At 41.1% G+C, this 288,358-nt stretch overlaps 1 protein-coding gene across 1 annotated transcript; it reads right to left on the minus strand.

Moving 5' to 3' along the window:
* Positions 1-82,086: 82,086 nt before the first annotated feature.
* Positions 82,087-83,551, minus strand: LOC148016747 (E3 ubiquitin-protein ligase ATL6-like). Its single transcript, XM_087664374.1, has one exon. The coding sequence runs from the start codon at positions 83,215-83,217 to the stop codon at positions 82,192-82,194; it is 1,026 nt and encodes a 341-aa protein (XP_087520500.1). The 5' UTR covers positions 83,218-83,551; the 3' UTR covers positions 82,087-82,191.
* Positions 83,552-288,358: the final 204,807 nt, after the last annotated feature.

The raw sequence follows: 288,358 nt of genomic DNA on the forward strand, positions 1-288,358 counted from the left end.
ATCCCTGCGATGTAGGAGAGCTGCAGTGGGGCCCCGACTATTAGTCGGTGGAGTGCCTCCTATGTGTGTGTGATCCTGGCATTGCCAATGTATAAGGGTTCTCCCTCTGAGGAGTTTTAGGGAAATGTTGGACTATGAACTATAAACGCAGGAATTAAGCTTTAGGGCGGTTTGTCCTTCAGCCTCATATTGATGCTCCTAGTCCGCGAGGCTGTGAGGGTGTTTGTGTGTCATGAGCATGAGGTCCGGCTAGTGCTATAGCCAGTGTCGGCCTATTTCAGGTCCCATCACCAACGCCCATCAATCTCTTGAGGAAGGCAAAACGCTTAGTAGTGAGGCTTTTTATGAGCAGATCTACATGATTTTTGTTAGTGGAGATCTTGACAAGGTCAATAGAATTGTCCTCCACGACCCCACATATTAAGTGATACCCCACCCCAATGTGTTTTGTCTTCCCATGGAAGACCGGATTCTTGGCTAGCTGAATAGCACTCATAGAATCCGAATGCAGCGTAGATATAGTATCAATCCCAAGGTCATGAACCAAACGGCCCAACCATATGGCCTCCTTGCAAGTCTCAGTGGCCGCAACATACTCAGCCTCAGTGGTAGAGAGAGACATACACTTCTAAACCCTGGACATCCAAGAAACAGCACCTCCAGCATAGGTAAAGACATAGCCAGAAGTGGACTTCCTACTATCTGCTGTGTAGCCCACAACTCTTGTATCCTGGCTGCCATAGCAAATACACATATATGATGTGCCCTTTAGGTATCTCATGATACCCTTTATGGCATACCAATGTTTTTTGCCAGGTGTAGCCATATAGTGTGCCACAACACCAACTGCAAAGGTAATATCTAGACGAGTGGCTATCATGGCATACATCAAACTACCCATGGTTGATGCATAGGGAATCTTGGCCATCTTGGCCCTCTGCTCATTTGTCTGTGGTGGAAAATTGGCCTGTGAAACCTTCACATAAGAAGGTAATGGTGGATAGCCAATAGGCTTTATGTCCTGCATGTGGAGATGCTCAAGGAATTTATGAATGTACTCCCTCTGTGAGAGGTAGAGTAGTCCCTGATGCGTGTCACGCTTAATGCGCATACCAAGAATGTGAGAGGCCTGTCCCAAATCCTTCATCTCAAATCTCTTCTTTAGCTAAGATTTAAGAGCATCTAGCTCATCATGAGTTGTCCCTGCTATCAATATATCAACCGCATAAAGTACCAAAATAAGCAAGGAGCCATCATGAACTTTCTTCGTGTAAAGACTCGGATCCATAGCACTCTTGCTGTAGCCCTATGATTGCATAAAGGTATCAAAATTATGATACCACTCCCTAGGGGCCTGTTTCAAGCCATAAAGACTTTTCTTCAACTTGCACACTAGGTGCTCCTTGCCAGGTTCTGCAAAGCCCTTAGGCTACTCCATGTATATCTCATCATGCAAATCCCCATGCAAGAATGCAATCTTGACATCCATCTGGTACAAGTCCAAGTCAAGCTACGCGACTAAGGCCAAAACCAAGTATAGGGTGGTCAACTTGACCACAGGAGAAAAGACTTCATCAAAGTCAACTCCATGCTCCTCTTTAAAACCCTTAGCAACAAGTCTTGCCTTATAAGACAGCTTGGGGTTTCCAAGGGTACTTTTCAGCTTGTACACCCATTTGCATGGCAAAGCCTTCTTGCCCTGAGGTAGTGCAACCAATGCCAAGTCAAATTCTTGTGCAAGGAGTCTATCTCAGACTGCATAGCCCTCTCCCAGGAGTTACTGTCACCCCTGCACATAGCCTCATCATAGGTGAGAGACTCTCCTGCATTTGTAACTAAGACATAATGCATTGAGGGCTCAAATCTATCACATGGACGTCTATCTCTAGTAGAATGTCTCATGGTAGCAGGCTCTACTTGCTGTCCAACACCTTGGCCATGTGTACGAACTGTTGCGAGACAGGCTGACCATCTGGCTCTGTTGGCTGTACTAGAGCACGGGGATCCTCTTGGAATATAACCATGCATATCTCTACCATGCATCTTGTCTTCATGGAAGACTACATCATGGTTGCCGATGACTTTCCTTGCTTGCGGATCCCAGAGGCGGTAACCCATCTTGCCTGCATCCCCATAGCCAATGAAAATGCATTTGATACTCTTAGGATCCAACTTAATATGCTTGTCTTTGGGCACATGGCAGATTGCCTCACATCCAAAGACATGTAGATGCTCATAAGATGGAGGTTTCCCAGTTCATACCTCCTTTGCAACTTGGAAATCCAAACCACTAGAAGGTGATCTATTTATGACATGCACAGCTGTATTGATTGCCTCAACCCAAAAGCTATGTGGTAAGCCTGCATGGCTAAGTATACTACGTACACACTCCTGGACGGTTCTATTCATCCGCTCAACCAAACCATGATGGGGTGGGGTATAGGGGGCGATTAATTGACGCTTAATACCCCTCTCATCACATAGTTGCTCAAAGGCACATGGCACAAACTCTCCCCCATTGTCATTCCTAAGGCATTTTAGCCTATGTCCAGTCTGGTTTTCAACAAATGCAAGGCATCTTTGAAATACAGCCAAGACATCAGACTTAAGCCTAATGGGGTAAGCCTAGACTTTATGCAAAAAATCATCAATGAACGTCACAAAATACTTTGCACCACCCATAGCTTGATAGGGCATGGGCCCACAGACATCCGAATGTACCAATGATAAGGGCTCACTCAGCATGTCCTACAAGACTTCTTATGTGTATTCCTAGTCTTCTGCCATAAAGACAATGCTCACATGAATCAAAACATGCGTAGTCAAGGGACGATAAGTACTGCAAACCAGAAAGCATTTTCATTTCCTTCAAGGACATATGGCCCAAATGGGCATGCCAAAGAGATACATGTGGGATGGAACCCACTGACAAAACATGGTCAATAGAGGACCCATCAACTATAAGAGGAGAGAGGCTGCCAGCCTTGACACCTCTAGCAAGCACAAGTCTGCCACATGTGATCTTCCAGGCAGAATCCCCAAATGAAACATGAAACCCAACATCATCAAGTTGCCCTGCAAACATAAGATTGCGTGTAAGTGCAGATACATGATATACATCCCGTAACAAAAAGGTACTGCCAGTAGAGAACTACAGCCGTATATCTCCAATGCCAACAATAGCAAGTGACCTGTCATCACCCAAGCGAACTGAACCAGAGACAGTGCGGTAGGAGTGGAACTAGTCACGACATGGTGTAACATGAAATGAAGCACCAGAATCCAAAAGCCAGGACTATGCATATATAGAATGAACCTCGATCAATGGCGTAGCATCACAAGAACTAGCTGCAAGTATGTACTCTCCATCGGAGTCATCAGTCTTCATGACATTTATCTCCTCGATTTTCACACTGGATTTCGCAGGTACCATGTTGTGATTAGAGAAATTTTCCCATACTTTGTCTTTCCCCTTCTCTTTGTGCTTCTCATTGTGCAACTCATGACACTGTGGGCGCATATGACCCTTTTTACTGCAATGATGGCATGTCACATTAGCATTTCTCCCACGAGACTTGTTGTGTGACGTACCATGCGACTTAGACCTAGACTTCTCTGAGTCTCTACCATGCGACTTAGACCTAGACTTCTCTGAGTCTCTACCACGGCCATTCCCACGGTCATTCTTTCCATTACCATATTTGCCTCTAACAGTCAAAGCATGCGGCACACGAGAGGCATCCAAGTTCTTACTGTTAATCTCTTCCTGCAGAAGAGCACTCTCTACATCAGTCAAAAATGCAAGCATAGAATTGCTACTAGGATGAACTTTCAAGAAGCAAGCCTCTTGCCATGTCGACTATGAGTCGTAGTGTATCCACCTAGCCGTGGGTAACGTCCGCATAGTTACAACTTTCAGCAAGGGCGGTGTGACTCTTTCCAAGTCCACAGAGCCACCGGTAGGGAAACCCACTGATGGAACCTAGAACGGGCCGGCACTGGCTCGTGCACTAGCCGGACCTCTATCTCACGCACTCAACAACCCCACGGCCTCGCGGCCAGGAGCGTTGATGACACATACATTGCCTTCCTAAATGTCTTGCGTTTGTATTACGTCATTTGTAGTCCACTCTTCTCTCACCCACTACTCCTCAGAGGGAGTCCCTTACACATTGCCTAATGGCACGAAGCACAAACATAGGGGGTCCTCCAACGGCTGAATGTCGCCACCCTTCTGCGACTCTCCTACACCTTGGGGATTGGCCCCTCGATGCGTCGCTCAACATATAAACATGTCGCACAAAATCCACTCAAGGTACCATTTAATCGTATACAGGAATGTTTCATTGTCCTTACTTCTCTTTCCCCTAGACCCCACGATTAGCCTATGGCTTAGGGTGTCCTGTCTCTCACTCAACGTGGGTCAAGGTCCTAATGGAAACAATTGCTGTGCATCCAGGATTTCTGATACCTTTAAATATTTCCATGACTTATGCATATTGTGGATGTCAAGTGCTCAAACAATTATAAAATCAATACTGTGCACATGCGGAAAACATCATTTCAATGATTTTCAACTACCGTTCTTATGTGGCGTTGCACAAACCTAGCACCGAGGAAACCCTCGTGCTTCTAGTAAAGCACTTTGACGCTTAAAATCGTCCTAGATCGAGCCGCCGCCTTTGCCTGTGAATATTTTTCCCTTGATATTCATAATTTTTAGCTATTTTTAAGCAATTCCGGGCACCAAAATTCCGCTCTCATTAGCGACCACGGGATAGGGCGACTCAGCCCGTCAAATCCACGAACATATCTACACATAAACAACCAAAGAAGCATCAAGCTGATATAAAATAAATATATAATAAAACTCAGCACAATGCTCCCCCTACCCCTGGACAGAACCAATGCATGACATCCACAAGGAGTAGGCCTAGCATCATCTAATAGAAGATCCGAAGCGAGTGACTGACCAACTGCTCCAACACAGCCAAACTAAAAACCCTGTCAAAGAGGTTGGCCTAAATGGTAGTCTGAACTACTTACCAACTAAAGACAACACAACTAGGAGCTCCTACAAGGCGAGGACTCCTATAGCCTGATCAAGGAGTATTTTCTTTCAGTACATTTCTTCTTTTAGGGTTTTTATTTTAGCAACATACTTGGGCATGTAAAAAGGAGGGAGCTGAACGTAGTGACCCAAGGAGAACAGGGCATCGGTCTCAGGACCTGTCTCGGCCCCCAAGAACCTACCAAGCCCTCGCAAGGTGACACTTAATCCTTTTCTAATGCTCACTTTTATTTTCGCTCCAACCTTCCTTGTTTTGGTATTATTTTTCCAGCAAGAAGCCACCCCTAGGAAGACAAGGTATCGGCCCCGGGTCGGATTCGTTCCCAGGAACCTACCAGGCCTTCGCAAGGCAATGATCAACTGCTTATATATTTTCATTCCTTTCTTTTGCTTTGATAGGGGTTAGAACCCATAGGCCCACACTGCCACGTATAACTTTTTATCCCAATCCTGTTTCTTTTCCGACACAATTTTGGACAGGATGCCCACAAGCTGCTTGTTGGTGCTTTCAACTTGCCCATTGGCTTGCGGGTTCTATGGGGTTGTCTTGTTATGCTTGATTTGCCAAGTCTCTGTCAAGCCTTTAATCACCTTATTCAGGAAATGGGTTCCACGGTCCGACACTAATTCTTTCGGCGAACCAAAACGGCATATTATCTGCTCTAAAAGGAAACTAGCAGTTTCTTTAGCATCATCTTTCCTTGTTGCACGTGCTTCTGACCACTTTGTGAAGTAGTCAGTTGCTACAATGATGTACCTCTTTTGCATAGTCAACGATGGAGTAATAGGACCCACAAAGTCTATTCCCCACTTCTCGAATGGAAGTATCGCCATAATAGGGGTGAGTGGTCATTTCCTATTCTCTCGACTATCATGTCATTGACAAATATCGCATCTCTTAACATATGCAAACGCATCCTGGAAGATGGCAGGCCACCAATAACCTGCTCTTAAAGCCTTTTGTGATGTAAGCCGTCCAGCAAAATGGCCACCGCAAGCGGAATCATGGCACTCTTCCAAAATGAATGGCACCTCATCAGGCATCACACACCGGCGATAGATGTCATCAACCCCTTGCCAATATAATGTACCTGCGATCAAGGAAAACTTTAACGCTTGCTGCTTAATTTTCCTTCTCTCAGCTTTAGATAGTTTGGATCCCGCCTCTCTTGTTGATAAATAATGCGTTATTGCAGCATACCAGGAGGGAATAGATGCCGTATCTATTTTAAATAACACATCCATGTCACTGCCTTCAGCCACAGATTCTTTCGGCTCCCCAAAGTCCACTAGACATTCCACGATGCCTTGCAACCTTTGTGGCTTACTCCTGATTTCATAATCAAATTCCTACAAAGTGATCAACCACTTTGCTAGACGATCAGGCGGCTATAGCTTATTCATCAATAGTCGAAGTCCCTCTGCCTTCGTATAAAGCACAACTTTCTCATAGAGAATATAATGCCTGAATTTCTTGGTCCCAAAGACCATCGCTAGACACAACTTCTCCATGTAGGTATAATTGACTTTGGATACCCCCAGCTTCTAGCTAGCAAAAGCAATCGGGTGGTACCACTTCTCTTCCCAAATTTGGGCTAAACAGCAGCAGCTGATACTATACATGGTGGCTGCTGAGAATATATAGAATACCTCACCTCTTTTAGGTGCTTTTAAAACGGGCGCTCTTGCTAGCTCCTGTTTCACATCCTCGAATGCTACCTTACAAGGGTCACCCCATACAAACGAACAGCTAAAGGACAATAAATTTGTAAGCGGCAACGTTCTTTCTGCCAAGGCGTTTATGAATCTATGGTAATAACCAACCGAAGACAGAAAGCTATGAACTTTCTTCGGAGTGCGTGGTGGACCCATGGCAACTATAACTTTGACCTTCTCGGGGTCTGTCGCAATTCCTACCAAACTGACCACATGACCCAACAATAGCCCATAAGGTACTCCAAAAACACACTTCCGTGGGTTTAAGGCGATGCAGAATTGTCTACAGCGCTCAAAGCATTTTCTTAAAATGATCAACTGCCTTCCTCTCACGGTGGCGGCCCCTAAGTCATCAATAAACACCTTCAACTCTTCAAGGGATATGTCACCGAATGTCTTATCTGCCGTTCGTTGCCACGAACCAGGCGCATTGCATAAACCAAAGGCCATCACATGGTACGCAAAAGTGCCAAAGACAGTAATAAAAGTTGTTTTCAACTTGTCCTCTTCTGCAATTGCCATCTGGTTATATCCTGCAAAGCAATCCATGAACGAATATATTTCCCTACCCGCTAATTGATCCAAAATCTGGTCAATAAATGGCAATGGGTAGTAGTCCTTAACTATCTCCTTATTCAGCTCCCTAAAGTCTACACATAATCGGATTTGATTATTCTTCTTCTTTCTAATCACAACTGGCGAACACCATTCCGTGTGTTGCACAGGAAAAATCAAACCTGCTTTCCGAAGCTTCTGTAACTCTTCAAACAACCCGTCCCTTAGTTCTAAAGGCATACGCCTTACTTTCTGTCGTACAGGACGACTGCCCTCTTTCAACGGAATTGTATGAACAACAAGACTAGGAGGAATGCCTCTCAACTCATCATAACTCCAGGCAAAGATATCATGGAATTCCTGGATCAGGGCCACATAGTCCTCCCTTTCTGCTGTGCTGAGCATAGAACCTAATTTGATTGGCCGTGAATCATCAGGCATACCAAGGTCTAGCTCGATAACATCTGCATCTCTTATATGATCTTGGCCCTCTATCGGCTCGTTCAAAGTAATCTGATAGATGTCTTTCGTGGTGGATCCCTCTTTGGACTCATCACTCGATGATGTCTCACTGGTAGATAAATCTTCTAATGTCTCCAATTCTATAGAAGATAGAGGAGCTCTCTCACTCTACGGGGACTCAGGATAAGCATCAACCACCACATGCTGGGCACCTCTGCCAAATATTAGTCGATCGGCGGGTATATCTACTTGGCAGTCCGCTTGCAAGATCCAAGGTCGTCCGAGTAATACTTGGTAAATGTTAACAGATGATCTCGTGTCGACAATGGCATAATCTACTAATATCCCATCGACATTGGCTGCAACCCTTGGGCAATGCTTCTCAGCATGCTCGAACCAGTCATCACCAACTCGCGTAATACCCAAAGGTTCCACGATATACCCGGTACGCAGGATCTTTCTAAATTCCTTGCGTACTCCTGGGGAAAGCTTAATAAGCTGTAAGAGATTCACATCCGGCTTGACTTCGCAAAGAGAGCTCGCCAAATCAAATTCATGATAGTTCGATAGAGCTTGCTTTTCACGCCAAACCATCCGCTCTTTAGGTCATTGAACCGGCTTTATTGCCTCTTTCTTAACTTTCACCTTCTTCTTTGGTGGTTCCTTATCGGCTTTACTTTCCATGGGCTTCAAAGGTCCCCCTTCCATGGCAGGATCCAAAACTTGCATTCCTTTGTCGCCTTGTTTAGGATTTCCGTCGACAGGCTTATCCTTGTCGGCCTCTCTACCCTTTTGACCTCTTGTAAGAACAGCTCGCAGATTAGAGGTTTCAGCATCATTAATGCATACAGCCTCAATCAAACTAACCCCACTACCACTAGGTAGCTTCTCCACTGTAGTCTTTGGTCGTTGAAGTATTTGTTTAGGCATGTCTTCTCGCTGGGAATCATTTCCTTGCGCACGATGATTAACAAGCCCTGGCTGCCAACTACCTCCCTGGAGGGAACTGATCTTACTCCAGCAAGTAGCTGCTAAATGGCCAGATTTTCCACAGATGTTACACTTAACATTTGGGCAATTCCTTGGATAGTGTTGCCCACCACACCATTTGCAACTAAACCTCGAAGGTGCACCCTCATCTGGGTATCTACTTCCTATCAAATTTTGTTGTTTTTTAAGGAAGTTGACATCAACGGCTATTTGCCGATACTGCTCCGTAATCATGTCGGTATAATGCTTCATCATGTCCTTAACCTCTCCAAGAACATTAGAAGCGCTCGACTCATAGCCTTGGTCATTGCCATGTCGTTTCATCAGCCTTACAATTCGATTAGGCACTGGTTGTTGAGCCACAGGCATGGCATTAGAATTGACCGCCTGGCCTCCACCATTTGGAGTCATTTGACTGCCCATAGGCATTGACATGCTAGGGGGAGCTGGTAATAAAGGGACGTTCTGCATCATGTTCCCTCTCCCATTAGGGTTAGCCATCACTATCCCTTGGCCATTACTGCCATTGGCCATCGCCATATTGTTTCCCAATACTAAACCCATATTCGAATTGCCTCGAGAAGCATAGGCTACTTGTAGTCGGGATTCCACCTCTTGTGCTCGTGTAATGGCAGTATCTATATTCCCCAAGGGGACACTACTCAACTGCAATTGGATATTAAAGTCCAAACCATGTAGGAAATATTGCAATTGGGCAGCTGCGGGGATAGGAATAGAGGTGTCCAACTTACGAAAAACCTCTTTTATTTTCTTCGCATAAGCACGAATATCCTCGTGTGGTTCTTGGCGGGTTACGTTGAGTACACGCAACCAATATTGCCCACCCCTTTCAGGGGAAAACTCCCTTCGAAAAGCTCCATAAAATGAATCAATATTCAATATGGTTCCGGCTTCTAAACCATGATACAATATAGCGGCTCTTCCTTTGAGAGTCATATTGAAGAACATCATTAAATGTCCTTCTTCTTGAATGCGACAGTTAAACATCAGCTTTTGAAACTCCCTAATGTGGAGTTCCGCATCTTCCTCAACCAACCCATTAAAAATGGGTAGCGAGTAACCTAGAGCCGGCAAATCCGTCGTTCATGCTGGAATTGCAATAGGCTGCGCCATAACGAAAATTGGATTTGCACTAGGAATAGGGGACGGTGGGGTTGCACCTCCCGCACTTGATGTAGACTGGATTATGGAAGAAAGGGGAGCACTGGAGCTTCCACCTTCTCCTAACTTACTACTTGTGGCACAAAGACCACTAGATCCACTCCCCCGTAAGGGTTCAGCACCGCTGCGCTTAGGGGAATATCTCCTAAAAATTTCAGCACGTCGCCTAGCTCTTTCGTCTCTCTCTTGCTTTTGGATTTCTGCTCGACGATGCTTATTGCTAAATAACGGATCAATCATAGTATCCTTTGGCATAAATTGCTAGTTGGTTCCTAGACAACCAGGATTCGAGGACCGCCACTTTTAAGCGGCTCCCGGTAGATGCACCACTAATGGAACCTAGAACGGGCCGCCACTGGCTCATGCACTAGCCGGACCTCTATCTCACGCGCTCAACAACCCCACGGCCTCGCGGCCAGGAGCGTTGATGACACATACTTTGCCTTCCTAAATGTCTTTCGTTTGTATTACGTCGTTTGTAGTCCACTCTTCTCTCACCCACTACTCCTCAGAGGGAGTTCCTTACACATTGCCTAATGGCACGAAGCACAAACATAGGGGGTCCTCCAACGGCTGAATGTCGCCACCCCTATGCGACTCTCCTACACCTTGAGGATTGGCCCCTCGATGCGTCGCTCAACATATAAGCATGTCGCACAAAATCCACTCAAGGTACCATTTAATCGTATACAGGAATGTACCATTGTCCTTACTTCTCTTTCCCCTAGACCCCACGACTAGCCTATGGCTTAGGGTGTCCTGTCTCTCACTCAACGTGGGTCAAGGTCCTAATGAAAACAATTGCTGTGCATCCAGGATTTCTGATACCTTTAAATATTTCCATGACTTATGCATATTGTGGATGCCAAGTGCTCAAACAATTATAAAATCAATATTGTGCACATGCGGAAAACATCCTTTCAATGATTTTCAACTACCGTTCTTATGTGGCGTTGCACAAACCTAGCACCGAGGAAACCCTCGTGCTACTAGGCTCTTATTTTATAATTATTCACCGACCTATATGGCATGCAAACAAGGCAGCAATCTTTTTATCATTTGACTCCACATTTAGACACATTTTAACCACTCTACCCTTCCATCAACCAAATATTGCATTGTTGTATGGACTTATAGGGCATTTTGCCATCATTCTATGTGTAAAAAGCGAGAAACACACACTAGAACAAGAAGGTGGGGTTGAACTGAGGCAAATCCTCATGCTTCAGTCACCACAAACATTCACAAACATTGTTCTTAATTTTCATTAATTTTCCACACCCAAAATGTATTTTTCCCCTATTTTTTATGGTTTTCCTCTATTTTCCTTATTTTTTGCATTATTTAATTGCTAAAAATTTAAAATAGGTTATGGGATGTGGCCCTTAGTTCCTTCTTACAGCAAAAAATGAAAATTTAGCTGGTGTTCCTATTCATTTTTCCATTTTTATGCCCAAAACCATCATTTTCCCTTGATTTTTCATATTTTACGTGTTTTAGTGTATTATTTTGAACCTCAAGACGTATATTTTTCCGATTTTCTGATTATGATCAGCAAGTACTCATGGAAAACAGCAACATAAACCATTTTTAGCCCACATGAACAACATTTTATCAATCAAAAGCCATGAAATCTCAAATTTCCTTTAAAAAATTTGAATTACCGCTTATTTGCGTGTTTCGGGTTTCATGTCCATGGTTGCAAATCTGAAAATCAGCAGCCCTTCATACTCAGCACGATCACAAATCACCATTTCTAGCCCGTGGAGCAATCCGATCCATGCCGGACAAGCCTCCACCACTCTTTCTTCTTCCTTCCTCTTCCCACATGAATTCCCCCTTAGAAGAGAGAGAGGGAGGAGAGAGAAAGACTAGATTTCTATCTCAGCATTCAGGCCATCAATTGAGGAGCGAAGGATGGCGATAGAGTCCACAGACAGAAGGGAATGAAGCCCCATAATCCATTAGGCAGGGTGTTTGTAACAGCCATGATGCCCTCTCTCCATCCATGGCGCATTTTTCGGCGCCCTCTGTTGGCCACGTTTTTTCATCTCTCTCATGCCCACGATTCTTCATATTGCATGCTTTTTGGTTGGGGGGTTAAAATTCCCCCAAAGGGCACCCCCCCTTTGGTCCATGTTGTGGCCACTCTTTCAAACCTTGACTAATTCTTGGCCATTTCCCCGTCCGGACTCGGAATCGAGCTCTGAAAAATCCTGGGCGTTCGGCTTGGCATCACGCATTGGCCAGTAGCTCGTGTCAACCTGCACGATTGTTTGAAAAATTATGAAAAATCAACAAGTGTAGCTCGGGCACCTTTAAAGCACTTTGACGCTTAAAATCGTCCTAGATCGAGCCGCCGCCTTTGACGGTGAATATTTTTCCCTTGATATTCATAATTTTTAGCTATTTTTAAGCAATTCCGGGCACCAAATTTCCACTCTCACCCACTGCCAAGTCTCAAGAGGGGGGTCGGGACTTGTCACAACCTACCCATCCTCGAGGCCAGAAACCCACTAGAACCAACACTAAAGTCCATAAACTTCGGTTCAAATGGGTACCTAAATAGAGAGCACAACCTAGGAATAGAAACATGTGGCCTCGCAAGGCTAAGGATCTCAAAACCCAGGAGGCCGAGAAAAAATTATAAACATCGGTGTACGGTCAAGCCACAATGGGTCCCCAAGGCCTTGTTGCAAGTGCAAGGCTAGAGTGCGGGGCACCTAGATTTGGCTGCCTAAATCCCAAACATCCAAAGGCACTACTCAAACGCCATCCTCAAGCTTGCCCACATGAAACGTCTCATTAGAATCACTCAAACCACAAGTGATCAAGCCACTAAATCCATGGAATCTCTAAAGCTAGTAGGGCATAAGCCAATATATCGGCCAAAATCGTAACTTGTTACTAACAAACCGACCCCATCTAGTCCTAGTGACGCCCCCCTCAACTCTCAAACGCACCAAGAAGTGTGTCACCTATAGCCACAACCACACCCATCGAACATAAGGCCAAGCTACAAACTCATGAGCAAACCAAGTGACAATCATTAGCTATTGACCTCTCTAGGGCTGTCAAACCTCAAAAATGTAGCAGGTGCACATAAGGCAGTGTAGAAAACATCCCATGACTCACGTAGAGTCCCAAGCAAAAAAAATGGAGTAACCTCATCATTAAAGGTAATACCCTACGAAGTCAAGTTCTTGAGAATGGCATGGAACTAGCTCAAATGAGTAGATATTGTCATATTCTCCTTCATGCGCAGGTCCATAAGCTACTTTAGCCAATACATCTGACTTGCTATACTTTTCTTGTCATAGAGGTTTTTTATCTTATCCCAAAGCTACCAAGCCGTTTGTGCTTCCTCAACCACATTGTAATGTACGTATTCAGTGAGAGACAAGATGAGGGTGGGCTTGCATAACTCATCAAGCTCATCCCATTTGTCATTAGTAGTGTGGCTTTATCTACGATTTCTGCACCAATACCTGCCAAGCTTGGCTCTTCCAATAGGCATAATTTGTACCATCAAGTTGAATGATGTTGAAGATAGCACTGTCAGTGGAAGAATAACCCATAACGTAGTCCAAAACAGTGCATACAATTCAAAACTACTTGTTGTTTTCTGTTGTAAACAGCCAAAATACCACAAAGACCAAGGCAAAATGACCATGAGTTAATAGCTAATGATGCTGTCCACCAAGTACCATCAAAAGTACATAAAATCAGGATGATTCGGCATGAAAATTCCACATCAGTCCATACATAACTGCTTCCTGTAATAAATTACAGCCAGGTACAATGAGAGCAAACTGTAGGCAAAATCAATGCACCAAGTCAACCACTGACTGCCAAAGCATAACCAGCAGGTGGGCATAAATCAGCATATGATAGTCATACGGACATTGAGCAAACACCTAAGCATGTCAAATAAATCCATCAGTAGGCCGGCACACCCCCTGTGTAATAGAGCAAAGTGTACACAACACTGGCAAGACCTGGCACAAAGAGGTGTATGCTCAATAAGTGCGAAGCCCAAATCAGCCCAAGTACATGTATGCGGACCACGACATATCAACTATGCAACATCCAAGTGAAGAAGATCCCAATCTCAGAAGATTCAAAGCTCAATAGCATAAACCACTTGCTCAATGTCTATCAAACATCCAATGATGCTCGCATTGGCACAAAAGTTGTATGGATCAATCCAAGAAGCTCAAGAAAGGTATATGAGATCACCAGTGAGACGAAATATTCAAGACCAGACATCAATAAGACATCATGAGCATATAGGCTCTGTAGCCTCCAAGTATAGCATCCATACACATCAACTGTATCCCAAAGACAACTCTGGAAAGCCAAGAAATATCCCAAGGAAGTTCCAAGAAGCCAGATGCAGGCCAAGACAAGGCACTAGTAGCAATCGGCTCTAAACAATGTAACTAGCATGTAGTAGTGGCATAGGCCAAGCATGTCAAGACCGATCAGACATAGGTAACATACATGCCATATGTACATCCAAGATAGAGCATCAAATGCATTCCAAAGCTGAGATCAAGCTCAAATGAAGATCTAGAACCAAAGACAAGCTCGATGTTGTACCCCGAAGGTCAATACTTCATTGCATATCCCAAAGACATAGCCCGAAATCAATAGGCATAACCAAACATGAAGTAATAGTAGGCTTCAGCCCATTGTGGTACAATAGTGATTTACTACTAAAAAATGAGTATTTTCAATAAGAAAATCAGTCCAAAATGATGGCATAACATGTGCCTTGCATCCCCCAAACAATCATGCATCAATAGGTACCAAACCGGTTAAGTAGAGGTGCCCAAACAAGCATAGCATTAGATGCCAATGTTACTTCTGCATAACATGACTATGGGACAGCTGTAAACAATCCTGAGAATGTATAGATCAGACCCAAATTTGATGCCAATGATCAAGGAGGCTTCAATCAAAGTTAGAGACCATTGCCAAGTGCATTGCCAAGCCCGAAGAAGCATGACATAGTCATCAATGAGGAGTAGGTGTGAGCTGCTGTAGTGTGCTGTCCAAAACAGCCAAAAAAATGGTACAAATTTGCTGGTCCCTTCTTCTGCTCCTGTGCATCCATGTGGCCTCAATGGTAGTAATTAGAGGCTCCAAGGGGTGACCAGGGAGGCCCACAACAAGCCTCAAGGGCCCAAATGAAAGAGGGAGCTAGATCCAAGCTCTAAGGGTTTGAGCTATGGTTGCCGTGATTGACTGCAACTTGAGAACCAAAGAAAAACACTAAAAGAGCACTTTAATACCTCTGTGGCAATGCCTTGAGGGTGCCTCAATAGGCCAGGAAGGTGCTCGGCAAGCCGGGGAGTGATGAGAGCTCGAGAAGTTCGGCTATGGTTGTCGGGAAGGAGACCCAATACTGTAGGTATTTGAATGGAAGCTAAGAATGCCGCGAACCAAGCTTGGGAAGGCGGGAAGCCTCGCTCTGATGCCAGTTGAAAGGTGAGAAGGATCGAAGCTTGCTTGGAAGTGAGCTATGGAAGAGAGCAAGAGTAAGAAGAGAGAGAGACACAAATGGGAACTCCAACAATCATAAATGTGACTGGGCCTTCCTTTATTCAAACTATCACTAAAAGAATAAAGAATAAAGTGACGGTGATAGGCACTCGCCACCTGCAGCATGTAGTGGTGGGTACTATCAATGTAGTAATACACGGGTGGCTAGGCCAGAGGCGCCTTTACCCCTAACATAACAAGTCTAAAAGGGACTTATTTTTTATACATATCAAAGACTTCTTCAAGCGAGTAGCTTCTTTCTCTAATGCTCCACTAGAGCCATCATTCTTTGCTTTCTATAGAAACTCTATAGATCCTTTTGGATGTTGAAATGGTATGAGGATTGTCTCTTATGTGAGTTGTGGGGTGCTCACTTCTTGACTTGACGACTCATCTTCTGAGGATGAGTCTAGGAATATAACATGACATGGACCTTCTAAGGTTCTCTGATGTTGTGGGGTTGGTGATGTTTGTCTCTTTCCCTTTGTGTACATCCTTGGCATGCATTACATACCATTAACAAGCCCAAAAGGGACCATGGTCCTTCCATCCAAGAGTAAGGGCTCTTCATCCTTTGAAGCCTTGATCATGTCCTCATGGACATCCTCTTCGAATGGAAGGGATTCTTGTCTTTCTTGCTTTCGTCAACTTCATCTTCCACTTCAGGCTCTGTCTTTGCTTATGTAGAGGCTCTATAAGAGAAGAACATGCTCTCTATTTTTACTTTTGCTTCTGTCTCTAACTCGTTTGTGGACATGTAATAGGGAGAGTAGTACATCCATGCCTCTAACTCACTATCAGAGGTAATTTTAGAAGTCATTCCTAGTTTTGGTAGAAGATATTTACCCATTGACAACAATGTTCTATCTTTCAGAAGATGGCCTTTAGTGCTGCCCACTATTAGGGATTGTGATTTTGGCTTCTTTGGAAAAATTTTCTTGACATCATATTCTTTGGTTGATGCTCCATTACTGCTTCATTTGAAGAGCCATATGAAACTTCTATGGAGGTGGATCCATGGCCTTTTTGCAAACCATAGAGCTTAAGCACCACTTTTATGAGTCCCCTACCTAGGGCTAGGGTTTTTTTAAACCAATTGGTTCTTGCTTGTACTTCAAATAGCCATGGTTTGAGTAACAGAGGGCAAGATGTTCCATAAGAGTTGGGCTTTTCCCACCACATATGTCATCCAATGATCTCTTCCAACAACTATGGACTTGATGTAAGAAAGAATGCCCAAAGGCTTGATTTTGCTCTAATTAGCCAATCTGATGAGCCATTGAGTAGGTTGCATATCTTGTAGTCTTAGATCTTTCATCATCACATCCCTCTAATGTTCATCTAGATACTAGTCTCTAGAGTGCAAGGATCTAAGAATGCATTGGCCACGTCCACTTCTTTCATAGGCTCTAGGGCCTTATACTTTTTGGTAAGTTGTAGGGTTGGTAATCGTTAGGCCATATCTTTGTGTAAGAATACTTTTAAATCTCTTTATGCAACTAGGTGAGAGCATCGACACTTGTTGCAATGTCAAATTAGGGTGCAAGGTATCGAAGTCCTTCACCAAATCATAATCTTTTATAGGATCCATGAGCTTCTCCAACCAGCTAGGGAATGGGACGATACCCACTTTCATTTTTCCTTTTTCTTCAAGAAAGACATGCATCACTACTTCGTCTATCACTAGAGGTACATCCATCTCTTTTGTCTCTTGGTCCTTTGGTTCTATATTGCAAATTATCTTTATATCATTCTATTGCAGTGGATTGTTCTATATTGTACTGTCCTATATTGTACCATTATGTGGCTTTGTTGGGATCTTGAGCTTGATAACTTTTGTAGGTGGCACATTTTCTTTTAGAAGAGTTGGCTCTCTTTTCTTGGCATGCGTAACTATAGCTACCTCCAGTTCTACTAAATTGGAGGAAAGCTCTCGATTCTTTTGTTGGTTGTCTATGGCATTACCCTTGGTAGGGCCTGGGACAATCTTTAGCAATGTGGCCTTCTCCTTTATATCAATTACAAAGGGGCTTGTAATCCATGGACATTCTAGGGTTTGGGCACTTTGGGGAGATGTGACTCTCTACATCTGTAGCATTTCACTTCTAATGTTTGTCTATCACCAAGCTATCTTCCTCTATGACTTTGGGTAGGGAACCTCCTTGGACTAAAATTAGGACCAAACTCTCTAGGATTTGGGCCAATCAATACCTTGGTTTGTCATCTTGGATTCCAATAGGTTGAACCTTGCTTCCTCATCTTTCTTCCTCCTTTCATGCATCTCCTTTAGAAAGTAGATATCCTTTGTGTGGTTGTTTCTTAGGTAGTAAGAAGAGAATGCTCTAGGGATAGTTGTCTTTCAAAGTACATTCAATGGCAAAATATACCGCTTGATGGAACTTTTCATACCAATTATTTGATCATATCACATCTCTTCCTACTCCTGTAGTATTGGATATGCTAGCAGTATTCACTTTCTGTGTTTGTAGTTGTTTTGTAATCACATCTATCAACTCTTTCTTGATGCTTACTTGGGTGAATAATATTTAAAATTTTCTCCTCATGGAGTACTTGGAGAAGGATTTTGGGGCATCTTTGTAATCGTTGCATATACTAGTTGGATTGATATAAAGGGTTCTTTGTTTTGGACTCTGTTTCAATAGAGCTCCTGTTGGGACTATTGGTTGCTAGTTGCAGTTGGCAAGGTCCACTGTCATTGTTGACTTGCCCCCACTAAGGGAATTGTTTGAAGCCACTATTTTTGTGGTTGAACCATCATTCGAGGCACTACTATCTATAATAGCCACTATGGATTCAATGCACTATATTGCAACACCATTTTCATATGAGGGTAGGGATATGGAACAGTCCCTCACACTACATTGGTAGGTATACCATTTTTGGAATAAGAGGAGGTAGAACTCCTCTTCAGGAGGTCCTAGACATCCTTGCTTCAACTTCATTATATAGTCTTGCACCTTCTACTATAGCTTGCAAGTTGACTAGTCTTCTTAGCTCCACAAACTTACAAACTTCTGGTCGTAGGCCTCTAAGAACAACTCCCTTCTGGATGCCTTCATCCAAGTTCTAGTTGGTCCAATTATTTAGTATGGATTCCATTCTAGATATATGATTCCACCCATTCCTAAAGGACTGCATGAACTCCTCTTGCATCCACTCTTCAAAACCCTTGTGCCTAAATTTTGTGAGAAAGGCCCCCATGTGCCAAAATTTTGTGTTGCTTTTCTCTCATACCAATGAAACATTACAACTTTGAACATGTCCGGGAATATCGCTAAGCAATGCTCTACGGTTTTGGCATTGTTGGCTACATATGCTACCATGAACTTGGCTACATGAAGATTAGGATCTTCATTGTATTCTCCTTTAAATATTGGCAACGAGACTACATTCTTTATTCTATCATCCGTATTTTTAGGATGTGGATTTGGCTTGTAAAGGGACCTTGGTTCTCCATTAGAACTTTTGTAAAGAGCGTCACAAGGGCATCAAAGGAGGCTTTTGCTGCTAGCTTGTTCTCGGCTTTGATTTTTTATTTTTCTCTTCTCATGTATCTCTAGATTCGTTCTAGTACTTGCCTCTTTATCATGCCATTCATTCATCAGGGAGTTGGCCTCACCCAATTTATTTGTGCTCAACTAGAAGGGAATCAGAGGGGCTTCAATCTCTAGAGGGCTCTTTTGTCAATACTTCCTTTTTTTCAACATCTCTAAATTCTACTTTCATGTCACTAGATAGGAAAATATATTCAGTTCTAAAGGTATCAAAATTCATTGTTTTGAGGATCACCATAGTACCATTGTCCTAATAATACCAACTTTGAAGGGTCTCAATAGTGTATATTGTAAAGAATACTCTATCTACCAACTTTCAATGGGTTGCTAATAGAAGGTTATCTATGCACCAAGCATCCGATGTATCTTGATATTGTACCCATGAACAAATCCCAGCTCTTTTCCTTGTTATTCTTATGAACCTCCACTCACCATGACTCTTGAAGCTTCTTCACAATCTCCTACTTGATGACATCTAGAAATTCTTCAATGAAGGCCAAGTCTTCCATTGATACTCATTATTTTTGTTTTTCTCTTCAATTTTGTGGGAAACAGTTGGCTATAATGATACAACTTTCTACAACTTTAGAAGACATAGTGGGATCAGTCTATCACATAGAGCCTGCATCAAGATAGTGACATGCTTCCACCATTGAGGAATGCACTGGTAGAAATTGGCTTTGATAATGAAGATCTCCAATTCTTCAATAGAAGAGCATGGATTCTACAATCTTCCATTGCTTTTCTTCCTCTTCAACAATGCCACTACTTCCATTTTCAGTCTATGTTGGTGCTTGTTGATGGTAGTTTTTCTGAGTTGTGCACCAAAAATATGGAACCCCAAGAGGAACACCAAGAAAACGGGGAAACTGCTACAAGAAAATCTATCTTGTCACACCAACAAGCATGTTCTTTATACTCTAGAAATCGTAGGAAAAGGAAAAAGAACACTAGGAACAAAGGAACTTTGTACACATAATTATAAAATGAATCTACCACAAATTTATCACAATAAAACTTCAACACGTTCTTCATATTCTTCAAATAAATCACCAAAGAACCAAAGGAAAACAACAAAATGATCAAATTTGAATGGAGTTCATCACATAGTATCCATATTTCATTATCTTCATAGTTTTCATAGCCTTTCTCTCAATTTCTCACATATAGATACAATGTTTCTTCATAGAAATTGTCTATCTTTCATGCACTATCTGTCTCACACATGCTTCCTCTCAATAATACATGAGAATCACAAAGAATCACACTCAATAATCCTCTCCTGTTCGTGGATACACCTCCCAAGAGCTCTGTCTAATATGAAAAGACACCAAATGCACTTCAGTGACCTCTCAAGGCTCACTACTGTCACTAGCACTTCAGTCTTTGCTTCAAGTCTTCAACAGCTACTTTATTTGCTTCTTCAAAATATTTTGAGCTAATATTATTCCATTTTCAAAATGTGAAAATTGCCCCAAGCTAAACATCTATCAAATAGAATACTCAGAAGGCAACAGAAGATCCAGAGAAGTTCAACAAATGGTCAATATGAAGTACAAAAAATCATTCGACTCAAAGTAAACCAAATCCAAACAATCAAAAACCATTCAAATCACTAACAATCATTCTCCAAACTACTTATTCACAATCATAACCCCTCAAACAAAAAGAAAAAAAATCAAAATAGAAGCAAAACAAGCCCATAAAAACCAAACAGACATACCATAGAACCAAACGACACATTGTACCTCAATCACAAACCATCATGGACTTCTCAAAAATACTCAATCCATTTCAGCGCACTCCAAAACACTTCTAAGATATGAAAAAACCAATCAATCATACATAAGATCAATGAAAAATCACCCAAGATCCAACAAAAAATAGCAAAAAATATAGTAATTTCAGCACTCAACACTACTATATAATGATTCTTTTGTGTCTTTAATGAGGCATTATTGGACTTAAACTCCACATAGTGGATTTTTTGTCATGGATCCAATTGAGAATAGATTCTTGGTTGATGAAAATACCAAGATAATATATCCAAGTGTCTTTTATAGGCTTGTGTTGCTTACTTATAATTCCATTATGAGTCCTATCTACAATATAGATGTTATTGTTGTGAGTTTAGAAAATATTCAACATCAGAAGTAATGTTGGGGATTTTTTCACTATCAATCTACTGTGGTTCTTCTTTGATTCCAAAAATTCCTAAATCTATTCAAAATTGCTAAAGAAGAATGGGAATGGGTTGGAGGAGGAGAGAGAGTGATAAGGAGAGAGACACTTCAATTTTCCATTGTGACAAAATAGAAACTATTGCTCTATCTAGATAGCAAAATGAAAGCTATCTCCATTGATGGAACACATTAAATATGCCATTGCTTGACTAAAATAGCCCTCAACTTGATATAGTCAACTGCTATAGTCTCTTCTAGGTAGGTCACTAGCTCTTTAAGGATCTCTTGACGGCTGTAAATGGCCTATCAACTATTGCAATAGTAATGGAAATCCTCTCTCTCTCTCTCTATATATATATATATATATATATATATATATATATATATATATATATATATATATATATATATATATATATATATATATATATATATATATATATATATATATATATATATATATATATATATATATATATATATATATACACGCACAAGGCTGGAATGACTCTCTCTTAGCCTTCCATAGTCATTTCCCCACTTGGGAAAGTTTTGCCAAGTGGGAGCCTTGGAAATCCAATTTCTTGCATTATTAGATTAATTTTCAAAAATTTAGTGCTAAAAATTAATTTAATAATTAAGTATGGGTCATAAAAATAATCTAACCAGCCAACAACTGAATTGGCTAGGCCAATTTATCAACCAAGTAATCTTGAGAGGACTAGCATTGCCAATGAGACCCAATGGAAATGTAAATTATAGAGGCCTCCTTCAACTTAGTCTAGCCATGTGCAACTAGATGCTAGGATCCTCAAGTAGTGTGCACATTGTGCAATGTCTTCTAAATATATAATGTCTTGTCATGTATATATATCTTATTATGTTCCCTCTTATAAAGTAAATACCTCAAGGTATGCTATTCTTGTTAGGATCCTCAAGTATGCACATTGTGGAATGCCTTCTAAATATATAATGGCTTGTCATGTATATATATCTTATTATGTTCCCTCTCATAAAGTAAATACCTCAAGGTATGCTATTCTTGTTGGTTTTTATGAACACCATGTGTAAGATGGATCATCTCAATTTTTAAAAACATATTAAACACATGATGCACAGACTTCTGCATAGATAAATCATTTTTTGTCATGTAAAAGCATCGAAAGGTCTGTTGGTCAAGATCTTGTGATGAAAATATAGCTTTCAAAAGATTATTTCTCTAAATATTTCAATGAATCTAGGTTGCATGAGGTATCGGAGAGTTTTATCCCATTCTCTCATAAAAGAAGAATACAAAGATAATTGAACATTGCTAGAATAGACATGTAACATGTTAGAAGAGACATGTAGCATGCTAATGGTGGACTTGATGCAATTTTGACACTAAAAAGGAAGTTCATATATCCTTCTCTCATAATCTTTCATTTGTTGTGAGATAATAGCATGCCATATATATTGACATGGAGGTACACTATGATGATCTAGAGGACCTAGCTTATGAGTTTACCGTGTTAAATATTGCATCTCGATGGATCTTTGGGAGATCAATGGATCCACTTTGACCATGTCCATACGTTAAAGGTTGAAACAAAATGGAAGCTCATGTTTATGATCCCCACGTTCAAGAAATTTTGACAATTTACAACTTATGAGTTCAAATTGGAGGATGATCATGTTGAGATGGCAAGCTCAACATGTGTAGACATTGATGATGGACCACCTGGCTAGATGGGTCCACACATCTACGCTTGGTCATCGTGATCCTTACATGGCCACTGACTTATCACTTATTACATTCACTTATAGTTTTCTAAAAATAGAAGGGGTTTATAAATGTGCTCAATGTAAATTCACATTATGGGTCATTTTATTCCAAAATACTCGGAGGTGCAAGGGGGGGGCAACATGGGGAGGGGGGTGTGCCCAAGATGTGTCTATTTGAGAGCCCCAAATAAAAGCCCTGTTTCCTTTACCACCACTCTCTCTCTTGGTATACAAAGTGTTGGTTCAATTTCAAATCACGAACTTGTTTACTTGAGATCCCCCTACTTCATAAGGAGCATATGCCTCTTTCAACATCCCCATTACTATCTATTAGTTTGTACCTTTCTCATTCAAACCAAAAGCATATGGTCTATAAGAAAAAAACTAATGTTTTCTCTTTGTAAAGTCCTTAATAGAAACCCTCAAATAGCGGGCAATAACATTGTACATTCCTTCCACAAACAGACAAAATAGAAAGCTATGCCTACAAAATCCTACCATATGGTTTTGTTAAAATAGGCCTTGCTTTTACCAATGGCTGGGTGCTTTCTCTTCTAATCACATTATCATCATCTACATGCTAAGACCACTTGCTTCAACCTAGGAGGATACACCCTCCTTCATGATCTCTCTACAAGGATCAAATTGAAGATTGAGACCCAATATCCTCCTCATAGCTAGACTTAGGAGGGGTACAATTGCATCTCAAGGCCCCCTCAAGTCTTTGGGTTCTTGCTTTATCTTTTGATCTTATGCATATGTGAAAGATCAAAAGTATGCTTGAGATATGAACTTCATGCTCAACCATAATTTTTAGAATAATAAAATGTTTGAAAAGAAAAGCATTCATCAGACACTCTTATGTTAGGCCACCAAATATGGATGCCATGAAAAATTTTCGCTAGCTTGGTCATGTGCACGTACATATATACTCATACACATAGTACATACATAGACACATGTCACGTACTACTTATCCTTGCTCCTTCTTTACATACTCAGACACATGACTCACATACACCATAGACGATTTTAGTGGCTATATGTCGCCAAATGGCTATACTTTAAAATTTTCAGATTTTTTTTCCAAAACTCAAGTAGGTTGAGTTATAACTCCAATATTTTTTATTCACCAACATTTCTAAGGTGTATCGAGATTTTGAAGGCTCTTTCACCATTCATGTGAAACAAATATTGAAAGAAATATATTAAAATTTCCACAATATTTATAAGTTATGGGATATATATAGATACATTCGTCACATGTACATATGTGCTCATACACATAGTACATACATAGACACATGTCACATACTACTTATCCTTGTTCCTTCTTTACATACTCATACACATGACTCACATACACCCCTCCGCACACACACATTACTCAAAATTACATCTATTCTTGTATTCATACATACATATATACAATTCTTAGAACCAAAAGGTTTGAGGTACTCATGGTCCAATAACTTAAGCTAGTCAGATCTTTGAAGCATGCATCTTGAAAGTTGCAAAGAAAGATATAGCTCTACCTAAAACCCATAAATGCTAAGGGACTTCCCCTCTTCATAGAATTGAGCACAAATAATACCTCCCCTTCAATGAATGGTTTATCCAAGAGCAAGCTAATTTCAGCAAGGTGCCAAGGACTCTCTCCAATTCCACATCCAAGACTTTAGCAGCACACTAGGACCAATCAACAACACTCTTGGGCTCAACTTCGGCTAGCATTGAGAGATTCTTGTGGAAAAAATTAGCATATCCTAGTCATCAGTAAAGGTGCATCTATTTTCATCCTAAATAAATGTGATAGTCAGACTATTGTGTCAAAGTGCGAACAAGCTCCAACATACTATCAACCAAGGTTAGAAGCAACCCTTGTCTTACATGGGTTACTCGTAAACTATGTGCTTATGTTGCTTATCTTTATAATGTTGGCAATTTTTCTTGATGAGAACCTCCCACTTATTTGTAGTTTCTCCTTTTAGAAAAACAACGGTACACAATAATGCCCATGACCATCCCATATACCACCCTACTTGAAGGAAAATTAGGGGCACACGTGCAAATGTGCGCACATGCACACACACATACACAGAGTTGACACACATTCATGTGGACTTTAGTTAAACTTGGAATAATTCAATTGCTCTAACAACGAGTGCACATCACTACAACATATACCCTTATAGGCAGTGCTAGAAAAAGACATAGATAAATGATAGGTGACTTTAAGAAACAAAATGAAAAAGGGATTACAAATGTCCTTATTATTGACTGCCGTATATTGCCAATTAAATGTTTAGACACTAAGTTGGGTTGTCAATTAGTCAACCCATTGAAAATTGATAGATGAACTTAAGCAAAAGGGACTACAAATGTCCTTATTATTTACCATTGCATATCGCCGAGTGGACTTTGGACACTCAATTAGATTGTCTTCAAGCCAATCCATTCAACATAATAAGGTAAGTAAGTTAATAGGCAAGATATTAATTTGGATTAGTCTTAATCCACCCAAAACATACTAAGGCAAGTTAGTAAGAAGGCCAATATTAATTTGGGCTAGTCTTAATCCACCCATTCAACATCTAAAGTAAGTTAGTAAGCAAGCAAATCTCAATTTGGATCAATCTTAATCCAACCATTTAATATAGTGGGAACCCATTCAACATAATAAGGTTAGTAAGCCGACCAAGATTAAATCAAATTAGTATTAATGTATTAGTCTTAATTTACCATTCAACCTATTATGAGCTCACCGAAAGGTAGTGTGGGTTTTGGAGGTTTTACAACATCGCATAGGATTGATACCCCTCTACCACCTCCTTCAGCGGTGGCTTGAGTAAGACATGCACGTGCAGGGAGATGGAGCCGCAAAGATGCTGATCTTGTTTGAGACGCCAGTGGGCTTCGCCTTATTCAAGGTCCTTGACGAGGAGAAGCTCTACAAGGTCGAGGAGAACCTCATTGCAGGAACTATCTTAGCCAGGTCCCTGAATGCGAAAATGAAAATTTAGCCTACAGTTTAGCTGCCTTATATGTCTTGTCAAGTTGTATGTGGCTGTGTGGTAACAACTTTTTTCTCTTTTTGACATGCTTCCTTCCTTTGAAGCTAGTCTTTTGCAACTAGATCATTTACGCCTGGTTCATTTTGATATGCTTCCTTAAGTTTGTCTTCTGCAACTACATCATTTTTCTAGTGCTCTCTGCATTGTACTACCAGGACATACTACTGGTAACCTGAATATTGTCCACTCTTCATAAGGTTTGAGTTGAATTTCTTGAATCAATGTTTTCATAAGGGATCCCCTTGATGGTCCTAATTATAGCTAGTCATCCAGTTAGTCCATCAAAAGGGCACATGTTGTGGTATCGTCTAATGATTTTTGTACTGTAAAGGGATATTGTGCAATCATGAATGCTGTAATAGTCATGTAACAAGAAAAAGACTAGTACTGCATGTGTAATGTGTACAATGAATGCCCTAGATATTGTTCCTAATTTTCATGGATGTTCACATTCCACACTAGTTGCTAGGTTGTTCAAAGTGAAATGATAGCAATCATCACTAAAAGAAGCTTGACATGAGTATTAGTATATGGATTTTCATCAGTGTTTGAGGGGACATTGTCTACATGTGCAAGATCTTTGTTGGAAGGAGTTTGAGGTAGGGCGTCAACTAGAAAAGTAAGTCTCAAGAACTAGCACATATTTTCTTGTTTTTTTATATACACCGTATTACACATTAAATTATCCTGCTCTCTATGTACAAGCATGTTTCATGCCTTTCTTTGGAAACTCATAATGACTAGAAGTTCAATTCTTTGTAAGTATATCATTGTTTTTTCCATTTGATTTGTGCTGTTAAGACACACAGGAGTTAGAATTCTGAAACCCATTTGATGGTTTGGATTGCTGGTTACTTTCTGCAGATTGGCTTTTAGCTTCATTGCTCGTGGCAAGGAAACATTTATTAGGACTTTGTTTTTAGATCTACTCCAGGGTTTGGGCAAAAGTAGTGAGTGTTGACAATTGTCATAGTAAACTTTCTGCTAGTATTTACTGTTGTAGCGTGCTATGAACTTTCTGTTTTTCCTGGCAAATGAATTGCTAGAGATGCTTATTGTTGCAATTTTTAGCAGGTTTTGCTACAGAAATGCTGAAATTTTAATGGAAATTGCATCTTACATTTGCATTTGACCTTCATGATGTTTACGAGTGAAACTGTGTGCTTGGATGCCAGCTTGGATGCCCATTTTTTAGTCCAAAATTTTCCTAATGTTTATGCTAATTTAGACTCCCTACAAAAAATTCTATTTCTCATTAACAAGAAAGATTAAGAGGAAATGATTTTAGGAAAATGTGGTCAACACAAGATAGTAGTTGAAAAGAAATAGAAGGGGTCAAAACAAACTAGGAAGTATATATTTCTATGTCCACATTTGAGATCATTTTCACAAAAAAAAAGTATTTCTGATCATAACCATCTCAAATTTCTTGTCAATGGATTGCTAAATTGGTTGACAAAGAGGTTGATAGTGGTGAACAAACCCAATTAGAGCTGTTTTTTTGCTTCAAGTTATAGAGCAAGAGCATGTGCCATGGTATAGTGAAGAGCATGTTATATATTGTGATTTACCTTAGGATATTGGGGATCAACTGAGCTGCATGTTGGGGATCCACAAGTGCTTCACGTTGCTTTGAGAACCACTTGTTATGCCATTCGACTTAGGGGGCGGCTATAGCAAGAGTTCTAAGTAAGTTATATGCATGGTAGTACTCCCAGAGATTTTATAGAGGTTTCAAAGTGAGAGCTTGTGTATACGCAATTTACTATTATCTAAACTAGGTATACAGTAGGGTATCCACTGCCGATAGGGTTTTCAAGTTTGAGTTATGGTCTTCTGAGACTCCTATTGAATGCTATTGATACTCTATGTGGTTGATAGATGGTTTCCAAAACCAAAGTACATGCTTTGGAGTGATTTTTGGGCACCACATGTATGTTTTAATGCTGTTGTAATAAATCTATCTGAAAGGACTGAAATAGATTTTGAAGGCCCATAATGGGTTAACAGAGGTATTGATGCTTTTTGTTGGATGATAGCACTTTTGGGTAATGATACCCATCATTTCCTACATGGATTTTGTTATATGCATGGATTTATGAGGCGTATGTAATTGATTTTGGAGCAGAGATATTGATGTATGTCAGGGTATATCTGAGTCATAGTCTCAGAGCGTGTTATCGGCTAGCATTCCAAGTGTGTCTTCATGCCTAGGGTTTAGGCAAATTATATGGATGTAGTGCGATTTCTTTGCTAAGCTACATGTGATACAAGATCTTTGGATTGTGCCTTGATTATTGTCTTTGGATTCATCTAATCTTTATGATTACTCCGAGGAAACCTTTTATTGGTTGCTTTCACTCCAGTGGAAGTATCTTCTTTGCTTTCTTGCAAGTACTTATTGAAGGACATCTATGGCCGATAGGTATGCTTTGGGGGATTGTGTGGTTTGAGACAATTTAGATCGACCACCATCCTATCATTTTTTCTTGCTGTATTCTTTAGGGGCTTCCAATCCCCAATTGGCATTGATGGCATCTCTTCAGCAAGTGTCAATCCTACCCTCTCTACCCGCATCCGACAAGATGGATGGGATGAACTTGTGAGAGTGTGCAACACAAAGGGGAAAGTGATCACAAAGAGGAGACAAAGATAGAATGCAAGAGAGAGAAGGAACAATGTGACTACAATGGCTGAAGGTACAAGGCTGCAACAATCAACCCCAACACGCAACAATGGAATGAGCTTCTCTCAAATGAGAAGCTCCTAGCTACAAGAAGTGAGAAGATTAGTGTAGAACACATCCTATGTTGATGATGGAAGATGTGAGAGAGGTGTCACAGCTAGGTCCTTCAAAGAAATATACATACTAAGGGATGCAAGCTCATCCCAAATCTCCTCCATCCTATGGATGTGATCCTGCATTGTAGGGGAATTTGCGAGACCAAAAGTTTTTGTGGCTTCAAATCGAGAGATAATCGATGCCCAAATGTCTAGATGCAAAAGAGAGACGCCAATATCTTCCAAACCTCTATGGGCACAACATCTACACAACTCAAAAAAATAAAAGAGCAGGCTCTCGCATTCAACCGATCCCATACGACTATTGAATTTGTGAGCCACACCATCATGGCGATTTACAGTAGTTTGGGATACTAAGAAAGAGGATGAAGATAATGTCAAGGGTAAATAGATCATAGAAGATGCAAGAGAGACATTGATACAAGTTACAAAGGATATCGTTGTTTGGGATGTAAAGAAAGATAGCCTAAGAAAATTAAGTGAATTAATGATGTGGATATTTGATCTTTATATATTCCATGTGATATACAAGTTATTTAAAGTCGAAGGGGATGTCTTGCATGTATGTATGCCTTATTGGTCGACTATTGACCCAAGAGGCCAATATGGCTATAGGAGATTACAGTGGGTAGGCAAGGTTGAACTAAAGATGTTTAAAAATATTTTTATTGGGAGAGGATTATTGGTGATAGATGCATCCAAAATGGGCTTTTATACCCTGGAAAGGGTTCTACAAAGTTTGGTTGACATATGAATTCATATGTAGGAGAGGAGATATAGAGTCGAGAAGGTCAAAGGACTGCATACTGTAATGAACCATTGCAGGTCGCGTAGAAACTTTTAGGGGCTAAAACCTTTAGAATTTGGTCTAGATTTCTTCAAAGAAGTTGTAGATTGTGAGTGGGGCTACATTTTTTATTTTTAAAGCTTGATAATCCGAGTTATGGTTCAAAATATACGAGTCATTTCCTATAGGGTGGTCCTATTAGACTGTTTTTTGGACAAAATCTTATGGATACAAAGAATTGCATGTGACATGTCACATATGCTTTTACAGAGATGTTTGAGATTGACATGAGCGTACCAAGGATAGAAAAGAGGATCAAGATATGTGAGAGAAGAGATGCAGAAGAGGCCTATGCAATGTAGAACCTTGTGGAAGATGAGCAAATTGACACAGATGAAGAAGAGGAAGGGGTATAAGTCGACCTATGAGTTTGTGATGCCATATGATCCAAGATGATTTACAAGGATTGGGATGCTATAGAGGATTGATGAGCTATCATTGCCAAGGTTGAATGTAGAGGGATACATGTTAGTTGGAATCTCCTTCAACAACTACCTCCCGACCTACCTTGGTGTTGCCAACACCTCCATCTCTTGTTGCTATCCACTCCATCCTGCATTTTTGGCATTTCATATAATGTCTACATACTTTTCATCATCAAAATCAATTGAACTACCAAATTGGACTTAATGGCAATTATTCATCTACTCTTGAAATCCTGTCAATTAAGACAACCATGTATAAAACTGCTTATAACTTTTGATCCATAACTTGGATCACTGAGCTTTCTGAAGGAAAAATGTAGCTATCATTCCAAACTACAACTTTCTTAAAGACATAATGGCAAATTCTTGAAGCTTATGCCTAAAAAAAACTTTGCATAGCTTGCAATACCATTTTCTGCATGCAGTCCACTACACTTGTCAAGCTTTCAAAGTATACATCTCTCATATACTTGCTCAGTTTGCTACCAAACTTAGTAAGGCTACTCGTTAGGTGCCAAAGCACACTATGGACATGGTATGCACCATTAGAAGCTCTCTAATCAAGACCATATTTTAGAATTTAAATCTGCCCAAAATTGCTAACCACAACAAGCTTGTTAGTAAATGACGGGTATCATTACCCGAAAGTGCTATCATCCATCAGAAAGCACCAATACCTTTGTTAACCCATTATGGGCCTTCAAAATCTATTTTAGCCCTTTTAGAGAGATTTATTACAATAGCATTAAAACATACATGTACTACCCAAAAATCACTCCAAAGCATGTACTTTGGTTTTGGCAATCATCTATCAACCATAGAGCATCAATACCATTAAATGGGAGTCTCTGAAAACCATAAATCAATCTAGAAAACCCTATGGACAATGGATACATTGCTGTATATCTAGTTTAGATAGCAGTAAACTATGTATACACAAGCTCTCACTTTGAAGCCTCTATGAAATCTTTGGGAGTACCATGTATATAACAAAATCCTTGTTAGTAAATGATGGTATCAGTCTGAAAGTGCTATAATCCATTAGAAAGCATCAATACCTCTGTTAACCCATTATGGGCCTTCAAAACCTATTTCAGCCCTTTTAGATAGATTTATTAAGCATTAAAACATACATATGCTGCACAAAAATCACTCCAAAGCATGTACTTTGGTTTTGGCAATCATCTTTCAACCATAGAGCATTAGTAGCATTCAACGAGAGTCCCAGAAGACCATAAATCAATTTAGAAAACCTTGTGGACAGTAGATATCTTATTGTATACATAGTTTAGATAGTAGTAAATTGTGACAAGCTCTAACTTTGATGCCTCTATGCAATCTTTGGGAGTACCTGTGATCTATAGGCATGTCTGTTTGCCTTTTGCATGAAAGATGAGTTATCCTAGGCTCACAAAGCTTCTTACTTTCTTTTTGTTTTGTTTGCTTAATCACGAAGTATATACGTATGTTCAACATATGGGTGAGCAAAACTTGTCTTCAGCATGTGCATGAGATGATGGAAATGTAGCAGATTGATCATTGCAGGTTCAATTTATGAGAGGGTTCTCCCCAAGACATCCAGGATTTCTTGCTCCTCCCACAATGGCACTATCCATTTTTTTTTTCTTTTGAATATGCTACTTACGCTCAAATAAAACTCCTTGTTTTTTGTCCAAAGTTAGGCTATTGAGCCTTAGTTAAGTCCCCCTTGTCCATCTAATTATAGTCTCATGCATGCAAACTCCACTTCTTGACTTACTCGAGTCCTTTCCTAATATAGCATGATCAACACTTGTCATTTCTCGTACAAGCAATCCACTGCAGTGCCTTCTAGAACTTGTCTTCCACCATTCTGCATGTAGACCACTGACATACTCAATACACAACTGCCAATATGCTTTCATACCATAGGCATAAATCCATTTGAGAGTGTACGCACCGTCCAACAAGTATGAAGGGTCCATTGAATCAATGTACTCCTGTTTGATCTCTAGAAATTTTCAAAGAAAAGTTTGTTCCCCACCCTATGTATAGCAATGTCCCAGGAATACACAGATCTCAGAGCACACATTAAGATGGACAAAACTGAGTCCGTGGCAAGATAGTAGTCTTGTCATTGCTAACAAGCCTTTTGATAACTAGATCATCAATAGTTGTAACCTTGAAGAAGTTCCTATTCTCGAATTGCCCCAAATGTTGCTCACTCTTTGGAGTCACCCGGTCATAAGTCTTATCATAATATTCAAGGTCACCACACATGAGAAGGTCCTCTAGCTCTCCAAAATTGAAGTTAAGCTTGGTGAATGTAGTAAAAGGGATCTAATCTAACATAGTCCATTCAGGATTAATCTCAATAGAATTGCGAAAGATAGCAGCCTCAAGGCACTACGTATTTCGGATTTGATTGTAGAGTCGATTGTGGCAGAGTTTCTCTTTCTTAACCTCATGCTTGCTGGAGAGTTAAAAACTGTAGAGCTATCTTGAAGCTTAATAAAGCAACAACAAGATGAGGTGCTCAAGTAGAACTACCATTTTGCTGGACTTCCATTTTGGTGTCCTACAGGACCACCTTGCAGAAAAGTTCTCATATATTTTGAACCATAACTTGAATCACTAAGCTTTAAAAAGTAAAAATGTAGCCCCTGTTGTGATGTGCAACTTTGTTGAAGACACTGGGATCAAATTTTGAAGTTCTCAGCCCCTAAAATTCTCTATGCAACCTGCAACTGTTCATTATAACATGCTGTCCCGGCCAGATATCGACCTTTCTGACTTTGTATCTCCTGCATAGAAACATGAGTATCAACCAAACTTTGTAGAACCCTTCCCAAGGTATCAAAGACCATCTTGGATGCATCGGTCACTATTAATCCTCTCCCAATTAAAATATTTTTTACACCTTCAATTTAGCTGTGTTTGTCCACTATAGTCTCCAATAGCCATATCGCCCTCTTGGGTCAAACATCCACTAGATAGTCGAACAATAAGGCATGAATACATGCAAGACATACCCTTCAGCTTTAAATAACTTGTATATCACAGAAATATGCCAAGATCAAAGATTGATGCCATTAACCCGCGTAATCTGTTTAGGTAGTCTTTCTTTGCATCTCGAATGACAGTATCCTTTGTAACCTGCATCAATGTATCTCTTGTATTTTCTATTATTTGTTTACTCTTAACATAATCCACATTCTCTTTCTCAGTATCAATCATTCCTTTTGAACTCTATAGCATCTACATCTTTAGTCTTCATTTCTGCATCATCAAACTCTATAGCATCCACATCCACAACTCTGCGTCATATTTGAGCTCTTTTTTCATCCTGAATCTCTATATCATCTGCAAGCTCTTCCATAGTTTCCTCTACATCATCAAGTTTTCATGCATCCTACATGTTGTGTGCTCCATGTGCTAACATTGCATCTGTAACTACCATTAATGCATCTGTATTGTTAAGCAAAAGTCAAAATCTCTATATCTTTGGTGTTTTCCTGTAATGCCTTTAGTGATGCTGGTACCTTGCCTTATTGTCTGACTACTCATTGAGCTTTGTTTTTGAGGCCCTACATTTTCTTGACTTGGACTTCTCTTTTCTCTCAATTCATGGTCTTCCTAGTCTCAGGACTCATATTGTCTACATCGAGCTAGTTGTCTTTGTTGCGGATTCTTCTATAGGATCCACTTTTGTGATAGGTTGGTGGGAGAGCGGGCTACAAGACCTCATGTCAGTCTCAAATATCTCTATCAAAGCATATGCCACATGCAATACTTTACATCCATTAGATTTAGTCTGATCCTGTCTAGAAAACTGTCTTATAGGACCACCCTGTATAAAATTGCTCGTATCTTTTGAACCATAACTCAGTTTGCCAAGCTTTAAAAAGAAAAAAATGTAGCCATGATCGTGATCTACAACTTATATGAAGACACCTAGAAAAAATTCTGAATATTTCACCCCCTAAAATGTTATGTGCAACCTACAACTGCTCATCACAACATGTAGTCCTAGCTAGACATTGACCTCTACAACTCTGTATCTCCTGCACATGAACTCGGATGTTAACCAAAATTTGTAGGACCCTTCCCAAGGCATAAAATACCATTTTTTATGTGTTGTTCACTATTAATCCTCTCCCAATCAAAATAGTTTTAGACATCTTCAGTTCAGACTTGCCTATCCATTATAGTCTCCTACTTGGTCAAACATCCATTGGATAGTTAACCAAGAAGACATATACATGCAAGACATCTCCTTTGGCTTTAAATAACTTGTATATCACATGGAATATTCCAAGATCAAAGATCCACATAATTAACCTATGATCGATCACATTAGACATACAAATATGGATTAAAGTTTGCTTCCATACACCCCCCTCTCCCAAAGGGGGTTGGTTCATTGGATGCTACACATCCTTAATCTAGGCATCTCAGGTTTAGTTGGGCAGAGAGGGTGTATAAGGAGGGTGGCTCACCTTAACTACATCCTACTGATGATTGGTTGGCCTCATCGAATTGTAGTCCCTTTTTGTGTTGTAATTCACAATCAACCCCTTTAGTAACCTCAACATGTGTTGTTGTCATTAACGACTTCTTTCCCTACAACACCCATCAAATTCTATCTAATAACATTAGGCAAGCCTTGCAGATTTTGGTGCCAGTAAGTGAAGCAATTTACATATCAATCACTATTATGAATTTTCTAATTTGTTTGGTGACTGGACAAACTAATATATTTGTTAATTGTGTTAAGGCAGTGTACATGCATCAAAACTTGAACTCTCAACGCGGCCAATTCTAGACCTTTTTATGATTGAATAGTGGTCTCATTTTCCTTCTTCAAAGAACTTTGGACTGCATCTTTACACAGGTTGTTTCCATAGAACCCTTTTGTTTCAATTGTATAGACAATCTCTAATCCTACAAATAGGTGTTTTATTTAGTAGTCCACATGTGAGGTAGAGGATCATGGCTTAGACAAGAGAGAGGATGATGCATGCCTCTAGCCCACCCAATGACACTCTAATCTCAGGCTTCACCACAACTATCAGTAGTAAGAAATAGGCTTCCCCTTTGTCAAGCAAAATGGGCAAGTACACTAGAGATGGGGTCTTCAACCACATGGAAGAACTACAAGCATAGATTGGAGGTTACAATCACAAGCTTTTATTGGGGCTATCTTGAAAATTCATGTGGATTCTTTATGTTTTAGTTTACCACTTGTTTCTATGGTGAAGGTCGAGATGACGCTATGCCTAAAGTTGGGAAATCTGTTGGTTTCTAGAGACCCTTTCATAAAGGGGAGGCTCTCACATCATCACAAACTTCTTTAAAATTTGATCTCAAGCCATGGTCTTGGTCTTGAAAGGAAAAACTATGTTTTATATTGTGTAACTAGATCCATGGGTCTAGAAAATCCATGTAATGGGTGTTTCTTATATGGGATGTATTCACCTTTTCAAAGAGAGAAACTTTTACTCACATGAGAGCCCCTCCAAATCTCCCTAAAGGTGTAATTGATATCATTTCCTATTTTAAGCTAGTCTACAATATGTCCCTTGTATATTTTTTTGTATCTACTACTCAAGCTCATGACCTTGTATCTTATCTTGGATCTTGCACCCACAATTTAGGCCATGGTTATCTATGGTTGTTGTGCATGGTTCCCAAAGAGGAGTTTACCCTCTAGTAGGTGGATCTTGTATAGAGTTATAAACTTTGTACACGACTGTGCAGTCTAGTGTTTGGATATTCGACTCAGATTATCATGAAAAAATGCGACGTAAAGTAGTGTGGCATTGTGTTTTTATTTGAATTGTATAGAAGGTTTATAAAAATAAACCTCATCTCAAAATTTAGATTTATAAAAGGAATATAAATATTTCCTTCAAAATTCACAAAAGGGGTATATAAAATGGTGCAATTTTTTTAAAAATGGGTTTTAAAAATACCATTTGAACGCACAATATATAGAGGGTTAACCCAAGGTGGATTCCCCGGGACAGGGTAGTGATAGTAAATGACCCATAACTTTGGATAGAAATGTCGAATTGTTGCATATGAGATATAAAAATGAAGTATACTTCATAAGGTATCCATCCATATCATCAAAATCCAATTTGGATGTCGATAGGTCAATTATTTTCATGATAAAAATTTAATACAAGTTGTCCACTGTGCAATGAACTAATTATCTTCTTGAAGAAGCAATGTAAATCGATCTAAATATGAAGCATGTTGCCAAGATGATTCTTCCATAGGCAATCCCTTCCACTTGACAAGATATTCCATAACAATATGGTTCCTTAGAACCTTCTCTCTCTTGCCAACAATTCTTTCAGGCTCATAGATGATTAAGCCATCTTCATCAAGAGGAGGTAGTTCTTCAAGAACTTGTATGTTAGGCCCAATGTATTTCTTGAGTTGAGACACATGAAAAAAATTATGAATGCATGTGGTAGGAGGTAAATCAAGTTGGTAAGCAAGATTCCCAACTTTCTTTATGATTTCATATGGACCATAATAGCGATGAGCAACCTTATTATGTCCACCCTTGAGAGAAGCATAATGAGATTTAGGTACTTTCAAAAATACCCATTCTCCTTCTTCAAAATCCACGTGCCTTCTTTTATCATCCGCATATGATTTCATTGTCTCTTGTGCCTTTCTGATGTTTTCTTTGCATTGCTTCATTAAGGCTTCTTTCTTTTCCAACTCTTCTTGAGCAAGAGGATTAACATCATAAAACAATGCTGAAGGTACTTGGACTTTATATCCATACAAGGCCTCAAATGGTGACATACCAATACTCATGTGATGTATTATTGTAATAGAACTTTGCAAGATGAATCCAATGATCCCATGCATTCTGTGTATCATGGAAAAAGTGTCTGAGGTAGATTTCTAACCATTTATTGACCCTTTTAGTTTGGCCATTTGTTTGTGGATGATAGGCAGTACTTTGAGTTAGTTTGGTACCCATGGAAGTAAAAAAACTTTTCCAAAAATTTTCCACGAACTTGGAATCTCTATCACAAACAATCTTCATAGGTAATCCATGAATTTTGAAAATTTCTTCCATGAACTGATCTGCCACCTGTTTGGCTGAATGTTGGACTTTGGTAGGTAAGAAGTGGGCTGATTTTGTAAGACGATCAGCCACAACAAAAATGCTATTCCAGCCCTGCTTAGTGGTAGAAAGTCTTGTAATAAAATCCATGCTGATATCAGTCCATTTACCATGTGGGATAGGCAAAGGATGAAGTAGACTATTAGGCAATAAATTGGAGTCTTTATTCTGCTAGCATGGTAAGCATTGCATCACATATTCCTTGATATCTTTCCAAAATCCCTTCCAATAGAAGTATTTATGGATCTTGTCAAAGGTTTTAAACAATCCAATATGTCCTATCAAAGGAGTGTTGGAGCGCGCGGGTAGCGGAAGCGTGAAGATTTGCAGCAGAGAAAGTGAACAGGTGAGTGAGAGTGAGAGTAAGAGTGACGAATAGATTTGGGTGTACCAACAATGTGTTGGTACACAAAGAATAAAATGTATTTATACTTAGGGCCCGTAAGGGTGCATTCACATGTACAACATAACAATACACGTGTAAAATACAAGGAGGTGAATAAAGGACCTTTACATCCCAACAACCTCCCACTTAAAGGTCCGGAGTGAACCTTTAACCAACTCCCACTAGTCATATGCAATGCTCATGCTGAGCCTTGCCTAGACTTTTAGTGAGAACATCTGCAGGGTTGTCCTGTGTTTTGATCTTGGTCAATGTGATTAGACCATCCTCTAGAATTTGTCTGATAAAGTGATATCGCACATCAATATGCTTTATGCGTGAATGATACATGGGATTTTTAGCCAAATACACAGCACTCTGGCTATCACATCCCAACACTAGAGTACTCATAGACATGGCGAGATTCTCTGCGAGTCTGCTCAACCATATAGCTTCCTTAGAAGCTTCAGTAGCTGATATGTATTCAGCTTCAGTAGTACTCAGTGCGACGATGTTCTGCAACCTGGAGCACCAAGAGACGGCCCCTCCAGCAACTGTAAAGACATACCCGCTAGTGGACCTGCGAGTGTCTAAGTCATCTGCCATGTCTGCATCACAATAACCCTGCAAATTAAGTGCACCCTGCCCATAGCAAATACACTTTCTTTGTGTACCCTTCAGGTATCTAAGAATACTCTTGACAACCTCCCAATGTGGTTTGCCATGATTTGACATAAACCTGCTAACAAATCCCACTGCATGAGCAATGTCTGGACGAGTAGCCACCATAGCATACATAAGAGAGCCACAAGCTAATGCATAAGGGACTCCCTTCATAGCATTGGCTTCCATGTCATCTTTTGGGCTGTTGGCTTTACTAAGCGTAAGGTATGGAGGTAAGGGTACTCCGAGAGGCTTAGCTTCAGCCATGTTAAATCTGTCCAGTACCTTTTCAATGTACTTTTCTTGAGATAAGAACATCAATTTCTGCATTCTATCCCTACGAATCCTCATGCCCAATATATGCTCTGCATTCCCCAAATCTTTCATGGAAAAAGCTGATTTCAGCTGATCTTTGAGAGCATCCAAGCTAGTCTTTCTCTTCCCAGCTAAAAACATATCATCCACATACAAAACAAGTATGATAGGGTTGCCATCTGTATCCTTTTTCATATACAAACAATGATCTGCATGGCTGCGTGTAAACCCATGAGAGAGCATAAAAGTGTCAAAATTTTTGTACCACTGTCGTGGTGCTTGTTTCAGCCCATATAAGCTGCGTTTTAGTTTACACACCAACTGCTCTTTTCCAGGAACTACAAAACCCTCGGGGTGTTTCATGTATATCTCCTCATTAATGTCACCATGCAGAAAAGGTGTTTTCACATCCATTTGGTACAGCTCTAAATCCAATATAGCAGTGAGAGCAAAAAGCACACGTAGTGTGGTCATCTTCACAACAGGTGAGAAGACCTCCTGGAAGTCAATCCCTTCCTTCTGTGCATAACCTTTGGCAACCAATCTTGCCTTGTACTTGGCTTTCCCATCAACTGTCTTTACTTTGTAAAACCATTTGTTTGGAAGAGGCTTTCTTCCTTTGGGCAACGACATAAGATCCCAAGTATCATTAGCATACAGAGATTTAATCTCTTCCTGCATAGCTAGCTCCCACTTATTGCTGAATTTGCATGACTTAGCCTCTTTATATGTCGGAGGCTCACCCTCATCAGTAAGCATCACATAATGCAAAGAGGGGTCATACCTATGTGGCCGCCTTCTTAGGCGTGTAGACCTGCGTACCCAATGATCCACATTCTCAGGAATCGGATCTACATCTGAAGGCATGTTATTTTCAGCATTTATTGGCTGCTGTAAGCCATTTTCAGCATGCTGTAAAGCACCTTCATTTTCATTTCCAGCACCTGCATTTTCATAATTAGCAAGTCTATCTTGCTGTCCATGACCTCCCTGTGCTTCTATTTGCTGTCCATCATCATCTGGCTCAAAGATAACCGGCTGATCATTAGTTTCAGACTGTGGTACAGCACCATGAGGCTCATCATTTGAAGTAATAGGTTGCTGCAAATTCTGAAATTTGACCTTCTTCATGTCTTCATCAGAGGCTAAAGTACCTTTCAGCAACTTTGCCTCATTAAACACAACATTACGGCTGCGAACAATTTTCTTGGACTGAGGTAGCCACACTCTATAGCCAAATTCACCCTCATCACCATAGCCCATGAAAATGCCTTTGGTGGATTTCGGGTCAAGTTTATTCCTTAGTTCATTTCTAACATGCACAAAAGCATCACAGCCAAATATTCGTAAATGGTCATATGAGGCCGGTTTGCCAGACCAAACCTCCTCGGAAATGCCATTATTTAGGGACCTGTTTGGAGAGTGGTTGCAAATGTGAACCGCGGTTTTAAGTGCCTCTCCCCAAAATTCATGAGGGAGATTAGCAGTGGACAGCATGCACCGCACTCTCTCACATAGAGTCCTATTGTATCTTTCAGCCACACCATTTGAAGAAGGGCTGTAAGGGGCTGTAAGCTCCCTCTTGATCCCATGCAAGTCACAAAAGGACTTAAATTCATTAGACGTGAACTCACCCCCATTATTAATTCTCAAGCATTTCAACTTTCTACCTGTCTGAGTGGTCACGAATGCATGAAATGTTTTAAAAATAGCAAACACTTCACTTTTCTTTTTCAATAAATAAACCCAAATCTTCCTGGAACAATCTTCAATAAAAGAGGCAAAGTGTGCAGCACCACCCAACGATTTCAAAGGCATGCTACATACATCAGAATGCACCAAGTCCAATACATTTGACTTACGGGAGACACCAGAGTAAAAGGAAAATTTCATTTGCTTTCCAAACTGACAGTCATTACAAAAATCAAGTTTAGAGCCTTTTCCATCAACCCTCTTCAAAAAGGTAAGAACATCAAGACCTTTCTGGCTCATATGGCCTAATCTCTTATGCCATAACTCCAAATGACAGCCAATTTCAGCAACTGCAAGAAACTTGCCATTCAAGGCTTTACAGTGCAGACAATACAAAGTGCCCTTCTTGGTTCCTTTAGCAATCAGCATGGAACCCCTTTTTAATTTCCATAAACCACCACCAAACAGTGTGGTGTAACCATGCAAGTCAAGCTGTGCAACAGATAGTAAACTCTTCTTGATGCCAGGCACATATCTGACATCTTTCAACACAAGTTCTTGCCCATTATCCAAAGACAAGTGTATGGTGCCAATCCCATCAATGCTACAAGCATGATTATTTCCAAGGTAAACCTTGCCATAACAGCCTGCATCAAAAGTAGCAAAACACTCCAAGCATGGAGTCACATGGAAAGAGGCACCAGAGTCTACAATCCAAGTCTGAGTGACACAATCATCAACTAACAAAAGTGCATCAATCACATTAGCCTTGGTGATCTGCATATCCTGCATGTGACATACAAGGGCATCATAATCCACTGCACATAATACATCAGCCTCTGCATCTAAGAGCTCCTCTATGACAACACTAGAGGCCACATTGGCCTTTTCCTTGACTTTACCTGCCTCAGATGCATCTGTCTTTTCCTCTTTCTTCTTTTTGTCTCCAGCATTCTTCTTTCTCTCTTGTTCCTTCTTGTAATACCTGCAATCAGGCTTCTTGTGGCCCTTCCAACCACACTGATAGCATGTAACATCACTCTTTTCTTTTCCTTTGCTCTTGCTCCTGCTTCTCAGTCCAGCATTTGCATTTTTCTTTTCAGCCCTGCCTCTAACATTATAAGCTGAGTTGCTGCCTTCTCCACTAGAATTACGTCTAATTTCTTCATTCAAGATGGAACCCCTCACACCATCATATGTGAGATTGGGGTTATTGCTGAGAGAAACAACCAAAGTCTCCCAAGAGTCAGGCAATGTCATGATCAAAAAGATCGCCCTCAACTTATCATCAAAATCCAAACTTGCATCCTTGAGTTGATTTAAAATGCCAGTAAATGCACTCAAGTGCTCAGCTGTAGGCTTGGACTCATCTAGCCGCATATTCACCAACTTGTGCATTAAATGCACCTGATTAATAGGTGTGGTGATCTCATAGGTAGTCTTCAATTTCTCCCATATTGCATGACCAGTGTCTCAACCCTTAATGTCTGTCAAAATGTCATCAGTGACACCCATCTTTATATAAGCCACAGCCCTTTTATTGACTTTGGCCCAATCCGCCTCAGACATTTGTGTGGGTTTATCCATTTGCAAGGCATCCTCACAATCCTTTAAGAACAGTATGCCCTGCATACGATCTTTCCAAAGATCAAAGCCCTGACAATCAAATCGCTTGATTTCCATCAAACTTTTAATGTCAGAATTGGAAGAAGTTGCAGCCATTTTTTTACCAAGTACAAGTGTAAAAGCACTGAACTGCAAGAGCACAAGCTAAATCAGCAAATACACTGCTGTTATTTCATAACTAGTAATAATCCTTTACTGTTTTGACATAAACCAGCCACATGCAAATAATGTAGAAATTTATCAAATTCTGCAGAAAATCCCAAATTTCCAGGTCCAAATGTGTACAAATGTCACCCAAACTAACTCAGCTGAGCAAAATTGCATCAATACATGAAAAGGCCCAATTTTTCTTGGTCCAATGCCAGGAAATTTTACTCGGATGAGCAAAATTCCAACAAATTTTGAAAAATCCCCAAATTAATCGAGGTCAATGCACACAATGTCTGCAATTTCTGACACAGATGTCACTATCAAGCATAAATAGCATCAAATCTGCGAAAAGCCCCAAATTTCCAGGTTCAAATTTGACCAAATCTGAGAATTGTGCTTGCGCGCGCGAACTCCCGTTAGTGGCAAAAGGGTTGCTTGCAGTAAATCTTAGAGAAATTAAAAAAATTTCTGGAAGAAAAAATGTGTCGAATCACCCCGTCACCAGCCGTTGACTGTCGCCCTGCTCGTCAGATGCCACGCAGCCTGCGTGAGCTATCGCCTGCAGTCATTGACCTGCGCCGATGCCACGCAGCCTGTCCAGCCTGCGCCTGATAAAAAAATGACCTGTCCTGGCTGCTCGTGACCTGTTTGACTGTCCCGTGATCAAAAAATGACCTGTCCTAGCTGCCAGGTCAAAAACGGCTTGTCGCCTGTCTATCAGGCTGTCTCTTGCACAAAACGTGACCTGCAACACTGTCGCTTGATTGTCCAGCACATACACGTGCCTAGAAGCAGTGACGACCTGACCTATATGAGTGACGACTTACTGATTTCTCGCGAGCGAAGAGCTGGTGTTGTCTCACACGGACTTCGAGGAGTGCGAGCACCTTAACCTCAGCTCTGATACCAGTTGTTGGAGCGTGCGGGTAGCGAAAGCGTGAAGATTTGCAGCAGAGAAAGTGAACAGGTGAGTGAGAGTGAGAGTAAGAGTGATGAACAGATTTGGGTGTACCAACAATGTGTTGGTACACAAAGAATAAAATGTATTTATACTTAGGGCCCGTAAGGGTGCATTCACATGTACAACATAACAATACACGTGTAAAATACACGGAGGTGAATAAAGGACCTTTACATCCCAACAAGGAGAAGAATGCATCTCCTATAAAATTCAAAATCTAAATGATGACTGAGGGGTCAAGTATACTCTCCCTTTAAACCAAATAAGTCCATTTCCATCATCTTGCTATAATTTCTTCATAATATTGGCAGTGTACTCATCTAAAAAATGATCTTCTTGAATGTCTTGGATCCAATCCTTATGTATGGTAGAGATGCTAGAAACGGAACATGCCCACATCCTGGATAAAGCATCTGTCACTACACTATTCTTGCCTGCTATATAAGAAATCTCAAAATCATATTCTTGAAGCGGTAGTTAACCATAGTCTTTGTTGGGGAGAGAGATTTGGGTGAGAGAGGAAATACGTCAGCACACGATGGCCACTCTTCACCCTAAAATGGTTGCCATAAATGTAGTGGTGCCACTTTTTAATCGCATGGAGAATGGCTAACATTTCTTTCTCATAGATGTGGAGTTCTCTTTCTTTATCATCCAACTTCCTGCTTTCATAAGCTATAACACCATGGTCCCTAATACCTCTGCCACTAGCATTAGCAAATATAGTGAACTCCTTGGAAAAGTTTGGGCACACTAAGATATGTACTTAAATGAGTAGAATTTTCAACTCATTGAAACTCTTAGCGGCTATAGCATCCCAAAACCAAGCTTCCTTTTTTAATCTATCAGTAAGAGGAGCTGCTATATGGGCATAATTCTTGATGAATCTCCTATAGAAAGAAGATAATCTAAGAAATCCTTGTAGTGAAGTAGAATTTTGTGGTATGGGCCAATCCTTGATGCATTGGGCCTTCTTTGGATCAACCATAATCCCTTTTTCACCAACTATATGACCCAAGTATTCTACTTCATTAGCCATAAAAGTACACTTGATTTCCTTTGCAAAAAGCTTGTGTCTTCTCAAGGTAAGAATGACTTCTCTAACATACTTAAGATGTTCATCTCTACTCTTGCTATAGATGAGAATGTCATCAAAGAATACCAAGACAAGAATGGCTGCAAAATCTTGTTCATAAGAGCTTGGAAAGCTGTAGGTGCATTTGAAAGTCCAAATGGCATAACTAGGAAGTGGTAGAGATCTCTTTCTGTTCTAAAAGCTGTCTTGTACTCATCCCCTACTTTCATCTTGATTTGGTGATATCCTAACCTTAAGCCAATCTTAATGAAAATTCTTGCATCTTTGAGTTCATCCAACAAATCATCAATGCGGGGGATTGGGTACTTGTTCTTTATGGTGCTCTTATTTAAGTCTCTATAGTCAATACACATCCTAAATGACCCATCTTCCTTCTTGACAAGTAGTATGGGAGAAGCAAAAGGTGACTGACTAGGCTGAATAAACCCCATTTTCAGCAAGTCTTTAACCTATTTCTCCACTTCTTCTCTCTCATACTTGGATAACTTGTAAGGAGGTTTGTTAATGGGTTTAGTGTCAGACATTAAATCAATAGGATGATCTACTTCTCGTTGAGGCGACAATGATGTGGACAGCTGGAATATGTCCTTAAACTCTCCCAAAAGTTTACATAGACATGGATCTTGCTCCTTAGGTGAAGTAGATTGCTTATTTTCATTTGCCTTTGATAGAAGAAGTGTGAAAATGCAAGACATAGCATTAATTTTCTTCTTCATCTTCTTCTTGTTGTTGATTATTTCCACTTGCTTTCTCTCCATGCCATTAAGTTTTACTTGCTTCCCATTCCAAGTAAACTCCATGAACATCGGATTTAGATCCAAAGAAAAATTTCCAAGCTACTTAAGCTAATTGTAGTCAATGATGATGTCAATAGGACCCGTATCTAGAACAATCAAGTCTGTTAGAATAGTGCATAACTTTGATAATTCAATAGGATTCAGCTGGCATATCTCTTTTCTCAACTCTTGGCCACCATTAGCCACTTGTACCTTTACTGGGGTTTCTATTTCTTGAGGTAGTAACTTCAGCTCATACAGTGATTTGGCAATGACAAAACTATATCTGCTACCTGTATTAGTGAGAATATGAGCAACCTTTGAATTTATAGTACCCTTGAGCCAAAGTGTGTTTTCACCTTTACAACCCATCCATGCATCTTGAGATATGGAACATAACATGGGCTGAAAAGAAACCATAGAAGGATTTTCAATCTCTGATCCACCAAGATCAAATGGACCACCTGGATTAGAAGGAAAAGTAACCAGCTCTAATTCCTCCTGTGCGTCCTAATCATCATGCTCATGCATTTCTTCACAAGTTGGAACTGCCTCTACTTGCAAAATATGTCATTCTTGTGTCTCCTTTTCATCAAAGTCTTCAATATTTAGCATATTAGACTTTGCCATATATGCCTTGCACTTCTGCTTGTGCTCAAGAGACCATTTCTCCCCACATTTATAAAATAAACCCTTGGATTTGTCATTGGAAAGTGCATTGTTGATGTTGTTATTGGGATATTGCCTAATTGCACCTTCAGTCCTCTTGAATTCTCCTTTTGGATCAGCATTATATATGAAATTATTGCCCTATTTTGAAGCATATGCTATAGGATAGGTCAAAACCTTGTTGAAATTACTTTGAAACTTTTTTTCAACTCTAAATCCCTATCTTTATTGGCTGAACTATTGTCCAAATCTCATAGCTTGATTTTATTGATAATTCATTTATGTTTTGGGCTGAAATGAAGTCAAATCTCTCCTATATTTCTGGCTGTACCTCTTAGCATATTGAATGGTTGCATGAACATTTGTAGGCTTGGCTGGCCCAACTTCAGCTGCATGTTTGGATCAAGACCAAAAATATATTTATTCAATTTGACTGAATCAAAAATACCTTCCACATACATGAAAATGTTTAAAAATTGGCTAGAATATTCCCTCACCGTAGAACCCCTTTTCTTAAGATCATACAATTTCCTTTCAAGCCTTTCCTTCTCCATTGGTGACACGAACACTCGAGTCATGGCTGATTTGAAGTCCTCCCAAGATTGAAAATTCTCTCCAATCTTAGTTATGTATCTCCACCACATATGTGCATATCCCTCTAGGTGTAGGGTTCCATAAAAAATCTTTGCTTGATCATTGCATGGGTAGAGAGTGAAATACATTTCCAATTTGTTGATCCATTCTTCAAGTTCGGTTTGGTGAAGGGTTATCCCCTTTGAAATTGGATACATTGATCTTGTCCTCGTATTCCTTGTTATAATGATAGTGCTGCCCATTATGGTCGGTATATCCAAAAGACTGTTGTCTATTAAAATGATCACTCATTGCTTGCTGTCCATGATTAGGGGTAGATGAATGCTGCTCATTTCCATTATTTCCAAAATATTGATGACCAAACAATGAGTTCCCATGCGATTGTTGGTTATGAGTGGATATCCCATGTGGCAACCTATTTTCATGATCTTCAGCATGCTGGAAACTGTCTCCTTTCCTTACTTTATCATGTGCATACTTCCCTTGATCATCTCTTGCATGATGAACTTAAGTATGTTGAGAACCAAACTCTTTGTAGAAGGGATAACATCCATGTACAAACTCATTTCTATCATCATGCATGGAATAATCTTGCTGTCCTTTATCTCTTGAATTAGTAAAGTTTGGCCTGCTCCTATTCCAAGAATTGGTATGAGGCTGAACTATTTCATTCACTTTAGAAGGTCCTCCATGTTCAAAAGTGGATGGTATATGCTGATGGGTTGTTGTGAGCCTCATTGCCATGAACAATAGGTACATCTTCAGCATGGGAAGGTGGATTGCTTTTGCAATTTGTTACCCAAGTTGTTGAATATTGTGACCAATTGTTCAGATTTGGCATCCAACCTATGGTTTTTCTGCTCCATGTGTAATCATCTTACCAAACTTTTCATCCATTGAATGTGTGACTTGGATTAGGCCTTCATTCATGTTACCAATTTGGTTTGGTAGGTGGAGGAAATAATTGGAATCATGGGTAACATTTACTTCAATTCTAGGCTCATTGTCATAAGGAACCCTTGTCCAATGGGTCTCTTCATTAGTTGTCCTATTGCCCATAAATTCTTGTCCCTGATTTTTGGCTCCAATGGTAGGATTAGATTCATCATGGTAATCTTCTAAACCATCATTGATTTTTAGGTTGCTGAGGAGGTATGGACAGGAAAGCCTCCTTCTTATGCACATTTACATGTCTTTGGATGTGATGCATTTTTCCATATGCCCAAGGACAAGCGTAACAAGCTGGATCCTAAGAGTGTTAAATGCATATTCCTTGGTTATGAAGATGCAAGTTAGATGGGTTACCATCTATGGGATCCGTAGGCATTGAAAGTCATCCGGACCCATGATGTAGTCTTCCATGAAGACAAGATGCATAGGTAGCCTGAGAGAGTCATGGAGATACGCAGGGTTATATTTCAGGAGGAGCCACAAGCTCCCATACAGCCAGCTGGACAACCTACATAGCAATAGTAGATGCTCATGGCTAGGGTGTTGGACAGAATTTTGGGCAGGCAACACAACTTGTAGTGCAGAGTTCTACTAGAGATAGACGCCCACCTACAGATTTGAGCCCTCCATGCACTATGTCTTGGTTACAGATGCAAGAGAGCCTCTCACCTATGATGAGGCTATGCGCAAGGGTGACACTTACTCTTGGGAGAGGGATATGCAGTTTAAGATAGACTCCTTACAAAAGAATATGACTTGGATTTGGTTTCCTTGCCTGCTGACAAGAAGGCTCTACCATGCAAGTGGGTGTACAAATTGAAAAGTACCCTTGGACACCCAAGCCGGCATATAAAGCTAGATTGGTATCAAAGGGTTCTAAGCAAGAGTATGGTGTTGACTTTGATTATGTCTTCTCTACTGTGGTTAATTGACCACCCTTGCACTTAGTCTTGGCTTTGGTTGCCTAGCTTGACTTAGACTTGTACCAAATTGATGCTAAGATGGTTTTCTTACATGGGGACTTGCATGATGAGATTTACATGGAGCAGCCTAAGGGCCTTGCAGAGCCTAGCAGGGAGCAAGAAAAGTCTTTATGGCTTGAAGCAGGCACCTAGGGAATGATATCACAAGTTCGATGCCTTTTGGAAGGGTTTGCCTATAGAAGAATATTCTTGGCAACATGCTTCATATTTGGAACAATTTCCATAGCTTCTTCTCAAGAGGATAGTCCATTTACTAAACAGTAATCATCTTGCTATAATAAATTTATGTTCTGAAGTTAAATGCTTTATCTTCATCAAAATTTGATTTTGATGGCATGACTGGATACTACATATTGTCCTCTACATTTCTATACCTCAGACATGGAAATTGGACACTTCTACTTGAAGATATGGCTAGATTTGTATTGTAGCCTCTTTTAGACAGCCTACAGTACTTTGTTCCATTTACATGGTCTTTCTTCATCGACTTATTTGGTCTTCTTCAGCATGGACTCCTATTTCAGCATGACTTCATCTATTTCAAGCTATTCTTGCACGCATTCATGTATCTTGTTTCCAAATTCAGCTTTGAGGACAAAGCTCTTCTAGGCCAGGATGGCTTGTAATAGAGTAAAAGTGCCTAAAATTCTCCCTTTGTTAATACGTTGAGGTATTACGTGTGAACACATCTAACAAGACAGTCCATCATCAATGTCTACATGTATTGAGCACTCAATAGACGACACAAACCCTAATTCATAGTTTCACAAACTGTAAAATGCAAAATGGCGTACAATCTCTAAAACACAAAATAACTGCAAATCCTAAAACAAAAATAGGGTGCCACTTTAGAGAAGAAACACAACCCTATTTCTAATTTTGGTCTATATAAGGGTGGAAGGTCTCAGTAATATTTAACCTTTTGGTACATAACTAAGCTGCAAAAGATTTATCAATCCAACTATTGAGCAACCATTCACATCTTCTATTCTATCATCTTATCTCCATTGTTGACAGTGAGAGAGAGTGAGTGAGAGTGAGAGATATCTTGAGCAAGGGATTGTGAAAAAGTGAAGCTTTACATCTTCATTTCACTTTTCTTATTCTTCTTTTCATCCATGGTAAGAGGGTTGAGCTTGGAGTTGTGTGTGAGATTGTGAGAGAGTGAGGTATCTAGTGAGGTGAATCTCTTCTTTATCTTATTTCTCTCCTTCTTCTTCTCTCATCATAGGTATCCTTGGTGGTGGATGTGAAGGAGTGATGGCATTGGATTGTGTTACTTGGGTCATGGAACCATCTTTGATCTTATAGCTTTCAGACTACAACACTGGAAGGTAAGATAGGTGAGTTCACTACATCTCAAAGATAGTCTTGTATTCTTGCTTTTTTTGGCTATAGAGAAGGATGTGCGGTTACCTAGAGTGGAGTGTTGAGAAGAAAATATGAGAGTTTATCACTAAGATAAGTTGCAACTTATAAAATCATAGAAGCCCTTTCAATGCCCCAGCAATTGTGCATTTAGCCCAAGTATGCAACCATTTTATAGTGTCATGATTTACCAATCCATTGAATAAAAAAGTATTACTTTTCTATTGCAAGGTGTAAACTACACATTCATATCCCTTCACTACAACCAAACCTTTCACTCCATCAGAGAAACATATCTCTCATGCTTCTAACTCACAAAAGGATGAGAACTCTAGTATACAGAACACATTGAAATCATGGATTCACAAGTCATGTTCTTCTTGGTCAAGGGCTCCAGATCATTTGAAGCCTAAGGTAGTCAAACAATTTATTAGAAAAGAGTTAAAAATGATAGAATAACAAGAAAAATCTAAAATGGTGAGTAGGAGCAAGAGTGAGAGATAAGAATAAGCGAAAGTAAGAGAGAAATGGCTATAGAGGTTTGAACACAAAGGAGTGGGAAAAGAGTAAGGCCAGTGTTTGGAAACTCTGGCACTTATAATGTGTGACCTGCCTTTCCTTTATTATTCTATATTAAAGAATAAAGAATGAATATGATAGTGATATGTGGCCACCACTTTTATTGCATAGGTGGATACTAAGTACAAGATAAATATAGGTGACTCAGCACATGCGGCCTTTAATTCCTAACAACCTCCCACTTAAAGGTGAATGTGCCAAGAGTGAGGAGAACAAAAATACAAAATGTATATAACTAGATAAGGAGAAACATCATGGGATATTTGGATTCACTTTTGGACCTTTTAAGCTATTTGGAATTATAAGGAATATTCCATAAAGAAAAATACAAAATGTATATAACTAGATAAGGAGAAACATTATGGGATATTTGGATTTACTTTTGGACCTTTTAAGCTATTTGGAATTCTAAAGAATATTCCATAAGGACAAATGAGGATGATGCTATCATTAAGATACTTTTAAGGTTAGTTTTTGGTCTTGAAAGGTCATAACTTGAGCACATTAACTCCGAATTTATTAGAGAGGTTGGTTTGTTAGAATCCTCTTCTCAAGATCTTTCCAATAAAATGATATACGATATAGTTTTAACGTATAATGGATATATTTATCTACAGATCCCCTTTTTCAAGTGGAACAATGATATGGAAACTCTTAGAAGGGTGAAAAGTGAGTCCAAATCTCCCCTAGTGTGTCATTTCATCTATAGAGATCTTGACAAACTCTATCTTCATGTTCTCAATTACCTTGGCCTTCAATGTGTTTGGTCTCCACATGAAAGACTGGAAGTATGTGCCAATTGGATGGCACTCATAGAGTTCAAATGCAATGTAAAAGTCATATAAGTGATACCAAGGTTTGCAACTAGAGGCCTAACCATAAGGTCTCCTTGCAAGCCTTAGTAGAGTTGTAGTATACTCAATCTCAATAGTAGATAATATAGTGTATTTTTGCACCTAAGACATACAAGAAACAACACCTCTAGCAAAGATGAAGATATAGCCATAGGTGGACTTTCTAATATCTCCATGTCATGCATAATCTATCAGTGTAGCCCACAGCTCAAGTATCATGGCTGCCATAGCAAGGGCACAAGTTTGCAATTACCTTAAGATATATCATGATACCTTTTATGACATCCCAATGTCACATGCCAAGTGTCACCATATGAAGCCACGACTCCCACTACAAATGCTATGTCATTTCTAGTGGCTATCATGTCATACATCAAGCTTCCCACTATGAATGCATATGACATATTAGCCATCTCAATCCTCTCATCATCTTACTAGGACAATCTACTTGACTAATCTTCACATGGGAAGGTAAAAGGATGCCAATGGGCTTGTCACCCTACAAATGAAATCATTGAAGCACCATATGAATGTACTCCTATGATAAGTAGAGGAGTCTCTTAGAGCAGTTGAGTGTAATGTAAATACCAAGTATGTGAGAAGCATGCCTCATGTCCTTCATCTCAAAAATCCTCTTGAGTTGAGTCTTCAAGGCATTGATTTCATCATGATACTCAAACCAATAATCAACATACATCAATGTATACTACCAAAATGATAAGGCTACCATCATGGGACCCGTACCATTGGGTGTAGGACTCTGATTATATAAATGTATCAAACTTATGATACCATTCCCTAGGTGTTTGTTCAAGTCCATGAAGACTTTTTCTCAACTTTCACACTAAGTGTTCCATGCCCTTCTCCACTAAGCAAAGGGTAGTCATCTTCACCACAGGAGAGAAGATCTCATCAAAGTCAACTCTCTTCTTCTATTTGAAAACCCTTTGCAACCAATCAAGTCCTATATGCTAGGTTAAGTCCTTTCTCCCCTTTAAAACACATTGTAACCAATCAGGCCTTCTATATTGGCCTAGGGTAATGAGGGGTGCTCTTCAGTTAATACATCAACTTGTATAGCAAAAAAACCAAATCACAAGTGTAGCTCTTTCATTGTGATCAAACTCACACTGCATTTCCCTTTCCTAAGAGGAATTGGCACCTCTACGCATAGCCTTCTCATCAGTAAGGGGCTCATTAGAATCTATCATCATGGCATAATGCATAGTAAGCTCATAAATATCAAGAGGACACAAAACTCTAGTAGAGCATTGCAAGACTGGTTGTGGAACTAGTGCATCCTATCCTCTTTGCCTATCATCGTCATGATCCTACACAATAAGTTGATCCTAGGCCATTGGAGCATCAATAGCAACTATAGGTTATTGAACTAGGGCTAGTTGCACAATAAATCTTTCAAGAGGCTCCTCCTAAAAGATCACCTTGCATACCTCAATCACTAACTCATGTTGCTTATGCATCTTTTTCTCATGAAGCACAATATCATGGCTACAAATAGCTTTCTTGGCCTATGGATTCCAAAGGCAATAGCCCATCTCACATACATCACCATATCCAAGAAAGATGCATTTGAAAAACTTTGGATCCAACTTATCATGCTTGTCTTTGGGAATATGGCAAAAAGCCTCAATTCTAATGACTTGCAAGTGTGCATATGAGAGAGGTTTACCAAACTATATTTCCTCAGCAATCCTATCACCCAAGAGCAATGCATGGGGATCTATTAATCAAGTAGACTATAGTAGTTATCAATGTTTGAGCCTAAAATACATGAGTTAAGCTCTCATGACTGAGCATACTATGGACCCTCTCTTGAATGTTCCTATTCGTGTGCTTTGTAAGACCATTCTAGGGCTAGGTGTAAGGGGTAGTAAACTAATGCTTAATATCCTAATTATCACAAAGCTCATCAAAAGCACATGAGACACACTCACCCCCAATATTAGACCTTAGGTATTTCAATCTATATCCATATTGGTTCTCAACCAAAGTAACAAAGTTCTACAAGTAGCTAGAACCTTTGACTTTTTCTTTATAAGATAGGCCCAGACTTCAAAATATTTTTAAGCTAGTAAAACTATGAAGCAAAGCTTTTGCTTATCATCAAGATCAGATATTTCTTCCCATAATTTCCATGCACCACCCTCAATCTCAATGATATTAAAATATACCTACTTAGACAAAGACAAAATGATAGTGGATTTGTATATCTCATCAAAGGTCATCCCAAGTGTCAGCATCCATATCTTTAAGTTTTATACCATTGTATTTCAATAGTTGATGGGACTTGAAATGGGCCGGCACTGGCTCATGCACTAGCCGAACCTCTATCATGCGCTCAACAACCCCATGGCCTCGCAGCCAGGAGTGTGGATGACACATACATCATCTTCCTAAACATCTTGCGTTTGTATCACGTCTTGTAGTCCAACTCTAACCTAATTAACACTCCTCAGAGGGAGCCCTAGCACATTGCCAAATAGCACAAAGTACAAACATAGGAGGTCCTCCCACGGCTAATTGCCGCTACCTCACTGCGACTCTCCTACACCTTGGGGATTGGCCCCTCGATGCATCGCTAAACATATATAACACTTTATCGCACATATTTCCACTCAAGGTACCAATTGATCGGATCGAGGAATGTACCATACCTCACTTTCTTTCCCCTTAGACCCAACACCTAGCCTACAGCTTGGGATAACCTTACTCACTCAACGTTGGTCATGTTCCTCTAGGAAGAAATTGCCATGCATCCAGGAAGTATTGTCTGATACCTTTTATCATTTTTTTAATGATTTATGCAAATGGTGAATGCCCATGCGCTCAAACAATAAAAAATTAGCATTGTGCACATGTGGAAAACATTTCTTTCAATGATTTTGACTATTGCTCGTATGCGGCGTTGCATGAACCTAGCACCGAGAAACCCTCGTGCTACTAGGTTCTTAATTTTTAAATATCGACCAACCTAAATGGTATGCATAAAAAACCAGCAAGCTTTTCATAATTTCATTCAGCATTTAAACGCTTTTTATACACTCTACCCCCTCACCTGTTTAGGTTGTGCATGGTACATAGGTTTAGGGTTCATTTTCCACATTTTTATTGTATGAAAAGCAATAAAAACTCACTAAAACATAAAGGTAGGGCTGAACTGAGGCTAAACCTCATACTTCAGACCCCCCATACATCCACAAACATGAATCTTATTTTTCCTTAATTTTCGGCACTCAAAATCCATTTTTCCCTTATTTTTCTCCATTTTTCTATTTTTCTTGTATTTTTTGTAATATTAAATAATTAAAAATACAAAATGAGTTGTGGGCTGTGGCCCTTAGGTTCATTTGTAGCCAAAACAAAAATTTAGTTGGTGTGTCTTATTATATTTCCCATTTATATCTCAAAAACACCCAATTTTCCCATATTTCGCGTGTTTTACAGGTTTTACACTATTAATTTCATCCACAACACTTATGATTTTCTGATTTTCTGATTTCAAACAGTTGGAAGACATTGCAAACAACATTATAATGCATAATCATCCCATGGGAACAAGTATCCATGAAGCAACTTGCATAAAACATCAATTTCCTTTGTAAAAATGAGATTACCGTTCTTTGCGGGTTGCGGGTTTTTATTTGCCATATCTCGGGACTGATTTCCAGCCACCATTAATAAACATGATAGTCCACAATTAGCAATCTTCCTTCCTCTTGAACCACGGAGCAATCCGGTCTTCATTGGACAAGCATCCGTCATCCATTCTTCTTCTTCTTCTTCACCACATGAATCTGCCCTTAGAAGAGAGAGAGGGAGGAGAGAGAAAGATTGAAATCAGAGATCTTCATAGAGACCGCCATTGGAGAAGCGAAGCACGGCGATAGAGTCAGCATCCAGAGGGGAATGAGGCCCCATAATCAATTGGCATGGTTGCTCACAGGCAGGAGATGGCATGATCAACATCATGGCGTGAAAATCGGAGCCCTCCTGCTCACGCCCTCCTCCACTATTTTCTCTCTTTCATGCATGAAAAGTTTCATGCTACATTTAAATTTTGGGCTCCCAAGGGTCACTTGCCCATTTTGGCCAAATTTTGTCCACCTCTTCGCATCTTGACCGGTTTCTTGGCCATTTCCCCGTCCGGACTCTGAATTGAGCTCTGAAAAATCCTGGGCGTCCAGCTTGCCATCCCGCATTTTCCGGTAACTCTTGTCAACCCGCACGATAGTCTAAAAAATTATGAAAAATCAACAAGTGTCGCTCGGGCGCCTTTGAAGCACTTTGACGCTTAAAATCGTCCTAGATCGAGCCATCGCCTTCGACGTTGAATATTTTTCCCTTGATATTCGTACTTTTTAGCTATTTTTAAGCACTTCTCGGCACCAAAACTCCACTCTCAATAGTCTAACATACTTTTTTGCACCAAAACTTGCCATATCTTGGTCTTCCAATAGTTAAAGTTATTGCCATCCAACTTATCACTATTAAAGATAGCACTATTCCCAAAGGCACATTATGACCACAAAGTAAGGAGAGAGTGGGATATTGTAATAATAGCAAATAATCCCTAAAACTAATCTAAAAATGAATGGAATAGGAGGAGAACAACCTGATGTATTATTATCCACAAAGTAATAGCAGCAAAGTGCTTAATACAAGTGTCTAGTCTCAATAAAATCGCTAAAAACTAAATTTCAACTATGTTGCCCATAAACTATAGTAAATAATGGGGAAAATCTAGGAAAATGTCCAAAATAGAGTGCTCCCACTACTAGGGAAGTTCAAATAGCAACATGACTTACAATACAACTAGCAATGTACAAAAAAGAGCATGCAACTCTGAGTTCCAAAAATTGTCAAAGTATCCAATTGTGTTAGATAAAAATGCATCCCAACCCTAGGGTAACTATGTATCAAAGCTAACCATGCATAAGAGATCTCTAAGTAACAGTGAGATCTACCAAACTGCAACCAACTCACTACTCATGAATAGTGAGCTTAGTACAAAATAAAGTATGTATCCCTGATTGACAATATGTCTGATAGGAGGAAATACTGGAGAGCCAAATATCAAATAGAGATCAATTGATAGCGATCAATGACTGGGAGGAGAAGCTCTACATAAACCAATGATCATAAAAAGAATCCCATAGGCTCCAAAGGCCAAGCTCTACTATGCAAAACTAAAAATACTCCCATTGGAAGTAAATTGGAATAGTTGAGAGCAAGGTAAGCTCAATTCATATACATGATAATATTCGAAAGCCTAATAATGCCAAGTAATATATCTAGGATCATACAAATGACATAAATGTCCAAGTCCATAAGTGATAAAGTACTTCCAATACAATCTCTACCAAGTATGAATGGAAAGCAGCTTGAAATCAAGACTCAAAGCCCAAGCAAGAGCATAACCAGCAGTGGTAAGCATGCATATGATCTAAGAGCATTCCCAAGTATTATAAAAGTATGTATTTCATAGATATTAGATATATAAGATTGCTATCCACTATTTATGATAGCAATAAACCTTCCAAGAATGCTGAGCAAAAAGCTCTAATTAGTCCATAGAGCCTTTTCAAGCATTAATACATCATCCCAACATTAAAGCTTCAATGCATAAGCATCAAAGAAGCATACAGCTTCAAGAATTTTCTACCCACAAACTATGAAGAACAAGTCTATCCACAAAAATGAATCAATGGCTGATATTCTCAACTAGAACGATGTTTAAAATGGAATCCAAGAAGCCAAAATAAACCTCCCAAGGCTAAAGAGCACTAGGATCCAATGGTTGATACAATCAGTGCAAGGACAACTCCCAAAAATGCACCACAATTTATGGGTTGTTCCTTGGGGTTTGTTCTTGCTATTACTAATGCCATGGATGGTCTCACACTAAGTGAAGGTCCTCCTATAGTCGAGAAATGATCTAGGAAGGAGGAGAAGTTAATGCATATTGCAGTTGGAAAAAGGTGTGGCTACCATGGAAGCTTAGTCAAAGCTCTCTTTACTGAGCTAAAGTAGAATGGTTGAAGCTCCTTGAATGCCCATTCTAATACTAGTTGAAAGGGTGAGAAAGAATGAAAGTGAGAGAAGCACAAGCAGAAGCAAGAAAGCAATGGCTATAAAGGTTTGAAGTCAAGAGACCAAGACAGTATGTGGGAACTCCAACAATCACAATGTGTGACTTTTCTTCCCTTTATTATTCCATAGTAATAAAGAATAAACATGGCAGTGATGGGTAATTGCTACTTGTAGTGTATACAAGTGTGTGAGCACTAAGTACAAGATAAATAAAGGTGGCTAGGCATAGGAAACCTTTAACCCCCAACAAAATCAACCAATGACTAAGAGCCCAAGAAACTAGATGTAACACTAACTTTAATTGCTCAATTATGCTAGGCATTAGAGTCCCTATTGACCAACATAAGAAGCTTATGGAATTATAATTGTGTCAATACCAAAAATGTGCACGGTATTGGCTCTAGGGCTCTAGTTGAGCCTCCTATACTCACCCAAACAACACCATGACCTCACGGCCAAGAGCATATAAACACTACGAATTGGTTTATCAAAAGAATGCATTTGTAGATACAATCTTTAGATTGTAGTCCAACATGATGCCCTTCCCAACTCCAAGAAGAGGGAGTACCCAAACATATAGGCAGCTAGCACCTCCTAACATAAACAAACAAGAGCACCCCCTAGCTTATCACTATGACCCTACTATTGCTCTCCTACACCCTAGGGATTGGCCCGAGGATGCGTCGTTTCAACATATAACACATACGCACAATGTCCACTCTTCATAATATTCCTTCCAAGATATAGTATATTCCTCACCAAATCAATCCCCAAGGAAACGATTATACTAAACCCTTAGCATAGGGAGCCTCACACTCAGTGGGTCAATAGTTTGAAACCAAGTGATATGCATCTAGGAGATGGTTCTCTTTATACCATGCCGATGCAATGCAATGCAAAGTGGAAAACTTTAGTGCACAAACATTTTACTTAAAGCATATCAGCATTGTGAGTGTACTTGAACATCCTTTCCATGATTTACTTTCATTAATGACTTATTGCGATGATAAGGCATTGCTAGACTACTTAGTACCACTGTACCTCTTAATACTTAAAATAAGATCGAAACCTATATGAAAAGTGAGGCAATAAAATTAGATTTGAACCATATTTAGCACATAAAACCCCCTCTCTCCTTACTCTTTAGGGTTTTGCTTGCAATGGGTAGGTTAAGAGGTATTTTCCATGTATGTTTCTTCATAATGTAAGCAATAAATATGTACTAAAACATACAAATGGAGGAAAGCTGAGGCAAATCCTTGTGCCTTACCTCCATTATACTTGCACAAACATAGCCCTAAATTTTTATAAATTTTCATGTGCAAAAACTCTTTTTTTTTTCTCAATTAAAACTCATTTTTTCTCTATTTTTCACAATTATTTATAATTAATTTTTTTTTCTATATATTTTGATATAAAATACTTAAGAATAGTGAGATTCAATATTACTCCCCATTTTTCTCCATGGAAACACAATTTTCCATGATGGGACTCATAAAATTAATGATTTAGCATAAAGCTACACTTTTGCATGTTTTGCATGTTTAGCGTGATTTAAATAAACGATTAAGACTTGCTAGCCATATTGACATTTCTAATAGAATGAAATATTTTCAAACACTAGAAACCAATTTCAGCCATAGAAAACCAATATGCATCATAAAACCGAGAGGAAATTCACTTACTCATAAAATCACATACACACACTTCATAATTCGAAATGGGAAGTTGTTAACGCTTGTTTACAGTCACTGATGCTTCCTTAGTGCTTCCTTGATCTTTCTCTTGCATTCCATCACAAATTAGCACCCATTCCCCCTCATTCTCTTAGGCCATATGAACCACATTTATAGCGAGAGAGAAAGAGGAGAGAGAAAGATTGATTTTTTATATTGCTAAATACTACATCATTCCTTGCAAGAATGGGAGCAAAAAAATGATGGAACTCAGGCCCAAGAGTAGAAAGAGAATGGTTACCAAACCGAAAATGCCATTTTTGGAGGATTTAAGGAGATGCCGAAAAAATGGCATCCCCTCCCCCCCCATCATGTTTCATTTTTTGAGTTTTCCTCTTCTCTAATCAACTTTTATACTTAAGCCCTCAAACAACTAGTTCATTTTGACATTTTCACACCTGGTTGAAGTGGTTTCGACTCGGTTGAGGGAGCAAACAAGCTGAGAATCATGATCCAATTGGATGTGTGACTTTCTGGCATTGAAATCTATCACCCAAGCCTCCATTACATGCTTTTCAACTTTTGAATCTAGTAGTTGCTCCATAACACCAAACCTTGTCGGGATTAAATGGGGGGCCAAATAGACTCCAATTGACAAACAGAAACTCACGTTGGATTCATTTCATCAAAATTCATCTAGGAAAACTCCAGCTCCTTGATTCGCAAAACTATTTCATTTTTCATAAAATTTTTCTCTTTTATGGATCTCACGGTCTTTTTGCACATAAAAATCGACTTTAAAATCCGCTCTCATTGGTGAATATGGGATATGTCAACTTAGCTTGTTGAATCCACAAGCTGGCCTACACAAACAAAAACCATAAAGAGCATCAAGCTACTACAAAGAAAAGGCATAACATAGTACAAACACAACTCACACTCTACCCCCTAACAAAATCAAGGCATGATGTCCACAACATGTGTTTAAAATGGAGGGAGCTGAGCATATCATGACCCAAGGAGAATAGGGCATCAGCCTCAGGTCCTATCTCAGTATCCAAGAACCTACCAGGCTCTCACAAAGTGACACTAAATCCTTCTCTTCTTTCTCTCACTTTTATTTTCGCTCCAACCATCCTTATTTATTTTTCTAATGAAATGTCACCCTTAGGAAGACAAAGCATCGACTTGTCCCTAGGAACCTATCAGACAACGATCATATGCTCTTGGAAAATTTTTCCTCTTATTTTTCTTTTTTTAAAAGGGGTTAGAACCCCTTTTTACACACCTCTATATTTTATAGAGGTTTTTTAGATATATTCATTGTTTGTTCTCTTTCTTTTATTTGGCAAGCTTCTCTATTTGCCTCAACTAATAGGAATTCCTAGAAATAGCTACCTAGCAAGCTAGCAAAACAAGGTTACTAGGACTACTCTCTAAAAATAGATCCTTCAATGCCCAAAAATATCTTCATAGGAGGTGGCAAACCTCCCTAGACACACACAACCTAACCTTGGGACTTCATGCCTTGAATGCCAGTCCCCCATAAAAGGAAAATAAATTCCCCACATACGTATGCACATATAGCACAAAGGGAAAGAACTTGTAAAGGTAGAACATCACCTAGCCACAAGAAGCTTTCATGCAGTGGTTCCCTCCAGTACCTGCACCACCAAATCGATACACAACCCTTCTGGCCTAAAGAGAATCAGTCATCTAAATTCATCAAGCATATAATTTACTTGGCACATATGTTACATCCTATCAGATTAACCAAGATAAACAAAAAAATGACACAAAATGCAAGGGCTAGCATCGTGCCACATATGCAAGCTAGCTCATTACAGTCTGATCATCAACGTTTGAACTTAGGATTTTGTATATCCATAAGTCCAAGCCTTTCCATTGATATAACCTCAATATGGGCTATCCCTTCTTAGGTGCTATTAGCTAAATGAATGACCTCATTGGGCTCAAGTGTCTTATCATTCAAATAAACTAGTCGTTCCAACTTCTTAGAGATGCCTCCTACAAAGAGATCCATAGATTTAAGCTCATTCAAAACTTCCCTATTTGGATTATTGCATGTGTCATTATTACACCCCAAACTAGCTAGGGTTTCAATCCCATGCCCATCACCTAAATGCACCTCGAAGTGCTACACATTGTTAGATATATCATTATGACCTTTAATCTCATCCACTTGGAAATTGACCATGGTATGTCCACCTGGAACTCTTTGCTTTTCATCTAATCCACCAACCATACTTTTAGAGGTTTTGGGCCTCCAAACCCATCTCCTTTTTGTCATTGCATGGCTTGATTGAATGACATCACTTGTTTTATTTTTATCTTCTTTCATGATGACCGATCTATATCGGCTCACTTGCTACCTATCACTTCCTCTAAATCGGATCCTTTTACTAGATCCAACCTAGATGGGTCTTTACCAATCATAAGCCCTAGGTTTCTATCACCTAGATTCCCAATAATTGAGATGGCCTCCACATGATAGCATGCATCAACTAGTATGTTTCGAGGGGTCATCTCATTCATATAACTTTGTTCCAATTTTGGGCCATTCAGGGGTTGCTTAACCACTCCACTTCCCTCATTAGGTTTACACCGATTTCCATCTAGCTTATGGCTTTGGAACATAGGATTGGATGCACTAGGATACCAAGGTTCTTGGACCTTGAGATCATCATAGTTAATGCCAAGAATCTCATTAGTACACCTCTCATTTGCACCTCCAACATGACTAATATTCAACAAATATTGCCAATCCTTATGAATTTCAAGGGTGTGGGAAAAACTCCAATAGTTCTCCCAACATATCTAAATATATCTCTCATAATCATCTCCTTGTACCTTTGCCCCCTTTAATGACTTAAGGTTTCTCATCCTAATTTGGAACTACATGTTTATTTCCAAGCCACTAACAAAGAGTTCACCAAGCACATCTTTTGGTAATTTACTGACTTTCCTTGGCCAAAGCTTCAGAATGTCATCAAAGGCTCTTGTGTACTCTTTGACAGAGATATATGACTATTGTCGAATCTATATAAGTTGTCCCAAGACTTGATCATGGGAACCTTCTTCTCATACTCGTCTAGGAATTTATCACATAGTTTCTCAAAGGTTCTGATTGACCCTCTTGGAAGGCCCCAATACCATTTTCTAGCCTCTCCCCTTGGGATACTTGAGAACACAAGCATCCAATGTATATAATCAAACCCACTCACAAGGCATGTTAGGTCATATTCTTTCGAATGCAACATCAAATCCTCATTTGACAATCCATAAAAATTTGGGAGATCCCTATAAGGAGGAGGGCATTTATCTCTCTTCTTTGGGATCAAGACTGGGTCATCTGCATCTTCATATTCATCTTGACCAAATCCCAAAATGTCAAGGTCTCTAATCTCTTCAGTTTCCACCTTTACTGGTGTAGAAAGGTTACTTACTCCATGGACTTCCCTTTCTGCCAACTCACAGAGTTGTCTAGGGAGCCCTATGACTTTCAACATAGCATTGTGATTCTTTCTTAGAGGATCTTCTATCCCTTGACCATCCATAGGTAATTCCCTAATAGATTTAGGCTGGAGCTTTTGCCCCTTATCTACAACAAATATATCTGCATTATTTAGAGCTTGGGGGTCATGCCTCTCTTGAGGAGTGATTTCTCCTTAACAACTAAGGCTTCCAACGTCCTTCTAAGGCCTAATATTTTAGCATGATGACCCACCACATGGGATGTTTCAGCCACAACTAGATACCATTTTTTGTTGGTACTTTTCCATGGCGTTATGGCCTTAGCATGATTCTTAATCGATGCCATGACTGCCACAAGTTCCAACATATTTATTGTATATCCTCTAGATTGATAGATGATTGTGCACAATGTTTCTTGGATAGAGATTGCACCAAGGCAAACCTCATCCCATGCCATTGTACTAGAGGATGACAAAGCAACCACTAAATGGTTACTTTCCACATCACATGAATTATCTATCGTAGAGGATTCATGCTCTACATAATTAATTAGTTCCATCATTAGGTTTTTGGTATAAGGCAAGCCAAGTGTTTTAATCCTTGGGAAAACCCCATTTTACAAATATTTTAGCACACCCCTAATGGTCAGGTTATAAAAGTTTAGGTCTCTTTGAAGCCATGGTTTGAAAACTGCCACTTATTAGTGGCTCCTAGCAAACACACCAATTGTGGGACCAAAAATGGACCTAACACTAGCTCTAGGGCTCTAGTTGGGTCTCCTGTACTCACCCAAACAACTCCATGACCTCATGGCCAGGAGCATATAGACACTACAAATTGATTTATCAAAAGAACACATTTGTAGATACAATCTCTAGATTGTAGTCCAACGTGATGCCCTTCTTGACTCCAAGTAAAAGGGAGTACCCAAACATATAGGTGGCTAGCACCTCATAACATAAACAAAGGGGAGCATCCCCCAGCTTATCACTCAACTTATCATTGTGGACCCACTACTACAACTCTCCTACATCCTAAGGATTGGACCCACAATGCGTCATCTCAACATATAACACATACGCACAAAGTCCACTCTTCACAATATTTGTTCCAAGAGATAGTATATTCCTTACCAAATCATTCCCCAAGAAAACAATCATACTAAACCTACAACATAGGGTGCCTCACACTCATTGTGGATCAATAGTTTGAAACCAAGTGCTATGCATCTACGAGATAGTTCTCTTTATACCATGTCAATGCAATGCAATGCAAAGAAGACTTTGAGTTTACAAACATTTTACTTAAACCAAATCAGTATTGCAAATGTGCTCGAACATTCTTTCCATGATTTTCTTCCACTAACGACTTTCCTACAATGATAAGGTAACACTGGACTACTCTATACCTCTTAATACTTAAAATAAGATCGAAATCTATATGAAAAGTGCAGCAATCAAATCAGATTTTAAACCATATATAGCACATAGAGCCCCCTCTCTCCCTATTGTTTAGGGGTTTGCTTGCGATGGGTAGGTTCAGAGGTGTTTCCATGTATGTTTCTTCATAATGTAAGCAATAAATACACACTAAAACATACAAATGGAGGTAAGTTTAGGTAAATCCTCATGTCTTACCTCCATTATAATTGCACAAACATAGCCCTAATTTTTCATGTGTAAACTTTTTTTTCTCGTTAAAACTCATTTTTAATCTATTTTTCACAATTATTTGCAATTAAAATTCTAGTTTTTTTACATTTTATAATGTGAAACACTTAAAAATGCTAAGATTCATTTGTACTCCTCATTTTCTTCCATGGGAACACAATTTACCATGATGGAACTCATAAAATTGATGATTTAGCATAAAATTGCACTTTTGTATGTTTTATGTGTTTAGCGTGTTTTAAATAAACGATTAAGACTTGCTAATCATGTTGACATTTCTAATATAATGAGCCATTTTTAAAAACTAGAAATCAATTTCAACCATAGAAAACCAATATGCATCATAAAACTAAGAGGAAGTCCATTTACTCATAAAACTACATATGCACTCTTTGTAATTCAAAAACTGGAAGGCACTAACACTTATTTACAGCCATGACACTTCCTTGGCATTTTTTTTATCTATTTCTTGTATTCCATCGCAAACTGGTACCAATTTTCCCTCATTCTCTCAACCCATATATGAACCACATTTATGGCAAGAGAGAAAGAGGAGAGAGAAAGACTGATTTTTTATCTTGTTGAATACTACATCATTCCTCGTGAGAATCGAAGCAATGGAGAGACAAAAAGATGATGGAACTCAAACCTAAGAGTAGGAAGAGAATGGTTGCTATCTTGAAAATGCAATTTTTTGAGGATTTAAGGAGGCACCGAAAAAATGGCATCCCCCCCCCCCCCCCCAATCATGTTTCATTTTTTGAGTTTTCCTCTTCTCTAAATCAAGTGTTACACTTAATCCCTCTAATAACTAGTTCATTTTGGCATTTTCACACTTGGTTGAAGTGGTTTCGACCCAATTGAGGGGGCGAACGAGCTCAGAATTGCGATCTGACTAGACGGACAACTTTTTGGCATCGAAAACTATAACCTTGGCCTCCATCACATGCTTTTTGGCTTCCAGATCCAATAGCTATTTCATAAAGCTAAACCTTGTGGGGAATCAATGGGGGGTCACTCCAATTGACAAACAGACACTTATGTTCGATTCCCTGCATCAAAATGCATTTAGGTAAACTCCAACTCCTTGATCTACAAAAGTGTTTCTTTTTCCATGAAATTTTGTTTTTTTATAGGTCCTGACGTCTTTTTGAACTTAAATCCTAGCTTTAAAATCCACTCTCACATTGATACAAGTATGGCAAGAACCCATCTTCTTAAGTTATCCAAAAATCATAGCAAACATCACATGATGCCCATGCCCAAAGCTAAGTAAAAGGAGCTTTACTTGATTGCCCTATGCTACACTCGCCATTGTGAAACCAATAGGAGAAACTTGAAGCATTGGCATGGAAGGAAGAACGAAAAAGCATATTTGAACGAAAATGGTATTGTGGCCACTATTTAATAGCTAGAATTGAGACTAATGATGACCATTTCTAAGCAAAGAAGAGCCCTTTGGACTTGAGTGCATTATCTAACATATATATCCCCTACACCCTTAAGAGTTCTCGCAAGTGTCTGTGGTTTCAAACCTACTAAACCAGTTGCAAGATGTCCCTTCTATGGCAAAATCCTTTCAAACGAAGAGCTACATGTGGCCAGTAAATTGGGACAAGGAAGCATGGTACTTGATATTGGTACCTATATTTTTGCCTTATCCAAGGCCCACATAATCTCTTAACTACTATGCTCCACTTCAATACAATCCCCTCTTCTTGAATGGTTTATTCCAAGGCTAAGTAACACAATACCAAATCTTTCCTCTACTTCATATACAACACAAATCTTCATCAAATTATGTGAAGGAAGGTGATATACATACAATTTTTACTAACATGGATAAGTAGCAAAAATCAGTACACTTGAGATTCTAGATCCTAGGACAAAATCCATTGAAGACTTTAGTAACTCAGCCCACTAATCAAACCAAGTTCAACAATCTAAATCCTAGGATGCTCTTGATGAGGTTCCTTAGCCTCATCTACTGGTAAGCCCCTATAAACTTGATCCTCCTCCTGATCTGAAGCCTATCCTTGTCTGTTGATATTTTAGTAATATGACTATTGAGCTGGCCAAACAAGACAATTCTCTTCAAATAGACAAGTTTCTCCACCTTGCCTTTACCTTGTATACATTTTCCAAACCGTTTGCTATGATAGGTGTGGGTCTTGTCAATGCTAATGTGGTTCAACTTGCTTCAAAATGGCCATCCATTTGAGAAGAGAATGAACATCTCTTCTATAAAAGCAATTTATCTAGAACAAGTTCTCGAACATTCCTTTGCTCATATCCTTTTGTTATTGAGAGTAGTGAGTAATCAGAAATCAAGAAGCTTAAGGAGAATAACAAATCAGTACACTTTTTACTAACATAGATACAATAGCAAAAATTAGTGCATGTGAGATTCCAAATCCTAAGCCAAAAGGGCCGAGGTCCGATTCTGGGACTCGGCCCAAATGCGACCACTCGGACGGGCCGAACGTGGTGTGACGACGATAGCAAGAGGTCGATTTTGCTCGATTCTTGCGATTTAATCAATCATAGCAAGCATAAACCTCCAGATCCTATCTAGGGGGATAGGGGAAGGGATTCATATACCTGAATAGAGCAGTAGGCTTGTCGATGGTGAGATCGGATCGAATCGTGCGATGGCTCTCTCTCTCTCTCACTGAAATGGTCACAAATGAGCTCTCCCTTGGCCTCTCGGCTCTTATACCCCTTCTCGGGTATGGTGTTGAAGCCCTAATCACTCACTTGCCGATCTTAGGCATCACAAGCAAAATTTTTACCTTTTTTTGTACGATTTTTACCCTGTTTTGCCCTATTTTGCAACAGTAAACCCTACCCTTCTCCGGTGCGATTTCCTATTCCTAACCTACGCTAAATGCAACAAGAATCGAAAGCAAAAGACTGAAATAACTTCTCCATGTTTCCCAATCATCAAACAAACAAAATATCCCAAAATACTCACTTGTTTTGAATATCAAAAACACCCAAAATTCCTATCTATCTCAAGCTCCGTTTCGGGGATGAATCCCTTACTTCGATGCTTGATATGAGGTGCGCAAGTGCTCAATCTTGAATCTGTTGGTCCCGGCAACGAAACCAAAATGCTCAACCGCCAAGATCCACGGACCGCTTATTGTTTCAAGTGTTTCAAGTGAGCTCTAATGGCTATCTCTCACCTAGCCGACGCGTCATCGATCCTATGAGTGTAGTGAACTTACCTTCATGCCGATCGAGTTGCCTCCTCTCCTGCACACTCCGGTAGCTCCACGATCCAAGTGCAAGCTTCAAGCAAGCTCGATCCTCCCGCTCCAAGCTCCATCGCCGCGAGCAAGATAAGAGAAGAGAAGAGAAGAGAAGAAGAGAGGAGAAGATGGAGAGCTTCTCCACCCCACGGTCCCTCACCCTCACACACTCACTCCCTCACACTCTCACACACTCTCTCTCAAGCACAAGCTCAAGCAAGCAAGAAGAAGAAGAAGAAGAAGAAGAGGAGAGCTACTTTTGGCCACACACAAGAATGAGCTTCTCATTCACTTTTCAACTGTATATACAAAACCCTAAATCCCTTTTGGGCGGTCATCCCATTTTTCCCTTTTTTACATGGCCGGCCGTAGCCTAGGCCCTTTTTCCCATTGTCCTTCTATCTTCCTAGCTTCCTTTCCACCGCCCATCTACATTTATAAATTGCACGGGTGAGAGCCCGGCGCTCCTTGAATTAAACCATGGTGTGCTTGCGCTCTTTTACAAAAGTTTTGACTTGCGCTTTTCCTTGTGCGCCTTTCTCCCTTATTTAGGACTCTTCTCCTTGTGCGTCTTTGTCTTCCATTTCTCTTTGCCTTGCCCTTTGTCTTTGTCTTCTCCTTTAGCTTTTCTAGATTTTCCACCTTCATTCGTTTGAGGGTTAACACATACAAATCTGTATTGTACTACTCCAATATAGCAAAAGCATCCAACTCACTTGATTTTAATTGATCAATCCATACATATAAGTTGTTAGATCACTAAGCAAGAAAGGGCCATCAAAGCGACTAGTAATGTGTAATTCCTCTTCAATCAAAATCTTATCAATCAATGGGTGATGTTGTAGCCTAGATGGAAATTTTAGACTCTGAGTGAGAAACATGGAGCAAAGAGAAGTGGACATGATAGGATTTTCTTGCATGTTACTAACTCCATGTTGCTGTTCAACCATTGTCACGAGATGACTTCCAAAGTAAGCAAGATCAAGTTGATGTGTATACCACTTCTATAAGAATGAGTTTGAAGATTTGTTATTCTCCTTAAGTTTCTCAATTTTTGATTGGTCACTTCTCTCAATAACAAAAGCATATGAGAGCAAAGGCATGTTCAAGAACCTGTTCTGGATAAAGCTTCTTTTATGGAAGAGATACTCATTATCTTCTCAAATGGATGGCCATTTTGAAGTAAGTGAATCACATTAGCATTGTGAAGTCCCATATCTATCATAGTAAATGGTTTGGAAAAGGTATAAAAGGTAGATCCAAGTTGAAGAACCTTATCTATTTGAAGAGAATTATCCTATTTAGCTAGGAGGAGGATCAAGTTTACTAGGGCTAACCTGTAGTTGAGATTGAGGAACCTCATCAAGAGCATCCTAGGATTTAGATTATTAAACTTGGTTTGACTGGTGGGTTGAGTTACTAGAGGCTTCAATAGAAGGCCTACAACAGGCCTACACAAGCCTAGGACAAGGCCAAGCAAGAGGTGAAGAGAACAAGCTTCAATGATGGAAGCTATGACTGCCTCTTCATGAAACCCTGTTGTTCATGTCAAAGAATGGCTAAGAACTCAGTGAGAAGAAAGCTCTCATACCTCATGTAGATGTCAGGGAAGGCTGAAAAGTGCTCATGAAGGACCTGCTCTGACATCAGTTGAAAGGTGAGAAGGATCGAAGCGTGCACGTGAGAGCTATGGCGGGAGAGCAAGAGCAAGAAAGAGAGAGACAAGAAATGGGAGCTCCAACAACCACAATGTGTGGCCAGGCCTTCCTTTATTCAAAATTTCACTAAAAGAATAAAGAATAAGTGACTGTGACGGGCGTCCACCACCTGCAGTGTGCAGTGGTGGGTATTGTCAGTGTAGTAATACACGGGCGGCTAGGCAGAGGTGCCTTTACCCCCAACACATTGGAGACTCCAACAAGAACCAAAGACATGAGAGGATCATCACAATGAGATCTCACTTCCTTCAATCACAACATACCTTGATGTCAACATTCCATGGTTGTCTACTTCCTGACTAGAAGTTGCAAATTTCTTCACCAACAAGCACACAAATTATCAATAGTGCAAGTTCTTCAACAATAGCTTAAACAACTATCAGGAAACATACTTTCAATGTTGGGGCTCAATGTTCACTCTTCAACATGTGCACCTTGGTGTTCTAGCCACCTTGTGAGCCAATTCTATTATTCTCAATGAGCCTACCGATTGCATACTTCCCATTTCAATTATGTAAGACTAAAAGCTAAGCTCTATGGCACTATTCTTTCTTTTCCAAAAATAAAATAAAAAGGAAGAAAAAACAAAAGCAAAAAGAAGAGAAGAAAAAGAAAAGAGAAAAAGCTTTATGATTAGTTAGGTGCACTCACATTTCATTGTACCTATTAAGGGTCCTCAAGTTGGATGTGCCTAGTGACCCTTGTCAGCAGCTGACTCAATCTCAAAGAGTGTGTGTGATCAGTAGGTGTCATATTTCAATGTTATCAAAGATCATGGAAATTGTATCAAGTGTGTTATTGCAAAGGGTACCAGTCAATGTATTACATTATGTACTCTTCACAATTCTCTCTTTCAAAACATATATAAGCCTTGAGAACCCTCTCTTTTTCAAACAATATATGATTTGGTTTCAAAGCATATATAAGCCTTGCAATTCCTCTCACAACTTCATTTTAGTTTCTATCTCAAACCAACCATCCCACTAATCTCTCACGAAAAATATAGCCTTACACTTAAAGTTTGTGGTAATCCTAACCCCTAAAGAGATTCACTCTCACAACAATTTAAGATTACACCTTTGTCTAGTTACTCTCTCAAACCATATTTGCAATCCCACTCATTGCTCTCCTAAACCATAGCCTTGCACTTAAACTTTGTGGTAACACTAATCCCTTAAACAATTCACTTTACCCCATTTATTATCTATAACCATTTGGACTTATACTAGCACCTTGATTCCAAGCATTGCATCAATCATGGATGCTTTGTTCCCTTTATAAAAGTATAAGAGGTTTTTTATGAGTAGTCAATTTGAAAGTCAACCTCTTTATTATAAGGATATCTACAATAAGAATATGTGTTGTAGAATGTAGCATGCCAACTAAGAATATCAAATCGACCTTTCTGCCTATCTATTTGTTGGAATATTTACACACACATACACAACCCCTCTCTTTGTGTGTGTAGCCAAAGAGCATTAACAAAGTTCCAACAATAATTTCAACCATATGAGAAGGAGAAGTTTGGAAAAAGTTCTATTTCTTTTGTACTTGAGTTCTTTTGGCTTACACAACGAAGAAGAGGAAAATTGTTTTCAGCCCCTCCACCTGTGTGTGTATTCCCCCATTGTGCAAGCAAGAAAGCTACAAGTGAGACTCCTTTCTTCTCTCCCACAATCGTGGCAGCTTTCATGTGAGAGCTATGGCGGGAGAGCAAGAGCAAGAAAGAGAGAGACAAGAAATGGGAGCTCCAACAACCACATGCAAAATTTCACTAAAGAATAAAGAATAAGTGACTGTGATGGGCGTCCACCACTTGCAGTGTGCAGTGGCGGTACTGTCAATGTAGTAATACATGGGCGGCTAGGCGGAGGTGCCTTTACCCCCAACACATTGGAGACTCCAACAAGAACCAAAGACATGAGAGGATCATCACAATGAGATCTCACTTCCTTCAATCATAACATACCTTGATGTCAACATTCGATGGTTGTCTACTTCCTGACTAGAAGTTGTAAATTTATTCGCCAACAAGCACACAAATTATCAATAGTGCAAGTTCTTCTACAATAGCTTAAACAACTATCAGGAAACATACTTTCAATGTTGGGGCTCAATGTTCACTCTTCAACATGTGCACCTTGGTGTACTAGCCACCTTGTGAGCCAGTTCTATTATTCTCAATCAGCCTACCGATTGCATACTTCCCATTTCAATTATGTAAGACTAAAAGCTAAGTTATATGGCACTATTCTTTTTTTTCCAAAAAAAAATAAAAAGGAAGAAAAAACAAAAGCAAAAAGAAGAGAAGAAAAAGAAAAGAGAAAATGCTTCATGATTAGTTAGGTGCACCCACATTTCATTGTACCTATTAAGGGTCCTCAAGTTGGATGTGCCTAGTGACCCTTGTCAGCAGTAGCAGCTGACTCAATCTCTAAACCCCCCTTACTCCTCTCCCATTTTCCCCCATATTTACTCAGGGCACATTAATCTCAAGACATACCTAGGGATTCTTGGCTTGCCTTGCTTAGACTTGTCTCTATGAGTCACTTACAATTTTTGTCTTTTGACTTCATCATCTCATTTCCTCATTTCGAATCACTCAATCAACTCCAAAGAGATGTGAAAAAATCTCTTTACCATAAATATTGTAATTCCATCAATTGCCAGATGTGGTTGATCCAAAGGAGAACCATGATCTTCAAGAGCTTATTGGAGTGGACTCCATTCTATATATCAAGTTTTTCTATGATCTTCTTCAACAACTCCGTTTCCCTCAACAATAACAATTCTTCCCATCATCATTAACTTGAGAGTCCTTACTTTGCCAATCTCGATCATGAACAAAACAACCAATGGAGCAACGTTATTATCCTATGTAAGCACATGTACTTATAGTATTTGTACCATAACCTATACATGATTTCAAGTCCTCAAGTGTGGGACAACACTTCAAGCTTGCTTTATAGATACAATAGCTCATGGAGACTTGTGAGCCATCACATCTACTTCAATATTAAATCTCCCATCTTTCCCAATCCCCATTCCATTTCACAACAACTATTCAAGTTCTACTCATAAGAAGAACCATCAATCAAGTGTATTATAAGAAACAAAGCTATTGAACGAGAAGAGAGAAGAAATTTGAGCAAATCCTTTATAAATAACATTAAAAATGAAAAAATGAGATTGGAAAAGTGGAGAGAGAAGAGGATTATTTTACTTTACTTCTCTCCACTTTTCCTTGCTTTAAGGAGGAGGAGGGGGGACTAAAAGGCCCAAAAGAGAGTTCATTTTTTCTCTAATAACTTGCATGATCTTATAATTTATATTGGTTAGCTCAACACTAGGTGATACAATTGCCTTTATAAAATAAAACATTAGATGGGAGCAAAGAATGAGTTTGTAAAATAACTTTTGAATGCTATAGAAGAAGCACATGCAATCTTAAACTTTGCAATCAATATAAGTCACATAAGAGAGAGAGAGAGAGAGAGAGAGAGAGAGAGAGAGAGAGAGAGAGAGAGAGAGAGAGAGAGAGAGAGAGAGAGAGAGAGAGAGAGAGAGAGAGAGAGAGAGTGTGTGTGTGTGTGTGTGTGTGTGTGTGTGTGTGTGTGTGTGTGTGATCATTAGGTGTCATATTTCAATGTTATCAAAGATCATGGAAATTGTATCAAGTGTGTTATTGCAAAGGGTACCAATCAATGTATTACATTATGTACTCTTCACAATTCTCTCTTTCAAAACATATATAAGCCTTGAGAACCCTCTCTTTTTCAAACAATATATGATTTGGTTTCAAAGCATATATAAGCCTTGCAATTCCTCTCACAACTTCATTTTAGTTTCTATCTCAAACCAACCATCCCACTAATCTCTCACGAAAAAATATAGCCTTACACTTAAAGTTTGTGGTAATCCTAACCCCTAAAGAGATTCACTCTCACAACAATTTAAGATTACACCTTTGTCTAGTTACTCTCTCAAACCATATTTGCAATCCCACTCATTGCTCTCCTAAACCATAGCCTTGCACTTAAACTTTGTGGTAACACTAATCCCTTAAACAATTCACTTTACCCCATTTATTATCTATAGCCATTTGGACTTATACTAGCACCTTGATTCCAAGCATTGCATCAATCATGGATGCTTTGTTCCCTTTATAAAAGTATAAGAGGTTTTTTATGAGTAGTCAATTTGAAAGTCAACCTCTTTATTATAAGGATATCTACAATAAGAATATGTGTTGTAGAATGTAGCATGCCAACTAAGAATATCAAATCGACCTTTCTGCCTATCTATTTGTTGGAATATTTACACACACAAACACAACCCCTCTCTTTGTGTGTGTAGCCAAAGAGCATTAACAAAGTTCCAACAATAATTTCAACCATATGAGAAGGAGAAGTTTGGAAAAAGTTCTATTTCTTTTGTACTTGAGTTCTTTTGGCTTACACAACGAAGAAGAGGAAAATTGTTTTCAGCCCCTCCACCTGTGTGTGTATTCCCCCATTGTGCAAGCAAGAAAGCTACAAGTGAGACTCCTTCCTTCTCTCCCACAATCGTGGCAGCTTGCACGTGAGAGCTATGGCGGGAGAGCAAGAGCAAGAAAGAGAGAGACAAGAAATGGGAGCTCCAACAACCACATTCAAAATTTCACTAAAGAATAAAGAATAAGTGACTATGATGGGTGTCCACCACTTGCAGTGTGCAGTGGCGGGTACTTTCAATGTAGTAATACATGGGCGGCTAGGCGGAGGTGCCTTTACCCCCAACACATTGGAGACTCCAACAAGAACCAAAGACGTGAGAGGATCATCACAATGAGATCTCACTTCCTTCAATCATAACATACCTTGATGTCAACATTCGATGGTTATCTACTTCTTGACTAGAAGTTGTAAATTTCTTCGCCAACTAGCACACAAATTATCAATAGTGCAAGTTCTTCTACAATAGCTTAAACAACTATCAGGAAATATACTTTCAATGTTGGGGCTCAATGTTCACTCTTCAACATGTGCAACTTGGTGTACTAGCCACCTTGTGAGCCAGTTCTATTATTCTCAATCAGCCTACCGATTGCATACTTCCCATTTCAATTATGTAAGACTAAAAGCTAAGTTATATGGCACTATTCTTTTTTTTTCAAAAATAAAATAAAAGGGAAGAAAAAACAAAAGCAAAAAGAAGAGAAGAAAAAGAAAAGAGAAAATGCTTCATGATTAGTTAGGTGCACTCACATTTCATTGTACCTATTAAGGGTCCTCAAGTTGGATGTGCCTAGTGACCCTTGTCAGCAGCAGCAGCTGACTCAATCTCTAAACCCCCCTTACTCCTCTCCCATTTTCCCCCATATTTACTCAGGGCACATTAATCTCAAGACATACCTAGGGATTCTTGGCTTGCCTTGCTTAGACTTGTCTCTATGAGTCACTTACAATTTTTGTATTTTCACTTCATCATCTCATTTCCTCATTTCGAATCACTCAATCAACTCCAAAGAGATGTGGAAAAATCTCTTTACCATAAATATTGTAATTCCATCAATTGCCAGATGTGGTTGATCCAAAGGAGAACCATGATCTTCAAGAGCTTATTGGAGTGGACTCCATTCCATATATCAAGTTTTTCTATGATCTTCTTCAACAACTCCTTTTCCCTCAACAATAACAATTCTTCCCATCATCATTAACTTGAGAGTCCTTACTTTGCCAATCTCGATCATGAACAAAACAACCAATGGAGCAACGTTATTATCCTATGTAAGCACATGTACTTATAGTATGTGTACCATAACCTATACATGATTTCAAGTCCTCAAGTGTGGGACAACACTTCAAGCTTGCTTTATAGATATAATAGCTCATGGAGACTTGTGAGCCATCACATCTACTTCAATATTAAATCTCCCATCTTTCCCAATCCCCATTCCATTTCACAACAACTATTCAAGTTCTACTCATAAGAAGAACCATCAATCAAGTGTATTATAAGAAACAAAGCTATTGAACGAGAAGAGAGAAGAAATTTGAGCAAATCCTTTATAAATAACATTAAAAATGAAAAAATGAGATTGGAAAAGTGGGAGAGAAGAGGATTATTTTACTTTACTTCTCTCCACTTTTCCTTGCTTTAAGGAGGAGGAGGGGGGACTAAAAGGTCCAAAAGAGAGTTCATTTTTTCTCTAATAACTTGCATGATCTTATAATTTATATTGGTTAGCTCAACACTAGGTGATACAATTGCCTTTATAAAATAAAACATTAGATGGGAGCAAAGAATGAGTTTGTAAAATAACTTTTGAATGCTATAGAAGAAGCACATGCAATCTTAAACTTTGCAATCAATATAAGTCACATGAGAGAGAGAGAGAGAGAGAGAGAGAGAGAGAGAGAGAGAGAGAGAGAGAGAGAGAGAGAGAGAGAGAGAGAGAGAGAGAGAGAGAGAGAGAGAGAGAGAGATGTGTGTGTGTGTGTGTGTGTGTGATCATTAGGTGTCATATTTCAATGTTATCAAAGATCATGGAAATTGTATCAAGTGTGTTATTGCAAAGGGTACCAGTCAATGTATTACATTATGTACTCTTCACAATTCTCTCTTTCAAAACATATATAAGCCTTGAGAACCCTCTCTTTTTCAAACAATATATGATTTGGTTTCAAAGCATATATAAGCCTTGCAATTCCTCTCACAACTTCCTAATTTACAAGTGTTTTGTTGGAATATTTACACACACATACACAACCCCTCTCTTTGTGTGTGTAGCCAAAGAGCATTAACAAAGTTCCAACAATAATTTCAACCATACGAGAAGGAGAAGCTGGAAAAAGTTTTGTGTGTGTGTGTGTGTGTGTGTGTGTGAGTGATTTAGACCATATTGACATGTTGTCTATAGGCTACCAATTATTGGTACTAACACGTCCTTCAAAGGAATCGATTTACCCTTCAACCTTTTAGACACATAGACACAAATGAAAGCCCATTGTGCACAATTCATTGTGCTAGGAGCTTCATTGTTTATGGCTTTTATATATATGATATAAAATATGGAAAATATGTAGATTATTTTTTAATCTACATTTCACATATACATTAGTTTAAGTTCTCATTAATTCACATGAGACAATGTCACTCACATCAAACTAAATGCATAGGACAATGAAAGATATGTTACTCAAGAAAAACGTGATACTCAAGAAAGATAAGATGAACACACAAAACACTTGTAAATTAGGACTCAAAAACTAGGCCATGCTCCATTGGCCCATTCATGAGACAAGAGACGTGAATGGATTACTTATTGAATTATAGCTATGAGCCATTTTTTGGCCTAGTAATGTGGATCAAAGGATAGCTCTCTCTCTCTCTCTCTCTCTCTCTCTCTCTCTCTCTCTCTCTCTCTCTCTCTCTCTCTCTCTCTCTCAATCTGCTTATATAAGCTCATCGTTAGATGTGTGTTATCTCTTAGGATTGTAATTGCTATTTTATGCTATACTTGGCCTATTTGTTATTTTTAAGCTATATTTGGTTTCGTCGTGTCTATTTTAACACTAAGTATATGAATACATACTCAAACATGCTCACTCATAATTTGCACGAGCGCACACGTGCATGCACGCACACGCGCACGCGCACACGCACACACGCACACATGCACGCACATGCACGCACACCCCCCCCCCCCCCCCCCCACACACACACACACACACACTCACTCACTCACTCACTCACCCATTCATGCACGCATGCACATTCACATGCCTTACATACAATGATACTCACTCACTCTCACACACGTGCATCCCCCCCCCGCCCCACATAAATATACAAATTGCTCTTTACAGATTCTCATGAATAGCTATTAAGTTTATGTATTTTTGCATGAAAATTTTCCATACTTATCCATTTGATGATATAAACTTGTACCATATCCTTATTGATGGAATATAAAATGTTTAGAGAATTATTTTGTTATTCTTGGATAATGGCAACAAGGTCAAACTTTTAATTAGACAATATAATTTTTTATTTTTCAATTCACCAATCCTAGTACTTCATATTTCTTAGAACAAAATATCTCATAATGAGATATAAGGTGGAATTTCCACTTGTGTTAAGTGATTAATTTTTTATAATAATCCTAATGTATCCAATGGTGTGTAGAGTTGAAACCTTAGATATTTTGTGCTAAAATTCTCATGTGCCTTGCAAATTCTTGATATGTGTAAGTATAAATTGATCAAGAATTAACATTTCTCCACTTTCAAGCAAATAGAACTATTTACAACCTAATGAAATTTGAGATATTTAGATTCTTTTATAACTAATAGATGAGACTATTGTGAGTGGTAAACTACATCTCTTATGTGTATTGCATTTTGACATATTTTGATATTAATAAACCAAGATATATATACTTCATTGAGTATAAACAAGCAAAACAACTATGGATTATATTGTTTATCGCAATATACATTGCCTATATTTCTACTATCAAGAAGAGTCCAAAGTACATTTCTATTATTTTGAGCCAAATTGTTCATGTCATGCTATGAAATAGTATATTATCTACATATAAGATTTGGGCCAATTTGAAAAGATACTTTGAAAATGGTAGTCGAACTAGTGCCACAATTCCTAAGTGGGTCCTAAATTTAAGATGCAAATCAAATAGATACCAAAAGCATGATCCAAAGTATTATATATGTAGTTCCAAAAATTTTACTACTATTTGTGGTGATTGCATACCAAAATTCACATTTTCGACATCAATGGTATTATTAACTTGACTAAACTTTTATACTATCTAGATTTGTAGATAATTATAGATAGATAAGTTGATATGCATGTCCATCATGATGCCAATAAGATGATACTGTATTTATAACATCTAAATAAGGGTTCTACTCTTGATGAAGAAGGCAACACCTATTCGTTCTTTATCTTGGCATAACTCACAAAACAGTTTGAGGCACATACGTTCTTGGTACACATATGCAAAATGTCATCCAAACCTTGGCCAGTCCATATTTCCAAGTCATGGAAGAGGTATATATACAAGAATTCTTAAATCTCTATTGACCTTGGGCAAAATATACATGGAAACTAGAAGAATATTAGGCTTTCTATAGACAATTTAAGTGTACATTCCCTCAAAAAGTAGTTGACCAAGTTTCGATGGAAACAACTAAATTCACCTATCAAGCTCTATGCATGTATCTTCTCATATCAAGCCTGTGGTGCTTGCTTCAAATCATAAAATATCAAGGGCTACCTTTGATTCAATCAATTGCATTGTCATTCACATTTCTTTCTTTCATCTATTTCTCTCTAGGAGAGAGAAAGAGAGAGCACATGTTGTGTGTGTACGTGTGTGCGTGCGTTCGCGCATGCACTTGGTTTGGCTTGGAGAAACAAGCAAAGTAGTTCAATGTCTTGCTTGTGATATCATAGGATCAAGGAGTATGGACCCATGATGAGGAGTGACTATGAGGATCAGAGGGAGCTTCAGAGGTTAATGATGACCATGTAGACCACATACAGTGAGTTTTCGATGGCCATTGCACCAGTCTACTTTCCTTTCTTCTTTCAATATCCAAGCTCAATAGTAGAATAGGCTCCTTGGCTAAGCAAGGTTATTTGGCACCATGGTGGGGGTATTTTGTGAGGTGAGAGACCTTGCGGCATCGATGTGTTAGGTGTGCTTGATCTGATATGCATAGATCTATCTAGATCTAACAAAGCATGGGTTCAAAGTATAATACAAACTAAACAATTGAGAAATAGTCTCGAGATCTTGAGTAAAGGCAATAATAACTTACATGTGAGAAGAGATGTAGATGAGAAGATGGGTTTTAGGTTTTTCATAAAATATACAATCTACTACTATAAGTAGAAGAAAATGTAGAAGTAAGCTCAACACTCAAAATGCTCATTTCTCTCAAAGTAGAAACCAAAAGTTTATGAGAATGTAACAAGATAGAGAAGAAAGGAGGACAAGTGTATTGGCAAATTTTTATTTCAAAATGAGTTTGAGTAAGGGAGAAAAGTTGGCGCTAAAAATTGCACAAAATAGTGGGGAGAGAGGAGTGGAGGAGGGAATACTAAAAAATCCTTGCAAGGTCTTATTCACCTAATTTTTTAACTTAAAAACTCTCCATCTCCTTTGAAAACATATACCCATTATTTGGAGAGAAAATTCTCGACATGAAGGTTAATATCTTGCCTTTCAATTGGATAATCCAAAATGCCTGCCTCTTGAACTGTATTGGTTTTAATGGCCCCAAAGAGAGTTCATATTTTTGCTAATGCTTGACAAGCAATGCAAGTGTCCTTATTTAGCATGAACCTTAGTGGGAAAAAAGAATATTGCAACATAAACAAAACTTGTCTAACCAACAAATTTGACCATTGATATAGCATGTGCCTTGCATATTTTTAGAGATATATCTCAGCATGCACTACAAATAAAGAATATAGGCAATGTGTACACTTGGAGGACTTTAAAGACTAGTTGAGAGAGAGAATCAATCTTACAACTAGGTCACAATGCTAGCATTAGATACATGGATCCCAATCTTCAAGTGATTGTGTGATTATTATCCATATTTAATTGGTAGGAGGATGAACTTTTCCTTCCTCACCTTTGTAAGGGGTCTATAGTTTGTTATTGATCTTTCTAGATTACCATGTATGAGTTGAGGTATAAGTTGTTTCAACTTCTAAGGGGTCTAGTTTGAGTTGAGATGTAAGCTATTTTGAAACCTTTTCACGTTCTAAGGGTTCCATTTTGCTATACAAATTATCAAGTATGAAGTTAAATTTAAAGGTCTCAAACCCATACTTCTCCTAATTGAATTAAGGTAGGTCATTGTATGTTAGACCTTACACATAAAAGTTATTGGACTCAAATTTCCAGAATATTTTTTGAAGCCTTTTCACTTTCTAGGATTAAGAAGAATGAAGCACCCAAAGGGAACTACTGAGACCAATTGTGTGGTGAGTGCCAAAAAAGACACCTTGGGAACAATAAACAAACATAAGACAAGGTTGGGGATCTTGCTTAGGTGTCAATCAACTCTTGAAAATTTTTGTACCACCTTAAAAATAAGTGTATTTTGAAATGTGCATAATATTTCGAATTTGAATATTACATTAGATTCCTTTAGCTCCTCTTTATATTTATGCACTCAAATCTTGAAAATTAACGAGGGTATAAATTTTCTCAAAAAATAGTGTTTTTCTTAAGATTACCATGAATGGCTGCCTCTAACCTATATGCTTTAAGATATTCCATTCGGTGGTTAGATCAAGTTGAGTTGTTTAGTCATCACAACGAGGGTGAAAATGGACAACTCAACATGCAAGAAACTCTCCCTCTTGCCAACGAGATTGTAGCCCACAATAGGTTTTGAGTGTATAGGTGTATATGTGGGTGCTTGAGTTCAAACAATGGATACATCCTTGAGGAATCTTTCAAATTTCAAGCATTCTCAAAAAAAAAAGGGGAAGAAAAAGAAACTCTCTCGACAAATCAAGGTCAGAATGGAGGGGGTCTTCAATACATGGACTATAAATTTTCATCTAGGCAATTCAAGGTGAACATGGCATGTTGCTCAAAAAGATTGTATGCATGTCTAACTAATGAAATGACTACCTTCGTGCAAAAATGTAGCATTGAGGAACGAAGCAATGACCTTTCACTAAGTGCATCAACTTTCTACCACTAAGATTGTCCCTACTAATGTGTAATGATTTTGGACATGTTGCATGTAACCTCATGTATAATGAGCCTTGGGGCCAATTGTCCACCACCCTACCGTGAAACTAGCCTAAGTCTTAAGATGATGGTACACGCACTTGCTATACTTTTTGAATGTGTAGCAACTAAGCTAAATGTGACACCTTCTTTCAACCAAATACTTTGATACAAAAGGTGCTCACTTTACTTATTATACATTGGAAAAGGTACTCACTTTACTTACTATACATTGGAAAAATCTAGTCATGACCTATGTATGGCATGGCCCTTAATAGCTCTTGAGCTTATCGATAAAGGTCTCATGTCTTGATACTTCTTATTCATCATTGAGGAGTTTATACTTCTCTTACTCATTGAGGTTCCAGTACGGTTGAATGATAGAATTTTGTCCTTTTATGTTTTAGATGAAAACCAATTTAATCATGATTCCCCCATACCTCTCTCGCACACGAGTGTGCACACATTCTCTCTCTTAATCAATGACCACGAAAACCAAGGTTTTATGTAAAGCAAATTGCCATAAAATACAATAATACCTTCAAATTTAAAGAGGGTTCAAAACTTTTAATTTTACAAATCTTTTAGTTATATAAAGGGCAAGCACATCATTCAAAAATCTCTCTTAAATTTTGAGTTAAAAGGTTTCTGTATTTGTTATCTAAGTGTTTTATTTGAACATTGCAATGAGCAATAATGCTGAAAGCTTATAGTAGTTGAGCGAGGACCTCTTTAGATTATAAAGCACGAGGGTCACTTACTTAGGCTTTTAAGGCAAACCCCCACTTAAGTTCCTTTGTGCTTGTGTGTGTTGGGGGGGGGGGGGGGGGATGATGACTTGAAATCTGAAAGATGTCTCAAGGGTGGTTATTTAGATTTTAGGAAAACTAGGATCACTTAGGCTTTAAAGGAAACCCCACTCGAGCTCTTCCCTACCAGAGTGCTGCCGAATGGCGATGTTAACCCGGCTCCGCCTCTAGAGCTATACTCGTGAGTCGTGAAGGAAGGATACATTGTTTTCTTTTTCGGAGAATGACTTGGTATCTGAAAGATGCCTCAGGGGTGTCCCCCCAACTTCCAAGGGTTGCACTCAAGCACCCACGTAAAGATTTAGACGCTGGACGAACTTGAGCTGGAACCCGGTTGGCAATAGCTACATAATTTGATAATAATAAAGCAGCCCTTGAGAGGGGCGCCTGCTGTCGATTTAAACTTTAAAGCGAAGGGTACAGTCCACATAGCATAATATCAATACTCGATACTCGACGATACTCGAAGTCGAAACAGTGCCTTTCCCTCCACCCTAGTTAAACTTTCTGCCAGACTGCCAATAGAAAATTTGACCCGGGACAGTATTTTTTTTGGCGAACAAAAGACTGCAGCTCACATCAACAATGATTGATTGATCGGATGAAATCTACTGTACAAAGGCAAGATATCATTCATGCGGATATAGTATTGTGTCAATTCGTGTGCGAGATGCAATACGATACATGGATATGGCAGCAGCCTCATCGGATCAGGAAGAAGAAGAAGAGGACGCCTCCTCACCGCCTTGTGTAGTTTTCTCATGTCTCGGAAAGATGACTATTCGTACAGGATTCTCTCGTCGATTTGGAGCGAGCCCGATCTCGAGGTCGTCGAGGGGGGGCCGAGGTAGCGATGGCGGAATGCAGTGGCTGGCAGCCGGTGGCGGACAGATGATGGAATGGCCGGTGGAGTGGGACCGCCAGTTAGGTCTCATGTATTCACAAATCACAGCCTCCTCCTCCTGCTCCTCTCGCCCTTGGGCCTCTTGCTCATCTGTGTTGCCATGCCTGCCGTCCGACGGCACCCTGCTGCTAGAAACAATCACCGCAATCTGCTCCTGCTCCTGCTCCTGCTCCTGCTCCTCCTGCTGCTGATGCTCGTCAACTACCCGTGCTGAGGCCTTGCCCTTGCTGGAGCCCTTGTCCGACAACAGGCTGCGCCGACACAGGGGGCAAGTGCTGTGTGAATATAACCACATGTCGATGCAGTCCGGGTGGAAGCGGTGCTGGCATCTGGGAAGGAGCTTCAAGGTCTCCATATCTTCAAAATCTGTAAGGCAGACAACGCACTCGGATAGGCTGCCGCCGCCGAAGCTGCTGCACTCTGTACTCTTGCCGCCGCCACCACCACCCTTGCCCTGCACAGAGAAGCTCACCAAGGGGAGCTGGCCGATGGCCACCGGGTCGAGGCCCGACACTGGGTGGTGGTTGAGCGTGTTCATCATCTCGCCCTGCAGCTCAGCGTACCTGCGCACATAGTAGGTGAAGAAGCCCATGAACAGGAATGTGCACAAGAGCACTACCAGGATGATCCCCATAGAAGGGCTCCCCAGGGTCACTAGGTTGGGGTAATCGGTGCCGTTGTGGGCCGCTGCCGGAGGAAGAGAGGGTTCGCTGCCGACACCACCGTGCCCATCGTTTAAAGCAGAGCTTGCAAAGGTGGAAGCAGGAGTAGATGGATTAAGAGGGGAGAAAAAACCTGCTGCTGCAATAGTTATCATAATCTTGTGGGACATGGATGCAGAGGAGCTATCTTTGAGAGGGGATAATTGAGGCGATTGGAAGAGGAGGGAAAGGTTTTGGGGCGCGGGGGGGGGGCGGGCGCAGTAATCAGAGATGGAGATCAATGGGGGGGCATGTAACTGGCAAGGTGTGATATGGAGAGATGATGATAAGCAGCTGTGTCATCGTCGTCAAGGGCGAGAGGGGAGGGGAAGGGGGAGGAGCAGCAGAGAAACATGTTGATGCGCCCCTGCTTTGCTTGGCTTCTTATCAATTCTCTTGCACAGAGTTGGGGGCATGGACTCTGGGAGGGAGGAGATACGAGTGCTGTGGTTTGGATCTTGGCTTTTGGGGGCCACGGGGGGGGGGGGGGGATTGGAAGTTGGAACTGGGGAGAGAGGCGCCTTTGCTGCGGGCAGTAGCTTGGGTGAGAAAATAATAAATAAATATAAAAGAGGCGTTTCCTTATATATAAGAGAACGCTATATACGGCCACGTAGACACATCTATGCTGTGATGCCATCAGCACCCATGCTATGTATGCACGTACGTATGCTTTGATGATGGTGTGCCTTCCTTTTTGTTTTTGTTTTTTGTGTTTTATTTGTTTTCCCACTGGCCGCCCGTGCGTGCTGCTCACAGCAGCCCGCCTCGCCGCCGTTTTCACTGCCGCCACGTGTCATGCCTTTTTGACCGTGGATTTCTGCGAAAGCTTGCGGAGGAGGTTTTGTCTCTCGCCCGCTGGTTTTGCTTTTGTTCCCCGCATCTCGCGCACCGGCGTCCCCTCACTCATTCCTGATTTTTTTATATAAAAAATAAATAGTGCATTAAAAATGTCACTTTAACGTCCAAAATTTTGGAAAAAGTAAAGTAAAGCCAGCTTAATAGCTTATACAAAAAACAAACGTGTAATAAACTTTGATATCAAACTTACTTAATGCGGAAAGGGAAAGTAAATCGGGAGCAGATACCTGCCAACTTGCCAAGTTGGACAATTCTAGACTCTCAGAGTCTCACGGTGAACAACTCAGGTGAGCGGATCCAGCAGATGGCCCTCGCACGTGGTCATGACAGGGTGCATGAAAGAGGCTTAGTACGTACCATGGTAGCTTTGATCGACATGAACTATAGTCTATGGTCGATTGGCACCTGAGAAAGACAAGTCGTCAAATAGTCTAGTCACTAGAACACATCTTTTCACCCATGGTTTTACGCTTACCGAGAAGAATTGGTTAACCACTACATAGAAATAATTCAAGGGCATGACCCTTTGAATCAACCTTCATACATGATTCTTAGGACAGCTATTCTAGGATGCCTTTCTTAAAAACACTTGCCAAAGGCCTCCATGCGTATTTGTGGTCTAACCTTGCTAGCTCTGATGAACACATGTTTCCCTCGGATAATCGAAGGGACCTCAATTCAACACAAAGTAGGCACCACACGAGCAAAGTGATTACCATGCCGATCTTTTTGTGAGCATAGTCTCTCGTATGTGAGGGCATTCACTATGCACACCTGGTGGCTTAAACTCGACTATGGTTGTTGAGGAGTAGCTGGTCCAAACCAATTCTTGCGAAATATTTCTTGTTGAACCATACACAAATCCTTCTTATTTCACACTTGGGAGGAAATTAGATATTTGAATTGGTGATTTCTTCTTCGTAGCTTTGAGAAATTATAAGTAAATCTAGATATTTGTGAGAATTCTGTTTTCTTCTCGCTCAATTATTGAGAAAGCTCATCAAAAACTTGAGCTAGCTTTAGCATGAATCAGACACTATCTTTTCCCAACCACTTGTCCAAGCTCTTGAATTGAAATCCTTCACATTGAGTGGCTAGCTCAATTGGTTGTTGGTCCATGCTCTTAGGTTTAAGACACTACAATAGAGCAACCTTGAGACGGCTTATCCTTCGAGATACCATAGCCTTATGCGTAAAGGGTGAGTTTGTCCTACTAATAAATTGTTCACAAAGCCATAAAGGCTTGCATTGGGAAAAAAGGGGGTGTAAAGCCTTACTTTAGACATGACTTGAGTGTACCTACACACAAATTGATTGTGCCTCCAAGGTTACATCCCAGAATTTGAAGTCATGCTCCAATGAACTCACCCACATGCCATTGGCTCAAGTGTATATTTTTGCCAAAAGCAAGGTCAAAACATATAAATAAATTCTACATGGATTGTAAATTTTCAAAACAAGATGCATATTATACACTTGAGCACTGCCCTATGTTGGTTTCTCTTTTTCTCTCGTGAATCAACTCTTGAAAAATGAAAAAGAAAATAGAAGCGCATTTAATGTCAATTAACAAGGGTAGTTTCCCCTCAAAACAGAGAACATACAAGATCCCTTCACCATTATTATAGCATACCCTTACACACAATGCTAGCAAAACTTTTGGGTTTTAAAAATGATGTCTATAAATTTATTAATATGAAAATGGTAAGTTGATGTAATTTGACTTCAGAATTCCTCAAGAATATTAAGTTCAAGGCTTTGAGGTGATGAAACAATGGATTTTTGACATTGTAAAAGTTGATAAATACATGTATATAACATAGAAGTTAGATTTTTTTTGGATACACCTTACCTCTTGTTATTTATTCCTATGCGGAGCTTTTCATAATATGTGCTTAAAGAACTTGATAGATCCATGAAAAATGCACAAGGTGTCATGAACACCAATGACAAACCATACTAGACAAACCTTTTTCATCACGTCTTGATTGTGACATGGTCTAAATCAATTCCTAGGTGATATGTTATGTGAACGCATTTTTATCCATTGTTTTCAAGTCAATTCTACACTAGACTATTCTCATGAGTAAGCTTTTGATTGTGACATGCTTCAAATTAATTCTTCATTTGTGCTATAGGCAAACACATGTCTTTCTACTCTCTCAAACTAGGTTAAAACTAGATTGCTCATGGGAACAAAATACTTGAAAGACACACTAAGTTGGCAACCACTGAAACTCCCAACAAGCAAGAAGACATGCTCTAATTTTTTGGCTAGACTTCATGGGCACTTTCATGAGATAACAGCAATAGCCAACCTTCAATATAAAATCATGTTTGGAGGCTTTTAAGTACGGATATTATGGTTTTCCTCTCCTGATTCCCAAAAAACATTCGAGTAATCATTGCTTCGGCCAATACCTTAAAGGTTCTTAAGTTTTATCAACATCTCCATCTCCATCAACATCAAAAATTGTCTTCAATATTGTACTTTTTAAATTGTCCTCAAGCTATGCTTTTTTACTTCAAGTTCACAATTTACCTTTCCTTTGAGATTGTAAAACTATGAAGGCAATAAAAAATCATGTTGGTTTGTACAAGATATTGATTGCATTTCACTACAACAAAGGGTGTGCCAAAGGGTACTAAGCTCTAGCACATCTAAAATGGAGGATGAAGGTGTTATGTAATTGACAATATCATTTTAGTGCAAAAGTGGGACAACAATAATTATTGTTTTGTTTGCTTCTTGTGAAGGTTTTTATAAAACAAAATATGCTTATATGCATGTGTGTGCGCGTGCGCGCGCGCATGTGTGTGTGTGTGTGTGTGTGTGTGTGTGTGTGTGTGTGTGTGTGTGTGTGTGTGTGTGTGTGTGTGTGTGTGTGTGTGTGTGTGTGTGTGTGTGTGTGTGTGTGTGTGTGTGTGTGTGTGTGTGTGTGTGTGTGTGTGTGTGTGTGTGTGTGTGTGTGTGTGTGTGTGTGTGTGTGTGTGTGTGTGTGTGTGTGTGTGTGTGTGTGTGTGTGTGTGTGTGTGTGTGTGTGTGTGTGTGTGTGTGTGTGTGTGTGTGTGTGTGTGTGTGTGTGTGTGTGTGTGTGTGTGTGTGTGTGTGTGTGTGTGTGTGTGTGTGTGTGTGTGTGTGTGTGTGTGTGTGTGTGTGTGTGTGTGTGTGTGTGTGTGTGTGTGTGTGTGTGTGTGTGTGTGTGTGTGTGTGTACAAAGACACATGTAGGGGGAAGGGGAGATTTATTTATTTATTTATGTTGTAGAAGCAGTCTAAAGATGCCTTAATAAGCCTTCCCAAGTAACATAACACTTAGAATAATGATGTTCCACATTTGTGATGAATATGAAAGTCTCATCTTATACGCACAATAGAAAGCCCTTGACCTCCATCGTATGGTGGGGCACATTAAAAATCAAGTGAAGAAAAGAGCAATATAAGTTGTTTTCTTAATTAAGATAATTATTTGGACACTCAAGTAACTTCTAATGTTGTTTTGTAAAACTTTCTAACTAGATCTACCAAAACACAAAGGTTAATACCTTGGAATCTTACTTTGTTAGACTTGCCCATAAAAGCATGCTATAGTAATGGGGAGATCTAAGTTGTTCTTAGAAGTAAAATTGTCCCTAGTTAAGTAGCACTTTGTGGGGGTTTCTCTTTTCATTTTCTATTTTTGGGGGTTTGATTCTTTCCCTTAATACTCATCAAAATTAGCACAAGATAAAAGATAAATTAGTGCAAGGAAATGCCAACATGCACTCTTCACTCCTTTTGATTTCCCACTAATGATGTCATTGTATTGCACCAAAGGCCAGCTTGTTCTTTCCAAAGGCACCTGAGAGTTTTTGTTGCTTATTGGAAACCTCACGTTTCTTCAAAGCAGGGAACACTTTCTTTATTGCCACTTTTAGAACATCATGCCATACCTCTATCCTTCCACCGTAGTCTTTCTCAAGCTTTTTGTTCTCATCATACTTTTGTAACTTCCTCAATCATTCCCTAGCAAAGTAGCAAGACCCTTCATGCACAAAGCAAGCAGTGAAGAAGGATGAGAACCAAATCTCACATACTAGCTCAAAGCCTATGGCATTCTACATCTTTACAACTTTTAGGGCCTTTGTTCCCCTACTAATCCAATTAATGTGAAGGGGCACTTACCATTTATATAAGAAGAAAAGTTATATTTTTGAGATATCCATAAACCTTCAATATGAGAGATTTCTAATGCATTTACAAGGTAACCTTTACATATGAAGTAAGAGCTAGAAAAAGTGATTAGAACTTCAATATTCAAAAAGTAAAAAGGTGGGAGAAGAAGGGGGGGGGGGGGTGGGGGGGGGGTAGGGATAAGAGATGTGCTTGGAATTCCTTTTCTACTTATGACTCGTCACTTTTCCCTTCCTAAGTCCCAATGTACTAAAAATGTAAGAATTATTAAAAAACTATAGAGTGGATAAATATCCCATCAATTCCCTTAAAGCTTGATTGTGATCTCTGCCCTACCTCACATCCTCACACTAACACAAACACCCAAAAAAAAGGAAGGAAAATTTATGTTACTTATAGAGAAGTGTAAGGATCTTGATAAACTAGAAACATAAGGACATAGAAATAGATGCAATATAATTTTCACATATTATAATTGACGAGGAAATCATAAGGAGAAAAAAAGCATATTATTTAGAAAACAAAATATCCTTCTTACCTTGAGTCACCTAACATGTACCATCGAAATGGCTAACCTTTGCAAATGTACATGGTGCATCACTTGATTCTCTAACACCATCTCTTTGTGACAGTTAAAACTTGGATAGGATACACTTTCACTTGCTTTGCACCATATATCTATGGACATTTGTAAGATATCATCCAAGATCACACACAGATAAGGAACATAAAATTACTTAATGTAGTTGAAATCCAATCTCACTTTAAAAGAAAATAAATGATACGATGTTGAAAAGGTTAGGATTATAGATTGTAATATGTTTTTAAAACTTGCACAAGTTCCAAAATCACAATTATTCGATGGGAGTTAGATTTTGTAGCTTTATTATACACAACAATTTAGATATGAACATTATTCAATGAGAATATAAGATTAGCTCTAGATCAAGATAAATGCCCCTTCCAAATATGTAATGACAAAAGAAAGTGAGTTTACAAAATAAACTTATTTTTCTTGCACGTTCCTTTATCCTCTCATGTCAATATTCATGCAAGCCTATACACTTTGCTAATTGCACTACATCTTACTCCAACAAGTTAAGCTATCACAAAAACCAATGCATAAGCCAACCCATGAGCTGTTTGGATAGGATTTAAACTTTGTAGGTTTAGAAAAGCCTATAAGAGATATGAAATTTCATCAAATTTGGAGACTAATGGGCAAGTAAGCAAAGAAATTTAAAGCTAATCCAATGTGTATCTTATTATAGTAACAAGGAAGGATGGATGCTTCCATTCATGTTTTATTTCTTACTTTTTCTTAGTATCACAATTTCTTTTTAATCATTAACCAAGGAGTTATTAGGGTTATTCATTGATCCACGTTGTTGGGCCAAAGATGGCTCATAATTGTAGTTCAATAAAAGTGATATATTTACGTCTTTTGTTTCATCAATGGGGCATGGCCAAGTTGCTTAGTCCTAATTTACAAGTGTTTTGGGTGTTTCTTGGGTAGCACGTTTTCCACTATCTTACGCATTTAGTTTGATTTGAGTAATATTATCTCATTTGAAGCAATAATGATGTAAACACATGTGTGTCTACTATAATGTAGATAGAAAAAGCATTAATAAATTAAGAGGTCATATTATGTATCATATGTAGCTATTGGGGGTAATTGTGCATGTGCCTAGTCGCCCGTGTAAGTATTACTACATTGACAGTACCTATACCTGCACAGTACAGGCAATGAGCACCCATCATTGTCACTTCATTCTTTATTCTTTCAGTGACATTTGAATAAAGGGAAGGTCAATCACACATTGTGACCATTGGAGTTCCCACATCTTGAGTCTCTCTCTCTTGGTCTCTTGCACTACCTGCCATAGCTTATACCTCTCTTGCTTCTGCTTACTTGTGCTTCCACTTGGGCTTCTCCCTTCAACTGATATCAGAGCCACATTCTTCGTGATCTTGAGCCTAATCCGACATTACTTCAGTGATGCCAGGAGGCATATTCCACGGTGGATTCTGTGAGGTCTTGTGGTGGATTTCATAAAACTATATTTATTTGTCGGGCTCATGCACAAGGTGGATTCCTTGTGCGAGAAGTTGATGGGGATGCCTGTCCTTTTCGAACGTCAGATTAATTTAATGTGCACGTGGGTGATTCCATAGCAGGTGATTCCGTAAAATACATATTTAAATTAATGGACGTTTGTGAGTTTAGAGTGCACTCGTATTAAATTAAGATTAGGATAGAGTTCCAACCTATTTATTTATTTTGTAGCTGAAGATTGCTAGGCATTCACTTTTTTCGGATTAATTTTATTATTTTCTAACAAACGTGAGTACTTCAGTTGATGTGTAGAGCAAGCAGCGTTGGCATTGGGAAGCACTGGGCGATAGCGTGTATTCAGATTACCTAGAAAAAGTTATCATTTTTTATAGACACACGTCTTATCATTAAAGGCGTGGCACTAATATTTATTTAGGCATGCTTATTTATTGAAGTGTTTGATAAATATTTATTATTTTGTATGTACATGGACGCACGGTTTAAATATTTCATTATGGGACATTATATTTGGGCACAACCCGACTTTTTGGGCGCCCAACCGCTTTATTCTTATTTGGACAAAAGCAAACACAAAAGCAAAAGCATGCTAATTGTAAAATCGGGCTATTTTTTAGCTTTGAGATGAATAAATATAAATGCATGCATTGTGAAGCACTCACACAAGGCATGGGGGAGATTGTACCCAATTTGTCTCTTTTCTTCATGTCGTGCAAATCTATCCTCTTGTTTTATGAGCTTTACTAGAGTTCTTTTGTTCTTGGGGACCTTCCAGCACTCGCTATGTACTCATCCAATATCTGATTAGTGCACCAGTGGTATCAGAGCAAAGCTAAGATCAAGGGCTTCCAATTTCTTACCATCTTGCGTGAAGGCGAACCTCCTGGAACGAACGGACTCTATAGTCAGTCTTGCTACGAACCGTCAATTCCAGTATGTTCCTGCAGTGAAGAACCCCCTGCTATGTTGTTGGATCACAAAGGACCACTCTCTGATGATGGAGAACCACTTACAAAGCTCCTTTATCAACACGTTTTTTCTCAGAGTTAGTAGAGAAGAAAGATAAGTCAATCGAAGTTTAAAAGCTTAATAAGCTTTCTAAAAAGCTTAAACTCTCCAATTCAAACGTTAGTGGCAGTGGGAGTATGTTCTCAATGGCGCCGAATCTGGCGTCAATGTCCTCTCATCCTACATGCTGAAATTTCAATTTGTTAAGCTTTTCAACATAAAGCTTAAAGCTAAAGCTTATTTAAGCTTTAAGATTCCAATTTTCAATCTTTCCCATAGTGAATGTTCACACCAACTGGTTTCGCAATTCCAGCAAGCCCCTATTCGTATGTGTACTATGGCAAAAACAATTTCCAGCAAACAGATTGTTATACGTAGTCTACACAGACGAAGTATTCGTTTTGGAAGAAGACCTTTATCAATTATCATACTCGCAAAAGAAGAAAGATTGTAAAAATCCATATTTTATAAAAGAAGCAAGCCTTGTAAACCCAACCTTGAGCTACGCTCATCCCTCTAACAATATTTTGAGTGTGTGAGGTTGTTTGAGATTTTACAAGATATCCGATCAAACTATGGAAGATTTTATGGCCGAAGGTGATTTACTGGAACCAACGATGGAGCAAAAATTGGACCTAATTATGATGCAGCTTCAAGAGGAACGAAGAGCACATCAAACTTTGCAAGCTCAACTGGCTACTCTCTAACGATCTACTGTCGATCAAGATGGACTGCAACCTGAAGATGTTATACGACGTACGATCTATGAGATACTCGAAGCACAATCTATCAAGAAAGAAGCCAAGATAAGTAAAAGAAATTTCAAATTATGTACTTCTAATGGGCTATGTGACGAAAATACGGTTCTCACTTTTATCAATCAGTTTGATAATTACTTCCATGCGGAATAATATGCCGAAAAAGACAAACTCCAATGTGTCACTAACCATTTAGTGGACAGAGCATCGTTATGGTGGACTATTGTCCGCAAGAGTATTGATTGTCCTACTACTTAGGAGGCTTTTCAAAAGAATTTTTTGCAGAATTTTCTTCCACCTCAATTCCATGAAAAAGCAATCAAACAATAGGATCTTCTGCGAGAAAGAGATCATGAGCCTATTCCGCAATACACTGAGCATTTCTGGAATGCCTTATTGCAACTTTGAATGCTTGAAGATGTACCTGAGGCGATCCACAAGTACAAGTATACATATGGTTTGCTTGGTCACTTCTATGTGGAAGTGAACATGTTCAAGCCAACGACTCTACAGGATGTGATTTCTTTGGCCCATGATGCTGAAGACAAAATTCATGGATGAGAGAAGTGACCACAACAATTTCCAACTAACGGTAACTTTGATACAAAGTAATTCAGTTCTAACTTTTGAAGATTCAATCAAAATCACTTTGTTTCTTCTTCTTTTCGTAAACCCTAGAAACGACCCCCTGCTTTACCATCAAACAAAAATTCAAATCCTAAGTCATCTTTCCAACCAAATTCCAACATACCTAAACTCCCAGCCATTACCAATAATGTTTCCAAAGCCAAGCCTATAGTTTGCTACAAGTGCCATCAACCTGGACACCTAGCAGTGAATTGTCAATCCAAGAAGCCAACTATTCACATCAACTACTTGGGAGCGACTGAAGACAAAGACCATGAACAAATGCTAGATTTCATGGAAGATGATGATGATATCAGTACTACTTCAGATATTTTACCAAGTATGCCAAATCCTCATTCATTATTAACGATGAAATGTCTTGTGCATGGCCATGAAAAGATTGTTTTGCATGATGATGGGAGCACACATGATTTTATTTCTGTAAAATTGGTCAAAGAATTGAACTTACATACTATTCCAACTCATTATCGCATAAAAGCTCCATTCTTAAGCACTAGATACAATGGTACACAAGAAGTTCATGATTTAGAAATTAAAATTGGTGATTATATTGAGCGTAGAAATTTCTTGGTTGTGCCTTTGCAAGCTAGTGACATTATCTTAGGAATGCCTTGGCATCACAAATATAATTCCGATATAGATTATTCCACACATTCAATGAAAATTTATTCTAATGAAAAACAAATCACATTACATGGTACGCACACTTTAGATACTTTTCCATTGCTTAGTCACACATAGGCTAAATGTGCATTGAGAAAAGGTAGTAAATCATGTTTAGTATGGGTGAATGAAATTGAAGTCAGATACATTCTAGGCACGCACAATTTCTTTCACAATTTAAAGATTTTTTTGTTGCTAACTTACCACCTGGTTTACCACATACACATCCTGAAGATCATAAAATAGATTTAATTCCTAGTTCTCAATCACCATGTAAAGCACCTTATAAACACAATCAAATTGAATATAAAAAAATCCAAGCCTCTTTCGGATGTTTCTTGGCTTGTCAGAGATTGACCTGGGTTTGTACATGATATACTTGGATGCTATCAGATGCTTGACTTCTTACATGCTCTTGGTGCTCTCATGATGTACCGTCTTGGCTATGAGATGTCTTATGCATTTACATGCTATCCTGAGCCTAGTTTCTCATTTGCCATCGAATTTTGTGTCCGTGGGAGCTTTATGCTTATGGTCTTGGATTTACCCAGAGCGTATAGGTTATGCATTTGAGCTATTGCTTGAGATTTGAGATTGGGATCTCTTACACGTCCTTGACTATGATATTTGCTTGGTAGATGCTGACATGTCTGCTCTTGGATGCTTATGAGCTGATTTGATCTGTCTCCATTGAGCATACACCGACCTCATCAATCATTATTATATCCTCTCGTATAGAAAGAAAATAGAGAAAAATAGAAGCTTAACAGACTGAATCACAACCAATCAGACACTATTAGGACATCAACAAAACATCATATCTCCATTGAAAACATCATAAGATTCTCAAACCTAATCAACCTTATCATCAATCATAATACAAAATCAATAAAAAATCAACCATTCAGTCTTTAAAAACAACAAAAATCAACCAAAAAATCAAGTCATTCCAACCCTCAAGTACCTCTTGTTTTTAGTTTGTTTTGGCAATGGTTTTGGGGGGTCACATTGCCTGAGTCTTGGGACACATTACATATTGCTATGTGTGCAAATATGTCCAAGAATGGGATGAAATTGCTTGATGGAGAGGGTGCACTCCTGACAAAGGAGATCAATAGGAAGAATGTGGATGCTTCTTGTATGTTATGGCCTTTCAACATGCCATAACAACCACGAAACATAATTCTGTCTGAATACATAATAGTGTTGTAAAGGAACTTCCTAAATGTATTTCTAGCCATCAACACTACATTATGTTCAAGAAATACATTCAAACACAAAACAAACATCATATTTAGCAACATGAATTGCTGTTCATCAATTGCGACACTGTTTTCTATCACCATAATCATTATTGATTAAATAACGTGAATGAGAATAACACCAACACTCAAGAGACAATCAGAAGACAATGGGATCAAACATCAACAGCCATTTTTAGGCACTGCACACAGTCATATTCCATTCATGATCAAGAACCAACTGCTTGAATACAACTGCCTGACGTTTTTGACCTGCGCCCTCACTTTCAGGCGACACATCATATGAAGTATAAGAACTGATTTACATATGTTGATCCAGAAAACTACATGCATACTAATACTAAGGTATGAAATAGTACTAAATAGACGGTGAAGTTCAAGTCCTAACACCTGGCACAGCCCGGTGGATGACTGGGCCAGTCATGACTGGAACCCACAAGCATGTAGATAGCTAATTGAACATATGGAAACTAAATATGATGAAGAACTACTCAGAGAACACAATTATGCCTTGTGAGAGGCCTTGCACCCCTTGACAAGCCACACTAAGCTATCATGAGTAGAGCCCCTCTAGGATTCTCATAATCCTCTTATGCAGTTGCATAATTGGTACTAAGAGTCAATGGGATGAACAAAATATAGCATGAACAAAACAAAACTATATCCAAAGTAATAGCTAGAAAGATCTTGGAGTATAAGGAATGATGTCTGTCCGTGAAGATATCTGACATGCCACACCACCAACATCATGATTTTGAACCATCCCATGATCCATGACACAAAAATCTTGATAAAGTGTATGTACCACCTCTTGAATGAAAAAATCATGCTCATTAGGCCGACAATCTCTATGTTGCAACAAAGAAGCTACATGCTCTTCACTTGCTCTCTTTGCATCCAAAGCCTTCTCCAATTTTGCATTGACATCCATGCATTTTGTCTCCAATTCCTCCACTTTCAATTTCAAAGCATCTCTCTCATGCATGACATCCTCATAATCTACAGACACAAAGACATTCTTAAGCATATGATAAGGCTGAGAAATCATTCATTCAAACCTATCTGCAACCATTTGCCATGCAAGTTTGACATCATTCACCAATGCATTTCTAATATCCTCAAAGTCAGATTTCAATATCACTGAAGCATCCACTTCAACTTCAACAGTGCTCAAAATTTTCTTTTCAACTTCCTTCAATGGCTGAAATCTCTCCAACAACATTTGATAATCAACCTGAATTTGAACATGTTTCCCACATAAAAGACTGCATCTCCTCCAAGCATTTATTCTTAAGTTCACTAGTCCATTTTTCAAAAAGTGCAGTAGACATTTTGTTTTTATCCAACATCTATTGCAAATATGCAAATTTACCCCTAAGATCCAATTCTAATGCATCATACACTGATTGCTTGCGCTACAGCTTCTGACTCAAGTCCACAATTGCCTTCTACCTGGCAGCCAACTAAACCTGCATATAAGTAATCCTAATAGCAGTCCGGGCAGTTTGCTTATCATAATCCTGAAAGTATGCCATGAGTTTCTGCATAACTCCAACAACATTAGAAAGACTACCAAACTGATCATCATGCATCCTAGAACTAGGTAAAACCGAACGTATTTCTGTTGAACCTTCATTCACCTGCTGATCACCAAAGACATTGTCAAGATGATTCCGAGCATCAAGATTAGCATCTTGCTTCTTCTCCTGTGATATAGACCTACTCCTCAACTAGATTGTCCCAATTTTCTGCTTTTCCTTTGCATAAAGATTTCCATCCACTTTAAAAGCATCCCCATCATCCTGCTTACCAACATGAAGTACATCTTTAATATTTGCATCTTTATGATCTTCTTAACATATTCGAAAGCAACCTGCTTGGCATATGCCTCATCATATCCAACCTGTTTCAAGTCACAATAAATAGACTATTTTGTAGCATCATTGACATTTTTAATCTCATGAGAAATATCAACCTTATGATTAATTTCCACTGCATCTTCGGCCAAAGAAGTAACATCCATTTTCAACAAATACTTGGCCGTAAGCTCTAGATACAAGACCCGTGTATGCTCATACAAACCTGCTAGAAAGCAACCCATCCGAGATTTCTAAAATATCTTCTTAGTTTTGGAGATCTTTATCTTAGCCTTTAGCCTATCAAATAAAAGGCCTACCCAATTTGGCATCCCCAAATGCTCTGCATAGTAAAGAATGCCATAAGTATCTCGAGCAATACTATCAGTCTTAATGAACATCATGGAGCACTCCATGAACGGACGCAATTGCAATTTCTTGACACCATCAATGTGCTCAGCACATAAACATTCTAGGGTCTAGTTGGTTCACCAAAAACATATTGCATATGGTCTTCCGTACACCGATATGCAATCGGATTATCATTCATAGGGAGTGCAAACACTTGATTGACAATGGCAGGAGTTAAGACCTGTAATTTTGCAATTTGAGTGCCTCAAAATATCCATCTGTATGGATGCATGCACATTTGATGCCCAATGATCCCATGGAAAATGAGCATAATCATACAACCCGATTTTTTGCAACCATAACCGGTGAACTTCTGCCTCAACATTCAGATACAAGTTGGAGTCCACAAAGGGAGTACCAATAGCACTAGGGATGGAAAGAGATGAAGCATTCATTGGTGTTACCTTGTCATCTCCTTACTCCATTGACCTATCGTCATCACTGGCCACATAGAGCTCATCATTGTCATCTTCCTGGCAGTCACGCTTGGTTAGGGATAGCTTTCGGGCTGAAGAGCGACAAGTATGTGTCATGGCGGTGAGAGTTGTAGGCCGAGAATGAGTCAAGAGTGGAGAAGGAGAGAAACCCCCAAAATAATACATGCCCTTTTCCATTTGCATGCCAAAGTCCAACTCCTCTCTTAGTCCACCCTGTTTTGTGCCAAGTGTCACCTCAAAATCATGGTATTTAAACCATTCACACATGTAACTACCAATAACTGATTCTTTTGTCCCATTTTGAATGATAACATGAACATTTGAATAATAAGGTTGTACTAACCTCTTAAGCATAAATCCATTCATTGTAGGGTGTAAAACCTTCCCTTGCAAGTCCTGCAGCAAAAAAGTACCCTGACTCATGTATTTGAAAATGACAAAGGGTCCTACACACCTGAGTTTCCATTTACCAGGAAACTTGCCAAGGCGAGAGTTATAAACTACAACCCAATCTCCCTCCTGAAATTTTTTCTTCTTGACATGTCTATTAACCCATGCCTATCTCCTCTGCTGTGTGACACCCATAATATAAGTTGCTAATATCCGCTCCTCTTCCAATTTCAAAAGTTGTTCTAATCTATGTTGTTGCACTGATTCTTCAAGATCCATCTTGCTCATAACAGCAACTTCAGTCTTGGAACTACAAATTCCATAGGAACTATCGCTTCCAAACCATAAACCAGACCTAAAAGGTGTTGAATCAAGTTTAATATCCCAATCTTCCCGATTATCTTCAACAAATTTTTTCAAGATACGAAGCAAAATCTTGTTGGAACTTTCAACTTGACCATTAGCCTGCGGATGATAAGGAGCGGACTTCTTGTGCAGAATCATATGCCTGATAGTCAGTTCTTTGATCACTTGATTTAGGAAATGCTTACCCCGATCACTGATTAGCTCAATAGGACAGCCAAATCTAGTCATAACATTAGAATACAAAAACTTTGCCACACTTGCTGCTTTATTATCCTTTAATGCTTGGGCTTCTACCCACTTAGTAGCATAATCAGTGCAAACCAAAATGTATATGTTACCTATCCTTTTTGTAGTTGGTTTGATGGGACCAACAAAGTCAATCCCCCACTTTTTAAATGGCTCAAGTGGCAACACAGGATGATCTTGCATCCTATTCCAGTCAAGTGGTTGACTTTCCTTAAGACACTGCAAACACTCTTTAGTATACTCATGATCATCTTTCAACATAGTAGGCCACCATAACCCTGCTTGCAGTATTTTCCTACATGCAATCTCTCTTGAAAAATGACCTCCTGACAGTCCGGCCTGAGCTTCATGTAACACTGCTGGTTGCTCAAACTCAGGATCACACCTTCTCAAGATATTATCAACTCCCCTCCTGTACAGTGTGTTCATAATAACCTGAAACATTTTACTCTTCAGTGCCAACCTTCTTCTCTGATCTGCTGAAAGGTGTATAGGCATAATTCCTGACTTCAGAAAATGCAGCATCTAGTCATAACATGAATCAGGATCAAGGGCCTGAACCTCAAAAAGTTCAGCATCATGTAACTTATCAGAAACTCCAACTTTAGACTCATCATTTTCCAATCTACTTAAATAATCAACTATAGCATGCTCTTTCCCGGGGGTATGCACAACCTTGAAGTCAAACTCCTGTAACAGCAACATCCATCTTGCCAATCTACCTATCAATTGAGGCTTATTTATCAAGAATAAGAGTGCTTGATGGTCGACATGAAAAATGACTTGATTTCCCAGCAAATAATGTCTAAATTTCTGCACTGAAAAAACCATTCCAAGTGCTTCTCTTTCAATTACTGAATAGTTCTTTTCAACAGTGCTTAATCTCTTGCTTGCATAATAGATTGGTCTATACCAACCAGATACCTTATCCTGCATTAGAACAGCTCCCATAGCCAAGTCAAATGCATCAACAAAAATATGGAAAGGTAAATCTCATGCTGGAGATTGCAAGATTGGACCCACCTCTAACATTTTCTTGAGAATACGAAAGGCTCTCTCCTGATCTTCCCTCCACACAAATTGTATCCCTTTCTTAGTGAGAGTTGTAAGAGGAGAAAACATATGTGACAGGTACCTTAAATACATGCTATGCCACTTAACTTGGCCCACAAACCACATGACTTCCTGCACATTACTTGGAGCTTTAGCTTTCTGAACAGCTGCAATCTTTCTGGGATCAATACTTATGTCTTCTTCTAACAAGATATGACCTAACAACACACCCCTTTTGGCTACAAACACTGACTTAAAAGGATTTAAAGACATCCCAAACATTCTGCATCTTTGAAAGCATAGTCTAAGGTGTTTTAAATGTTCTCTCATGCTACCAAACACACAAAAATCATCAATAAAGACCCTCATAAAAGTTGTTAGATAAGGCTCAAATGTCTTATGAGCAGCTCCTTGAAACTTAGGTGGTCCATCTTTCAACCCAAAGTTCATAACTGTGCTAACATAAGCTCCCCACTTTGTGATAAAAGCTGTCTTATCCATGTCTTTCGGATGCATCCTAATTTGATTGTATCTTGAAAACCCATCCAGAAAATTGTATATCTCATGACCTGCCACATCATCTAGGAGAGAATCAGTAAAAGGATCAGGAAAGGATCAGTAATAGTAGCTGCATTTAATTTCTTGTAATCCCCACAAACTTTGATCTTCCCATTCTTCTTTGGCACTACAACAATAGGAGATAACCAAGTAACCTCATTGAATGGTTTAATGAACCCCACTCTCAAGAGCTTGTCAATTTCTTCCTTGACTTGTTTGGCATAGTTAGGATTCATTCCATACCTCTTCTGAACAATAGGCTTAGCATCTTTCTTCAAGTTTATCATGTGTTGACACATAGCTGGATCAAATCCTTTCATATCTGTATAATCCCATGCAAAAATATCTTGAAACTCTCTACACAATAGAATTAGATCCTGCTTGAAATTGTCCTCAACAAAAATATTGACTTTGATGGGTTTAGGCTCTCCTCCAATATTCAGGTTAAGCTCCTGAACCTCATCTTCAACAACTCTTGTAGATCTTCTCATTGTATGCTCATACCTTAATTCAGCCTCTACACAATGGCTTTCTGCCCTTCATCATCCAATATACCTGAACTGTTTATGAAACTGTCCATACCAGTTTTCTATTTTTCAGGTTCTTCTGGCTACAAAACTTCAGGATGAGTAGTGCCTTGGTCCTGAAATAATTTATCATGTTCATTCCCTGACCTATCCTAAAATTCAAGATGTTCCTGACCTTCAAGAAGACCCTCTGATTGTTGTCTAGACTGATTTTGACTAGCAATTTCAATAGGTTGATGCTCCAAAAGTGCATTTCCAGCCACATTGGGCTGCTCTTGATACCCTTGTATGACACCATCAACATCTATCTCAAAAACTGGAACCACAGAAGGATTTTCCTGAAGAAATAATTCATCCTCATCATCTTCTACTTTATCTGTAAGGTTAATAGTCTGAGCTACTACCCCAGGTCTAGCTGAACTTTTCAAGATAACCTTATTAACTGTAGATAACCTGATTTCCTTGAGTCCTCTTGGAATACACACATAATCATTTCCCCAATCCTGCTTGAGTTTGGCCAATCTAAACCACTATCTCCCCAAAAGCATTGCATAAGAGTCTCCAATTTCTGACATTCTCAATACAGCAAAGCTCACCCTGAACTTCAGATTAGCCACTAAAATTTGTTGACTCATTAAGATAACCAAAGGCTGTAACCTCCTTTGATCTTCCATCCGAACCTGAAATGGGGTTGGTAAAAGCTCCTCTTGCTTAGTTGCCAAATATGTATGTTCAGGAAGTATACTAACTCCTGAACCCCCATCCAACGGGACATCATCATGTTTTCTTCCTGCATCCTCAACTTGAATGGTGAGGACTTGGTAATCCACCACCTCATGTTGAGTTGGTATGACCGCTTGACAATCAGGAATTTCTTGATCTTGAACTGTTGTACTTTCAAGGACTTCCTATTGCTTTTGCCTAATCTTCAGGAGTAACTTCTCCTTAAATCCTAGTATCAAATCCAAAATCTGCTCCAAGGTCAACTGTAATGAAGCATTCAACCAAGAAAATAAATCTAACTAAAATTGGAATAGACATGAAATAACAAGAGAACTATTGCACCAAGACATCTTGCCATGTATTAATGATGAGAGTTCCAAAAATACATGACATGCATAACTAATGCTTCACCTAGCAAGAAGAAAGCTAACAACAAGAAAGTGAACAACCAAACTTAGTGAATGAGCCAAAAGATGTATTCTCTTAGCCTCTTGCCTTCTTTATCCTAACCCCTCATCTCCAAAGTTAAGGGCACATTTACATAGGCAAGGGCTGAATTTACAAGGGCTGGAAATTACAAGGTATGGAATTAGCATGATTCCAAAGTACAAAAACATCAAGGTATTTTTCCTTCATGACAAACCATCCCGTCCTAAGATGGTTTTGTCCTCAAAACCAAGGATAAATGGACCAAATCCATGCCAAGGATGATAGTAATCATGCCCATGTAGCTTCGATATGATAGGAAAGGACTTTCCATGTAAGAGAGACCTTTATGTATACCAAAATTGGCTGCTATCCACATAGGACTGATTTACAAAAACTGTCATAACTTTTGATAGAGTGGTCCAAATGACACATATGAGGTATAGAAATGAAGTATACAATCCCTAGTATCACCCCATAGCATCAAAATCATTTTTTGATAAAGTCAGGATAATTTTATTGTCGATAGTAGTATCTCACAACAAGCTGTCCCTGCACAGTCCCTGCACAGTCTGTCATGTATCATCCTACAATAACCAAGGAAAATCATTCACATAAGTGGATGGTTGCCAAGAAGATTCCTCTATAGGTAGGCTCTTCCACTTAATGAGGTACTTAGTAAGAGTACTATTTTTGAGCACTTTTTCTCTCTTTCCAATAATGCTTTCATGTTCATATATGACAAGTCCTGCTTCATCCATTGATGGCAACTCTTCCAATACCTGCACATCAGGTCCAACATATGCTGTGAAACATGAAATACATCATGTATTCTAGTTGAAGAAGGTATTCGGAGCTTATAAGCAAGCTCTCCAACTTTTTCCACTGCCAAATATGGTCCATAAAATTTGCGAGCAAGCTTACTATTCCCACCCTTCAATGAAGCATACTGTGTCTTGGGCACTTTAAGAAACACCCAATCTCCAACTTTGAAGTCCAAATGTCTTCTCTTCTCATTGGCATAGACTTTCATTACTTCTTGTGCTTTCCTTATGATGTCCTTGCATTGTCTCATGAGCATCTCCATCCTTTCCAACTATTCCTTTGTTTGGAGGTTAATATCTTCATGAAACAAAACTGATGGGATTTGGACTTTGTACCCATAAATTTGTACCCATAAAGTGCTTCAAATGGGGACATACCTATGCTCATGTGATACGTGTTGTTATAGCAAAATTCAGCAAGGTGGATCCAATGATCCCATAAAGCTTGTGTGTCATGACAATAATGCCTAAGGTACACTTCCACGAAGTGATTGACTCTCTCTGTTTGCCCATCAGTTTGGGGGTGATAGGTTGTACTAGGAGTGAGAAAAGTACCCATAGAAGATAGTAGACTTCTCCAAAAGTTTCCCATGAATTTTTTATCTCTATCCGATACTATTCTCATTGGCATACCATGTAGCTTGAACACACCTTCCATAAATTGGTCAGCCACTTGCCTTGCTGAATATTGTATTTTGGTTGGAATAAAGTGGGCTGATTTAGTCAATCTATCAACAACCACATAGATACTATTCCATCCATGACTAGTAGTAGGTAATCCCATTATAAAGTCCATGGAAATTTCAGTCCATTTGCCTGTAGGAATAGGTAAAGGCTGAAGGAGTCCGACTGGTAATAAGGTGGATTCCTTATTTTGTTGGCACTCTAAACACTTGGATACATGGTCCTTGACGTCCTTCCATAAACCCTTCCAATAAAAACTTTTATGGACCATGTCAAAGGTCTTGAAAAGACCCAAATGACTAGCCATTGGTGATGAGTGCATCTCATGGAGCACTTTTAGCTTGAATTTACTATTAGGAACCAAGTACGCTTTACCCTTAAACCATAAGAGTCCATTATGCACTTTGAAATTTGAAAATTCTTCATCATGTTCTTGCTGTAATTTTTGTAAAATCTAGACAGCATGCTCATCCAGCACATATTCTTCTTGGATGTTGTTTATCTAATCCTTATAAATTGTAGACACTGTAGATAAATTGCATGCCCACATTTTAGATAACGCATTAGCCACAACGTTATCCTTTCCAACCATGTATGCTATTTCAAAATCATATGACTGCAAGGTAGCCAGCCATCTCTTTGCTTGGGAGAAAGGTTGGGCTGTGAGAGAAAATACCTCAACACCCTATGATCGCTTTTGACTTTAAAATGTGTTCCATAGAGATAATGATGCCATTTCTTGATCGCATGTAGAATAGCAAGCATCTCTTGCTCTTACACATGCATCTCCCTCTATCATCGAATTTTCTACTCTCAAATGCAATGACACCATGCTCCTAAACCAAAACAATCCCTAAGACTCTACCACTAGTATCTGCGTAGATGGTAAAAATCTTGGAAAAATCATGGCAAACTAGTATTGGTGCTGAAACAAGCAATTCCTTTAGCTCATTAAAGCTCTTGTCGGTGATTTTGTCCCAAAAGAAGGCCTCTTTTTTCAGTCGATCCGGTAAGAGGAGCTACAACATCAGCATAATTCTTCATAAACCTACAGTAAAAGGATGATAACCCAAGAAAGCCTCTTAAAGAAGTGGCATTAGTTGGAGTAGGCCATTCTTTGACACATTGCATCTTCTTGTTGAGATGACAAGCTCAACACATGCAGACATTGATGATGGACCGTCTGGTTAGATGAGTCCACACGTCTACACTTAGCACGTCGGTGGTCATTATGACTCACACATGGCCACTGACTCATTACTTATTATATTCAGGTTGTTACACCTATTTACAACTGGCATAGTTATAGCGCTAGTCGACTAGTGTAGTCAGTTATGCATTGCTTGACTTAGTAGGCCACTTTCCTTTATGTTGTATCTTATCTATACTTTGTGTACATTGTAAAGTGTGTAGAAGAAGAAGAAGAAATCAGCAAGAAAACGTTTTGGCCTCCATCTCTCTTCTTGTCTCTTGAGTGAGCTTCTCCTTGTGCATTCTATGTGTGATCGGTGCAGCATCTTGAGCAACTCCCCCCACCACGTGATTCTTGACATGGTATCAGAGCTGCACCACTGAGAGAGGGTGATTTCGAAGGCTGAAGCAAAGGAGAAGAAGCAAGGTTCGAGCAAGCAAGCCACGGGTAAGAAGCTCTCCCATCCTTCCACTCTTTCTCTTGGATAGTGCCTGTGGAGGCACTGGAAGCAGGGTCGAGCAAAAATCTCAGATTGTAGTGAGATTTGGTATGCATGAAGAGCACTGTGTATTCTGCAAATTATGCCTTTAGGGGTCTCCCACAGTTATTTTGGGCATCTGAGGCCGTTTCAGGCCCTGTTTTAGAGCCACAAGGTTGCGGACAACAGTTTCAAGGTACACTGTGACTTCGACTGTATTGACCGAAAGTGGGTGCCCAGGTTACAGATTTCAGATCTGTAAGTTCAAAGGTGTTTATCAGCAAGTAAACACAAGGTTTATCTACAAACTGGTTGCAGATTGCATGTATTGTTGAGCAGACAGTGAAAAAGGCTGTTTGGTGTATAGCTGTGCATTACAGGTCGAGGGTTGCAAAAGATTTGCTTGCTGTTTGGTATTAGTTTTGTGATAATAGCAGAGAACAGTGGAAGCCCCATCATTGAGAAGCTCGACAAGAACAACTACCCTTCATGGAAGTTCCGTGTCACGAATTTCCTTATTGGAAAAGGCCTCTACGAGTTTGTTTCAGGTGAAGAAAAGGAGCTGGAGGTGAGTGATCCTCCAACTGCAGAAGAGACAAAGGCACGTAAGGAATGGAATGCAAAAGACAAGAAGGTCATGTATTGGCTGTCAGCAATAATTGACAATAATATATTGGGACATATCAGAAATGCAGAGAATTCATATGCAGCTTGGACCATGCTTGAAAGTATGTTTTCTGTAAATACAAAGGCACGAAAGATTCAACTCAAGCAAGAGTTGAATACATTGAAGAAAGGAAAGATGTCTATCAATGAGTATGCATTGAAGGTAAGGAGCATTGCAAATACCTTGGCATTGATTGATGCAATGCCCGATGATGATGATTTGGTGTCGTCTACCTTGGGTGGACTTAACAATGAAAAGGCTTGGAAGTCCTTTGTAACTTTCGTATATGTTAGAAAGAAATTTCCAGATTTTGATGAGTTGGTCTCCCTTATGATCACTGAAGAGATCAACATGTAGAGTGAGACATCTGAAAAAAGTGGTGAACAGGTCCAAGCTTTCTACTCCAGTTCAGGAAAGGGACGTGGCAGGCTCTCTTTAAGAGGCCGTGGTACAGGACGTGGTAGTGACAACCAGCAAAACAGATTGAATCAGCAATTTGGCGATATGCAGGTTTTAGGCGGTCGTGGTAACTTTAGAGGCAGGGGGAGTTTTAGAGGAAGAGGTGGATGGCAGAACAGAGGTTCTAACAACTCTGGTATTGTGTGTCACTACTGTGGCAAAACAGGTCATATTGCAGTCCAATGTTATGCTAAGAAAGATGATATCCGCAGTGGCAAGTTGCAGCAAGGGAACTATGCATCGTCTTCACGACAGAATGAAGACAAAAATGAACGTTTGTTTGTTATGCAGCATATGCTGAATGCTGTTACAGGAAAGGGAACACATGATGATGTTTGGTATGTTGATTCAGGTGCATCCAATCATATGACCAGCCATGCAGAATGGTTTGGAGAGATTCAGAATTTGCAAAATGCAGGTTATGTGTAGACGGGTGATGATTCATGCCACCCAATTTCACACATTGGAAAAGTTTCCTTGTGCTTGCATGATGGTAAGACAAAGAGTCTTTCAGATGTATTACATGTGCCATCTATTACAAAGAACTTGGTGTCAGTGGGTCAGATGGTAGAGCAAGGGTTGCAAGTCAGCTTTAATGCAAAGGGCTGCTTTGTAGAAGACTTCAATGACAAGTGCAGGTAAGTTGCAAAGGGAAGTAGAGTTGGACGTATGTTTACTCTGGATGCTGGAATTCCTACTATGAATGCTGCTATGTATGCTAAAGGAAAAGGTGTTGTTGCAGACATTGAAATTTGGCACAAACGCATTGGACATGCAAATGTACAAAGGCTAAAATTAATGCAGTCCAAAGGGTTGGTTACAGGTTTGCCTACATTTAGAGTTGTAAAATTTCATAAGGTATGTGAAGCATGTCAGTTTGGTAAGCACGCAAGACAACCCTTTTCACATGACAGAGATGTAAGCACAAATATCCTTGATGTCGTGCATACAGACATTGGGGGCCTGCACAAAATGTATCTCTTGGAGGCAGTTCATACTTTGTAACATTTATTGATGATTGTTCTAGAAAGCTATGGGTATATTTTATGAAGGAAAAGAGTGAAGGATTTGAGCACTTTAGAACTTTCAAGGCTGCAGTTGAAAGAGAAACAGGCTTGAAAGTAAAGTGCTTGAGGTCAGATGGAGGGGGAGAGTACCTCTCGAATGAGTTCAGTGATTTTCTGAGGTCTCATGGGATAAAGAGACAGTTCACATGCAAGTATATCCCACAACAAAATGGGGTTGCAGAAAGGAAAAATAGGCATATTACAGAAGTTGCACGTGCCTTGATGGTTGGCTGAGAAGAATATGCCTAAGCATTTTTTGTCTAAGGCTGTTCATACTGCTATTTATATTATGAACAGAACTCCCATAGCTGTAGTTCATGGTATGACCCCCGAAGAATGTTTTACAGGTAAGAAGCCTGATGTTTCACAGTTGAAAGTGTTTGGCTACTTTGCGTATGTTCATGTGCCAGATGAGTTGCGGAAGAAACTGGATCAAAAGGCTGAAAAGTGTGTCTTTATTGGATACTCTTTAGAGAAGAAAGGGTATCCTTGTTATAACCTTGTCACATGTAAGTTCAGAGTGAGCAGGGATGTCATCTTTGATGAAATGAGCAGTTGGTATGCATCTAGTGGTGATGCATTGGATGATGATGATGATCATGACACTCATGTGCAGGCTCAAAAGCAAGAATCACGGACTCTTAGTGGACCAAAGACATCATCTGGTAGTCCTTGGTCTGGGAGACTAAGGAGTAGCTCTACATCTTCAGGTGCATCTAGTAGCACAACAGGTAAAGACAAAGGAAATAATAAAGTGTCAAAAGGCATTGATGCAGTTCTTGATGGAGATTCCAGTGTCTCAGAGAGCCTGGATGATGAGCTTGGCATTCCTTTAGTGAGGACTCCATGTGTGTTGAGAGCACGCGTTAATGCAAAGACTCCATTGAGTGATCCAGTGGTATGCAGGTCTAGCAGGGTTAGATATCCTGTTCAAAGATTTGGTTTTGAAGGTTATGCAGCTCACCATTATGCTTATATGGTGAAATTAGTTGAGGATGTTGAGCCCACATGTTTTGAGGAGGCTGTTGGTCATGCTCATTGGGATGCAGGAAAATGGATGAGGAGATGGTTGCATTAGAGGCCAATAAGACTTGGGATCTAGTATCATTGCCGAAGGGGAAGAAAGCCATTGGATGTAATTGGGTTTATAAGATTAAGCACAATGCAGATGGTTCTATTAGTAGGTATAAAGCTAGGCTGGTTGCAAAAGGCTATGCCCAAACATATGGCATAGATTATGATGAAACCTTCAGTCCAGTTGCTAGGATGGCAACTGTCAGATGTGTGATTGCTTTGGCAGCAGCCAAAGGTTGAAGGTTGCAGCAAATGGATGTGAAGAATGCCTTTTTGCATGGTGATTTGCACGAAGAAGTGTATATGGATCAGCTAGCAGGTTATGAAGATTTAGAGCATCCCACGTATGTGTGCAGGTTGAAGAAGATGCTCTATGGGCTCAAGCAAGCACCTAGAGCATGGTCTGACAAGATCAGAGAGTATCTTGTCAATATTGGCTTTTATGTTTTTGATGCTGATCACTCACTTTATGTGAGAAAGGGAGATGCAGGTTTGGTCATTATAGTCATCTATGTGGATGACTTGATTATTACAGGTGATAGTGATAGTGGGATTGATGAAGTCAATGACTTTTTGAAGAAGAAGTTTGAGATGAAGGATTTAGGTGAGCTAAGGTACTTCCTTGGCATTGAGGTGATCAGATGTGATGATGGTATATGGCTCTCCCAAAGACGGTATGGCTTGGATATGTTGTCCAAGTATGGTATGACAGCATGCAAACCACTTTCAGTCCCCTTGGAGCAGAATGTAAAGTTGAGTGCTGATGCTGGGGATGAGATAGAAGACCCTACTATGTTCAGGAGGATAGTGGGGAGTTTGATCTACATGACCATTACAAGGCCAGACTTGAGCTACGCTGTTGGTCTTGTGAGTCAGTTTATGCAAGTACCTAGAAAGCCACATTTGGATGCAGTCAGACGCATATTGAGATATGTGAAGTCCACATTACATTATGGACTTTTCTATGAGGCAGGTACAGATGTACATGTGTTTGGATACACAGATGCAGATTGGGCTGGTAGTATGTCTGATAGAAGATCTACCAGCGGATACATGTTCTCTCTTGGTAGTGCAGCAGTTGCTTGGAGCAGCAAAAAGCAATCTACAGTTGCTTTGTCGAGTACAGAGGCTGAGTATAGAGGTGCTGTTGTTGCAGCATGTGAGGTAGTATGGCTGCAAAAGTTATTGGCTGATTTGGATGTGTAGGTGGAAGGTCCACTTGTCATTTATTGTGACAACATGAGCAGTATACAGTTGGCTAGGAACCCTATGTTCCATGCCAGGACAAAACATATTGAGGTACACTACCACTTTGTGAGAGAGAAGATACTAGCAGGTGAGATTGACTTGGTGTATGTCAGCACACAGGATCAAATAGCTGACATCTTCACGAAGGCATTGGGTACAAAGAAGCTTCAAAAGTTTCGAAGCTTACTTGGAGTTGCAGAGATGCAGTTGAGCTTGAGGGGTAGTGTTGAGATGACAAGCTCAACACATGCGGACATTGATGATGGACCACCTAGTTAGATGAGTCCACACGTCTACACTTAGCACGTCGGTGGTCATTATGACTCACACATTGCCACTGACTCATTACTTATTATATTCAAGTTGTTACATCGATTTATAGCTGGCATAGTTATAGCACCAGTCAACTAGTGTAGTCAGTTATGCATTGTTTGACTTAGTAGGCCACTTTCCTTTATGTTGTATCTTATCTATACTTTGTGTACATTGTAAAGTGTGTGGAAGAAGAAGAAGAAATCGGCAAGAAAACGTTTTGGCCTCCATCTCTCTTCTTGTCTCTTGAGTGAGCTTCTCCTTGTGCATTCAGTGTGTGATCAGTGTAGCATCTTGAGCAACTCCCCCCACCATGAGATTCTTGACACTTCTTAGGATCCACTTTGATTCCATCTTCTCCCACTATATGACCCAAGTATTCAACTTCCTTTATCATGAATGAACACTTAGTTGCCTTGGCAAATAGTTTGTGCTTCCTCAATATATCAAAGACCTCTTTTACATGCTGTAAATGGTCCTCTTTGTTCTTGCTATAGATCAAAATGTCATCAAAGAACACCAAAACTGTCTGAAATAGCAAAGGCAGAAGTATCTTATTCATAAGAGATTGGAATGTGGCTGGAGCATTGGATAAACCAACAGGCATAACCATGAATTGGTAGAGGCCTCTTTCCATCCTAAAGGCTGTTTTAAACTCATCCCCTTCCTTCATGCGTATTTGATGATACCCCGATCTCAAGTCAATCTTGGAGAACACCTTAGCATCCTTCAATTCATCTAGGAGGTCATCTATTCTAGGTATTGGATATCTACTCTTGATAGTGACCTTGTTAAGATCGGGTAGTCGATACACATTCAAAAAGAGCCATATTTCTTCTTTATAAGAAGGACTGGAGAGGCAAAAGGCGATTGGCTTGCCTTGATGAGACCCATTTCTAATAGCTCTTTCACTTGGCGCTCTACCTCTTCCCTTTCCACTTTGGAGACGCGATATGGTGGTTTGTTAATAGGCTTGGTGTTGGGCAGCAAGTCTATAGGATGATCCACTTCTCTTTTGGGAGGAAGAGAAGTAGGTGGTTGAAAAATATCATCATAATCCTTCAACAACTTGCAAAGACATGGATCTATGTCATTGGTAGGAGGAGAGGGCTGATCTTCATCAATCTTCAAAAGAAGAATAGTGAACATGCATGCCTTTGCATTTATCTCCTTTTTAATCTTCTTGGGGCTGATCACCTCCATTTTCTTCTTCTCAACACCATGTAGAGTTACTTGTTGTCCACACCATTGAAATTCCATTTCTAGCTTATTAAGATCCATAGTAAATCTGCCCAAAGATTTCAGCCAATTGTAGCTAAGTATAATGTCAATGGGACCCATTTCTAATGCGATCAAACTCACTGATGCAGTGCACAATGGAGATAGAGTAATAGGAACATTTGGGTAGCATTGATTGCTATTTTCAAAGTCTCCATTTGCCACTTGGATTTTGAGGGAAGAAGGCATATCATGTGTACTCAATTTCAGCCCATTGAGTGATTTGGAATTAATGAAGCTATGTGTGTTGCCCGTATCAATGAGTATATGAGTGGTCCTTCCATTGATTTGGCCTTTGAGGCGTAGGGTATTGTCCCCTCTTGAACCACTCCATGCATCATTTGATATGGAACATAGCGAGGGATGTAAATCAGACCAAGAATCATCCATGTAATAATTGCCCAGATCAAGATGAAAGCCATCTGTTGGGTCATAAACTCATCATGGATACTCTCTTCATTTTCGTGCATCTCTTCTTGAGTAGTAGAGCCTTCAAGCTGTGCTGGACTCCCCTCAATAGGTTCAACATCAAAATCATGCTAACCTTCAAATTCTTAGCCTTACACTTAGACTTATGGTTGCGTGACCATTTCTCCCCGCACTTGAAGCATAGTTCTTTGGCATACATTTCTTTGAGCTTGTCATTAGACACATGCTTGCCTTGGATAGGGGCTAAAATTTTGGCACTAATATCAATCCTTTTTCCATCAAACTTATTTTCAGCATTAGATCTGAAATCCTTGTTTTGGTCCATAAACAGTGGGGAAAGTTGGTATCTTGCTGTAGGTATTGATGTGAATATTTATTGGCTTCCCACCATGCTGAAAATCAGTCCTTACATGCTCATAATGGCCTAATGTCTCTAGGGACTGTGTAAGCTGAAATAAATGCCCTGTTTTTGGCTGAAAACTCTTGTGTTTCTGCCCATAACACTCGGCCAATTGAATGGCAGCTTGCAAAGATGTAGGCTTCATGGCTCCAACTTTGGATGATATAAGGTAGACTCCAAACCAAATATATACTTGTTCAATTTGGCACTATCGGAGACTCCATGAACATACATTGAAAGGTTTAAAAACTGATCTGAATACTCTCTAACTGGGAGACCATGTTGCTCAAGGGCATACCATTTCTTTTCCAAGTGCTCTTTTTCAATGGGAGAGACGAATACTTCAATCATAGCATTATTTAGTGCTTCCCAAGATAAGAAATCATGCCCAATTCTTGTCATATATCTCCACAAAGTATGTGCATAGCCTTTTAAATGAAGGGCTGCAAACTTCACTTTGGCATTTTCGGGCCTTGGATAAAGGGAAAAGTACATCGCTAATTTGTCATACCACTCCTCCAACTCTGTAGGGGAAGGATTCTCTCCTTTGAAATTTGAGATGACAATTTTCTCTTTATACTCTCTCTCATATTGAGGTGGCTGCCCATTGTGGTGTTGCTGTCCATTATGGTGTTGCTATCCAAAAGAGTTACCAAATGAGCCTTGCATAGGGAATTCATTATTCCAAGTTCCTTCTGCATATGGGGTTTGCTGTCCATATTGCATACCATAACCTTGTGGCTGGAAATAATGTTCTTGAGGCTGAAAATAAGTGTTGCCCATATTGGAAGGTTGTCCATCGTACCCTTGATGTTGTCCATGCATAGGAGTATTAAATGGTGGTTGCTGCCCACTATTTTGTTGAGGCCAACCATGATTGGATAAGGGGCTTAGTCTATTAGGCTGAACTTGAGTATGAGAATTGTGTTGTTGTTGTCCATAGGAGTTTGGGGCTGAATTCACATGCCCTTGTTCATGCCCACGAATATTTGGTTGAGAATAGAATTGTTTATAAAATGGATTGCAATTGTGGATGTCCTCTTCATGCCTAGAGCTTGCTTGAACCCTATCATGTGGATCTTGCCCATGTGGCTAAGAATAGGCCTTTGATTGATGGGGCTGAGGATGAAATGAAGTGGGTCGAATAAAATATTTAGCCTTTGACGATTCCCCAATCTCAAATTGTCCTACAACCTTTGGAGTAGAGGGTTTGGGTTGCTCTTCAGCCAAAGGAGGGTTTGGAACATTAGGACCAGCTGTAGGCAACATCTTTTCACTAAAGATAGCCAGTAACTTGTCAATACCCATCCTCATACCATCAAGGCCTGATTTCATGTCTTTAATATCATTTGAGAGTTGTTGTAGATTGTTAGAGTTCATGGAAGCATGGGACATCTCAACTCCATTCGTTGGTTGATTGATAGGAGAATGAGTGGAGCTTATATCAACCTCTTCATTCTCATAATGCATGCGGTATATAGCTTCTTGAGGGGTTTCATGTTCATGTTCATGTTGGTATTCTCTGAGCTCTTCATTGATGGTCTCCAAAATAGGATCCCTTTTCTTATTTCTTGCCATGAGTAACTTCCTATCATGTATATACATCAGAACAAAAACTCAAATATCTTGAGTTCTAGTGCTCCGAATAACAAACTCTTTGGCTCTTCTTGAAGCTTGAGAAGTCCCCTTTCTAACGAGCTATCAAGTGTTGAAAGTGGTTGAGTACAAAAAATTCTGTAAACAGTTTACTGTAGCTATCTGGAAATTCCTACAACATCTACCAATACTGAAAATAACCTCTACAATGAACCAAGGATTTAACAATCCACTGTATGCTACAAAAGAAAGGTCCAATCAATAGAAATTTGCTGGAAAACCCTATTCCAACTCTTTTATTACTGACCCAATTAACAAATGCCAACAATAGCATTCATAATGCTCAGCATAACTCTATCCCCATTTGCCACTTGCATTGCATTATGTTGCCATACATTTGCCTTTGCATCATGTAACCCATGCCAAATATACCATGTTGAAGGCTGAATTCTTGTTCCCTTGAGTGGTACATGCATCGGAACTTTAAACGTGTGGGATCCAAGACTTGAGGGGTGTGCAAATTTCCCTCTCAAGCCGGTTTGTGGTCCCCTTCAGGCTCCTTGTTAGTAGGGGAGGGTCACCTCTCTTTGTCCTACCAACTCGCATGGCATCCACTTTTCCTCATGGGTATATACATGGCAGTTCAATGCTAGGCTCTAAAAATTAGCATGAAATGCATGGAATGAAAAGAATTTGATTGCCCTTTTATGATATGCAAGAACTCGAATGGAATAGGTTGAAATTGAAATGGAGATAGGTAAGGAATAACCTCAGTAGTGACTCACTGCTTAACAATTCTTATTCCACTTACCATTGGGTAAAATTTCACTCATGTCAAAGAAACAAAAAAGGCAAAAAATTCAATATCAGGGTTAGGTAAATGAAATGAGAATTTGAGGCACTTAGAATTTATTATTTCAGTGAATGAGAGTGATTATGCAATGATCAATCACTAAGATAGCTCTATGGATTTCCCATGAAATGCATTTGATAGAATGGATGGGATTCTTTATCATTTTAATCCCTCTTTCATCAATTGGACTTAGCTTAGCAAGAGGATTTAAAGAGAGATTAAAAGATTATTAGAGTACCTCTTAAGCTTGTAGGAGAAGAGTGTTGTTGTTGATGAAGGAATCTCCCACAAATAAAGCTTGACTTTAGCTTCAAATCCATCCAAGAATTCCCAAATCTCAAGAATGCTCCATAAAGAAATAGGCCTTAGCTTCATTGAGTTTCATGGTTGCTCCAATAGCTTCAAGAATGGTTGATGTAGGTAAAATTCTTCTTCTAGTTGTTGTAGAGCTTGAAGGACCAATGAAAGAAGCTCCAATGTAGAGTGTAGACTCCAAAATTTGAAGAGAGAAGCTAAGATTTCAGTGACATTGAAGGTACATGCTGTCCATTACCTTCCCTTGATCAATGTTGGATCAAAACTCTCCAATGTTGGATCAATGTTGATGAAGGCTTGAGGGCAAATGCTTGAGGATGCTCCAGGGATCCACTAAAACCCCCTTCATTTGCTTCAAGAATTCAGAAATTCTTTGGTGCTATCCCAAACAGTCATGTCTAGGGTTTCATGAGAGAAAGGAAAACTCAAAGATAGAAGAAAAGTTGTCAAGGCTTGAAAGAGAGCTTGGCCAAAGGTAGAAGAGTGCTAGTTAAGCTCTCTAGGAGCTCTCTTGCTCCAACTTTTTCACGCTGATGTAGGAGTATGTTGTTGGTGCAATTGCGGTAGCAACATACTCTTGTCCTTCTTTGAAAAAAATGAGCTAGGATAGCCGTATGAGTATTCCAAGTGAAGCTAATGAGGAGGGTAACAAGGCAATGTGATCCATTGACATGATAGAGATCCAAAAGAAGAGATTAGATCAGTCCATTGCCATGGATTCTTGAGGGTAGCTTGAAGGGAAAGAGAAGAAACTCTTGTTTCTTGAAAAGTAACTCTAACTTTTATCTTCACTAAGTCCTATAACCCTCAGTTTCTTACTCCAATTTTTGGTCCAAAGCTTGGTCACCACCTACTAAATTGGTTGGAGCCCGCCATTTCCCATAGGGTAGTGCCAAGAATCTCCATCTTTATCTCTGTTTGTAGTAGATCTTTAAATGTAACTCCAGTTATGAGGAAACTAAGTCCTGCTACTCATTCTAACTGCGGTTTCCACTCCCTAGTCTATGCAACTAGATCAAGTACAAGAAAATGACTACTGACAAAAGGATCTAATTAGAGCTATGATACCAATGTAATGAAGCATTCAACCAAGAAAAGAAATCTAACTAAAACTGGAATAGACATGAAATAACAAGAGAACTACTGCACCAAGACATCTTGCCATGTATTAATGATGAGAGTTCCAAAAATACATGATAGCCATGGTTGATGCTTCACCTCGCAAAAAGAAAGCTAACAAAAAGAAAGTGAACAACCAAACTTAGTGAATGAGCCAAAAGATGTCTTCTCTTAGCCTCTTGTAAAAATTACACGGCGTAGTGAACAAAATCTAAGGAAGAGATAGAGATAGTGAGTACACAACAGATAAGAGGAGAAGTAAAAAAATTATTTAGCTCCAAACAACTGATATAGAGATGGCTCTGTCCACCCGTGCGCTTCCACAGTGAAGCTTAGATGGTGATCTAGACAGAAGATAGGTGAAGAGCTTAAGACTAGCTGGAACAACTCTGACTGGGTGAAAGATAGGTGATCGATAGCTATGAAAGGGCTTAGCTTTTATAGCCCATGAAGGCAGTTAGGTCGGCATGACCAACCTACCATATCAGCCTCCACTAGTCAGCCACCCCCAGCCAGGGGCCGCTTCCGCAGCCCCTGAACCCCAAAATAGGGGCCCCTTTTAACTCCATTACCCCACAACTCGATGCAATGTGCCTCGAGTTGCTCCTAGCTTAACTACTCAGTCCAACCCAAAGATTAGACCCACAACGGTCACATTTTTGCCATTGGATCACATAGACCTCATCCGATATACAAGTTAGGACTCAACCAATATCTGGGCTCACATTTGGCTTCTTCTCATAATGGGGGACTTACAACTTTGAGCACCACGGATCATTGGTCACACCTTATGAGGGTGGGGCATTGAGCATATGTAACACCTCTTGCCTTCTTTATCCTAACCCCTCATCTCCAAAGTTAAGGGCACATTTACATAGGCAAGGGCTGATGTAGGAGCTTTTGCTCAACTGCCAAGACCCATGGATTGCTTATTGTTTCAAGCATTCCAAGCGAGCTCTAATGGCTACCTCTCACATAGTCGACGCGCTGTAGATCCTACGAGTGTAGTGAGCTTACCTTGATGCCGATAAGAGTTGCCTTCTCTCTCACGCACTCTAGTAGCTCCACAATCCTAGATGCTAGCTCAAGCATCCTCAAGCCTCCTCCATCTCCAAGCTCCATCCACCATAGCCGTACACTCAAGAGAAAAAAATAGAAGAGAAGAGAAGATTGTGAAGAGCTTCACCCTCTTGATCCCTCACTCCCACTCACTCACTCCCTCACACTCCCTCTCTCAAGAGTACACACAAGCAAGAAGAGGAGAATAAGAGAAGAAGATGAGAGCTCTTGCTGGGCACACACCAAAGAATGAGCTTCCATTCACTTTTTGAACTTTATATATACAAACCCTAAAACCCCATGGGTACCCATCCCTTTTTACATGACTAGCCATTGTGGCAAGGTCCCTTTTTCTAATTTCCTCTTTTTGCTTCATGCCCTAGGCCTATATTCGACTATTCTTTTACAAGTAGCACAGGAGGGAGCCTGGCGCTCTTTTACAAGAGTTTTTGGAGTTTTTGAGGTGGCTTTTATTTAAAACTACGCTTTGGCCCCAGCTTAGCTTTAGAGACCACCTGTGTGTCTTTGCTCCTTTTCCATCTTCTTTCCTCTTTTTCATTCATCCTTCCGCCTTCTCGGCTTGGGGTTAACATTACCCCCCTCCGAGACGGGTGCCAATCCCATGGCACTCTTGTCGACTGTTGGTGTTTAAGAGGCAGTTGGCAAAGCAGTCGTGTAAGGGCAGGGCAACGTGTAAACTCGGGTGCTCTTGAAAGCGTGGTAGTAAGGTTGGTTGGAGAAGTCAAACGGATAGAAATTGGTTGATATGGGCCTTTGAAGTCAGTGGTTGCCTTGATGATGCTTCAAAGGATAGGGTACGGTGCTCCATCTAATGAGGGGGGTGTCTATTTTATTGTGTAATGCATTGTGCTCGTGTTGGTGGCATGGGGAGTTGGGTCTAACCATGGGGTAGCCTGGGTGATATCCCACGCTTGGGGGCCCCATTCGTGCTAGAGGTGCAGTGCAAGTAGCTTAGGGTGACAGGTTTAACCATAGGCGAGTGGACCTCCCTAGGTATGTCCTACCCTTGATGGACCCTAAGCATGAAGGGGGGAGCAAAAGGGATAGGGGGTTAGGGGCAGAGCTAGCCGATTGAAGCCACCAGGCACGCCTAACTTGAGGACCCCTAGGTGCAGTGATTGTGCTTTATCTGGTGCTAAGTGCTTGTGTAAGTGAGTTGTTTTGTTTATTCCATGTGTAATGTTCCGCTTGCTCTTCCTTGTTTTTTTTGGGTATTACACTAGTAGAACAACAGCTTGTACCTAATCTTCCTTGTCTGATTCAGGCGGAGAAGGGGGTCGGATGGATTTGCTCAAAAATGGATGGATTTGTATGTACCCCTTGAGGTTCATGCGGATGTGGAGGGAGGTGGTGGAGAAGAAGGGATGGTTGCACCTAGTGAACTGGCTATCGTTCATATCCTCTAGGAGAGCTAGGCAAAAGGAGGGAAGAAGGCTAGCTCTCATCATTAAGCGCACCATGGCGCAGCTGCCAATGGCGTTAGGGTAAAAAAAGAGAGGAGGCAAGCCACACTCTTGTGGGTCGGGTCAGGTCCTTCTTGAGTAGTAGCTTAAGTAGCCTAAGATAATTATAGGTAGTTATGAAGGCCGGATCGAGGCATGAAGAGAAGTCCACGAGAAAGCACGTCATGGAATCATTTAGGCTTCCCAAGTCAAAAAGGAGGGCATGCTCGAAGGAGGTGGCATTGGAGTTGTAGATGCTGGGGAAATCATGACGCCCATGGAGGGTGGCAACAAAATCCACACCGACCCTACGAGGATATGCCATGAATGTGGGGTCATTCCTCTCATAGGGTAGAGTGTTGCAAAATGCCATCTAGGCGAGCATACTAATATCGCACACTCACCTCCTCCATAGGGGCTGACAGTTGTAGCCCTGTATAGTATGTGGTATTTCGAACACCTTGTATTGCCAAAACTCTACTTCCTCCGTGCCCCACTGAGTGGGGGTCTTCTCCCTTTCTTCTAGCCATTTTTGTCCCAATCGGCCCCCGCCAGTCGGGATCACTTCCTCCATCACCTTGATCGTAGGACCCTCTGCAGGCTGTTAGGCATGAGGAAGCTGAAGGTGAAAGGGTCAGTTTTGTTTTCTTACCATTCTCAAATCACCAACTCCTCCAGCAAGGAGGTCATCGGGGCATGGTGGGAGGGGCACGGATGGTCGCACGATTGGTTTGGCTCTTAACTACCTCCTGGTTTCTTCAACTAATTTTCTATGTCTCTCCCTTAGCGCGGTTTGTCTTTCCGAGGGCGGATCAATTTGTTGTTGTTCTTGAACATGTGGTGAGGGGGGTTGTGGGATTATCTCTTTATTGGTTCTCCTCATGACGAATTTAGGGTCAACCTCCTCCCCCTACCGGTCTTCTAGTTGCACTCCTTCCTCAAAGCCCAGTGCGTCCACTTCCTGAGGGGTTAGGCCGGCCAGTAGTAGGTACTTCCGTTTCTCTTCTAAGCTCAGCCTAACCTCCGCAGGTTGGGGTGGCATCTGTAGCCCCGCATATAGGGCCCTGCATGCTATGCTTAGTTTTTTTTGCACCACCTCCAATGACTCCTTTCCCTCCGGTCGAGTCGTGTTTAGTAATGTGTTGAGGAAGGCGTGTTGCTTAGCACTGAAGGCTGTCTGGGCGGCGTCTGCTTTACTTTCTGTAAGGATTTTTTCTTTCTCCACCAAAACTAGGCATCGTGCCAATGTCTTTACCCGTTTCTTGTTCTGTGTGGCCCATTCCTTTGCTCTTTTGTTCATTCCTTCCATGCTCTCCCCCTGCTTCTGTGCTAGGGTTATGAGCTTCTGCTCATGGGCTTTGAGTTCTTTGCTCATATTCTCATGCTCTTTCCTTCCCAAGTGTAGTTGATCGGTCATAGACTCGATCTCCCTTTGCTACTGCTCCCTCTCTTGCTTTCTCTCCTCCTCTTTGGCATTTAGTTCCTTCATCATTTGCTCGATGTTGGCGGTTTTCGCCTCCAACTCCCCATGTTGCATCAAGAGGAGCTTGTATTCTCGTTGCATCTGCACCAGTTCTTGATTTTCATCCTTGAGCCGCTGTTTTGTAGCTTTCTTCCATGTCTTCCTTGGCCTTTAATTCCTGCTTGAGGCCAAAGATCTATCATTGTTGCATGGCTATTGTGCCGGTTTTCTCAAGCTAGAAGGCGACTACTGACTCCTTTTCTACCACCAACTCAGCCACAACCATCCTCTTTTCCTCCTTCACCCTCTCCAGTTGGGAGAGCAACTCCACGACGTACTCATCATAACTGGCTGGTGGCATCATTATTGTGTGGGTTGGGGTGGTCGAGGCTTCCACTCTCAGACGCTTTTGGTCATGTCTCGACTCAGCATCTGCAGCTGGTCTCTTTTGCCCCGTGGCTGTGGTTTCTGTGCTCTTTTCTTGGGCCATTTCTTTACTGATAAAATATTGCATCCAACCATGAAGTTGGAAACCTCCATGCTGGTGGGATGCTAGGGATGAGGATGGTTGGTTCGGTGGAGGGTGCCATGAGCATGGGGATAGGATGGAGGAGGGCCTTGCCTTTGCCTTCAAGGACAGTGGGTGGCGTGACTTTTGGTATCTGCGTGCTAGAGCTAGGCCCTTCTTCCCTTAGCTGGCTCCAAGCTCCCGGATCATCAGCCCTGCACTGCTGCTCAATGGACCGGCGTGTGGCTTTAGCCAAGTCCTCTTCCTTCTTCCTTCTTAGTTCCTCTTCTTCCTCCGCAGCTCTTCTTTGCCTTTCTTTTTCACCTTTCCTATACTCTTCCTCCAGTTTCTCCTTTTCTTCCTTTTCTTCCTGCTCTTCTCTTTTTCTCTTCTCAGTCTCCTATTTTGACGCCTTTTTAGCCCTCTTGACTTGTTCTTTTGTTTCTTCTTCTTCCTGTTTCTTCTTCTTCTCGCTCTCCTCGGCCTCCTTGAGAAATTGTCTTCTCGCTCTCCTTGGCCTCCTTGAGGGATTGTCTTTTTTCCTTTTCCAAATCCTCTTTCTCCTTCCTGCGGCCTTCATTCGGCTTCTTTTTTTTCTGCACTATCTTCTTCTTGGGTTCCTTGACCTGCTTTTTGCTTGATTGCTCTTCTTGCCCCTGCCCTTCCTTATTAGTCTCGGTCTTGTAACTGGACCTCTCTTGGTCCTGATGAGGGGGTGACCTGTCAGTTCTCCTTCCCCTTCTTCTGCATCCTGCGCTCTTTCACTAACTCCTAGATGAGCGCAGTCAAAATGCTTCCATAAGCAATGAATGAGGCCTTGGACAAGGCCTTCTTTCTTTCCGTGGCCCTAGAAGCTGGAGACTCTCCTCTTGCAGGTGTGCTTCCTAAAGCCAGTGCTTTAGCCGCCTGGTCGATAGTTTTGCGCACATAGCCATTCTAGTCGACTTCATGTAGGGTGTGAGCCGCTACATTCTCCAGCATAGGCACACTAATTCGGTGCATCAAGGCATTGTAGCGTTGGCTGGAGAAGAGCGCATGTACTAGTTTTGCCTGCAATCTGGTTTCTGCATCAGGGATGTCTTGGATGTTGATGTCATCATTTGTTAGTACATCCTCCTTTCTCATCTTCAGCATGGCGTACACATCCCTCTTCTGCTTCTTCTCTATTTTTGGCTCCAGTCCCAACACCTTCTCCACCAAGGCAGGGGTTAAGCGAACCTGCCTATTTGGCGTTTTGTCCCCTTCCGATTGTGACAGTGCAGCACTCATTGTCGGGGTCGTAAGAACTGAGAAACTCCACATACTTTGTGTGGTTAGGTTCTTGCATAAATTTTTCAAGGTACTTGGTGAAGTTGCATTTTTCAACGACTCTCCTGGCGGCTTCCTCCTTGGCCACCAAACCTTCTACGTTGTGAATGGTTAGGAACTTTAGCTAGTTGTAGGCGTGGCTCTCTAGAGTGATGCTATAATGCGCTCTTTGCTCTTTCGTGAATGGAACTTCAGTGAACGAAAGTCGATGGGCACAGTCTTGCTGCGACATCTTTTGTTCCTGTTATAAACCCCAGTTTCCAAACCCTAGTTTCCATTAGTGCTTTCAAATTAACAATTCGCAAAAAAAAGTCATAGACTAAAAAGGAAAGACTTTATGTGTTTATTGAATGAAAGCATTAAAATCCTATCCAATGTGGAGTCTTCCCTTTCAGCTTTAATTTTTTGCCCTTTATTTCAAAGCTCTCTTGACATTTTCCTACCTCACTTGTTGTCTACGTGCTTATGCGTTTTGCTTGATTTTCATTGGTTTTAATTGATCTCTTGATTCATGTCACTCCCCTTTCCTTCCCAGCTTGAGAAGAATCCTTACTAGGATTGAAGGTTTTGGAGGTTGAGGACCTTCGGCAATGGGTCTTAGGAGTCACCGGCGTAGGAACTAAGTGTATAAATCGAGGTTGTACTTTAACTGAGCTGCGCAATTGAGATCAAAAGGGCGAGTGCCAATGTATGTTATGTAAGTGAGAACATCTATTAGGAAGTCATCGGAGGCACCGCGGCTAGCAATGTGTAGCTCCTCCTCAGTCAGTAGGTGATCGAGGTAAGGGTGTCCCTTGATATGCTCTTCCAGGGGGTGGTCGTGAAGAGTGGTTAAAACTCTATACGAAGTTGGCGTGATATAAGTGGGGTTGTACTCCCTTGTTTTGATTGCATGGTGCTGCTCCGCATTGGTCATGACTCGACATCCCTCTACTTCCCATTGCAACCTGAGAGTGTACCAGTGCGCAAGAATGAGGATTCAGTCCCAGCAAGTTGGGATAATTCTACAATTTCTTGGTCGGTGATGGCAAAAGTGGTTCGCTGATCATATGATGTTATGAGGCGCTATTTGAAGACTAGCTCTTTAGAGACCTTGCTGTTGAGCAATACAGTAGCGGAGTTTGCTTCCTTTGAGAAGGCAAGTTCAAACATCTCCCAAGAACAAGGCATCGTGCGAATTTCAATTGCAAAAGGCTCAGGCAACAAGCCTAAGTCCAAGCGGTCATAGCTCAGAGCTAGCTCTCTGAAGGTGGCATCGAGCCGTCTAATGCAATCAGCCACGTCATCCCATGTATCTTTGGCTAGATCTGAGGCCAATGTCAAAAATGTTTTCCGCTCATAGGAGGGTTTAAGACGTGTTGGTGGTTGGGGTTTGATAGCACTAGAGCCTTTGACAATGGATAGTTGTGGTTGCGGGTGTGCCTTAGGTTGCGGTTGGGCTTCTTGGCTTAGGGATGGGGAAGCATCAACTACTTCTGATGGACTGCTGCCTTCAGAGTGGATCATTATAGCCAGATGGGCTCTAGTGGGTGATGGGTCATGCGATGATGTCTGTCATTTGGGCCGGTAGGCTTGTTCAACTCTCTCGGGCATATGTGTGGATGGGCTTGATAGATGTGGGCCTGGGGAGCACTGCGGCTTATGGTTTTGAGGTTTGATGGGGCTGGGGGTAATCAGGCTTAGGGGTAGCATACGAGTGGTAGTCTTGGCTGCATGGGCTTTAGGGATCCATACGAGGCAATAAAATTCCCCTCATAGTAGCCTTGCGCATGCAGGAGGGCTTTAGGGACCCACCTTCGCCTGATCATGCATTGATTTCTGTAACTGTGCCTTGGTGTCCTAGGTTTAGGGCTTTGGGTCTTATGAGGTCATGTGCGATGACTCCTAGGCGGCGGTTGCGGCTGTTTAGGCCTCCATTGGAAACTAGGCTGTTGAGCCTTAGCTTTTGTTACCACGAGCAGTGGTTCTTGAGAGGTAGTGGATGGTGGCCGAGCACTACCCTTCTCCTTAGATTTGGATGCTAATAGTTCTATCGGTGGCCGTGCGGGTTGTTCCATCACACAACCCTTGCTGAAAGGTGTATCAATGCGGATGTTGCCTATGGCAAAGTGAATGCACTGCAACTCATAATCGACGTGGCAACGAGTTTGCTTCTTGAAGGTTTTCCCTAGCAGCGTCTCCGTGCGTGCATCCTTGGTGTTTGGCAGCATGTAGAAGGTCATTGGTACAGTTTCAGTCTCGATAGAAACGGCAGCTCTGCACTTATCGAGAAGTGCATAGGAGTGGTCCCCATATGGATTTAATCTGGCATTAGTGGGTTGTAGTGGTGGTTTGCCAAGTTGGGTCCAATGATCGTGAGTCAAGACATTGAAGTCCGCTCCCTCATCAATTAAGGCATTGAAGACGCATGTTCACTTGGCAGTGACCGTGATGTGCATCTATGTAGGTTCCACGATTTCCTCATCCTCATCATCAATTTTGGTGATGGTGGCTACTCGGACGTTGACTGGTGGTTCATGCAAAGGATGTGGGGGGGGATAGTATTTCTTGACACGGCTACCATTGAAGAAGCCTATTCCTTCGCTGGGGCTAGAGTCTCGAGCTCGACATTGCTCGTTCGGTTGATCGCACGGACTCTGAAAGGTCCAAGACCCCGAAACTTCATTTTTTGCTTGTGCCCCTTAACTGAGTATAGGAGCACTAGGTCGCCTTGTTCGAAGTCGCGTTGCTTGACATGCTTGTCAAACCAGCTCTTGCATCGTGCCTTCTCACATATGAGTGCATGAGTGGCTAGAAGAAGAGTCTCCGAGAGGTGTTCGAGCTCTACTAGGCGTTGCGTCCATGCCTCATTTCCTTCTTATCGCTCCTGAAGTGCAACTCGTAGGCTAGGCATGAAGAATTCTACGAGGAGAATTGCTTCAGTTCCATAGGTCAACCTAAAGGGGGTTTGTTCGACCGTCATTTTGTAAGCTGTGCGATAAGCCCACAAGGCCGCCATCAGCTTGTTATCCCAGTCGCTGCATGAGGCCGAGACTACCTTGGTTAGGACATTGACAAGAATCTTATTTGTGGATTTTTCCTGGCCGTCAATGAAGACTGGTCCGGGTGTCTCCCCTTCCCGGGCTAAGTTCACCTCTTTGACCATGGCTGGTCCCTCGATTGGTTCGCTCATTTGCCCTTGCCATTTGGCACCCATCAAGATCACTACCCTATCTCCTTTCTTGAATTTCGTAAATCGTTTAAGAAGGTCCCATGGTTTTCATTGTTCGTTTGTTCGGGTGCCCTTGGGTTGGTTCGCCCTTCCTTGCTTCAATCATCTGTGCCTCAGGTGGACATGTAAGTCCTCGGCTGTGCGTCGAGTCTTGGGTAGCCTAAGTATTTTTGGGTCGCTATTCGAGCTCACCACCGACTCAGAGTCGAACTCGCCGTCTTTGCTAGAAGAGGGGGTCTCCCTTGGTGGTCACAGTTCAGATGGTGATTCTACCCTAAGCACTGGTGTCACTCCTGGTTGAGCTAGGCCTGCTTGCTCAAGGTCTATGGCTCTTACGTGTTCTAACCAGGCACGATCACAATTTATTGTTGAGATGACAAGCTCAACACATGCGGACATTAATGATGGACCGCCTGGTTAGATGGGTCCACACGTCTACACTTAGCACATCGGTAGTTATTATGACACTCACATGGCCACTGACTCATTACTTATTATATTCAGGTTGTTACACCTATTTACAGCTGGCATAGTTATAGCGCCAGTCAACTAGTGTAGTCGGTTATGCATTGTTTGACTTAGTAGGCCACTTTCCTTTATGTTGTATCTTATCTATACTTTGTGTACATTGTAAAATGCGTAGAAGAAGAAGAAGAAACCAGCAAGAAAACGTTTTGGCCTCCATCTCTCTTCTTGTCTCTTGAGTGAGCTTCTCCTTATGCATTTTTGTGTGTGTTCGGTGCAACATCTTGATCAAGTCCCCCACCACGCAATTCTTGATATGGTATCAGAGCCGTGCCATTGAGAGAGGCTGATTTCGAAGGCTGAAGTGAAGGAGAAGAAGCAAGGTTCGAGCAAGCAAGCAACGGGTAAGAAACTCTCCCATTCTTCCACTCTCTCTCTTGGATAGTGCCTGTGGAGGCACCGGAAGAAAGGCAGAGCAAAAATCTCAGATTGCAGTGAGATTTGGTGTGGGTGAAGAGCACTGTATATTCTGCAGATAAGCCCCCATAATTATTTTGGGCATCTGAGGTCATTTCAAGCCCCGTTTTAGAGCCGCAAGGTTGCGGACAACAGTTCGAGATACCCTGCAATTTTAGCTGTCTGCCGTATATAGGTGCACAGGTTACAGATTTTAGATTTGTAAGTTCAAAGGTGTTTACCAGTGAATAAACACAAGGTTTTTCTGCAAACTGGTTGCAGATTGCATGTATTGTTGAGCAGATAGTGAAAAAGGCTGTTTGGTGTATTGCTATGCACTATAGGTCGAGGGTTGTAGAAGATTTGCTTGCTGTTTGGTATTAGTTTTGTGATAATGGCAAAGAATAGTGGAAACCCCATCATTGAGAAGCTCGACAATAACAACTACCCTTCATGAAAGTTCCATGTCACGAACTTCCTTATTGGAAAAGGCCTCTAGGAGTTTGTGTCAGGTGAAGAAAAGGAGCCGGAGGTGAGTGATCCTCCAACTACAGAAGAGACAAAGGCATGGAAGGAATGGAATGCAAAAGACAAAAAGGTCATGTATTGGCTATCTATAGTAATTAACAATAATATGCTGGGACATATCAGAAATGCAGAGAATTCATATGCAGCTTGGACCATACTTGAAAGTATGCTTTCTATAAATACATGGCATGAAAGATTCAACTGAAGCAAGAGTTGAATACATTGAAGAAAGGGAAGATGTCTATTAATGATTATGTACTAAAGGTAAGGAGCATTGCAGATACCTTGGCAGCAATTGATGCAATGCTCGATGATGATGATTTGGTGTCATCTACGTTGGGTGGACTTAATAATAAAAAGGCTTGGAAGTCTTTTGTAACTTCCGTATATGTTAAAAAGCCATTTCCAGATTTCGATGAGTTGGTCTCCCTTATGATCACTGAAGAGATCAACATGCAGAGTGAGACATCCGAAAGAAGTGATGAACATGTCCAAGCTTTCTACTCCACTTTAGGAAGGGGACGTGGCAGGTTCTCTTCAAAAGGTCATGGTACAGGACGTGGTAGTGACAACCAGTCAAATAATTTGAATCAGCAATTTGGCGATATGCAGGTTTCAGGAGGTCATGGTAACTTTAGAGGTAGGGGGAGCTTTAGAGGAAGAGGTGGATGGCAGAACAGAGGTTCTAACAACTCTGGTATTGTGTGTCACTACTATGGCAAAACAGGTCATATTGCAGCCCAATGTTATGTTAAGAAAGATGATATTCGTAGTGGTAAGTTGCAGCAAGGAAACTATGCATTGTCTTCATGACAGAATGAAGACAAAAATGAATGTCTTTTTGTTATGCAGCATATGCTGAATGCTATTACAGAAAAGGAAACACACGATGATGTTTGGTATGTTGATTCAGGTGCATCCAATCATATGACCAGCCATGCAGAATGGTTTGGAGAGATGCAGGATTTGCAAAATACAAGTTATGTGCAGACGAGTGATGATTCATGCCACCCAATTTCACATATTGGAAAAGTTCCCTTATCCTTGTATGATGGTAAGACAAAGAGTCTTTCAGATGTATTACATGTGCCATCTATTACAAAGAACTTGGTGTTAGTCGGTCAGATGGTAGAGCAAGGGCTGCAAGTTAGATTTAATGCAAAGGGCTGCTTTGTAGAAGACTTCAATGACAAGTGCAGGTTAGTTGCAAAGGGAAGTAGAGTTGGACGTATGTTTACTCTAGATGCTGGAATTCCTACTATGAATGCTGCTATGTATGCTAAAGGAAAAGGTGTTGTTGCAAATATTGAAATTTGCCACAAACGCATTGGACATGCAAATGTACAAAGGCTGAAATTAATGCAGTCCAAAGGGTTGTTTGCCTACATTTAGAGTTGCAGAATTTCATAAGGTATGCGAAGTATGTCAGTTTGGTAAGTAGGCAAGACAACCCTTTTCACATGACAGAGATGTAAATAGAAATATCCTTGATGTTGTGCATACAGATATTTGGGGGCCTACATAGAATGTATCTCTTGGAGGCAATTCATACTTTGTCACATTCATTGATGATTGTTCTAGAAAGCTGTGGGTATATTTTATGAAGGAAAAGAGTGAAGCGTTTGAGCACTTTAGAACTTTCAAGGCTGCAGTTGAAAGAGAAACAGGCTTGAAACTAAAGTGCTTGAGCTCAGATGGAGGGGGAGAGTACCTCTCGAATGAGTTCAGTGATTTTCTAAGGTCTCATGGGATAAAGAGACAGTTCACATGCAGGTATACCCCACAGCAAAATGGGGTTGCAGAAAGGGAAAATAGACATGTTGCAAAAGTTGCACGCGCCTTGATGGCTCAAAAGAATATGCCTAAGCATTTTTTGTCTAAGGCTATTCATATTGCTGTTTATATTATGAACAAAACTCCCACAGCTGCAGTTCATGGGATGACTCCTGAAGAATGCTTTACTAGCAAGAAGCCTGATGTATCGCACTTGAAGGTATTTGGCTGTGTTGCATATGTTCATGTGCCAGATGAGCTACAGAAGAAGCTTGATCCAAAGGCAAAAAAATGTGTCTTTATTGGATACTCTTTAGAGAAGAAAGGGTATCACTGTTATAATCCTGTCACATGTAAGTTCAGAGTGAGCAGGGATGTCATATCTGATGAAATGAGCAGTTGGTATGCATCTAGTGGTGATGCATTGGATGATGATGATGATCATGACACTCATGTGCAGGCTGAAAAGCAAGAATCACGGACTCTTAGTAGACCAGAGACATCATCTGGTAGTCCTTGGTCTGGGAGACTAATGAGTAGCTCTACATCTTCAGGTGCATCTAGTAGCACTACAGGTAAAGACAAAGGAAATAATAAAGTGTCAGATGGCATTGATGCAGTTCTTGATGGATACTCCAGTGGCTCAGAGAGCTTGGATGATGATCTTGGCATTCCTTCTGTTAGGACACCAGGTTACAGAGAGCTCATAGTAATGTAAGGCTCCATTGAGTTATCCAGTGGTACCTAGATCTAGCAGGGTCATATATGCTATTAAAAGATTTGGTTTTGAAGGTTATGCAGCTCACCATTATGCTTATATGGTGAAATTAGTTGAGGATGTTGAGCCCACATGTTTTGAGGAGGCTGTTGGTCATGCTCATTGGGATGCAGGAAAATGGATGAGGAGATGGCTGCATTAGAGGCCAATAAGACTTGGGATCTAGTATCATTGCCGAAGGGGAAGAAAGCCATTGGATGTAATTGGGTTTATAAGATTAAGCACAATGCAGATGGTTCTATTAGTAGGTATAAAGCTAGGCTGGTTGCAAAAGGCTATGCCTAGACATATGGCATAGATTATGATGAAACCTTCAGTCCAGTTGCTAGGATGACAACTGTCAGATGTGTGATTGCTTTGGCAGTAGCCAAAGGTTGAAGGTTGCAGCAAATGGATGTGAAGAATGCCTTCTTGCATGGTGATTTGCACGAAGAAGTGTATATGGATCAGCTAGCAGGTTATGAAGATTTAGAGCATCCCACGTATGTGTGCAGGTTGAAGAAGGCGCTCTATGGGCTCAAGCAAGCACCTAGAGCATGGTTTGACAAGATCAGAGAGTATCTTGTCAATATTGGCTTTTATGTTTTTGATGCTGATCACTCACTTTATGTGAGAAAGGGAGATGCAGGTTTGGTCATTATAGTCATCTATGTGGATGACTTGATTATTACAGGTGATAGTGATAGTGGGATTGATGAAGTCAAGGACTTTTTGAAGAAGAAGTTTGAGATGAAGGATTTAGGTGAGCTAAGGTACTTTCTTGGCATTGAGGTGATCAGATGTGATGATGGTATATGGCTCTCCCAAAGATGGTATGGTTTGGATATGTTGTCCAAGTATGGTATGACAGCATGCAAACCACTTTCAGTCCTGTTAGAGCAAAATGTAAAGTTGAGTGCTGATGCTGGGGATGAGATAGAAGACCCTACTATGTTCAGGAGGATAGTGGGGAGTTTGATCTACATGACCATTACAAGGCTAGACTTGAGCTACGTTGTTGGTCTTGTGAGTCAGTTTATGCATGTACCTAGAAAGCCACATTTGGATGTAGTCAGATGCATATTGAGATATGTGCAGTCCACATTACATTATGGACTTTTTTATGAGGTAGGTACAAATGTACAGGTGTTTGAATACACAGATGCAGATTGGACTGGTAGTATGTCTGATAGAAGATCTATCAGCGGATACATGTTCTCTCTTGGTAGTGCAGCAGTTGCTTGGAGCAGCAAAAAGCAATCTACAGTTGCTTTGTCGAGTACAGAGGTTGAGTATAGAGGTGCTGCTATTGCAGCATGTGAGGTAGTATGGCTACAAAAGTTATTGGCTGATTTAGATGTGCAGGTGGAAGGTCCAGTTGTCATTTATTGTGACAACATGAGTAGTATATAGTTGGCTAGGAACCCTGTGTTCCATGCTAGGACAAAACATATTGAGGTACACTACCACTTTGTGAGAGAGAAGGTACTAGCAGGTGAGATTGACTTGGTGTATGTCAGCACACAGGATCAGATAGTTGACATCTTCACGAAGACATTGGGTACAGAGAAGCTTCAAAAGTTTCGAAGCTTACTTGGAGTTGCAGAGATGCAGTTGAGTTTGAGGGGGAGTGTTGAGATGACAAGCTCAATACATGTGGATATTAATGATGGACCGCCTGGTTAGATGGGTCCACACGTCTACACTTAGCACATTGGTGGTCATTATGACACTCACATGGCCACTGACTCATTACTTATTATATTCAGGTTGTTACACCTATTTACAGCTGGCATAGTTATAGCGCCAATGGACTAGTGTAGTCGGTTATGCATTGTTTGACTTAATAGGCCACTTTCCTTTATGTTGTATCTTATCTATACTTTGTGTACATTGTAAAATGCGTGGAAGAAGAAGAAGAAACCAACAAGAAAACGTTTTGGCCTCCATGGTGCCCCAAGAGGAACACTAAGGAAAAGGGAATTCTCTTGCAAGAAAATCTATCTTGTAACATCAACAAGCTTTTATTTCATTCTTCTGATCATCAAAACAAAGAAAACAGTAATTCTTCATGCAGCATCATAGTAGATTTCTCCCACAGATTTGATAAAATCAACCATAATCTTCAACATCTTCATAAAATTCCAAAGAACATAAGAAAATACACCATCTTTGAATGGAAATCAATCACATATTATTCATCTTCAATGTCTTCATAGTTCTCTCTCTCAATCTCTCATATACAATTACACTGTTTTGATAGAATTAACTATCTCTGAATCTCTCTCTCTCTCTCTCTCTCTCTCTCTCTCTCTCTCTCTCTCCATCAATAGTACATCATCTCCTCACTACAATGCTCTCATAATAACCCTCAATAATCCTTCTTAGGTCGTGGATGCACCTCCCAAGAGGTATGTCTGATATGAAGAGTCACCAGAGACACTACAGTGTCTTTTCACAACTCACTACTGTCATTGTCGTCTTCTCTTCAGTCTTCAGCAGTTCATACAGAAGACAATCAGAATAAAATAGAAGCTATACATAAGGTATACAGAACCAATCAAAACCTCAATAGAACATCACAGAACCTCATATTCCCACACTGAGAATCATCATGAACTTCTAAAACATAATCAATATCATTCAAAATACTCTCAAATACTTCCATTAACAATCATACATCACTCTAAATCCATAAAAAATTAATCATTCAGTCCTCAAAAACAACAAAAATCAGTCAAAAATTCAGTCTTTTTCCACTCTCAACATATTCCCACACTTAGAAAGGAAGCGTCCTCACGACCTAAGGAAAAGAAGAATATAAGCTCACTAAAGAGCTCAATGTTATCTTCTGTCAGATCTTCAATAATCTTGCTAAACCACGACCTCAACTTATCACCTGTATCTGAGAGAAAAAAATACTACTAAATAAACACTCCATTATTCAATAACTCTTCAGATTAATCATTTAAAAGCCATAAAAATTTTGTAAAGGATATAAGAGGTTCTCTTCAGCTTTTCACCATAGGCTTTTCATCCACCTAGCAATCTTTTGAAAAGAGCTCTCGAACAAGTTATTCGCAATCAACACGAACTCATCACATATAATTAAGACAACACATACACAAACACTAATACAACCATCTGAATGACACCTCCAGAAAGAGATATATACCATTAAGAATCTTCCAAGATACATTGCAAAGGCATCAATGAAGATGATCCCTTTTGAAGGCTTGGTGATTTCGGAAGCGATCCATAGAGAAGGATTCATCTATAAATGTCTTTGGAGGATTTTGAAAGAATTGTAAGCAGCACATCCTTTCTAGCAAGACAAGGTATCTGCTAGGGAGACATAGGGCATGAAAATATAGGACATCCAACTGGTGGGAGTCAATGTTCGCATTGACATTCATACAAAGTTTTGGAATGGCCTTTTGATCATTATGGGAATGCCTATACATGTATGCTAGATACCAAGCAAAATGAGCTATCAATCTCACCGAAGGATCCAGAGATTGTAAATATTGGTGAGCAAAATGAAGGTAGTTCTAGTATGCTTGACTAGCAGTTGTCCAATATCCTGGAATAATTGGCCAGTTGATCTGAGATCCTGTAAGAGAATCATTCGAGATCCATCCTCTTCTGCTTAGAATCTGCTGATCAAACCCTTCATATTCACTAACCAACTGAGGGGGTTGAGAGATAGAAGTGGCAGGAGATGGAAGTGGAATAAGTAAAAGTGGATGAAGAGATGGGTAGAAAAAATCATAAAAAGAGGAATAGGTTAAAGAAGGAGTGGCTGAAAATTTTAGGGAATCAGTTTATGAAGGGTGTTAATTGATAAATAGGAAAGGTAGAAGGTACATGAATGGATGGAGAAGGGCATGGTGGAGAAGGGGAAAATACTCTATCTTCGATAAAAGAGCAATATGTAAATATGGAAATTTGAGGAAAAGATTGAGGTTGGAAAAGAAGGGGTAATATTGCTGTGGAATTGGTTTGATAGAGGGAAAGATAGGTATCATAACGGTGAGCCATTTGTTGGTAATACAGTAGGCTAGGAATAGAGGGACCTAAGATAGATCGTCTCTGATACGCATAAAAAAGGGTGGAATCAAATGGATTATTTTTGGAAAGGTGAGCTAAGAGATCCACCCTCAATTGGTTAGTGCTCTGTACATAGGTAGAAGCTCTGTTCTGTCGTTGATTTAGGACCACATAATCAATCATTGAGTGGCAAGAATTATCAGGGCAAGTAGCCACTTTTGAGGAGTAACTTTGAAACATGTCATCTATTCGCAACTCCAAATAGTTGACATACAAAACAGCTTGTAAAACCACATCTCCCACATACCAGGCCATATCCACTTCATTTGGAATCAAAAGTCTCCCCGTAGATACATATATGAGAGCAACATGGTATTTGTTGTGACAGAAACTTCAAACACCATATAGACCACTTCTGTCAGTAACTCAGGAGACCAAGCCCCACTCCAACCATCCTCTGGAAGAGGAAGATCCATCGTTGAAAGCTTCATGTAAAAGGCCAACTTCTGTAGTTGATAGTGGACAAAGAAAGAATGGTCCGGAGGAACATATTCTTGGAAATGCTCAAAGATAGACCATAGCAGATCCATCCTGGACTGCAATCATTCCAATTTATCTTGGAATAAAGGACACAAGGTAGCCTATCTCTGGAGAACTGCCAAGTCCTGCTGTGAGAGAGAAGGAATCAAGGAAACATTATGGCTTGGAGGAATAGACCGTGACTGTGCCAGCTGGTCTTGCAACTGTTTGATTTGGGAAGCTTGTGATTCCACTGTGTCATTAGCAGTCTGTAAGGCTGAAAGTTTTACATCGAAGAGAGTTTGAAACTCTTGTACTTCTTTGGACACCCTCTCCTTCTCCTCTGAGATTCTAGTGACCTTTGATTGAGCCTCTGTTAACTGAATCTTTAAAGAAGATATCTCTTCTCTTTGGGTTTCAATCAGTTGGGTTTGGTGCTCCATCTGTTTAAACAGATTTGCCAGGGTGTCCTTAGCAGAGGCTAATTCGGATGTTGCCTTATGCAACGAGTCTTTAAACTGCATCAGTTCTTCATAAAAGGAAGCATACAGCTGTTGAACATAGGCTTGAACTTTGGATGTCTTTATATAGGAATGGAATGGCATCTCCCGATACTAGACTATTTAGTGAAGGGTCTGATATGTCCAAGGAACCTTCTCGATGTGCTCTGAATAGGTTGTTACAGGTGAGATAAGCAAGGAGATCATTGCCAGATGTAGCACGAATTGTCACGGAAGGAAGAACTGAAGGAGCTTTATTTGCTATCCGCTTCAAGAGTTTGTGTTGTATGACCAGGGGAGGAGGAGAATCCAGATCCTCTATATCAATTGTATCTGACTCATCTGAAGGTGGAGGAGGAGGTATTGGATCAGATGGAGGAGGTGGAGGCACACTCTTCTGTAAACCTGAATAGGTCAAGAAGGCAGACAGGTAGGATCCATAGGTGACATTGGTAACATTGCCCCTGGTTACTTTAACGAAATGTTGATCCATCTTGGTGAGTAGGTAAGTGCTCCAATCAATAGCTACTCCTTTTAACACCATCCTAGAAGCTATAAAGAGCTCTTTGGACAAGTAATGGAATGGCGTTTTTGCAAGCATAAACCTGTCTTAGAGGAACTGGCAGACCAACTTCCATACAGGATCAATGATCATGGAAAAGGAGACTCCTAAAGTGTTGATCACTTTCTTAACATCCAGAATTTCCTTGGTCTGTTTTTGTAATAGCTTCAAAATCTCATCGTTAGAGAAGAGCTTGCGAGCTGTAACAAAGGGTTCACCTTTGTAGGGAAGAGACAGAGCCTTCCCTAACCCTTGAAGTGTCAAAGTCATGGAAGTACCATGGTTCAGTCCCGACTTCTTGCTGTATGAGGTTAGGAACTCATCACACATGGATGGATCTTCTGGAATCAATGGAAAGGAGGTAGCCATGAAAGTCGCAAGTCCCGCCTTCGTGAGAGGCTCAAAAGTGAGTAGGGAAGAGTAATCCCTACTGACCAGTGGGGCATACTAGATAGGGGAAGGAGCGTGAGCCGCCATTTGGATGGTAAAAACACACACCACAACACAAACAGTCACAAAGAATGCCTGCAAAACAACCAAAGGGCTATCAAAAGGAATCAATCCAAAAAGAAGGACACACATACAGACATAGACGTAACTAACCCAGTTACCACCCCAGACAATATACATCCTGGAAAAATTTTGGCATGACCTCTACACATATGCGACCGAAAGCTTCATGTGATGCAACATTCAAGCACCCAGATCCTCGTATCAGGCAAAAAAGAAAAAACTACACACCGTACTCGCAATCGTAACACATGGACAAATCAGACTACCATAAAAATGGAGATCAAGACTGGACCATAACCTTGACCATTAGTGTCAATGAAGAGACTTTTACGCGCCCATCCCATGAAGCGTGTTTATTAAAAAGGGGAAAAAGTGTAGTGAGGGGGAATTACTTTAATGAAGGGTTCATTTTAATAAATTAATACAATGGATGACATTTTATTAGGTTATAAACCTTAATAATAAAATGGCGATTCCTTTTTAAAATTTTAATTACAAATTATTAAGGTGAAACGGTGCGTTAACGCAACCCGGACTACGATGCGCAGATTGGGTCTCTAAATGCAAATTCCTTAATTAAAAATTAATAGTGATGTGGAGCGCTTTTTTGCCAACGCGTGCTTTTGTGAACGGCTGGTTCATTTTTATTACAAATTAAAGTGCCTCTTAAGCGCACGTAGCACGTGCAAAGTGAACGGCTGGTTGATTTTTAAAATTAAGAAATGGTGTGTTTAGCGCGAATGTGCGTGGAAAATGTGGGTGAAGAAATAGTTTATTTTAGCAATTAATTTGTGATTAAGGAGTAAATGAAAATAAAGAAAGCTCATAAAATAAATACCTGGTAGGGGTGTTTATGCAAGGGCCTGAAGGCGCACGGAAGAGTCCCCCAAAAGCAATGAATCCAGTCAAACAAAAGCAAAGACCACTAACTGAACAACAAAGAAAACACCTTAGTGGGTTTGTTGATTTTTATTTTATTATGATTTATTATTACTTTATTTTAATTTTATATTTTGTTTGTTTGGTATTTTAGGTGTGTTTGTGTTGGTTTTATAATGTGGTTTGGTTAATTTATTTTATTATGTGTGGTTGTTTGGGTTATGTGTGTTTTTCTAGATTTGTTTGTTAATAAATTGGATGGGGTTGTTTGTTTTTTTTTTCAAAAGGAATAATAATTAAATATGGATATGTGATGAAGGAAAAATAAAAGTTCAGCCAGTTAGGAAATATCCACAATTTAGGTTATGAAAATAAGATGGGGATTTTTATGTTTCATTTTGTTTTTGTTTGTTTTTTTTGTGTGTGCTTTTTTTAAAGATATTGGTGCCATATATGAAAATATTTTAAAGTGAAAAATGAATGGAAAAAGGTCAGGGGAGTGGGTTGAATTTTTTGTATTTTTTTACTAATTTTAAATGATTTTTCTATATTTTTTAGGTAATTTTGAATAAATGGTTAAATATTGAATTTTTTATAATTTTAGTGGTGGAAATTTCCACCTCACAAAGTTCTAAAAATTTGTAGAAAGCTGGGAAAATTTTTAGAATTTTTTTTGAAATTTTTCTGAGTTGAAATGAATTTAAAAATTAACTAAGTCAATTAAATCAAGGAAATCAGGTTAGTTCGGTAAGTAGGGTCAAATCAAGTTAGCTAAGTCCTGTTAGTCTAGGTAAATAAGGTAAGTCAGACTAAGTCAAGTCAGGTTAGTCAAATGGAACTAGGTTATTCTGGGTTAGTCTAGGTTAGTTAGGTAGGCTAAGTCAAGGCAGATCAGGTTAGTCTAGGTTAGTCTAAGTTAGTTAGGTAGGCTAAGTCAGATTCTAACTAACCTAGGTTAGACTAACTAACCTAGGGTTAGTTAGTAAGGTGGAGACTAGGGTTAGCTAACTAAACTAAGGTTAGCTTAACTAACTTAAAGTTAACTAACTAAACTAGGGGTAGTTTAACTAACTTAGGGTTAACTAATTAAACTAGGGTTAGTTTAACTAACTTAGGGTTAGATTAACCAAATGAAGGTTAGGTAACCTAAGTAAGGTTAGTTGAACATAATTAAGGTTAGTGATCCTAATTAGGGTTAAGGTTAACTAAGGTAAAGTTAGTGTAACTAACCAGTTAGTGACAGTTAGAGAAGGAGGAGGAGGAGGAAGTGGCGGAGCGGCGGCGAGGAGGGGAGGAGTGGTGGTGGGAGGAGGAGGAGAGGCTTGGCGATGGTGGTCGGGGGCGTGGGAGGAGACGCCACTGGTGGAGGAGGAGGGGGGAGGAGGAAGCGTGGAGGGCGGAGCGGGGAGCGGGAGGAGACAGCGCAGGCGGTGCCACGATCAGGCCGCGCGGCCGCTGCAGGAGGCGCGGGTGGCGCAGGGAAGGGCGAGGCGAGCGGGGAGGAGCGGCGGCCACTGCAGGGCAAAGCGACGCAGGAGAAGGGGAGGGCCACTGGGGGAGGCGCGGTGGCGGAGCGTGGAGGAGACAAGAGGAGCGGGTGGGGCGTAGGAGGCCGCCGAGCGGGGGAGGGTGCAGGAGGAGGCGCCCGGTGGTGACCTTGTTGGGAGGGAGGGGAAGGAGGGAGACAGTGCTGCGGAGAGGGAGGGGAAGGAGGAAGACAGAGAGGTGAAGGGAGAAGAGAGAGAAGAGAGGGGGAAAGAGAGAGAAGAAAAATAGGGAAGGAGAGAGAAGAAGAAGAAGAAGGAGGAGGAGGAGGAGGGAGAGCACGAACGGGCACGTACAGGTACTTTATTTAATTTTTTTTCGTTTTTTTAATATATTTGTGTTTGTTTTTTCAATATTGGGGTATTCTAATTAAATTGTTTTTTTTTTGTGTTTGGGTGGTTGTTGTGTTTGTTTCTCCTTTTTTTGTTTTCTTTTTTTTTTCTCCTTTTTGTTTCTCTCTTTTTTTTTTCTCAGTCTATGTTTTCCCTGTATGTTTATTTGTTTGTTTTTTTTTGTTCTTGTTTAAATTAAAGTTAGATATGTTTTTTTAAAAAATGCTTAGTTGTTCGTTTGGATTATTTTCTTATTATGTTTCTGATTTTGAGTTTTTATAGTATTTTTTTAATAAAAAAAATGGTGTGGATAGTGTTTTTTTAAAAAAATTTGTTTTGCTGGTGATATGACATAATGAAAAAAAAAAAAGAAAAGAACACATCCCCGGCCCGTGCGCATGCGCGGACAAGGATAAAAAAATTTTGCAATGACGGATGTAAACGAACAGGACGGGTACGCGTGAACCACGGGTGCCACAGGGGCGTCCCGGGGCGCATAAAACCAAAAATAGGCGCGTTCACGCGCGAAACGAGAAACACGGTTAACGGGAAAAATAAAGAAAATTTAATAAAAACCAAACCATTTCTCGGATCAAAAATCCGTAAAAAGGAAAAATGGGTCGGGAGACGAGGAAAAAAGGTTGGAAACATGCAACACGGGTTCTGGGGCAAAAGCGGGGTGGTCACATGCGAAAAACACAAAAAAATAAACGTGAAAACATATACGGACATTAATATCGGAAAATTCGCACATCGGAATGAAGTATGGAAAGAAGGAAAAGTGTGCAAAACCATGTGTCCAACAAGCCTATCATGTCAAAATACAGTGCCAATTGAGATAGGATGCGTTCACATGGAAAAAACCCCAAAAATGGGCCCGAAAATGGACTTGAAAATTAATACGGGAAAAATTGTGCGTCGAAATAGCTGGCAGTAAAAAGGAAAAATGTTTGAGAAAAAGTAATTCACAGGATTGACACATCAAAGCTCTGTTTGGGGGAAATTAGGATGGGTTCACATGGAGAAAATACGAAAAATACATTTAAAAACGCTCGAAAAAATTAATAACTAAAAATCCGGCAGTCGGAAAAGGAGGGAGAAAAAAGGAAAAAGTGGGGGAAAGGCTGGCAGGACACGGCTATCAAATCAAATTGGAATTCTGGTAAAAATAGGGCAGGTTCACATGGAAAAATGTGAAAAATAGGCACGAAAAAGATTCGAAAACCCATAAAAATTAATAACAGATGAACCGTGCATCGAAATGACACGGAGTAAAAAGGAAAAATGTTAGGGAGAAAGGGTAGGATAGGCCCGACTCATCAGTTTAGGGTTTCAAAGCAATAAAAATGCGTTCACATGAAAAACTGTCCATTTTACGAGAATTACTTCAAAAAGTAATAACTTGAAAACCGTCTAGCGGAACAGGGGTAGGTAAAAAGGAAAAATAGGCATTTCAAAGGGACGAAGAGGGCTGTAAGGTTGGATTGAGTTTCCGGTGAGCATAAGGTCCATTCGTATGAAATAAGCGCAAAACCAAGAATAAGGGCAAACGGTCACGGAACAACCCCTAGGATAGGATGAAATAAAATGGAAGGGTGGGGAAGAGACCCCATCAGGGTAACATGAAATCACGACATAGATGCATGATCAGAACAGGGTGTATGCATGGGAGTATACATCATGGACGCGCCCCCACACTTTAAACCTTATCAAGAAAGATAAACCAAACCTCAAGGAAATGGTACATCACATCAGACTGACCATAAACGTCCCCACACTTAAAACGTAACGAGCACTTAAAAACAGAAGTTGTAGAGTTAGAAAAACTTGGCCCATATTGCCAAAAAGGAATGTCGACTATCGAGGTTGCATTTGGAGGCGTCGTTGGCCCGCAGGAGGTAACAATGTGTTTTTACAGCACACATTCTTCGGCCTTCTTGGTAGGGATCACGCAGCAGCACCCAGGGAGATAGCTGGTTGAAGGAATCACAGGAATTCGTCCATGTCGAGGGATATTGCACTCAACTCACAATCACTCATATGGAATGAAAGAACAGTCACTCACCCCATTACTAGTATCACTTGAGGAAATCAGGATGAAAACCCATAGCTCACACCCGGTTTAGGAATTGACAAAGGAATAGTGCAGAGGGAGTATGCCAGGGTGCACAATTGATGGTGCATCAGTGCGTCCAATCCATTTGGCATAGGTGCAAGGAGAAAGGCTAGGGAGCCTTGTAGTGCAGTGTATAGAGCATAGTGATGTGTCTCGTGATTATGGCAGCAACCTAGCCCGTGGGTGCATAGGGAAATGGAAAAGTACCTGACTCCAAAGGTCGTAACGTCCCTCAATCCTCACCTCTCAGTAATTGATTGAAGAAACTCTAGTCACACTCAGCCCATCCTCTGTCTCACGCTCTATTGAAAGATACAGAGGGTAGCCATGTCCTAAAACCCGTTGATGTAATCCTCACGGTCACTTGTGCAAAGGTTGTATGCCTTGTGCGCATTTGATGGTGCAACTATGCATCCCGCCCAGTGCCAGCATACAGTGCAAGAAGGAAGGCCAGGGAGCCTTATAGTGCAGTGCACAGAAACAGATCGTGCTTTGTGCATTGAGAGGCCCATCCCGTGCGTGCAACACTCCGTTCACACTTCTCATCTCTCATTTGATTTGAAAGGAAAGACTGGTCACTCACCCCACTCTTTGCCTCACTCTTTGTTGAAAGATACAGAGGGCAACCCATACTCACGTCCTCATCCGGTTAGAATGAAAGCTCACATCACTCCAGAGGTTGGTGATGAAGATCATGTCAACTGTTGTTATTATCAAGATCTTGAGGACAAGGCATACCCAGGGAGGCAGCCTACAAATCTCGTATGTCAATGATTGGTAAGAAGAGTCGTCTGTTAAGAAGGGCAGTCGGATTGATATTACAACAATAGTGCAGCAAGGGAGGTGGCTTCAAATTACTTGCCAGAAAGATTGTGCTGGTGAATCAGCTATCCTGAACTACAAGGTGTTACCACCTTTTCCATAGTCAGCTTCTCGCCCAAGGGTGTTTCCACCTTTTCTTGGAACGAGGCCTGTTATGTCAGGGAATTTCTTCATTTTCTCTCATAACAGTTTGTTTGTTTTGTTTTTTTTTTCTTTCTTTCTTTTTCTCTCTTTTTCTTTTGTTTTTTTTAAAATTAAGAAAGATAATGGTAGAAATACCACATATCAGGACCAACCTCGCCACCGTTGTTGGATCAGACGAGAAGAGAACAATGTCAGGTTGAAATGTTTTTGTGAGGGGGTAGCAGAATGAGACCGCTTCATGAGGAGGATCATAATGGCTATCAGAAGCACGACCAGAAGGACAGTGCAACACCCAAAAGGGAGAGGGTAGGTTGATTGTGATTGTCAAGATCCCCAGGGAGGGAAGTACTTCTTCAGGCGATATCCATTAATCAGGAAAGGATCATCAGAGGTATCAATGGTCTGCACCTGAAAAGAGCCGTTAGGATTGACGGCCAGTACCTTGTACGGGCCCATCCACCATTGTTGAAGCTTGCCAGGAAACTTGCCAAATCTCGAATCATAGGCTAGAACAAGATCACCTTCTTTGAACTCCTTGTGCTTGATGAAACTGTCATGATAGCCCTTGCGTCGCGCTTGAGTGGTTTCCATGCACTGGGCCATCCACCGGATCTCATCCAAGCATTCCAAGTGCAGGAGACAACGTTGCAGTGACTCACTATCTCCCAAGTGTTCTTTAACTGCCACTCGCAAAGAGGGTAATTCCAGCTCAATAGGGAAGATGGATTCTGTACCATACACTAACTGGAAAGGGGTCTGTCTTGTAGCTACCTTATGGGAGGTTTTTGTACGCCCAAAGGGCCTCTGTAAGTCAATCGTCCTAGTCCCGATGATGTGCGGCAATCGTTCTTGTCAGAATCGAGCAAAGAATGCGATTGGTGACTTCAACTTGGCCATTGGCTCTGGGGTAATAGGGAGTGGACTTACGATGGCGGATCTTGTTCTGTCAGCTCCTCCATGATTTTGTTAAGGAAATGAGTACCTCTATCACTTACCAGCTCGAGGGGACTGCCAAAATGGGTGATAATATTATTATACATGAACAGTGCGACACTATTACCATCGTCCCGCTTCAAGGCTTTAGCTTCACACAACTTTATGACATAATCCGTACACACTAAGATGTATCTGTTCTGCTTCCGCTTGGTAGGTAGATCAATGGGACCCACGAAATCAATCCCCCACTTCTCAAACGGCTTTAGGGGAAGAATGGGTTGCAGTGGCATTACATTGGTTTTGGTTGGTTTTCCCATTCATTGACAAACATCACATCTCTTGCAGTAATCATATGCATCCTTGTGGAGGGTCGGCCACCAGTATCCTGCTAGTAGAGCCTTCCTGGCTGTCGCTTCTCCTGCGAAGTGTCCACCACATGGTTTGTCATGGCATGCTTTCAATACTATGCCGATTTCATCCCCTACAACACATCTTTGCAGTACTTCATCTTTGCCTTTCTTGTACAAGGCTTCGCCTAGCAAGGTGTAGGGGGCTGATTCTAAGAGAAGCTTCTTCCTCTCACGACTTGAGATGCCACGAGGATACTCTTGAGTTGCTAGGAGGTTGGCTATGTCTGCATACCAGGGAGTAACTGCTTCAACTAGAAACAAGGAAGCATTAGGAAGGTATGGATCATCCTGTTCCTCTTCTTTTTTTTGTTGAGGGATCCGTGATGGATGATCGGCTAAGACATGGGAACGGCCAGGCTTAGTGACTACTTCAAAATCGAACTCTTGGAATAGGAGCAACCATCTCATCAGTCGTCCTTTAACATCTGCTTTGTTCATCAAGAAGGACAGGGCTTCATGATCCACATAGAACTTGAAATGTGTGGACAATAGATAGTGTCGAAACTTCTCCAGCGCAAACACCATTGCCAAGCACTCAAGCTCTGTCACTGTGTAGTTGACCTTTTAGCTTGCATAATATATCGGTTGAGGGGCCCTTTTGACATAGGACAACACCTAACCCTTCAACGGATGCATTTGTGTGCACATGGAACTCCTTCGTCCAATCAAGAGTTTGTAAAATAGGTGCTTAAATCAGGCACTGTTTTAGGGTATTAAAGGCCTCATCACAGTCATCATTCCAAAGGAAATTAGCTTCTTTCCTTAGGAGCTTGTGTAGAGGGGCTGCCTTGGTTGCAAAATGTGCAATAAATCTTTTGTAATAGCCCACATGGCCAAGAAATCCTCTCAATTACTTGAGGTTTGTTGGTGCTGTTAAGGCGGCAATCTTTTCAACCTTTGCCGGGTCTGTTGCAATTCCTTGTGTAGAGACAATATGGCTCAAAAGCACTCCCGAGGAGACGCCAAAGACACATTTGTCGGGGTTGAGAGAAATCCATACTCTCGGCATCTGTCAAAACATTACTCTAGGTGTCCCCAGTGCTCACAAATCAAACTATAGACGCAGAAGTCATCAAGATACACCTGTAAGAAGTCATGCAGATGATTTTGGAAGGCAGCCATCATTACTCATTGGAAGGTGGTAGGAGCATTACAAAGCCCAAATGGCATCATTGTGTAGGCATAGGTCCCCCATTCTGTGGTGAAGGTTGTTTTAGATTGGTCCTCTTTTGCGAATTGGACCTGGTTATATTCGCTGAATCCATCCAAGAGGGAATATAGCTCATGGCCTGCCACTGTGTCCAATAGTTGGTCTCTAAAAGGGATAGGGAAATGATCCTTCTTCGTCTTCAAATTGAGCTTTCGAAAGTCAACACATATTCGAAGTTTCCCGTTCTTCTTGGGTACTACCACAATGGGCGAAACCCATTCACTGTTAGCCACGTGATAAATGAACTCTGCTTCAAGAAGTTTCAATAATTCAGCCTTCACCAGAGTAGAATAATTAGGATTCATCCGTCTTTGTCTTTGCCTTACAGGTTTGGCATCGGGCTCTAGGTCAATCTGATGTTGGCATACTGTGGGGTCAATCCCCTTTAGGTCTTTGTACGACCAAGCAAACACATCTAAGTTCTCTTTTAATAGATCTCGCAGGACCACTAGTTCTTTTGGAAGTTTGAGACCCACTTTCAGGTGACATTCAGTTCCTTCAGCATCCAGGAACGTTTCTTGTCTTTCACCTTCCACTTCGCAAATAAATGTCCCATGGATTGCTTCTAGGTAGAGGTCTGACTCTTTCAAGAGAGTCATATCCTCATCTGATGTCCCACTAGAACCAGTGTCCTCCTTCTGAATAGATGATGCATTCGTCTGTTTAGGTTGCTGGAAGGGTATCAGAGCTTTGTTTGCTTCGGTATGAGTGGTAATTTCTTCTAGACTTAGGGATTCATCTTCGGAGGATGCATCCAGAAATGTCACATAGCAAGGACCTACTAGAGGCCGTGGCTTTGAGGGCTTGGGCTTCTGTTGGCAGGGGGCATCATCATCATCTTTTCTTTGGATTGAACAATTAGGGCGACAGGACCCACTGGTGAACTTAATTTTTATGCTTTTAATCCATTGCTTATATAGATTCTACATACTTTGTGGTCCATTGATCAACCCAAATGGAACCATGGTCATTCCATCCAGTACCGTGAGATATTCGGCCTTTGAGGTCTCGGTAGGGACATAAACCAAATCATCCTCTATCAGAGGAAATTCTTCATCTGCACTTTCACAGTCTACTTCATTTTCTTCCTCATCGTTTTCATCCTCATCCTCTGGAGGCTCTGTCTCTGCTTCTATAGAGGCTCTGTAGGAGAAGAATAGACATTTTGCCTCTGCATGTACTTCTGCTTCTGTCACCAGTTCTGACTCTGCTTCTGCCTCTGGCTCTGGCTCTGTATCTGTTACTGTCTCTGTATCCGCTCTGTCTCTATTCTGTAGCCGCTCTATATCTGCTCTGCCTCTATACTGACTCTCTCTGTAACTGTAATGTCTCTGTACCGTCTTTGCTCTGTCTCTGCGACTGTGATGTAACAGGGAGAACAGTACATCCATGCTTCTATTTCACTGTCAGAGGTGATTTCCAAAGTTAATTCTAGTTGAGACAGGAGGTATTCACCCATGGACAAGGATTTTACATCCCTTGGAAGTTGGCTTACAGTGCCCACTGTTAGGGAATATGCCTATGTTTTCTTAGGAAATATCTGCTTAACAACCTCTTCATCTCCTGATGTACCATCTGTTGCCTCGTTAGAGGAGTCAGTTATGACTTCAATGGATGTGGATCCATTGCCTTTTTGTGAGCCATACAGCTTTAATACCGCTTTATTGGGTCCTCTGCCTAGGGTTAGGGTTCCTTTGAACCAGTCCGTCCTGGCTCTTGCTTCAAAAAGCCAAGGTCTTCCCAATAACAGAGGGTATGAAGTCCCATAAGAATTTGGTTTGACCACCAAATATGTCAGCCAATAGTTTCTTCCTGCAAGAGTTGTTTTTACATATGGGAGGATGCCCAACGGTTTGACTCTACTTTGGTCTGCCAATCTGATAAGCCACTATGTAGGTTGAATTCCTTGCAACTCTAAGTCCTTCATTGTGACTTTCGTCATTATGTTCATTGATGATCCTCCATCAATCAATGCATCTGAAATGAAACATCCTTCTATCCATACACTAATCTCCGGGGTTCCAGGATCTAGGAAGGCATTAGCTACATCTACTTCCTTTACAGGCTCTGGGGCCTTATTGGTCTTGGTCACTATTGAAGGAGCGATCCTTAGTCCACGCCTTCGTGTCAAGATGCTTTTGAATCTCTTTCGACAGCCGGGAGACAACATCAGCAACTGTCGGAATGTTAAGTTTGGTTTAAAAGCGTCTAGGTCTTTGACCAAGTCATAATCTTTAATAGGATCCACAGGCTTCTCCAGCCAGTTGGGGAATGGGGCTACACCCATTTTCATCTTTCCTTTTTCTGCTAACAATTGCTGCATCGACACTTCTTCTATTTCTAGAAGTGCTTCTGTATCTTCTATCTCCTGGGCCTCTGGTCCTGTCTCTGTAGCCTTCTTTGGCATTGTAGTGCTTTGTACTGTACTGTTCTGTTCTGTACTTCTCTGTCCCTCTGTAGTAGGTAGGTTGAACTTCACAGTCTTAGCAGGAGAATTATTTTCATTTTAAACAACTGGTTCCTTCTTCTTGGTGCGCATAATAACGGCAACTTCCAACTCGACCATATTGGAAGCAGGTTCTTGTACCTTCTGTTGGCTATCAGTGGCATTGGCCTTTACAGGGGCTGGACTGGGACAGTCCTTTGCAGTGTGGCCTTCTCATTTGCATCAGTTGCATAAGGGCTTGTAATCCACAGATTGTCTAGGGTTTGGACAATTTGGGGAGATATGTCCCTTTTCTCCACACCTATAACATTCCACCTCTGATCTCTGACCACCGTCAGACTGTCGTCTTCTATAACTTTAAGAGGGAAACCTCCTTCGACCAAAATTAGGACCAAACTCCCTAGGCTTTGGTCCAATATCCTGTGTTGTCATTTTAGATTCCAACAAGTTGAATCTTACATTTTCATCCTTCTGTCTTCCTTCATGCATCTCTTTCAGAGAGTAAATATCCTCTGTATGGTTCTTCCGCAAATAGTAAGAACAGAAGGCTCCATGAATGGTTGGTTTTCGGGTACATTCAGTAGCTAAATGTCCCTCTTGATGACACTTTCCACACCAAGTATTAGAGCGCATCACATCTCTTCCAGCTTCCACAGGAGTGGATATATTGGTGGTATTCACCTTCAGCGTCTGTAGCTGCTCTGTAATCACATCCAGAAGCTATTTCTTGATACTTGCAACTGAGTTGGATAAGTAGTCCTTCAGATTTTCACCTTCTGCACTACTTGTAGTAGGATTTTGGGAAGCTTATGTAATTACCGCATACACCGGTCGATGTTACCGTGTTTTCCACAGCACAGAGGAGCAAAAAATGGAAAAAATAGAAATAGCAAAAAAGGCACAGGATAAAAGCAGAAAAAGGCGCCTTGACCGGTAACCAGTCCCTGAAAAATTCAAATGTTTGGGCACGACCCTCAGAAAGCCTCGGCGTTGGTCCGAGACAACAAAAGAGAAAAAGGGTGCACCATTAAAATGTGGGAGCGCCCCTGAATCTTTGTAAAAGAGTGCCAGGCTCGCTCCTGTGCAAAGTGTACGCATTAGTTGGGAATAGGATAAATTAGAATGGTGGGAAATGGGAAAAAGGGCCTAGGCTACGGTCAGCCATGTAAAAGAGGAAAAAGGGGATGACCGCCCAAAAAGGATTTAGGGCTTTGTATATAAAGTTGAAAAGTGAATGAGAAGGCCATTCTTTGGTGTGTGGCAAAAAGAGTCTTCTTCTTCCTCTCTTCTTCTCTCCTTCTTGCTTGTGTGTGCTCTTGAGAGAGGGAGTGTGAGAGTGTGAGGGAGTGAGTGTGTGTGAGAGTGAGGGATCAAGAGGGTGAAGTTCTTCACCATCTCCTCTTCTCTTCTCTTCTTCTCTTCTCTTCTCTTCTCTTCTCTTCTCTTGCGCGCGCGGCTATGGAGGATGGAGCTTGGAGATGGAGGAGGTTTGAGGATGCTTGAGCTAGCATCAAGAATCTTGGAGCTACCGGAGTGCAAGAGAGAGGAGGGTACTCGATCGATCATCAAGGTAAGCTCACTACACTCATAGGATCGACGGCACGTCGGCTAGGTGAGAGATAGCCATTAGAGCTCCTTGGAATGCTTGAAACAATAAGCAGTCCGTGGGTCTTGGCGGTTAAGCGAAAGCTCCCACATTTTGGTTTTGTTGTCGGGACCAATGGATTCAAGCCTTGAGCACTTGCGTGCCTCATATCGATCATCGAAGTAGGGTATTCATCCCCGAAATGGAGCTTGAGATAGGTAGGAAGTTGGGTGTTTTTTATCTTCAAAACAGGTAAGTATTTTGGGATATTCTGGTTGTTTGATGATTGGAAAACATGGAGAAATTAGTTCAGTATTTTGCTTTCGATTTGTGTTGTGTTTAGAGTAGGTTAACAGTAGGAAATCACACCCAACAGACATAGGGTTTGCTGCTGTAAAACAGGGAGAAAATCGGGGAAAACAGGGGGAAAATGGAGGAAATGCGCATTTGAATGTGTAGGAATCGCTAGGAGAGTGATATAGCATTCGGGGAATGACCAGCGGGGTTATAAGTTTTGGAGAGGCAAGGGAATCCTCATTTGCAACTAGCTTAAGAGTGAGAGAGAGAGAGCTTGGGCGACCGTTCGATCGATCAGGGCACAGAGTGAGGTTGCATTCGGCGATCCCCAGGTATATAGATCTCTCCCCCACCACTCCAACATCATTACTGGTGAATTTTGTGGTCTATAATCATCGATATCTGGAGATTTTGGACGAATCCGTGCTCAAAAGTGCGTCAGGCCGATGGAATCGGATGCCCGACTCAGTGTCCGATTCTCAGAATCGGACGCCCTGCCAACCGTTCGATTGGACCAACCCGTCCGACTCGGACGTTCGAACTCGGACGCTTCGACTCAGACGCTGCGACCAGTCCGATTCCCAAAATTGGACGAGTCCATAATCGGACCACTTGTCCGATTTTTGAAAATCGAACACCTAACCCCCGTCCGATTCTGAGGCTCGGACTGCTCAAACTCGGACCCACTTGGTCCGATTCATAAAATCAGACCACTGGTAAATCGGATCACTAGAATCGGACCACTGGTAAATCGGGCGTCCGATTCCCAGAGTCGGACACCGGAAAAACATCAAAACTTGACCCCCACGAAAAACTGGAAGTGCAACCCACTCCAGCACAACATGGTGAACGCCTTGTAGGCAGTTCCTGACATAGGAGTCAAGACCAAGGGACAAGGGGACAGTGCTGGAGTACTCCCCAGTGACCTAACGTGTTGAGAACAGAAATCCAATCGGAGGACCTGTGATCGACCCCCCGTAAACGGTAAGAAGCAGCACAGACCCTAGAATCCACTAGAACGGCCATGACTTGAGCAATAAAGCCTATCAGGCCCGGAACAAGCGAGAGTGAGTGAGATGCCGAGGAATTGCTTGCAGCACTCACATTGAATTTTCGCACTTGAAGCACACTTAAAAAAGCTGAAAGCCTGATTAGGCACAAGTGCACGAGAAAAGACACACTCACCGAGTAACCATAAATTGAAGTTTGTATTCAATAATCAAAGAAACTCACTCAGATATATCACTCAAGGAACCCACCAATAGGAGAGGACCCAACACATAGACAAACAAGTGAAGTGCAGAGTAGGACCAAGTAAGGAGCGCCAACAACGAGGATCTGTCAAGACTATTCAACCTGATCGACAGCGTAGTGGGGCACAAGAATTCAACCATGACGGAAGAAAGCTCAGACCATTGGTCTAATGAGGAGCTCAATTTGAGTGTATTCCTAGATGCTATACAGTAGATGGTGAGCAATTATGATGTGCACGCCCGGTACGAGCACCGCTGCAAGACAGCAGACACAATCATTGCAGACCTAGAGGAGGAGAGAAGGCTAGCCCGCAAGGCATTGCAGGGCATAGCTGATTATAATAGGGATCAACAGGCTAGGAGTCAAAGGCAAAGCATGGAGCTGCATGAGGTGTAGCGAGTGCTGAACTTGGCCGGCCAAAACCGAACAGATCACGAGAGAGCGCTAGAAGGAGACTTGACATTGAGCAAGCTCCTCATGAAACGGCTGCTCGATAACACCGTAGTAGAGCAGAGTGCCACCGCACTAGCAATGTCTCTGCTTGCAGGATTAGGGGCAAACCAGGGCTCAAAGAGCCAGGCCAAAATACCGATTGTTGCCAAGCAACTCGATAAGTACCAACCGCATGATGATCCATATAGCTTTGTTGAGTAGTTTGAGCAAGTCTACGAAGCCAACGGCCTCAATGATCAGACTCAATGTTTGCAAGCATTCGGGCTTTGCTTAGGCGACAAGGGTAGGATGTGGTATACATGCCTGGATGCCGTGGAACAAGCCAACTTCAATAATCTCAAGGATCTCTTCGTCAAGAGGTTCGCCGAGCCTGGATACTCCGATAACCTGCTAGTACGCTTGATGAATGTCAAGCAGAAAGAGAAGGAGGATATCCGCGACTACGTGACCCATGTGAGAAGTCTCTTTAAGAGAATCCCTCTAGGCGAGTGACTGACTGACAGAGCAGTTTCAACTGTATTCATCAGCGGAATTAGAGACGAGGAGTTATATAAGGCATTGGCAGGCAATTCAAGCTTGCAGCGGGACGTGGTGGCTAGAATTTTTGAGGAAGCCATTAGAGTCGATGACCAGCTGAAAGAGCGGAGCTCTAGGAGCTCACATCTAGAAGAGACCAACTCGCGAAACTCAGAGAGAACGTCAGCCTCCTTTGGTGAGCAGTCAATCCCATCATCTCAAGATAAGGGGAAGGCCGCCGAGACAGACCAAGGCTTGGCTGAGGTCAAGATGGAATTAGCCAAGATACAAGACATGTTGAGGCGACCAACGTGCCCACACATCCAATGCATGTACTGTGTCAGAAACCACTTGCCGACTGAGTGTCAAGACCTTGTGCTAACTACAGTAGGTTCGGCCACGATATCGCACATTGCAGACTACCAAGAAGACTTCCATACTAGCAACCCTACGGCCAGCCTTATCTAGCTAACAGGCCGCAGCCATTCTTCAGAAGGGGAGCCCCATTGGCTCTACCCGCGCCTAACGATATGAAACCAGCCGTCCCTAGAATGGACATAAATCCTACAAGCATTCCTAGACCGCCTGGTCCTTATGTGACCCACCCACCGAGCAACGCTCCAGTACACTACGTGGAGGAGCCAAATGATGAAGAGACCTACATATACCCTTACGTCTCGCATGATGACGAGGGCAACGCAGTCCTCATGGATTATTGACCCATGCCAGTAATGGCGTTAGGACGAGGACGAGGTAGAGGCATAGGAGGGCAGCCACAGGATCCAGTCACTTGTTGGACTTGCGAACACCCCGGTCATGTCTCATCATGCTGCCCTGAAAGAGAGCAGCAAAACACGGACAAGGCTGACCAAAGGTGCGTAGAGTGCAGAATCACCCATCTTTTCATAGACTGCCCAAAGCGGAAGCTGTCCTCTAGCTCAGCTAAATTGCCATCCATCCCATTGGGGATGTTTGGTGTCGAAAACCCCGATGGGGAGGCCACACCTATTCCCTTGCGAGTTATGACCCGAGCCCAAACGAAGCAGGCCGGCATCTCTCTGCCAGGATCTAGCAATCTTGACACAACCTCAATAGGAAAGAAAAGCCGCAGGCGGAAAAAGAAGAGATCGGAAGCTAAGGTCGCATTAAAGACTGAGAGCGCTATGACTCTACCTACTGGGAAGAAAGTCTCAGACATGGAGGCAGAGACTTTAGCCCCCAAGACAAACAAAAAGGGAAGCGCTAAGGTAGGGGAATGGGTGAGGGAGGCTCAACAACATCTCAAAGATGCTGAACCCATCATAGAGGATGAGATCAATGGTCTCTCTAGCATAAGCACGCCAATGTCACCGCCTCAACCTAAGTTGGTCGAAGCAACTGTGCCACAAGTAGTGCCGTTGAGACCAAGCCTAGATGCAACAGAGCCGCAGATCAGCCGCGGCCATTGGCCCGGATAGTCTAGGCTAAAGGTAGGACGAGTATCTAATGATCTCCTGACCACACTAGTGACCACCCTTGTAACACTTAGCCTGGGAGATCTGCTTAAGCAGCACCCTGCCCTATGGCAAGACCTTAAGCAGTGGGTTGAGGGATCACAAGAGCAGGTCACGGTAGACCCTCAAAACTAGGATATAGAAACACAATTGCCAAGTTTGACACTGCACTCCATGCCTAAATCTTTGCACATCAATGTCTTTTGGGAAGGCTCTGAGATGCACGCAGTCCTGCCAGTCCTAGCCTTGGGTGACACAACAAGGAAGGGAATCATAGACACAGGAGCCGGGGTTAGTGTGCTTAGCCATGCAGTGCTTCAGACTTGGGGAAACCCGTCAGTCGAAGCTGGTAGGTTTAATGTCACGCTAGCAAACAGTATGAGAGTGAAGCCATTCGAGATACTGAAGAATTGGCCAGTGAAGATCGCAGGTGTCCAGTTCTCTGTCGACTTTATAGTCATGGAGGGAGTGGACTACGATGTCCTATTAGGCCGACCCTGGATGCTCAATGCTAGAGTCATCGAAGATTGGGGTAACAACTTGATCTTCCTTCGCAATAGAACTGATGCCGTAAGAATAGAGATGGACACTTGGAAGACCTCACCAGTCGACCTAGACGCCATCTCTCTTATGCTCAAAGGGAACACTCAGGTCAAGGAGCCCTATGGGTCCTTGACCAAGTATATCCCATGCCCAAAGGATGAGGGGATTGGATGCACGTCCTCGCTACAATTGACCTGCCATTCTCAGACCATGAGGCGTATGAGCAGGCCATCAAAACGATCAACAAGACAAATGAAGCACTCTCTACACCAGTGTACATGATGGTAGCAAGCCTCCATGGAAGGCCTAAGCCTCCCACTCATCCTTTGCATGAGCCACCAATGTTAGAACCACTGGTCAAAATACGAGCAGCCACAATCACTGAAATCAATGAGGATGATGAGGAAGCTGCAGAACCTGCCTACCTCTGTGTCACGGTCACTACCAAGCAAACATGTTCCTTCAACGCCTTGATTGATGAGGGAGCAGATTTCAATGTCTTAACGCACAAGCATTGGATCCAACTTGGCAAACCACTACTTCAACCCACAACTGCCAAATTAAGCCCATATGGAGCTCAATCTTACGCACTTCTCGGCAAGTGCAGAGTCGCCATTTCTATCGAGTCTGAGACTGTTCCAATGCTGTTTTATGTGTTGCAGAGTGCTAGGGATGCAGGCATGGAGTCACTGCTCGGGCGAACCTTCAAAAAGCAGACTCACTCCAATGTTGATTATGAGTCGCAGCGCATCCACCTAGCAATCGGCAACGTGCGCATTGTCACAGCCTTCAACAAGGGCTACGTAACACCATCACCATCCGCAAGGCCACCGATAGAAACATCCATAGGCAAGATTAAGGAGGGGGTAGTGCGCATTTGCCGCTCCCCGATTCCCATAAACCGCAGATCGCAACAACCAAAGTAAGGGCCCAATAGCCTCGCTTCCAATGGGTGCCTAAACAGCCTCGAGAACCGCCTAGGACTAGACGCGCATGTCCGCATAAGACCCACAACTCTAAACCTAGGAGACCAAGACAGAATCACCGGAAGCACCACTTGATTAAGCAAATATGGGTCCCTAAAACCCTTTTGCGTGCGCAAGGCTACTATGAGGGAAATGCCTCACTGTGGATCGCTAAGGCCCCTACGGCCAAAGGCACTAGTCCTACGCCACCCTCAAGCCTGATCAGCCCACATCCCCAACACCTCAAGATCATAGGCTGCAGTGCTCTCCAGAGCCCCAGCCATCCGACTTGTCTACGCTTTGGCCCAAGAGAATCACACAAACCTATTGGCCCAAGCAACGACGACTGTCACAGGTGGCATCATCCGACCAAGTCAACCCGACTCTCCGCAGCAAAGCTAACTGCAACAGCCCAGTTGCTGCGACTAGCCCTAACCCACCCACCTTGCAAACAGCCCGGTTACAGGCTCAAGGGGACTCCCAACCGCAACTATGTAATGTCAGAACCTCTAATTCTAGCAAACCTCAACCACCCCGTCGGCCTTACGCCCTCCTATGAACGGAAGTCAATTCTAGCTCTAGCCACTGACCTTGCAGAGGACACCGGAGATGATGTACTAGACTGCATCAAACGGCTCGATGCCACCTTCATGTCGCTAGCCCTCAACTATGACCGCTTGGACTTGGGTCTATTAGCGGAACCCTTTGTAACAGAAGTGCGCAATATGCCTTGCTCTTGGGAGACTTTTGAATTCGCCTTTGCACAAGCTTCTCGCTCTGCTGTGCTGCTGAGTTGCTCGGTAGCGAGGTCTCCAAAGAGCAAGCCATCAAGCAACACCTCATCATGTCATATGATCCACGGACCACTTTTGCTATCACTGACCAAGAGATCGCAAGGTTATCCCACCTTGCTGATACTAGATCACCCTTCTTAAGGCAGTGGTACGCTCTTAGGTTGCAATGGGAGGTTGATGGATGTCACATAATGACCAATGCCGAACAACACCGAGCCATCAAAATGGCAGAGTATGATCCCACCTACGTCGTGCCTACCTCGTATAGAGTGTTAACCACTCTTCGGGGTAGATCCATGGATGATCATATCACGGGGCATCCCTATTTTGACCGCCTCTTAACAGAGGAAGAGCTCCACATCACAAGTCGAGTCGACTCTGGTGACTTCCTCACAGATGTCCTCACATACATCACACACGTAGGGATTCGACCCTTTGATCTGGACCGCGCCGCTCAACTGAAATATAACCCCAACTTCTACGCTTGGCTCCTGCACAAATAGAGCGATGCCCTTTTTGTTGAAAGCCTTGGCCTCACAACCTCCAATCCTGGGACGGATTCTTCTTTTCCAAAGGGGGAAGGGGTAATAAGGTGGAATGTAGTGGAATGTAAAAAATAAACAAAATAGAATCTAAAAAGTAAACCAACTGTGAAACGTCTGTTAAATTTGAAATGCAAAGGTAAGAGGTGGTGGTAAAAGCCTCAAAGGCAAAGTTAAGGCTATGTTCAATAAAATCTGCTATGCTTTTATTCTTCGAGCAAATTAGTTGTCAAAAGCACTAAAAGTGGAAATGGTTGAATGTGCAGGTGGCGATTATGGCAAGCCAGGACAAAGCGAGAAAGCTCCCCTTCTCAGAGGAGGAACAAGTAAAGTATGGCCTCACGGTGGAAACGAGAGTGTTCAACCAGTTAAAGTTCTGCCACGTCTTCAACCTTGAAGACGTGGCCATAGAAGAGCCGGCGGTACACCAAATCATAGAGCAGTGCCACCTGCAGAAGTACCTAGACGCAGTGGGCCGGAGGGTGGATTACACCCAGTGTGCTGATTTCTTGTGCACCTTCAATAGGAACAGAGGCACCATCACGGTGCGTGACAATGAAGCCACCAGACAAGTGCAGATCGAGCTAACCCCCGAGTTGGTGGAAAGGGCACTAGGGCTGCCGAATAAGGTGGAAAAGAAGGCAAAAAGAGACATCTACGCCATGTTGGGGATGTACAAAGTGAAGGTCCATACCAATGACGGAATTGGCATGGCGGACATCCCCAACCTAGAAATTCAGCTGCAGGCAAAGATGGTGCACGCCTTGTTCTCAAGCCAGAGGTACAACAACATAATGACCCAAATCAATGTACCTCTGCTCGACAGCATTGCAGCGCAATCGCTGGATGAGGTGAAGCTTAATGGGTTCATGAGGAAGACAATAGAGGCTTCGGCTAACGCCCTGGCAACAAGAGGAAGAGCCATGGGAGGGGAGTCCCCATTGTCCCGATCAACCCCCAATGCATCATCCTCCAAAGCCTCCACCATAGGGTTTGGAGGTGTCCTTACGGCAATCATCCAAGAAGCACTAGGGCAAGGACGAGCAGGAGAAGATAAGAAGGGAGGCGACGAAGAAAGTGACGAGTCACCGTCACAATCCCCGCCTCACACAAAAGAGCAATAGAGGTCATCTGATGAAACGGAGACGGACGCAGACGAAGAGGGAGAATCCCAGGGCACACCACAAAGGCATGCGGAACAACGAACCAAAGCCTTGCATGGAAAAAGAGAAGAGGAGCAAAAGAAGAAAGAGAAGGAAGATTTGGAAAGGGCCCAAAGGGACTCAGTCAAGGATGAGGAGGAGAGAAAAAAGACTGAGGAGGAGCTGACAAGGAAGGAAGAGGAAGAAATAGAGCTAGCAACCCGTCGCTCCATCGAGGAGCAGCACAAAAGAGACGAGGAAGGTGCAGAGGGCCCACACCGAATGGAGGCACCTGGTCCCAGTACCAGTGTGTCGAAAATCACACCCCTTCCCCCAGCAGAAGGAAAAGGAAAAGATCCGATGATGCCAACTCTCCCCCTCTTCATACCTTCCATGCCAGCCACTCCTATCATGACGACGCCCCTTGCCACCACCACCCAAGGTTCCACCCCAAAAGTCAATGAGAGCAACGTGGTCACTTGGCTACAATTCTTGGTGGAACGGGAGCTGGCAAGAGAAGCGGCCGTGGCCACCCTAGCATCAGGAGCCAAAAGGGCAGCCACGACTGAACTGGAGCCAAGGCCGGAGCTGAAAAGGCAGAAAATAAAAGACGTTGTCACCACCACCACCATGCCCCACCCCCCATCTCCAGCAGGCCAATACGACCAATATGTTAAGGAGCTGCTCTCGCAGTTGGAAAGGGCCAAGGAAGAAAGAAGGATAGCCGTGGAGGAGCTGGTAGCAGAACGAGAATCACAAGCTGCTCTCCAGCTGGAGAGTACAAAGCAGATAACAGAATATCAAAGGGAGATCACTGCGCTCAGGGAGGAAGCCAGCACTAAGGAGGCAGAGGAATTAAAGGCCCTGAAGGAACGTGACGCTGCTTGGGAAGAAAGGAGAAAAATCTTGATGGAGCGTCTCAACGGGGAGAGGGAAACCAATGCCCACCTTCGACGCAAGAATGATCATCTATCTGCAGTCAACCTAGAAGCACAAAGCTAGCTTGATAAGATGAGACAGGAGGCTGCAGAGCTAGACCAGTTAAGGGAAGAACAGGTGCGAAGGATGCAGGTGAAGCTGGACCAGCTCAATGCATAGATCATCGAGGAACGCCAGGAGCAGTCCCGCTTGCACCGTGAGCTCGAGGCCTAGCAGCAACAACTCATGGCAATGACCCTCCATCAGGGGGAGAGCCTGGAAGATATGAAAAAAAGAACAAAAGAATGGGCTAATCACAATGAGGGGAGAATACGGGACTTAGCACGCCGGCTAGCCAAAACCGAAGGAGACAGGGTGCTAGCTGAGAATCAGGCAGAGGCGGCCCAACTCCCCATGACAGCCCACCAGCACACCTTCCTCAATACACTGCTTCACTCCACCAGACCAGAAGGAAATGAAGCCAATGATCAGCTACAGAAGAAACTAACCATTGCACGGAGAGCGCTAACAGCAGGCCTACACGTACTGCTGTAGCTAGGAGGCCCGCCGCAGAGCCTAGAGGAGCAGAGAAGATATCTTGCACAGGTAGGCCTGACGGCACAGGAAATAGATGAACTCGGTTTCACAGAGGCGAAGCCACAAGAAGACAAGCAAGCAGAAGGGTGTGAACCGGAGTTCGATCTGGGACCTCAGGAGGAGGAATACGTCCCACCACCCCCTCAGCCACAACAAGCGAAAGTGCAGCCCCCTGATACATCTGCTGAGAGAAGAGCAACCCAGGCTAACCGCAGGAAAGAAATGGTAGAGAAGGCAAGGAAAAAGCTGAATGTTAGACCTATTCCAAGACAACCTTTCCCTCTCCTATCGCGCCATCAAGATCCCCCTGCTGAATTCCATGCCGAATTGATTATCTGGGAATAGCAAGAATATAATTGCGACCCCTTCAACTTGCGCTTTGAGTTTCCCGCTACCTTGAACAGAGTACTGCCCATTCAACTTGTAGAGGACGTCATCGCTATGGGTGCAAGGCTCAAGGCCAAGTGGTTAGCAGAGCGCGAGGCCCACCCAACTGCTTGGGGAGCCGAGGACCGCGAATTTTGGCAGGATAAAGTCCTCCAGGTGCCTAGATTAGTGGAAGGCTATAATTGCCAACCCACCTAGAGAAGATGCATTTTTTATGTCAACCTTGATGCGTGGATGGCATTTTGCAACACCCTCCCTTCTGAGAGAAACGACCCTACTTTTATGCCGTATCCTCGAGGGATAGGGGTCGACTTTAATCCGTCCATCCACGGAAGGTTCGGCTTCCCCATTATATATAATACCAATAGTACCTCCCATAGGGATGCCCTTCTCTTCACCCTCCCTGATTTGCATAGCTCTATAGATAGATTTCTTAGCAAGTTCACCTCCTGTCTTGACCCCGCCTTCATAACCACTTGTAATTATCTTAGACTAATTAGGATCCTAGTCCACCAAGAGCCCGCACCCCAAGAACACCACCTTCCACCCCTCTATTTCGACCCCAATGCCATAGACAGCAGCACCATGACTCGCCTCATGATGCACGCTTCTCTTTTGCCATCATTCTGTGTTGCACTGCTCAAAGATATGAGCGACAGCAAATTCACCCAGTGCAACCACCCCTTACTTTCTACCACCACTCTCAAAACCCGCCTCAACCTCAATTGAGTCGAAGATTCCTTAACAAGGCCCCCCGCCCTCCGCCATCCCCTACCCGCCATTCAGATGATGAGGAGTAAACTCCCGTCATGCCCTTGTATTGCTTGTCTCTGTGTATATGCCTCTTTATGTTTAAAAACAAAAAAAGAAGAAGAATAAGAAGAAGAAGAAAGAAGCACCACAATCACCGCACCTAGGGTTCTCCCTAGCCCCCTCCCCACTTCACACTTAGGGCACATCAAGGGCAGGACTTTCAGGCCTGTCACCCTAAGAATTGCACCGTACCTCCAACAAAGCACGAACTGGGTCCTCAAGTGTGGGACGTTACCAAGGGCTTGCCCAAGGTTAGACCCATCTCCTAGTTCCACTGCCATGGGCACCAGACACTACACGCCGAGACAGACACAGCCCTTGGGGAGTGCACAACTTTTCTTGCAGGTTATGTTCGCGTTTTAAGAAATGGCTACCCACAGAAGAGGATTGCCCACGGCAGCCTTTAATGATCAAAACTTCTTTTCATGTGCCGGCACCAACCATCTGCCTGCTGATGGCTACCCTGATTGAACAAAGTCAAGGTAGAACTGCCATTGGCATAGATCTTGGAACCTTACCGTCCAATGATCCATGCCCAAGGCCTCAAGATCTACAGATCACTTATTGATTCCACACGCTTGAAGACCTTCAACTCAAAACTAAAGACCTTCTACTCAAAGACAAGGATCTTCAATCAAGGCCACGGATTTTCAAGGCAAACAGCGTTCGGGGGGTTTCTCTAGAATAAATCCCTCCAATACCATCCTCCTAAGGGATTGCTTATTGCTTCAAGTGTTTCGGATACTCAAAAGACTACCGGCTACATAAGGGGTGCCACAACAGTGTGAAAGATGCCGAGTATCTTCATGGAGCCTAAAGCATGCCGGAATCTTTCCTGGTCATCGTCCTGAAACCCCATCACTTATCATTCACCCAACCACATTGGAAGCAGTGTCAGCCACCTACCTATTCCACCTAGCAGCCGACCAACTAGCCACTACGTCCCACCGCAGTGCCATGGGACTGGCACTTGGCTAGGAGGGGGTAATGTTACCGTGTTTCCCGCAGCACAGAGGAGTGGAAAATGGAAAAAATGGAAAAAGCAAAAAAGGCGCAGGATAAAAGCAGAAAAAGGCTCCTTGACCGGTAAACAGTCCCTGAAAAATTTAAATGTTCGGGCACGACCCTCAGAAAGCCTCGGTGTTGGCCCGAGACAACAAAAGAGAAAAAGGGCGCACCATTAAAATGTGAGAGCGCCCTCGAATCTTTGTAAAAGAGTGCCAGGATCGCTCCTGTGCAAAGTGTACGCATTAGTTGGGAATAGGATAAATTAGAATGGTGGGAAATGGGAAAAAGGGCCTAGGCTACAGCTGGTCATGTAAAAGAGGGAAAAGGGGATGACCGCCCAAAAAAGATTTAGGGCTTTGTATATAAAGTTGAAAAGTGAATGAGAAGGTCATTCTTTGGTGTGTGGCAAAAAGAGTCTTCTTCTTCCTCTCTTCTTCTCTCCTTCTTGCTTGTGTGTGCTCTTGAGAGAGGGAGTGTGAGAGTGTGAGGGAGTGAGTGTGTGTGAGAGTGAGGGATTAAGAGGGTGAAGCTCTTCACCATCTCCTCTTCTCTTTTTCTCTTCTCTTCTCTTCTCTTCTCTTGAGCGCGTGGCTATGGAGGATGGAGCTTGGAGATGGAGGAGGTTTGAGGATGCTTGAGCTAGCATCAAGAATCGTGGAGCTACCAGAGTGCAAGAGAGAGGAGGGTACTCGATCGATCATCAAGGTAAGCTCACTACACTCGTAGGATCGACGGCACATCGGCTAGGTGAGAGATAGCCATTAGAGCTCGCTTGGAATGCTTGAAACAATAAGCGGTCCGTGGGTCTTGGCGGTTGAGCAAAAGCTCCCACAGTTGGGTCGATCCAGAAGGTCCTCTGCTCTGGCTCTGATTCAGAGCTCTTGTTGAGACTTGGGGTTGTTGATTCCAGTTGGTAGGATTCCACTGTTGTTGAGTCACCATTGGATGGATTGTTTGAGGCCACTGTTATTGTGGTTGAACCATCATCTGAGGCACTGTCGTCTGTGGTGACCACACTAGATTAGGTGCAATATACTGCGACACTGTCAGCATTTGGGGATAGGGTTAGGGAACTATCCCTGGGACTGCATTTGATGGGTATACCATTCCAGGCATATGAGGGGATAAGACTCCTCTTCCTGGAGTCATTGACAGCCTTGCTTCAACTTCGTCATACAATCTTGCACCTTCCACTGCAGTTTGCAGATTGTCCGGTCTTCTCAATTCCAGAACTTGCGAACTTCTGGTTATAGGCCCTGAGAAACACTCCTTTTTGTATTCATTCATCCAAATGATGGTTGGTCCATCTCTTCAGGATGGATTCCATTCGCGAGACATAAGCTTCTACTCTTTCTCTAGAGGACTGACTTAGATTCATGAACTCCTCTCGCATCCGCTCTTCAAAACCTTCATGCCTGAATTTAGTGAGGAAGGCCAACTTTAGGTCGTCCCATGTGCCAAAAGTTCCTGCTGCTTGTCTCTCATACCACTGAAACACCGCGCCCTTGAAAGTGGCGGGGAAGATTGCTCACCAATGCTCAAGGGTTCTGGCATTGTTAGCCACACATGCTACCATGAACTCTGCTACATGAAGATCAGGGTCTTCATTGTACTCTCCCTTAAAAACTGACAATGGGACTACATTTGCTAGCATGTCATCAATATTTCCAGGACCAATCTGACTAGAAAGGGGACCTTGAGTCGCCATGGAGACTTTTGTAAAGAGTGCTTTTATGGCGTCAAAGAAAGCTTCTACTGGGGAGCTCATTCTCAACTTTGATTTTTGCATTCTCTCTTCTCACGTACCTCTGGACTCGTTCTAATGCTTGCCTCTTTATTGCATCATTCATTAGGGGCTTGGCTTCAACCAGTTGGTCTAGACTCAACAGGATAGTATCAAAGAGGGCTTCAGTCTCTGATAGATTCTCTAGCCAACATCTCCTCTACTTCCTTCTTCTCAACATCTCTGAATTCAACTTTCAACCCACTACAAAGGGGAAGATATTCTGTTCTGAAAGTATTAAAACTCATTCTTCTTAGGATCATTGTTGCGTCATTATAATAATGCCAGCTTCTGAGGGTTTCAATAGTGTATGTTGTGAAAAACACTCTGTCTACCGACTTCCAGTGGGTTGCTAATTGAACAAATAGAAGATTATCAGTGCACCAAGCATCCCATGTATCTTGTTGTTGAGCATCCATGAACAAATTCCAACTCTTTTTCTTCTTGTCTTCATGAACCTCCACAGACCAAGACTCCTGAAGCTTCTTCACAATCTTCCACTTGATGACGTCTGTAAACTTCTCAATGAATGCCAAATCTTCCATGGATGGTCATTCTCTCTGTTTTTTCTCTTCAATTTGTTCCCAAACAATTTGCCACTAAGATGCAAGTTTCTGCTGCTTCAACAGGAAGAGGAAACAATCCACCACATAGGGCATGCATCATGATGGTGATATGTTTCCGCCATTGTGGGATGAACTTCTTGTGGAAAGTTCTTTGATAATGAGAAATTCCAACTCTTCAGTGGAAGAAGGAACTTTACAAACATCCATTGAATTCTCATCTTCTTGGAAATGTCATTTCCTTCATTTTCAGCCTCTTGTGATGCTTGTTGATGGCAAGTTTCCTCGGCTGCGCACCAAAAACATGGTGCCCCAAGAGGAACACCAAGGAAAAGGGAATTATCTTGCAAGAAAATCTATCTTATAACATCAAAAAGCTTTTATTTCATTCTTCTGATCATCAAAACAAAGAAAACAACGATTCTTCACACATCATCATAGTAGATTTCTCCCACAGATTTGATAAAATCAACCATAATCTTCAACATCTTCATAAAATTCCAAATAACATAAGGAAATACACCATCTTTTAATGGAAATAAATCACATATTATTCATCTTCAATGTCTTCATAGTTCTCTCTCTCAATCTCTCATATACAATTACACTGTTTTGATAGAATTGACCATCTCTGACTCTCTTAAGTCTTCTCTTAAGTCTTAGTCTTCTCTTAAGTCTTCAGCACTGTTTCTTCCACTTGTTTTAGCTCTTTTGAACTTAGATTCATCATTTCCAAATTTTAGGAAACTTTTCCAAAGTCACACGTATATTCTACAGAACATCTACAGAAGGTCTACAGAACAGTTACAGTACAGCACCAGAACAGCTATAGTACAGTTACAATACAAAGACAGAGCAGAGACAGAGGCTCTACAGAAGGTCTACAGAGGGTCATCAGAACCTCATAACTCATACTCAAACCATTCCAAACTATAAAAAACTATTCAATAAGCTTTCAAAAGATCTCAATCTTCATCAATCATCAATCCATGCTTCATACAGAAGACAATCAGAACAAAATAGAAGCTATACAGAACCAATCACAACCTCAACAGAACATCACATAACCTCATATCTCCACTGAGAATCATCATGAAATTCTAAAACATAATCAATATCATCCAAAAACTCTCAAATACTTCCATTAACAATCATACATCACTCTAGATCCATCAAAAATCAATCATTCAGTCCTCAAAAAGAACAAAAATCACTCAAAAATTCAATCTTTTTGCACTCTCAACACTCCATCTCTCTTCTTGTCTCTTGAGTGAGCTTCTCCTTGTGCATTTTTGTGTGTGTTTGATGCAGCATCTTGATCAAGTCCCCCCACCACGTGATTCTTTGACATTTATGTGCATGAGTCCTCGCTCTGTCTTGTAGGCACTTCTTTTTTGCGGCTTGGAATCCGCCCGTATTTGTTCTATTTCATGTCCCTCCATGTCATATTATACCAAATCCATATCACCCTCACTTCCATCATTGAAGGGTTGGCAGTCTTTGTACTCGTCGTCAGAGTCCCCTGTGCCAGACTACTCATCGTCTCATAGGGCTTGGTACATCTCTTGTCGTCGATCCGGGACTAAGGCCCAGTTGTACATAAGGTTCAAGTCATGCACCCTGGTCCATTGCCACTTGGATTTGCCTAAGAGATCTTGGAGTGGTTTGAGGTTTTCTACTAAATTGTCAGCCAGCTTGTTTGTTAAGTATTCCAGGGCCTCCTGGAGTTCTCTCTTGTTGCCTGGCACTTGGAAGGTGACGAGCTTAGGTCTCCCAAGAAGGGTTCCTTCCATCATCCCTTTGGTTTCCATGGCAATCAGTCATCTCAGACCCAGCCATGCAATCATCAATCACACCCCACTTAGGTTAACATCCAAAACCACATTAATAAACAGTGGAACGCACAACAACTTGCTTCAAGGCATTGCAATCCCATTGCATGCACAACCAGAATTTAACTTGGATGTATCAAAACACTTTTACAACCTTTTCAGACAACCAAGCATTACTTGGGTCAACAATCCATCTTTAACAAGATCAACCTTCATTAAAACCATTTCAATAGTTCCAAGCAACATGCTTAGCATGAATCAACTACCCTAAAGTTTGCTCTCCCCCTTGGGTTAGGGCTTATACCCCGTTGACCCCAAATTATCACTACCTTAGGTTTCCCTATACTATAGTCAAATAGTTCCTGGACAATCCTGTCGTCCTAAACTTGGTAGGTCAATTTGCTTTCTTGGCAATTCACAACTACCCTAAATCCATAGGTCTAATGGACTATATCTTGGACTCAACCTAAGGTCCCCTTTGTCTTGTGCAACCCTCGACGGTAGTGACTTACTTGACAATCTGTCTAGTTTATTGAGTTTCACAACCATAGAGCCTTTGATGGACAACCCTTTGTTGGAAAAGAAACAACTAAGTCCTTGGAGTTGGGTTCTTAGGTTTTCAAGGTATGGCAATAAACCCTACGCAGTGTATGTTAATAAAAGGCCTATTTAACTCTCAATGAAATATAAATCAAGATTACCTTATATCTTCCTAATGCAATTGTGATACCTTCCTTTTCTGTCATTGCAACCCCTAGTGCACCCTTATCTTTCCATTCCCAATGTATGCAATGTAACTTGAGTATCCTCCTTGCTAAAATAGACAAACAAAAGACCTAGTTTGATACCTACCTGTTAAGCAATGATCCTTCAAGAAAGGTGACCTCCTATTGCTATATTTGATCAAAGGCCATAAATAAAAACTTAAACTCCAAGGCCTTGGACCTATCACGTTCTATCATTTGTAGATATGCGGAGCTTTTAGAGAGCGAGCCTTCAAGTCCGTTACACACTTTAGTAAACACGACCCTTCATCTTTGGCTTGTCTCTCTCTTCCTCCGTTGTGTACAAGGTGCTAGAGTGGAAGAAGGACACCCCTTTCCTTCTCTCTTCCCCTCTTCTTAACACACCACACCCTACTCTAATCCAGATTGCTAGTCACATACTTACTTTAATGATTGGAAGCACGTAGCCAAAAATTCATACCTTGCTGATTGAGGTGACAATTACTGCTTCTCTCTCTCTCTCTTCCTCTTCTTCTTCTCTTCTCCTCATCCTTTCTCTCTCTTCCTCTACTTCTCTTCTCCCTCCTCTTCTCCTTCTCTTCTCCTTCTCTTCTCCCTCCTCTTCTCCCTCTTCTCCTTCTCTCTCCCTCTTCCTTCCCTTCTTCTTCTTCTCTTCTCCTCCTTCCTCTCCCTTCCTCTTCTTCTCTTCTCCCTTCTCTTCTCCCTCTTCTCCTTCTCTCTCTCCCTCTTCCTCTCCCTCTTCTTCTTCTCTTCTCCTCCTTCTTCCTCTCCCTTCCTCTTCTTCTCTTCTCCTCCTTCTTCCTCTACCTTCCTCTTCTTCTCTTCTCCCTCTTCTCCTTCTCTTCTCCCTCTTCTCCTTCTTCTCTCCTTCTCATAATGTTGCGATTAAGACAACTGTTGCAATAATTATTACAAGTAGCACCGACCATCTCAAACTGCTCCTGGAGTCGTTGCCTAACCTGCCGCCTCTGCATGCCATCTCTCTCTCTTTCTACACTCTATTCACGGGGGCGGGGGGGGGGGGGGGATGGGGCAGCTTGCCTGGCGACGAGGAGGGGGGGCACTTGTTCGTCACAACCAGGGGGCGGCACCTGCACAGAAGACAGAGGGGGGGAACCGTGCTGCAGTAGGGAGGGGGAGAGCTCCCTCTTATAGGAGGGGGAGGAGGTGGGTGGCATGTCCAACCCTCCCACTTAGGGGGGCTGCATGCCCCCCCCATCACCACCACTCCCTCTCTCTCTCTCCCCGACGTGCTGTCGGCGGGGAGAGAGAGGGGGAGTTAAAAAAATTTGAACTGATAGTAACTCTTTTTTTTTAAATTTAAGGGGGGGGGAGTTCCTATGGAGGAGGCCCCGGGGAGCATGGGGGTCATCGGGGGGGGGGGGGGGAGGGACATTACAAGAGTAGTAGGCTACATCAAGTTGAGGGCTATTATAGTCAAGCAACATCATATTCAATGTGTTCCATTAGTGAAGACATCTTTCATGGCTATCTAGATAGGGTAATAGTTTCCATTTTCTCATAATGGAAATCTAAATTTTATCTCTCTTCAACATTCTCTCTCATTCTCTAGCCCATTGTCCTCCTTCCACCGTAATTTCTAGTAAATTCAACCATTGGAGATGGAGATTTTGAAAACTGTATGCTGTAAACCCTACTTTATAATAGAAATTAGGGTTTGAGCACCTTGGGAAACGTACTTAGAAATTGAAGGCCTAGAGACTTGATTTTTAATCATTTTGGGGTGAATTTAAGAGATTCAAGTGACCATTAAGGTAGCAAAACTTTGGGGCTAAATTTCTCACCCAAGGAGCACAAGCAAACTAAGGGGCAAGTGGGTTAGAAGGCTAGTTGGATACTGTAAGGGGCACTGATTTTAGGGCCATGAGGCTCTCCATTATCTATGATTAAGTGGTAAATTGTGCATTTTAGTTTATGTGCTTAATTGCTTATTGTAATTATTGGTTATTATCACTCTCTCTAAGAAGGAAGGCCAGTTTCATGGTTCCATTGCCAAGGACCATCAACTCCCTTGAGTTGGTGGGTCCGAGGAATGTGTTCTTTGCTCTAGTTTTTGGAATTGTGTTCCACCAAGCATTTACAACAAGAATGCATTCTTACAGTGAGATGCAATTAGTTAGTGATGGCACATTTCATTTTCAAGATGCACATAATGAAGGGGAGAATGCAATGCCTAATCTTAGAACATGCTTACTGTCAAGATTGTGGGAGAGAAGGAAGGAGTCTCACTTGTAGCTTTCTTGCTTGCACAATGGGGGAATACACACAAGGGTGGAGGCTGAAAACAGTTTTCCTCTTCTTAGTTTGTATAAGCCAAAAAGAACTCTCATATAAAGAAATAGAAGAACCCTATATATGGGTCTCAAACCAAAGACAACTAACTAAGGTGGCATACTAACTGAGCCACGAACTAGATTAGATAAGGATAGCTGCCATCTAGCTATTATTCATGGGCAGTGTACCAACCGCATCTGCAACTAACACGTCGGTGACATAAATGCACAACGGTCACCTTGGCATATCACGAGTGGAGCTCGATATCTCAACACTCCCCCTGGAGCTCAATCCCAATTCCTGCACACCAAGCAGGTCTCTGAACTTGCGCAGCTTCTCTACACCCAATGCCTTCGTGAATATGTCAGCTACCTGATCCTTTGTGCTGACATAAACTAGATCAATAAGACCTAGTAAAACCCTCTCTCGCACATAGCGATAATGCACCTCAATGTGCTTTGTTCTAGCATGATAGACTGGGTTATTTGCCAAGTGTATACTACTCATGTTGTCACAATAAATGATAACTGGCCCATCTGTAGGCTGATGCATATCATAAAGTAGCTTATACAACCAAGCTACCTCACATGCAGCCATTGCTGTGCCCCTGTACTTAGCATCTGTGCTAGATAAGGCAACTGTAGGCTGTTTCTTGCTGTTCCAAGTGATTGCAGCACTCCCAAAAGAGAACACATATCCACTGGTAGATCGTCTATCAGAAATGCTACCAGCACAATCAGCATCAGTGTATCCATGCAACTGTATCTGAACCCCAGTCTCATAAAATAGTCATATAAATCAAGCTTCCTACTATGCGTCTGTACATAGTAGGGTCTTCCAGAAGCTCACCTGCATTTGTGCTCAGCTTCACATTCTGCTCCAAAGGAACTGAAATAGGCTTATAGCCTGTCATCCCATATTTGGACAGCATGTCCAATTCATACTGCCTCTGCAAGAGCTGTATCCCACTTGTTGGTGATCTAATCACCTCAATGCCCAAGAAATAACGCAGCTCTCCCAAATCCTTCATCTCAAACTTCTGCTTCAATAGCATTTTCACATGAAGGATATCTTCATCACTGTCACCTGTCATAATCAAATCATCAACATAAATGACAAGTAGCATAATACCTTTCTCTGTTTTTCTTACATAAAGTGAGAAATCTGCCTTGGAAATCTGAAAGCTAATAGTGACAAGATACTGTCCTATCTTGTCAGACCATGCTCTAGGTGCTTGCTTCAAGCCATACAAGACTTTCTTCAACCTGCAAACAAACTCAGGATGAACAGCATGCACATAACCTGGTGGCTGCTCCATATAGACCTCTCCTTACAAATCACCATGCAAGAAGGCATTCTTTACATCCATCTGATGTAAAGACCATCCCTTTGATGCAGCCATAGCAATGACTGCTCTTACGGTTGCCATCCTTGCAACCGGACTGAATGTTTCTTCATAGTCAATGCCATATGTTTGTGCATACCCCTTGACTACTAATCTTGCCTTGTATCTGTTCACAGAACCATCTGCATTGTGCTTCACCTTATAAACCCACTTACAGCCAATTGCATTCTTACCTTTAGGCAAAGGTACCAATTCCCATGTAGCATTTGCTTCCAAGGCATCCATTTCTTCATCCATGGCTTTCTCCCATTTTTCTTTTCCTGTGGCTTGCTCAAAAGAAGTGGGTTCTGGTTATTGTATCACTTTGACCATATATGCATAGTGAATGGCTGTAAATCCATCATATTTCAGCCTATCCACAGGATGCCTAGCTCTCGTAGACCTGCGCAAAGTAGGTTCACTCCCAGATGCTCTCAAAACATCCCTGGTCTTCCTTACTCTAGGTGTAACAATAGAAGGAATACCCAACTCATCATCAATGCTCTGTTCTGAGCCACTGGATTCACCATCCACATAAGAGTGACCTGCATTCACATCAAACATGGGCTGATCAACCTTCTCTTTTCCTTTTCGTGATACCTGCATACCACTATCTGCATTGCTTTGAGAAGATTCTCCTGATCTCAATCTGCCTGTCCATGGCGAAGAATGTGAACCACTACTAGAGCACGCTCCAGGTCCACTAATATTTTGTGACTGCTACTGTGAATTCTGTGCATCTACATCATCAATCACATTTACTGGTTTATACCAGCTACTCATCTCATCAAAAACAACATCTCTGCTCACTGTAAACTTACGAGTAGAAGGGTTATAGCATTTATACCCTTTTTGCTGCAGAGAGTAACCAATAAAGATGCACTTCTCAGCTTTTGGATCCAACTTGGATCTCAACTCATCTGGCACATGTACATAGGCAATGCAACCAAAAATTTTCAAATGAGAAATATCTGGTTTCCTACTAGTATACCTCTCCTCTGGAGTCATTCCATGTATTGCTGCAGTGGGAGTCATGTTCATTATGTAGACTGCTGTAGCAACTGCTTCAGCCCAATAAAAATCTCGCAAGTCTTTTTCATTGAGCATGGCACGAGATACCTCTCCAATATGCCTGTTTTTCCTTTATGCAATTCCATTTTGTTGTGGGGTATGACTGCATGAATATTGTTGCTTTATGCTATGCTCCTGCAGGAACCTTGCAAACTCATTTGAGAGGTACTCTCCCCCTCCATCTGACCTTAGGCATTTTATTTGCAGACCTGTTTCTTTTTCAACTATAGCTTTAAGAGTTTTGAAATGTCCAAAAACTTCACTTTTCTTTTTTATGAAATACACCCAAACTTTTATGCTATAGTCATCAATAAAAGTGACAAAATAATGACAGCCTCCAAGAGATGCAGCTTTAGTAGTCCACACATCAGAGTGGATTAATTCCAATGGCTTCTCACTCTCTTGAATATGTCTAGGAAATGGTTTCCTTGCCTGTTTTCCAAATTGGCAGGCTTCACATACCTTATGCATTTCTGCAACCTTGAATTTAGGCAATCCTGCAACAATATTTTGGGCCTGCATTGATTTAAGTCGCTGTACATTAACATGACCAATGCGTTTATGCCAGATATCAATATCTGCAACTACACCGGTCCCATGTGCAAACATTGCTGCACTCAATTCAGACATGTCTGCATCCAATGTAAACATTCTGCCCTTCTTCTTTCCTTTTGCTATCAAGCGACCTTTATTTTTCATATCCTCAACAAAGCATCCATGAGGATTAAATTTGACCTGCAAGCCATGCTCAACCATTTGACCAACAGAAACCAGATTGTTGGTGATATTCGGGACATGAAATACATCGGACAGGTATTTCTTTTTCCCATCCTGCATAGACAAAGGAAATTTTCCAATCTGCACAATAGGATGTGCAGTATCATCATCAATCTCCACAAATCCTAGTTTTTCCATTTTTCTTGCATCCTCCATCCATTCTGCATGACCTGTCATGTGGTTTGATGCACCTGAGTCAACATACCATACATCGTTGCTTTCTTCTGCACTTGTCATAGAATTATTCATGTGTTGCACCATAAACAAATGCTCATTTCTGTCATCACCCTGTCTACTAGAAGATGCATAATTCCCTTGTTACAGTTTTCCATTCATGATGTCATTCTGCTTTTTATAGCAGTCTTTAGCCATATGACCCATTTTACCACAGTAGTGGCATTCAACATTACTGTTTGCATTTTGGCCTCTTTGCCATCCACCACGACCTCTTTGGCTCCCCCTGCCTCTAGAGTTACCACGTCCTCCTCCATAGGACTGGTTTTCTTGAGTTTGCTGCATATTTTGATTTTTACCACGGCCTCCAAATCGGCCTCCTCTACCTCTGCCTCTACCTCTTCCAGCATTTGAGTAGAAGACAGTTTCTTTTGAAGTTCCTCCTGAAGAAGATGCACCACCATTTCTTTGCTCCTCAGAAATTAGAAGAGCAATCAACTCCTCAAAATCAAGAAATCTTTCACGGACAGAAATGGATGTTCAGAACTGTGCATAATCCTTTCCTAGACCATTCAAGGTCACAGAAACTAAATCATCATCTTCCACTGGCAACCCAATGGAAGCAAGTGCATCTGCAATCTTCTTCACCTTCATGTGGTAGTTATTGATGCTCATATTTTCTCTTTGCACATTATGCAACTCTTGCTTGAGCTGCATTTTCCTGGCTTGCGTATTTGTGCTATACATTTTTGACAAAGTATCCCATGCCTCCTTTGGCGTACTTGCATCCTGAATATGCACAATCATAGAGTCTGAAATACTGATAGACAGCAAGTACATAAACTTTCCTGGCTCTCTCATGCCATGCTTTGAATACTTGCATTTGTTGTTGATTGGGAACATCAGGAAGAACTGGTTCTTCTTCATTTCTTGCAACGAATTCCCAATATCCTTTTCCCATAAGGAAATTCGTCATTCTAAACTTCCATGCTTGGAAGTTGTTCTTATCAAGCTTTTCAGTTACAATCTGTGAAAGAGAATCAGATGCCATTACAGAATACTGCAAAAATTTATGTCACTGCAGAGACACAGCTTCAGCCTCACAAGGGCAAATCTACAAAATTGTAGAACAGTGGCTGCACAGCATAAAACTGGGCCTTTTCCTGAGTGCGTGCAGAAAACTTCCGCCTCTAAAACAGGCCCCGAAATGGCCTCAAATCAAAAAAACAGGGTCCCAAAACAGAAAATGAAAGCAACACTGCTCCTGTTACAAGAACACCGCGAGCTTGGATTGCTTTCTTGAGCTCCTTACCACGAACAAGGCTCTGATACCATGTCAAGATTGTGGGAGAGAAGGTAGGAGTCTCACTTGTAGCTTTCTTGCTTGCACAATGGGGAATACACACAAGGGTGGAGGCTGAAAACAGTTTTCCTCTTCTTAGTTTGTGTAAGCCAAAAAGAACTCTCATACAAAGAAATAGAAGAACCCTATATATGGGTCTCAAACCAAAGACAACTAACTAAGGTGGCATACTAACTGAGCCACAAACTAGAGTAGATAAGGATAGCTATCATCTAGCTATTATTCATGGGCGGTGTACCAACTGCATCTACAACAACTGACACGTCGGTGACATAAATGCACAACGGTCACCCTGGCATATCACGAGTGGAGCTCGATATCTCAACACTTACAACATGGAAATCAAGGGAAAAAATGGTTTTTGAACAAAAAGTAAGTCCTTCAAGGCCACATGATGATAATGACCAGCAAGGAGCTGAAGAATACGATGTCTAGTTTAAGGCTTGGTTGAAGACAATAGTTGACATCTTTGCTCAATTGTCCATACTCAATTGTCCAAAGATCCATTGTTTGATATATTTTTGAATTCTCCCAGAAAGGACAACAAGAGCAAGAAGAGGATACCATCTTCAAAGAAATTTGGTGATACCTTTGGTGGCAATCAATTGGATATGGAGGTAAATTATAATGTCCTCCTTGGATTCTAGGCTACTTAATAGTGAATGCTTTAACATTGAAGTTCCTATAAAGAATCCTAATTGAGGGCTAATGGGTGAGTTGTGTACATTAATCCATTTTTTAATACCATATTTTCCTAGTTACTATGATGGATCACATGGAAACATCAGGTTCCTTCATGGGTGATTCATCATAAGTAGTGCCCTCCTGGGAGAAAGTAGCATTTTATATGGCTTTCATTAGAGTGACCAATGCTTTGCTCATCCATGGTTTCTAACTCAACCTTCATGTCCTCCTGATGATGACATAGACATATTAGGATGTGAGGACTCAAAACTTAACTTTTTGATTGGGGCCTTAAATTAAGTATGACAATACAAGGTCACCTTTTTCAAAGGATTGTTAACATGTTTATTAAACTAGACCTTCCATTAGGCTTTCTCAACAAGCAAGGTGTGAGTTATGGGTAGCCATGTTTTAGTCATTGTTCAAGTTCTGTAAGGCATTGTTTCTCAAGGATTGTTAATATGTTTATCAAACTAGACCTTCCATTAGGCTTTCTTGGCAAAAGCAAGGTGTGGGTTATGAGTAGCCATGTTTTAGTCATTGTTCAAATTCTGTAAGGCATTTGGTCCAACCTTTTGTTCCTTCCTAGTGTTCTTGTACTATGATATAGAGATTAGAGATAAGGAACTTGATTACCATAATCTTGTCAATCCCTATTTTAATTTAAAAGGTGTTGACTCGTTATTATTTTATAGGTTATGCGATAAGCCCAAGTGTATTCAGGAGCTTATTTTCCAAGTTTGATCTAGAAGCTGAGATAGTTTTAATCTATACCTTAACCAAGATTTTGTTAGTTGCTTTTGCTTGGCCATTTTCTTGTGGGTAGTAGGGACTAGACTTTCACTGCAAGACTAGGAATATGCACAAAAGTTGTTAAATAATGTCATGTAGGAAATGAGTTTCTTGGTTGTCTTGCTAGCAATCTCAATGGGGAAGCCAAAGCATGAGATAACCTACTCCAACAAGAACTTAGTCGTGGTTTTGACATCATTCTTTCTAGTAGATTTTTCCTATACCCACTTACTCATGTAATTAGTAGCTATGATAATCTAACATTCTTGCCAGTACTAGAAAATAGGGTTGATGGGTCCCATAAAGTATAGCCCCCACTTTTTGAAGGATTGGGAGGTAATTATAGGGGAAATCTTCATCTTTTCCTTTCTGATGGGAAGCTTAGCTCTTTAACATTCATTGTAGTGTTTGATGAAACATGTTGTGTCTCAAAAGAGAGTGGGCCATCACAACTGATAATGTAGAGCTTTCCTTGTTGTGATGTTTGCATCAAAGTGTCCTCTTGCAATTCCTCCATGTGCTTCATGTAGGGTACCCTTGATTTCATGCTCACAACCATATTTGTTGAGATGGCAAGCTCAACACATGTGGACATGGATGATGGACCGCCTGGTTAGATGGGTCCACACGTCTACACTTAGCACGTCGGTGGTCATTATGACTCTCACATAGCCACTGACTCACTACTTATTATATTCAGGTTGTTACACCTATTTACAGCTGGCATAGTTATAGCGCCAGTCGACTAGTGTAGTCGGTTATGCATTGTTTGACTTAGTAGGCCACTTTCCTTTTATGTTGTATCTTATCTATACTTTGTGTACATTGTAAAGTGTGTGGAAGAAGAAGAAGAAATCAGCAAGAAAACGTTTTGGCCTCCATCTCTCTTCTTGTCTCTTGAGTGAGCTTCTCCTTGTGCATTCTGTGTGTGTTCGGCGCAGCATCTTGAGCAACCCCCTCCACCACGCGATTCTTGACATGGTATCAGAGCCGCACCACTGAGAGAGGCTGATTTCGAAGGTTGAAGCAAAGGGGAAGAAGCAAGGTTCGAGCAAGCAAGCTACGGGTAAGAATCTCTCCCATTCTTCCACTCCTTCTCTTGGATAGTGCCTGTGGAGGCACCGGAAGCAGGGCAGAGTAAAAATCTCAGATTGCAGTGAGATTTGGTGTGCGCGAAGAGCGCTGTGTATTCTACAGATATGCCCTTTAGGGCTTTCCCGCAGAGATTTTGGGCATTTGAGGCCGTTTCAGGGCCCGTTTTAGAGCCGCAAGGTTGCGGACAACAGTTTCGGGGTACACTGTGACTTCGACTGTATTGACCGAACGTGGGTGCGTAGGTCACAGATTTCAGATCTGTAAGTTCAAAGGTATTTATCAGTGAGTAAACACAACGTTTATCTGCAAACTGGTTGCAGATTGCATGTATTGTTGAGCAGACAGTAAAAAAGGCTGTCTGGTGTATTGCTGTGCACTACAGGTCAAGGGTTGCAGAAGATTTGCTTGCTGTTTGGTATTAGTTTTGTGATAATGGCAGAGAACAGTGGAAGCCCCATCATTGAGAAGCTCGACAAGAACAACTACCCATCATGGAAGTTTCATGTCACGAACTTCCTTATTGGAAAAGGCCTCTACGAGTTCGTTTCAGGTGAAGAAAAGGAGCCGGAGGTGAGTGATCCTCCAACTGTAGAAGAGACAAAGGCACGAAAGGAATGGAATGCAAAAGACAAGAAGGTCATGTATTGGTTGTCTGCAGTAATTGACAATAACATGCTGGGACACATTAGAAATGCAGAGAATGCATATGCAGCTTGGACCATACTTGAAAGTATGTTTTCTGTAAATACAAAGGCACGAAAGATTCAACTCAAGCAAGAGTTGAATACATTGAAGAAAGGGAAGATGTCTATCAATGAGTATGCACTGAAGGTAAGAAGCATTGCAGATGCATTGGCAGCGATTGATGCAATGCCCGATGATGATGATTTGGTGTCGTCTACCTTGGGTGGACTTAACAATGAAAAGGCTTGGAAGTCTTTTGTAACTTCCGTATATGTCAGAAAGCCATTTCCAGATTTCGATGAATTGGTCTCCCTTATGATCACTGAAGAGATCAACATGCAGAGTGAGACATCTGAAAGAAGTGGTGAACAGGTCCAAGCTTTCTACTCCAGTTCAGGAAGGGGACGTGGCAGGTTCTCTTCAAGAGGCCGTGGTACAGGACGTGGTAGTGACAACCAGCAAAACAGATTGAATCAGCAATTTGGTGATATGCAGGTTTCAGGAGGTCGTGGTAACTTTAGAGGCAGGGGTAGCTTTAGAGGAAGAGGTGGATGGCAGAACAGAGGTTCTAACAACTCTAGTATTGTGTGCCACTACTGTGGCAAAACAGGTCATATTGCAGCCCAATGTTATGCTAAGAGAGATGATATCCGCAGTGGTAAGTTGCAGCAAGGAAACTATGCATCATCTTCACGACAGAATGAAGACAAAAATGAACGTCTGTTTGTTATGCAGCATATGCTGAATGCTGTTACAGGAAAGGGAACACATGAAGATGTTTGGTATGTCGATTCAGGTGCATCCAATCATATGACCAGCCATGGAGAATGGTTTGGAGAGATGCAGGATTTGCAGAATGCAGGTTACGTGCAGACGGGTGATGACTCATACCACCCAATTTCACACATTGGAAAAGTTCCCTTGTCCTTGCATGATGGTAAGACAAAGAGTCTTTCAGATGTATTACATGTACCATCTATTACAAAGAACTTGGTGTCAGTCGGTCAAATGGTAGAGCAAGGGCTGCAAGTCAGATTTAATGCAAAGGGCTCCTTTGTAGAAGACTTCAATGACAAGTGCAGGTTGGTAGCAAAGGGAAGTAGAGTTGGACGTATGTTCACTCTAGATGCTCGAATTCCTACTATGAATGCTGCTATATATGCCAAAGGAAAAGGTGTTGTTGCAGACATTGAAATTTGGCACAAACGCATTGGACATGCAAATGTACAAAGGCTGAAATTAATGCAGTCCAAAGGGTTGGTTACAGGTTTGCCTACATTTAAAGTTGCAGAATTTCAGAAGGTATGTGAAGCATGTCAGTTTGGTAAGCAGGCAAGACAACCCTTTTCACATGACAGAGATGTAAGCAGAAATATCCTTGATGTTGTTCATACAGACATTTGGGGGCCTACACAAAATGTATCTCTTGGAGGCAGTTCATACTTTGTCACATTCATTGATGATTGTTCTAGAAAGCTGTGGGTATATTTTATGAAGGAAAAGAGTGAAGCTTTTAAGCACTTTAGAACTTTCAAGGCTGCAGTTGAAAGAGAAACAGGCTTGAAAGTAAAGTGCCTGAGGTCAGATGGAGGGGGAGAGTACCTCTCAAATGAGTTCAGTGATTTTCTGAGGTCTCATGGGATAAAGAGACAGTTCACATGCAGGTATACCCCACAGCAAAATGGGGTTGCAGAAAGGAAAAACAGGCATATTGCAGAAGTTGCACGCGCCTTGATGGCTGAAAAGAATATGCCTAAGCATTTTTGGTCTGAGGCTATTCATACTGCTGTTTATATTATGAACAGAACTCCCACAGCTACAATTCATGGTATGACCCCAGAAGAATGTTTTACAGGTAAGAAGCCTGATGTTTCACACTTGAAAGTATTTGGCTGCATTGCGTATGTTCATGTGCCAGATGAGTTGCGGAAGAAACTGGATCCAAAGGCTGAAAAGTGTGTCTTTATTGGATACTCTTTAGAGCAGAAAGGGTATCGCTGTTACAACCCTGTCACATGTAAGTTCAGAGTGAGCAAGGATGTCATCTTTGATGAAATGAGCAGTTGGTATGCATCTAGTGGTGATGCATTGGATGATGATGATGATCATGACACTCATGTGCAGGCTGAAAAGCAAGAATCACGAACTCTTAGTGGACCAGAGACATCATCTAGTAGTCCTTGGTCTGGGAGACTAAGGAGTACCTCTACATCTTCGAGTGCATCTAGTAGCACTACAGGTAAAGACAAAGGAAAGAATAAAGTGTCAGAAGGCATTGATGCAGTTCTTGATGGAGACTCCAGTGGCTCAGAGAGCTTGGATGATGAGCTTGGCATTCCTTCAATGAGGACTCCAGGTGTGCAGATAGCACGTGTTAATGCAAAGACTCCATTGAGTGATCCAGTGGTACACAGGTCTAGCAGGGTGAGATACCCTATTAAAAGATTTGGTTTTGAGGGTTATGCAGCTCACCATTATGCTTATATGGTGAAACTAGTTGAGGATGTTGAGCCCACATGTTTTGAGGAGGCTGTTGGTCATGCTCATTGGGATGCAGCAATGGATGAGGAGATGGCTGCATTAGAGGCCAATAAGACTTGGGATCTAGTATCATTGCCAAAGGGAAAGAAAGCTATTGGATGTAAGTGGGTTTATAAGATTAAGCACAATGCAGATGTTTCTATTAGTAGGTACAAAGCTAGACTGGTTGCAAAAGGCTATGCCCAGACATATGGCATAGATTATGATGAAACCTTCAGTCCAGTTGCTAGGATGGCAACTGTCAGATGTGTGATTGCTTTGGCAGCAGCCAAAGGTTGGAGGTTGCAGCAAATGGATGTAAAGAATGCCTTCTTGCATGGTGATTTGCAGGAAGAAGTGTATATGGATCAGCCAGCAGGTTATGAAGATTTAGAGCATCCCACGTATGTGTGCAGGTTGAAGAAGGCACTCTATGGGCTCAAGCAAGCACCAAGAGCATGGTCTGACAAGATCAGAGAGTATCTTTGTTAGATATGATCAATGCCCCACCCTCATTAGGTGCTACCAATGATCCATGGTGCTCAAAGTTGTAAGGCCCCCATTATGAGGAGAAGCCAAATGTGAGCCCGGACATTGGTTGAGTCCTGACTTGTATATCAGATGAGGTCTATGTGACCGGATGGCAAAAAGGTGACTGTTGTGGGTCTAATCTTTGGGTTAGACGGAGTGGTTAAGCTGGTAGCAACTCGAGGCACATTGCATTGAGTTGCGTGGTAAGGGAGTTAAAAGGGGCCCCTATTGTGGGGTCCGGGGGCCGCGGAAGCGGCCCCTGGCTGGGGGGTCCCAGGGGGGCCAGCGGCCCCCCTGGCGGGGGTCCGGGGGCAGCGCCCCCGGCCCGATGGTAAAGGGAATATTCCCTGGAATATTCCCTGGCCGACTAGTGGAGGCTCATATGGTAGGTCGGTCAGCAGGCCGACCTAACGACCTTCGCGGGCTATAAAAGCTAAACCCCTTCGCAGCCATCTGACACTTATCTTTCACCCAGACAGAGTTGTTGTTCCAGCTAGCCTTAAGCTCTTCACCTATCTTCTGTCTAGATCGCCATCTAAGCTTCACACAGTGGAAGCGCACGGGTGGACAGAGCCATCTTTGTATCAGTTGTTTGGAGTTAAAGAATTTTACTGATTCTTCTCTTATCTGTTGTGTACTCTCTATCTCTTTCTCAGATTCTGTTCGCTGCGCCGTGTAATATTTTACATGGTATCAGAGCCCAGGGGGCTCTAGAGATCGGAGAGCGTGCAAGAGGCAAAGGCTTCAACAGCAAAGAGAAACGATGTCGACTCCGGGAAGCAGTTCTGGCGCATCAGGAAGCGGTGCAGGAGGTGGTGCTGCTGTACCGGCTATTCAAACACTGAGGATTCGTCCACCAACCTTCAGCGAAGGCAAGTTAGATGGGACTGACGCAGAACCACAGCCTACCCCCGACCCATCAAATCCTAGTGTGATGATTCCTCCGAATGCAGATCTTCTACGAGCTTGGAAACGAAGGAATGCAGATGCATTGTGTGCCTTAGTTACAAGCTGTTCTGACAGTGTTTTGACTCTGATTCAGCATACAACCAAAGCGTCAGAGGCTTGGAATGTACTAAGGAGTCAGTATGAAACACGAAACCAAACAAGGATTCAAAACTTGGAGAATCAACTAGCAGCGGAGAAGTTTGCTGAAGGAGAGACGGTTGAAGCATTCATCACTCGGATTAAGAATCTGCGCGACCAGATGGCTGGCGCTGGGATACAAAAGACTAGCGAAGAGCTAGCTCGGAGGTGTCTTCGGATTTGTCCACAAAAGTTTGATGGACTAGTAACTGCCCTTAATACTCAGGTGAGACCTCAAGCTTTGACTTTTGAGGAGTTTTGTGCATTATTAATGGAGGAGGAGTTGAGGCTGAAAGCCCGAGAAGGAAGCAACAATGGAGATGCTGCATTCTCTGCCAATGCAAAAGGCAAAGGTGTTTCCTCCACCAAAAATGATGGTGACAAAAAGAAAAAGGGCGGCAAGAAGAAGTTTCAAGGAGAGTGCTTCTACTGTAAGAAGAAAGGACATGCAATTGCAGATTGTCGTGTCAAGAAGGCAGATGAAAAGAATGGTACCCTTAAAACTAAAGGGAAAGAGACAGCCAATACGGCTGAAGCAGAGTTGGAATTATTCATGGCGACCATTGAGGAAGTGTGCTCCTCGGCGCAAGAAGAATCTACCACTGACTCTTGGGTGTTGGATAGTGGGGCCTCCCGTCACATGACCAACAAGAAAGGTCTATACAGTTCTATGCAGCCTCTACAAGAATCCATCACTGTGACGGTTGGAAATGATGCTAAATGCCCTGCTGCGGGCACAGGTACTATTTCTTTTGTTGCTGCAAATGGTGAAGTCAAAAAGCTTTCAAATGTGTTGTATGTTCCCGAAATCAGGAGAAATCTCTTATCAGTTGCTGCCATAACTGATCTTGGTCATGAAGTGAGGTTCAAGAAGACAGGTGCAGAAATAATTGATAGTGCTGGCACAATTGTTGGCAAAGGAGAAAGAAGGAACAACCTGTATGAGCTAAGTGCTCTTACAGCCACCGCTGGAGTGGGCACAAGTAAGCTTTGGCATGAAAGGTTTGGACACATCGGATTTGCAGTATTGAAGGAGATGCAAAAGCAAGGTATGGTTGCTCACCTACCTACAATAACTGAATTGAAGGAACCATGTGAAGCTTGTATGATGGGCAAGCAACAGAGAAAGGCATTTCCACAAGAAAGCAAGAATAGAGCACATGCTCCTCTAGAGTTGGTGCATGCTGACTTGTGTGGTAAGATGCCTACACAGGCCTTGGGGGGATCTTCTTATTTTATGTTGATTGTCGATGACTACAGTAGGAAGATGTGGGTGTACTTCCTTCGTGATAAGGCTCAAGCTTTTGGTAAGTTTAAAGAATGGCTAATACTTGTTGAGAATGAAACAGGGAAAAGTGTGAAGAAATTTAGAACAGATGGTGGTGGTGAGTTCAACTCAAAGGAGTTTGAAGGCTTTTGCAAGAGCAAAGGGATCAAGCGTCAATTGACGACGCCTCACACACCTCAGCAGAATGGTGTTGTGGAACGCAGGAATCGTACCATTGTGGAGATGGCAAGATGCATGCTAAAGGGCAAGGGATTGCCTAACCATTTTTGGGCTGAAGCTGTTAATACTGCAGTCTACATTCTAAATCGGAGCTACACAAAGGCTCTCAAGGGAAAAACACCTCATGAGGCTTACACTGGTAAGAAACCATCTGTTTCACATTTCAGAATTTTTGGATGTGAATGTTATGCACATGTTCCAGATGAGAAGAGAAACAAGTTACAACCAAAAAGCAAAAAATGTATCTTCTTGGGTTATAGTGATGAGCAGAAGGCTTACAAGTTATATGACCAAGAGGCAAAGAAGATCATCGCGAGCCGTGATGTGGTGTTCAAGGAGGAGCCGCATACAGTGGAGGAGGAGAAGGCAAGGTCTTCCACTTTATCATCAAGCGAAGAAGTAGTCCACTATGAACCTGTCCCGAGAGCTATCCCTATCCTTAAGGAGGAGGAAGCATCATCTTCAGATGATGAGGAAAAAGTTCACCAACCTGACATCACCCCACCGGAAAAGCCATTGCCGCGCTGGGTGAAGCAGCTCTATGACCACAATAATCCTATGCCTGCATCTGTTGAGGAGAAGGCAGACGGACCAAGGAGGTCTCAGAGAATAGAGGAGCAAAGGAGGGCTTCTGCTCACATAGTCAACATGGCCTTGATGGTTGAGATTATGAGAGAAGTAAAGGAGCCAACTGACTTAGAAGAAGCACTTGCAGATCCATCATGGAAGGCTGCTATGCAGGCGGAGTATGACAGCATAATGAAGAATGACACTTGGGAGCTAGTGGATCGGCCAGCAAAGCGGAAGATTATTGGCACCAAGTGGATCTGGAAGGTAAAGTACAAGGCTGATGGTACCTTAGAAAAGTACAAAGCTAGACTGGTTGCCCAAGGATTTTCACAAGTTGAAGGGTTTGATTTTCAAGAGTCATTTGCCCCAACTGCCAGAATGACCACTATTCGCACGGTACTTGCAGTGGCTGCCCACAAGAAGTGGCCAGTGTACCAAATGGATGTTAAGTCAGCGTTCTTAAATGGTGACCTCAAGGAGGAGGTGTACGTGGCTCAGCCACCAGGGTTTGAGGCCCCCCATTCTGAGAACAAAGTGTGTAAACTGAAGAAGGCATTGTATGGGCTGAAACAAGCCCCCAGAGCATGGTACCAGCGGATAGATAGGTTCTTTTTAAACCTAAACTTCAAAAGATGTGCCTCAGATGCTAACTTGTATGTTTACAGGGATGGTAAAAAGTCTGTAGTGATTGTCCTATATGTGGACGACCTTCTTATTACAGGTGACTATGAAGATATGATCAACCAAACTCGAAAGGCTTTGAGTTTTGAGTTTGAAATGACAGACTTGGGCTTGCTGCACTATTGTTTGGGGATTGAAGTCTGGCAAGAGCCAGGAAAGATCTTCATCTCTCAGAAGAAGTATGCATGGGAGATCTTGAAGGCATTTGGCATGACCGAGTGCAAGGAGATAGCTACACCTATGGAGGTGAATGTAAAGTTATCCGTTGAGGATACATCAGCACTAGCAGACATTGGGAGGTATAGGAGGTTGGTCGGCAGTCTAATCTACTTGTGTAACACCAGACCAGATATCAGTTTTGCTGTTGGTGTTTTGAGCAGGTTCTCAAACAAACCTCATGAGAGTCATTGGAAGGCTGGGATGCGGGTGCTCAGATACTTGAAGAAAACTCTTGACTATGGTATCACATACAGTTTCGAAACTTCTCTTGTGGGGAACTGTGACTCAGATTGGGCAGGAGACATTGATTCCAGGAAGTCAGTTTCTGGTTATTGTTTCTCTTTGGGTTCAGGAATTTTCTCTTGGATTAGTAAGAAGCAACCAACAGTGGCATTGTCTTCTACCGAAGCAGAGTACAAGGCAGCTTGTTTTGCTGCATGTGAGGCCGTATGGTTGAGAAGGATTCTATGGCATATGGGAGTGCAGGATGAAGAACCAACTGTGCTGAGATGTGACAATCAGAGTTGCATCGCCATTGCCAAAAATCCAGTGTTTCATGCACGCACCAAACATATAGAGATCCAGTATCACTATGTGCGTGATTTGATGGAGGATGGGATAGTGGAATTGGTCTACTGTCCAACAGAGGAGAATGGAGCAGATATCTTCACCAAAGCACTTACGAAGGATCTGCTTCAAGTTCATCTTCAGAGACTCGGCATTGGGCCGAGGAGATAGTTCACCTATAGGTGGACATTGAGGGGGGGTGTTAGATATGATCAATGCCCCACCCTCATTAGGTGCTACCAATGATCCATGGTGCTCAAAGTTGTAAGGCCCCCATTATGAGGAGAAGCCAAATGTGAGCCCGGACATTGGTTGAGTCCTGACTTGTATATCAGATGAGGTCTATGTGACCGGATGGCAAAAAGGTGACTGTTGTGGGTCTAATCTTTGGGTTAGACGGACTAGTGGAGGCTCATATGGTAGGTCGGTCAGCAGGCCGACCTAACGACCTTCGCGGGCTATAAAAGCTAAACCCCTTCGCAGCCATCTGACACTTATCTTTCACCCAGACAGAGTTGTTGTTCCAGCTAGCCTTAAGCTCTTCACCTATCTTCTGTCTAGATCGCCATCTAAGCTTCACACAGTGGAAGCGCACGGGTGGACAGAGCCATCTTTGTATCAGTTGTTTGGAGTTAAAGAATTTTACTGATTCTTCTCTTATCTGTTGTGTACTCTCTATCTCTTTCTCAGATTCTGTTCGCTGCGCCGTGTAATATTTTACAATCTTGTCAATATTGGCTTTTATGTTTCTGATGCTGATCACTCACTTTATGTGAGAAAGGGAGATGCAGGTTTGGTCATCATAGTCATCTATGTGGATGACTTGATTATTACAGGTGATAGTGATAGTGGGATTGCTGAAGTCAAGGGTTGTTTGAAGATGAAGTTTGAGATGAAAGATCTAGGTGAGCTAAGGTACTTCCTTGGCATTGAGGTGGTCAGATGTGATGATGGTATATGGCTGTCCCAAAGACAGTATGGCTTGGATATGTTGTCCAAGTATGGTATGATAGCATGCAAACCACTTTCAGTCCCGTTGGAGCAGAATGTAAAGCTGAGTGCTGATGTTGGGGATGAGATAGAAGACCCTACTATGTTCAGGAGGATAGTGGGGAGTTTGATCTACATGACCATTACAAGGCTAGACTTGAGCTATGCTGTTGGTCTTGTGAGTCAGTTTATGCAAGTACCTAGAAAGCCACATTTGGATGCAGTCAGACGCATATTGAGATATGTGAAGTCCACATTACATTATGGACTTTTCTATGAGGCAGGTACAGATGTACAGGTGTTTGGATACACAGATGCAGATTGGCTGGTAGTATATCTGATAGAAGATCTACCAGCGGATACATGTTCTCTCTTGGTAGTGCAGCAGTTGCATGGTGCAGCAAAAAGCAATCTACAGTTGCTTTGTCGAGTACAGAGGCTGAGTATAGAGGTGCTGCTGTTGCAGCATGTGAGGTAGTATGGCTGCAAAAACTATTGGTTGATTTGGATGTCCAGGTGGAAGGTCCAGTTGTCATTTATTGTGACAACATGAGCAGTATACAGTTGGCTAGGAACCCTGTGTTCCATGCCAGGACAAAACATATTGAGGTACACTACCACTTTGTGAGAGAGAATGTACTAGCAGGTGAGATTGACTTGGTGTATGTCAGCACACAGGATCAGATAGCTGATATCTTCACGAAGGCATTGGGTACAGAGAAGCTTCAAAAGTTTCGAAGCTTACTTGGAGTTGCAGATATGCAGTTGAGCTTGAGGGGGAGTGTTGAGATGGCAAGCTCAACACATGTGGACATGGATGATGGACCGCCTGGTTAGATGGGTCCACACGTCTACACTTAGCACGTCGGTGGTCATTATGACTCTCACATAGCCACTGACTCACTACTTATTATATTCAGGTTGTTACACCTATTTACAGCTGGCATAGTTATAGCGCCAGTCGACTAGTGTAGTCGGTTATGCATTGTTTGACTTAGTAGGCCACTTTCCTTTTATGTTGTATCTTATCTATACTTTGTGTACATTGTAAAGTGTGTGGAAGAAGAAGAAGAAATCAGCAAGAAAACGTTTTGGCCTCCATCTCTCTTCTTGTCTCTTGAGTGAGCTTCTCCTTGTGCATTCTGTGTGTGTTCGGCGCAGCATCTTGAGCAACCCCCTCCACCACGCGATTCTTGATAATATGTGCAAAAAAGACCATCCTACCCTAGTTAATAAGGTTGACTAACAATCATATGATAGGGTTGGGCCTTGATCAAGAGAGATGGGAGAGCCGTGCCTTTTCAATTACTCTCTTGTACTCCATTTTCTAATATATGGACAATGTTGTCTACCCAATGAGGTAGGACTACCTTGAAGAGTTGGGATTATTGCTTGATATGAAACAAATGGATGGCAAGGAGATTATCACAACCCCAATCACTTCCTCTCCAATGGTGATATGAGACATGTGGTAGACAATGAAATGTTTCTTTTCTTTGCATACAACCATGAAAAAATCAAATTCAAATAGGAGTACAAGACATCACACAATGTGACCTATATCACATGGCATGTTCACCAAATAGAGGAATGTTTGATGGTCTTAAAAAATCATAAACGAGGTAGCCACTAATAAGTAGTATCAAAACTTCTCGATGGTATAGACTATTGCTAATCCTCCCCATTCAATCATGGAGTGATTTGTTTCAACTTTAAGGAGCTTAAGCTTATGAAAAAATCCATATTATGTTAACTCACTCACGCAACATAGCTTCAATTACAATTTTAGATACACCAATATGTATGTGGAATCCAATCATCCAATCATCCGAGGCTCATAAAATGGGTGCAATCATTAGAGTGGATTCATACAAAACCGAGTATTCCTTCATCTAGTTCCACAAAACTCTTAGCTTATAAAGAGGCCGTGCTGTGGAAGTGTATTTCAGTACAAAGTGGTAGTAGTTAGCCAGTATATCCTAAGAAACATTGGATGCCTTTATGGTTTGTGGGTGGTGGGATATCATTATCACCTTGATCTTATTTGTATCCATTGCAATGCTATTTTGAGATACCACATATCTCGAAACAATGTCATTTTGACCTAGAATTGGCATTTCAAGGGATTCAGAGATAGGTGGTACTACTAACATCTAGTCAAAACTATTTGAGATGTTTTTGAGTTGATAAACATAGAAATCATCCACAAATACTTCTAGCCAAAATCTCAATATGTGCTTGAAAATAGTACACATAAGTGTTTGGAAGGTGTCCCATGCATTGGTTAGGTTGAAAGACATGATAATCTAAACAAACACCCCTTATTTGATGATGAAGGCGATCTAATCATCCAGTTGCATTTACACCTAATTATAGCCTAAAAAGGAATCCAAGAAGCTATGATCTTCCTTTTCTACCACACATTCAATCATGTGGTCTATGTATGGTAGTGGATAATGGTCTCTTTTGGTTGTTACATTTAGTTCTTATAAATTAATCCTAGGGAGTTCATCTTATAGAACATGCAAGATACCAGGTGAGTTCAAAAGAAAGGGTATTATATTTAGTAAAATTTATAAGATTATATTTATAAAAGGGATTTTTAAATTACAATTTGAAAAAAAATCATAAGTTTAATAAAGTAAAATGGGTCCTTTAAAGGCCTTATAAGAGCCTCATAACATGTAAAGAAAATGCATTTCTTAATATAATTTGAATGCACGTTATATAGATGATTTCTTATAGGTGGACCCCTTGAAAAATTAATTTATACTTGAATCCTTTTATTGTTATTGAGTACTACAATGATGAGTGATACCCAATCTATATGCTCAGTCTCATAAATGAATCCTATTTTTTGTAGTTTCTCAAGCTCTTCTTGCACATTGTGTGTTTTGCAAGGATTAGGTTTTATTTATTGGGCTTGGTGGCATCCACTTTCAAAGGAATAGAATACATCAATACTTGAGGTGAAATGCCCTTGAGGTCAAAGTGATTGCAAAAAAACATATTGTGATACTCCTTGAGTAGATCTATAAGTGGTTTTTTATCTTTTGCACTGAGGTCCTTGGCTACGTATGTTAGTTTAGGGGTTCCTCTTGATTTTGCAAGATTGACCTCCTTAATCTTTACCAAACCTCTATCAATTTTCTAGTTTACCCTTTCCTCTTTGTGCCAAGAAAGATAATAACTTGATCTCTTTGTTTGCATTAGTTAAATCATTTAGGGAGATCATATGGCTTCTTTTGGCTCTTAGAGTTTGTCTCATTTTCAGGTGGTGTGACATTTTTAAGGTGTCTATGCTCGAGACAAATGAATAGTTTTGTTTTAGCTTTGTAAGTCCTAGATAGTGGTAGTATTTTAGGGTTTGATTCACTCCTATTTGTGTTGCCAGAGTCAATATCCTTTGTTGGTGGAGTATTAAAGGCTATGCCTTTTCCTCATCGACGAAGAGTATTTCAAGAGTGAAAACCAATTCTGAAGGTTGATATCCCATTTACTCATACTCTAATACCTTTAGGTGCTCCAATCACTCAAGTTTTGATTTAAGTTTGTGACTACACCTGCATCAATGACAAAACCTTTCCATATGACAAAACATTTGCATATGAGGGCTTAGGATTCGTTTAGATCTATTCTATTATTTGGCCATTGGTATTGTAACCAAATCAGTGCATGTATCATCATCTTCTATATTTTTCATAGATTCATCACGTTTATCCTCAATGTCAAGCCCTTGCTCATGCATTAGGCAAATCAAGAGATTGTTGTGATAGTCAAATAAGATCTAATGGAGCCTTTTCCTTTGCTAGGTGGGGCTCTTAAGCAACTCCTTGAAGATTAGGAGATCATCTTCTAGTTTGTCATGGAAACATGGTCGCATTAGCTCAACAACTTACACACTTAACCATTTTCATTGGAATAAAATAGTCCTTGGTGAGAACTTGTAGCACCACTGAGTCAAAGGGCCATCATAAAGAGAGGCATCGAGGTACAGTAGAACTAAGGGTTGGTTATTTAGAAGGTCTTATGCTCCTCATTGACTTAGACATTTGTGAGATTCTCGATATTTATGTTCCTTTTCAAATGGCAATTATAGAGTGGCAAGCATATGCATCTATCCTTGCTCATCTTTGGGGGATGAAATATAGTTCATGGAGGGTAGGTAGAAGCACAATTAGAATATCCTTTTAGCATGCTCAAAAGTACATCTAAATTAATTGGAGATTTTCTCCAAGTTTTTGTTTATATTTTTATTGCATCCTTTGAGTTCCCTAGGAAGAGTAGACCATTGCCCTAGCCCTCTATGAGCCATGCATTGTTCTACATCTAAGGACATCTAAACAATAGATTGTAGTTAAATCCTTTCATGAAAACAAACTTAACTGAAAAATGCTCCCCAATTATTTTGATTGGCCAATCCTCCAATATGCATTATGGTCAAAACTTAAATCCATTAGTGATAGCCAAGTTGAAGCGAATAGGTTTGGTTCGAGGGTTTCCCATGCACATAGCATGTTCTCATTAACTATGCTAATTCTAGTCCCAATGTCAATGATTCCTTTCTAGTAGAGTCCCCAAGGGCTTCTACTAGAAGCATTTCATGACCCTTTGCCTCTTTCTTGAAGGGGTTAATCCCCACGGCTCCCAAGGTAGATGCGACTAAACAACTTATTTGTGGATCATGGGTAAATGGTGCAGATCATGTGCCATCTATCCAACTTTTGAATGCCTTATGGAATTGAAATGTTGAATCATAATTCCACTTAGCATGTGCCATCTATCCAACTTTTGAATGCCTTATGTAACCAAATCAGAATTCTAAGTGGAATTGAAATGTTGGTGGGTGGATATGAGAATTGAGATTACATTGGGCTCTATTTCTTAATAGTAAAATCTACATTGTTTTATTTTGTTGAAAGGTATGGTCTCTCAATTATGCATTTTTGACAGTACACATGATGTTAGAATATCAAGCTCGTACATGTGTGTTTGACCTGGACACAGCTAGTCTAGCTAGATCAGTTAGGTGCATTAAATAAGTCGGTGTTACTTCTAGTGTGAATGGTCTTTATGACCTTAGGTTGTATATGCACTATGTGTGTGCTAAATGAATAAGAAGAAGAATAGAGAGTGTAAGTAGGATGCTTCACTCCGTGTTGCTCTCCTTCCTGCTTCCATGAAATCTAACATGGTATCAGAGCCATGAATCGGCAAAGACTGGGTGCCTGGGAGTGTGGCATTGGACTTGCAGGAGCTGAAGTCAGAGGAAAGGTCATTCTTCTTCAAACAGGCTGAAGCCATTGAATAATGGAAGGTATGCAGTGTATGGTTGTATGCTCAATGATCAAAGGCATTATCAAAGGCTTGTTTGTAGCCTTGAGAGGGATGTGTTGAGCACCTTGGAGTGCTTCATTGTCATGGTTAACAAGATCGTGAACTGTGATGCCCCCTACCAGTCTGCGATGTTGCGCCAGGTCCATATTCATGTCCTCCAGCTTCAAAACGAGGCATTAAGCATCTTGTACATGTTAGATATGATCAATGCCCCACCCTCATTAGGTGCTACCAATGATCCATGGTGCTCAAAGTTGTAAGGCCCCCATTATGAGGAGAAGCCAAATGTGAGCCCGGACATTGGTTGAGTCCTAACTTGTATATCAGATGAGGTCTATGTGACCGGATGGCAAAAAGGTGACTGTTGTGGGTCTAATCTTTGGGTTAGATGGAGTGGTTAAGCTGGTAGCAACTCGAGGCATATTGCATTGAGTTGCGTGGTAAGGGAGTTAAAAGGGGCCCCTATTGTGGGGTCCGGGGGCCGCGGAAGCAGCCCCTGGCTGGGGGGTCCCAGGGGGGCCAGCGCCCGATGGTAAAGGGAATATTCCCTGGAATATTCCCTGGCTGACTAGTGGAGGCTCATATGGTAGGTCGGTCAGCAGACCGACCTAACGACCTTCGCGGGCTATAAAAGCTAAACCCCTTCGCATCCATCTAACACTCATCTTTCACCCAGTCAGAGTTGTTGTTCCAGCTAGCCTTAAGCTCTTCACCTATCTTCTGTCTAGATCGCCATCTAAGCTTCACACAGTGGAAGCGCATGGGTGGACAGAGCCATCTTTGTATCAGTTGTTTGGAGTTAAAGAATTTACTGATTCTCCTCTTATCTGTTGTGTACTCTCTATCTCTTTCTCAGATTCTGTTCGCTACGCCATGTAATATTTTACAGTACATGCTCTATGAAGTGTATGCTGACCCTGGGATGTGACCTTGAAGGTCTGACATGTCAATGGAAGCTTGGGTGATGAGGCATGGACTGTTATGCAGGTATACAGGTCTGAAAATGAATGTACACTACTGAATACAATGATTTACATCACTGTTTTGATCCTAAAGAGCACTTGAAGCTTCCTAATATGCTGGGAAGATTGCATTGCAGACAACACAAGTCAAGAAGTCATATGTACTTGATGTGAAGTACTTGAGCTGAATTTTCTCATTAAAATATTCAAATCTGATAACTGTTTCACTGCTGAAAACTGTCATATACTGTCAGTGACAAGCATTGGATACTACTGATGCAATACAGGTCATTTTTAGAGCTCTATCACCTATGAGAGTTGTCATATACATGCTGGATGTATGGAGGCTTGAAACATGCAATGAGCATCATTGAAAACTGAAGTCTGGAGCTGAAGTAAATGCAGACATATTGTCTTGGTCAAGTACAAATGGTTCATGAAGTTTTATGCTTTGGTTAGTGAAAACAGGTTGCCTATGTATACCCAAATGCTCATGTATTGACCTTGTCATTACGAAGTAAATGTATGACATGATTGGAAGACAATTTGGGGCTGTTTGGAACTTGATATGCTGAGCTTTGGTTGATTGCAACCTGCAACTGAATTTGTTGACACTTGTATGTGCTGGTTATGCACTGTTCTGTGACTCTATGCTCATGTCATGACTGCCAAGTGTACTAGTAACTATCTGGGAGTTTTTGGGACATGTGTGACATGATTACCACTCAGTTTTGGACTTGAAAGTGCTGCTGATTATTTACAGTTTACAATTTTCAGACTGCATATATGTACTCTGGCAGTGAGGTTGCAGGAGTTCAAACCGAAGTGAATACATAGTATTTGCATTGACTACTTTACTCACAGGTTAAGCCACTTGGTGTGAGCTGTTTTGGACTGTTAGTGGGCTGAAATACCCTGGTTTTTTACTACAATTAATTGCAGAAAACTGTCATAAACAGTTTCGGGCTGAAGTTGAACTGTTAAGAAGATCTTGGTTTGCAGGTAGTCAGGTAAGGTCTGCAACATGGCAAATGCTGATAGAACTGATAATGTAACCCAGATTGTGGGAGAAAAGCTTGATAGCAACAATTATGCAATATGGAAGTTCCGCATGGAGAACTTTCTGATAGGCAAAGGATACTACGACTTAGTGACAGGAGTTGAGGCTGAACCTAAAGTTCCAGATAGAAATCCTACAGCTGATCAAAGACGAGCGCATCGAGCTTGGACGGAAAGAGCTCGCAGAGTTTTACATTGGTTGTCATTATGTATCTCGGATGCTATGGTGATGCAGATCATGAACTGTAAATCCCCAGCAGATGCATGGAATATATTGGTCAAATACTATGGCACAACTACAAGTGCAAGGAAGATACAACTGAAGCAGAAATTCAATAACATGGAGAGGAAGAATAGATCCATACAAGATTATGTCACAGAGGTTAAGACCATAGCAGATCATCTGGCATCTGTTGGCTCACAGGTAGAAGATGAGGATATGGTTGCAGTGACCTTAAATGGCTTGGGTCCGAAGTACAAGTCTTTTGACACTTCAGTATCTGTGCGGGCTGAGATGCCTGATTTTAATGAGCTGGTTGCATTATTGGTTCATGAAGAGGTGAAGCTTGGCTTAGCTACAGGGTCAAGCAGCTCAAAGAATAAGGATGCAGTTTTTTATTCAAATCAGCGTGGTTGTGGTAGCCGTGGTAGAGGCTATGGATCTGGCAGAGGAGGCTAGCAGAATGCATCCTATAGTAATAGCAATCAGCAGTCATCAAATGCAAGAGGTGGTGGAAACTTTCGAGGTAGGGGGAGATCTAACTCCCTTGGAAGAGGCTCATGGCAACAGCAGCGTCAGCCAGACAATCCAAATAAAGATAAGGATTGTCACTACTGCAGAAAGTATGGGCATATTGCAAAGGATTGCTGGAAGAAGCAGGGAAATCAGAAGGGCAAGCAGCATGGACATTATGCTACATCCAGTCAGGAAAATGACTCTGGTGATAGATTGTTTGCCATGCAGTATGTCAAAGATAAGGCTGCTGAAAAATCATCTGATGATGCAGTGTGGTACATTGACTCGGGGGCGTCGAATCACATGACCCCTCATGGTGATTGGTTCACGAATATGGTGGCTGAAAAGCATGGCTATGTATGCACAGGTGATGACACGCAGCATAGCATTGAGCATAAAGGCAAAGTGCCTCTTGTGGTCCATAATGGCAGAAAGAAAAATTTGCATGATGTATTGCATGTCCCTTCAGTTACGAAGAACTTGTTATCTGTGGTCAGATGACGGAGCAGAACTTGCAGGTTAGATTCAATAAGCATGGCTGATTTATTGAAGAATTTGGAAATGGCTGCAAGTTGATAGCTCGTGGTCACAGGAATGGCAGAATGTTTACTCTTGATGCTTCTTTGCTAGAGCTGAATTCAGCTATGTTTGCCCATGGTTCTAGCACTGTTAGGGATTTGGAAATATGGCACAAGAGAGTGGGGCATGTAAATTTGCAAAGGCTGCAAATTATGCAAAAGAAACAGCTGGTTACAGGGTTACCGAAGTTCCAATATTCAGATATTGGTCATGTATGCGAGGCTTGCCAGTTTGGTAAGCAGTCACGATTGCCATTTATCAGGAATGTACGACAGAGTACATGTCCATTGCAGTTAGTGCATTCTGATGTTTGGGGGCCAGCTCATAATGTATCTATGGGAGGTTCTAGATATTATGTATCCTTCATTGACGACTACAGTCGATATACCTGGCTTTACATATTGAAAACAAAAGATGAGGTCTTTGCTGTTTTTCAGCAATTTAAAGCACAGGTTGAGAATGAGTTTGAATGCTACATCTCTTGCTTGAGATCTGATAGTGGTGGGGAGTATGTATCAAATGAATTTGATGATTTCTTGGTTGAAAATGGCATTCATAGGCAGCTCACCTGTAGCTACACTCCGCAGCAAAACGGAGTAGCTGAAAGGAAGAATAGGGTTTTGATGGAAGCTGCTAGGGCTATGATGAATGAAAAGCATATGCCGCTTTACTATTGGGCAGAGGCTGTTATGACAGCCGTATACATTTTGAACAGGACTCCCACTGCAGGTATTCATGAGATGACACTGTTTGAGAAGTTGTATGGCTATAAGCCAGATGTAAGTCACATGAAAGTCTTTGGCTGTCTTGCTTATGTGCATATTCCAGATGAGAAAAGGAAGAAGTTGGATCCCAAAGCACATAAGTGTGTTTTTATTGGATATTCGCAGGAGAAGAAGGCATACAAATGCTATGATCCCTCTACTAGGGAGACTTTGGTAAGCAGGGATGTTATCTTTGATGAGATGGGTTCTTGGTGTGTATCACCAGTTGCAGTGCCATCCGATATGCCTTCCACTCATGTCTCTATAGTTGATTTGCAGCAGAGCACTGCTATGACAGGACCTATCAGTCAGACAGTATCCCCATGGACAGGGAGATTGAGGAGCTCACCGTCCACTGACACGGGTATGTCAGTGAGGGGGAGACATGATGTCTTGGACAGCAAAGGAAAAGAGAAAGTTATTGAGGATGCATCTGGTATGATGACACCTAGCAGAATGACTTCGGGCTATGAGTCTAGTGATACTTTAGACAGTGAACTTGGTATTCCAACTGTCTATACGCATGGCACAAGGCAGAACAGGTACATTCCGCCTCATGAGAGAGGTGAATCGAGTAGTGCACCACAGCTTAGACGCTCGCAGAGGGTCAGATACCCTGTTGACAGGTTGACATACAGTGGCTACTCTGCAAAGCATTATGCATACATGACAAAAGTGATGGAGGTCAAAGAACCAAGTACATATGCTGAAGCAGTGAAAGATGAGAATTGGTGTGTAGCCATGGATGAAGAAATGAATGCCTTGGCTGAAAATAAAACATGGGATTTAGTACCACTGCCTGAAGGGAAAAAGACCATTGGCTCCAAATGGGTCTACAAAATCAAATGCAAGTCAGATGGCAGTGTGGAGAGATACAAAGCCAGGCTGGTTGCAAAGGGGTATGCCCAACAGTATGGACTTGATTATGAGGAAACATTCAGCCCTGTTGCCAAGATGGCAACTATACGCACTGTGATTGCCTTGGCTACTGCTAAAGGCTGGAAATTGCAGCAGATGGATGTTAAGAATGCATTTCTTAACGATGACCTAGCAGAGGATGTCTATATGGTTCAGCCGGAAGGGTATGTGCACCCTGATTTTCAGCATTATGTATGCAGGCTGAAAAAGGCATTATACGGGCTGAAATAGGCTCCGAGAGCTTGTCATGCTAGGATCAGTAACTACTTGCAGAGATTGGGTTTTGCTGTTGGTAGGGCTGATCATAGCCTATTTACAAAGAAGACTGACAGTGGTTTAGTAGTGCTGGTCATATATGTTGATGATTTGATAATCACTGGTGATGATGACTTGGGCATACAGCATGCAATGAAGATGCTGAAATCTGAATTTGACATAAAAGACCTGGGAGAACTGAAGTATTTCTTAGGCATTGAGGTAATTCCAGCTGACAATGGGTTATGGCTGATGCAGAAGCACTATGCCGTAGAGATGCTGAAGAAGTATGGCATGGCTGAATGCAAAGCGCTGGATACACCTCTTGATCAGAATGTCAAGCTAGACATAAACACTGGGGCTGAAGTAGAGGATGTGACTATGTACAGGCAGATGGTTGGCAGCTTGATTTACTTGACCATCACTAGGCCTGACTTGAGCTATGCTATAGGGCTCATAAGCTAGTTTATGCAGAAGCCTAGAAAGCAGCACTTGGATGCAGTTAGACGCATTATGAGATATGTTAAGTCCACTATAGAGTATGGGCTGTTCTATGTCAGAGATAAGCCCTTGATATTGACTAGATACACGGATGCAGATTGGGCAGGTTGCTATATGATCGTAGATCTGCGAGTGGATATGCATTTGGATTTGGTAGCGGCATGATTAGCTGGAGCAGCAAGAAGCAATCTACGGTTGTTTTGTCAAGTACTGAAGCAGAGTACAGGGGTGTTGCATTGGCAGCATGCGAGATTTCATGGCTGCTCAAGCTTATGGCTGATTTGGACATACAGGTAGATGCTCCAGTGAAGTTACTATGTGACAATCTGAGTAGTGTACTCCTGGCTATGAATCCAATCTATCATGCCAGGACAAAACACATTGAGGTACACTACCATTTCATCAGAGAGATGGTTCTTGCAGGACGAGTTGATCTTATGCATGTGAAGACTGATGAACAGGTAGCCGATATCTTTACCAAGTCCTTGGGTAAAGATAATTTTTGTGGTTTTAGACAGTTGCTTGGAGTACATATGCTGTCTTGAGCTTGAGGGGAAGTGTTAGAATATCAAGCTCGTACATGTGTGTTTGACGGACACAGCTAGTCTGGCTAGATCAGTTAGGTGTATTAAATAAGTCGGTGTTACTTCTAGTGTGAATGGTCTTTATGACCTTAGGTTGTATATGCACTATGTGTGTGCTAAATGAATAAAAGAAGAATAGAGAGTGTAAGTAGGATGCTTCACTCCGTGTTGCTCTCCTTCCTGCTTCCATGAAATCTAACACATGAGTGGCTTTGTCATCAAAGTACCCTTGGTCCCAAAAGTGGAACTAAAATGTCACCACTATGAGATTGACGTCAGGACCATTGGATATGCTCTTATTATTTTAAGATTTTTAACAAGTATAAAATCCATGACTAGTTCTCACCTAGCTTATTGATATGATAGATCCATATCATGATGGGAGAACACACTTATCTATTCTTACATTTGTTGTAGTCCATGTATTGGATTGCCTTGTTCTTGATCCAACTACATGCTCCTTCACCTTTGATCTCAATTCCTTATTGATTTGATGGAGAGGAGGTGAAAACAAACAAGAGGGGAGAGAGGTGAAGGACTCAAAGCACACACATAAAATCAACACAGACTTGAGCACACAGAGAGATAGGGATGAAATATTCTTCTTCTTCTTTTCCTCTTCTTTTTTCTTCTTCCACACAAAAGGAACTTAGTCTACAACATGATAAAATACTAATGTGAAAGTACCACACATATATACACGTGATCACTAAGTGTGAACTTGCTAGCAAAGAAGAGGTGGCAAAATAAATGTGCCATAACCAAGGATGGACTACATGGGTGTAGTCCAACTATAGAATCATTGGTGTATCCTCATGTAGATCACTTAACATGTGAGTGAATAATATCATGCCACATCACTAAGGCATGTAGTGGATGTCCACTTATGTAGAGCTTGACATCTTAACAGGAGGCATCCATAATGAGCTCAATGAGATGAAAGAACAAGATGGCTTCTTATTCCTTATCCCTCACCCTCTCGTAGTCTCAACTTACACACTCTCATTGATGAAGATACTCACCATGAAGTGGGATGGAGAAGAGAAAATATCATGCAAAGAGCTTCACACTCCATGTTCTTCACTCTTTCACAAGCTCTCAACTCCCTCTTCTTCACTCTCACTCTCAAGGCAACAACTTGCAAGAAATCAAGAAAGAAAAGCTTGCATACACATGAATAGATCCTTTCATTGTTCTCATCCTATTTATACATGAAATCTAAGATTAGGGGTTCCCTATGTCCCTTGGACATCCTACCTCTTTTATGGCCTTTTGACCAAACATGTGTTAGAAACTTAGATCTAGGACATGGCTATGACAGAAGCTATGGATGTTGAAAGAGAAAGTAGAAACTCATGAAGACATTGACCTTGACAAGACAAATTGTCACACAAGTGAATTAGGTTCCAAGATTGACACTTGGACTCATAAACACAATCTTGTGTGTGGACAGTGACATAGACACTTTACTTGAAAGAAAAGAGTAATATCATTGCTTAGAAAAAGAGTGCAAGTACAATGCTTTATAGGAAACTAAATGGTAGCACTTCTCCTACTCTGCATATGGGATTCTGGTCATGAGCCCTCACTAATCCTTACAAAGGGACTAAAGTAGGTGTGATTGCAAATGTCTCAACATCCCTCAATCACAACCAAAAGCACAAAGTGTGTAGAGGCTTTAGTGAGAGCAACCCCTGCAAAGTGTGGGCACACCATAAACATGGCAAAAAATCTAGAGGCTATTGTAGAAAGGATAAGTGTGGGTACCACAAACATGATGAACATCTAGAGGTTGTTTTAGGGGCCTCACAAAGTGTATAGAGACTGTAGTACAAGGATACATGAGGAGTTTATAAGTTTATGTCCGAAGCATTAGGGCTAGACAATACGCTGAAAAAGTCTATCAAAATAGAAGGACTGATGAGGTTTGTCCTTCTCCTGGTGGTCTTCTTCTCCTTCTTCTTCTTTTGCTCCATTGTATTCTTCTTCTTTGATTGCAACTAGATAGCCTTTTGGGACTCTTTTTGGCATGGCAGAACTTCTTGGTGTGTCCGGTTCTTTTGCAGAAGTCACTGAAAAGCTAGTCCTTCTTGCCTTCTATTGCCAACATACAATGCATGTTCATCTCTAGATGTACTTGGTTCTTCCTTAGTTTTTAGCTTCTTTTCCTCCTCTAATAGTGATGCTTGGATATCAACAAGTTCAGGGTTTGGCATATCGATTAGAGTTCTTGATACATTATTATATTCAGGAGGCAAACTTTTAAGTAGAACATTTTTGCAAACATCTTTTTCCATTTTAATGTTGATTCTTGCAAGTTGGGTTAGAAGTCCTTCCATGTAATTTAGATGTGTGGCAAGTGATGTGTTGGACTTCATTTCAAGCCTGAAGAACTCAATCAAGAGACCATACTTTGACGACTTAGACTGTGCACCAACCAAAGTGTCAAGTCTCTTCCATGTATCCTATGAAGTTTCACAGTTACCCACATGGTGGATATAGCTATCATCTAGCTCCAATTTTATAATGGCTTGAACCTTATCATTATTCTTTTACCAAGTGACTGCAAGGTCCGCATCATGAGGCTTCTTTTCTTTTCCAGTGGTAATGGCCCAAAGGCCCTTCTTTATCAATATAAGTTTGATGTGGGTTTGCCAAGTGTGAAACTCAACTCCTTTGAAGCGAGGTGATGGAGAGTCTTTGCCCATGTTAGATAGATGGAGCAGTAGCAAATCAAATTGAGAAGTCTCAGATTTTATTAGTGGAAGAGCAGATTACAGTGTGTCAAGAGATACAAGTAATGACAGTGTGAAAAACACACTATGTAAAGGCTATGTCTGAGTTGATGTCGACAAGAACTCCAATCTTCTTAGTTTGGGGTCGTCGTTCTTTTGTCAATATTTCTAGATCTTTCCCCTCCTTGATTTGATGTTGGGACAGTAGATTGGAGTGGTAGTGGGTTGTTCCAGGTGGTAGGAGAGAGAAAATGATGAGATTTTTGAGCTTTAGTGAAGTTTGGATATGACTTCCTAGATTAGGGTTTTGACCCAGCCCTAGTTTTTTGCTGATTGTGGGAGCTACAGTGGATCATTTTTTAAAAAAATTTAATGGAAATGAAGCTCTCTTCATGCTCTATCAAAGCCCCATGATGATGGACGTGATTGTTGGTGGATTCAGGCGCGCAGGGGGACGATATCAGCATGCACAATTTTTGACAGTTTTCGACGTTTTCTTCAATGCTAAGGTTGTAGAGTGCTAATGTCAATGAGTTATGGGCCAGGAGGGAGCACCATAAGTGGGGAAAGATATGTCTAGAAGGAGGCTTCAGCTGAGAAGTCCTGATTGAAGAGATCCAAAGGCTCCAATGTGATTGGGTCTTGCTGGCTATGGCAGACACATAGGGCAGCAATTGTGAAGAACCACAATGCTGAGCTTGAAATGGCCTAATATGAGCTCTGAGGTGACAAAGAGGAACTCCAGAAGCAGAGCTACACTTCTCCAGAAGAAATCTTGTCAAGATCTTGTTTGGTTGAAGATATCTAAGAGCTTGAAGCAAGATAGGTGTAGGGTGGCTATGGTTGCCACAAGGTCAAATGGAGAAGGAGTAGGAGATGAGGTCATGAACTCAAGCTAAGCTGGGAAAAGACAAAGAGAATTTGGAAGAGTAGAGAGGAAACTAGGACATTCCCAACTGGGATCTGATACCATGTTAGAAACTCGGATCTAGAACATGGCTATGACAGAAGCTATGGAGGTTGAAAGAGAAAGTAGAAACTGATGAAGACATTGACCCTGACAAGACAAATTGTCAACAAGTGAATCAGGTTCCAAGATTGAGACTTGGACTCATAAACACAATCTTGTGTGTGGACAATGACATAGACACTTTACTGGAAAGAAAAGAGTACTATCATTGCTTAGAAAAAGAGTGCAACTAGAATGCTTTATAGGAAACTGAATGGTGGCACTTCTCCTACTGTGCATATGGGATTCTGGTCATGAGCCCTCAATGCTCCTTACAAAGGGACTGAAGTAGGTGTGATTGCAAATATCTCAACAACATGGCTCTTATTTTATGCTCCTTAGTCTCGATTGGAAATTCAATGTGACTGATACAAGCTCTAAGTTCAAACTATCAGCTAATCATTACAATTTATACAAGTAGCTCTCATTATAATAATAGAATAATTTTACAAAACTATTCCGTTTTCCAAACATTACATGTCCTTTTCCCTTTGCAAAATCAATAGACAAATTAGTAATATACATGTTTACTTGTTTACATGTGAATGGGGGCAAGAATCCACATTAGAAAATTATCATTTCCTACTTGTCTTGCTCTTTTCTCTCCAATCCAAAGATCCATGTTAATAGTATATGAGGTGTTGTTAGTTAACGCTTAATCCATCTGCTCTTGCAAAAGTACTCAAACTCCTTTGAGTTAAACTCACCACCACAATCTATTCCAAACTTCTTCACACTTTTCCATGTTTCATTCTCAATAAGTTTCAGCCATTCTTTAAACTTATCACAATCTTGAGCCTCATCACAAAGAAAATAACCCCACATCATCCTACTATAGTCATCAATGATTAGTATAAAATAAGAAGATCCCCCCAATGCTTATGTAGGTATTTTATCGCACAAGTCAGCATGGCTAAACTCTAGAAGAGTGTTTGCTCTATTGTTTCTTTCTTGTGGAAATGCCTTCCTTTGCTTGCCCATCATACAAGCTTCACATGGCTCCTTCATTTCAGCTATTACAAGTAGGTGAGCAACCATACCTTGCTTATGCATCTCCTTTAATACTACAAATTCAATGTGACTAAATCTTTTATATTAAATTTTACTTATGCCCAACCAATGATGCATATACGAGCACTTAAAAAACCATATTAGAGGCTTTGGGAATCTCCGAAGTCCCACTTTCAAATAAGGGGTAAAGATTTGGCCATATGGCTAAATCTTTACCCATACTTTAAAGTGGGAATTGGAAAGACAACATGTATAGTAATTAGGGTAGGCTCCACTTTCAAGTAAGGGGATAAGATTTGATCATGTGGCCAAATATTAACTATATTGGTAATTCCCAAACTAGATGATAATTTTCAAATTCCCTAATATAGTGTTTTAACCTATATAGGTTGTTCCTTCTTTCTCCTTTGCTAATAACTTTGCTAGCAGTGTCAGGAATTTTTGCACGTGTCTTGGTGAATCTCACTCTAGAACATGCAACATGTTTGAAATCTATTGTTTTTATGGGTAAAGACATGCTAGATATGGTAGACTTGATGCAAAAATCCTGAATTCCTTTAGGGAGCCTACATACATACTTTTCCACTTACTCATGAAGAGGAACTAGATGTTAAGAAGTCTCTAGGAGCAAAGCATTCCGAAACTTCTTATTATACTATTTCAAGTTCTTGCATTGTGTTGCATGTGGCTTATTCAAAGTTATCATAAAGTCCACATCAAACGTATTCGTCAATCAATTTGAAGCAAACACTTGCTTAAATTGTATTGATATTGATGGTGCTCTAGCTTGCATCATGAGTGTGGCCTACCATTGCAATGCATTATCCTTCAAGATAGCATTTTTCTTTCAAACATTTGAGGATTTGGAAGATTTTCCTCCTAAATAGATTGTATCGAATTGCTGAATAAAATTCAAAGCTTTCAACCTATATTATGCTCCATTGAAGGCCTCAAACTTCACCACTTTTCCATCCTCATTATAGTTCCTTACTACCCTTGGGAGTCAAGTTGTCATACATTGACTGCTACAAAAAGGGTTCATTTGTTATATTTACATCACAACCATCATCATAAGAATATTTCCATGATTAGCACTCATTTCTTGGCCCCAAAAGCACCACAGGATGCACATGCATTAGCATACATGCCACTTTGTTCCCTAGACATCATATCAATGCTACCATAAGAAGCATTTTCATTATTAGCACTCATTTTTTGAGCCCGGATTATGCATATTACATACTTGGATATATCACCATGGATTTGTTGTTGCATACCATAATGAGTTATTCATTTAAATATTATTAAGGAGTGAAGGAGTTAGAACCAAAATCTTATTAGGACACTCATTTAAATTCATCACAGACTAACATGTAAACTATATTAACAAGCACATACATAAAAATTTCATGGCTCAAAAGTCATATCAGCCTTTAGCCCTTGGGGACTAACCTTATGTTCCACCCCAAACAAGACTTTTACCACATCACCTTAGAAAAACACTCCCATAACTAAAACGTCCCTCCCACTAGAGTTGCTAATTGTATATGCTCAAAATCAATGACTTATGGGTACCAACGGTCAATTGCCTCAACTCAACCTAGAACCCCAACTCATCTTGCATGTGAGATTCAAACCTCTCAAGATGGTTACTAGCTCTAGACAAATATATAGCAAGCATTGTCACAGACTATGAACAACACTTTGTTGGGTCTCCAAGGCCCACCTATGCACCCAAGGTATTATCAAGGCTACACATACCTTTGGATTCCTATGCAAACCTTGCTAATGTGATCGTATCATCCTAAGCCACTGCCTTTCCCTAAGCCAACCCCCATACATATGCTCTAGAACTCAAGAAAAGTTGCATGAGGATGACCTACTAAACCCACCTCATCATCAAGGCAAATGGGTTCATCACTTGAGACAGTGCTTGGACCCTCGAAAAATGAACACTGGGTCCATCATGGTTTATCGACTAAAGTAGATTGTAAAGACCCCATTAGTCCTCCTTGAGACATTAGTGAGACAAGAAACAATGAGCCTAACTAACAACCACATGTCTCATGAAGAACATTCTATTAGGACGTATCTAGCTACTCTACACCCAACACAAACTTAGTATACCTCCGTCTAGAGTTAGCGCAAGCACAAGCCACTTCCCCATGTCTATCTAAAGAAGATCCAATGTTGCAAATCCATCTATGAACTTAGCATGCCTTCCTTTAGAGTCAACATGAAGGCAAGCCACTTCCCCAAACAACTGGTCTGACAAACCCAACACACATTGACTGAATGTTTCTTGCAAGTAGACTAACTTTGGTATCTTTGCAAAGCTTTTTGCTATGATAGACATAGATCTAGTTGAAACTAATATGACCATACTTTTATTGTATCGTCATGCCATGTAGTAAGAGCACGAGAAACTATTGCATAAGATCATTCCTATCCACGAGAAACTCTCTTGTGAACTACTCAAATAATCAACTACAAAAATGCTACATTCTTCCCATCCACGTACCCGCTACCAGAATTCAGGACCTTGCAAAGATAGAACAACTTAAATGATAGGGCACCTCCCCGTCACTCCACATGGAATTGGTACACACACATTTGCCAAGCCCAATTACATACTCATTTCCATCTCACTCATGCTTATACACCAATCCTTAGTGATTAGAAATCTAAGTTTTATTATTAGCTTGGTTAAGCTTCTCACCTACCACATTCAATGAGAGAGAGAGAGGGAGAGAGATATTTGTCCTCTTGATCTTATTATCATATTTAGCTTGTCATTCTCACCTACTCTCTTTCTCTTTTATTCTAACCTACCTCTCCTATATTCTCTCCTCTCCATGTAGTTGACTTTCTTTCTACCTCCTTCATTTCTTTATATATATATATATATATATATATATACCTTTTTTTCATTAGAAGCACTCAACAACCAACATCATTGGTTCAATCTACAATGCAAAAGGTGGCCAATACTCTCCAAGCTCCAGCTCACTCCTAAGCTTCTTATTAGTCTCCCAATCAGATGATGACAGGTGCCAATGCTAGCAAACTTCAAGGCTTTTGCTCCATGCCACAACTCCAATTTGACTATCTCCACACTTTAGACTTCATACTCCACCATCTCGATCAATGCTAGTGAGAATCATTCACAATAGATTCCAATCACATGCTAGCTCATACTCTAACAATAAGTGGCCATTACTTTGCATTCATTAGCCCCACCCTAGATAAACATGAAAGGTGGCATCTATGTGGAAGACCATCATGTAGCATATTTGGTGTGGCACTATTATTGATCAAAATGATGCTCTTCATAAGCTTTTAGTTCATGTTTTTGTTAAGTTATTTTGAACCTTGATATTATCTTTAAGACTATATGCACACTAAATTCTTTAGCCTTTGTTCATAATCCCCTCAAATATACCTCTCAAGGGCATTAATATTTTTATAAAACTCTTTGAAGCTTCTCCTGATCTTGGAGGAGAATAAATGTAGCCAAAGAGGCACACCTAGAAATCCCTTACCTTTGAGGCTATTTTAAGTATCTTCTTCAATCAACTTTGGAAAGAGGAGTTTGAATAAAATCAACAAGCTTTCACAAAACAACATGGAGCCAAAGCTTCAAGCTCAAGAGTATGATATGAAGACAAGAGCCTTTGGAAGAGCAAAACTCTGAGTCAACATGACAGAAAGGAGATCAAGTCTACATACTATAAGCAAGGGAGGGTCATCAATTGGAGTTTCTAATAATGAAGTTCTATCTCAATAAACCATTGACCAATTCAATCATTGTAGAGGCTATGTTTTTTTGGGTATCTCCTCACTACTCATCTCTAGTAATCTTGGACTTATTGTTTAAGTTCCAAAACTATTTTGCCTTCTTGTAATCCTCTACTTATTGTTCAAGTTCTAGAAGTATTTTTTGTAGTATTCCTAGACTTTTCATTTTAAATTCCAAAAGACTTTCTTAGTAATCCTAGTTTTCATGGGTACTAGAAGGAATTTGAGATTTGTAATGACTTTTTGTTTTGAAGTTCTTGATGATATCTTGTCTTGTCAAAGTGAGTGTACCATCTAGCCCAATTATCCCATTCATCTCTTATGTTGAAATGCATGGATCTGAGCATGGCTATGGTAGTTTGAAGGTATGGAGCGAACTCATGAAGACATAGAGTTGAAGGTAGAATATCACACAAGTGAATTAGGTTCCAAGATTGAGACTTGGACTCATAAACATAGTCTTGTGTGGTTGGACAATGACTCAGCACTTAACTGAAAGGACAAAAGTACCATCATGTTGCATTGAAAATGAGAGGCAAGTACAATGCTTTATAGCTTGAGGATAGGTGGTATTTTCCTACTTTATGCATATGGGATTTTGGGTAGCCTGCATATCCTTTACCCAGACTGCTCCTCAAAGAGGCTATACTAGGTGTGATTGCCTAAATCTCAATACCCCTCCTCAATCATAATAAGAAGGGCACAAAGTGTGTAGAGGCTTTAGTAAGTCACCACCTGTAAAGTGTGGGCACACCACAAACATGGTAAACACCTGTAAAGTGTGTAGAGGCTTTAGTAAGTCACCACCTGTAAAGTGTGGTCACACCACAAACATGGTAAACATCAGAGGCTGTCACATAGAAAAGGCTAAGTGTGAATACCAAAGACTTGGTGGACATCTAGAGGCTGTAACAAGGGCCTCACAAAGTGTACAGAGGCTGTAATGCCAGGTTACATGAGGATTTTACAAAGCTTATGACAGAAGCATTAGGGAAATGTTATAGAAGGCTTCAAATAAGTCTATCGAAAAATTGGGAATAGAAGGACTAGTGAGGCTTGTCCTTTTTCTCCTCATGGACTTCTTCTTCTTTTGGTCCATGGTCTTCTTCTTCTTTAATAGCAACTAGATAGGACTTTTGAGATCTCTTACTAGCATGACAAAATTTTCCAGTGTGCCCAATCCTTTTGCAGAATTCACATACCAGTTGATCTTTATTGCCCTTGTACATGGTACTTACATATAACATTTGTTCATATTTAGGGGTACTTGGTTCTTTTTTGGATTTTACCTTCTTTTCTTCTTCTAGTAAGAAGGCCTTAATGTCAACTAGTTTAGGACTAGGCATGTTGATCGATTTAGTTGACACATTATAGTCAGGAGGCAGGCTTTTTAACAACACACCAATACAAATATCTTCATCCATCTTGAGATTTATCCCTACAAGCTGGGTTAGGAGACTTTCCATGTAGTTCAGATGAGATGCCAAAGATATATTAGGTTTCATATCAAGTCGAAAGAATTCAATTAGTAGACCATACTTTGAGGATTTGGATTGTGCACCAAACAGGGTATCTACTCTATCCCAAGTGTCACGGGGCGTGTCACAGGCATCTACATGATGGATGTAGCTATCATCCAACTCCAATTTGAAGATGGCATGTGCTTTGTCATCATTCTTCTGCTAAGTAGCTACAAGAGTTGCATCCCGAGGCTTCTTTTCTTGTTCATTGGTAATGGCCCATAGGCCCTTCTTCATCAAGATGAGTTTGATGAGGGTTTGCCATGTGTGAAACCCGATTCCATTGAATCGACATGTCAGTGAATCTTTCCCCATGTTGGATGGTTGAAGCAATAGCAAATTAGCACCAAATTCTCATATCTGATCAAGAAAAAAACTGATTGTGTCAAATGACACAAGTGCTAAAAGCATTAGATGAGTGTCAATGGACATTGTGCATGTATCTTCTTGGATTGAACTTGAATCTTCCAAAATATCCCCTCCTTGCTGGTTTGATGCCCAAGTGTTGCTGGAAACTGAGTAAGAACTCTAAATCAAGTGGAAAAAACTCCGATTGATTGAGAAGAGTGAGAAAATGAAGTGAAATAGAAGCTTGAAGTTGAAAGAGCTATGGCTTCTCAGTTAGGGTTACAGCAGGCGATTGTGTTTTAAGTTCGTGCAGCACATAGGAACAATGTTTTGGCAAACTCTTTGGTGAGGAAGAAGCTTACATGTGATACATGAGAATCCCTATGGTTGTAGGTTGAAGTGTTGCATGTAGAAGGAGCCCGAATCGTACGACCAAGTAGCAGCATGATTAGGACAGTGAGAACAAATTTCCAAAATGCTTGAGTTAGAGATCACCAATGTCTATCATTGTGTAGCGTGCCCACCTATCGACTGTCCAAGCATGTTTTAGCAGCCCAACAAATCTAAGCATTGCCGCTCGGCACTCCCAAGAAATGTTCTGAGGTTTGTCACCTACAGTTTCCTGAGTCCACCTCGCAACGGAATGTTCACGGCCAAACCCACTAGGATCAACCTGAAATCTAGGTTCCTAGGGCCAAGGTCTCCTAATAGCATTCTAGTGTCAGGTTTTGGACATCCTACTTTACGCAGAGATACCTAATCTGAAGCAGATCCATGCCACACTTGGTTCAAAGAGAATGGGAAACGAGAGGGATGCGCGCTCAACCTCTCTACCCTTAGGGCATAGTCCCATTTTGGTCCCCTAAAACGGCATGAATCGGGTTCAAATTTAACAATACCTAAAGTCGAACGGTGATAAATCCTTGTCAGAATCCTCCCAGTTCTCTGGGACCACCCAGTCGTAGGACGGACCCATCGAGGATTCCATCCATCCGTTTCCCTTGATAGCTTTAGTTTTCTAATTAGATCCTACCACATTTATGTGCGACATTTAAAATCAGCTTCATTAATTAAGCCTTTTAGGAAACAGGGTTCGTTTGCGTAATTTACAGCACAGACACGAAAAAAAAACAAGCAGTCCTTTTAACAAACAAGTTCCTTAACTTATCTTCAAGTAAATCTTTGTCTCTTGTCCATACAAGAGAATTATGTATCCCTTATGTCCAACAAAAGTACCTAGTCCAAATCACATGGCACCAAAATTTCCATCCTTTATCTAGAATAGGATCTTCCAACGCCCTGGACGTTGGGCTCATGAGGGACCTCCAACTCCATCCTGGATAGGCAAGGAGTGAGATGCCATTTCTGTGGTTGGCCTTTTCACCACTCGACCTTCAACCCGTGAATCGAGCAATGCCCTCTCAGGGTAATCTGGGGTGCGATCTTGGAGATGATCTGCATGTGTAAAATATCATTTCTTAATTAATCCAATTAAGAATCAAGCATAACCAAGGCAATTAGCCCTAATATCATCTTCTAGGAAAACATTCCTTTCCCATGGCAACTTGTCATTACAGACCCCTACCATGCATTTGCCATCAACAAAAGCCTTGGAATATTTATCCAAATTACAATGCAAAAATCAGTGGATTGAAAGAAAAACATTTAGGTGTTGTTCAATCAACCAAAAAAACTAATTGTATTTTTCCTAAACAATACAAGAATAGACGCGACAATAATTCCATCGCATATTCACTCTCCCCCTTGGGATCAAAGAGCAATTATATGCAAAATTTACTTAATACTTGTATGCATGATTCCTAACGTTATTCTTTTTATGATTATGCTATTCATAATCCACGAGTGATTGCTTTATCAATGAATAAGTCATATGCAAGTAAATGCAATTAACTTTCCTTAATACATGCACTTTGCAAACTCCATCTTTCAAATATATGTGAAGAGGCATATCCCTTCCCATGACCTATTCTCGTCCATCATAGTATGGAGCCTAAGGTATCTCATGCGAGAATCAAAACAAGCATCTATCAATTTAGAAACACATAACTTACGACAAGAACCGTAGTTGGATTGACAGTGATGCCTTTGCCCGAAGCTTCATTGTTGATTGTAGGATTTTCGTCTGCATGCGACATTCTTCACTTGGAGGCCATCATCCGCAAGTAGACTCAAGAGATTAAGAAGGCAAAATAGATTCGAGATGGGAGAGTGTAAGAGAAGATGGCTAAGCTGAGGAGGACTAAGATAGAGAGAATTGTGCAGCCTCTCGAGGTATCTCTCTCTCTCTCTCTCTCTCTCTCTCTCTCTCTCTCTCTCTCTCTCTCTCTCTCTCTCTCTCTCTCTCTCTCTCTCAATCTCTTGGAGGGGTATCCTCTCTCTCTACCTCTCTCTTGCAGCCTCTCGAGGTCTCCTTATGCTCCCTTGTGCCTCCCCATGCCTCATATTTATAATGAATTAGAGAGGAGGGGATGTGGTTGAGAACAAGAGTGGAGGGGCTCTTGGAAAACTCAGTGATCTGATTCTGAACTCATAAATATGATGGTTCCATTGGCTCCAAAAGGGGGGTAAACCCACAAGACACTTGATTGGAAAGCTCTCAGTTCACTCCTTCTTCTTTTCTCTGTTCGAAGTGCTATCTATTACCTGTAGATTGCGATCGGTGCGCGCGCGATTTCGCCAATCACTTTTCTTTATTTTTTTCTTTTTATAAAATCTCCAAAACTAATTAAAACATCACTTGTCTTTTCTTTTAAATGACATCCAGTTCTATCCTTTTAGGATAATATCTAAAATATCTACAATATGCTAGTTTTGCCCAAAATCTAATATTTTTGGATGCCATCCATACTATACATATTAATACTAGTGATTAATATGACTCATAAGTCTCGTTCACGTTGTAACTTCCATGAAGGGTGGCTATGGTCCTTGTTAATGTGAGGAAAATATTAAATTTACGGATCTCAATTTTTAAATCAAATATTTTTTATTAAATAAAAATTGTTAGTTATTAATGTTAGTTTTTACCTTAGTTATTCTTTAGTTAGTAATCTTACTAACTTATTAATTGACTAACTAACTTTCAAACTAACCAACTAACTTTTATTGCGTGGAAATATTGCATTCTCCTCCCCTTAGAGAAATCGAGATGTCCTAATCTCGAGAGAAACTAGGGAAGACAAGCATTAATGGGGCTTAGGGCTTGTGGGTTAGACCCACCATGCGTCCGCTACACTACTCTAATATTTCAGGTAGTGCAACTCATATTATTACAAGAGTAGGATTTATTCTCAATATAAGTTGTGATACATGTCTATTAAGCTTCTAGGATTTTTAGTCATCCTGATAAGGTGTAGTGGATTCTAGGTCTTTGTCTTCATTTGATTCCTCTATATATCCATAGACTGCAACTGTGTAGCTTCATTTTCTTGGAGACTCAATGTCTTCTGGACTTAGATCGGGGCAGCCTGCTTGGATGTGTCCTAGCTCATTGCAATGGAAGCATTGACAGTAGAGACATCTCCTACGAATATGCTCTATCTCTCTGCACGTATGGCATCTCTTACCCTGATCTCGGGAGTCATCTTTACTACAATTTTCTTATTTAAGTCCTTGGACAATTGGATTCGCTCAAAATAATGCATCTTGCAAGTCTGTTGGATGCATTGCTTCAAGATAGTGGTTCAGAGGAGTGTTTAGGCCATGGCAAAACTTGGATACTTGCTGTGCAATATCCATAGGTGGTGCATATTTTAGTAGGGTTACAAAATTTGAGTAGTAAGATTCTAGGGTTAATTCCAGCTGCTTGAGCTTGAAGAATTCATTCATCTTTAAAGTTTGGTAGGTTGGCGGAAGGTATCATCCGGCATCTTTCAACTGAGCCCAAGTGACAGTGGCTTCATAAATACCTTGATCTTTGCACCATTGCTTCCACCATAAGCGAGCCTGGCCAACTAGCTTAAGTTTGGCTATCATTGCTTGATTCATGGAGGTAGTTTCCGAAGCAGAGAAATTGCCATCCATTGACTCAATCCATGTCTCCGCCTCTACTGTGATGTCTAACCCTTCTCCATCAAACTCGGGTGTCTTAATTTGCTTGAGAAGGAATTTCTTCTCTTGCATGTTAGCATTCTTGGTTGCAGAAGGTGCCTGACAATTAAGCCATACTACTTAGGTTATTTCTATTTAGGATATTTCTATGAACCATACATTGATCAATCATGCATCATTATGAAGTTTTGCTCTAATACCAATTGTAAAGTGTCTGCCTATCGGTTGTCCAAGCACGTTTTAGTGGTCCATCAAGAAATGAATCTAAGTGTCGCCACCTGGTACTCCTAGGGAATGTTCCAGGGTTTGTCGCCTAGGGTTTCCCGAGTCCGCCTCGCAACGGAATGTTCGCAGCCAAACCCACTAGGATTGACATGAAATTTGGGTTTCTAGGGCCAAGATCTCCTAACAGCATTCTAGCGTCAGGTTTTGGACATCCTACTTTATGTAGAGATACCCAATCCGAAGTAGCTCCATACCGCACTGGGTTCAAAGAGAATAGGAAACGAGAGGGATGCGCGCTTAACCTATCTACCCTTAGGGCATAGTCCCATTCCAGTCCCCTAAAAGGGCATGAATCAGGTTCAAACTTACTAATACCTAAAGTTGAATAGTGATAAATCCTAGTGAGAAGGCTCCCGATTCTATGGGACCACCCACCCGTAGGAAAGGCTGTCGGGGATTCCGTCCACCCGCTTCCCTTGATAGCTTTAGTTTTCTAATTAGGTCCTACCACATTTATGTGCGGCATTTAAAATCAACTTCATTAATTAATCCTTTTAGGGAACAGGTTTCGTTTGTGTAATTCACAACACAAACACGAAAACAAAACAAGCAGCCCTTTTGACAAACAAGTTCCTTAACTTATCTTCAAGTTAATCTTTGTCTCCTGCCCATATAGGAAATGATTATTACATCAAAAGCATTGCACATCTTAGCACATTTCATGCAAGCTTCACAAAAAAGAACCATATATTATCACAAAAAATGCTAGCTCTTGCACTTTAAAATATGTGAGACAATATGAGCTTATAAGTTTCATCGTAAGCAAATCTTCCTCCTTAGTTGTGATCATTCATTTGACAGCTCAATTGTTGTAACAAGTATTAAACCTACTAGAATTCATATGAAATTGCAAGAATGACAATTGATAACCCCTTTGGCAAATCACAAGCTCGTGGTCATTCCCAAGTTCCTAGAACAATGCCCACATATCATTCACTACCTTTTTCCACCGACTAAAGGTGATTCATATAAGGCTATTAGAGGGGCATATTTCAACACCCTCCCTAGCTTGAATAATAGGCAAAGAGATGGATAAGATGTTGAGATTTAGGCAATCACATGCAAGCTATCCAGAATCCCATATGCACAAATTAGGAAAATACCACCTATCCTCAAGATATAAAGCATTGTACTTGCCTCTCATTTTCAATGCAACATGATGGTACTTTTTTCATTTCAGTTAAGTGCCACAAAACTGTGTTTATGAGTCCAAGTATGAATCTTGGAACCTAATTCACTTGTGTGACATTCTACCTTCAACTCTTTGTCTTCATGAGTTCACTCCATAGCTTCATGCTGCCATAGCCATGCTCAAATCCAAGCATTTCAACATGGTATCAGAGCCATGGGGAGCATGGCACTAATCCTCCAGCTCCTTTTCACTTCTATCTAGCTCACCTTGAGCTCATGACTTCATGATCAACTCTATTTTCACTTCTAGCTTCACTCAAGCTTATTGTCTGCCATAGCTAGACTGCACCAACCCACCTTGGAGCCTATGGATCTCTTCAAGCAGGCCATAGCTAGACTGCACCTACCCACCTTGGAGCCTATGGATCTCTTCAACCTTGAAGCTTTCTTCTAGGCATATCTTCCTGACCTCAGGACGCTTCCTGTTGACACCTCAATCTGTAATATTACCACACAATAAAAGTTTATTGGTTAGTTCGAAAGTTAGTTAGTCAATTAATAAGTTAATAAGATTACTAACTAAAGAATAACTAAGGTAAAAAATAACTAACATTAATAACTAACCATTTTTATTTAATTAAAAATATTTTATTTTAAAAAATCAAGAGTCATAAATTCGATATTTTTCTCGGATTAACAAGGACCATAGCCACCCTTCACAAAAGTTACAACGTGAACGATACTTATGAGCCATATTAATCACTAGTATTAATATGTATAGTATGGATGGTCCAAAAATATTAGATTTTGGAAAAAACTAGCATATTCTAGATATTTTAGATATTATCCTAAAAAGATAAAACTGGATCTCATTTAAAAGAAAAGACAAGTGATATTTTAGTTAGTTTTGGAGATTTTATTTTTTTAAATAAAGAAATTTAGTAATTGGCGTATGCGCCCCAATCGCAGTCTATAAGCAATAGACATCACTTCGAATAGAGAAAAGAAGGAGTAAACCATCAGATTTATGCGTTAAGCATCAGATCATTGAGTTTTCCAAGAGCTCCTCCACTCTTGTTCTCAGCCACATCCCCTCCTCTCTAATTCATTATAAATATGAGGCATGGGGAGGCACAAGGGAGCATAAGGAGAACCCGAGAGGCTGCAAGAGAGAGGGAGAGAGAGAGGATACCTCTCCAAGAGAGAGAGAGAGAGAGAGAGAGAGAGAGAGAGAGAAAGAGAAGAGTCACCTCGAGAGGCTGCACAATTCTCTCTATCTCTAGCCATCTTTTCTTACACTCGCCCATCTCGAATTGATTTCACCTTCTTAATTTCTTGAGTCTACTTGCGGATGATGGCCTCCAAGCAAAGAATGTCGCATGTGGATGGAAATCCTACAACCAACAACGAAGTTTTGGGCGAAGACATCACTGTCAATCCAACTACGGAAGGTCATAAGTAATGTATTTCTAAATTGATAAATGCTTATTTTGATTCTTGCATGAGATACCTTAGGCTCCATACTATGATGGATGAGAATAGGTAATGGGAAGGGATAGGCCTCTTCTCACATATTTGAAAGATGGAGTTTGCAAAGTGCGTGTATTAAGGAAAGTTAATTGCACTTACTTGCATATGGCTTATTTGGCTATAAAGAAATCGGTCAAAGGTTATGAATAGCATAATTGTAAAAAGAATAACATTAGGAATTGTCCATACAAGTATTAAGTAAATTTTCATAGAATTGCTCTTTGATCCCAAGGGGGAGAGCGAATATGCGATGGAATTATTATCGCGTCTATTCTTGTATTGTTTAGGAAAAATACAATTAGTTTTGTTGGTTGATTGAACAACACCCTAAATTTTTTTCTTTCAATCAACTGATTGTTGCATTGTAATTTGGATAAATATTCCAAGGCTTGTGTTAATGGAAAATGCATGGCAAGGGTCTGTAACGACAAGTTGCCATGGGAATAAAGGAATGTTTTCCTAGAAGATGATATTAGGGTTGATTTCCTTGGTTATGCTCGATTGTTAATTGGATTAATTAAGAAATGATATTTTACACAGGTGGATCATCTCCAAGATTGCACCATGGATTACCTCAAGAGGGCACTGCTCGATTCACTGGCCGAAGGTTGAGTGGTGAAAAGGCCAACCATGGAAATGGTATCTCACTCCTAGACTGCTTGTGGGTCAGGTGGAGCTCTGGACACCCCTTTCCTATCAAGGATGGAGTTGGAGATCCCTCGTGAGCCCAACATCCAGGGTGCCATGTGATTTGGACCAAGTACTTTTGTTGGACAGAAGGGATACATAACTCAATCTCCTTACAATCTATCCTTGAGGCCTACAAACTTGATGCATTCAAAGAATTGCTCCATCACTCTTGTTGGTAACTAAAAAGAAAGTTCACATCCATAATGTCAATTTAATGGACCCTCATTGCTCAATAACAACCTTTCATCCTATTTCTATGTTCTTATGCTTCAACAAAATCACTTGGATGCCCTTGCCAAGCTCACATATAATTCATATTTTTATGATTGGTGGATAGTCGAAACTCCTATTGTAAATAAATGAAACCATTCTTGATATACACAACACTAAGACGATTGACCAAAAACCAACTCAAAAAAACTCATACACATTGAACTTGAGTCCACAAGCTCAAAATCTTGCACTCTTTGACACAAGGAGGAGAAAGGAGCTTGAAGCTATTTTCCTATGTCCAACTCCTCCTTACAAGGGAATAAGCCTTAGATGCCTTCATTGAATGCTAAATTGAGGTCAAACTATCTAAACATTTTGTAACTAATGCACACAAAAACTTGCCAAAATGAAGGGTATATAAAGGAGCATTTTAATTCCTTGTTGTATAGAAGGGTTTAGAAGAACAAAGTAGAACAAGTAAGTTTCAAAAATGAAAGGTATAGAAAGGAGAATTTCAAAAAACTATCAAAAGAAGCATGCTTCGAGTGCAAAGAAAGACAAGCAAGTTGCCAAAATGAAAGCATAGGATGAACGTATAGTACATAAGGGTATGTTCATAGTGAAGCACTTTCTCAACATTGGAAAACATAGAGAAGGGTATGTTCTTTATATAAAATATTCAGAAAGGAGCATTTTAAAATATTATTTTATTCTTCAAAGATTTTGTACATTTGTATTCATTTGTATTTTTCTTCTGAAGCATATTCTAAACATGCATAGATCCTTCTCATCCAAAATGCCTACTAGAAATATGAAGACTGGGTGTGCCTATTTTGGCAATGTTTTGAAACGCACATGGAGTTCTCACAAACCTCACACAACACATTAATCGCATCCATGGAAATAACATTTTGAAATGCATGTAGAGCAACACCTATGAAGCTATTGCATTTTGAAATGTAGCACCTTTGAACTTTCTCTCTTTCTCTCTAGCATTTCCTAAACACAAAAAGCTGCAACAAATAGATAGTGACATACAAAAGATAAGGAGATGAACCTTGAAAGAGCAATACCACAAAACACCACAATGATGCAAGGAAGAGACACGTGCAAAACTCAAGACAATGAAGAGAGATGTATCAAAGACAAGGATACAATATGATATCCTAAGAGGGAGGGAATACCTGCAATCTTGGATATGGCAAAGGGAGGAGGATGGTTCTCTCTCTATATCTCTTTCTCTATCCTCTAGATTGATTGAAAAGGGAGGTGAGTAGCGAAGAGAGTGTGTGTAATAAGGACCATTAGTGAGAGAGGGTATATGTGAGAGAGTTTGTGCATAAGGACTATTAGTGTGAGGCACAAAAAGAGAAAGAATGTGTGTATAATGACCATTGAGAGAGAGAGAGAGGTAGTGAAACCAACCTTTCTCCTTGAAGAGGGTTGTAATAACTTGATTAATCAATAGTTGCATCCTTTGTACACATAGACATCCATGCATCATCAAAAAACCATCTCTACGAACAAAATACTCATGTCTCTAGCCATTGCAAAGCTGATTATATACATTTGCAAAAATTGAATTAGTAGCATACTAATCTTTCATAGCATCCAACTCAATGTGACATACCATAATGGCAACCAAAATCTGAGGCTTACATGGCAATGCATCATCTTCTGCATCCTTTTCCCCATCTATTATCATAATTTGAAATTAAAATATAGATAACAAGTTGGCCCATCTCATGGCTACTCAAATAACTTAGTTTGTATCCAAAAGTAGTGCAAATTATACCTAATGGTCTGTTTGCACTGTGAAATCAACCCCTAAGTGATAGAATCTCCATATCAAGTGCATGAATTATACCAAGTAACTCTTTCTCATAAACCTACAAATTCTTATGCGAACCATGGAGAATACAACTCTCATATGGCACAACTCAGTCATCTTATATTAAAATAGCCCCTATGTTGTCTCCATCATATGGCATGTGCTTATGTAACTCATTAAACACAATGTGCAAATAATGCCTATGATTTGCCTCATTCTATAAATATGCAATCATGTTATCAAAGAAAGTGCCCACAAATTGCATGTGTAGCCTAAATTTGCAATCCATAATCTAAATCAAATGTTGCAAGAGATTCATAAGTACAAAAGGCATGACAAGAAACTCATACAACCCAAAAGTCATTGTGAAAGCTATCTTAGGAACATCCTTTGCTCTACTCCAAATCTTATGACACCCACTTTTCAAATCAATATGGCTAAATGTGGCTGTCCCTTGCAATATATGCATAAGATCATTGATTGGAGGGATCAAAAATTAATTATTTATCATGGTTTTATTTAAAGGAAAATAGTCAATGCACATGTACCATGATCCACCCTTTTTTGGACCAAAAATACCAGAGAACAAAGAGGACATGAGCTAGGCTGAATCAATCCTTTTTTCAATAGCTCCTTCACCTAACTCATTATCTCCTCTTGCTGGGCTATACTTACCATGTAGGGTGGATTATTAGGAGGACTACTTCCAAGGACAAGATCTATGATATGATCTCATAGTGATGGATTGTTGTAGAGGCTACATAGAATTGTATATACATTTCTTGTTGGTCATGTGATGGGAAGTACAACTATCCAATACCCATGAGTCACTCGGAGATACTTCTTGTATCAACAAGGAACACACTTTCTCAATAGTCACCATGAATAGCCCCAACTCTGCTTTAGCCATATTGGCTATCTCCTTCCCTTTAGTTTTCAATGTGCCATTCTTTTCATCTACCTTCTTAACACAAACATTTGAAATTGCATATCCTTTCTTCTTGCCGTAGAAGCACTATCCTTGAAACGTTTTCTTACCATCCTTCTTCTTTTTGTCACCACCATTGGTAGAAGAATCAAATGTGCCTTTTGCATTAGTGGAGAATTCAACATAGTGAACAAGTTGTGTGTGGCATAGATGGAGTCTAAATGTAGGAACAAGAGAATACATGCTATAGCAAGAACAAGTTACACAAGATACATAGACATATATGATGTGGTAGACAAGGAGGGAATGAAGATGCTGAATAAGGCAACTTTGCTTTGGGTAATAGTAGTGATGATGTAGGTCTCCACCTCTCACCATGATGGGATGGATATGGAGAAAACAAGATGGAAAGAGTTTCTCTCTATCAAGTCCCTCTCTCTCACACTCACTCTCCCCCTCTCCTTTACTCTCACACAAACATGAAAAGAAAAGGAAGAACAAAGAGTCCCAAAGTTTGCACACACACAAATAGACTTCTCCATTAAATTTTATTCTTTTTATACATATTGAGAGCTGAAAAGATGAATGGGTTGCCTCTTACCCGCCTAGCCTCCAATCCTCACTAAGAGAGCTAAAGAGGGGCACCACCTAGCCAAAGGGAGGATGGGCTAGGACATCCCTTTCCTCAAAGAGAATTGAAAGAACCAAAAACACAACTTCACGAGAGAGAATTTGTAGCCCATCTTAATGGAAATGAAGATTATGGAAGGTTAAGAGAGGTGATGGCTCCTAAGTTCTCCCATGAACATATATATAACATGAGGAAATAAGGATTCCCCACCAATAGAGCATATGGCAAGTTTAAGTATGAATGTAGAGGGAGAATTAGAAGAGAGTACATATGATTTATGTTGAGATATTTGCAATCACATCTACTTCAGTACCTTTGTGAGGAGCAGTGAGGGCTCAGGACCAAAATCCCATATGCATAGTAGATGAAAGTACTACCACTCAATTCCTATAAAGCATTGTACTTTCACTCTTTTTCTAATGCAATGATAGTACTCTTTTCTTTCCAGTAAAGTGTCATGTCACTATCAATACACAAGATTGTGTTTATGAGTCCAAGTCTCAATCTTGAAACCTAATCCACTTGTGTAACAATTTGTCCTAGTCAGGGTCAATGTCTTCATGAGTTTCTTTTTCCTCTTTCAACCTCCATAGCTTCCGCATCTGCCATGCTTTAGATCCCGTGTATTTTTACATGGTATCAGAGCACAGCTGAGCATGGCTTAGCATGTCTCAGGTCTCCTCTCTGCTCCTTCAACTCCTGTTCATCCCTATCCAGCTCAGGATCAGTGTATGACTTCATTTCTTCAACTTCATGTTCAATGCACCTTGTGGCGGCCATAGCCAGTCTAAACCCTGCCTCCTTTGATCCCTTGGATCTCTTCATAAAGATCATTTTAGGTCACGATGCCTTTTGAGGAATCGTTCCTCACATCAGGATGCTTCATCCTGGCACAAGCAGCCCCGAGATTGGCCCTTCTACAACCTAGCATTGTCAAAATTAGAGGTCACTTCCTATTTTGCGCCACAATCTGGTTGTACTGCTATCGCCCTTACTACAGCTGACGATCCGCATGCTGGTTATGGGGTTTTTGAAGCCCTATATGTAAGCCTTCTTCAACTCAGAGATCTCTTGAAATGATGGCCTCTGTAAGTTGCTACATCAGAAAAATCAGACCCCTATCTGAAACCCTATTTTGGACTCCATAGCGAACTTCTCAAAAGATTCAAATTTTCATCATTTCCTCTCTCCTGCCACTCTGATCTGAGTCCTACTTAGTACCAACAAATATTTGAGCATTTAATCAGGAAGATTTGGAAGACCTTGAAGATTTAATCAAGTCAAACTCAAGCTCCTCATGTACTTCATCTTCTCACTCTTTCTTTACTCCATTGGGCCAAGCCAACTATTGCCACTGGAACAATCCACTGCCACTCAGAACTCAAGGTCTCGGCATCAAATCAAGAAGGGGAAGATATGGATCTAAAAGAACTTGAAGGATTTTTGTAGGTTTGAAAGACTCAGGGAAGAAACATAGTGTCTATTGACACTCATTTTTTAGTGATCTAAACACTTGTGTCTCTTGACACACCTCAACCAACTCTTCTACTGCTTAAATTTGATAAGTTTGAAGCTGATTTGCTGTTGGTCCCTCAAGTCAAAAATGGGCAAAGATTCTCCAACTTCCCATTTCAAAGGAGTCGGGTTTCATACTTGGCAGACCCACATTAAACTGATCCTGATGAAGAAGGGCCTCTGGGCCATTACCACTGGAAAAGAAAAGAAGCCTTGTGATGCGGAACTTGCTATCACTTGGCAAAAGAATGATGATAAGGCTCAGGCCATTATCAAACTGGAGGTAGAGGACAGCTATATCCACCATGTGGATAACTGTGAGACTTCACAAGATACATGGAAGAGACTTGACACTTTGTTCGGTGCACAGTCTAAATCATCAAAGTATGGTCTCCTATTTGAATTTTTCAGGCTTGAAATGAAGTCCAGCACATCACTTGCCACACATCAAAATTACATGGAAGGACTTCTAACCCAACTTGTAGGAATCAACATTAAAATGGAAGAAGATGTTTGCATCGGTGTTCTACTTAAGAGTTTGCCTCCTGAATATAATAATGTATCAACAACTCTAATTAATATACCAAACCCTGAACTTGTTGATATCTAGGCATCACTGTTAGAGGAGGAAAAGAAGCTAAAAACTAAGGAAGGACCAAGTACCTCTAGAGATGACCATGCATTATATGTTGGCAACAGGTACAAAGGCAGAAGGATCAGCTCTTTTGTGACTTCTGCAAAAGTGTAAAAATTACACAGCGCAGTAAACAGAATCTGAGAAAGTGATAGAGATAGAGAGTACACAACAGATAAGAGGAGAATTAGAAAAATTATTTAGCTCCAAACAACTGATACAAAGATGGCTCTATCCACCCGTGCGCTTCCACACAGTGAAGCTTAGATGGTGATCTAGACAGAAGATAGGTGAAGAGCTTAAGGCTAGCTGGAACAACTGTGATTGGGTGAAAGATAGATGATCGATGGCTGTGAAGAGGTTTAGCTTTTATAGCCCGTGAAGGTGATTAGGTCAGCATGACCGACCTACCATATGAACCTCCACTAGTTGACCAGGGAATATTCTAGGGAATATTTCCTTTACTGTCAGACCGGGAGCGCTACCCCCAGACCCCCACCAGGGGGGCTACTGGCCCCCCTAGGACCCCCAAACCAAGGGCTGCTTCCGCAGCCCCCAAACCCCAAAATAGGGGCCCCTTTTAACTCCCTTACCCTGCAACTCGATGTAATGTGCCTCAAGTTGCTACCAACTTAACTACTCAATCCAACCCAAAGATTAGACCCACAATGGTTACCTTTTTGCCATCTGGTCACATAGATCTCATTTGATATACAAGTCATGACTCTACCAATATCCGGGCTCACATTTGGCTTCTCCTCATAATGGGGGGCTTACAACTTTGAACACCATGGATCATTGGTCGCATTTTATGAGGGTGGGGCATTGAGCATATCTAACAAGGACTGGACACACTGAGAAGTTCTGCCATGCCAGAAAGAGGTCCCAAAAGGCCTATCTAGTTGCAGTCAAAAAAGAAGAAGAAAATAGAGAAAAGGAAGAAGAAGAAGAAGAAGAAGAAGACCACCAGGAGAATGACAAACTTCATCAATCCTTCTATTCAAATAGACTTTTTTAGCTATGTATTTCCTAGCCCTAATGCCTTAGATATAAACATGTAAACTCCTCAGTTAGCCTTGTACTACGACCTCTATACACTTTTTGAGGCCCCTGCTACAGCCTCTGGATGTCCATCATGTTTGTGGTACCCACACTTAGCCTTTTCTGCAACAGCCTCTAGTGTTTTGCCACGTTTATGGTATGCCCACACTTTGCAAGTGATGCTTTCACTAAAGCCTCTATACACTTTGTACTTCTGGTTGTGATTGAGGAGGGGTGTTGAGATATTTGCAATCACACCTACTTCAATCCCTTTGTGAGGAGCAGTGAGGGCTCAAGATCAGAATTCCATATGCACAATAGAAGAAAGTACTACCACTCAATTCCTATAAAGCATTGTACTTTCACTCTTTTTCTAATGCAATAATAGTATTATTTTCTTTTTAGTAAAGTGACATGTCACTATCAATACACAAGATTGTGTTTATTAGTCCAAGTCTCAATCTTGGGACCTAATTCACTTGTGTAACATTTTGTCCTAGTCAGGTTCAATGTCTTCATGAGTTTCTTTTTCCTCTTTCAACCTCCATAGCTTCCGCATCTACCATGCTCTAGATCCCACGTATTTTTTATTGAGATGACAAGCTCAACACATGCGGACATTGATGATGGACCGTCAGGTTAGATGGGTCCACATGTCTACACTTAGCACGTCGGTGGTCATTATGACTCTCACATGGCCACTGACTCATTACTTATTAAATTCAAGTTGTTACACCTATTTATAGTTGGCATAGTTATAATGCCAGTCGATTAGTGTAGTCGGTTATGCATTGTTTGACTTAGTAGGCCACTTTCCTTTATGTTTTATCTTATCTATACTTTGTGTACATTGAAAAGGGTGTGGAAGAAGAAGAAGAAACCAGCAAGAAAACGTTTTGGCCTCCATCTCTCTTCTTGTCTCTTGAGTGAGCTTCTCCTTGTGCATTCTGTGTGTGTTCGGCGCAGCATCTTGAGCAAGTCCCCCCACCATGCAATTCTTGACATGGTATCAGAGCCACACCACTGAGAGAGGCTGATTTCGAAGGCTGAAGTGAAGGACAAGCAGCAAGGTTCGAGCAAGCAAGCCACGAGTAAGAAGCTCTCCCATTCTTCCACTCTTTCTCTTAGACAGTGCCTATGGAGGCACTAGAAGCAAGGTAGAGCAAAAATCTTAGATTGCAATGAGATTTAGTATGCGAGAAGAGCACTGTGTATTTTGTAGATTTGGCCTTTAGGGCTCTCCCGCTGCTATTTTGGCCATCCGAGGTCATTTCAGGTCCCGTTTTAGAGCCACAAGGTTACGGACAGCAGTTCGAGATACCCTGCAATTTTAGCTGTGTCTGCCGTATACAGGTGCACAGGTTATAGATTTCAGATCTGTAAGTTCAAAGGTGTTTACCAGGATGAATAAACAAAGGTTTATCTGCAAACTGGTTTTGCAGATTGCATGTATTGTTGAGCAGACTATGAAAAAGACTGTCTGGTGTATTGCTACACACTACAGGTCGAGGGTTGCAAGAGATTTGCTTGCTATTTGGTATTAGTTTGTGATAATGGCAGAGAACAATGGAAACCCCATCATTGAGAAGCTCGACAAGAACAACTACCCTTCATGGAAGTTTCATGTCACAAACTTCCTTATTGGAAAAGGCCTCTACGAGTTTGTTTCAGGTGAAGAAAAGGAGCCGGAGGTGAGTGATCCTCCAACTGCAGAAGAGACAAAGGCACAAAAGGAATGGAATGCAAAAGATAAAAAGGTCATGTATTGGTTGTCTACAGTAATTGACAATAATATGATGGGACATATTAGAAATAAAGAGAATTCATATGTAGCTTGGACCATACTTGAAAGTATGTTTTCCGTAAATACAAAGGCACGAAAGATTCAACTCAAGCAAGAGTTGAATACATTGAAGAAAGGAAAGATGTCTATCAATGAGTATGCACTGAAGGTAAGGAGCATTGCAAATGCCTTGGCAACGATTGATGCAATGCCCGATGATGATGATTTGGTGTCGTCTACCTTGGGTGGACTTTGTCAAGATTGTGGGAGAGAAGGAAGGAGTCTCACTTGAAGCTTTCTTGCTTGCACAATGGGGGAAAACACACAGAGGTGGAGGCTGAAAACAGTTTTCCTCTTCTTAGTTGTGTAAGCCAAAAGAACTCAAGTACAAAGAAATAGAAGAACCCTATATATGGGTCTCAAACCAAACTCAACTAACTAAGGTGGCATACTAACTGAGCCATGAACTAGAGTAGATAAGGATAGCTGTCATGTAGCTATTATTCATGGGCGGTGTACCAACCGCGTCTGCAACTGACAATTGGTGACATAAATACACAACGGTCACCCTGGCGTATCACGAGTGGAGCTAGATATCTCAACACTCCCCCTCGAGCTCAATCCCAATTCCTGCACACCAAGCAGGTCTCTGAACTTGCGCAGCTTCTCTGCGCCCAATGCCTTCGTGAATATGTCAGCTACCTGATCCTCTGTGCTGACATAAACTAGATCAATAAGACCTAGTAAAACCCTCTCTCGCACATAGTGATAATGCACCTCAATGTGCTTTGTTCTAGCATGATAGACTAGGTTATTTGCCAAGTGTATACTACTCATGTTGTCACAATAAATGACAACTGGCCCATCTGTAGACTGATGCATATCATAAAGTAGCTTATGCAACTAAGCTACCTCACATACAGCCATTGCTGCACCCATCTACTCAGCCTCTATGCTCGACAAGGCAACTGTAGGCTGTTTCTTGCTGCTCCAAGTGACTGCAACACTCCCAAAAGAGAACACATATCCACTGGTAGATCGTCTATCAGAAATACTACCAGCCCAATCAGCATCAGTGTATCCATGCAACTGTATCTGAACCCCAGTCTCATAAAATAGTCCATACTGCAATGTGGACTTCACATACCTGAGTATGCGTCTAGCCGCATCCAAATGCGGTTTCCTTGGAGCCTGCATAAACTGACTTACCAATCCAACAGCATAGCTCAAATCTGGCCTGGTAATAGTCATATAAATCAAACTTCCTACTATGCGTCTGTATATAGTAGGGTCTTCCAGAAGCTCATCTGCATCTGTGCTCAGCTTCACATTCTGCTCCAAAGGAACTGAAATAGGCTTACAGCCTGTCATCCCATATTTGGACAGCATGTCCAATCCATACTGCCTCTGCAAGAGCTGTATCCCACTTGGTGATCTAATCACCTCAATGCCCAAGAAATAACGCAGCTCTCCCAAATCCTTCATCTCAAACTTCTGCTTCAATAGCATTTTCACATGAAGGATATCTTCATCACTGTCACCTGTCATAATCAAATCATCAACATAAATGACAAGTAGCATAATACCTTTCTCTATTTTTCTCACATAAAGTGAGAAATCTGCCTTGGAAATCTGAAAACCAATAGTGAAAAGATACTGTCCTATCTTGTCAGACCATGCTCTAGGTGCTTGCTTCAAGCCATACAAGGCTTTCTTCAACCTGCAAACAAACTCAGGATGAACAGCATGCACATAACCTGGTGGCTGCTCCATATAGACCTCTTCTTGCAAATCACCATGCAAGAAGGCATTCTTTACATCCATCTGATGTAAAGACCATCCCTTTGATGCAGCCATAGCAATGACTGCTCTTACGGTTGCCATCCTTGCAACCGGACTGAATGTTTCTTCATAGTCAATGCCATATTTTTGTACATACCCCTTGACTACTAATCTTGCCTTGTATCTGTTCACAGAACCATCTGCGTTGTGCTTCACCTTATAAACCCACTTACAGCCAATTGCATTTTTACCTTTAGGCAAAGGTACCAATTCCCATGCAGCATTTGCTTCCAAGGCATCCATTTCTTCATCCATGGCTTTCTTCCATTTTTCTTTTCCCATGGCTTCCTCAAAAGAAGTGGGTTCTAGTTCTTGTATCACTTTAACCATATATGCATAATGAATGGCTGTAAATCCATCATATTTCAGCCTATCCACAGGATACCTAGCTCTGGTAGACCTGCGCAAAGTAGGTTCACTCCCAGGTGCTCTCAAAACATCCCTGGTCTTCCTTACTCCAGGTGTAACAATAGAAGGAATACCCAACTCATCATCAATTCTCTGTTCTGAGCCACTGGATTCACCATCCACATAAGAGTGACCTGCATTCACATCAAACATGGGCTGATCAACCTTCTCTTTTCCTTTTCGTGATACCTGCATACCACTATCTGCATTGCTTTGAGAAGATTCTCCTGATCTCAATCTGCCTATCCATGGCGAAGAATGTGAACCACTGCTAGAGGACGCTCCAGGTCCACTAATATTTTGTGACTGCTGCTGTGAATTCTGTGCAGCATTACCATTTTGTGCATCTACATCATCAATCACATTTACTGGTTTATACCAGCTACTCATCTCATCAAAAACAATATCTCTGCTCACTGTAAACTTACGAGTAGAAGGGTTATAGCATCTATACCCTTTTTGCTGCAGAGAGTAACCAATAAAGATGCACTTCTCAGCTTTTGGATCCAACTTGGATCTCAACTCATCTGGCACATGTACATAGGCAATGCAACCTAAAATTTTCAAATGAGAAATATCTGGTTTCCTACCAGTATACCTCTCCTCTGGAGTCATTCCATGTATTGCTGCAGTGGGAGTCCTGTTCATTATGTAGACTGCTGTAGCAACTGCTTCAGCCCAATAAAAATCTCGCAAGTCTTTTTCATTGAGCATGGCACGAGATACCTCTCCAATATGCCTGTTTTTCCTTTCTGAAATTCCATTTTGTTGTGGGATATGACTGCATGAATATTGTTGCTTTATGCCATGCTCCTGCAGGAACCTTGCAAACTCATTTGAGAGGTACTCTCCCCCTCCATCTGACCTTAGGCATTTTATCTGCAGGCCTGTTTCTTTTTCAACCATAGCTTTAAGAGTTTTGAAATGCCCAAAAACTTCACTTTTCTTTTTCATAAAATACATCCAAACTTTTCTGCTATAGTCATCAATAAAAGTAACAAAATAATGACAGCCTCCAAGAGATGCAGCTTTAGTAGTCCACACATCAGAGTGGATTAATTCCAATGGCTTCTCATTCTCTTGAACATGTCTAGGAAATGGTTTCCTTGCCTGTTTTCCAAACTGACAGGATTCACATACCTTATGCATTTCTGCAACCTTGAATTTGGGCAATCCTGCAATAATATTTTGGGCCTGCATTGATTTAAGTCGTTGTACATTAACATGACCAATGCGTTTATGCCAGATATCAATATCTGCAACTACACCGGTCCCATGTGCAAACATTGCTGCACTCAATTCAGACATGTCTGCATCCAATGTAAACATTCTGCCCTTCTTCTTTCCTTTTGCTATCAAGCGACCTTTATTTTTCATATCCTCAACAAAGCATCCATGAGGATTAAATCTGACCTGCAAGCCTTGCTCAACCATTTTGACCAACAGAAACCAGATTCTTGGTGATATTCGGGACATGAAATACATCAGACAGGTATTTTTTTTTCCCATCCTGCATAGACAAGGGAATTTTTCCAATCTACACAATAGGATGTGCAGTATCATCACCAGTCTCTACAAATCCTGGTTTTTCCATTTTCCTTGCATCCTCCATCCATTCTGCATGACCTGTCATGTGGTTTGATGCACCTGAGTCAACATACCATACATCATTTCTTTCTTCTGCACTTGTCACAGAATTGTTCATGTGCTGCACCATAAACAAATGCTCATTTCTGTCATCACCCTGTCTACTAGAAGATGCATAATTCCCTTGTTGCAGTTTTCCATTCATGATGTCATTCTTCTTTTTATAGCAGTCTTTAGCCATATGACCCATTTTACCACAGTAGAAGCATTCAACATTACTATTTGCATTTTGGCTCTTTGCCATCCACCACGACCTCTTTGGCTCCCCCTGCCTCTAGAGTTACCACGTCCTCCTCCATAGGACTGGTTTTCTTGAGTTTGCTGCATATTTTGATTTCTGCCACGGCCTCCAAATCGGCCTCCTCTACCTCTGCCTCTACCTCTTCCAGCATTTGAGTAGAAGACAGCTTCTTTTGAAGTTCCTCCTGAAGAAGATGCACCACCATTTCTCTGCTCCTCAGAAATTAGAAGAGCAATCAACTTCAAGGTCACTGAGACTAAATCATCATCTTCCACTGGCGACCCAATGGAAGCAAGTCCATCTGCAATCTTCTTCACCTTCATGTGGTAGTCATTGATGCTCATACTTTCTCTTTGCACATTGTGCAACTCTTGCTTGAGCTGCATTTTCCTGGCTTGTGTATTTGTGCTATACAATTTTGACAAAGTATCCCATGCCTCCTTTGGCGTACTTGCATCTTGAATATGCACAATCATAGAGTCTGAAATACTAATAGATAGCCAGTACATAGCTTTCCTGGCTCTCTCATGCCATGCTTTAAATGCCTGCATTTGTTGTTGATTGGGAACATCAGGAAGAACTGGTTCCTCTTCATTTCCCGCAACAAATTCCCAATATCATTTTCCCATAAGGAAATTCGTCATTCTAAACTTCCATGCTTGGAAGTTGTTCTTATCAAGCTTTTCAGTGACAATCTGTGAAAGAGAATCAGATGCCATTACCGAACACTGCAAAAAATTTTGTCACTGCAAAAAACACAGCTTCACCCTCACAAGGGAAAATCTGCAAAACTGGCGAAAGTGGTATTTGACCACACAGTCACTTCCTAGTGACGATTTTGCATCAACAGGCAACAGGGATGATTCTGTAACTCCCAATGTCTCTACGCACAAGCATACGATGCAATTTCTACAGAAACTTTTCACCGACCTGTAGAACAGTGGCTGCACAGCATAAAACCGGGCCTTTTCCTGAGTGCGTGCAGAAAACTTCCACCTCCAAAGCAGGCCCCGAAATGGCCTCAAATCAAAAAAACAAGGACGCCAAGGGCTAAAGCCCTTGCCCGCAGCATATACTGCCCTCTTTCTTCACCGCGAAGGGCGTCTCAACCTGAGACAATGCACTCCTGCACTTTTCGGCTGTGCTACCTGCAGAGATCTGCTCCCAAAATAGAAAATGAAAGAAACACTGCTCCTCTTACCAGAACACCGCGAGCTTGGCTTGCTTTCTTGAGCTCCTTACCACGAACAAGCCTCTGATACCATGTCAAGATTGTGGGAGAGAAGGAAGGAGTCTCACTTGAAGCTTTCTTGCTTGCACAATGGGGGAAAACACACAGAGGTGGAGGCTGAAAACAGTTTTCCTCTTCTTAGTTGTGTAAGCCAAAAGAACTCAAGTACAAAGAAATAGAAGAACCCTATATATAGGTCTCAAACCAAACTCAACTAACTAAGGTGGCATACTAACTGAGCCATGAACTAGAGTAGATAAGGATAGCTGTCATGTAGCTATTATTCATGGGCGGTGTACCAACCGCGTGTGCAACTGACAAGTCGGTGACATAAATACACAACGGTCACCCTGGCGTATCACGAGTGGAGCTCGATATCTCAACAGACTTAACAATGAAAAGGCTTGGAAGACTTTTGTAACTTCTGTATATGTTAGAAAGCCATTTCTAGATTTTGATGAGTGAAGAGATCAACATGCAGAGTGAGACATCTGAAAAAAGTGGTGAATAGGTCCAAGCTTTCTACTCTAGTTCAGGAAGGGGATGTGGCAGGTTCTCTTCAAGAGGCCGTGGTACAGGACGTAGTAGTGACAACCAGCAAAATAGATTGAATCAGCAATTTGGCTTTATGCAGGTTTCAGGAGGTCGTGGTAACTTTAGAGGTAGGGGGGGCTTTAGAGGAAGAGGTGGATGGCAGAACAGAGGTTCTAACAACTCTGGTATTGTGTGTCACTAGTGTGGCAAAACAGGTCATATTGCAACCCAATGTTATGCTAAGAAAGATGATATTCATAGTGGTAAATTGTAGCAAGGAAACTATGCATCCTCTTCACGACAGAATGAAGACAAAAATGAACGTTTGTTTGTTATGCAGCATATGCTGAATACTGTTACAAGAAAGGGAATACATGATTATGTTTGGTATGTTGATTCAAGTGCATCCAATCATATGACCAATCATGCAGAATGGTTTGGAGAGATGTAGGATTTGCAAAATGTAGATTATGTGCAGATGGGTGATGATTCATGCCACCCAATTTCACACATTAGAAAAGTTCCCTTGTCCTTGCATGATGGTAAAACAAAGAGTCTTTCAGATGTATTACATGTGCCATCTATTACAAAGAACTTGGTGTCAGTCGGTCAAATGGTAGAGCAAGGGCTGCAAGTCAGATTTAATGCAAAGGGATGCTTTGTAGAAGACTTCAATGACAAGTGCAGGTTGGTAGCAAAGGGAAGTAGAGTTGGACGTATGTTTACTCTGGATGCTGGAATTCCTACTATGAATGCTGCTATGTATGCTAAAGGAAAAGGTGTTGTTGCAGATATTGAAATTTGGCACAAACACATTGGACATGCATGCGACAAAGATGTAAACCCAGACATATCCTTGATGTTGTGCATACAGATATTTGGGGGCCTACACAAAATGTATCTCTTGGAGACAGTTCATACTTTGTCACATTCATTGATGATTGTTCTAAAAAGCTGTGGATATATTATATGAAGGAATGGAGTGAAGCATTTGAGCACTTTAGAGCTTTCAAGACTGCAGTTGAAAGAGAAACAGGCTTGAAAGTAAAGTGCTTGAGGTCAGATGGAGGGGGAGAGTACCACTTGAATGAGTTCAGTGATTTTCTGAGGTCTCATGGGATAAAGAGACAGTTCACATGCAGGTATACCCCACAGCAAAATGGGGTTGCAGAAAGGAAAAATAGGCATATTGCAGAAGTTGCACGTGCCTTGATGGCTGAAAAGAATATCCCTAAGCATTTTTTGTCTGAGGTTGTTCATACTGTTGTTTATATTATGAACAGAACTCCCAGAGCTGTAGTTCATGGGATGACTCCTGAAGAATGCTTTACTGGCAAGAAGCCTGATGTATCGCACTTGAACGTATTTGGCTATGTTGCATTCATTCATGTGGCAGATGAGCTACGTAAGAAGCTTGATCCAAAGGCAGAAAAATGTGTTTTTATTGGATACTCTTTAGAGCAGAAATGGTATCGCTGTTATAACCCTATCACATGTACATTCAGAGTGAGCAGGGATGTCATCTTTGATGAAATGAGCATTTGGTATGCATCTAGTGGTGATGCATTGGATGATGTGTTAGATATGATCAATGGCCCACCCTCATTAGGTGCCACCAATGATCCATGGTGCTCAAAGTTGTAAGGCCCCCATTATGAGGAGAAGCCAAATGTGAGCCCGATGGTTGAGTCCTGACTTGTATATCAGATGAGGTCTATGTGACCGGATGGCAAAAAGGTGACCGTGGAAATATTCTTGGAATATTCCCTGGCCGACTAGTGGAGGCTTATATGGTAGGTTGGTCAGGCCAACCTAATGGCCTTCGCAGGCTATAAAAGCTAAACCCCTTCACAGCCATCTATCATTCATCTTTCACCCTGTCAGAGTTGTTCTAGCTAGCCTTAAGCTCTTCACCTATCTTCTGTCTAGATCGCCATCTAAGCTTCACATAGTGGAAGCGCACTGGTGGACAGAGCCATCTTTGTATCAATTGTTTGAAGCTAAAGAATTTACTGATTCTCCTCTTTTCTGTTGTGTACTCTCTATCTCTATCTCAGATTTTGTTCGCTACGCCATGTAATATTTTACATGGTATCAGAGCCCAGGGGGCTCTAGAGATCGGAGAGTGTGCAAGAGGCAAAGGCTTCAATAGCAAGGAGAAACTATGTCGACTTCCCGAAGCGGTTCTGGTGCATCAGGAAGCGGTGCAGGAGGTGGTGCTGCTGTACCGGCTATTCAAACACTGAGGATTCGTCCACCAACCTTCAGCGAAGGCAAGTTAGATGGTACAAACTACACCTTGTGGAAGTTCAAAATTAAAACTATCCTTGATTCTTATGAGCTTCTGGAGACTGTGCTGGGGACTGACGCAGAACCACAGCCTACCCCTGACCCATCAAATCCTAGTGTGATGATTCCTCCGAATGCAGATCTTCTACGAGCTTGGAAACAAAGGAATGCAGATGCATTGTGTGCCTTAGTTACAAGCTGTTATGATAGTGTTCTGACTTTGATTCGGCATACAACCAAAGCGTCAGAGGCTTGGAATGTACTAAGGAGTCAGTATGAAACACGAAACTAAACAAGGATTCAAAACTTGGAGAATCAACTAGTAGCGGAGAAGTTTGCTGAAGGAGAGACGGTTGAAGCATTCATCACTCGGATTAAGAATCTACACGACCAGATCGCTGGCATTGGGATACAAAAGACTAGTGAAGAGCTAGCTCGGAGGTGTCTTCGGATTTTTCCACAAAAGTCTGATGGACTGGTAACTGCCCTTAATACTCAGGTGAGACCTCAAGCTTTGACTTTTGAGGATTTTTGTGCATTATTAATGGAGGAGGAGTTGAGGCTAAAAGCCCGAGAAGGAAGCAACAATGGAGATGCTGCATTCTCTGCCAATGCAAAAGGCAAAGGTGGTTCCTCCACCAAAATGATGGTGACAAAAAGAAGAAGAGCGGCAAGAAGAAGTTTCAAGGAGAGTGCTTCTACTGCAACAAGAAAGGACATGCAATTGCAGATTGTCGTGTCAAGAAGGCAGATGAAAAGAATGGTACTCTTAAAAGTAAAGGGAAAGAGACAGCAATATGGCTGAAGCAGAGTTGAAATTATTCATGACGACCATTGAGGAAGTGTGCTCCTCGGTGCAAGAAGAATCTACCACTGACTCATGGGTGTTGGATAGTGGGGCCTCCCGTCACATGACCAACAAGAAAGGTCTATACAATTCTATGCAGCCTCTACAAGAATCCATCACTGTAACGGTTGGAAATGATGCTAAATGCCCTGCTGCGGGCACAGGTACTATTTCTTTTGTTGCTGCAAATGGTGAAGTCAAAAAGCTTTCAAATGTGTTGTATGTTTCCGAAATCAGGAGAAATCTGTTATCAGTTGTTGCCATAACTGATCTTGGTCATGAAGTGAGGTTCAAGAAGACAGGTGCAGAAAATTCTTGATAGTGCTGGCATAATTGTTGGCAAATGAGAAACAAGGAACAACCTATATGAGCTAAGTGCTCTTACAGCCACCGCTAGAGTGGGCACAAGTAAGCTTTGGCATGAAAGGTTTGGACACATCGGATTTGCAGTGTTGAAGGAGATGCAAAAGCAAGGTATAGTTGCTCACCTACCTACAATAACTAAATTGAAGGAACCATGTGAAGCTTGTATGATAGGCAAGCAAAAGAGAAAGGCATTTCCATAAGAACGCAAGAATAGAGCACAGGCTCCTCTGGAGTTGGTGCATGTTGACTTGTGTGGTAAGATGCCTACACAGGCCTTGGGGGGATCTTCTTATTTTATGTTGATTGTCGACGACTATAGTAGGAATATTTGGGTGTACTTCCTTCGTGATAAGGCTCAAGCTTTTGGTAAATTTAAAGAATGGCTAAAACTTGTTGAGAATGAAACAGGGAAAAGTGTGAAGAAATTTAGAACAGATGGTGGTGGTGAGTTCAACTCAAAGGAGTTTGAAGGCTTTTGCAAGAGCAAAGGGATCAAGCGTCAATTGACGACGCCTCACACACCTCAGCAGAACGGTGTTGTGGAATGCAGGAATCGCACCATTGTGGAGATGGCAAGATGCATGCTAAAGGGCAAGGGATTGCCTAACCTTTTTTGGGCTGAAGTTGTTAATACTGCAGTCTACATTCTAAATCGGAGCTACACAAAGGCTCTCAAGGGAAAAACACCTCATGAGGCTTACACTGGTAAGAAACCATCTATCTCACATTTCACAATTTTTGGATGTGAATGTTATGCACATGTTCCAGATGAGAAGAGAAACAAGTTAAAACCAAAAAGCAAAAAATGTATCTTCTTGGGTTATAGTGATGACCAAAAGGCTTACAAACTATATGACCAAGAGGCAAAGAAGATCATCGCGAGCCGTGATGTGGTGTTCAAGGAGGAGCCACATACAGTGGAGGAGGAGAAGGCAAGTTCTTCCACTTTATCATCAAGCGAAGAAGTAGTCCACTATGAACCTGTCCCGAGAGCTGTCCCTATCCTTAAGGAGGAGGAAGCATCATCTTCAAATGATGAGAAAAAAGTTCACCAACTTGACATCACCCCACCGAAAAATCCATTGCCGCGATGGGTGAAGCATCTCTATGACCACAATAATCCTATGCCTGCATTTGTTGAGGAGAAGGCAGACGGACCAAGGAGGTCTCAGAGAATAGAGGAGCAAAGGAGGGCTTCTGCTCACATAGTCAATATGGCCTTGATGGTTGAGATTATGAGAGAAGTAAAGGAGCCAATTGACTTAGAAGAAGCACTTGCAGATCCATCATGGAAGGCTGCTATACAAGTGGAGTATGACAACATAATGAAGAATGACACTTGGAAGCTAGTGGATCGACCAGCAAAGCGGAAGGTTATTGGCACCAAGTGGATCTGGAAGGTAAAGTACAAGGCTAATGGTACCTTAGAAAAGTACAAAGCTAGACTGGTTGCCCAAGGATTTTCACAAGTTGAAGGGTTTGGTTTTCAAGAGTCATTTGCCCCAACTGCCAGAATGACCACTATTCGCACAGTACTTGCAATGGCTGCCCACAACAAGTGGCCAGTGTACCAAATGGATGTTAAGTCAGCATTCTTAAATGGTGACCTCAAGGAGGAGGTGTACGTGGCTCAGCCACCGGGTTTGAGGCCCCCCATTCTGAAAACAAAGTGTGTAAGCTGAAGAAGGCATTGTATGGGCTGAAACAAGCCCCCAGAGCATGGTTCTAGCGGATAGATAAGTTCTTTTCAAACCTAAACTTCAAAAGATGTGCCTCAAATGCTAACTTGTATGTTTACAGGGATGGTAAAAAGTCTGTAGTGATTGTCCTATATGTGGACGACCTTCTTATTACAAGTGAGAGGGCATGTCGTAAGTGAGAGGGGCATTGAAGCAGATCCAAACAAAGTTAAGGCTCTATTGGCAGTGCCATCACCATCTTCTGTGAAGCAACTAACCTCTTTTATTCAGAAGGTGCGATATATGGGGTGGTTCATTCATCTCCTCTCCCAATTAATATTTCCACTGCAACAGTTAACCCACTCCGAGGAGCTCTTGTGGAGTGACGAAAGTGAAAGGTGCTTTCACGAGGTGAAGAAGGGTCTTAGCACCCTTCCTATAATTTTACAGCCTTGTTGGGATCAAGAGTTTTTTGTCAACCCGAGTTTTGGGGAAGATGCTCTAGGGGCAGCACTAATACAAAAGGATGCTAAAACTGGCCTAATGAGACCGGTTTACTTTTCCAGTAGAGTAATGACAGCATCAGAACGAGGGTACAAGATGGTCGAGGTGATGGTTTTGTCTCTAATGTTTGCTGTAAGGAAGTTTCGTCCTTATCTTCTCCCTAGGCCATTCACAGTGATCACGACAGAAGAGCATTTTCCCTATGCCTTACAGCACATGGATGTTTCAGCTAGAATTGCTAAGTGGGTGATACAACTCCAAGAGTTTGACTACACCTTCAAGGTGGAGGATTCTACTCGAGCTTGCCTAGCTGATTTGTTGACCCATAGATGCCATCAAAAGAAGGAAAAGGAGAAGGGAAAGGTAAAAGAGGAGACACCTCCTCTTGAGGAGCCGCCACGGGTGGAGAATGGCCATGCCCTCTACTTCGATGGGGCCTACAAGCGTATTAAAGACAGAGCGGCAGCAGGAATAGTGGTGTTCAGTCCCGAAGGTGACAAACTTTATGGAGAAGGTATCAGCTTGGAGGATGTCCATTCTAACAATGAAGCAGAATATCAAGCCTTGCTTTTAGGTTTGAGGTGGTGCCTCTCACATGGTATCACTCGGCTTAATGTTTTTGGGGATTCTATGCTCATTGTTAAGCAAATGAAAGGAATCTGGGCTTGTAAAAATGATAACTTAGCAGTGAAAATGAGGGAAGCTAAAACTCTCATGAGAAATCTACAGAAAGCCCAAATCTATTTTGTGCCAAGGCGCACAAATGGCGACGCAGATGCTCTAGCAGCTGAAAAATTGAAAGAGGTAATGGTGGGCATCATTACAGTAAAGCTTCCCTTGTTTCAGGGTAAGTTTCAATTACAAGATGTGCTTTATTTTCTCGAGCAAGGTGAGGCACCTACACATATGAGTAAAAGTGAGAAAAGGTGGCTGGCTACTAAGGCCACTAAATACCGCTTGATAAATGATGTGTTGTATTGCAAAGGAAAGGATGCAGTGCTTAGAAGGGTGCCAACAGCAATGGAGATTATAGATGTGATTAAGAGCTGCCATGAAGGGGTTTGTGGCGGACATTTTGCTCAAGAAATAACCAGCAGAAAGATTCTCCAAGCCGGTTTTGTGTGGCCTAGTCTACATCGAGATGTGCAACATTGGTGCCGCACTTGTGACGATTGCCAAAAGGCCGGACCAAGGAAGCTAGTGCATGAGGAACAAAATCCCATAACTACATATGGCCCATTTGAGAAATGGGGGATTGATGCAATAGGGCCACTCCCACGAACTCAATCTGGCAAGGAATACATCATAATGGGAGTGGACTACATGACGAGGTGGGCAGAGGCTTCAGCAACTAGTAGGATCACAGCCCAAGAAGTGGGAAAATTTGTGTTTGAAAATATTTGTTGGAGGTTTGGCACACCTTTGGAAATTATCTCTGATCGGGGTCCTGGTTTTAGGGCAAACCTAGTAGGGGAGCTAATGGAAAGGCTAAAAATCAAGCACAGGCATTCTACTCCCTACTATCCACAGTGTAATGGTTTGGTCAAAAAAGTGAATGGACTGATTTGTAAGATAATTACCAAGCAGGTACACATGCACCCCAAGCACTGGGATAAAAAATTGAATGCAGCTCTTTGGGCCTACAGGACTTCATTTAGAACCTCGCTTGGCTATACTCCATTTCACCTCATCTATGGCCAAGAAGCTTTGCTTCCTATAGAGGTGGAACTGGCCAGTTTGCGTGTTTGAGTAGCCAGTCAAGAGAAGAATCAAGATAAGAAGTTAGAGGAAAGGATCTTGGATCTAGAGAGGCTGGAGTTAGATAGAGAAGCAGCAGTCCAACACTATTCCATGCAGGCTGAAGAGAGGAGGAAGACCTTTAATAAGAAGCTAGCTAGCAAAAACATAAGGGAATGATCACTTGTGCTACGCTATGATAACCGCTTCGATAACAGAAAGGATGCTAAACTTATGTTCAAGTGGGAAGGGCCATTCATGGTCATAAGGAGATATCCAAATGGCAGCTATAAGCTAGGTGACATGGATGGGAAGGTTCACAAGACAAGGGTAAATGGATGGCGACTGAAGCCTTATTTTCAAAGAAATATGAACACTTTGGAGCAGTCATTCAATGAAGAGCCACCAATGAGGGGGTGCAGTCCTCCTTACTCTATTGGACCATCATTATCAAGCTAGAGGCATGAATACCTCTAGCCTAAGGGGAGGGCTAATGATCCGGGTTTTTTACAACCCGGATTATTACCACAAAATTTTGGCCAAAGCCCCTATCAAGAGCTTACCATATCACTTTGGGTTTACTCTTCAAGCACTAGGTATGCTACATTGCTTCTCGATTATGATAACTCTAGCAAATGGGGGGAACAAGTTCTTAGGAGGCATGTCAATGTAAAGGGTGAAAGGGATGGTTATCTTAGTGAAGATGAAAATGGATTACACCTAAGAGTTGAGTGAATGCATGGATTTTTCAAAGGACTAGCCTCCAACTACACATGGGCCCCGTCTGCATCACTAAGATTTGGAATCTATCACCATCATTAGAGGACACCTCACCCTTGCACACAAGTCAATATCCACATCATGGTGTCATTTGGATCTTGCACAAAAGCTTACAAGCATGGACCCCTTTTGTCACATGCTTATATGTATTTATATACATATGGGATACTAAAGTCAAAGCAGCTTTTGGAAGTCTTTTTTTATAATCTCAATAACTCCCAAGAAAAAGCGAATTTCAAGAAAATTCTCGCGAAGGCCGATCGGTTTCGATCTGGTCTACAAAGTTGCAGATTAAACTTTTTCCAAATTCCTCACGGATTTGAAGTTACGAAGGCGCAGACTGCTGGCTATATGCAATTTTCTTCTCTCTTTCACCACACCAACTTTCCACTCTATCCTTCTTATAAATATATTATAATAATGTGCTTTGGGCACCCACCTCTTGTAATCTAGCTCCATTTCTCTATTTTGTCTACCACCACCCTTGGCTTCTTGCATGATGACCAAGGTGGGGACTTGTCCCATCCACTACTCTCCATATTTTCAAAGATGCCATACATCATCTAGGATTATGTTAATCAAGAAGATTAGCTTAATCTAATCCCTCATGAAGGCTATATAAAGAGCCCATGGAGAATGAAGAAGGGGGGAGGAGGGAGAATGACAAGTCCATGAGAGCACTCTACAATACCCTCATCTCTTTGAGGTAAGCTATGAGTGAGTTCTTTTATTATGTAGTATAATGGCAAGCTTCCTCTACCTCTTCTCCTATTATCTCCATCTCTTCTCATCTTCTCATTCCATGTAGCATAATGGCAAGCTTCCTCTACCTCTTCTCCTATTATCTCCCTCTCTTCTCATCTTCTCATTCCATGTAGCATAATGACGAGCTTCTTCTACCTCTTCTCCTCTTGTCTCCCTCTCCTCTCATCTCTCTCTCTTATATTCCAATGTGGTGTCTAGCACATATATTCTCTCTTGTAAATTTGTGTCTTGGCTCTCTTGATTCTCTTTGAGCATAGGGATGTCCTAGCCCATCCTCTCTTTGGCTAGGTGGTGCCCCTCTTTAGTTCTCTTAGTGAGGATTGGAGGTTGGATGGGTAAGAGGCAACCCGTTCATCATTTCAGCCCTCAATGGAATAAATATTTCATGACTTTAAGGTTTTTCATCCATCTTATCCTCTTCAAATTGGTCTGAAAGGAAGGCAAGACGGCTTGCATTGATATAAAAAATTCCACTACTTATTATCCAGTGTCTTTCCCGATATAGTGGAGAAGGATCGTAAATGTGATCCAGAATCTGCATTACTTGCATTCTCCATCCATAATCTATAGAATGCATTACCGATGTAAAAATTGCTCAGAAGACTAGGAATTTCTCCTAATATTCATCTCTCTAGATAAGATGAAAACACGTGAGTAAGAGAAGGGAAAAACAACTCATATCTCAGGCTACAATTACCAAGCTTTTGATTTCTTTTCGCTCTAATACTAGTTGTAACGTACCCGCCTTGATTATGTGTAACATTTTAGTAGTCACCGTTTACCTTCCAATCATCACCATCCGTACTCTAACCAAAATGATTCCTTCTAGTTAACCCTAAGTCTACCCTGTAGTAGGGGAAGCATCCTACCGTTACCCATGGAGGACTTGAAGGTTCCTAATTGATCTAACAGTCACCTATCAACAACTAGCTCTCATCCGGAGGTGTCCTTTGAGAGGCTTCTTGTCCGAATGGAGCAAGTGTCATTATCCTTGGTTCATGGAGTACAACACTTTTTTCTAGTAGCAGACTAAGGATTTATGAAATCCCTCGCAGTGCTCTGGCGGCACAGTCACCGTACCTTTCCCCTAAGATAATTAATAGTTCGGGTTCTAAGACCAAACCCTAGGTAAGTCAACGAATCGGCCCTTCCTAGCATTTGTTTTTTGGGAAACCTCTCAACTAACCGAGACCACCCTACCATAGGATTGGATTCATCGGGAATCCATCTACCTGCTTCCCTCTATGGAAGTTCTTAGTTATCTAATCACCTGCCACATTACATGAAGCGTAAAAACAACTTCATTAATTAAAAATCCCTTTATGCACAATTGTTCGCTTACATTATTTATTCACGGACATACAATCAGAATAAAACAAACTCATTGATTATGTTCCATAATGTGTATTCTCCCACCCATATAGGAGAAAATTTACAATTTCATGTGATGCCTCATCTGACGCATTTGCATGTCACCAAGATCAAATCCACCTATAGCTAGTGTTTATAGGTGTACCAAAAGTAGAACTCGGGCAATACAAGGGACCAAGCAGTTCCTAGGTGCGTAAAGGATTTACTAGCTAGAGCCCCCTTGGCACCTTTCCACCTCCTACTTTTAATATGATCCCTACTGGAAGACCTCTCACCATTGAAGCCAGTCCATGCTTTCGCAGCGATAAAAACATCCCATCTTGGTATGGGGATTCAACACCTATCCTTGAGGGAGTATAGGGCTCCTCAAAATTTTTATCTGTTCCAATACTTAATTTAATCAAGATCTAATACAGAAAATCACAAACAAGATTGATGTCTTCAAGCAGTTATGACTTCAATCAATCATGCAACTTTCAAGTGATGATTAATATAGTAGCAATGGACACTTGAGTTTCATATAATGAACTCTTTCCCTTGGAATTTAACTAAGGGTATCTAGATTTTGGGGTCTCTAATTTCCCAGTTCTTATAACCAAGTTTCTTGGCCTTGAGTCCATTTCTTCAACTTAGAGATATTTTCGATCTTTAAAATATTTTATCAAAGCTTCTAGATTAAAACTATATCCTTGGCTAGTTTCTTCAGGGTTTCGTTCTTAGTAAATTAGTCTTAAATTCACTATCCTTCTTTTCTATGGGGTTAACCTTAAAATTCCTCATGATTTCTCTTGAGTTCCAGGTTTTCATAGTTTCCCTAACAGCTTCTAGGCTATAAGATGTTCTTATCTTATTCCTATTGAATTTGAATATATATATATATATATATAGAAAAACTTATGGTATCGTGATTGGTAAAGGGTTGCCCGTGACTTCGTTAGTGACTCCCATGCTCACAACTCCAACTGTTGCTTCCATGTTAGTAGGGTCATTCACGATTTTCGCTTTTGAATTCTTTTTCTTCAAGGCCATGACAGAAATATGATTCGTAGAATAAGAAGAACACGACAGTAATACCAACTAGCAAAGGTGTAAGACTCATGATGATAATGATGGTTATTGCGAGACTCAATGATGTAGGCCTCGCGGATGGTTATTCTTGCTTCATGGAGAGCAATTATACTTCTCTCTCTCTCTCTCTCTCTCTCTCTCTCTCTCTCTCTCTCTCTCTCTCTCTTCTCTCTCTCTCTCTCTCTCTCTCTCTCTCTCTTCTGGGAGAGATCATTTGGCCGTTTTCTGGGAGAGGCATGGCACATCAGAGAGCAGAGTACACAGTGGGTCCCAATCAGAGAGGGGCCCACCCAGACGACTATTACACAGTTCTTTCAGACAAATAGAGTGAGAGCTACTGTACCAGCCTCCAGCCAGACCTCCGGGCTCACACTACAGCAGGCTGAGGACCAGCGTACCCGACGCCGCACAAGGATCCGTGGGTTTCGGACCCCACAGCCACACCGACAGGAGATCCGGAGGATTCTTGATCTACATCGACAGCAGACTGAGATCCGACGACACTCGACACATTGGATCTCAGATCTCCAGTTTGCTCTTTCTCCACCGCCGATGTACCACATCCTGCATCCAGGAGGGATCACCTGCTATTAGTGACTTCGACGACTGCTACTACATCCCAGGATAGTATATCTCCCTACATCTGTTACATATACACATCGCACCACTTTATCACAGTCGACAGTTGTTCCCCTATCACAGCCGACATTTCTTCCCCTTTTGTAGCCATTATCTGGAGTACCAGAGCTACATACGCACATACACATACAAGACACTTATCACACTCACAGCACCGTATTTTCAGTTTCCAGTTTTTAGCTTTTCATTTAGCACTTTTATTTTGGATAGCTGGACCTCATCAGTTGTATCACAGTTTGTCTCATAGGCCAGTTTTGGTCTTTAGAAGACGTTAATATAACTTTCTTTCTTTTTCTCTCTCTCTCTCTCATTGGCAAGCAAGGGTAAGAACAAGGGTAGCTCGTTCTCTAGTATAGAGCAAGAGCAAGAGAATAGGTATGATCTCTCTCTCTTTCTAGTAGATGGAATAGGGACGAGAGTAGTGGTATAACTTCTAACCGAGTTGATAGAATAGCATAGAGTTCTTCAATGTCTCCTCTCCTCAGATTAGAGTAGAAGAGGGTGAGAGACCTTCAGCGTATCTCCTTCCTTGGGTTGAATGGAATGATGTCTCTTCATCTCACAGAATAGAGTCTCCTCCTTCCCGGATCGGCATCTCGTCCTCGTCAAGATTGCTCTTGTCCCTCTCTTGGTGTGGAGCCAGATGTTGTATGGAATTCATACAGGGGTTTGTGAAGTGGCTCGTTATAGGGACGACAATTTGTTGTCAATCTTCAAGAATAGGTTAATTTGTTGTCAATCTTCAAGAATAGGTGAGAAGCTTTAAGTTCAACTCAAGCCAATCTCCATAGTGACTCGCGATGTTGGAACTTTGATGTAGGCAAGGGGATTAAAGCACATCCTCAAACCTTCTCTCCAAAATTCAATTGCAATAAAATCTCAACCTCAAGCCTTACACACACTTGTAATTTTGATGGCCCTTCTCCCCTCCTTGTCCTTCCTTTTATAGTTTTTCTCCACTCCCTCTCATGTGTGTTTTTATCTTTGCTTTTTCATAAAAGCTTAAGGCATTTAGCTTTAAAGCTTATGCTTTTTTCACTATTTTCATTTTTTCTGCCTTGCACTTATCTACAACTTATTTGGATCATAACTTTGTTATATGAACTCCGAATATAGTTGTCACGGTACTCAAAATGATTGGAATGCATCTAGTTGACAAGCCAACATAGCTAGAATTGCAAAAATCCATCATAAATAGACGAAAATGATGATTTAACACAATATTAGTGAGTTTGGAAATCTTCTAATTCCCATTTTTTGAATACTAAAAAGGTGGCACCCAGATAACATACCCGTAAGTATCTCAAAACCATATGATGTGACTTATCATTGGAAAGTGCTTGAAAAATGGAATCTATTGAGCTATAGAGCACTTGATTTGGAGTTATAGTGTTCAAGTTATGACAAATCCAAAGATTTGACTACGTGTCCCAAACTTATGGGAGATTCCCATATTCCCCAATATGGTGTTATTTTTGTAAATTGCATAATTTTTCTCCATCTTTTATCTTGGATGACTTATTCCCTTCAAAATAAGTCATAGTATATGTTTGGATCTATCTAAAGTGAGAATTAAGTCATCTAAACATGATACTTGCCATTCCATTTGTAGTGGTCATATCTATAATGTTATTAGTAGCTCCCATTTCCATGGCCTTCTTAATTTTCCTCTTCGAGGCCATGTTCTTTGATCAAAGAATTCTAGAGAAAACTTTGTTAATAGAGTTACGGGTCATCTCAATTTGATCGATAGAGATGGCGACAATTGGAAATGAGAAAAAATCGAGAAGAATTTTGATTCTACAAGGGAATGAAGGTAGAAGAGATGGGATTCAATTCAAAAATGTGGTAGATCATTCTCCTTATCTTCGCAATAAAGATTCTCTCTCTTGATGTCCTCTTGCCTCTCGCCCTCTTGCTCTTCTCTCTTCATTCGAGAAGAGTCCCTTCCCTTACTTCAAGTTGATGTCCCCAATAGCTTCATATGCCCCATATTTATAATTTAATTGAAGGGAGAGGGAGTCTTCATGAGTCGTGGTCAAGAAGAGGAGTCCTTTATGGAGAGTATCTTGCCAATCCAGCTATATGGAAGCTTTTAGGATGGGATCTAATGCTAGTGATCTATTTTTTGAGCTTGAGAGGGGCTATCATAGATGGTATGACTGATTCACCTAACTTTCAAGTGATCTTCCTTCAATCTAGGCCTCTTACCAAACTGAAAAAAGGGGAAGATTGCTTGAGTCTTTTACTGAGACTAGGAAGAGAGATCTTAGGCTTTTTTCGTGTCTTTTAATTTGCCAAATTTGGAGAGGAGAGAAAGATAGCAACAATCATTTGACAAAAAGGGGGGGCGATGTCTTTAGTCATCATCTTCTCCTCTTGATTAAACTTTTTTAAATAAAGCTTAAAGCTTTTTCTTTTCTAAGATCTAATCTTTCACAAGTCAAGTCTTGACTTTCCCAAGTTATTAAGCACGTTTAATCTACTTTGGACTTAACTAGCCATAACTGCCGTACACATGGGATTTTTCGTATAGAGACATTTGCAGTCATATCAATCTTGGAAGGTGTCGGGGTACGGGATATAAATTATTTTATTCGAGACACCACTTTTGCTAGGTTAAGCTCTTCAAATTTTAATGTACTATAATTATGTACCCATTAGTTATTTTATTTTAATGTGCATATACGTGATATTCCACGTCCACACATGGAAAAACTACAGAATCTCTACAGGATTTACAGGAAGCATGACTGGTTTACTAAAATAGTAGATATTAGAAAAAACCTGACTTGCATCATTTTACGGGGTTAGAATGGAATTTTGCCTTACAAGTAGAAGGGTCAGCATGCTGAACTCCCCTTCGTCTCCCATTCTTTTTGAACCAAGTGCAATGCAAGTTCGCTTCAGTTTGAGTAATCTTGTGAGAAGTGGAAATTCAAAATACTGATATTAGAGCTAATTGATAGGTGACTTGACCAATATTAGGAACCCAAAACTCAGGTCAATCCCAGGTGGGAATGGCCAAAATCTTGCAATGTGAGGTAGACCCAAGTGAGCTTAGAAAACAAACTTTGAGATATTCCACGGAGTCACGAACGACATTGTCTAGGATATCTTTTGATGGACTACTAAGAATATGCTAACGAGGAATTGGCTCAAGCAAGCACATCATAGTTCCCTTAGGATCCTGTCTATTTTGAGCCTTGCATGTGTGAAAATCCCCATTCACTACATTGTTTAATTAAAGCTAGTAATAATATCTACTCTACACAGTCATAATTTGGAAGGGGCTGAAGAGATCAATGGCACTAACTACTGTTGAGATGTCGAGTTTTACATGAGTTGGCATCCACTATGTGCCTTGGTGATGGCACGATAGTATTCACTAGTGTGTTAGGTGACCAACATGAGGATACACCAGTGATTCTACAACTGAACTACACCCACATAGTCCATCCTTGGCTATTGCATATTTATTGTGCCACCTCTTCTTTCCTAGTGGATTCACACTCAATGATGGCCACATGTACATACATTATGGTACTTTTGTTAGTCTTTTATCATGTTGTAGACTTAGTTCTTTTGTGTGGAAGAAGAAGAAAGAAGAAGAAGGAGATTTCAACCCTATCTCTTTGTATGCTCAAGTCACCATTACCTTTGTGTATATGTGTGCTCTTGGGTGCTTCACCTCTCTCTCTTCTTATCTATTTCACATGGTATCAAAGATATCCCATGGCTGTGAAGACCTGAATTGAAGGCTTAGGTGAAGGTGTTGGAGCACAAATGAAAGCAAGCAATCGATGGGTAAGAATTTATTTCACCTTTCTTGATTTAATTTAGGTTATAGCTGCAAGAGGCTCGTGAGGCTAGCAGGGCTATAGTCTCCAATTGGAGTGAAACTTGGTGTTTTGGACCTACAAGTAGTCCCATCAATAGTTTTTGGGTATACTACACTTTCAGGATGTGTCTGCCATTTACAAGTGTTCAAGTTACAGATTTCGAATCTGTGAGATTTTAGGTATTTTCTAGATTATAGACACAAAAAAAAAATTTATAGATATTGCATATTGTAGTTATTGTGTGCAATGAGTAAAAAAGCATGTGTGTTTAGTTGTGGTGCACCTGGTATTAGCTTACTTGCAAATTGTGCATTTTTACAAGGTTTTCTCTTTTGTCAAGATGTTTAACAACTTCAACCAAATTATTAGTGATGAGAGTCTTTATAAAGATTATTCTACATGGAAGTTCAAGATGACAAATTTCTTGAAGGGCAAAAGTGTTTGGAATTACATGGAAGGAGACATGGCAGTTGCATCTGGAGTTCTTGTATGAAATGCTATTGCAAAATAGTTAAAGGCTAAGAAAGATGTGAGCAAACACACAAAAAGTCATGTATTGGTTGTTTGTCAATGTTATAGATAGCATGATGGGCTATTTGTATGAATCCAAAACTCCTACTATTGCATACAAGAATTTGGCAAGGCTATTCGAAGTAAATACAAAGGCTTGAAATCTACAACTCAAGTCAAAGGTGAAAAGAGAGAACCTCTCCATTCATGATTATGCCTTGAAGGTCAAGAGTATTATGAAAGCTCTTGGATCTATTAGTGTGGTAGTTGATGATGATAATGTCATGCTTAGATGGACTTGGCAATGAATACAAGAGCTTTAGGTCATCTATGAATACGAGGGATGATATCCCTGATCTTGCAGACTTGCTAATACTTCAGGAGAAGAACCTTAGCTTGGATTCCTCTTCTTCTCAAAGTAAGAATGAGTGTGAACATGTATTTTACTCTACTAGCAGAGGTAAAGGTCGTGGTAGATACCAAGGTGGTAGTTGTGGTCAAGGCTATGATGCACAAAAAAATAGAGAAGGAAAGTCCCGAGGAAGGGGGAATCAAAGAGGGAAAGTTGTAGATTCTAATAGGCAATAGAATTTTGGTGATAGAATAGACTGCTGGCATTGTGGTTAGAAAGGCCACATTTCTAAAAATTGTTTCAAAACAAAGGCTGAAAATAGAAATGGGAAAAAGTAACTAGGTAATTATGCATCTAGTATTTTAAAAAATGATGACATAATTGAATAATGTAGAATTTTATGAACACTATGACTGCTTTGGTTTATCAAAGAATAATGTATGATACATAGATTTAGGTGCTTCTAACCATATAGCTTATTATGGTTTAGAGAGATGGAAAATCTATAGTCTCCAGCCTATGTGAAGACAGGGGATGATATAGCTCACCTCATTACTCATGTTGAAAATGTTCCTTTCTTGCAATGCTAATGCATACAGTGGCCAATGTTATGGTTGTTGGTGCTGGGATGAAGCGCCCTGATGTGAGGAATGATTCCTTAGAAGGAAGCAAGAGGAGATATGCTTTGTGTTGGGAGATCCAAGGACTCCAATCAAGGTATGTCCTCCAAGTCACAGATTTAGGCTATGGCAGTGGATTGAAAATTTGAGCAATGCTAAGCTATGGACTGGCCAATCTCAAGCTCTTAAGTGATATAGAGAAGCCTTGGAAGTCAAGGAACAAATGCCTAGAAGAGAGCAGGTTCAGGTATGACCTGTGGAGAGAGAATCAGGAGCTTCAAGTTGACAGGGTGCTGCTGGCTATGGCTTCCAAGGAAGGTCAAGTAGAGATGGAGGTGAGAAATGGAACCATGAGCTAGACTTAAGCTAGCCTCAGGTTAAGAGGGACTGAGAAAGCAGAGAAGGGAGTTATGACATGCCCGACTAGGCTCTGATACCATGTCAAGATGTGCAGGATCTAGAGCATGGCAGATGCGGAAGCTATGGAGGATGGAAGATAAAGACACAACTCATATTGACATGACAATGTAGACAACTATTACACAAGTGAATTAGGTTTCAAGAATGAGACTTGAACTCATAAATACAATCTTGTGTATGGACAACAATGACACAAACACTTGACAAAAAGAGACAAGTACTATTGCACTATCATCATGTGAAAGTGATAGTTCAAGTACATCATTATATAGAGTTCTTTGGTAGCACTTAACATCCACTGTGCCTATGGGATCTACCTCTCTTCCTAGAATGGACTGCATCTTCCTAGCCTAGCTATTCCATACAAAGGGACTAAAGTAGGTGTGATTGCAAATATCTCAATAGACACTAAAGCACCTAGTAGTGATCCATGTCCTCACATGTCAAATAGAGGTAGAAAGCCAATGTAGTGATTAATATATGACAGCTATGTAGCTCATCACTATGCGTACATGGCTAAGATTGTGCAGGATGTGGAACCCACTTGTTTTGAGGATATAGTAAAAATGAGTATTGGGATCATACTATGGATGAAGAAATGGTTGCACTCATGGATAATGAAATATGGGAGTTAGTGCCCTTATGTGAAGACAAAAAATCTATTAGCTACAAATGGGTGGTCAAAGATGGATCTATTGAGCACTATAAAGCATGATACGTTACCAAAGGGTATGTGCAGACTCATGGTATTGATTATGAGGAGACCTTTGCTCTAGTGGCTAAAATGGCCACTATAAGGGCTATCATAGTAGTAGCTATCATAGTAGTAGTTGCATCAAAAGGTTGGATCATGTATCAAATGGATGTTAAGAATGCCTTCTTATAGGAGGAGTCACAAGAGGAAGTTTACATGCAGTAGCCACCTAGTTTATGTAAATGATAATCATCTAGATCATGTATGCAAGCTTTATAAGGCCTTATATTGGCTAAAGCAAGCACCTAGGATATGGCATGACAAGATTGCAAACTACCTTGTCAGCATTTGATTTGGCAAAGCATAGGCTAATCACTCATTCTATGTATGTGAGAGTGATACATGTATTTTGGTCATTACTATATATGGATGATTCAATCATTGTGGGTGATATTGAGATAGAGATTGAGAATGTGTGAAGGGTCTTCGCAAAGTTGAATTTGAGATGAATAATTTATGATAGTTGTGCTACTTTCTTAGCATAGGGATAATCAAGACTCTAGAGGGTATATGGTTGTCACACATAGATAGTATGCATTGGATGTATTGAAAAAGTATAGTATGGCTAATTGTAAGCCTATTTCTATACATTTGGATGTTAATGATAAGCTTAGTGTACCTGAGGGTGACTTGATTGAGGATGTCACTATGTGTCAAAAGATTGCGGACAATCTTATCTATTTGATGATTACTAGGCCAAACCTAAACTACATGGTTGGTTTGGAGAGTCAGTTTATGCAGCTTCCACAAAAGTCACATTTGGATGTAGTGTGGCACACATTCCATTATGTCAACTCCACATTGGAATATTCCTTATTCTACGGTGCAAGTGTACCATTGGAATTGTGTGGTTACACATATGCAAATTGGATTGATATCATTTCAAATAGATCTACCAGTGGTTTTATGTTTTCCTTTGGGAGTGTTGTTATTACTTGGAGCACCAAGAAACAACTGATAGTTGCCTTATCTAGTACAAAGGTAGAGTATAGAGATGCTACAATTGTAGCATATGAGGTAGCTTGGTTATGCAAGCTACTTGGTGATTTAGGGATGTAGGTGGATAAGAGTATTATCATCTACTATGATAACCTTAATACTATTCAATTGGAAAGGAACCTAGTGTATCCTGTACATACCAAACACGTAGAGATACATTACCATTTCATTGGAGAGAAGATCATAGCAAGTGATATTGACTTGGCCTATATTAGCATAGAAGATCAAGCTGCTGACATTTTCACCAAGGCCTTGGGACCTAAGAAGCTCAATGCTTCAAAATTATGCTTGGAGTTCACGAGCTCATACTAAACTCGAGGGGGACTATTGAGATGTTGAGCTCTACATGAGTTGACATCCACTACATGCCTTAGTGATATGGCACGATATTATTTAGTGGCATATTAGATGATCCACATGAAGATACGACAATGATTCTATAATTGGACTACATGCACGTAGTCCATCATTGGTTACCTCTTCTTTGCTAGTAGCAGGTTCACACTTAGTGACCGCATGTACATACATTGTGGTACTTTCATATTAGTCTTTTATCATGTTGTAGACTTAGTTATTTTGTGTGGAAGAAGAAGAATATTTCAACCCTATCTCTCTATGTGATCAAGTCTCTATTGCCTTTGTGTATATATGTACTCTTGGGTGATTTAGCTCTCTCTCTTCTTGTTTATTTCATAGCTATGCCACTTAGAAAGTGAATATGGAGCCACCCCTCTTCTTCCAAGATTATTAGGAGATGGTCGACAAGACCAAATGAGGTTACATAAGATGAGTTGGCCAATTGGAAGAATAAGGCATATTTTTATCAGCATAATGAAGTTGAGTGTCAAGGATTGGATGTGACAACTTCTAAGAAGTGAGAATGGATTTTTTTGAGTCAATTTTAAAGTGTAAAAGTTGCATGGGAGACGTAAAAGTGCAAATTTTCATGGAAAATGAAATGATTGCAAATCAAGGAGCTAGAGTTTTCCTAAATGCATTCATCAATCGAAGTCCATTTGATCCCCCATTTAATGGCTGCAAGTTTTGGCATTATAATACAACTACCAAATTCGGAAGCCGAAAAGCATGTGACAAAGGCCAAGCAATAGATTTCGACGCCAGGAAACCATCCATCCAATTGGATCGCAATTCAAAGATTTTTTGCCCCCTCAACCACACCAGAACCACTTTGGGTCAAGTGTGAATACCAAGAAGTGAACTAGATAAGTTGTGGTTCAATGGTAATCTTGATTAAAAAGGGTAAAAACTCAAAATATGAAATATGATGGGGAGTGCCATTTTTTCGATGCCTTCTCGAATTCTCCAAAATTTGTATTTTTGGGCCTATAACCATTCTCTTCCTACTCTTTATAATGAATGAAGTTGAGAAGAGAGAGGAGAGGAGCTAAAGAGAGAGAAAGAGAGCAAGAAGAAGAGGAACAAAGACTAGAAGAGGAGAGAGAAAGAAAAAAAGAGGAGAGAAGGAGGAGGAAGCCATGGAAGCTGAAGATGAAGGTGAAAATTATGTTCTTGATAATAACAGGTTACCCTAATTTGGAACTCTTACATCTTATGTACCCTAGTCCCAGTGTGATTGGGTGTCTAAACCCTAGTTTGTATGTATCCTGCTTATTACAATCCATCCCCACCTTGAAGGTTTTTGCCCTAAGGTAGGGTTGTAGAGTACTACTCTGAGCCCTTTTACAATGAAAAATAGGTGGGTAAAGACTAGGGATAGCATGATGTCCATAACCCTAGTCATAACTTTTGATGCCACAATGAAAAATAGTCATAACTTTTGATAGGTTGCTCCAAATGGGGCATGCCACATGTCAAAATAGAGCTTATGATGAGTGCTTTTAGCCTATGTAGGATGCACATGCTTGAGATTTGGATAAGTACAAAATTTTTCTAAAATAGTGTGCAGTCTGTAGGTAGACGATGGTCAAAAGGGGCATAATCAGCTAGTCTTCAGTTCGTTGGGCCACTTGGAGGTGGAAAAATTCATTGAGAATGGTTTTCGGGCGCCAAGAGGCTTCTTCCAGGGGTAGGACTTTCCATTTGATGAGGTATTCTTTAATGGATCGAGACCTTAAGTGCTTATCTTGCTGCCCAATGATTACCTTAGGGATATTCCACATAATCCACTCAGGAGCCCATGAAGGGTTTCAGCTGGCTTACATGAAACACATTGTGGATTTTGGTGGTAGGGGGAATATTTAATCGGTAGGACAAGTCACCAACTCTCCTTAAGATCCGATATGGGTTGGGTTAGATTATTGTTGCTGCCCTCTTTGATAGTGGAGTAGCCAGACTTAAGCACTTTCAAAAGGACCAGTTTCCCTTCCTGGAATTCCAAATGCCTTCTTTACTCATCAGCATAGAGTTTCATGTGTGTTTTGGCCTTTTGAAGGTTCACTTTACATTGCTAAAGTAAGGCTTGCATGCGATCCAACTTACCCTGACTCTGAGGGTTTATCTTATCATTAAATAAGACTGTGGGGAGGGGAACCTTATACCCATATAAGGCCTCGAAAGGGAAACTCCAATGCTGGAGTGGGTGGAGTTATTAATTACAAACTTAGCCAAGTGGAGCCACGTATCGCAACTGTGTTGTACATCATGGCAAAAGTGCCTCAAATATGTATCAAGCCATTTGTTCACTCTTTTAGTCTAGACATCAGTCTAAGGGTGGTATGCAATGGATGGAGCAATCTTGGTCCCCATGGATGTGAAAATTGTCTACCAAAAGTTGCTTATAAACTTTGCATCCCGATCATGTTTAATGACTTGTTGTAAGCCCTACAACTTAATGACATATTTTATAAACTGAGTGGCCACCTAAGAGGCAGTGTATTGGGTCTTAATGGGGATAAAGTGGGTAGCTTTGCTGAGATGATCAATCACCACATAGATATTGTTCCACCCTTTCTTGGTCGTGGAAAGGCCAATGATAGAGTCCATTTTGATATGAGTCCATTTCCCTAAGGATAGGGAAGGGATGCATGAGGCTAGTGGGCCTGAGTATACTATCCTTGTTCTATTGGCATGGAACACATTTGGTCACAAAGTCCTTGGCATCTCTCCATAATCCTTTCCAATGAAAGCTCTTAGCAATATCATCATATATTTTGAAAACACCCAACTGACCCAGTAGTGGGGCAAGACTGCATCTCTTCCATGATCTTCTGTGTGAAGGAGGAAGTGTGTGGGATGACAATCTTGCCATGGGACCAAATAAGGCCATGCTTGAGCTAATATTGGGAGTTTTCATCCATGAGCCCATGCTGTAATTTCTAGAAAATGTGGTTGAAGTTATCATCTAACAAGTAAGCCTCTTAAAGCTCTTCAACCCAATCACTGTGCAATTTATAAATAGAGGATACTCTGCATGCCCACATCCGAGAGAGTGAATCATCCACAATATTATCCTTTCCCCGAGTGTGAGAAATGTCAAAGTCATAGTTTTGTAAGGTTGCCACCCATCGCCTTTGCTTAGGAGTCAAAGTGGACTGATGAATCAAGAAGTATTGGAGGACTCGGTGGTCACTTTTTACTTGGAAGCAACTACCATACAAATAGTGGTGCCATTTCTTGATGGCATGGAGGATGGCCAATATCTCTTGGTCATATACATTCATTTGCATCTGAAATAGGTCAATATACTCCTCAAGTAAGGCGTGCATGGCTGAATCATTAGATACTACAAAGGATTGATCAAAATTTTCCCTATTCAATTGCAAGACAAAGATTTGTGAGCATTTCTTAAACTCCCATTTGAGTTGCTTTGCTGTGATGAGCTGAAAATCAACATGATCTTGAACTCCCTCTAGACAGATGGGCTATCGATGCATCATAAACTCCATGTAGAGTTGAGAGAAGTCCATGGCACTTTTTCCCAATTGTTCCAGTCAATCACAACCCAAGACAACATCAATGGCGCCCATATCTAGTGCAATTAGATCAACCAGTGCCACATAATTTTCAACCAAGCATAAGGGGGCTCTGGAACATACATGTGTGCTAATTTCTTCCTCTCCATTTGCTACTTGGACCTTTTGGGGTGGTGTAATTCCGTAGGGGTGCATTTCAGTTGATCAATGGATGATTTATTGACAAAACTATGAATGTTACCACTATCCACAAGGATGAAGACATGCTTTCCATGGATACTTCCTTGAATGTGTAGGGTGCTAGGGCTTCTAGAACTCGTCCAAGTGTCCAAGGAGATAGAGCAAAGGGAAGTGGTCAGTGGGTGGAATGTTAGTTCAAGTATCCATGATGGATCACCGCTCGAGTCAAAAGGAAACCCATCCTCCGGGTCATAGAACTGCTCGTGATCAACATCCTTAGCAAACTCAGCCTGGTCAGTGGGTAGGTCATCCTCATCAGGGTGCCAATCTTCCATGACATACATGCTATGAACCTTGACCTTATCTATCTTGTACGGGCACGTAAAGGCATGGTCAACAATGTACTTATCCCCACATTTAAAGCATAGGCCTTTTCCCTTATGTTCCTTCGCAACATCTGGAGAAATGAAGCATTGGCTACTGGAGCCACGGGAAGGTGATGCATTGGACTATTTGTTTTCAACATACTTATTCCTAGCATTACAGCCAAATACTATCCCAAAAGTGCCCATTTTTGTTCAGCATGAAAGGTGGGGTAAGTGGGTACTTTGGGGTTGTTATTAGGCATAGAAGTGCCTCAAAAACTACCTCCATTTGGGGCTCATCTTGAAGGGATGTGGGGATGTTGTCCAAAACGTTGCTGAAAATGTTCATTCTTATGGTACTTCCTTGCATATCTCTCAGCTAGTTCAATTGCATCAAATAGTGTGGTAGATTTTTGGGCCATGACATTTGCTGATAGGCTCACTTCCAACCCATAGATATACTTGTGCAATTTAGCATTATCGCTAATGCTCTCCACATACATGGTCAAGTTCATGAACTGATTTGTGTATTCATGTACATACAGTGAGATTAGTGGTCAAGAGTGTACCACTGTCTTGTCAACCACTCTTTTTCCATAGGAGACACAAAGACTTGGACCATATGCATTTTAAAATCCTCCCAGTCAATGAACTGATGATTTTATTGATTGATATAGCGCCAGCATGTGTGGGCAAAACCTTCAAAGTGGAGAGAAGAAAAAAGTATTTTTCGATAATCAGTGTTGCACGGGTAGATATTGAAGTAGGACTCCAACTTGGACATCCATTCCTCCAAATTGCACTTTGTTAGGATAATCTTGTCACGTAGATCATGAGGGCCATGTGTATATCTTGAACAGGACTCCCACTGCTGCAGGTATTCATGATATGATACCATTTGAGAAGAAGTATGGCTGCATGCTTGATATCAATCACATGAAAGTATTTGGTTGTCTTGCTTATGTGCACATCCCTAATGAGAAGAGGAAGAAGCTAGATCTGAAAGCACATAAGTGTGTCTTTATTGGTTATTTGCAGGAGAAGAAGGCATATAAATGCTATGATCCCTCTACTCGTGAGCCACTAGTGAGCATAGATGTTATCTTTGATGAGATGGCATCTTGGTATGCATCACCTACTGCAGTGCCATCGGATATGCCTTCTACACATGTTTCTATAGTTGATTTGTAGCAAAGTACTACATTGACAAGCTCTTGTGGTATGACAGTATCTCCATGGATAGGGAGATTGTGGAGCTCTGGCTCACCATCCACCACTGACACCACTATGTTAGTGAGGGGGAGATATGATGTGGTGGACTAAAAAGGGAAAGAGCAAGCTTATGATGATACATCTAGTGTGATGACACCTGGTAGGATGACTTCAAGCTATGACTCAGTTGGCAGTCTAGAAAGTGACCTTGGTATTTTGATTGTGTATACGCTTGGCACTAGGCAAAACATGTATATTCTGCCTCATGAGAGAGGGGAATCAAGTAGTGCACCACAGCTTAGACGCTCACAGAGAGTCAGGTACCCGATGGATAGGCTAACTTACAGTGGTTACTCTGTGAAGCATTATCCTTACATGACAAAAGTGACAGAGGTCAAGGAACCTACTACATATGCTGAAGCAGTGATGGATAAAAATTGGTGCATAGCTATGGATGAGAAAATATCTGCCTTGGCTGAAAATAGAACATGGGATATTGTACCACCACCAAAAGGAAAGAAGACCATTGGATGCAAATGGGTCTACAAGATTAAATGCAAGTCGGATGATGGCAGTGTAGAGAGGTACAAAGCCAAGTTGGTCGCTAAAGGATATGCTCAGCAGTAGTATGGGCTAGACTATGAGGAAACATTCAACCCTATTGCCAAGATGGAAACCATACAAACAATGATCGCATTGGCTACTAGTAAAGGCTGGAAATTGCAGTAGATGGATGTTAAGAATGTGTTTCTCAATGGTGATTTAGTAGAGGATGTTTATATGGATCAACCTAAAGGGTATGTACACCATGCGTTTCAACATTATATATGCAAGCTGAAAAAAGCATTGTATGGGCTGAAGCAAGCTCCGAGAGCTTGGCATACAAGGATCAGTAATTACTTGCAGAGTGTGGGATTCACTGTAGGCAAGGTTGATCATAGTCTTTACAAACAAGATAGACAAAGTTAGTAGTGCTAGTTATTTATGTTGATGATTTGATAATCATAGGTGATGATGACTTGAGGATACATCGTGTTATGCAGATGCTGAAATCTGAATTTGATATGAAAGACTTAACTGAACTAAAGTATTTCTTGGGTATTGAGGTGATCAAGGCTGAAAATGGTTTATGGTTGATGCAAAAACACTATGCCATGGAAATGCTAAAGAAATGTGGCATGGATGAATATAAACCACTAGATACACCTCATGACCAGTGTGAGGTGCCCGCCCATCGGCTGTCCAAGCACTCTTTTAGCGGTCTATCGAGAAATGAATCTAAGCGTCACTACCCAACACTCCCAGTGAATGTTTCGAGTTTTGTCGCTAGGGTTTCCCAAATCCACCTCGCAACGGAATGTTCACGATTGAACCCACTAAGTTTAACCTGAAATTCGGGTTCCTAGTTGTCAAGGTCTCCTGATAGCATTCTAACATCGGGTTTTGGTTGGAGATCCTACTTTATGCAGAGATACCCAATCCGAAGCAGACCCATGCCGCACTTGGTTCAAAGAGAATGGGAAACGAGAGGGATGCACTGCTTAATCTCTCTGCCTGTAGGGCATAGTCCCATTCTGGTCCCCTAAAATGACATGAATCGAGGTTCTATCCTAACAATTTTCTAAGGTCGAAAATGGTAAAATCTTGTGAGAAGCCTCCCAGTTCTCTAGGACCACCCTGCCATAGGACGGACCCATCAAGGGTTCCGCCCACCCACTTCCCTTAATAGCTTTAGTTTTCTAATTAGGTCCTACCACATTTATGTGTGACACTTAAAGTCAGCTTCATTAATTAAGCCTTTTAGGGAACAGGGTTCGTTCGCATAACTTATAGCACAGACACAAAAACAGAGCAAAGCAATCTATTGAGACAAACAAATTCAAACAAGTTCCTTAACTTATCTTCAAGTTAATCTTTGTCTCCCACCCATACATGAGAAATTATGTATCAAATCTATCCAATAGAAATATGCATTCTGCCCTGCAGAAGTAACTGGTCCAATTCACATGGCACCACAGACTCGATCCTTTATCTAGAATAGGATCTCCCAACATGCCCAGACATTGGGGGCCACGGAGGTCTTCAACTCCATTCTAGAGCTAGCAAGGGGTGTCCAGAGCTCCATTTGATCCACAAGCTGTCTAGGAGCGAAACATCATTCCCATGGTTGGCCTTTTTACCCCTCGACCTTCGGCCTATGAATCGAGCAATGCCCTCTTGGGTTAATCCACGGTGTGATCATGGAGGTGATCCACTCATGCAATATATCCTTCCTTAATTAAATCCTTTAAGAATAAGCACAAACAAGGCATTCAGCCCTAATATCATTTTCTAAGAAAGCATTCCTTTATTCCTATGGCGACTTGTCATCATAGACCCTTGCCATCCATTTACCATAAATCACAAGCACTTGGAATAATCATCCAAACAACAACTAACAACTAGTTGAATGTAAAAGCATTTAGGATGTTGTTCGATCAACCAAAAAAAACCAATTGCATTCTTTCCAACCTTATAACATTTCCATCATATATTTGCTCTTCCCCTTGGGATCTAAGAGCAATACTATGCAAAAATGTTTCTTAACACTTTCTTCCTTCGGCTTGGGCATATGTTAAGGGTTCAAACACTATTCATGATGTAAGTTCTATAGGTCACTTACCTTGATTGATAACCCAACCCTAGATTTGGATTGGCAAAAGTCATTGTTATCCAACGGATCTCAAGACATCTTAATTTTAACCCTTATGATTAATTTCTTGTACTAGCTCTTAGTCAAGTCATGAGGCAACTAGAAAATTATCCTCATATATCAAACATGTTATAGGCATAACGTGTGAATACTTAATAAGATAAGTGTGAGATGATGTCAAGTAATTAGACTCCAACAGGCCTTGCATTGAGCTAGAATCTAGTTTTTCTTAATATTTGGGCTCTTAGGCTAAGTACTTTTGAAGTACTTAAACTTTAAACTAGTACTTTCTATTCATGATTCTCAATGTCATATTCTTTTAGCAATTATGATATTTATAACCCTTGACTATGCTTTAACCTAGCACTTGTATGCACAATCTTTTAATGTCGTTCTTTTGACGACTATGCCATTCATAACCCTTGACTAATTCTTCCTTGTAATTGCTCTACCAGCAAATAAGTCATATGTAACTAGGTGCAATTATCTTCCCTTGATATATGCACTTCACAAAATCCATCTTCTGAGTAGGTGGGATGGAATTTATCCTTTTCGATGACCTATACTCGTGCATCATAGTATGGGGCCTAACATATCTCATATGAGAATCAAAGCAAGCATCTATCAATTTGAAAATACATTATTTACGACCAATACCTCAATTGGATTGACGGTGATGCCTTTGTCTGAAGCTTCGTTGTTGGTTATGGGATTGCCATCCCTACGTGACATTCTTCGCTTGGGGGCCATCGTTCGCAAGTAGACTCGAGAGATTAAGAAGACAGAATAGATTCAAGATGGGAGAGTATAGGAGAAGATGACTAAGTTGAGGATCGAGATAGAGGGAATTGAGCTAATTTTCTTCCTTGCAGCCTCTCTGGGTGACTCTTCTCTCTCTCTCTCTCAAGCTCTCTTTCAAGCTCTTCCTCACAATCTCTTGGAGGGGTATCCTTCTCTCTACCTCTCTCTCGTTGCCTCTCGGGGTCTCCTTATGCTTACTTATGCCTCTCCCATGCCTCATATTTATAGTGAATTAGAGAAGAGGGCTTGTGGTTGAGAAGTGGAGCTCTTTGTGGAGGGGGGTCTTGGAAAGATCAGTGATCTGATGCTCAGATCAGAAATCTGATGGTTCTATTGGCTCCGAAAGGGGGGGTAAAACTCCAAGACACTTGCTTAGAAAGCTCTTAGTTCACTCCTTCTTCTTTTCTCTGTTCGAAGTGCTGTTTTCTATTTGTGGATTGCGATTGCAGCGCGCGCGATTTCGCAAATCCTCTCTTTTTTTTTTCTTTTTATAAAATCTCCAAACTAACTGAAACATCACTTGCCTTTTCTTTTAAATGACATCTAGTTCTAGAAATATCCATATCTTCTTCTTTTTTTTAATATCTAAAATATCTAAAATATACTAGTTTTGCCCAAAGTCTAATATTTTTGGACCATCCAAACTATACACATTAATACTAGTGATTAATATAGCTCATAAGTCTCGTTCACGTTGTAGCTTACGTGAAGGGTGGCCACGGTCCTTATCAATCTGAGAAAAATATCGGATTTACGACTTTTCATTTTTCTAAATAAAATATTTTAATTAAATAAAAATTATTAGTTATTAATGTTAGCTAGTTTTTACCTTAGTTAGTCTTTAGTTAGTAATATTACTAACTTATTAATTGACTAACTAACTTTTAAACTAACCAACTAACTTTTATTGTGTGGAAATATTACATCCTTATTAATGTTAGCTAGTTTTTACCTTAGTTAGTCTTTAGTTAGTAATATTACTAACTTATTAATTAACTAACTAACTTTCAAACTAACCAACTAACTTTTATTGTGTGGAAATATTACAATCAAAATGTGAAGTTGGACATTAGCACTAGAGCTGAAATTGATGATGTGACTATATACAGGTAGATGATCTACTTGACCATCACCATGCCTGACTTGAGTTATGTTGTTGGGCTCATAAGTAAATTCATGCAGAATCTTAGAAAGCCACATTTGGATGTTGTTAGCTGGATTATGAGATATGTAAATTCCACCGTAGATTATGGGCTATTTTATGTAAAATCTAAGCCATTGACATTGGTTGGATACGCGGATGTAGATTGGGCAGGATGCTCATATGACCATAGATCTACCAGTGGTTATGCCTTTAGATTTGGAAGTGGAATGATTAGCTGGAGCAGCAAGAAGCAACCTATGATTGCATTGTCCAGCACTGAGGTAGAGTACAGGTGTGCTGCATTAGTAGCATGTGAGATTCCATGGCTGCTCAAGCTTATGACTGATTTGGACATACATGCGGATGCTCAAGTGACCTTGTTATGCAACAATCTCAGTAGTGTACTATTGGTAACAAATCAAGTTTATCATGTGAGGACTAAACACATTGTGGTACACTACCATTTTATTAGAGAGATGGTTCTAGCAGGGAAAGTAGATCTTAATATGCATGTGAAGATTGATGAACATGTTGCAAATATATTTACCAAGTCTTTGGATAAAGATAAGTTTAGTGTTTTTTGACAACTACTTGGTGTGCAGAGGTTGTCTTGAGCTTGAGGGGGAGTGTTAAGACTTCAAGATCTTTTATCTTTAGTATGTGTATAACCGATACTCTGTCACTTGTCATATGTCCAAATGTATCAGCAAGTGTGAGACATTAAATAAGTCGATGACTTTAGGCTGTGTGTGAATGGTCTATAAGACCTTTAGTGTGTTGTATTCACTTCGTGTTATGGAGGAATAATGAAGGAATTGAGATGAAAGCACACTACTCCTCTTTGTTGCTCCAACCCTTCTCTCTGTCTCTCAACAACCATGATGAGTGTAAGGCTCCTTATGGTATAGGTTTAGTATAATGTTTCCTATTGGGGGTAAAGGCGCCTCCGCCTAGCCGCCCGTGTATTACTACACTAACAATCAACGGCACTACACACTGCAGGTGGTGGATGCCTATCACCGTCACTTTATTCTTTATTCTTTTAGTGACAGTTTGAATAAAGGAAGGCCCGGTCACACATTGTGACTATTGGAGTTCCCATTTCTTGTCTCTCTCTTTCTTGCTCTTGCTCTCCCGCCATAGCTCTCGAGTGCAAGCTTCGATCCTTCTCACCTTTCAACTGGTATCAAAGCACGGCTTGCCGACTCTTGAGCTTGGTTCAGCTTCCCATCAACTCCTCACTAGCATTGGGTCTCCTTCCTGGCAGCCATAGCTCATTCTCTTGAGCTCCCTTCACTCCCCGGCTTCTCGAGCTTCTTCTTGGCCTATTGAGGCACCATCAAGGCATTGACATTGAGGTATTGCTTCATTATTTCAGAGATTTATCTCAGTCCATAGGTCTAGGTAATCAGGGTTTTCACAAGTTATGGACAAACATAGCTCACACCTCTTGGAGCTTCCTTCACCTGGATTTTGCTTCCAGCCTATCAAAGCTTGCTAAGGATTGGTGTAGGCCTTCTTTGGCCCCCATTTGTGCCCCCTTTGGGCCCCATTGTTGACACGTGGGACAGCAAACCCCCCAGCCAACTCACATTTTTTTTACACTTGTTCCAAAATCTGGCCCAAAAATCACTCTTTTTGTCATATCTTGGGCATTCACAACCCGATTCAGGCAAGGTAAGAGTATTTGTGATGGTAATGTAGGATTTGCCAAATTCTGATGACATAATATTTTGCAACAGATTTCAGGTCTGAGACAGCATGTATTTGTATGCCTATGGCTTATGTGATGCTTCTACTGATGTCTATTGATACCGGATCACTTGTGGATGTTATGTCTCTTATGTGAGATGCATTTGGAGTTGATTTAGCTCAGCTATTGACTGTTTTGAATAATCCTAGATCTATCCAAAATAGGGCAGCCACCTGTTACTTCAATTTTATGCTTACAGGTCTTGGCATTTGATGCCCGATTGGTGCCTATACATACAGGAATGTATGCCTATGGTTTGCCTATGGATTTGAGCTTGGATTGAGCATTGACTTGCTCAGTTTACAAAGGTTATATGCTGCTGGAAACTTTAGGGCTGAAGCTATTTATGCTACAGTTGGGTTGTGCCTATTGGTCACGGGGTGCTCCCGGCTACTTGGTATGATGTCATGATGTATTTGGACTATGCCACATGTCTTGTTTATGCTCTAGAATGCTTTTGAGCTGAGATTAGAGCTCGATTTAGCTTTGATTGTCACTTCTTTGCAACTGACATTTCGTCTATGACATGGTTTATGCCTAGGCTACCCAGTACGGGTTATGATGTCTTGGTGAATGCTTGGGAGATTTGGAGGGGCTCTCATGTGAGTAAAAGTTTCTACCTTTGAAAAGATGAATACATCCCATATAAGAAACACCCATTACATGGATTTTCTAGACCCATGGATCTAGTTACACAACATAAAACATAGATTTTCTTTTCAAGACCAAGACCATGGCTTGAGATCAAATTTTAAAGAATTTTGTGATGATGTGAGAGCCTCCCCTTTATGAAAAGGTCTCTAGAAACCAACGGATTCCCCAACTTTAGGCATAGCGTCATCTTGACCTTCACCATAGAAACAAGTGATAAACTAAAACATAAAGAATCCACATGAATTTTCAAGATAGGCCCAATAAAAGCTTGTGATTGTAACCTCCAATCCATACTTGTAGTTCTTCCATGTGGTTGAAGACCCCATCTCTAGTGTACTTGCCCATGTTGCTTAACAAAGGGGAAGCCTATTTATTCCTATTTCTTACTACTGACAGTTGTGGTGCAGCCTGAGATTAGAGTGTCATTGGGTGGGCTAGAGGCATGCATCATCCTCTCTCTTGTCTAAACCATGATCCTCTAGCTCACAGGTGAACTACTAGAGAAAACTCCTATTTGTAGGATTAGAGATTGTCTATACAATTGAAACAAAAGGGTTCTATGGAAACAACCTGTGTAAAGATGCAGTCCAAAGTTCTTTGAAGAGGGCAAACGAGACCACCATTCAATCATAAAAAGGTCTAGAATTGACCATGTTGAGAGTTCGACGTTTGATGCATGTACACTACCTTAACACAATTAACACATGTTAGTTAGTTTGTCCAGCCACCAAACAAATTAGAAAATTCATAATACTGATTGATATGTAAATTGCTTCACTTGCTAGCACCAGAATCTGCAAGACTTGCCTAATGTTATTGGTTAGAATTTGATGGGTGCTGTAGGGAAAGAATTCGTTAATGACAATGACGGATGTTGAGGTTACTAAAGGGGCTGATTGTGGATTACAACACAAAAAGGGACTGCAATTCGATCAGGCCAATTAGTCTGTAGGCTGTAGTTAAGGCAAGCCACCCTCCTTCTACACCCTCTCTGCCCAACTAGTGAGTTCTCCAAAACCTAACATGCCTAGATTAAGGATGTGTAGCATCCAATGAACCAACCCCCTTTGGGAGAGGGGGGTGTATGGAAGCAAACTTTAATCCATATTTGTATGTCTAATGTCATCGAACATAGGTTAATGATGTGGATCTTTGATCTTGGCATATTCCATGTGATATACAAGTTATTTAAAGCCAAAGGGGATGTCTTGCATGTATGTGTCTTCTCAGACAACTATCCAATGGATGTTTAACCAAGTAGGAGACTACCATGGACAGGCAAGGCTGAACTGAAGATGTCTAAAATAGTTTTAATTGGAAGAGGATTAATGGTAACCGACACATTCAAAATGGCCTTTTATACTTGGGAAGGGTCCTACAATGTTTGGTTAACATCTGAGTTCGTATGCAGGAGATACAGAGTTGTGAAGGTTGATGTCTAGCTATGACTGCATGCTATAATGAACAGTTGTAGGTTGCACAGAAAGATTGATGTAAAGTATTGCATGTGGCATATGCTTTGATAGAGACCTTTGAGACTGACATGAGGTCCGGTAGCCCCCTCTCCTGCCAACTTATCACAAAAGTGGCTCCTATAGAAGAATCCGCAACAAAGATAGCTAGCTCGATGTAGACAGTACGAGTCCCGAGACTAGGAAGACCATGAATTGAGAGAAAAGAGAAGCCCAAGTCAAGAACATGTAGGGCCTCAAAAACAAATTTCAATGAATGGTCAGACAATAGAGGCAAGGTACCAACATCACTAAAGGCATTACATGAGAATACCAAAGATATAGAGATTTTGACTTTTGCTTAACAATACAGATGCATTAATGGTAGTTACAGATGAAATATTAGCAAAATGGAGCACATTGACATGCAGGATGCATAAAAACTTGATGATGTAGAGGAAATTATGGAAGGGCTTGCACATGATATAGAGATTCAAGATGAAAAAAGAGCTCAAATATGATGTTGAGTTTGTGGATGTGGATGCTACAGAGTTTGATGATACAAATATGAAGAAGACTGAAGATGTAGATGCTACAAAATTTGAAGGAATGAATGATACTAAGAAAGATAATGTGCATAATGTTAAGGGTAAACAGATAATAGAAAATACAAGAGAGACATTGATGCAGGTTACAAAGGATACTATCGTTCAAGCAAAGAAAGATGACCTAAACAGATGATGTGGGTTAATGGTATGGATCTTTGATCTTGGCATATTTTGTGTGATATACAAGTTATTTAAAGCCGAAGGGGATATCTTGCATGTATTTATGCCTTATTGGTCGACTATCTAGTAGATGTTTGACCCAGGAGGGCGATATGGCTGTTGGAGACTATAGTGGATAGACATAGCTAAACTAAAGATCTATAAAATATATTTTAATTAGGAGAGGATTAATAGTCACAGACACATCCAAAATGGGCTTTGATACCTTGGGAAGGGTCCTACAAATTTTGGTTGATACCCATGTTCGTATGCAGGAGATACAAAGTCGGGAAGGTCAATATCTAGTCGGGACAACATGTTATAATGAACAGTTGCAGGTGGCGTAGAAAATTTTAGGGGCTAAAAACTTCAGAATTTGATCCCAATGTCTTCAACAAAGTTGTACATCACAAGAAGGTTTACATTTTTTCTTTTTAAAGCTTAGTGATCCGAGTTATGGTTCAAAAGATATGAGCAGTTTTCTATAGGGTGGTCCTGTAGGAGAGTTTTCCAGATAAGACTACATCTGATGGATGTAAATTATTGTATTTGACATATGCTTTGACAGAGATGTTTGAGACTAACATGATAGTACCAAGGATAGGAAAGAGGATCAAAATATGTGAGATAAAGGATGGATCTAAATATGCAAGGCCAAGCCCTCAAATATGGATTTCGCTTTGTGTAGATACGAGTCATGTCCCACCTCTTTGTTAGTAGCCTAGCATACAACATTGATGAGGAGTCTCTCCACTAGTAAGGGTTTCCAGAAGGGAATAGTTTTCTAGAAGATGCGTAAGACAAAATAGCTTTTGGCCAAAAAACAAGGCCACATGGAGGGTTTTTTTAAATCCCCTACCCCTTTCTAAAATATTGTTAAAAAGCATCAAATCTATCACCTCTTTCAACCCAGCAAATGACTGAGACCAACAACATGCTCCTCCTCTTTTTGCCTTCATTGCAGCACCAGATCTGTTGTGGCTTTCAGCCCAACTAACCAGCAACCTATTCCTCCTCTTCTCGACTTCACTTCAACACTATTAGTGCTCTCTCACTAGCTTTTCCCTTGCAACTTGCAACTCCTACTGTGTCCCTTCAAACAACAAATTCTGCTTTCACTTTCTCCGTGCACTTTAGCAATGATGGAGGGAAGGTCAGCATGGTTGGAAATAAGGTATTCACACCAAAACGGTAGTCCAACAGATATGTAGTTCAAAAGGCCTTGTGGCGACCACCCATTGCAAGCATAACATCTAGACTTATGCATAAAATGGCCTACTCTTTGATTGGAGTCTCTGTGAAGCCTTTCATCCATCACATTAAGGAGCTTTCCTGACTGAGATAAGGTCCAAGCCTAAGATATAAGGCTAGCCCTCTCAAACTCCTTCATAGGTGACACTGTCACCTGAATAGGGCACCTAAATAGGGTATCTACATGACAAAATAACTAGCACAAGAACTCAAAACTAGAGATGTCTCTTTGAAAGTGCTCCATTTCCAACATACTCAGGAGCAATATAGCACACAATTCCTTGCATGCTAGTTGTGCTGCTTGCATTCCTACTAACCAACTTACCACTTTTGCTCAAAACTCCACTCCATTGGCATGCTTCACTCTTGTATGGACAACAAAATCATGCTATGGTGACAGATCACAAGAAGTCTGGGATGCAGAATCATGCTTCAATCTTGTATGGTTAGTGAAGGAAGAACGTAACTCTGAATTTCAATTTCAGCTTTTCATGGGAGGCCTGCACGTGCACGACTCTTTAACAGTTGTAATGACTATGAAAACAAAATCACAAACATATTTTAGCAAACATTTCTACCATTTTTGGAAGCACGGAATTGGAATATAATTGGATGCATATGTAGAGCATCAATTAAATGATGGGATGCCCCTTACGCAAGAAATCTTGGCAATAAGTATTCTAGTATGGATGGTGATGAAAGAAGCCTTTCAAAGTATTTCTTTCAAAATAAAAAATGGATGAAAAGACGTGCCATGATGCATATTAAAATTTGAGTAAAACAACCCTGGTACTAACATCTGAGTTCGTATGTAGGAGATACAGAGTCACGAAGATCAATGTCTAGCTAGGACTACATGTTGTAATATGAGATACAATGTTGTTAAACTACTATTGAGATGTTTTGTAAACATTTAGTAGATTCCTAATCCGTTATATGACTAGCAAATACTATAGGTGGCATGCAACATGGCAAGGATTTTTAGAGCTTCTTCATGCAAATGTACACAAAAGAAGGGGACACCATTTTAGATTGCAATGTAGGAAGTGGTGACTTTGCATCAGTAGCGCTAAATTCTGACAGATTGCACGTTTGTATCACTTTGCCGAAGATGGAAGATATCTAAGATCAAAGGTAACATGTTTATATAAACTTTTATAATATCTGAATGTAATGTAGTGTTTTTTTTCGTCATACAATACATGGGTGCTCACCCTTCCACATGCGCATGTATAACATGATGAATATGTACTTTCAGAATTATTAGATTGTGTTTATTTACAAGTGCAATGAAATGAGGATGAGAGAGAAGAGGAGAAAGAAAGAGGAATGTGCAAGTGAAGGAGATTGTGTATAGGCATTCACTCAATTGCAATAGTACAAGATGTGTAAACAAAGCACGTGCAAAATATCTAGGGAAGGGTGGAGTGTAGAAACATGCATGCATGTGAATGTATATGTGCATAGTGGATTGAGTAACAATGAGGTAATATTATTTTCCCGATATTAACTATTCGAAAAAAGTGAAAAAAAAAAGATATCGCATGTTATTGTAGTGAGTGTAACAAACTGTTTGATACCCTATCCTCTTGTAGTAAGTCCACACAATAATGCTCAATTGAAAGTAGTGAAAACATATGCAATGTAGTTTTGCTTATGTGTACACAATGGAAGTGATATATTAGGATACAATATCAAATCATGCACATAAAAGTGAGAGATACGTGAATGTATATATGCATGTGGGAGTAACAATGTGATATTCTTTTTCTCCATATACTAACAACTAAAAGTGTCTAAGACAATGGACCTCATGCAAACCCTTGACCCTTGTAAAAATAAGAGGGTTGTGAAAAATTGATGGATGATCCTTGCAAAATTAAGAGGGGGAGAGAGAGAGAAGTTGCTAATTTAGAGAGAGAGAGAGAGAGAGAGAGAGAGAGAGAGAGAGAGAGAGAGAGAGAGAGTGTGTGTGTGTGTGTGTGTGTGTGTGAGGGGGGAGAAAGAGAGGAGTTACTATTTGAGAGAGAGAGAGTGTGTGTGTGTGTGTCTTTGTGAGCGCACAAGGAAGGGGAGAGAGGGAGGGAGGGAGGGTGAGTGTAGGAGAGTGAGAAAGCAAAAAGTTTATAATTGAGAGAGAGTGTGTGTGTGTGCATGTGTGTGTGTAAGAGGGGGAGAAAGAGAGGAGTTGTTTATTTGGTCTAAGGCTCTCTGATCTAATATTCATTAGTTGCTTTATTTTCTTGTTCTATTTGAGAGAGAGAGAGGGGGGGAAAGGAGAGAGGGAGAGAGAGTGTGTGTGTATATGTATTTAAGCGACACAATGAGAGAGAGAGAGAGAGAGATTGCTACATGGGACTGATATATATATATATAGAGAGAGAGAGAGAGCCAAACGGTCAGGCGGTTGTAGTTTATTCATCAGCAGTCATAGCCCTTCTACCTTCATATAAAGAACAACCTTCTCATAAAGGATGTAGTGCCTGAACTTTTTAGTAGCAAAGACTATCGCAAGGCACAACTTTTCCATATAAGTATAATTAACTTTGGATACACCCAGCTTCCGACTAGCAAAAGCAATCGTGAGAGCGGAATTTTGTTGCCGGAAAGTGCTTAAAAATAGCTAAAAATTATGAATATCAAGGGAAAAATATTCAATGTCAAAGGCGGCGGCTCGATCTAGGACGATTTTAAGCGTCAAAGTGCTTTAAAGGTGCCCGAGCGACACTTGTTGATTTTTCATAATTTTTCAGACAGTCGTGCGAGTTGACACGAGCTACTGGCCAATGCGGGATGCTAAGCCGTACGCCCAGGATTTTTCAGAGCTCGATTCCGAGTCCGGACGAGGAAATGGCCAAGAAATCGGTCAAGATGCGAAGGGGTGGACAAAATTTGGCCAAAGTGGGCAAGTGACCTTTGGGAGCCCAAACTTTAAATGTCACATGAAAGTTTCATGCAAATGAGGATGAAGAAATCGTGGAGAGAGGGCGCCATCAACAGGCGCCGAAAAATGCGCCATGTTGATGGAGATGCTCCCTCCTGCCTGCAAACAACCATACCAACTGATCACTGCCCCTCATTCCCCCCTGGATGCCAATCACTTCGCGGCCCTTCGCTCGCGCAATGATGCTCTCTTTGAAGATCTTTGATTTCAGTCTTTCTCTCTCCTCCCTCTCTCTCTTCTAAAGGCAAGTTCATGTGGAAAGAAGAAAGAATGATGGAGGCTTGTCCGGCATGGATCGGATTGCTCCACGGGCTAGAAATGGTGATTGGTGATTGTGCTGGACATGAAGTGCTGCTGATTTTCAGATTTGCAGCCATGGACATGAAACCCGAAACACGCAAATAAGCGGTAATGCAAAATTTTCAAAGAAAATTTGAGATTTTATGGCTTTTGATTGATGAAATGTTGTTCATGTGGGCTAGAAATTGTTTATGTTGCTGTTTTCTATGAGTTCTTGCTGGTTATAATCAGAAAATCAGAAAAATATGCATCTTGTGGTTCAAAATAATATGCTAAAACACGCAAAACATGGAAAATCAAGGGAAAATGATGGTTTTTTAGCATAAAAAATGGGAAAATGAATAGGAACACCAACTAAATTTTCATTTTGCTGCAAGAAGGAACTAAGGGCCACAGCCCATAACCTGTTTTGAATTTTTAGTATTTAAATAATGCAAAAAATAAGGAAAAATACAAGAAAAGGGTGGAAAAACCCTAAAAAATAGGGGAAAAATATATTTTGGGTTTCGAAAAATAAGGATAAATAAGAGCAATGTTTGTGAATGTTTGTGGGGACTGAAGCATGAGGATTTACCTCAGTTCAACCCCACCTTCTTGTTCTAGTGCGTCTTTTTCCGATTTTTTCACATAAAATGATGGTAAAATGCCTCATAAATCTATGCAATGATGCAATATTTAAACGGGGAAGGGTAGAGAAGTTGAAATATGTCTAAATGCCGTGTGAGATTATGGAAAAGTTGCTTATTTCCATGCATAGCATTTAGGACGGATAAAATTAAGAGCTTAGTAGTATGAGGATCACCTCAGTGCTAGGCCCAGGCAACGAAGCACGAACGGTAGTTGGAAATCATTAAAAGAATGGTTTTGCACTTGTATACAATACTGTTTTGCTAAATTTTTGAGCACTAGGCATCCACCAAATGCATAGAGCATGAAAAGAATTTTTTAAAAAAAAGTATCAGTGACTAGCTCCTGGACATGCATTGCAATTGGTTTATTAGAACATGACCTACGATGAGAGGCAGTGAGGTACCCATGCTGTAGGTAGACGCGGGTCCCAAAGGGGAAAGCAAGTGAGGAAAAAATGGTACACTCCTGGACACGCTTATTTGGTACGTTGAGCGACTTTTGTGCGAAATGTTTAGATGTTGAGCGACGCATCGAGGGGCTAATCCCCAAGGTGTAGGAGAGTCGCAGAGGGTTGACGGCATTCAGCCGTAGGAGGAACCCCATGTGTATGTGATTCGAGTCTTTTGGCTATGTGAAAGGGACTCCCTCTGAGGAGTAATATTGGGTTAGGATCAGTTGGACTACAACGTATTACAAACGCAATGTTTAGGAAGGCAGAGATTTTGATAGACGCTCCTGGCCGCGAGGCCGAGGGGTTGTCTTGTGCGTAGTGACGAGGCCCGGCTAGTGCATGAGCTAGTGCCGGCCCGTTTTTAGGTCCATCAGTGATACGTCTGCCGGGAGCCGCTTAAAAGTGGCGGTTCTCGAATCCTAGTTGTTTAGGGACCAACTAGCAGTTTATGCCAAAGAATACGGAGATTGATCCGTTATTTATTGATAAGCATCGTCTAGCAGAAATCCAAAAGCAAGAGAGAGACGAAAGAGCTACGCGACGTGCTGAAATTGTTAGGAGATATTCCCCTAAGCGTAGCGGTGCTGAACCCTTACGAGGGAGTGGATCTAGTGGTCTTAGTACCACAAGCAGTAAGTTAGGAGAAGGTGGAAGCTCTAGTGCTCCCCGTCCTTCCATAATCCAGTCTATATCAAGTGCGGGAGGCGTAACCCCACCGTCCCCTATTCCTAGTGCAAATCCAATCCTCGTCATGGCGCAGCCTATTGCAATTCCAGCAGGGACGACGGATTTGCCGGCTCTAGGTTACCCACTACCCATTTTTAATGGGTTAGTTGAGGAAGATGCGGAACTCCACATTAGGGAGTTTCAAAAGCTGATGTTTAACTGTCGCATTCAAGAGGAAGGACATTTAATGATGTTCTTCAATATAACTCTCAAAGGAAGAGCCGCTATATGGTATCATGGTTTAGAAGCCGGAACCATATTGAATATTGATTCATTTTATGGAGCTTTTCGAAGGGAGTTTGCCCCTGAAAGGGGTGGGCAATATTGGTTGCGTGTACTCAACGTGACCCGCCAAGAACCACACGAGGATATTCGTGCTTATGCGAAGAAGATAAAAGAGGTTTTCCGTAAGTTGGACACCTCTATTCCTATCCCCGCAGCTGCCCAATTGCAATATTTCCTTCATGGTTTGGACTTTAACATCCAATTGCAGTTGAGTAGTGTTCCCTTGGGGGATATAGATACTGCCATTACACGAGCACAAGAGGTGGAATCCCGACTACAAGCGGCCTATGCTTCTCGAGGCAATTCGAACATGGGTTTAGTATTGGGAAATAACATGGCAATGACCAATGGCAGTAGTGGCCAAGGGATATCGATGGCTAACCCTAATGGGAGAGGGAACATGATGCAGAATGTGCCTTTATTACCAACTCCCCCTAGCATGTCGATGCCTACGGGCAGTCAAATGGCTCCAAATGGTGGAGGCCAGGCGGTTAATTCTAATACCATGCCTGTGGCTCAACAACCAGTGCCTAATCGAATTGTTAGGCCGATAGAACGACATGGTAATGACCAAGGCTATGAGTCGAGTGCTTCCAATGTTCTTGGCGAGGTTAAGGACATGATGAAGCATTATACCGACATGATTATGGAGCAGTATCGACAAATAGCCGTTGATGTCAACTTCCTTAAAAAACAACAAAATTTGATAGGAAGTAGATACCCAGAGGAGGGTGCACCGTCGAGGTTTAGTTGCAAATGGTGTGGTGGGCAGCACTATCTAAGAAATTGCCCAAATGTTAAGTGCGACATTTGTGGAAAATCCGGCCATTTAGCAGCTACTTGCTGGAGTAAGATCAGTTCCCTCCAACGAGGAAGTCGGCAACCAGGGCCTGTTAATCATCGTGCCCAAGGAAATGATTCCCAGCGAGAGGACGGGCCTAAACAAATACTTCAACGACCAAAGACTACAGTGGAGGAGTTACCAAGTGGTAGTGGGGTTAGTTTGATTGAGGCTGTACGCGTTAACGATGCTGAAACCTCTAATCTGCGAGCTGTTCTTACAAGAGGTCAAAAGGGTAGAGAAGCCGACAAGGATAAGCCTGTCGACGGAAACCCTAAACAAGGCGAAAAAGGAATGCAAGTTTTGGATCCTGCCATGGAAGGGGGACCTTTGAAGCCCGTAGAAAGTAAAGCCGATAAGGAACCACCAAAGAAGAAGGTGAAAGTTAAAAAGGAGGCATTAAAGCCGGTTCAGTGACCTAAAGAGCGGATGGTTTGGCGTGAAAAGTAAGCTCTATCGAACTATCATGAATTCGATTTGGCGAGCTCTCTTTGTGAAGTCAAGCCGGATGTGAATCTTTTACAGCTTATTAAGCCTTCCCCAGGAGTATGCAAGGAATTTAAAAAGATCCTACATACCGGGTATATTGTAGAACCTTTGGGTATTGCACAAGTAGGTGATGATTGGTTCGAGCATGCTGAGAAGCATTGCCCAAGGGTTGCGGCCTATGTCGATGGGATATTAGTAGATTATGCCATTGTCGACACGGGATCATCTGTTAACATTATGAGTTCTGAACTGATGGAAAGGTTGAGTCTTGCAATCCAGAAAGATACCTCCACAATTCTCAGAATGGCAGATGATAGTTTGAGACAGCCGGAAGGCTACATTACTAAGGTCCATGTCACTGTTGCAAATGTAGAATGCCTGTTGGACTTTAGGGTGATTCGTTTTGCAGGCCGTCCAAGTTACCAAGTATTACTAGGACGACCTTGGATCTTGCAAGCGGACTGCCAAGTGGATATACCCGCCGGTCGACTAATATTCGGCAGAGGTGCCCAGCGTGTGGTGGTTGATGCTTATCCTAAGTCCCCGCAGAGTGAGAGAGCTCCTCTATCTTCTACAGAATTGGAGACATTAGAAGATTTATCTGCCAGTGATACATCATCGAGTGATGAGTCCAAAGAGGGATCCACCACGGAAGACATCTATCAAATCACTTTGAATGAGCCGATAGAGGGCCAAGAGCGTATAAGAGATGCAGATGTTATCGAGCTAGACCTTGGTACGCCTGATGATTCGCGGCCAATCAAATTAGGTTCTATGCTCAGCACAGCAGAAAGGGAGGACTATGTGGCCTTGATCCAGGAATTCCGTGATATCTTTGCCTGGAGTTATGATGAGTTGAGAGGCATCCCTCCTAGTCTTGCTGTTCATACAATTCCATTGAAAGAGGGCAGTCGTCCTGTATGGCAGAAAGTAAGGCGTATGCCTTTCGAACTGAGGGACGGCCTGTTTGAAGAGTTACAGAAGCTTCGAAAAGCGGGTTTGATTTTTCCTGTGTAACACACGGAATGGTGTTCGCCAGTTGTGATTAGAAAGAAGAAGAATAATCAAATCCGTTTATGTGTAGACTTTAGGGAGCTGAATAAGCAAACAGTTAAGGACTACTACCCATTGCCATTTATTGACCAGATTTTGGATCAATTAGCGAGTAGGGAGATATATTCGTTTATGGATTGCTTTGCAAGATACAACCAAATGGCAATTGCAGAAGAGGATAAGTTGAAAACAACTTTTATCACTGTATTTGGTACTTTTGCGTACCATGTGATGGCCTTTGGTTTATGCAATGCGCCTAGTTCGTGGCAACGAACAGCAGATAAGACATTCGGTGAAATATCCCCTGAAGAGTTGAAGGTGTTTATTGATGACTTAGGGGCTGCCACCATGAGAGAGAGGCAGTTGATCATTTTAAGAAAATGCTTTGAGTGCTGTAGACAATTCTGCATCGCCTTAAACCCACGGAAGTGTGTTTTTGGAGTACCTTATGGACTATTGTTGGGTCATGTGGTCAGTTCGGTAGGAATTGCGACAGACCCCGAGAAGGTCAAAGTTATAGTTGCCATGGGTCCACCACGGACTCCGAAAGAAGTTCATAGCTTTCTGTCTTCAGTTGGTTACTATTGTAGATTCATCAACGCCTTAGCAGAAAGAACGTTGCCGCTTACAAATTTATTGTTCTTTAGCTGTTCGTTTGTATGGGGTGACCCTTGTAAGGTAGCATTCAAGGATGTGAAACAAGAGCTAGCAAGAGTGCCCGTTTTAAAAGCACCTAAAAGAGGTGAGGTGTTCTATATATTTTCAGCAGCCACCATGTATAGTATCAGCTGCTGTTTAGCCCAAATTTGGGAAGAGAAGTGGTACCACCCGATTGCTTTTGCTAGTCGGAAGCTGGGGGTATCCGAAATCAATTATACCTACATGGAGAAGCTGTGTCTAGCGATGGTCTTTGGGACCAAGAAATTCAGGCATTATATTCTCTATGAGAAAGTCGTGCTTTATACGAAGGCAGAGGGGCTTCGGTTATTGATGAATAAGCTACAGCCGCCTGATCGTCTAGCAAAGTGGTTGATCACTTTGCAGGAATTTGATTATGAAATCAGGAGTAAGCCACTAAGGTTGCAAGGCATCGTGGAATGTCTTGTGGACTTTGGGGAGCCGAAAGAATCTGTGGCTGAAGGTAGTGACATGGAGTTATTATTTAAAATAGATACGGTATCTATTCCCTCCAGGTACGCTGCAATAACACATTATTTATCAACAGGAGAGGCGGGATCCGAATTATCTAAAGCTGAGAGAAGGAAAATTAAGCAGCAAGTGTTAAAGTTTGCTTTGATCGCAGGTACATTATATCGGCAAGGGGTTGATGATATCTATCGCCGGTGTGTGATGCTTGACGAGGTGCCATTCATTTTGGAAGAGTGCCATGATTCTGCTTGCGGTGGCCATTTTGCTGGACGGCTTACAGCACAAAAGGCTTTAAGAGCAGGTTATTGGTGGCCTGCCATCTTCCAGGATGCGTTTGCGTATGTTAAGAGATGCGATATTTGTCAACGACATGATAGCCGAGAGAATAGGAAACGACCACTCACCCCTATTATGGCGATACTTCCATTCGAGAAGTGGGGAATAGACTTTGTGGGTCCTATTACTCCGTCGTTGACTACACAAAAGAGGTACATCATTGTAGCAACTGACTACTTCACAAAATGGTCAGAAGCACGGGCAACAAGGAAAGATGATGCTAAAGAAACTGCTAGTTTCCTTTTAGAGCAGATAATATGCCGGTTTGGTCCGTCGAAAGAATTAGTGTCGGACCGCGGAACCCATTTCCTGAATAAGGTGATTAACGGTTTGACAGAGATGTGGCAAATCAACCATAACAAGACAACCCCATATAACCCGCAAGCCAATGGGCAAGTTGAAAGCACCAACAAGCAGCTTGTGGGCATCCTGTCCAAAATTGTGTCGAAAAAGAAACGGGATTGGGATAAAAAGTTATATGTGGCAGTGTGGGCTTATAATACGACCTTCAAACGAGCCACTGGCCATACCCCGTTCAAGTTAGTATATGGGGAGGAGTGTGTCTTGCCTTTAGAAATTGAGCTACCGACTATTCGGTTTGCCATCAATCATTCTTTGAGCGATGAAGACGCACTTTTTGAGCGCTTGACGACACTGGCACATTTAGATGAGCTTAAGTTGCAGAGCTTATTGTACCAAGAAGTGGCGAAGCGCCGAATGAAGCAGCTACACGATCTCAAAGCCAAGAAATACACCTTCAAGAAAGGACAGCTTGTTCTGTATTATGATGCACGACGTGAATTATTTCCAGGCAAGCTAGAGCCCAGATGGGACGAGCCCTATCGGATTGTTAGAATAGGAAAGAATAAATCCACAGTCTTGTTAGCTGACCTTGAGGGGATAGAATTTAAAAATAAGGTCAATCTTAATAAGATTAAACCTTATTATTTCTGATTGCACTAATGCTATGACTGCCTTGCAGGTCTAGGAAAGATCGATTAAACATCTGCAAGGAAATCGTGATAAAGGTTGATGAGTCGTCTGATCCCTTATTTAGAACACCCATATTTGGAACAGAGGTATCATCAGGGAAAGCTCATTTGGTGGAGCAAAGGATATAAGGTGACTGAGCAAGAAGGCAGGACATTTATTTGGGAGATCAAGGTCTTTTGCCATCATTGCCTACAAATTTTTGACGAGCATCCCTGTTGCATTCAATGATGATGGAGGGATGGAGCCTACAGTCCACCCATTGAATATGCTGAATTTCGATTACCATAAGTACGAGTAGAGTTCAGGATGGCGGGATATGTAAACCCTTTATGGACGTACACCTTGTACTTTGATGGGGCGTCCAGGGGTGCATGCAAAAAAGGAAGTGTAGGAGTTGTCATCCGAGACCCCCGACGACGCATTGTCATGAAGTTAGCTACTTATCTCGGGGCGAATTTTACCAATAATATGGCAGAATACAAAGCCCTGATTATGGGTTTGAATATTGCGAAGAAGGGTGGTATCCGCCAGTTGTTGGTGAAAGGGGACTCTCAGTTGGTTTTAAATCAACTCAATGGAACATATATGGTACGAAACCCCATCCTTTGTATGTACCATCATACTGCCATAGCCCTGCTAGACGAATTCGATAGAGTGTCTTTTCAGCTGATTCCACGGAATTGGAATTAGTTTGCCGATTCTTTGGCTAATTTTGCGTATGAAGAAGACCTCTTCTTTAATTGTGACCCTTGTCCTGATATATCTATTGATGGTGAGACGGAACCTGGTCGTTTATGGGGTATGCTTTCTGAACATGCCCTCTTTGGCAGACGATGGTTGATTTGGGTGATGCAGAGGGTAATCGAGACTCATCTGCCTTTATTATCTTGGACCCATAGACTGATTAGACGACATGTGATGCGAACACCTCTTGCAATATACGCAGGAGGGATGGGTCATAATTTAATGCACCTAGTTTAGGGCTACGAGCCTCTGTTCCCCTGGGAATAGTATGCTTTGTTGTCTACCATAGTTGTTTCCAGGAGGATGTTATGCATAGTCATTTTTTTGTTTCATTAGGCCAAGAGGGCCAATTCAGTTTGGTAGCAAAGTCATGTCTGATTTCATTAGGCCAAGAGGGCCATTTTCCTGTCTAGTACGGGTGCGTTTAATCGGGTTTTTGTTTTAAGTGTTGTGCTGGACAGATTTCGTGGTTCATGGACTTTGGTGGAGCCTAGAGGAGCCTTTGCTGCAATGGAAGCTTCTTGTGACCAATCCAGGTGATACCTCTCCTTTACGAGTACATTTCTTTCCCGTTATATGTGTATTTGTACTTGTCGAGGGGATACATTTTTGTTGGGGACCGGCAACCAAGGCATGAAGTCCCAGGTTTAGGCTAAGTATGTTTGAGGGAGGTCGGAGTAGTCATTGCCTCCTGTCAAGACATTGTCAGGCATCGAAAGACCTGTTTTAGAAGGAAGTCCTAGTGGCCCTGTTCTGCTAGCTTGCTAGGCAGCCGTTCTAGGAGTTCTTGCTAGGCAGCCGTTCTAGGAGTTCTTGTTACATGCCCAAGTATGTTCATCCAATACAAACCTTAAAAGAAGAAATGCATTGGAAGAAAATATTCTTTGATCAGGCTATAGGAGTCCTCACCTTGTAGGAGCTCCTAGTTGTGTTGTCTTTAGTTGGTAAGTAGTGCAGACTACCACTTAGGGCAACCTCTTTGATAGGTTCTTTTTAGTTTGGCTGTGTTGGAGCAGCTGGTTCGTGACTCACTTCGGATCTTCTATTAGATGATGCTAGGCCTGCTCCTTGTGGATATCATGCTTTGGTTCTGTCCAGGGGTAGGGAAAGCATTGTGCTGAGTTTTATTATCTAATTGTTTTGTATCAGTTTGATGCTTCTTTGGTTGTTTATGTGCAGATATGTTCGTGGATTCGACGGGCTGAGTCGCCCTATCCCATGGTCGCCAATGAGAGCGGAATTTTGGTGCCGGAAAGTGCTTAAAAATAGCTAAAAATTATGAATATCAAGGGAAAAATATTCAATGTCAAAGGCGACGGCTCGATCTAGGACGATTTTAAGCGTCAAAGTGCTTTAAAGGTGCCCGAGCGACACTTGTTGATTTTTCATAATTTTTCAGACAGTCGTGCGGGTTGACACGAGCTACTGGCCAATGCGGGATGCTAAGCCGGACGCCCAGGATTTTTCAGAGCTCGATTCCGAGTCCGGACAAGGAAATGGCTAAGAAACCGGTCAAGATGCGAAGGGGTGGACAAAATTTGGCCAAAGTGGGCAAGTGACCTTTGGGAGCCCAAACTTTAAATGTCACATGAAAGTTTCATGCAAATGAGGATGAAGAAATCGTGGAGAGATGGCGCCATCAACAGGCGCCGAAAAATGCACCATGTTGATGGAGATGCTCCCTCCTGCCTACAAACAACCATGCCAACTGATCACTGCCCCTCATTCCCCCCTGGATGCCAATCACTTCACCACCCTTCGCTCGCGCAATGATGCTCTCTTTGAAGATCTCTGATTTCAGTCTTTCTCTCTCCTCCCTCTCTCTCTTCTAAAGGCAAGTTCATGTGGGAAGAAGAAGGAAGAAGAAAGAATGATGGAGGCTTGTCCGGTATGGATCGGATTGCTCCACGGGCTAGAAATGGTGATTGGTGATTGTGCTGGACATGAAGTGCTGCTGATTTTCAGATTTGCAGCCATGGACATGAAACCCGAAACATGCAAATAAGCGGTAATGCAAAATTTTCAAAGAAAATTTGAGATTTTATGGCTTTTGATTGATGAAATGTTGTTCATGTGGGCTAGAAATTGTTTATGTTGCTGTTTTCTATGAGTTCTTGCTGGTTATAATCAGAAAATCAGAAAAATATGCATCTTGTGGTTCAAAATAATATGCTAAAACACGCAAAACATGGAAAATCAAGGGAAAATGATGGTTTTTTGGCATAAAAATGGGAAAATGAATAGGAACACCAACTAAATTTTCATTTTGCTGCAAGAAGGAACTAAGGGCCATAGCCCATAATCTATTTTGAATTTTTAGTAATTAAATAATGCAAAAAATAAGGAAAAATACAAGAAAATGGTGGAAAAACCCTAAAAAATAGGGGAAAAATATATTTTGGGTTTCGAAAAATAAGAATAAATAAGAGCAATGTTTGTGAATGTTTGTGGGGACTGAAGCATGAGGATTTACCTCAGTTCAACCCCACCTTCTTGTTCTAGTGCGTCTTTTTCCGGTTTTTTCACATAAAATGATGGTAAAATGCCTCATAAATCTATGCAACGATGCAATATTTAAACGGGGAAGGGTAGAGAAGTTGAAATATGTCTAAATGCCGTGTGAGATGATGGAAAAGTTGCTTATTTCCATGCATAGCATTTAGGATGGATAAAATTAAGAGCTTAGTAGCACGAGGATCACCTCGGTGCTAGGCCCAGGCAACGAAGCACGAACGGTAGTTGAAAATCATTAAAAGAATGGTTTTGCACTTGTGTACAATACTGTTTTGCTAAATGTTTGAGCACTAGGCATCCACCAAATGCATAGAGCATGAAAAGAATTTTAAAAAAAAAGTATCAGTGACTAGCTCCTGGACATGCATTGCAATTGGTTTATTAGAACATGACCTACGATGAGAGGCAGTGAGGTACCCATGTTGTAGGTAGACGCGGGTCCCAAAGGGGAAAGCAAGTGAGGAAAAAATGGTACACTCCTGGACACGCTTATTTGGTACCTTGAGCGACTTTTGTGCGAAATGTTTAGATGTTGAGCGACGCATCGAGGGGCTAATCCCCAAGGTGTAGGAGAGTCGCAGAGGGTTGACGGCATTCAGCCGTAGGAGGAACCCCATGTGTATGTGATTTGAGTCTTTTGGCTATGTGAAAGGGAATCCCTGTGAGGAGTAATATTGGGTTAGGATCAGTTGGACTACAACGTATTACAAACGCAATGTTTAGGAAGGCAGAGATTTTGATAGACGCTCCTGGCCGCGAGGCCGAGGGGTTTTCTTGTGTGTAGTGACGAGGCCCGGCTAGTGCATGAGCTAGTGCCGGTCCGTTTTTAGGTCCATCAAATCGGGTGATACCACTTCTCTTCCCACATTTGCACTAAACAGCAAACTAATGCTATGCATGGTAGCTGCTGAAAAGATGTAAAAAAATTTGCCCCTCTTTGATGCTTTCAACACAGGTGCTCTTATGATTTCCTACTTTACATCCTCGAAAGCCACCTTACAAGGGTCACTCCACATAAACAAACAATTAAGGAATAACAAATCTGTCAATGGCAACGTTCTTTCTGCTTATGTGTTTAGAGTCATCGATAATATCCAACTGATGAGAGAAAGTTGTGAACTTCTTTGGGGATGTGTGGCAGACTCATGGCAACTATAACTTTGATTTTTTCAGGATCCATAACAATTCCTACCAAGCTAACTACATGGCCTAGCAGGAGCCTATAAGGTACGCCAAAAACGCACTTCCTAGAGAGAAAATATTGAGAGAATAATTGGTGGAAGATGGGGGATAGAGACAGAGAGACATGGACTTGAGGTAATTAACATGGGGGAAGAAACATGGGAGGGGACGATAGTGGTGGAGGTGGTAGTGACAGTGACAATGGAGGTGGCAGCAATAGCAATGGTGGTGGTGGTGGTGGTGGTGGTGGTGATGATGGTAGTAGGGGGCGGTAGTGGTGCTTAATATGTGCACAAGAGAAGAGAAGGAATAAGTGGAATATGTGGAACAAGAAATAGAGGCTGCCCAAAAAATCTTGCTTAAATGCTTGCTCAAAAAGCTCGTTGCTTGCCCTAGAGAGAGTGTGTGTTTGTGTATATGTATTTGTGAGCGACACAAGGAGAGAGAGAACAAGTGAGAGACAAGGTGAGTGTAAGAGAGGGAGAAAGTGAGAAGTTGCCAATAGAGAGAGAGAGAGAGAGAGAGATGGGGAGGAGAGAAAATATAGAGAGAATAATTGGTGGAAGATGGGGGATAGAGAGAGAGACCTATACTTGAGGTAATTAACATGGGAGGAGAAACATGCGAGGGGACAGTAGTGGTGGAAGTGGTAGTGACAGTGATGATGGAGGCGGAGGCAGTGGCAACGGCAGAGGCAGTAGTTGCGACGGTGGTGGTAGTGGCGATGATGATGGTGGTGGAGATGGTGGTGGTAGTAGGGGGCAATAGTGGTGCTTGATATGTGCACAAGAGAAGAGGAGGAATAAGTGGAATATGTGGAACAAGAAATGGAGGTCACCCAAAAAATCTCGCTTCTTGCCCTTCCCCTTCTTCATCAATAGATGTGGCAGCTCATCAATTATAACCATAGGAGCATCATAGAAAGGCTTGAGCTGACTAACATGGAATACATTATGAATCTTAGTGAAAGAGGGTAGTTCCAATCTATATGCCAAGTCTCTAATGCGCTTTAGAATCTTGTAGGGTCTAATTCTCCTTCTTTGAACTCTAAGGATTTCCTCTTCTCATCTGCATACATCTTCATCTTATCTTCGGCCTTCTTAAGATTTATCTAACACTTTTGTTGAAGAAGGGTCTACATTCTTTCCAATTCTTCTTTCCCATGAGGATTGATTTTCTCATTGAAAATAATTATGGGTAAGGGCACATTTATAACCATACATAGCCTTAAAGGGTGAAACTCTAATACTAGTGTAACTGGAGTTATTGTAAGCAAACTCAGCCAAATGCAACAAAAAATCTCATCAATGCTACACATCATGACAGAAATAGCGAAGGGAAGTCTCCAACTACTTATTTGTTGGGGGTAAAGGTGCCTCTACCTAGCCGCCCATGTATTACTACACTAATAATACCCGCCATTGCACACTGCAGGTGGCAGGCAACCATCACCATCACTTTATTCTTTATTCTTTTAGTGATTGTTTGAATAAAGGAAGGCTCGGTCGCACATTGTGACTGTTGGAGTTCCCATTTGGTCTCTCTCTCTTTCTTGCTCTTGCTCTCCTACCATAGCTCTTCTAAGCAAGCTTCCATCCTTCTCACCTTTCAACTAGTATTAGAGCCTTTGGTTGCCTATTGGTTATGCCTATTGGTTTCAGGCTATGTCTTGAATGTATGCAATGATGTATTGACATTCGGGGATGACTTTGAGCTTGGCTTTCATACTGGATCATTGATGGAGCTTGAGCTCAGCTTTGGAAAGCATTTGGATGCTCAGTCTTTGATGTACTTATGGCATATACTTTGCTTATGTCTAACCGGTCTTGACATGCTTGGCGTATGCCACTACTACATGCTAGTTACATTGTTTAGAGCCAATTGCTACTAGAGCTTTTTCTTGGCTTGAATTTGGATTCCCAGAGCTTACTTGGGATATTTCTTGGCTTGCTAGAGTTGTATTTGGGATACAGTTGATGTCTATGGATGCTATGATTGAAGGCTACATAGCCTATATGCTCATGATGTCTTATTAATGCTTGGTCTTGGATCTTCCGTCATTGGTGCTATCATATGCCTTTCTTGAGCTTCTTGGCTTGATCCATATGGATTTTGTGCCAGTGGGAGCATCTTTGGATGCTTGACAGACATTGAGTAGGCAGTTTATACTATTGATCTTTGAGTCTTCTGAGACTGGGATCTTCTTCACTTGGATGTTGCGTGGTTCATATGCCGTGGTCCACATACATGTACTTGGGCTGATTTGGGCTTTGTACTCTCTAAGCATACACCTATTTGTGTTAGGTCTTGCCAGTGTTGTGTACACTTTGCCCTATTACACATGGGGTATGCCAGCTTACTGATGGATTCATTTGACATACTTGGGTGTATGCTTGATGTCCGTATGACTGTTGCATGGTGATTTATATCCACTTGATGTTGGTTATGCTTTGATAGTCAGTGGTTGACTTGGTGTATTCATTTTGCCTACATTTTGCTCTCATTGTACATGGATGTAATTTATTACAGCAAGCAATTATGCATGGACTGACGTGGAATTTTCATGCTAGATCATCCTGATTTTATGTACTTTTGATGGTACTTGGTGGGCAACATCATTAGCTATCAATTTGTGGTCATTTTGCCTTGGTTTTGATGGTATTTTGGTTGTTTACAACAAACAATAGCAAGCAATTTTGAACTGTTTGCAATATTTTGGACTGCAGTATGGCATCTTCTTCCACTAACAGTGCTATCTTCAACATCATTAAGCTTGATTGTATGAATTATGCCTATTGGAAGAGCCAAGTTTGGCAGGTATTGGTGCAAAAATCATAGTCAAGCCACTAAGGATGCTTGGCGAGAAGCTTGAAACTATGACTAATGACAAATGGGATGAGCTTGATGAGTTATGCAAGTCCACCCTCATCTTGTCTCTCATTGAACAAGTGCATTACATTGCGGTTGAGGAAGCACAGAGTGCTTGGCAGCTTTGGGATAAAATTAAGAACCTCTATGACAAGAAAAGTCCAACAAGTCAGATGTATTGGCTGAAGCAGCTTATGGACCTATGCATGAAGGAGAATATGACAATATCTGCTCATTTGAGCTAGTTCCATGTTATTCTCAAGAACTTGACTTCGCAGGGCATTACCTTTAATGATGAGGTTACTCCATTGTTTTTACTTGGGACTTTGAGTGAGTCATGGGATATATTCCGCATTGCCTTATGTGCTCCCACTACTATTTTGAAGTTGCCTGATGTAGAGAGTGTTGTTCTACATGAAGAGATCAACCGTAAGAACTTGGATGCCTCTCGTGTGTTGCATGCTTTGACTATTAGAGGCAAAGATGGTAATGGAAAGAATGACTGTGGGTATGGACGTGGTAGAGACTCACAGAAGTCTAGGTCTAAGTCGCGTGGTAAGTTGTGCAACAAGTCTCATGGAAGAAATGCTAATGTGACATGTCATCATTGCAGCAAGAAGGGTCACATACGCCCACAGTGTCATGAGTTACACAATGAGAAGCACAAAGAGAAGGGGAAAGGCAAAGTACATGAAAAGTCATCTGATCGTAGCATTATGCCTTCGAAATCCAGTGTGAAAATAGAGGAGATAAATGTCATGTAGACTAATGACTCCGATGGGGAGTACGTACTTGTAGCTAGTTCTTATGATGCTTCACTGTTGACTAAGGCTCACTCTATATATGCGCAGTGTTGGCCTTTGGATTCTGGTGCTTCATTTCATGTTACACCATGCCGTGAGTGGTTCCATTCCTACTACACTATCTCTAGTTCAGTTCGCTTTGTGCGTGATAACAAGTCACTTGCTATTGTTGGCATTGGGGATGTATAGCTGCAGTTCTCTACTAGTAGTACTTTTTTGTTAAAGGATGTATGTCATATACCTGTGCTTACACATTGTATTATGTCTACATGGTTGATGCTATATTTCATGTTTCATTTGGGGATTCTGCCTAAAAGATCACCCATGTGGCAAACTTGTGCTTATTAGAGGTGCCAAGGCTAGCAGCCTCTATCCTCTTGTAGTTGATGGGTCCTCTGTTGACCATGTTTTGTCAGTAGATTCCATCCCATATGTATCTCTTTCACATGCCCGTTTGGGCCATATGTCCTTGAAGGGAATGAAAATGCTTTCTGGTTTTTGCAGTACTTACCACCCCTTGACTATACATGTTTTGATTCATGTGAGCATCCTCCTCTATTGATGACATGCATAGGACGTGTGGACTGGGAAACCTCCGTCTTATGTGCATCTACGTGTCTTTGGATGTGAGGCATTCTGCCATGTGCCCAAGGACAAGCGGACTAAGTTGGATCCTAAGAGTGTCAAATGCCTTTTCCTTGGCTATGGAGATGCAAGCAAGATGGGTTACCGCCTCTGGGATCCGCAAGCACGGAAAGTCATCCACAGCCATGATGTAGTCTTCTTCCATGAAGACAATATGCTTAGGCAGCCTGAGAAGGTGGTAGAGATACACAGGGTTATATTCCAAGAGGATCCACGTGCTCCTACACAGCTAGTTGGACAGCCTACAGCAACAATTGGTACACTATTCCAAGAGGAGCCATGTGCTTCTGCACAACTAGTTGGACAACCTACTATAGCAGTTGGTACACATGGCCAGGGTGTTGGACAGGATGCTAGACATGCAGTAGAGCCTATAGTGAGACAGTCTACTAGAGCTAGACATTCACCTGATCGATTTGAGCCCTCGATGCATTATGTCTTGGTTACAAATACAAGAGAGCCTCTCACCTATGATGAGGCAATGCGCAGGGGTGACAGTCACTCCTGGGAGAGGGCTATGTAGTCTGAGATGGACTCTCTACATAAGACTATGACTTGGGATTTGGTTGCATTTCCTAATGGAAAGAAAGCTTTGCCATGCAAATGGGTGTACTAGCTGAAAAGTACCCCTAGGCACCCCAAGTCGAGTTATAAGAGGCAAGACTTGTTGCTAAGGGTTTTAAATAGAAGCATGGATTTGACTTTGATGAAGTCTTTTCTCCTATGGTTAAGATGACTACCCTACGCTTGGTTTTGGCCTTAGTCACGCACCTTGACTTGGACATGTATCAAATAGATGTCAAGACTTCATTCTTGCATGGGATTTGCATAATGAGATATACATGGAGCAGCCTAAGGGCTTTGCAGAACCTGGTAGGGAGCACCTAGTGTGCAAATTGAAGAAAAGTCTTTATGGCTTGAAATAGACACCTACGAACTGGTATCATAAGTTTGATGCCTTTATGCAATCACAAGGCTATAGCAGAAGTGCTATGGATCTGTGTCTTTACACGAAGAAAGCCCGTGATAGCTCATTGCTTATTTTGGTACTTTATGTGGATGATATGCTGATAGCAGGGAAAGCTCATGATGCATTGAATGCTCTTGAATCTTAGCTGAAGAAGAGCTTTGAGATGAAGGATTTGGGACATGCCTCTCACATTCTTGGTATGCACATTAAGCGCGACAGTCATTAGGGACTACTCTACCTCTCACAAAGAGAGTACATTTATAAAGTCCTTGAGTGTTTTCACATGCAAGACGTGAAGCCTATTGGGTATCCATTACCTTCTTATGTGAAGGTTTCACAGCATGATTGTCCGTAGAAAGATGAGTAGAGTGCCGAGATGGCGAAGATCCCTTATGCATCAGTCGTAGGCAGTTTGATGTATGCCATGATAGCCACTCATCCAGATATATACCTTTGCAGTTGGTGTTGTGGCATGCTATATGGCTACACCTAGCAAGAAACATTGGGATGCCATGAAGGGAATCATGAGATACTTGAAAGGCACAGCAGATATGTGTATTCGCTATGGCAACTAGGATACAAGAGTTGTGGGGTACACAGACTTCGATTATGCTTTGATTATGCAGGACATGCAGATAGTAGGAAGTCCACTTCTAGCTATGTATTCACCTATGCATTGGAGGCGCTATCTCTTGGATGTCCAGGGTTCAAAAGTGTACAGCTCTCTCTACCACTAAGGCTGAGTATGTTGTTGCAGCCATGAGCCTTGCAAGGAGGCCATATGGTTGGGCCGTTTGGTTCATGACCTTGGGATTGATTCTATACCTATGCTACATTCAGATTCTATGAGTGATATTCAGCTAGCCAAGAATCCAATCTTCCATGTGAAGACGAAACACATTGAGGTGAGGTATCACTTCATACCTGGGGTCGTGCATGACATGTCTGTTGACCTTGTCAAGATCTCCATTGACAAAAATACAGTCGATCTGCTCATGAAAAGCCTCACTATACTGAGCGCTTTGCCTTCATTGGATGAGATGACGTTTCGTCGTCCTGTTGTACATGTGTACATTGTACTGTCTTTTCTTTTCCTTTTTCACTCCTCACTGAGCAGATTCTCCTTTAAGTGGGAGGTTGTTGGGGGTAAAGGCGTCTCTGCCTAACCACTCGTGTATTATTACACTAATAGTACCTATCACTCACTGCATACTACAGGTGGTGGGCACCCATCACTGTCACTTTATTCTTTATTCTTTTAGTGACAATTTGAATAAAGGAAGGCCCGGTCACACATTGTGACTGTTGGAGTTCCCATTTGGTCTCTCTCTCTTTCTTGCTCTTGCTCTCCCGCCATAGCTCTTCCAAGCAAGCTTCGATCCTTCTCACCTTTCATTATTTACCCTTTCTATCTGTGTTGAGATATTTACAATCACACCTATTGTAGCCTCTTTGTATGAGGTAGTTCTGGGCTTAGGACATGCAGGCAGTCTGAATCCTATATGCATAGAAAGGGAAAACTACTACCATCCAACAACTATAGAGCATTGTACTTGACTACCACTTTTCATATGGAATGAATACTATGTCATGATGCTTTGTACTTTCAATTAAGTGTCTTGTCTTTGTCAGACCTACACAAGATTGTGTTTAGGAGGCCAAGCTACCATCTTGGAACCTAATTCACTTATGTAATAGTTTGTCTCTACTTGTCTATGTCATCATGATTTTGGTCTTCATCTTCCATCCACCATAGCCTTTGCCATGCTCTAGATCCGCGTCTTTTGACATGGTATCAGAGCACAGCTAAGCATGGCATGGCTCCCTTTTCTGCTCTCTCACTCCCTCTTAACCTCAAGTCAACTCAATGAGCTTATCCCTCAACTCATCTCCACTTGCTCCACCTTGGCAACCATAACCAGGTCTGCACCTATCTTCCTTCAAGCTTCTATAACATTCTCTACATGGCATATCTCTCCAAGCTCCCTTCTAAAGATTTATTCCTTGACTCCCAAGGCTTCTCTGCATCACATAAGAACTTGGTATTTCCCTATCTACTACTTAGCATTCTCCTTTCTCTTAGTTTCTATCCTGTGTGGCCTCCATAGCCAGGCAGTACCTAGTCACCTTAGAGCCCCTGGATCTCACACTACAAGCCATTATTCATCACGATTCCTTCTAGGGGAATCTTCTCTGACTTCAAGCACACCTTCTTGGCACATCACATCCCAACATTGGTACTGCTTCAGCCCGTCATTTCGAGAAAACAAGCATGTTGTCATGATGCTATGCTGACACAGTGTGAAAAAGTATGGAATGCATCATTATCCGACTTCTTTATTGATCTAGAGAGTCAATGTGATCTAAGTCATTAGTACTAGTGTGAGTTGCATGGATTATCCAAAAATACTAGATTTTTGGATAATTTTATCCTATTTTTTATATTATTTATTGTAAAAATTCAAAAAAGTTAGAAAAGCTTCTAGATTAGGATGGCATGAAAAAAGCAAGTTGCTTTTTCAACCAGTTATGAGATTTTTCATAAAAAAGGACACATTGGCGAAATCATGTGGGTCGTGATCGCTATAAACACACTAAAAACTACAGTTTGACTGGAAGAGGAAGAAGGAGTGATCTGGGAGATTCATGACCACGTGTCCTAGAGTTTTACCCCCCTTCTGGAGAGCTGACAGAGCCGTCAAATTTGGGTTTCGAGCAACAGAGAAGAAGCTGTTATTTTTTTATCCACGTTTTTGTTCTACGAGGAAGCTCCAAGAGATCTAATGCCTGGAGATTGCTTCTGAGTAGTGCAAGGATTCCAAGTTCTTTCAATACATATTGATTCAATTCATTGTGCTTTGTCATTATTGTGTTTACCTCTTGCGTATTCTTTATCTTCTCTTCCATCTCCTATCTCTACTTCCTTCTACTTCTGATCCTCGGTGGATTCAACCTTTTGATAAAAACCCCTCCGACAATGGTGAACCCGATGTGAAAGGTCGTCTCAACAAAAGAAGGAAAGACAAGATGGGAGAACCTTCAAACACAATCTCCAGTGATGTTTTGCAATAGTTGGTGCAAAATATGAATATGCTTATGCAGGTACAACAACAACAATAGGTGATACAAGCTTCTGCTCAAACACAAAGTGTTGTGATGAATGCATTGCAAGCAATTGAGCATGAGGTGAAGTTATTCAATGGCAGGAATGTATCTACATATGTACATACCTATGCTTAGAAGATGGAATTCTTTGGGGTGGCTCAACTTGCATGGAGCTAGTATTTTGTATGTGTTACTGTACATGAACTGAAAGCACAAATTACTGAATTATACATGCAAGATGTTGACTAGGTAGCTTTCAAGAAGACACTCAGGGAAGAATTTTACATTGAAGATACCAGTTTGATTACGCGCAAGACTTTTCAGAAGTGGGCTTTACAACCCAATAAGGGTCTTGTGGCTTCATAATTGTTAACAGAATTTGAAAGTCAATTTGAGCAGTTGGATCTTGCAGAACATCAAGCTCTTGCAAGCCAAAAAATTGAATTGTTTCTACAGGCAGCTTATCTTGAGCTTCAAGAGAAGCTTGATGATTTGTTGGAGGATCAAACTACAGAGACAGGTTTGAAAACAGAGTGGAGACATGTCAAGGAAGCTGTTACTACACTTGTGAAGAAGCATAGAAGAAGAGAAAGACTACATGTCTCTAGCTTGCCCACTGTTACGGGCAAGACAGTCAGTAAGCCACCTACTTATGTGGCTAACCCTATGGATGTACCTACTATTGTTTCCTTTGTTAGGGAAGATGTCTTAGATGAATTGGTCAAAGGCATGTGGGATCTTCAATTGAAGGTTGCAAAATTGGATGAAAAAGGACAAGAGGAAAGGGGACGGGCAGTAGGCCCTAAGCCAGAAAAAAGATGTATGTGGTGTGATAGTTTGCAACATGAGAGAAAGAATTGTGCTGTCTATCAGGAGGCCTTGGCACGACAACTCATCTTTTGGAAAGATGGCAAGATCCATTCACAAGAAACAAGATTGCCTCTTGCTTTGAATTTCGGAAAGGGAGGTATGCAGAAGTTGTTGGAAGACTTGGCAGTTCGAAATGCTTATGTGGCGGTACATGCTTCTACTTTTGGTCTACAGTTGGATAGAATGCATGACCAAGTGATGCTTGGTCCAAAGGCTGAAATATGGACACATGCATGACCAAGTGATGGTTGGACCATGTAGCTGAAAAGAGAAAGGTCACTGATAGTGAAATGTCTCATGCAGGGCAAGACATTCGTGGCATAACTGGTTGGGAATCACCAATAGATGCATATTTAGTGTATGCATATTTAGCAACGGTACAAAACACAAATGTACTTGTGGAAGAAAAATGAAAGAGAGATGAAGATAATGCAAGACATCTAAAAGAATGACAAGAAGAAGTGTGGATCAGCCTAAAGCTGCAAATCATCCACCTCCCGAGCATGTTATGGAAGAGGTTAATCAGGAATAAAAATAGAATAACAAACAAGAGGGCAAAAAGAAGGGCAAGCAACCAGGATATAAGTTGCAATCTAACATTGAGACAGCCACAGATCTTAAGAAGGTTCTTAAAGAATAGATCTTAAACACTCGGGTGGAATTCACCTTGGGAGAGGTGCTTGGCATCACCAAGTGAGAGTTTCATGATGAGATCATTGACATAATTAAGCGAAAGCATTAGTTTCTTGGTGATACCACTAGTTCATTGCTACAATTTGAAGAAGAAACTGGTTTGTTGGGTATTCGAGCTAAATATGAGCATGAAGTAAGTACTGGATTATCTATGCAGGATGCTACTAATCAGTGGGGACAGCATGTGGAAAAGAGAAGAAAGTGGCTAAAAATGCATTGTCTTGTAGCAATATGCATGGTGGAGTGAGGCAAATGCAACAATATGGGGAAGAGACTCTAGGATTTACTCCTTGAAGTCACTACACAAGAAATCATTGGGCTAGAGCTACCACTGAAACGGTAGTGAAAATAGGGAAATGTGAAACTCCTTATGTTGCTTTACTTGACAATGGGTCTGAGATAAATGTCATTGAGCGTGGATTGTATGAAAATGGTGCATGGCTTATAGATACTGATCATGGTTGGCATATGAGGGCTACAATTAATTCTTCGAGAGAGCTTTATGTTGCATGTCCTAATGTAAAAGTGACAATTGGTGATGTACAAGAAGAGCAACACTTCTTTGTGCAAGACAATTCCTCATGTGCACTGATTTTGGGACAACCCTATATTACAAGAGTGTGTATGAAAACAAAGGTACTTGACGATGGTTCTGCTTATGCAAGAGTTAGAAGCAAGGATGGGAAGAAAGCAGTTAAATTTCTTACTGTTTGGGTTAATCATCCTAGAAATCGGGATACACTTCGAGAGTCTCTTTTGGCTCCAAATGCAAGGGAATTCAAAGACCTAGATTTTCATTAAGCACTATTATAATGCCGGGCTACAGTAGTGATGTTCAAAGGATATACTTGCCTCTTGATGGAATGAAGCATGTATTTACTATTGGTTATTCTCAGTTTACAACAAATAGTTCATGTTGGTTTAAGTCTCTGGAAGCTATATGCAAGGCTGAACACATATCTATGAAACGGGCTACTAAGGAACTGAAAGCATTGGGACTGTTAGTTGAAAATGAAGGCATTTCAGGTATCTTTTATGGGG

The sequence above is a fragment of the Lygodium microphyllum genome, chromosome 23 (genome assembly GCF_053477565.2).
Source record: "Lygodium microphyllum isolate KBCC chromosome 23, Lygodium_microphyllum_v1.1.10, whole genome shotgun sequence".
Classification (NCBI taxonomy): domain Eukaryota; kingdom Viridiplantae; phylum Streptophyta; class Polypodiopsida; order Schizaeales; family Lygodiaceae; genus Lygodium; species Lygodium microphyllum.

Coding starts and splice junctions, on each gene's coding strand:
- LOC148016747 (XM_087664374.1), bottom strand. CDS start 83,217: ATGTCCCACAAGATTATGATAACTATTGCAGCAGCAGGTTTTTTCTCC.